Source organism: Mugil cephalus, chromosome 22, assembly GCF_022458985.1.
Source record: "Mugil cephalus isolate CIBA_MC_2020 chromosome 22, CIBA_Mcephalus_1.1, whole genome shotgun sequence".
NCBI lineage: Eukaryota > Metazoa > Chordata > Actinopteri > Mugiliformes > Mugilidae > Mugil > Mugil cephalus.
In genome coordinates, this window is record NC_061791.1 from 6,568,578 (window position 1) to 6,856,935 (window position 288,358).

At 43.0% G+C, this 288,358-nt stretch overlaps 8 protein-coding genes and 4 long non-coding RNA genes across 29 annotated transcripts; 5 read left to right on the plus strand and 7 right to left on the minus strand.

The window, feature by feature from the left end:
• Nucleotides 1-4,337: 4,337 nt before the first annotated feature.
• btg1 (B-cell translocation gene 1, anti-proliferative) lies at nt 4,338-12,653 on the minus strand. The gene is made up of 2 exons (XM_047575577.1): nt 12,195-12,653; nt 4,338-9,169 (listed from the first exon to the last, which is right to left on the minus strand). Exons 1-2 carry the CDS (start codon nt 12,337-12,339, stop codon nt 8,763-8,765), a joined length of 552 nt encoding a protein of 183 aa, XP_047431533.1. The 5' UTR covers nt 12,340-12,653; the 3' UTR covers nt 4,338-8,762.
• Nucleotides 12,654-28,914: 16,261 nt separating this feature from the next.
• LOC124999854 lies at nt 28,915-77,681 on the plus strand. The gene is made up of 3 exons (XR_007111236.1): nt 28,915-28,998; nt 76,969-77,116; nt 77,550-77,681. It is a non-coding gene; the product is annotated as an uncharacterized LOC124999854 (long non-coding RNA).
• fam3c (FAM3 metabolism regulating signaling molecule C) lies at nt 66,574-72,096 on the minus strand. Of its 3 annotated transcripts, none has more exons than XM_047574998.1 (10): nt 71,975-72,096; nt 71,515-71,570; nt 71,072-71,176; nt 70,803-70,829; nt 70,404-70,527; nt 68,205-68,263; nt 67,977-68,027; nt 67,809-67,893; nt 67,592-67,718; nt 66,574-67,267 (listed from the first exon to the last, which is right to left on the minus strand). In XM_047574998.1, the coding sequence occupies exons 2-10, from the start codon at nt 71,528-71,530 to the stop codon at nt 67,178-67,180; spliced, it is 684 nt and encodes a 227-aa protein (XP_047430954.1). In that variant the 5' UTR covers nt 71,531-71,570; nt 71,975-72,096; the 3' UTR covers nt 66,574-67,177. The 3 variants fall into 3 exon arrangements, with proteins under 3 accessions (XP_047430954.1, XP_047430956.1, XP_047430955.1); XM_047575000.1 differs by having other exon boundaries at nt 72,018-72,088; XM_047574999.1 differs by lacking the exon at nt 71,975-72,096 and adding an exon at nt 71,749-71,968.
• Nucleotides 73,262-79,119, minus strand: LOC124999851 (protein FAM3C-like). The gene is made up of 10 exons (XM_047574997.1): nt 79,008-79,119; nt 77,726-77,793; nt 77,514-77,615; nt 77,308-77,334; nt 76,967-77,090; nt 74,866-74,924; nt 74,663-74,713; nt 74,504-74,588; nt 74,296-74,422; nt 73,262-73,661 (listed from the first exon to the last, which is right to left on the minus strand). Exons 2-10 carry the CDS (start codon nt 77,748-77,750, stop codon nt 73,572-73,574), a joined length of 690 nt encoding a protein of 229 aa, XP_047430953.1. The 5' UTR covers nt 77,751-77,793; nt 79,008-79,119; the 3' UTR covers nt 73,262-73,571.
• Nucleotides 79,120-79,301: 182 nt separating this feature from the next.
• si:dkey-159a18.1 (sortilin) lies at nt 79,302-91,572 on the minus strand. Its single transcript, XM_047574996.1, has 21 exons — nt 91,310-91,572; nt 90,946-91,008; nt 90,718-90,794; nt 90,526-90,622; nt 90,081-90,248; nt 89,879-89,952; nt 89,590-89,636; nt 88,785-88,921; nt 88,583-88,666; nt 87,414-87,474; nt 85,101-85,253; nt 84,859-84,956; nt 84,684-84,783; nt 83,953-84,127; nt 83,657-83,850; nt 82,404-82,596; nt 82,148-82,264; nt 81,930-82,071; nt 81,737-81,843; nt 81,540-81,657; nt 79,302-80,539 (listed from the first exon to the last, which is right to left on the minus strand). The coding sequence occupies exons 1-21, from the start codon at nt 91,565-91,567 to the stop codon at nt 80,525-80,527; spliced, it is 2,478 nt and encodes an 825-aa protein (XP_047430952.1). The 5' UTR covers nt 91,568-91,572; the 3' UTR covers nt 79,302-80,524.
• A 591-nt stretch (nt 91,573-92,163) lies between these two features.
• LOC124999855 lies at nt 92,164-96,988 on the plus strand. The gene is made up of 3 exons (XR_007111237.1): nt 92,164-93,270; nt 96,238-96,314; nt 96,448-96,988. It is a non-coding gene; the product is annotated as an uncharacterized LOC124999855 (long non-coding RNA).
• Nucleotides 93,908-95,862, minus strand: LOC124999853. Its single transcript, XR_007111235.1, has 2 exons — nt 94,906-95,862; nt 93,908-94,401 (listed from the first exon to the last, which is right to left on the minus strand). It is a non-coding gene; the product is annotated as an uncharacterized LOC124999853 (long non-coding RNA).
• Nucleotides 96,989-106,530: 9,542 nt separating the features above from the next.
• On the plus strand, nt 106,531-123,255 carry impdh1b (IMP (inosine 5'-monophosphate) dehydrogenase 1b). 14 transcript variants are annotated; one of them, XM_047575858.1, is made up of 17 exons: nt 106,545-106,771; nt 111,276-111,374; nt 111,547-111,627; nt 114,447-114,495; nt 116,311-116,412; nt 116,509-116,583; nt 116,757-116,762; nt 116,992-117,198; nt 117,289-117,376; nt 117,464-117,663; nt 118,212-118,302; nt 118,408-118,503; nt 118,910-119,053; nt 119,174-119,318; nt 119,405-119,548; nt 119,630-119,713; nt 121,179-123,255. In XM_047575858.1, exons 1-17 carry the CDS (start codon nt 106,557-106,559, stop codon nt 121,198-121,200), a joined length of 1,848 nt encoding a protein of 615 aa, XP_047431814.1. In that variant the 5' UTR covers nt 106,545-106,556; the 3' UTR covers nt 121,201-123,255. The 14 variants fall into 14 exon arrangements, with proteins under 14 accessions (XP_047431818.1, XP_047431814.1, XP_047431815.1 ...); XM_047575859.1 differs by having other exon boundaries at nt 111,550-111,627; XM_047575867.1 differs by lacking the exon at nt 106,545-106,771 and adding an exon at nt 109,343-109,496.
• Nucleotides 123,256-123,313: 58 nt separating this feature from the next.
• On the minus strand, nt 123,314-144,361 carry prrt4b (proline rich transmembrane protein 4b). The gene is made up of 4 exons (XM_047575857.1): nt 144,259-144,361; nt 138,173-139,213; nt 133,351-133,488; nt 123,314-126,003 (listed from the first exon to the last, which is right to left on the minus strand). The coding sequence occupies exons 2-4, from the start codon at nt 139,119-139,121 to the stop codon at nt 123,971-123,973; spliced, it is 3,120 nt and encodes a 1,039-aa protein (XP_047431813.1). The 5' UTR covers nt 139,122-139,213; nt 144,259-144,361; the 3' UTR covers nt 123,314-123,970.
• Nucleotides 129,669-157,164, plus strand: LOC125000359. Of its 2 annotated transcripts, none has more exons than XM_047575873.1 (4): nt 129,669-129,948; nt 154,652-154,705; nt 155,561-156,180; nt 156,484-157,164. In XM_047575873.1, the coding sequence occupies exons 2-4, from the start codon at nt 154,680-154,682 to the stop codon at nt 156,843-156,845; spliced, it is 1,008 nt and encodes a 335-aa protein (XP_047431829.1). In that variant the 5' UTR covers nt 129,669-129,948; nt 154,652-154,679; the 3' UTR covers nt 156,846-157,164. The 2 variants fall into 2 exon arrangements, with proteins under 2 accessions (XP_047431829.1, XP_047431830.1); XM_047575874.1 differs by lacking the exon at nt 129,669-129,948 and adding an exon at nt 154,237-154,576.
• A 141-nt stretch (nt 157,165-157,305) lies between these two features.
• Nucleotides 157,306-168,420, minus strand: LOC125000360 (leptin-B-like). 2 transcript variants are annotated; one of them, XM_047575876.1, is made up of 4 exons: nt 166,085-168,420; nt 161,666-164,951; nt 161,430-161,571; nt 157,306-161,350 (listed from the first exon to the last, which is right to left on the minus strand). In XM_047575876.1, the coding sequence occupies exons 3-4, from the start codon at nt 161,568-161,570 to the stop codon at nt 161,024-161,026; spliced, it is 468 nt and encodes a 155-aa protein (XP_047431832.1). In that variant the 5' UTR covers nt 161,571; nt 161,666-164,951; nt 166,085-168,420; the 3' UTR covers nt 157,306-161,023. The 2 variants fall into 2 exon arrangements, with proteins under 2 accessions (XP_047431832.1, XP_047431831.1); XM_047575875.1 differs by having other exon boundaries at nt 161,430-162,473; nt 166,085-167,698.
• A 74,943-nt stretch (nt 168,421-243,363) lies between these two features.
• On the plus strand, nt 243,364-252,124 carry LOC125000214. Its single transcript, XR_007111294.1, has 2 exons — nt 243,364-243,817; nt 251,527-252,124. It is a non-coding gene; the product is annotated as an uncharacterized LOC125000214 (long non-coding RNA).
• The last annotated feature ends 36,234 nt before the right edge of the window (nt 252,125-288,358 follow it).

Below are 288,358 nucleotides of genomic sequence, written 5' to 3' on the forward strand. Positions count from 1 at the left end.
CCATTGATGTTGTTGTTACGAGACGTCAGGGGCTAGAGTGTGGTGATGACATCATTGTGTTCGTATCTGGTTGTTCACACGAATGAAAAAAGTAAGCCTAGGACCTGGATTGAAAAGGGTTCGGTTCCAGTCATAAGAGGCAGAACTGTGCAAGGCCGATGCGGTTTCACCCAAAAATCGGATACGTGGCCTTTATCAGTTTGGGATCTAGTTAATTTGGAGGCCAGGTCAACACCTCATGTTTTGAGTTAAAGCATTCTTGTGTGTGTCTGCGCCAAGCTGCATCCTTTTGGGGATGGCTGCTGCCATCAAGGAGTGTCATTGCTATGTGGTCGGGATGCCTCGTCTGGTCTAGGTGGGTGGTACATGTCTAAGTAACATCCACACAAATACCAGATCCCAAAGTTTCCCAGCAGAACACTGAAATGTCCCAAGATGGTCAATGTTGTGGCTGATTGGTTTGAATTAATCCTTGAAAATAGTTCCTAGCATTACAAGGCGCTTCTATTTTGGGTGGAAACGTAGCTTGAGTTCTATATCAGTGTCATTTTTAGGTTACTACATCCACAGGCTCGCACCTTTTTTTAGAGTTTTCCTCACTCAGACCAACTTTAGCCGTCAACACAAGGGCCACAGACAGACACACTATCATACGAGTCCCAACGAGGACCTTCACCTTACCCCAATAAGGCCTGATGCCAGACTCCGGTATGAATTCCTCTGCTGTCTGAGCGTGAACTGACTGGTGACACCAGCAATCTGGAGAAGGAGGTATAAAGATAGACGGAGGGCGAGGTGGTGGTGGTGGGAAGGGGTGAAGGAGGGGGAAGTGATATGAGAAGAATCTAGAATGGGGAGGAGGAGGGATACATAACCTGAGAGGGAGATAAAGAGCTTAAGCGTCTATTTTTGCTTAAAGAAAGGAGAGAAGGCATGAGGAAGTAGATAGCTGCCGAGGGGAGACCGTTAAGAGACGCAGATCCAATCGCGCGCCCTTTACTTACCTCTTTATCTCCCTGTGTTTCCATAAAGAGAGCGCAACAAATGGCCAGTCGTGACAAATGTCTCGCCACCCAGAAGCTGCCGTTGCCGCTCTGAGGTGCAACTTTGTGTGCGGGAGCATAACATACGCAATTCTTAGCAGCAGTTTAGGTCACCTGCCTTTTTGATTCAATCTTTCATTTCAGAGATCACATGGTAGGCAAACAGTCCGGCCTTTCAACGCGCCTGTGTTCACGCACAAGTCATCACGTCCAACCTCTGGAATCTCCATTCACCCAGAGAGTGCAGTACGTCCCATTTGTAGTTTCAGCTGGAACAGTTGAATTTTCTACTCAGAAAGTCATAGAATCCCCACTACCCCCAAGTTGAGTTCCCAAGATGGCCGCCCCATGTGTAAACTAGAAGCTACTGTAATATTCTGTTTATTAGTGCTTGTTATTGGTTTTTGTTGTGCTAAATTGGTCATACAGATAGTATTTTTCCTCATACTCATATTGAAATGCTGTTATAATGTAATTTAATGTAATTCTTCCCGTGTTATATGGGAACTGCAAGCCTGTGTCATGCTAACAATAGCATGGTAAAACTAAAACAGTGCAGAACACCATCGTGGAAAACTGTGAATAAAAATAGTAAATAGTATGTTTTCTTCTACATTTAAATTAAACAATTAACCCTTTAAAGCCTGAACATATGGCTGGTGATTTGTTAAAGCATGCCGTGTTTGAATTATGGTAATTCACAATGCTTTGCTCTGTTGACACAATTCAACGTGTGGCTGAACACTGGGAAGTTTGTCTGGGAGACCTTTGTGACATATCAAGGGTATAACTAACTTCGTTCATGTATATTTAAACAAAATTTAAATTTGTGGGAGAAATTAAAAAAGAAATATATAAAAAGTATAGAGGTGCAGTACCTCTGTGGACCTCCAAAGTTGAAGACCTCGTTGAAGATTTATGCTCTAATACACAGTAAAAAATACAAAGTGAGCCGAGGCGATAATTCCAGAGTGAGGCCGGCAGCTAATATCAAATCTGAACTCTGTGTCATTGACACAATCTTCCTTTCACTCGTCTTATTTAATTTGCGAGATCTTAACTCAATCACAGGAAGTGGACACACGTGTTCACAGGCACATGTCTAAATATGTTTCTCGTCTGACGCAGGATGAGTCTGACCACTGTTCTAGCAACTCCTCCCTGCATGAATCGCCCGGACATTTAGCCCCCTAAACGTCTTTGTCCTCGCCGTCTCCTGCTTCATTCATTGTCCTTCTTTTTTTTGTTGTTTTTGTTTTTGGATGCTGGTGGGAAGGGCGTATGCAGGGGGGGACGTAGGGTGGGGGCAGATGTCAGTTGCTGAGAACGGATAGTGCCCTGAGGGGGAGGCGAGACATACTGTAGCTGGTGCAGCGGCCCTTTATGCCCCAGAGACCCAAACAGTGCGGGGATCTGTTTCAAAGAGCAATCAAGTCTGCTTTTGAGTGACGCACAAGAGACACTAATACAGTGGGAATCCAATCACGCTGGAGTCCGGCACAGCTGCACGCTTCGGGATCGTGGACATTTGGCCATGCGCTCAATGAGAGCTCATACCAGAGGCTTACAGCATGAGATTTGTTCTTGAGTTCTGATATTTTTTTGTAATATAACTGCGATGTGAAATGTTTTTCTCCGCACCAGAAAGCCAGGAAAGTGCATGACAAAAAAAGAAAAGAAAAAAAAGCGTGACTTGTGAAGCCCTAGCGTGGCTTTTGTCCTCCAAGCAGAGGAGCATAAACACACACTCTCTCTGCGCCTCTCTGCAGGAGGCCTGCCCTGTCATCTCGCTGGCAGCCGAGCGCTTCCCAGATGTCTGCCCTCCCTCCCGTCAGCAGACGCTCGCTCGACGTCGCTCGACGCGCCTTTGTTCTCGGGCGGCAACGCATTTTGCTCGTGCACGCCGGCGGGACGCGTCGCCGCGGAGCCCTGTCACGGGACGCGCACAACAAAACGAAATAAAACGCTTCAAAGTCCAACGCTGACTTTGCGGGCGACTGATGCAAGTCTGACTTTGCTTACCCTTATCGCAACCTTATCATTCCCTGGTAATCAGCCACACCTTCTGGGACTTTTCTGCCTAATCAAACCATCTCTGCGGCGTGACCTCTGTTGCTATGCGAGTGGGAGGGTAGGGCAGAAAAAATATTACACCGCTGTTTCATCAGTGCCAAGCCTGGCAACTCTGAAACGCGTTGCAACAGGGTTTGATTGGAAGAAATTGAGCGTTTAGTGTCGCAAAAAATCTGATTCGACCCAGTGTCACTTCGCGTGTTTTGTGAGTTTCTACAATCCACTTCTTCTTTTGGATGTATAAAAACAGATTGCACAAAGTGAGTCATTGCGAAAGCGTTGCAAAACCCAGCTAAATCTGAGTCACTTTTGTTACTGTTGGATGCCTCATCGTTCACTTCTACCCCGGGTGATATTTTCAGGCAACCGCAAACCCAGAAACACCCCAGGAATCTTTGACCTCCTTCCACAGAAGCGTCCGCACTAAACAACTGGTGGAGAGCCTAAATATGACCCCCTCCTCTTCCTCCCCCACAGCTGTTGAGGGCCTCCGGTGTTTGGAGAGGTAAATCTCGACCCAAACACACCTTCCCTCCCCAACGCCCTTCAGCTCCGGCTAAACCAGCTCTTCTCGTTCCCTCCTTTGTCCGCGTGTCAAAAAATGAGCCGCCTGTTTTTCTTTTTCCTGCCCGCTGCTAAGCAACCTGGGGGGACACAGGGCGCTGGAAAGGATTGCAGTCTTAATCCGAACCCTGGGTTTTTGCAGAGTCAGCTGTTTTTGCGTGTGCAGTAGTATCAGGCAGGCAGAGTTAGCGATTTTTTTTTTTTTTTTTTTTTTAACCCTCCTCCTCCTCCTCCTCTTCTCTCAGACAATAAAACTTAACATTACCATCTGTCGCATCCTATCATTTTTTTTTATTATTATTTTGGAGGCAGCAGTAGATGGAAAGAAGTGGAGCGGTTTTATTTTAAGTGTTGGAAAACATTGCGCGCTCTAAGCTTTTCGGATGCGATTAGATTTACCGATCCGGGGCTGGACCTTTTTAAGGGAAGCAGGAGCAAGAGCTTAGGAAGCGTTCCAGGGTTGGTCTCCAAATGAATATAACAGACAACCTGTCAGGAAGGCAGGAGTTTGAATTACAAGACATGTCCTAAAAAAGGTCCAATCCCAAGTCTAGACCCCAGTGAGTGTTTGGCTTTGCTCTCAATGTACGAGATCCTCCTCGGTTAAACATCAACCCACCGCTCCTCAATGAGCAAATGATGAGACGGCCCACGGAGTATGATGCCAAGATAGGAAATCTTTTATTACAGAGAAAAAAAACTTTTCTTCCAAAATATAGAAATCTGTACAACTTCCGCACAATCAATTTACATGAACTGTACAAATTTACAGCAGTTCATCACAACATACCCAAGGAAAAGAAACTGAACACGATAAAGATGTACGGACATGAGATCACAAGATACAGCTTTTCTTCTTGGGTAAGCTCAGATTTTTTTGTCTATTTTTTCTGGTTTTGTATGTAAATAGAAAAAAAAATAGAAGAAAAAACAAAACGGGAAAAAAAACGAAAAGAAACGAAAGGAAAAATAAAAACAAAGGATACGTCTACACTTACAGATCATGGAAACTAAGATTTTTTTTCTTTTTTTTTTTTTTACCAAAACAACTTTGGTCCTTGCCAACACTCCCATCACGAATGGCTTCACTTACGAAAAAGCGTTATCCATGTTAAAAGATGAAATACAAAAAAGGAATACACATCTAAAAAACACCTCAGGATAGCAATTATTGGCACTTCCCATGTGTAATGTCATGTACTCTACCATTTGTTGTACAGTTACAATACATTCTACAATATGCGAAAAACACCTCAAATGTGAAAGTGGCAATAATTCAACTAATCGATGACAATATTGACAACAACGACAACAAAAAAAAACTGCTGTTCCCTTCCTGTTTCATGTCTTAACATGCACAACTTCTCCATAAAGAGTATTTATTGAATGTCCGAGGCCTGAGTTTGGCAATACATTCCAGGAGAGACTCCTCGTGTCTCAAAAAAAAAAAAAAAAAGAAGAAAAAAAAATGTCACAACTTCAACATTTAGTGCATTTATGTGCTATTTTACCTCTGACTACTCAAAAGCACTCTCACGACAATTGTTTTTGTAACCTATGTGCGCACAAGCTGAATGGATGCCATTTAAATAATCAATAGTACTGAGGACTTGAAATCATTTTTTTGGGGTGGTGGCAGCACGGTTGAGAAGGTGTCCAAGGGGATTTTTTATTTAATTTTATTTTATTTTTAACAGCTCTAAAAACGAGATAAAAAGTGGGTAAGATCACCAGACTAATAAAAATCCTCTCGTAGGGGGGAAAAAAAGAGGACGAAGGGGGAGATGAGTGGAAAGATGATTTTAAAAAAAAAAAAAAAGAAGAAAAAAAATCTACCAGTGTGACTGTAAGATACATCTAGTTTGACGGAGACGATCGTCCCGCGCCCGAAACGTGGACCGAAACATCTTGGTGTCGCATTGACATTAAAAAGCTATAACGGAGCAGCATGATTATTATTAATTTTTTTTTATTTTTTATTTTTATTTTTTTAAATGGGCGTCCACCGTGGAAACCAAAAGCTCTGGGCTCCCGTCCCAGCAGGCTCCTCTCTCCATCTCCATCTGGCTAACGTGGAATCACTGCTTTTCACAGATTGCTGAAGGGAGTATCAGCAGAGAGCAGGTTGGGAGGTGGGGTGGGGGGGTGGAGGGAGGGCGGTTGCAGTGCGTCAAAGGCTATAGCTATATTACCCATGATCCTCTCAGGCTTAGGCGAGCTTAAACACCCCGTAGGCCTGGCGATGAGCGGCGAACCAGCCTGCCGTGACAGATTTGGCCAGCGGCTAAGGCCTGAGCGACACCGAAGCCGCTCCGGCATCTGTTCCACCGCTCAACCCCCAGAACCAGGAGTGAAGTTGGGGGGAAAAGAGGGGCGGGGGTGGGTGGGGGGTACATCAGACAGCCACCACATCCATCCTTTCATATGTAAACAAAGTTGCTACTCAAACTCAGTAATCAAGTGCAGCGCAGTCCAGTGAGATGAAAACAATGGCCTAGTACCCTCAAATTCTTCATCTTTAACCCATGTTTCTCTCACTAGCCTCCCCCCCCCCCCAACCCCACTTAGTGCAGCTCGAGCACGCCAAGCGCGTGTGCTGGTTATCCATCACCGAGGGAGGGCGGAGGGCTTCCGGCCGGGGTGGCGAGGAGAGGTAGGAGGTAGGGGGGAGGGAGGGAGAGAGAGGGATGTTTCGACAGGTCCAGAGAAGGGGCTGGAGGGATTTTAGCTGCCCTGGACAAAAAGAAAAACAAAAAGAGTCCGGCCCTTGCCCCTTCTCTCTCACACCAGCGCACCCCTCCCCCCACACCCACCCACCACCCACCACCAACCCCAACCTCGTCCCCGGCCTTCCTTACCCAGCTCCCCGCGGTGATGGATGATGATATGTGTCACATTAAGTCTACCTGCGTCCACAGGGGGTCAGCTAGCAGCACGCTGCAGCTTTCAGGCTGAACAGGAGGTCTGAGCTGAGGGGTGATATGTGGCACTCGAGGCACTGTAACCCCCCCACCACCACCGCCAACTACTAAGGAGGAGGAGAGAGGGGGGGGGGATTTGAAGCTGCCAGGCTGGAAACAGGACACCTCCAGCGGGCGAGGGTCCGGGCAGCACGACGCACCAGGCGGACTCTCATAAGCCTGATATTTTAACATCACAAATGGCTCATAATTCATAAGAATGAGGTCTCGTTAAGGCAGTGCAGCTCCAATTCATACAAAAGCATCTCCCTTTCACAAAGACCTTAGAAATAGCTGATGTAAAATGAAAATATATATATATGTGTATATATATAGAGAGAGAGATAAGACTAAGCCTGGTGCTGTTTTCGATTCAAGTTAAAAATTAATCTCTGAACAGTCAGTGCTCCAGACCTCCGCTCGGCCAAAGTCTCACAGTCATCACTTAGTCCAGACCTTTCAGACATACTTTCTTTTTCATATATAGGTTGTTTTCTTTTTAAATCAGCAACACAAACAACTATCTGTGTTTGTCTAATGGGGGGGGGGGGACAGCTCAGCTCGTGCCAGAGTCAACAGTGCCACATGAACGGATGACGCTTCCAACATACCCAAAAAAAAAAAAAAAAACTCCGCCTTGAACAAAAACCCAACAGCTCTGAAATGTTCACAAATACAGTGTTTCTTTTTTTTTTTGAAATCCAAAGGATAGACGGCCGCCTATCCCGCCACGAGAGCTACAGTATGAACAGAACAGCTGAGAGCGGGGGGAAATGAGGAGGAAGGAAGGGGGGGAAGAAGAGGGCGTGAAAAGATGACATTCGAATGGATGGAATGCAGGCGATTTTCTCCAAGAAGTACACATCCCACACAATCTCACGTCAAAGTGCATTCAAAGTCAATTCTAACTGGGCCACTTGACCAAAATTTGGGTAAATAGCCCCCGCCCCCCCCAAAAAAACCCACTTTTTTTCTTTTTGCTACACTTTCTTTGAGACTTTTGGTAATTCAGGGGATGATGACAAAGCGGTGGGAAGGAGGGAGGGGGCAAAAATTAAACACGGGAAACTTGATTGTGAATTTCGTCAACATTCATTAACCCTCCTCCCTCCAGAAAGCTACACACACACACATGGGTGATGGGAGGCGACAGTGCAACGGGACACGCTGGTATCCATAGGTAACAGGTGCCTCAACACATTCCACTTGCGCTTACATACAGGCCGACACGTCTGACGGTTTTGTCTGGAGCTGGTCGACGGTGAAGGGAGGAAGAGAAGTTTAGAGCGTAGCTACAAGATAAAGAAAACAATGATCCCTGTGATCCAAAACAGTTTTTTTTTTTTTTTGTTGTGTTGTTTTTTTTTTTTTTTTTGAATATGTATAGAAAATAGAGATTCTCTCGTTTGGGCGTTTCTTTACCTTGAGCTTGAGCAACGGCACACGGTCTGAACTTCAACTTCCTCCCCAGTCAGAAAACAAAACAAATAGAAAATTTTCACGGTGGGTGGGGGGGTAAAATCCTGGAAAATAAAAATCCTTACAATTTAGACTCTGGTGTTTTTGTAGTGGTGTGTTGAACATGTACCCATAGTAACCACAAGTAAGAAAAGTGCAAAGTCAATGCTGATAACCCCCTTCAGAGGTGGATCTTATCGCCGTTTACAGTCGGAGGAGGGTGGAGGGGGGGTGGGGGGTGGGGTAGACGGAGCCAGGGTTCCTGCTTGCTTGGTTGGTTGGTTGGTTGGTTGGTTGGTTTAGCTGCCCCAACAGTTTTAATTTCCACAAAGCCTCTCCTAAGAAAAAAACGGAGTGCCCAGCTGATCCAATGACACAACAGAACAGATGATAAATGGGGAGAGAGGGGGGGGGGGGTAAAAAATATCAAACCTACAAGGTTTCCATCAACCTGGATGATAGGCCACATCCTCTGTTTTGTTTTTTTTTTCCTTTCGCTTTTTTTTTTTGTTTTTTTTCTTCTTTCACTATTTCATTTCATATTCTTAGCTTTAAAAAGGCTCACCCTGATCTGGCCCAAAAAAAACGATCAGACCAGCCAACGGCGTGACCCTGAACATGAGTAGGCCGGTTGTGACGGCGTGTGTGCGCGCGCGCCCCCTTTTTAACTGGACACAGTCATCATATTGTAGGCTTTGGAGGGACTGGCTCTGCCCAGCACCATCAGTTCCTCCTTGCAGCTGATGTGACTGTCCACCATGGAGCCCACTGGCCCGCTGTTTCCTGAGGGGGCGCCGGCGCCGGCGGCGGACGCCTGCATTACTACGGGGCCGGGCTGCGACTCGTACAGGACGCAGATGGAGCCGTCCTCGCCGATGCGGTAGGACACCTCGAAGGGGTCCACCCAGAGCGTCAGCTCGCTGGGGAGCAGCAGGTAGAGTTGCTGGATGGTCAGGCCGATGCGCTGGCCCGCCTGCCCCACCAGCGGGTCCATCTTGTGGTTGATGCGGATGCAGCGGTAGCCCGAGCCCTTGCAGGGCCTGTCTGGGAACCAATGGTGCTTATATTGCTCTGCAGCGACACAAAGAGAAAAACAGTGGAGGGGGAGAGAAGGTTTAGTTTATGTGCATGTAAAGTTGAAAAAAATAAATAAAACCAAAGTAGGCAGACTGTACTTTGTGCAAGAGTGATTAAAAACAAAGAACAACTCACAGCCATAAAAATGTAACGATGGAAACATTATATAAACTAGGAACAGAAAATAATCGGGCTTAAATGAGTCTCTAATTTGCTTGAGATATAGTTTTTTTTTTCTGTTTCTTAATAAAAGACCAGAGTTAATCTGTATCTTATCGATATAACAAGATGTCCTTATTTGCCTACGCGTACGTGGAGTTAGTGTGCGCCGTGGCCCGGCAGAAAGGAAAGAAAAACACCGCCACCTGTTACAGGCCTGATAAGGTGCCATAAACAGGAGGCCAGTGGCACCCTGGGCCTACGTGACAAAGAGGCTGCCATAGAATTGCACAATCCCTCCCCTGGCCGCCGTCAGTGTCACAAAGTCCCCCAGGACTGGCTCAACAAAAAAAAAAAAAAACACCAAGAGTGTCCCAGCCAGCCATCTGGGACACACGGCTCCGCCTCTTAAAGGGACAGGCCTTTATTTTTTATTTTTCTCTCTCTCTCTCCTTCCTCTTTGTGGAAGTTTTTGTGGAAGTTGCAGTGAAACTAGTGATTCATAATGACGCCGCCGTCTGCTGTGCTTCATGCTCATCGATGACGAGCGCAAAATGTGGCGTTTACTTAGAATTTAAATTCGGCCTTTGTCGGAGGGGTCGGCCGTCTTTTGTTCCAACTTTCCAAATTTACGGACCTCCCTCCCGTTAAAGAACACGAGCGAGGAACCCCTCACTTAGGCTCGTCCATATTGAATTCCCCATTGATGGGAAGTGCATTGTGGCCCGTGAAAAAGGGGTTTAAGTGAAACAGGCCTGCATTCAAGGCTGCAGCCCGAGGGCCACCTGTATGCATCTGCAGTATAATAACAACCCCCTCCCTTCCCCGTCCCTTATCCCAGAAGGCTGTGTACGGCTGGGCTAATGGAGGGGCTGGCACCCGTGAAAGAGCACAAGGGGCCTGGACGAGCTTTCAACCTGAGCCACGTCGGTGGCTACCTACAAACCCCAGAGCAGCTGGGAAATGATCAGCTCAGCGGGGCCTATTCTTAAAAAGGAGGGCACACGGGAGGAGGAGGAGGTGGAGGAGGAGGTGGTGACTGTGCGCTTAACCTAAACAGTTTAACCAAAGAGGGTTGTTTGTTCGCTGCAGCTGACCTGGAACATTAGAAATGCATTATGCGATTTGACCCGTTTTTTTCGCCCGGGCTGACGGGTTATTTTCCGTTCCGAAGCCAATTTCTGGGAGGGAAAAACAAATCACGTCGAGAGAAGAACAGAAACAGCCACCGACTGCAATTACGCAACCGTTTGCGGTTGCAATCTGGACATAGGGACTAATGTCCCCACTTCCCTTTGCTCAGCACAAAACAAGAAGAGCTGGGTTGCTCTGGCTTTTCAGCGCGCAGACACAATAGTGAGTAACTGTGACTATTCCACGCACAAAGGAGCTCCGGCTGGCCCTGGTTTGAGCAGCGACGAGCCCCTACACGGTCCCAACCGCACATTTCTGCTCGGGCCTGGGAACGAACATAAAATCCGCACGGATCTGTTCAGATTTCCTAAATGTCGGGTTAGCTCCATCCCATTCGCCCGCCCCCTCTCCGCTTCCTCCCCACACTGCGCTCCCATGTTTAATGTCCGCCTATAGGAGGCCCATCAAAACACGTCCCCTCCCCCACACAGGCCTCACAGCAGACTCCCAACTTTTGTCTGTTTACAAACAGCGCCAACCGAACAAGGCCTGGTGAGACATTTCTGCTAAATTCCAATGGATTTGTTTTGCCCACAACAGAGACACAATGTTTATCTTTCAATAGTCTTCTAAATAATTAAAAAACTACATATATTCTTCGTGAACAGATATTTTGTGGCGAAAACACTAAAGCATCCAACAAAATAAGGCCGCCTCTGATCTTGGAAAAGCCCTTCTATAGGGTATGTAGGTCACCCGCTGCTGGATCCATATGGATCGAGGCAGATGTATGGCGGCTGCGGAGAGCCAAGACTGGAATGTGTTTACAGCAGGGAAGGAAACACAGTCCCCGAGCTGCACTGCTCTGTACAAACCCGCTGCAAATGCGCAGTCATAACCGAACTATGCTCGTGCGTAAAACTAACGTTGTCCCGTCTCGACTTCCAGGAAATGGAAAATTAAAAAAAAATGTTAATAATAATTTTATTTTGTTTCCCAGTCTTTATGGCTAAAAGGTGTTTAAAAACAAATCTAAAAAAAAAATAATTTGTAATCACAAAAGTCTAACGATCGTGCCACAAGAAGGGCGAAAAGTCGCAAATAAATATATACGGATAATAATAATCACATGATTAAAAATGTTGGGTACTAATTAACAATAGTTTACATTTAGCGCCGCCAGGAAAAAAAAGGTTTGGGTACTCCGAGAAGGGTTTTCACATTATTAACCTATTTCTTACAAAGCATTACGTAATTGTGCGGCCTCCACTGTGTCACTGGGGGCTGTTTTGCTCCGTGAGCCTTATCGAGCGAGGCGCACTTCCTTGTTTGAGCCAAGCTTCTCTCCTCCCCCACCCCCACAATCTCTTTTCACTTACGAAAAAAAACTATACAAACAGCTACACATTGGACTCGAATCGCGTTCCTGAGTTTGAAATACTACATTGTAGCAATGTAATCGTCGACGGATCGTCTCGGATCGAACATATTTAGATTTTTTTTCTCTCTCCGACGTGCGCAAACAGTGGCGCGCGTCGGTAGTGCTGATAGTGATACTTAGGGGAGAACAAAGAAAGGCTTCTTCTCAATCACTCACAAGTCTATCCGAATTTAAATTTGACTATTTAATAATAAAACTACGCTCGAACTTGACCTCTGGATTAACATGTCGTGTTTTGGTGCGTTTTGGATGCGCGCAAATGGGATAATTTTCTGGTTTCCTTACCTGCCAAAATGTCCTGTAAGCTTTGGCTGAATGTTTGGACCTGTCGATCGTTTACGTGTCCTTTTACCCTCAGAAATCTCGACAGAAATGTCACGGCGGCGCTGATCTCTGGTTTCATCGTTCCCCGGGCACAAAGGGTATGCATTGAGAAAGGCAATGGCGACGATCCGTGCGCTCTCGTCGTTTTCTTTCTACGTTTTTCTCCGAGTCTTTCTCTCCGATTCTGGGCAGCGATCCTTGTCTGTTGGCGCTCGGGTAGTTACTCTTGGCATTTATTTAGTCGAGGTAGAGGGAAGCTCTTGTTTTTAACAGAGAGAGTCCGCGCACTGGGACGGTTCAGTGTTGGGAAACAGACGCCTGTTGTTGGTAAATACAGGAGGTCGGGGGGGAAGTCCCTCGTAGAAGCACCGAACCCTCCCTGTTCACTTTCCTCCGCCAGAGTGAAGGTGTCGGAGAATGGGAGAGCGTTTTTATACCAGCCCCCTCCTCCCTTAACCGGAGCTGAGGCACAAGCTGCTACAGCAACTGCAGCGCACCAATCCCCGTGCGCGCAGCACACTGACGAACCACATATAGGAGGAGTGCAGCGTCCGCGTCACTGCTCCGAAAATAAACAGAGGAACACGGCGTGAAATCGTGGTGCGTTCTGGTGCTGTCGGAAATACGGGCAGCAGAACAAAAGAAGAGGAAGCGAAAGCCGAGGACGAGGCACATAAAACACACACAATGCTCCTCGAAGAAGATTGGTTTTCATCTGGGACGCGTTAAAACCTGGAAGGAAAACTCAAATACCACAATCGTACTCGATTACGTTTCAGTCGACGTGTTTAAAAAAAAGTCTCCTCAGACGTGAATGGACCCATCTACAGGTTTTGAACAACCCACCTACGTGGTGGTCATTTCACACTGTTGTATCATCAGGTTTCCAAAATTCAAACGGAACACGGTGAACGACTTTAATAAACTCCCAGAACTACAAAATATAGGCAGTTTCTCTGCTTAAATTTCCTCTCGGGGACCAATGTCTTGTCATGTCTTGTCTTAGAGCAAAGCAAACTCGATTGATTAACCAAGAAAACATTCAAATTAAAGCTCAACTTGACACAATGTGTAATAAGAGACACATATAAAAAGCAATATTTTGTTTACAATCGAATTCAAAATCAGTTTGAAAGCTTCTGTTTTTAGTGGATCCATGAACAGGTTTTTGGACAACTCACGTCTCTGGAGGTCATTTTAGACTTTTGGGTCCAAAATTCAAACTAAACTCGTTCAATGACCTTAATAAACATACAGAATATTCCAAGTTCGCCCCAACTGCGTAATATCGCCTACTTCTTTTCCACATTCCCCCCCTCGGGAAACCACTGAATATTTGTCTTGTTTTTGCCTCTGTTAATGTGTTTATATCCTTTTAAACTTGCAACAATAACCCACGCACGGTTAACTAAACAAGGGTCATGACAGGAAACATTCCAGTCGAAATCTTTAATCACAATATTTGTGATGAAAATAAAGTTAGAAGGTAGGAACGTGGGTTGTTTTGAGGTATCTCCCAAGTAAGTTTAGACGGTTTCTGATTTTTTTAATGGATATACAAGTTTTGGCACAACCCGCAAACCCTCTTGTGGTCACTTTAGACAATTGGATCGCGAGGTTTCCAAAGTTCAAGTGGCTGCAATAAGCTGCAAAAACAAAGTTGGCCCAACTTTAAATACACAAAGTGGTCTTGTTTTTGTTCTTTGTTCTCTTTTGCGTTCACATCTATTTCACATACACGCAAAAGAATGTAACAGAAAAACCTCACATTGTGTCACAATTATAGGAAAAAAAAGGAAGTATATACAGCTGACTTTAAAGGATCTAGCACAATCTTATACTGACTTTCTATCTTTCTATTCATATATATATATATATGTACTGTATGTAGTGTACTTGGTTCCAGTAGCCCTCCTCTCCTCCACTCAACATACAGGAATATGTCCCAACATGTCGTCTAGGGGAGTTTCATTTTCCTCTGCCTTTGTTTCATGTCAACCGCCACCTCTCTCAGCCTTTTTAATGCCAGTCCTCAGCTGATGCGTCCCCATATTAAGTTTCCTATTAACATATCAAAGCAATGATAGTGCATACTTACATATCAAAGCATGATGCATCTTCTCTAATTTACGTGAAAATATAAATCCCATTTTTACTGCAGCAGTAATGTGTAGGGGTTAATGTCAGAGCTGTGGGTTAATTATCTCAGCGTTTACCTCTATAGGTGTAAAAGCATATGACATTTCAAACCCCCGGCCCACCTTTTGTTTTCTGTTCTATCGCCTCAAGGTCTAAATTTAGGACTGAAACTACTGTTGTTTATTGTACCATATGTTCAGAGTAATGACTTTATTGCTGCTGCTGCCTCTTTTCTGGTCACGCCAAGTCACGGAGGCCGGAGAGAGACAGAGACAGGAAGAAAGAGAAAGGCTGTATACATTAGCACAGATCAGTATATCACCTCTGTGTCTGATTCTTCTTCATTTATTTTTGCCATCACTTTGTTCTCATGTGTACGTTGGCGTGTGCGGCCCCCGGGGGCGATTTTGAGAAAACAGGAAGAGTGTCGGCGGACTGCGAAGACAAAAAAAAGCACAAGAGCACATCCAGCGTGAACCCTGTTCGACGCAGACGAGGCGACGATTGTGCCAGGCCTCTTTTCAGAAAAAAGAAAACCGCTCATTAAAATCAGTGGAAAAGTACAGGTCGCTTTTGTTTGTTTGTCGCGCGCACGCGGTCGTGATGACCCGCTGAGCTTTCCAATCATAATGAAATCAAACGGGGGCCGCACTGATTGGTTCGACAGCTGACCCAGAGGCAAACAGGGGGAAAAAAACAAAAAACAAGATGTGGGTGTATAAGTGTGTGCCCAAAACACACAACAACAACAATCAGCGTAATAGGGATTTAATTATAGCCTAAAAACCCCTCCTGTATTGACGTGTTCAACTTTTGCTCCATCCCTCAAAGCATTCTTACTTTCTCAGAGCCTGTATAACAGTGCTGACATTTAAATTTCAATGTCTTCCCCTTGGCTGACCACTCGGTAACCAACCAGCCACCAAAGCCGTCTCAGTTCCTGCTCACGTTGCCGACATGTCAGCAACAAGTCCCGTACAAGTACATGCGTGTGTAACTCCCCCCCCCACCCCCCTCCCAGCCTCTAACACATAAGCAATCCTAGTTTCGCCCACACGACAATGGAGGGTTTCGGTGTTTCACAGGAGGCCCCGGTTATTTCTGCCTCACGCGTTTAATGCAGTTGGCCTCGGTTGCAGAAGCTGTGGTTTGACACATATGAGAAGTTTCCACAAATGACAAAGTCACTTTTTACATGCAAGGCACGGCGTTTTCACATCACTCCCACATTCCTGACTTATTCACAGCAGCAGGAGGGAAGTATTTTGTGGCTCGCATTAAGCATTATCGACCTCTATAGCAGCCGAGTGGGACCTGGAACTAAACAGAGACACAGTAGTTTACTATACATTTAGTAAAGGAAAAAAAAGTCTCTAAACCGGCCACCAGTGCACAAGATAGCGACCTCTTTCTGAGCATCTGCGGTGTTTCCATCATCCTCAGAAATGCGCAAATCCAAATATCCATAACAAAAAAAAAATGGAAATGGAAACGCGTACGTTCCGAAAAGCCTCTCAAATATCTAAAGCTGAGACATTTTCATGCCCTCATGAGGCGGTTTATCAGACATATCGATATAAAAGTGTATCTCAACAACGCTGAAATTTCAAAAATCTTGCTTTTATTTTGCGAATGGAAACGCAGCTAGTGAGGGCTGTGACACACCACTGGCATTCAGTTTAAATACAAAAGTGTTTTGATGACATAACTGTTCTGTATGGCTTCGTATCCTCCCAGCCACAGACTGTACGTTAAAGGTGGACGACGGAACTGCTCCTCAAAAGTGAAGCCAAAGCAAGTAGAGCTCCCCCTGGTGACTTACTACAGCATAGGTCATAAGCTCCACCCACTCCATGTTAGTGGATGGGACTTGGGGAAAAAAATAATACTTATATGTACACGACAAATGGATGACAGGAAGTGGAAACTCCATATTTATTCACAGTCTTTGCTCCCAGCTAATAGTGACTCTTTCAATTTCCCCTTTTGTCTGACGATATACAGATTACTGCCACCTGCTGGTATGGAGAGTTACTTCCTGTCCCAACACCTGGCCATAGCCTTAATGTTTGTGCCAGAATGTTCCAAGAGTAAATGCAGGTTCTTTTTATAACCCTCGCTTAGTAAAGTGCATATATTACATATATGATAAAATAAAAAATACGAAATTTACATAAGTTCGTCAATAGCTTAGCGTAGCACGAAAAAAAAAAAAAAACAGACGCAAGGGAACGCATTCACTTCCAAGCACCTCTAAAACAACAATTTGATTATTTTATTGTGGGTTTATATATTTTGCGAAACTGAATCCAAAGTCAGCATAAAATTAAGCTAGATCCAATTTTTTTTTTTTGCTTTCACATTTTCAGTTAAACTAATTCCTTCACACCAAATTTTGTCATAACATTTTTTTTTAAATAATTGAGGAAGGACAAAACCTTTCTACAGCCAACTTCAAGTCTGTTTGGGTTGAATGTTTTGACGCATTTGCATCTCAGGACCAGTGAACGTAGACGGACCACGTACTACATACTACACAATAGTAAACACTGAAGGAAGTAATCTCCCGTTCCTGCTGGCCCAGCAGGAAGTTCCTCCCGGCATTGTAACAGTGGCAGTGGAGCGAACATCTGTACCGCACACACACACACATGTGTGTGTGTGTGGATGGGGCAAGTGCCTCGTTACTCACAGACTGTGTGAGTGTGGGGGCGTATGGTTGAATATTGGCAGCTCAGCAGGGGAGATAAAAGCCAAATACCATGAAAGAGAAAGAGAAAGGAAGTGTACGCAATAACAGAGCAAACCAGTCAAGGGTAATTAGACCTGGAAAGCCCCGAACTTTCATGCTCTTTTTGATGTATTAATATATATATGTGGCAATACTGCACCTTAAAATGAAATCTGCAGGAAACGTCCTGGCTGTTTTTAACGTGTGGGCCACCAGCGCAGGGTGAAATACGGTCCTGGATGTTGCCAGACAAGGGTGGGGTATCCTGTCGTTACGTCGGCTTCTCAGTTTGAGTAATGAATGGAGGCTTTCATCTTGGAGCCGCTCGTGAGCTACAGCGGAGGAAAGAATGTGGAGTCGGGATAGAGGAGAGACCTTGAGGAGTGCGGTGGGGCAGGCCTTTTCCAACAATTTTTTTTGTTTGTTTTGTTTTTTTTTCTTTCATGGCGGTGAACACACACATGTTCGGACGCCGATGAGGGTGTAGAGATAGATGCACGGAAAGGCCGGAAAAGGTGGCAGCGTCTGCGGGTCAAAGGAAAGTTAAATCAACACGGGCTGAGTTTGTCAAGACGGGAGACAAAACAATGTCCATACCGTTCCCATGCAGAGATCTGAGGAGCATTTACACATAATTACCCGTCTGTCTGGACTGGAGCCAGGTTATATTTTCACCGGGACGCACGTCCTTTTGTGCTAAAACATGGAATTAACTGGCGCACTCAGCATATTTGTGTTCACTGTACTGAATCATCACTTATTCTGCACCAGTGACTAAAGTTAGTATCATTTAATATCCCCGTTTTTAATTTAATCTTTTATGTCTCCACAGCTCCACAATGTTGGTATCATACTTTGCAGATTCATATTTTAACCATAATATATGATGCCTTTTTACAGATTAATGTGAACCAACATTATAAGAAGCCGCTGGTTTCAAGAGTTTATTCAAAATGGATCTTTTGATGCAGAGAAGAAGAATAACGCAGAGCAAAGGAATAATAAAACAGTTTCTACTTGAATAACTTGAGGCTGACGACCAGTAGTTTGTGGTGTCTTTAATGGTTTCAATTTAAAGTACTTTATTAAAAAAGGATTTTAAGGCTCCTCTTGATATGACTAATAGCTAATCGCAACTCACGTGAGCAAACTTTAAAGTTGCCATGACACAGCTAATGCTGTTTGTTTCTGCATATTTATGTTACTTGTAAAAAAAAGAAAAGAAAGAAAAGAAAATCACAAGAAAAAACATATGGTGTGAGTCACCGGCACTTTTGATTGTTTGCCAGGTGATGACAAACTCTGAAAACACCAACAAAGTGGCTTTGTTGTCAGAGTTGGCCCAGATATTTGCACACGGATGACGTACAGTGTAGTGGAAGGCGTACACCGGTCAGCCACAACATTAAAACCACCGACAGGAGAAGCAAATGACATTCGCCGTCTTGTGACAATTCAGTGTTCTATTGGGTCATATTGGTCATAATGTTATGCTTGACTGGAGGATAAACACTATAGCTTTTGCAACCGGTGATAAAGCCTGGCACATGATGCAAAACATCGTTCGAGAAAACTTTCTGAACACCACCCCGTCCAAGAACATAAACCAATACAGAACATTACTAGATTATTACAGCCTCTCAGGAACAGCTTATTCTTTGTTTGTTTGTTGGGGGGAGTGGAGGAGCAAAGATCAGCTGTCCGTTTATGCGCTTATCTGCGAATAAGTTACCTAAGTCGACATAAAACAAACACGCTCAGACAAAGCAACTCTGTGGACTGTCACTGCAGGGCCATAAAATGGCTTACTGAAGACAAAAAAAAAAAACCTTGAGTGATGTCACGGGTGCATGGGTGTGTCTCAGACGGAGTAATCACCTTTCAGAAAAACAAGTCGGACCGACTCGCTCTACGCTCGACGCCCTTCCCACTTTGAACCTCTGTGACCAGGAAGAGACTCATCTGAGAGAACCACAAACTTTCCATGATGCTCTTTCTGTCTCTCCCTCTCGGCTGATGGTGATTCAAACAAGAAGATGTCCCAGCCTGCCTCCCCCTCCTCCCCCCTCCTCCCTCCCACCCTCCCTCTCCTCCACCGCCGGACTCTTGTTCCTGTGGGCTCTGGCTTGGCCGTGACTCACTCACAAAAATGAAGCGATGTGCACGCTGGATGCCTCAGGAACATTTTTTCCCCATTCGCTTGTTTTCTAGTACCATTTTTTTTTTCCTACTTCTGGAAAAATAATTTCTGGCTCCATATTTACTCCGGATTTAAGAGCATAAGGATGTAGCCATTCTAAGCACTATACCGCCTTTTCAATGTACTCCATTTTTCCATTTACCACGCGCAGCTCTGTTGAATATCCTGAAATATTCATGCTCTGTGCTTGGTAAGATAAAATGCACAGATCTAAATTGGGAACATTTAACTTGCCCGTAGCTGAATTTACATTATTCCGTGTCCCTTTCCGCTCAAACTCTCTGTGCGCGAGGGGGGGACTCTAAGTCGGAGAAAAGAAATGATTGACTCATGTATACTTCTGCCCCCGAGCTAAACAATGTAAAACCCGTATAGTTGCTTGTGTGTGTTGGCAACACTCCGGTGTGTATTTATAGCAGTGACATTTGAGACTTTCAGGGGCCTGCCGAGACCCGTCAAGTCTAGCTTTGAAGGGTGATTACCACATGTTCCCATCAACACCTTTGTACGTCTGTGCATTGCCAGGCTCCAGTGACACATTTTTAGTTTTTTGCAACGTCCAAATTAAACTTAAAATCATAAAATATACGGGTTCATGTCTTTTTGTGTGTTACGGCAGCTACTGCTGTCTTGCTATATGCAAATTGACTAGAGCTCCAGGCTGTAAGATACACCTACTGACCTGCATCACCTTTTAAGGATGTTCAGCTTCAGGCATTGCATAATAATAATAGGGCTTGGGCAACCAAAGCTAGATCCAGACACTGGATGTTGTGTACAGTACATGTTCACTCCCTGTTGACTTAAAATATGGCTTTTATAGGACGGATTTATAACTAACGTTAAAGTGATTCAAAATTATTCTAAGAAACTAGTTGCACAACTTTACAGCCAAAGTTAGTTGTATAGATTCGTGGACACCTCCGTAGATGGGTGTGTTGCTGCGTCAGGCAGTCCACCACGGATTACTACAAAGTTTCGTGAAAACATTCCTCAGTGGAGGAATCACAGTTATCTCTGTTATTTGGCAAACTTTCCACGCACATCTCATCTCTGTCACATCTCGTAGTTTGTTTGGCAGGCGTTCAGGCAACCTTGTGACTTTTGAGATCTAGCAAACTGACAGCATAGCTGCCTATGTGTTAGCATGCTGGATGACGTTTGTTCTTCCTGCTATGTATTGGAGGTTTGTACATGTGGGGCAGTTGTAGGAGTCAGTGCCAAACCAAAAACACCCTTAGCTAGTTCTTACCAGGAACTTGATTTGTCTTCCCTTTTGTGGATTAGCCACAACCGCATAGCTTGAAATAAAGCAAGACGGATTGCGAGGCTACTATAAAATTAAATACTTTATTACGCATGCGTTATTGCTCAGTTTCCCTCACCACTGTGTGAAGGTTGCGGTTTTAAAACGAACTTTACGGTTACTGAAGGGCAAATTATCCGCAAATGCAAAAAACAACACGCTAGCAAATGTTAGCATGCTAACAAACAAAACCAAGACAGACAAATTTGTAGTGATTAGCATGTTATCATTTTCAGTTGGTGTGTATTAGCATAGGCTACTAAAAGTAGCATACATCAGAGGGAGCAGCTAGCATAGCTGCCAGCTTCAATCTTCGGGTTGATTTGGTTGATTAGACATTTTTTATATATTTATATGTATTTTGTAATTCCCCCCCCACAAATTTAAATTTCTTTAAGTACACATTAACGTGATTACAACATATTTTAGTAAAATGATAAATGGAGACGTTATCTTTCATTCAGCACATCACTCATTCAGCGATACAGGAGCTGTCTCAACAGCTGTTTCACACAGAACACCACACTAGTCTAGACTTGTCAGTCTAAGCCTCTTGTACACAATGGACCCCGCCCCTGTTGCCGCTGAGCCAATCACGAGGCTGCACATTACTCTGTCAGGTTCCAAGAACATATTCTGTCTCCAGGTGAAAACCCAGACACATTTTGCAATATTAGCAGAAGAGAAGCTAACATTAGTCATTAGCCAGTTGCATGGCCACCCTACTGTTGCACATGAAATAAAAAAAATAATATCTTTGCCTGTGAATTATTTGAATAACTTAATATTGAATGTAAAATGATAATAATAATGTATATTTATAAAGAGCCTTGGACTGAGTTTAATGTAAAACACATACTATAATATGTAGGGGGGTTCCTACTTAATCCCTGGTTTATACTGTTGTGAATGATGTCACAGTTGAATAAGCCCAGAAATATTTCTGTAAAAAATGAGAGTTTCAACCTCAAGATTTCTCCTCGCCACCTCCCCTCTAATCCCACATCCGTTGAGTAACTCCAGCAAAATACACTGTGATGAAGCATTCCTTTAAGATCGTTTTGGACTGACACATTTTCTCCCGGCACAGTGTGTGTGGGGGGAGGGTGCGCCTGTCAGCGCTGACATCTGTCACGCCGGCCCCAGCCACCGGGCCTTCAAACTAATGTAATCAAACGTCGAGGTTGTATACTTCCCGTGAATATTGTATGTTGTGCGTGGACGGTCGCCGGGAGAGTTCCCACGCTGGCCTGCTTAACGTGCACGTGGCATGTTGCATGTGGCACGTTTGCTGCTCTCATGCAGCGACTGACTTACTTTTTCTGGTGGAACGGGCCAAGAATCAGCGCCCTTGCGGTTGAGTCATCACACGCTCACACACAGACAGCTCGGGCAGGCCGCGCAGCACCGCGTCTGGCTGCAGCGTGTTTGTGTGCGAGATATAAATATGTAAAGTTTCGATGAATATTACATACGTGTTCCTCTCGCTCTATCTGGGACGAAGCCTTCACACGTAGTGAATACTGCTCCGCCGCGTTAGGAGCCAGACCGGCATCCTGCGCGCTGCAGCTCAGCCCTAGATTAATACCATATTATATCATGGCGTGAGTGACTATTTAACACTGATTGGCTGAAGGGACGCGTTTATATTTAGTTTTGCTGAGACGGACACTCAAAGAGAAAGCGACACAGGCTGTAACACACTGAATATCTTTTCAGGATAAGAAATCAGAAATCGACAAAACATTTAAAGTAGTTTGACGTTGTTTTTAAGATAAATACACTGTTGCTGTTCCCTTCACATAGCCTTTATGCTAAGCTATGTAGCTACATAAGCAGCAGACTTATATGTTTTGCTAATTTTATTCCGCAATCACAAGATTTTAGAAAAGTGTAAAAGTTAACTCAGATGTGGCGCGATCATTTTTGACTGCCTTGTGTAATCAGGGAGCCTGTCTGCTATGTAACCTATATATTATAATACACACTTCAAAGAACCACAGAAGGTGTTTTATAACCTGATCTTTTAGGCAGATAAAAAAAGGAACACACAGCCACACAGGTTTAATCATCGGCTCCTGTGTCTCAACTTGAGGTAAATACCGTTGCCCTGTATCCGCCCTCCAGAGGGAGGAGGAGGGGGGGGGGGTAATGTCTGTGAGAGTGAGAGTCGGTGACTGGTGCTACCTAAAGCCCTCGACGTGAGTCATGCTTTAAACAGCCTCAAACAGCTGGGGATCAAATCCAGTCCAGGCCTACGCGGCCTGTCATCTCGCCGCGATGCTTCTATTCAGGACGCGGGCTACGGTTTCACAGAGAGGCGGTAAATGCAGACCCAAGTTAAATCCAAAGTAGACCGCGCTCTGTTTCAGTTCTGCAAAAATGAAAGTGCGTCCGTCTCGGCTAGAAGCTGGGCTATACGCGACCCGAAAGGTTGTTGGATTTCCCATATGTTTCTCTCACAAAGGGAATTTTTTTTTGTCCCTGAGATGGAGACATGTGTACACTTGTAAACAGTATCACACCACGTATTCGGGGCTCTTTAAATGTTTTATATTTCGATTTTGCAACAGTAAAATGGTCTGCTAAGTTCAAGGGTTCAAGGATTTTTATTTGGCATTTGCAACCATGCAGGTTGCACTCAGGTCCCAGATTATTTTACCCATAGTAGCTGTAATATATAGACACTAGGTAAGCAGCATAGATGTGAGTGCACAGTATAGATAAGAATAAAGATAAATGAAATAAAAGATAGATAAATGGGACATATAAATAAAAACATATACAAACACTCACACAGACTGAGGCATTTTTCCTAAGCCTCACCTACCGTTAGCAACCGCACGTAATTAAAGCTGCATGGCAGGTTTCGACGCAACCCTTGACCTCCCCCGGGCTGATAAGCCCGCGGCTGCCTGTCACAGCACATCGAAGAGCACTTTAAATGATAACGCGTTGAGAGAAAAAAAAACAAAAAACACCAGGTATTGATTGCGGTATCAGGCCGCTCGCCTTTGCCAGCTAGCTGAGACAAGGAGGCATTAACTTTGATCAAGGAAGTGAAAGCACAGATGTCAGCATGGAGCCATTGTGAGAGGGGGGGGGGGGGGTACACCTGATTTGGTATTAAGATTTAAAAGGGACTCTCAACTCGTAGCTGCTCCTGCAACGTAAGCACGTTGAGCTAATGGGGTGCACAGAGGTGTATACATGGACAGAAATGACCGTCCACCGAGGTTCGGCAAAGCCTTTCCTCTTGCCGGTAAAAGATAACCGGTATCGACTTCTTCTGCCGCCTGTCAGTCATCCTGCTTTGATTGTAAAGTCCTTTCTCCTCCTTTCATGGACACTTAAAGGATACGTGTGGTGATGTTTCTATGAGCTTGCTGGTCAACAAAATCCACTGACCTCCGTGCAGATATTGGTTTTCGGCACAGTCTTTGGACAAGTACGCATCCCATATAAGTCCCGGTTGGGGTTTTTACTGCAGCCTTGTGGGTTGTCTACAAACTACACTGAAGTAGACATCCGTGCCCAAAAACTTGAAGCGTAACGTTATGAAAAGCTTGGTTATCAATACGTGTTGAATGAGGGTATTTTCAACGCCAACCTTTTTACGTAACATGGTTTGAAGGATTGAAAGGTCCAACCGAAAATCCTAGGACTATTGTTACAGAGAAGACTTTTTGTGTTCTCCCTCTCTCTCTACCCCCTCCTTGCGTGTCTTTGTGTGTCAGAACAGAGCCCAACCAGCTGCAACCAGTCCCATAATCAGGCTCTTTACACAAACTCAGCCCCGCTACCTTTCGCTCTGCCAGATTTGAGACAGAACTGCCGTCAGTGGTCCAGTGATATCAGCCCAAGTTCATGACCAATTTCTGTCACTTGCTCCCTCGTACTCCTTACGTGCAGCACTTGCCCTGCGGTCCCGTGGGCGCCCACTCCAACCCCTGCACCTTTGCCACATGAAAGTCCAAATAAATCACCTTCCCAATTTGCCCGTCTCTTGATTCCCCCTCAGCAAAACACCTGCCAGAGCTAGATCCAAGCTCAACCTGAGCAGTTTCCCCCCCTTGATATCGCTTACGTGCAACCTGTCTCACCTCGTCTGTGTCTGCTTTCGGGTTTAAACTGACACAGCTTGTGCCAGGAAGCCCCAGAGAAAGATTAAAAACATATCAAACATTTGACCATCATGCACGATTACTAGTTTCCAGTCAAAAAATGGTATCATAATGACATTTCTGCTTGGAATTGAGACACTATGAGCGCAGAGAACCAGCCTTTTAATCCACTAAACTACAATCACGCGGCCAGATTAAACCGCTCCAGCTCCTTCTACGGGGTAAAAAAGTAAACCTGCTCCGTGCTGTTTTTGGCCATAAACACTTCAAATCATACTCCGCCATATGAAAACTGTCTGATTCAGCGCTGGGAGGCGTGCCAGGTCATGTAGAAGAACTGCCACGCCGATGATTAGTCGGTATGAAGCAGGAGGGGGGCTGGAGGAAAAAAACAGTCGGCTCGATTTTCACTTTTATTCTCTACGAGCGCCGTGAGTCAAGTAAAAATGATTGGGAGCATAAAATATGTGTAGTTCCTTCGTTCATTTCTGAGTTTTAAGGAGGCGGGTGTGTGTGTGTGTGTGTGTGTGTGTGTGAGAAGTAGTGTTGCTGAAGTTTCCTGCAGAGTTCTGTCAGGACATGTTCAGCTGAGTCGGCGTGGGACTCGACTGAACAGGATAATTGAGGTGTGTGTGTGTGTGTGTGTGTGTAGGAGGGGGCGGGGCAGGAGGAGTGTATCGGAGGAGGCGTTGGAGATGCTTCAACCTGCCTAATTTCTCAAGGCTTACAGATCAGCAGGCTGCAAATGCCAGGTCACGTTTAAGGAAAACAGGCCGCTCCGACGTCAGCGTGTAACGAGCAGGGGGCGACGAAGCTCCCTGACGACGTGCGGTTGCATCTCTGATGTTTTTAAAGGAGGAAACGCGACCGTGTTTACAGCTGCCTCTCAGAGAAACAAAGCGCGTGTGGCCCTCGCCGTTGCCATGGCGACGTCCGCAGGATCCCCGCCGCGCCGTCCTCCGTGTGGGTTCAATCTAAACATCCGAAAAAAAGAGGACGGGAGGCCGCGTCTGAAACGTGCACGGAACAGTCACACAGAACATTCCCGTGGGAGGACAGATTAAACCACACGGAGGAAGCTGATGTGATCACATACGGGATGCGGTGCCAGTTGCAACGATCATGAGGCTCCTGAGACTGAAAAGTTAATGGAAAAAATCCTGAAAAGGCTTACAAAAGCCATTAAATCTTCTCCCTGTGTTAAGGTGCATTTCCTTTCATTACTCAGTACACACACCTCTCAGTCGTACGCTTTACTTGGCAAACACAAGCTCAAACCATTAAAAACACCCATCCCACCAAAGATACTGAATCAGCTTCCTTATTGGGGTTTTGTTTCACCCTAATAATTATCAAAATGCCCCACAGAATGCATAAATTACAACCTTCTTAATTAATTCCACTCTGTCTTTTCTCTTGCTAACAATGCCGGTCTTGTTGTCCAAAATGTTTTCTTGGCACGGCATGTATCATCTCGCATTGGCATGTGCCTCATTACTTTATTTCTCAATATGCCGATAGTTTATTGTTGCTTTTGAAACAACTCTTAGCTCTTGTCTTATTATTGCCAGATTCAGTGAACGCGGCTTGACAAGCATGTCTTCCTGTTTCAGCTGTTGCTGGCGAATCTTAACTAAAGAGAATCAACATGTAAATACGGACTGGGAAACTTCCTCACGCAGTTTATCAAGCCTATTTTCAGCCACACAATAATAGACTGTACTTTTAGATCTTCTAATGAGTATTCAAGGCAGTGCGGGATCCATTCAAAATTAAGTACAGGGCCTATACACTGACCACCTTCCTAATATTGTGTAGGTCTCCCTTGTGACTCATCAGAGAATGGACACGGACCTTTCTGAGGGTGTGTCCTGTGGTGTCTGGAAACAGGATGTTGTTGTCACAAGATGGTCAATGTCATTTCCATGTCCTGTCAGTGGTCATGATGTTGTGGCTTATTGGTGTATGTCCATGTTAATGAAGGAACCCAGTGAAACAATGTGGCTCAATTGTAAGACACCATGAAATCCACTCGTAGTAGTTAGCCGTGGGGCTAAGCTGATCTCTCAGTTGAAAATCACATGGTTCTGTGGTGGCAGCATGAAGGGCGATGACTCCAGGACACTAGAACTCACTGTTAAACCTTCTTGAGGTGTCGTGGACCTAACTTAACATCAGTGAAGGAAGGTGCCCACTTGAAAACCCCATTGACGCGCCGCATACTGCCTACTGCTGTTGGCTAGGCTACTTAGCTGGTGTCTCCTTGTTGGTTGCTAGTTGGTAGCTAACGGCTAGCCAGCTGGTCAGCTTTCTTTTCTTTTTTGTTTTCAGTTGGACTGAGTTTTAACATGTGTTTTGCAGAGGGGAGAAGTGTCAGTTGACATGTAGTCGCATATCCCGCCACTTCTTGCCCACTGCTGTTGGCTAGGCTAGTTAGCTAGTGTCTTCTTGTTGGTTGCTAGCTGGTAGCTGCCTGCTAGCCTGCTGGTAGGTTTTTCTGTTGGGCTTCTAAATCTTGGCACAAGGGATTGTAACATCTCATCCTGGTTAATAATGAATGTCAATGACATGGAGCGTAAGGAGAACCCAAATGGGGGGATTTTTTTTTCTTTTAATAGCAAGGGTCAAGGAGAGCTGGCAAATCACTTCATCTTTAGACGAGAGTTTGGTTATGAGTTTTCAGTTTCACAGTGAGGAGGAATAAATCAGCAACCAGAACGTTTCACTTCCTCTTTGTGACATTTTCTTTTAATAGTCCCTGTAGTTCATTTGTTGATTTATTGGTCATTCATATTACAGGGAGTGTTTACACACTCACATTATGGGGACCTGCCTCCCTTTTGGAGACTAACAGTGAAGACCCACAAGGCAAAGTGTTATATTTAAGGGTGAGGATATGTCAGGCGAGTACTCTCCGGTAAATGAAGTCATGTAATGTTCCATTTGAACATTATATTAGTCATAAGTCATACGGAAACGTGACGTATTTGTGTAGCATTTAGAACATATGGCCACATATGGGCTCTCAGGACTACAACAAAGAACGCTAATCTCTTGTTGTCGGCTCGGGGTCGTATGGAAGCTATAGAATATGACAGGTACACCCACGGCTCCCGCACTCACATGTACATCCCATCTCCCCCCTCGGAGTTGCGAGGGACCATACTGATCCGGGCTACAGCTCTGACAGGCCCTGCCTCCCACCTCGGTCTCTGCAGTAATTAAATGAGTGCCGGTGGTGAGCAGCACTCAGGAAATTGGCCCTGTGCAGCTTCTGTCGCTGCTGTCAGTGTTTTCAGGAGGCGGGTACAGGTGGTGGAAGCAGAAGGGATGACGGTTCTCGAGGTAGACAAAATCGAGCAAATGAGAGCAGGGTGGCCACCGGGAGAGACGAGGGAGTGGAAACGAGGCAAGGGTGGCGAGAGTGTGACAAATCAAGAGACAGCCTGGATCCAGAGTTTGGGAGAAACGTCTATCAAGATTAGAGGGGAAATGAGCGGAGGAAGTGTGAATGTCACAGCATCTCTTTGCGAACCCGGTTGTACTTGGGTATTAGAGAGATGTCACATGAGAGCGAGAGCCTTGGCCCGGTGTGTTTCCTTGCTCACTTCAATTTGTTCTTTTGGAACACGACTGGGGTGAAGATTGTGTTAAGGTGAAAAGGTCTCACTGCAGAATTTACAACTGAGGAGGACAAGGGGACATTGCGTCAGGGTGACGGACAGCAGACGGGGGTATGGTATTTAACTCCAGTAAAAGCAACTGTAAAACAATACTGTAAAATAAATTAAGTTACCGCACGCTGCTATTTTATTATGACCCGATCACTTCTAAACCTCCCTACAGTAAAAACAACAAGGACGTCTTCTAAAAGAAATAGTCCAACACTTTAGGAACTCTGTTTGTTGTTTGAATTTGTTAAATGAATAGGTAAAAAATACACTTTCTAACTGTTTTAAATTAATTTTATTGAATCTGGTGTTGGGTGAGTCATGTGTCATTATCATTTTTATTGATATACACGCCAAAAAATGATTTAAAAAATCGCTGCAAAGGCTTTAAAAGAGATTAGTAATCTATAAATAGACCACGGGAAGGCAAACTGCGCTGCTTCAATCAGCGACCAATCACAAAATATCACCGGCCAATTAGCCAATCAGAAAACAGTACTTGCTATTGTTTCCGGGTGAAATAGGAGCGCCCAAAACTTCCTCGTCTTCCACAAATACGCGAAAATGTGCGCTCGTCAAACAAGAACCGGAAGTGTAAGTCCGTAATTTATTATTATTATTATTGTTATTATTATTATTTGACGATAGTTGCTTAATACAACCTAGGAGCTAGTAGTCTGTTAGCTTGCTAGCATGACATTGTAACGTCCTTAAGACCATGCTAGCAAGCTAACGTTAACATGTAACAAATAACTTAGCTTCATGTAACAAATAAATTAGCCTCTGAAAAGACTGATTACCATTCTTTTCATGTTTGAACCAAACCAATCAGGAACATGCTAATTGGTTTGCAACTGGCTAGTATGATTTTTGAAACTTGAAGCTAGCCAAGCTAGCTCAACAGTCTTTATGCAAAAGTTATCAAAGCTAATCACCCCATCATTTAGTAATATGGCCTTCAGTTAGCATCAAAGAAAATATTAACCTCCATCTTGTGGTATTTACACTCACTAAACTTTAATGTCCATACTATACGACTATTGAAAACACCCCCTTTAAGACACTAAGACAAACAGACAATAAGTTAGGGAATGGATATATTAAATAAACAACAGTGTCATTCTTATGTGTGATCAGGAATGTGCCAGTTAAAAGTAGCTCTCTTTAAACTGTTCCTTATTGAGGAAGCTCATTCTTCTTTGGACACTGGTATGGCCGGTCTGCGGCCTGAGGGCACCAGCTGGAACACCGAGTGGAGTGTGATCCCACTGTGTGATTATTGTGGCCTGTCCTGGAGTGGAAGTTGTTTTTGTCCGGTGATCTTGCTGCCCCGAGTGACAATTTGTGCCAGACTGTTCTTTTGTTTCACCGTGAGGTTCCCATGCCAGGCCACCGCGTTATAAGGTGGGATGCTCCTACAACATGTTGGTCCTGGTATGGGAACCTTTAAGTTCACGAATTATGATTGAAGATTTAGTAGTGTTTATTTGTAATGAGCAAAGCTGGCGAACTTTGACTATTATTCACCATTTTATGCTAAACTAGTCCACCTACGTTTGTGCTCTTATCGAGGGATAAGTAATTAGAAAGTTTCTTTAACACCACCGCACCTGCTTCCGTTTGACGTCAACGTAGAATTTATTTATTTATTTATCGTGCTGTTTCAGAGGGCCTGTGGTGTGTGCTCACCTGAAATTAGATTCCTGGCTGCAATTTGTACACCCTTCAACAACAGTTCCAGTTAGCTGGAAGGTGACAGAGGATGTTAATTGGCTTCTTCACTTGCAGCGGCGAGGCTGTTGATCAAGCATTGGCACGTTACGGGCCCTGGGAGGCAAGACATGTTCGCACTTCGCGAGGATTTGCTGATGGCATCCGATTACGCCAGCCTCTGCTGTTGTCGTTGCGCTGTACTGTCAGATAAGACGCCTAAAACAAAAGAGACAACATGTTTATTTTATGCGTTCTCTTTTGATGGGATGCGTCTGAATGGATGCTGGAGGTCAAATCAATCGGTTGGACAAAAAGGAATGATGAAATGTTGCTTGGAGATTGCAAAGATCTAAATAGCAAAAAAAAGGTTTTAAAAGGGGACAGGTGACAGGCGTGGAAGATAATTTAAACATTTTGTGTGGCCTGCTGACCGAACTGTCATGCAGCAGAACAGATGAGGACAAAAGGTGAGGTCAAAGAAAAGTGTGACGCATAATGGCAAAAAGAAAGAGCAGAGCTAGAGGACCTAATACCTAAAATAGCAAGCGTGTAGAAAGAAGAGGGTGTGTGCCTGATGGGTAGCAGATAACAAGCATAATACAAACAGGAGAGTTATAAATAAAGGTGAACATGGCACAGGTTAGCATGAAGAGTCGTGTACAAGTCACGGCCTGTCATGCTCTTGTTATAGCAGCTGCTCAACCTGCACTTGCTCATATTTCTGTCCAGCTCCACGCGTCAATAGCATCAACATATCCAGCTCTGGCCCCGACCAAATGTTAATGGCTGCTTCACAACGCATGGATGTGTGATAAGACGCTCATATTAAATCTGTGCATGATTATTTGTGTACGCAGCTTGCGCCATTTCATTTTTATTGAAGATTTTCAATTGAATAGCAGCTGAAGGTTCCTCTGAGGGGCAGATTATGTAAGATTATAATTCTTTCTGCTCCCTTTCGTTCGAATTTGGAAAAGTTTGCATTTAGATTGGATTGTTTTGTTTCGATCAGCGAATGAAATAAAAAGCTAAAACTCTCTCAGGGCGATCACCGCGCGAGGCCCGGGTCTAAATCCGTGCAGCTTTAATGAAGGCACAAACCATACACACATACACAATACTCTTAAATCACGTTTCATCCTAAAATGACCCATTCCTGCGCAGCCCGGGATCATTTTAACATCCTCCATGCAGCGCCAGCGTACACTGCATCCAAAAATCAAACTATCATTACATATTTATAGTTCAATGGATAATCAGCACTGGAAAACAGTGATCTAAGGGTCAGATTCTCTCAGTAAGTACATGGCTGTTTCTTTCATGTGCCTAAGCCCTATAATGCATGGGTCTAGTGGTGTCTAGCGGTGGTTTAGCGGCTTTAGTTAGTGTTCATTATTCGGTGAGGTTTGCTTTGTGAATGAAGGGGACGGTTTAGTAATAAATATACCCTTGAACAACTATATTTATATTTATGGAAAATCTCACCTGCTCACGTTTACATTTACAACATAACATATACCGTCCCATGTAAACACACCTGCCGCAGCGGCCGACTACATCCTCCGTCTAGACTTAATCTGTCATCGCCCCGCGAGAACAGGGAGCCTGTGTCCAGCCGGAGCCGAGCCTCTGTATTTATGAGAGTATTTTCTAACACGTGGTATTAAAGTAAAGGCAGGAACAGGTTAGCGGAGCGTAAAAATTCTCCCCTTCATGTATGACAAAGCTGCTCTTTGAGGATTAGCATACTGTTTGCTCCCGGACGTCAAAAATGATCAAAAACACGCACGATTTCGAAGGCAAAACTTACTGACGCCGTCGGTAATAAATAGCGAATCAACGGAGTGTGTGCGTGCGTGCGTGCGAGGCCGCGCATGTCTCTGCGTGAGCGTATGGTTTCGCCATTTGAGTTAATGGATGATAAAACAAAGTGGGGAAGAAGAAGGACAGCTGGATGTAATTGGCTGAGACAGTGGCATTCCAGCGCCTCAGCTCAAGAAGCTCTTTGATTGTGGGAAATCAAGTGTGCTTAAATATTTTCGCCGAGGCAAAGGCCGACTCCTCACTGGAACAATAGCGTCCAACGTGACTTTGTTTTCCCACATGGCAATATTAGACAGTAAACTACAAAAAAAAAATGAATTAATTCAAGTTTGTTCATAATTTAAGCAAGAAGAAGTAAATATATACATTATATACACACACAATGCTAAGAAAAGAAAACCAACTAAACATGTAAGATACTGAGTAGACTATAGTGACATAATAGCATTTCATTTACCGTTGCCAGACAGGCAAACAGAGTTTATTATACATCTGACTCCTATAATTTAGTGCTTACTGTAGAATAGTAAATAAATAAAAAAGTTCCATTTATTGCAGCTATTACGTGATCAGACGTCAACTTAGACGCATATGGGAAAAACAACCTTTAACCTGCCCTCCAGTTTCAAACACTGTTTAACTAAGGAAGTACCCGATACCCAGTGTCTAAGGGTCAACAGTCGAGCAATTAAAAATTATTCACTGGAATAAACAGGTAGTAAAATTCAAGTTAAAGGTAGCCCATTTATATTTCTTAGAATTTTTGATCACTGACAAACATAGTCAAGTTTATAGATTGTTTTACAGTATAAACTTAGCCATAGGAGAAGTAAAGAAAAGACACCTGGTCTTTTATGGAGCAGGTGATAAAGGGAGCATCATAATACCTGTGCACACATCACCACGCAGACGCCCTTCATTCGCAGCCTGGCCAGCTCGTAGAAATCCCAACCATACGGGGCAGTAGGTAGGTAGGCGTGAGAAACGACGGCATGTGTTTGCAAAAGATAAAGCTCGGCTTTGTGTTGGCGCTGCGTTCGGGGGGAACGCGCTGCAATTTGTGCCCACCATTGAGAAAAAATGTCACATTAAGAACGGAACAAACGCATTTTTTTTATTCCTTTATAGATATTTGAAAGCTGTTGGGTGTCTTTTATTTAGCTGTGACCAAGGAGAATGAATTAAATATTACTGTACACTGTGTCACTTACTCTCCTTTTAAACACAGTCTGATAGTTTCTTTAAAAAAAAAACTAAAAAATAAATAAATACATGAAGCATTTGCAAGACTAACAATACAAATGCTGATGCAGCCCACGGGGAACTGTCCTGCTCACAGCTATTGCCATGGTGACATATACTTTGAAGCACATCACTGTGTCACCTTCAAGTGACTGCATTTTCCTTTTGTTCTCTGTAATTAAAATGGATTATCAGCCCCCCCCTCCACCCCCTTGCATTGCTTTAGCGTGTGTAGTTCACTCTACTCCAGGGGCTGACAAGGGGATTTCACTGTCTGTACCACGGACTGCAACATATGCAGCGTCTATCACGAAACGGAGAATGAGCAACATGGTAATTCACATTTTTTGTGTTAAAATAAAACATCTATTGTCGATATCAGACCCTAACCGTAGTTTAAAGCTGAAAATAAAACCACGACATGTAAAATGCTCCCAAGGTGAGATTCTATTCATACATGATATCACATAGACACATCACATTTTATATATAATTGTGACATTGGCATGATGATTCAAGTGACCCATATGGTGAAATACTCCTCAGAGTTTCGCTTAGCTGGTAGTTTCCTCTGTTGACGCAAGCCCCAAAAAAGGAACAGGCTACAAGTTTTGTTGCCTTTTTTAGTTTAGTTCAGTAACAAATCAATTAATCATATGTGTTAGTTTCACCTGGTAATTTTTAAACAGATGACGGCATAACATCAACAAGAGCGTGAGCGACACTTAGTTTTTTGTTGTGTTTAGTGCGAACATAGCATTACTGACTATTCATATTCTTGAACATAAAGTGATTAAACACACATGTACGTCCCAAAAAACAACAACTTCCACGTATGTATTTTCAAATTTAAAGTTACATAAAAAGAAAACATTAACAGCTAGCATAGCGGCTTGTTTTCGAGGTAATTAGCCTATTAGCAAGCTAATAGCACATGTAAATTATGGAGATTTTTCAAGAACACATCAAGGTATTTGGTCCGCAGCTATTGATGACACTTCCCAAGCCAATGAAGAACACAAACACAGACAAGAACGCGTATTGAGAAACAAGATTTTCCGGGCTAACTGTTGTCGTTCCACCAAGCTAATCCTCCACAAGGTCAAGTGAGAAAAACAAAAGCCAGTCCTCAGATAGTTATGGAGCAAGATTAGCAGCTTAAACTTCCCTTTGGCTAACAAAACAAGCTAATAACACAGATTTATAATACACATTGGAGGCAGCTGTACCAGCTTCTAGCTACTTCCTCAATGCTACGTCACGCTAATCGAAAGAAATAATCAAACAATAAAAAAAGCAGTCGTCGTGATTGTAGCGGAGCATTGCTATAATAAAATACTGCACTCTGTTACTTCCCCTTCATGGGGAGGTGGTTAAATTCGCAGGAGTCATCATTTCATGCATAGGCTACTAGAGTTTAGGATGACAAGATTGCCCTGTGATCAGAAACATGAGTCCCACGACCACATGATGTAACAACAGCCAGCGTCCTTCAGCTTTACAGCAAGACCTATTAATAGGAGCATTAGCTAAACAGCCGGGGCTGCTGTGTAGGAGCTATCAGGGAGATGTAGACCGGGGTCAACCTTGATGTATAATATCAGTTGCTCAGTGACAGTGATGGATAACCCAAGGAGAGGGTAAAAAGGAGAACAGACGGTCGGATGGGCCGAAAGAGAGAAAGCGGTTTCAGGCAGAAATGGAGAGAAAAGCAGACATCAAGAGGAAGGATGAAGCGAAAGCCACAAAGGAAAAGAAGAAATTAGCTTGAAGCGGAGTTACTCAAATCAAAGCACCCTAGTCTCATCTGTAGCCATTTTTTTTTTCTTCTTCCAAAGTCCTTTGGATGGGGATTACACGGGGAACAGTGCCAGGAAGACAAGGGAAGGTGGAGAATGGGGCAGCAGAAGGAAAGAGAGGGAGTGCTGACCTACTTTGAATGTGAATTCTAATGCTGCATCTGAATTGGGCGACGGGGAGGAAAGAAAGAGGAAATGAAAAGAAGACCCAGATGATCGAGGTTTCTTGCTACCGGAGGATCCTCAAGCAAATTCAAACCAGGAAGTAATTCTACCACCGGGATCTCAGCTGTCCCACAGAGGCCTTTGTCCCTTTAGAGATAGTCTTTGATGAAGTCCCTCAACTTCAAAGAGTCCAGCCACTGCTATTCAAGAAGCACTAATCAATCTTTCTTTATAATTTGTCTGCATTAGGCTTTAATGGAAACACCCTCTACAGAGCCCATTCATCTTGTGCCGCGGTGTGCGTGAAGCCCTCAATCTATTTGGTTTCCTCCCCTATACCACACTGTCAGAACCTGAATTCTTAATCCATTTATAATTAAATGTCGTATATTTTAAAGGACGGGAGATTAATAAATGGGAAGTTGAGGAATGGAGGACCGAGGAAACAAATATTGACCGTAGAAACATAGAGGGACAACGGGTAAAAGCCACGGGGGCCGAGAGGAGGGATTGTGTGTCTTAGTTATATTTGATAGATATGACAGAGAGATGAATGGTCAGAGCGTTTTAATCTCAGGGTTCAGTACGAGCAAACACACACAAAGAAAGACGTACACACTGGCCACACTGTCCTGGAGGTTCGATATCCACTACAAACACCTAGATGCACACACCGGGATTGTAGTTAGTAGCCTGCACATGCAGAAATCACAAAGCTTCGTATACAGATTGATGCAAGCGATAAAAAGAAACGCACATATGCGTTCACTTTGTGCGGATAACGTGATCATGTTTTCTCATGCCTGTCACACTCACATCCAGTCAGATACCATTACCAACACAGTTTCCTTCTAGAGTTTCAGTTCCCCTCAAAATTTCACTCCCACATGATGACTAATACAATCCAGAGGCGGTCATGCGGGACATACACAGCTGTTTGGAACATTTGTAAATTCGTGATGCTATGCTCTGAGCGCACCGATCGTATACGGCATAACATTATGACAGGAGAAGTAAATAACGTTGACCATCGCGGGGGGAGTGTGACAATACGTTGTTCTGCAGGGAAACGTTGTAGCACCCACCTAGACCACCACCCCCACCACGTAGCCTCCAAATTTCCTAGATCCAAAGATTCTTAAAAAGAACAGTATTACACTTTCGAAAAGATATACATATTTACTTTATTGTTTTGAGTTAAAATTGCTGGGTTTACCAAAAAGACCGAAGGCAATGAAATAAGTAGGTCGAAGTCTACTCAAACGCAGAAACATAAAATAGAATAAACTGCTTCTTGCACCTTTAAATACACTAATTACCATAAATTGTTTTGGTTTGGATATAATGAAAACTCAAGTATAACAACCGCATTGTGTTTTTATGGGAACTTCTGAGCCCAGCTATTTATTAGCTTGGCTCGCTCGGTTGCTGTGGTCTCGCCATCACCACTGAAGGAGGTCGCAGCCAGTCAAGTCATCTGTTTCAGGCTTAATCGTGCGTGACAGCGATATCGGCCCCATCCAACGCTTGGCGATACGTACAGTATATTTCCCAGTATTACAAACCATTTCAGCGTACCTGACAAATGTACCATAACTTCACGTGGTTGCATGGAGCGTTTACAGTAATCTTCACCATTTAATGATCCATCTTGCCTGTGTTTTCAGGTAAAAGGCCAAAGGTCCAAATTTACCTCAACGAAAAAGCAACAGGGGGCGTTTATTCACAGTTTTGCGTGTTTTGCTCATAGAAACGCTGTATTTAACGCGTCTCAAAAGGACGTGCAAACTGTTTGTCCTATGCATATTTGCTCACACATGGATGCTGTTACTGTAGTGAGGAGGAATTTCACGCATTTTCATTTTGCAATGAAGCAAATTCTTTTTTTATTTGGTAAATATCCAAACGGATCAGATGTATCCAATAAATAATTTGTGTTTCATATGCGCAGTGACTCGTCCGTTGGTCCTACAGCAGTTTTATTTACACAAGTTTTAATATGAGCTAGTTTTCCCTCTGTCCTGTCTTACAGATTCCCTCCTATACTGTCAGTAGCACAATGTGGACAAATGCCACACGGGCCTACAATTTTTGGTCATCAGTGCATTTCCTGAGACTTAAACGTGGCCTCTCGGTCACTGCGCCGTGTCTTATAATTCCATTCAGATGTCCCTTTGCCATAACTCATGTAATGTGTTTATTTTCCTCTTCAGCTGACACCTTCGCTATACCTATATATCTGATATACCTATTCGCCATAGGTCTTCAACAGGGGACCCCTAGGGGTCTGTGGAGGTACTGGGAGATAGTCACAAAATCTTTAGTTGATTGGACATTTTTTATAGATTTTTTTAAAAACTTTTCCGCACAATTTTCCAGAACGGCCACCCTACTTTTGCGCATGTTATTTGGACCTGTGTATTATTTGAACAGCTTAAAATTGAATGAAGGAGGTGTCCTTTTTGATGGTCTTGTTTATTTTTGTTCTACTTCCTGTTTCACTTTCAACAACGGAAGTGTGATGCAAAAAGAAGACGAGCCACCCCTGCTCCTCCCCTGCATCTGGGCCCATGCTGTGAACGCGGCAGAAGCCTCATTGAAATGAATGAGGAGGCTGTGTTTCCTGACACAATGCTAACGTCGGCCCTGAAAAAACGGGAACCTGTAGGATATTTTGCTCCTGCCCCCAAGGAGACATTTTATAGAGGTCGATGTCGGCCATCGGCCGCCACCTGCGGAGCTCTTCCAAAGGTGCTCCAGCTCCCGATGAAGTGACGTCTGAAAGGCCCAAAGTGTTGTTTTGTTGTTCTACTCGCTACACTTGAATCAATAATCAGAGCTGAGGGTGTTTTCTGAGTCCTCCGCGGTCAAATCCTCTTCATGTGGGTACGTGTGGAGTGCAGGTGGTCATGCCCATTCTGGCAGAAGATTTTGTCCCCTGTGCACGCAGGGAGGATGAGATTGATGGGAAAAGTACAGGGCGTACTCGCTCCGGATGAGTCACCGCGCGCTCTGAACACACACAAATTAGCACACGCAAGTGTACGCAAACTCTCGAGGACAGGAAGAGGGAGAAAGATAATACAATCTGCCATAAAAGCATAAATCTACACACTTTATTTAGTGCCGCTTTATTACAGAAGTGGATCTTTCTATGCAAGTATTGTGTGATTTAACCTTTTTACGGCAATTTTTTTCTCTTCATTGGATTTTTTTATATATATAATATATATATAAATTTGGTTGGAAGTCCAAAACTGCAACTTTATAAAAATACTTTAACTCTCCGCCTAGTCCCACAAACCTTTTAAAACACAGTTGTTCCATTAACACCCAAAACAGGCCGCCGCTAAATGGCCATACGTTGCCAAATTTCATACAGAACGAGAGCATTTATAAGGTTGAAAATAAGCAGCGCACCTTTCTTTCTTTCTTTCTTTCTTTTTTTTTTTTTTACATCAGCACCAAGCGGGCGCTTTTACAACGCGCACACACCCACGGCCTCATTTTCATTAGCTCTCGCCCTGAAGTGTGTGTGAGGAGCTTTTCCACACGCATTTGCCTCTCTAATGTAATTGTCTCGTAGATTGTCTTCGCCGTCTCCAGCACACTAATGTGGAAACTTTTATCACGGAGGAGGGGGAATAAAAATTCCCTCTATAGACCAGATGCTCAGTGCGCGTTTGTGCGAGGGAGAGAAATGGAACACGAGAGAGGGGAGAATGAAAATGGGCATTGACGACTCTCCTCCTGAAAGAGGATCTCTCCGGGATAAAGATTTCTCTCCCGTATTTTGCTTCGTCTGTCAGGGGTAGGGAGATCTCAGAGGAGCTGAGGGTGATGTCATTCCGACAATCGATGGAGCTTGATGTGATTTCTGCTAAATTTATTAGCCCCATTCTCCACGGGAGCCTCTTGGGGTGGAGAAACCAAGCAGCAGAAGGGGGGATAACATGACAGCGCCTCCTGCCCTGCACACATCTGAGCACACATTTACTTCTAATACAAGACATGGTATACGTCAGCAAAGTGCTGATATACTGATGGGTCCACATCTTTTTGTTGATTAAGAAATCAAATGATTTCAGAGAGAAAAAAAATAGGTAAAAGAAGCCCCGTGTTTCCTCCTCATGGGATCTCTGAGGTGCATTTCGTCTCTCTGGCGCTGACCTCCAAGTCTTATAAATAAGAGATAAATCCCAGCCGATGCCTCGGAGCAGGCAGGAGGTGGGGTAAGTATCAACAGCTTGGGACCAGTGGGAGGATAGAATGCGTGTGAGCTCATTGTTTGCGTGCGCCTTGTTTTTTTTTGTTTTTTTTTTTCTTTCTTCCTTCCGTGTGCTAAAAAAATAAAACTGTACGTGTGAGTGAAACAACAGCGAGTAATGGTTTGTGAGCATATGGCCTGGTGTCATAATGAGCTCTGGCATACCCTGAACATTGAATCATGACTTTTGTTTGTCAAAGGAAATAGTCTGGTCTAAACCTTGAGGTCATGATGCCAAATTTCAAGGATCAATACAGGCTATTTCTTTATGTAGCTACCTAGCTATAGCGCTAAGGCGCATTGAATATTAAATGTAATTACGCGTCAGACCGGAAGAACTATGATTGGTCCGCTTGGTAGTAGCATGCTTTCCAGGTTTATTGAGGTTTAAAATTCTGCATAATTAAGGGCGTTTCTGCTTTAAGTAACTGGCGGTAGCCTTAGCTAACAGGTAGCCGAGAGTTGGGTGGGCGGGTCACAACGGCCGACACGACCACCCCATGTCCATATTTGGAATATCCATGTGTGTTGTCGCGATGGGTTTTTCCATAGTACATACAGTCAATGATGGTGACGTTGCATTTTATAATTGGTTGGACGACAGGAAGAAGCGGACGTGAGGTTAGCAGTTTTAGCGAGATTGCTTCGTGGTTAGACGATGGAAATTTAATTTATTCTTCACAATATGTTTGGAAGAGATTGTCTTGTTGTGTCCAACCAATTATAAAACGCAACGTCACCATCCCTAACAACTATGTGACCTACACCTGTAGCTTCTCCATCTCCAGAATCATTGTACTAACTGTTTTGGATGAACAAATGTGGAACACAACGTGGAAAGGTTAACTGGTACGGAGATAAAAACATTCGTATGACTCATATTTGGAGAACTTTTGGCGTCTTGATCTTGATACACCATTAGCTCTGTACATGAATCAGGAAAGTACGTCAAGTAAACAAGAAGTCATTACTGCAGTGACATTCCCCCTCTGTGTGTTGTTTTTCAAGCTTTCATGTAAACTGTACAGCTTTCTCCATTTACTTTCACTTTTTATTGATTATTCGATTACACAAATCAGTGAAATACATAAGGCTCTTGTTCACGTAGACACCATACACATTGCAATAGGTTTTCTTAACAATAAACAATTTTTCTTCATCTCACAGTGTACATTAGTATGCAGACACTCGGCTTAACGTGGTGAAAAGGAAACTGTGCTGCGAGCTCACGAATGAGTTAGCTTGATCTGTTATCTGTGATGTTACTGAGAAAAGAAATTAAAAATGGGAACTACCAATACTTCTGTGTTTTTACGCAGCAGTAGTAGGCGTGAGTCACTATGACTTGTCAGTAAAGGTGATTCATCTATATATGTTTAGTTAAGCTGTCACTTATCTTGACATTTGTCTCATATGTAAATACTGATTACAAGAATTATTTGCACAGAGATTTGTTGGGTTCCAGAAGATAAAACCAAATTACTTGTGAGATTCCTTTACATTTACTACTATGTAGCAGGTAAAATATGTATTTGAAGTAACATTCATATCACCCTATGCTTTAGTTTGTGTTTAAACAACCACATTAACATGTTAACACAATAAAATAAGGTTGTGAGCTTAATAAACCTGTTAGCATGATTGTTGTGAGCTCTATGCTAGTGTTAGCATTTAGCTCGTTAATTCTTCTGGAGTTTCTGTAGACACATGTTGCAGTCATAACCAAGGCCAAATTGTGCCTAATCGTAAAATCTGGCCATAAACACATACATAAGCATACAAGTATGTACGCATGGCCTTTGTGTTGAGGATTTGACGGGCTGGTCTGAACCAATGAAGGAAAGAACAAAAGCCAGGAGTCAAGTGTTGTGGCAATCATATTGCCTCATAAATGACCGTGCCCAGCTAAGACTGGAAGAAAACATGTCCATAAAGTGTGCATGAAGACATGTGTGTATAAATGGAGCTTATGTGTACGCCATTACATACGACAGTATGTATTTGACATGTAGAAATGTTTGCGCCTTGCTTACGTAAAAACGTGGGAGAGGATGAAGTGAAACTATGGGGGACTTTGACGATGAAGCCAAGACTGGAGGGCAGCCACGGGGTAAAAATACCCAGAGATTATAGGGATATAAGGTCTAAAGGCATCCCAATGTCACCCGGCGAGTTTTAGCTAACTGGGGGTCTGGTTCAGGGAATATGGGATTTACTCTGCTAGAGAGGAGAGGGGCAAGGCCACGACCTCCACTGAAACACCGACTGAGGAGTGCTTATGCCTGCATGCATGCGTGTCCATGTGTTGTTATTCTCCATGCGCAGAGGTCACTGGGTTTTCTTGCCTTACCTTAGTACCTGCAACCTTTCACAGTGTCATGCAGAACTGGTCACACTTCATCAAGCCTAATTATGTGTGAGAGCAGTTTGGAAGCAGAAAAACGACCTACACGGCGAGTTCCAGGCTCCTTGACCACAAACGCACACACATGTGCACGGAACTGCGTACGTGTACACATGCCGTTGCGTTACAGTCCATAAATCAGTTCAGTGTTATGTGCAGAACATCTCGATGGTTGAAAGTCCACGGCTGGTTAACTTTTAGTGAATAAAAAACCAAACAGGACACTCAGGGACAAACGTCCCCTCAGGCTTTCTCCAGACTGTTCTCATGTTGTTGTAGGCTCCAGGTATCAAATGACAGAGGTGTGACTAGCTAGAAGCTATGTAAATGATGTCACATCAGTTTACCTTCTTTTGTCACTTTCATTCGAAGGGTACGTTTTACATTTCGAGGATGTGACTCTATCAAGGAATAAAGACGAAGTATGTAGTCATTTATTAATGATTTACACACAGTAATGTAAATTTAAGAAGGGCCTCAGCATCAAGTTAAAATAACAGAACTGTAGCTTCACTAAAAACCTGGAGAGCAAACTGCAAAAATATGTCAGTGTAATAATATAAAACTAACTATTAACCTTGGAGAGCGAAAGAGGTGGAAAACCCTGTCACGACTGGTGGCTAGCTACCTTACATAGCGCGCTTGTCAAGCTAATCCTGAAACAAAGCCGTAGTCACTTTTTTTTTTAAAACTGTCTATTTGCAAACATCATTCGTCAACTCCAACTCTATCATCTCATCTCGGATTGCTTCATCAATGGCCGCCGCCTTTATCTGTTATCTGGAAATCTGCTAAGCTGCAACAGACGGCCAACAAAATTGCCCTCAGGGGCTAATTAGGTCATAGGATGACATCTGACATCTTTCCCATAATGTTCATCTGTATATTTCCTTACAATGACTCATTGTCGTACCACCATTAGTACAGAAACATGACCACAGATGTGAGCACTGTTAGCATGCTAACGTTTAACACTCAGGAAGATTTTGCATGTTGTTATGACTTTAAGCTACGCCTAATTTGCTCATGAATGCATTATGAAGTATAACCTTTCAGATATATCAGAATAAATGTACTCAGCCAGTGTTGAAGTGGAAAAAGGGAGAGCGAGAAAGTTAAGAGGTAAAAAAAATAAATAAACAAAAGATAGCATATTTTACTCCAATTTTTTTTTCTTTCTACGTATTTCCCCCCACAGCCGGTGGAAATCATGAAAATTTAGATGACATATATAAAAGCAGCAGAAGCTAGGAAATGATGATTTTAGAATGTAATTATTTTATCTAGAGCATAGGTCTTCAACAGGGGGTCTGTGACCTCTAAGGGGTCCGCGGATGAACTGCGTGGGGGTCGCAAACTCTTTGATTAGACATTTTTTATATATCCATAATAATACTGTATATTTATTAATAGAACTAGGCCAAGTTTAATATAGAACACGTATAGCAAGTAGGGGGTCCCTACCTGGAAAACGCTGAAGACCCTTAATCTACAGAATATGTTCTACTTCTGGGAAACGGCAGCTAATTTATCCAGCTGAGTCACTTTATACCGTGCTCTAGCAGCCCATTGAGGTTTAAGGGATGGTATCCCTTTTAGGTTAATCCACCATTGTCTGCTGCCACAAAGAGATAAGTACAGTTTGTAGTGTATCTTGATCCCGGGTGCTGACCAGAGTGGTCAATAACAGAGTAGCGTGGCCACGGGGCGAGACAATGAACACTGGCTTTTCTTTCCAGTCTGCCCAGAAGACATCAACAGGGACGATTGTACTACGGGGACTGGTGACATCATTCAGTCTCTCGGCAAGGCAACACAAACAGTCTCACACACTCACACAAACCCATCCTGGGCGGCACCCCTCCTGCAGGCGAGTGGCTCTAAAAGAAGAAGAAGTCCCCCACAAACCATAGATTGGTGGGCGGAGTCATGATCAACAATGCTCATTTGACGAGTCTTCACAACAACTTTTACACACAGGCGAGCAGTACTACACTACAACCTTCCTCCGACTCGGATTCATAACAAGCGACTTGTTATGAGGACTCACCCCCCCCCCCCCCCCCCACGCCCCCCTTCGCGGAACCGTCTGTCTGCCCGGGGGCCCTCGCTCTGTCAATGGGCCTCTTGTATCGGCGGAGAGCGGCAGCCAGTGCCAAACAAGACTGGCACAGAGAGGGGACGTCGTGGGCACGTGGGAAAAGCATGGGCGATCCGTTGCTCGTCTCGTGATCCAGCACAATACGTTTTAGACGGGGGAGGCTGGCAGACGGAATACCGATGGAGGCCTGTGGTAATGATCCCGCGTGGCTCGATGCACATTTTACACCAGAAACAAATTACGACGCAAAAATACCGTGGTGAAGTTTGACCCCAATAAAGTGAAATGTTGTAATTTGCTTTGGGCTATTTAAGTATTTAATTATTTTTAAAAAAGAACATGTATGTATTTATTCATAATTGTCATTTTTGGTCCTCCGTGCAAAATCTTCCAAAATTATGTGTGAAAAAAAAGCGAAACCACCTTTTTTTTTATGCTGTTTCAGCAGAAACGCTTACCTTTAAACCAAGGCTGTTATATTAGAATATATTTGTTTTCACCGGTGGTTTCACCTAATGAGTTGGTATGCGAGTGAATATTTTTACATATGAGAGGAAATACACGAACGCGAAAGAACGGACCAAACACAGCAGCACAATAAATGAGCCAGTCAGAGGCTGTAATCCACACCAGAGTCCCAAAATGGCCGACTGTTTGGGGATGCAAATCAGTGAGTCACACGAAGACCCGGGGAGGCAGGGAGTGGGATAGTATCTGTTGTGTTTGCATGTCCTGAGGGTTTGCAGTGGAACAAAACAGCCGAGGGACAGCGGGTCTGTTGGAAAAACACACAGACGACTGTATCGCCGAAGACTCATCTCTGAATCAACAAAAGGCCGACTAATGACAGCAGATGATGTGTGGATTTCATGCCACAACTTTCTTATCTGCCGAGCTGCTCTCTGTGTACCATAACAAGTTGGTCTGATAATCCCTGCAGCCCCGAAAAAACCGAGTGTGCGTTTCGCATGTGCGTACGAGAGCAGCGTCTGCTGTATGGGTGGATACAGAAATGAATTGCGTGTTTGTGTGCGCGCCTGATAAGCGTAAACAGTCCTCTCAGACTCTTGCATCTGCCAACGCGCTGATTACATCTCTGCCTCCTCCGACCAAATCAGTCTTACCCCGCCTTTGTGCAACATAGACACGCACGCGGTGTGCACACACACACACACACGCGCACACAAACACACAAATTAAACACTCGAGCTGCAGCCCCTGTGCCGGCATGTGATATGTAAACGCATCAAACATGGCAGATCTGAACCACTCCAAACTTCCCCTTTAAGCTGCGCTGTCAACAAACAGGCCATGCAAATGTGAAAACCCCAGAGGTAGCTAGATGGAAATCTTCAACAATGATGAACTCATACTTTCCTGTGCTCCTGTATGCTAATGAAAGGCTTTATGTGGATGGGTTGTCAGGGGATTTATAATTACAGGGCTCCGGAGGAGGGCTGAGGAGCTGTAATGAGGCGTGCAGCCTGGTAGGTCCTCCGACTGGAGAGCTAGAGGCTAAATGCCTCCTGCGGATCCTCATTCAGTATATCCGTGTGTTGGATAGAGCGTGTGTCAGTCTCTGACAATCAAACGTGTTGAGATTCTTGTGAGAGCGCTAATTTGAGCGTTACAAAGTGTCTTCACGTTCTCCCTTTTCAGGCTTTATGTTTGCTTTAAGTCGCAGAAATCGACACGGAACTTGAGAGGTTATTTTATTTTTTGGTTCCATTCGAGAGAAAAGACGAATTCGGAGCATGATTTGTACTTAAGCATCTCAGTCCTAGAGACAAGTGCTGCCCCAGCTAACTCGTCAATTCACTGTAAGCTCAGTTTCACTGAAAACAGCAGATGTTGCATTCCATTCAAGAACAAATAAAGGCCCAAAGGAGTTTGGATTCAATATTGTTCCATGTTACTTGTTAGTTTACTGAGCAATGACGCTGTACATGTGCCAAAATGCACGAGGAGAATTCCAAACATAGCTGATCGCTATCTTTTTTTTTTTTTCCATTTGATACGGTTGTTGTTTATGAAGTCACAAGACGGAAGGAGGATATTATTGTATCACTTTGGAGTCTGTTGCATAGCTTTCCATCTAATGTTGATTGGCTCAAAGGTTGGAAAATCCACTTTAGACTTCGGTGGAAGACACTCCTTGATTAAGATTGCATTGAAAAGGGAGGGCCGTGTCCTTTTGTGTAGATCTCCCTCAACAACTCTGTGCAGATGCTGCAGAGATTACACAGGGTGTAGGTTGAATATTAATTGGTTGAAAGGTTGGCTTGAACCGTGAAGGGGAACAAAAGTCATTCAGACCGATCAAGATATCAACTTTCTGTCTGAGTTGTTCCGCCGGGTGGTGAAACATTGAATATTGAGCATGCAGTGTTGAGTGTATATCACATGGACCTTTAAAATACATTGCATCAGATTTTCAAGTCCATGTTGCACAAATATTGTTTAGATACACCTAGGAGTTGGGATGCAGAGGTGAAGCTGTTCAGGAGTCTCTTGGTGCAGGAATCGTCATGAAAAAAAGGGCCTGATGCTTTGTCCAGAATGTAGATACGGCACTTTTGTTTAGGTGATGTGTTAACAAACCAAAATGGTATGTATGTTGAGGGGAAGGATGTTACGTTCTGGGGAATTTCTGCGTGTGTTTAAACTGCTTCAATCAGGCCTGGACAACTTCCTGGTTCCTCAGCGATTCGCCTCCCATCCTTTGCACCAATCCGAATGCTCCAGGTGATCGCTTTAAAAGCGTCGTTATGTTGACATTTGAGGCAGCTGTGCTTCTCTGTTGGTTCCTTTGTTAGGTGTGTGTGTTTAGTCGTGCTTTTAAATGCGTTTGTGTTGTTATAATGATAAGACTCCTTGCGTGTCTTGTACTAGAGTAGGGACAGGTTTTTATGTTTTGACCAGATATTGCTGTTTAGTTGAACAGATTGTCGTGAAAGGTTTACGGGTGCTGTTCTCACAATCTTCAATAATGTTCTTCCTTCTCGTTTTTTTTTTTATTTGAGTAGCATCCGTTGCTACTGTGTGTTTTGTTTTAAGTTCATTAGACAGTTAGCATCCAACTGAACCTGTTTTCATCTGGGTCACTGCGACCAAAGCAGAGTTTGCCAAGAGCATTGGAAAAGAGCAATGCCTAGCACAAACAAGACGTATTAAAACCCTTTTGCACTGTAGGGGCAAAACTAACAAACAAATTACACAGACAAAAGCAGTCCTGTGTGGAACAACCATTTCTGGTTCTTCTTTTATTTTTGGTGCCACCACCAAAAGACAAAAGACCCCTACACCGGATAAACTTTCATCTGCAAAGATCTACGTTTGCTATGAGTGTCTTGTGGTGGCCAATCATCTAAAAAGACGCCCCTGTTAGCTTGGAAGCTATATTATTCAAAATTTATGCTCACCCTTTGGGCTCTTAAAATGATATAAACAGCTTTAAAGTACAGATTTTCAAACAGATTTGCTGGTTCATCTATTTAGGTTCCCAGTGTCAGACCACAGCGGATTACCAAGTCAGACAGCAGATGTGCAGGAAGAACACTGGGGCTTATTCACCAACTTACAGTGGCTTGTGATTTGGCCTTTTAACATCCACTGCGGACTGAGTGACCTTTGTACTGCAGCGAGAGATCTGCAGGATGCCGTTTGTTACCGTTTGGCCGCCACAGCCATAATTCTGTGTGACATGGGTTTACAGTGAGAGAGAAAACCTCCAAGCAGGCCATTTAGTCTTGGTTTGGGCAACGCGACATATTTCATACCCTTTCTGTTTATGCCTATTTCCCTTTTCTCTTCTCGGCCCGAGTCCCTCTCAAACTCCCCTCTTTTTCTCTGTAAATGTTTTCACGCCACAAACCACAGCTGGAACACTGACACAAAAATCCCCCACACTTGCCCTGAAAGAGGAAACCTTTTCACTGTTACTGCCACCAAACACAGAAAAAGTTTTTTTTTTTTTTTTTTAAAGTCCTGGAAATGGAAACAACCAGGCCGAGCATTTTTTTAAGGAAGCGCTTTAAAGAAAGGTCAATGTGCATATAATAAAAAAGCAAGCATCCCCTTGTGCTTCTTAGAAACACAGGGGTCTTCAGAAGTCGACTCACAGTCGGCCACAAGCACGGGTCATTTGGTAAATAGGTCCCTCAGATGAGACTATGCTACCTCTGTTAATCACTCCGACCACTAATCAGACAATGCCTGGGAGAAACAGGGTTATTGTACAGGTCGAGGTAAAGGAGGAGAGGAGGGTGGAAGGGCTGTAAAGAACAGCAGACTGTGCGTATCCGCAGAGAATCTTAAAGCATTACTTCTCATACTTTTTGCCTTCGTGACCTTTAAAGTGAACATAGTCAATACTTACAGGTTTACCCTCGTACGCGTACCTTTCCCTTCAACCGTTCCTCTTTTGTTATTGATCTTGAGGGCCCGTGTTTGACAGGAATCTGTTTGCTAAGATTGGAAACCCCCCAAAAGTTCTCCTAAATGAGCTCCATATCATTTCACAGCATTTTGGATTTCTTGGTGTATTTGAGGTTGATGCTGCTACTAGTGCTACACGGATCTTCGACAATGATTTATACCACAGATAATCTGGGAGCTAGAGAATTGTTTTTCATGTTTTTTTTCTCTTTATCTGGTCTGGCCTAGGTGGGTGCTACACAGTTTCCCAGCAGAACATTGCATCGACGTAACACGGTGTGTGTTATCTACTTCTGTCGGCGGTTTTATTGTTGTGGTTGATTGGTGTGTGCGGACCAGCCACTGCTCTTGTTCTCGTTTTTCCTGTTGCTGGTCCTTCAGCTTTTGCCCCGCCTGCACAAGAAGACCAACAACAGTCTTCTGTCTTATAGGACATACTATCTGCACCTCTGTCCTACCTCATTATTCTCAGATCAGGCTGAAGACTCAGGGAGCGTTGATTGAGATTAAAACGAAGAAATGAAGAAAAAATAAAAATGCTTTAACCCGCCCCCCCTTTTTCACACCATAATAATGAGGCAGGAAATTGGTGTGACACATTAGGAAAAGGCTGAACTTACACCCTAAGCCCAATCAACACATACTAAAATCACATGCAGATGGAGAAAGCCTTTCAGGTCAACCTGATTTGAAATATTAAGATCCGATCTCGCCGCTCGGCACCACATGTGTCCGATATTATATAGGAATCAATCTGCGCTCCTCTTCACCACCACTTGCCAATCAGCTGCATGACTGATCCTCCCTCCGAGCTCAATAATAACCTGATTTCATACATATCCTCACCTTGCTGCAAGGACGTTCGCTGTGAGAGCCCCGAAAGGTTTTTACATACATTAGAATACGGACCGCCTCGCAGCTTAACGCCTTTGATTATGAAAGCCGTGGAAATGTGATCCTAGGAAAACAGTGTGTCAGTCAAGTGTATTGTCTCTGCTGGCTATGTTGTGTCTTTCTTTGCCATATGGATTGTATTTGCATTTGTCCCCTAGAGATGTTATTTGCAGGAAAGGAAGAGGAAAAACCAGGCGGCTTTTTCGGAGGGGGATGGGTGATACCGTTTAAGAGACGTCCCTTTTTGAAGTCAATGGCCAGTGTTTATATCTAATATTGTCGTCTGTTTGGTGTTTTCAAAGGGCATTAGATGCAAAAATCCTTTCTGCATGGTGTCATTTTTCCGATATGTTTCCGATAGGACGATTTGCTAACAACACAAGCAGCCAACTAAATACTCTACGCAGTTGAGGAAAAGTGGAAAAATAGCCTTTTGTTTTGTCCTTTTCGTTCCTTTGGGAATATAAAATTCAGTTTACAGAGCAATGACTGGGGACATTAAAATGCCAGGATTTTTCTTGGAGAGCGCGTTTTGGCTGAGCGATGGATGGTTGTGTTCTATGTACTGTGACTTGTAGTTGGAGCATATTGGTCCTGTTTGCAGCCAGTAGCAGTTGTTCTCTATCTCATCTATGCCAAGGCAAACATCCAGGCTGCTACTTCATAAAAGCTAATGGCACGCTGCAGCTTTCGCTGAAATGCTGCAGCCACTAGCTAAACACATCTAGATGCCTGACGGTGCTCAGTTTCTTTCCTTTATTTTTGGGTCACAGACATATAAGAGGAGCAGTGGATACGTTTGTGGCGCAAGATCGAAGAGAAGCTCTTGTTACGTTCATGTGTAGTTCAGCTCTTTGAGCGCAGGAGTCAAAAACGTCTGTGGTATTTCTGTTGGAGTAATTGAAAACTGCAAGTCAGCGATGTCTGAGCGATTGGACGCCATCGGCCTCCATGTGGTCGTCTGTGACCGCGTTCTCAAGAGCTTTACGCCCGAGGATTTTTCACTAGAACATTGTGGCAAAACTAAAAAAAAAAAAAAAGAAAAAGCTATCACATCATAAGCCCTATTTGTATGGGATTAGTTTTACCTGAGGACATCCTGTGATTCAAATATTACCCCCTTATGTCTGTGTTCCATGTGTCGCATTCACACGGGATAAACAAACTCTCTGTTTTACTGAAATATACGTTCCGTTGTTGTGGCTCTACTACTTTCCACCTCGCTCCATTGCATGTCAAAGACAATATTAATTACTGATAAAATATATTTTTGATACTATTCATGCCGGGGGAAGAGATTTCCAACGACCTGGCAGTATTTAAATCAGCTCCTTGTTTGCTGATGAACACATTAATCATTGATTTAATGTCCAAACGGGTTGAATATTTCAGCGACATCTCGCACTAACTTCTCTAACGTCTGTCACAACTTTGAATTATAGCACATTCTTCACGATTCTTAAGAGACAAGAGGTAGAAAATAGTCACAAATCAAACATAAAGTCATTTGCAGTCTAATTTTTAGTTTAGAAATCACAGACATGGATGATTCACGCGGGATAAAGATCACAGACGACCTCCATGATTATTATAAATTGCTCGAGGTCCCCAGGTAAAACTAATCCCGTGTGAGTACGGCTGTAGACACTATAAACTTTGTTGGATTATCACTGAAAGATATTCACATTGCGTAGCTGACTGCGCCACGACCACTGGCCATTTGCTTGCCACCTATTGCTTTGTGGCCGATAGTGGGTCGCCCCAAATGTCTCAAGTCGTAAAACTAGTGTATGGACAGAGCTGGCTTCACTTGGAGACTCTTTTAGTGTGTCTCTATGTTGGGTTAGGATGTATGTTAGCAGACTGTTTAGCTGTAGCAGTGTTTATATTTTAGTTTAACAGCTACTGCAATGCAGTCAGGGATTTATAGTACCAACATGGTGCATGCAAAATACATGGGGTCCAGTATAATACAGTTGGCCTTGTGTTTGACATGTGTGCCGTAGGATGATGATACCTCTGCAAAAACACTCATTCACTTCCTCGCTGACCAAATTAGCCAAAAATCTTTTGTGCCATTACATAGCTCAAATAACATAAAGTCATGCGTGTAGCCATAACATGAATATTTAAGACCCTTTCACAGGGAAGCATTAAAAGGTCGGCTGGAGTTTCACAGAGGTAGCAACAATACGACGGGGAGCGCTGCTCAGTGGATGGCCACTTATCGATCCTCTCGGTTATTGATATGGCATTTTCAGTCTGGGCGTTCTGACAAGTCGATGTATGGACTATCTCGGGTTTCTCGTGCTGCGTTTGATTTCCATTGTGATGCCATGTGCAGCTCGGAGCAGTATTCCCAACATGAAAGAGCACTAGTGGTAGAATTCAAATGACGTCCAACACAAATTCAATGTGGACGCAGATTTATATGCAAATATGAAGGGTTGTTTCGGTAGGAAGGGACGTACGAAGAGCCATAGAGAGAGAAAAAATGTAATTAACAATGCCAAGATTCTCTCTGTAAAGATGCAGTGTGCAATAGAAGGCAGGGAGGAGGAAGATGGATAACAGGGGGGGTGTTGGGAGAGGCAACGGAAGGAGAAGCAGACATCACCCATTACCTCATTACCATTACTCTTAGTGACTGTGGAGCTGATGAATGAAAGGGTAAAGGAGCAATCTCATTACAGTCAGTGAATTGGAATGAGAGCCGGGCGAGAATGAAGAATCGTAAAAGATTAAAAAAAAGAAAAAAAGAAAAAAGAATAAACAACGACCAAAAGCTATTATTTCAAGCTTTTCAGTGAGATCATCATATGCCTCAAGCCTTACACATAGCTGAGTATATTGTCTCTCACATCGGCGTACGTGCTGTCAAGCGCAATTTCTCGCGTCTAGACTCAGATCAAACAGTGTGTGAATAAGCCACCTGGAGCTTCTTCTTCTTTTTTTTTTTTTTCCACATCTTGCACAATACAAACACTTTCCAGTAGATCAGACAAGTAAATTAGATACATTGTTTGCTCTGCCAACATAATCGCTGGGAACCAGCCACACCTGTTATACAATGTATGAAGTGGAAAGGGTGTAAGCGCGGTGGGGGAGTAAATATATGATGAACTTTCTGATTATATAAAAATACCTAGCAACGCAGCTGACACTGTTACCAGATAGTGGTGTTTTTTTTTTTTTTTTTTTTTGTCCTGGGCGGTGCTAAGTGCTCAGAAATGGAAACGAGGGTCGGGACTGATAAACAAACGAGACCTTTTGAGGTTATCTACATTGCAAACCGTCAGTAGGACAGAATTAGAAACGGCGCTCATAGTCCTGGCCAGAGGTACTGGTCACTGAGGTGAGCGCCACATCTATTTTCCGCCACCGGGAATTTTCCATGCATCTGTCACCTGTTAACTGTAGTTTTTGTCTTTAGTGGCTGAACTTATTTGTCTGACAATCAAATGAAATATTTCCATATATATATATATATTTTTTTTTTTATGTGTTTTGTTTGTTATGACTCACTTCTATTATTATTCTCACTTTCCAAGAAATCCTCAGTGGCGGTATGGAGGTTTCTTTACAGTACACAGAGGCAATGCAGGTGCTGACATTTACCGAACTAAGAGAGGAGAGGGGAGGTGAGGGGAGGGGGTGGGGGGGCAAATAGGATTTTCCAGGAAGAGAACAGCTTCATGGGAAAACTTTGCAGAAGTATTCAAAACTAAATGAAAACAGCTTGCCCTTTCTACAACCATGTTTCCCATAATTCAGTTTATATTGGATAATTTGCTTAAATTGTGATTTCTATTAACATAATGAGAATATGTTTGTATTTCTTTTGTTTTGGGGCATGAATGGATGTGTTTTTCTTTTTTTATGCTTATGTCAACACTTGTTTAAAGTCTCTACGAAACAGTCAGTGGAGTCTTGTTTTTGTTGTATTCTCTTGTTTTTGGTCGACGTTTCAAAACCCTCATTCTGTTCTGGTTAGTCACATCCAATAGCCTAAGCACGCATCGCCCAAACACGGTCGAGCCAAGCCCAACAAGCCTGCAGGGAAGCTGGTGACGGACACACACAGGAAGTGAGAAAACTCAAGCGTTTTATTTATTTGGACATGCCCACAAATGCGGGATTAGTCATCAATACTTTGAAATCGGTTTGCAAGAAATGCCAAACACTAACATACATTTAAAAAATTCCTACAAAATACTTCAGTGTCGCTATTAGGCCTTATGCTAGCATGTACACTATAGTGTAATATATACACTTAATCGATCTTTTGTAAAAACCTGCCCCCAATCATACATCCTATCAACCGTTACTATGTAAACAAGGTCTGTTGAGTTTCTGACCTCCGACAAGTAAAATGGGGAATCGGTGTTTTCGGACGCTAGGTACCCCAAGAGTTTTAACGTGGGAGTCATGTTGTTCCCGAAGCTGAAAACGCGACAGTAGCAGTACCTTAAGTGGATCAACCCACTCCAGCCAAATCTCAAGAAAATAAACAAGCATACATGCGTATGGTCCGAAGAATGGCTAGAATGCGCTAAAGCCACAGTGATAGCTAGCTAGTTAATGTCAAGCTAGCAAGAGCTCATATATACTAAACTGTATATCAAAGTTATGGTTAGTATTGATGAATATTAGTAACAATAGTGCCTAAATAATCTTAGTTAACTTAATGTTAGCTAACTAGCAAGCAGGTTCACGTTAGCTAGCTAAGTTTAGCTGTTGCATTGTATTGAGAGTCTGTCGGCTTAGCAACAGGGCTAGCAACAGTAACTAAGGGGGGGCAGGTTTCTTGCGAAAGGTCAGTTCTTTATTTGAAATTTAATTAGAAGTTTAAGGTTAGGGAAAGTTTGTGGCTTCAGTTGAGGTTGTGGTGGACCTTTAAAGAGAAAACAAACCAACTCCCTTTCTTTCTTTTCAAAAACAAAAAATGTACATCTACAATTCTACTTTGTTAAAGTGTGTTAAGCTAGCCTGGAGCTGCTAGCTTCTAGCAGCTAACAAGGATGAGAAGCAGGCCATAAGTTTGTATTAAGGAATGAGTTTTTATTGTTTTCAGCTCACCGTCGCCAGACTCCGTTTTTCATTTTCACACTCCCACCTTGAGCCTCACCAGACTCTTGACCAAGCACATTTCACACATACAAACACTCCCTTTGGAGCAAGAGCAGACACATGCAGAAGTACACTTCTCAACACTTCCTGTAAACAGCTTTGATGTATAAAATAGTTGGATTTCCCCTCCAAGCTTTTAAAAGTCAAAAGTGACTTTGACTTTTGTGGTGACATTTCCTTGACACTGAACTAAAGACTATTGTGGTCTGAGCTGTCAAAGCTCTTGTGTTTTGTCCACCCATCCTCTACCCTCCAGACTTTCTGAACAAATGAGTGCGTGAATGTGATTTCTAGGCATGTTTTATGCATTTTTCCGTCCCTGTTGTTTGTTTCGGTCTGAATTGTGCTGCATTGCTGTGAGCCAGGATCTGAGGGTGGTAACTATGAGCTCCTGCTGATGGAAACTGAGCCTGGGCCTTTTTTATATGGTCTGTAATGATGCAGTTCTGGCTCACTTACACCTGATAAACTCAGCTCCTGAAGAGATTAAGGTGTATAAGAGTACAGAGCTTCTCCTCTCAACTCACGTACTTTATCTGTGCACATTTCTATATGCATTGCTGGTAAATCTTTAATTTTATTAGAGTCTAGTCTAGGCTGTGTTTTATGACAGTTTTATGATCGGGCCTTTTTTTTTTTTTTTTTTTTCTTTTGTTAAACAAAACCTTTACTTTGTCAACGGCAAAACCCAGGCCAACTGTTTCTTTATCACCAAAGGAGGGGCACCATATATATCCAACGACCCAGGTCACAGGTCAGAGTTTACTGTCACAACAGTAAACAGCACTTAAATCGGACACGACTCGCAGCCAACCCTGCAGGTGTCAACACACATTTCTCAGAACTAAAGGAGATAAACACAGGAACATTTCTTTAATTATGACGTGTATTAGCAAGAAAAGGTGGACAATTAAATCAGCTGAGACTTCCAGTCCAGAGCAACGCACCGGTCCACAAAGTCTTCCGAGATTTTAGATTAATTCTAAAAATCACAAGATACACATGTTCACAATTAAGCAATCGGACACTAAGTGTTTTCCTCAAGCAGATCTTAAGATAATTTACGAAAGTACAAAGTGAAAGGAGCCCTGCGCTTTCTCCCGTTCCAGCTCGTTCCGGGACACCAGCCAATATTTTTCAACCGTAATCCAAATTCTTAAACCTCGGGGCTATTGCTGCTCCCATATGACAGAGGAACGCTGCATGTAAGTGGTTTGAGCCTTTGCACACGTAAACAAAAGCAATGTGCTTGTTTTCCGCTGAGGGAGAGGAGCTGGAAAGTTAAAAATAGGAATATAGGGGGATATGCAAATTGCAGCCAAAGAGGAAATCTCCTGTACGAGGAGCGCACACTTGGGGCTTTAACTCCTGCGTATCTGTTATATCATCTGCCCTTTGCTTTACAGTGGAGCTTAAATTAAAAGGAGATCTCTGTCTTAAAATTGATCATCCAAGATTAAGGAAGGAGGTCAGGAAGATACGAGGAGGAACAAACGGCTGCATGGGACTTTTAAAACTGCCAGGCCTTGTTATGGGAAGGACATGTTATCTCCACGATTAAATGACCCTGTACGTAAGAGTCCCTTGTAATGGAGATGTTTTCCTTTTGTTGCTTCGCGCAGTTTACGTGCGCGCGCACACGCGAACACACTCGGAGCGCCATAAGCTCTCGTCTCATTCTTCCCGGTGTCATCCATCCGTCCCCGGCGAACTCTGTGTGCCATTAAAGACGGAGCCATTAGTGTAACAGGATCAGACCGCGGAGGGTTTTCAAAAAAAAAAAAGAAAAAAAAGTGGCTGCACACATGCATATATGAGCTGTAGACGTCCTCTCAAGAGGGCTCCGAAACCGTGACCATTCCCCTTCTTCTTCTTCTTCTTCTTCTTCTCCGCGCTGCACACATTAGTTATTTCGTACGGGCGCGAAAAGGCCTGACTGTGATGAAGAAAGGGGATCAGCAAAGCATCCTCCCCTGCAGCCCGGCTCTCTTGGCAGCAAGTAAAAAACCGAGACATGAAGGACGGGAAAAGCAGCAGCGATCCTGTTTAACCTCCAGTGTCACCCACACAATCGTGCATTCTGCCTCCCAGAGGAGGAGGAGGAGGAGGAGGAGGAGGAGGAAGGAGAATGGAAGTCTCCCTGTTTTTCCCTTCTGTTTTTTTTTTTTTCACCCCAAGAGGCAGCGCTTACAGCCAGCCACATCTCTCCTCTTCCAGTAAGCTATAATTATCACAAAACCGACGCAGATTACGGGAGGAGGGAGCGAGTGGGAGAAGCAGCAGCGGCGGGGGTTTTCGAACAATGGCGGAGAAAATGATAGGCTTGATATTGAGGCCACATAATAAAGGCAAATAGAGCCTAAACGAGTTGATTCTATGGCTCACAAAACAGCCCCCCCCGCGCCTGGCCAATTGAAACAGAGGAGGTTTTTGTCCTCGGCCGCGCGCGGGCATTAGCATTTTGCGCAAGTTGTGTAGTTGGTAATCACATTTGCTACTGGAAAACATAGTTTGAGCAGACGGAGCGGGCCGAGCCTCTGTTGTGCAGCAATGAAAGTGATTGAATTAGGCGCATGATGAACAATTCCTTGTGGTGGCCCTTCAAGCTTCAAGGCGTTGGGCAGGGGTGACCAAATGGGCCGCGGGCCATATTTGGACAGCTTTCGGCCAAACGGTGTTGTGTTTCCACGCGGCTCGTGTGACACGGGAGGCCTTTTCGCTGCAGAGAGGGGGGGCCGAGATCAGAGATGTTGTGAAAAGAGATCTGCGCCGGTTTCTGAAATGAAACACACATGGGCGCACACGAGCGTTCATGCGGACAGCGGAAACCCAAACACGGACCCGTACGCGCAGGTCTGAGAGCGTAAACACAACACACGCACATGCGCGGCTCACGTCAAAGCAGCAAAACATTTGGAAGCAGTTTGCCACGGACGACGCCCCCCGCCGCCCGTCCAATCGCGCTCAGAGCGTGTTTTCCCCTCAATCGCCTTATCAATCCTGTTAAACGCCAACCCCTCTCCTTCCACACCCTCTGACACACATTCTTGCGTTGTTTTGCCAGAGCGAGCGTTGTGGGCCACTCCCCCCCGTCCCGATCATCAGGTATTCCCGGATCTTCATTGGTCACCTGAGGCGGAGAGATTGCGACACCTCTCAAAGGTTCAGTGACCTCTGCTCCCTGTGTTGCTATGATCCATCAACATCTGCCGAGTGACTCACAGGGTAGTGCGGTGACTTACAGTGCGTTGCCAAAAGACACAATTTAGCGACATACTGTACGTGCACAAACACCCAACTGCCACACAAACGCACGGTGCAGCTTGTCCTGTTGGAGATTGTGCACTTGGTGCTTAAATTTCTTTTCTGCTCCTGGGCAATGCGTACAGATGTGCTGTGTGTGTGTGAGAATGAGTGTGCTTTGCATGCATACACTAGCATCCATAAACGTAGCTCTAAAATGTGGAGCTCTGATGCTCTGTTGGCACTTGAGGGCCCTCAGGGTTGAAAAGCCAGAGGTTATTTTTACCAAGATTCACCAGGGGAACATGAAGCAACACAGCTCTCATAGGATATACAGTTTATATATATGTGTGTGTGTGTGTGTGTGTGTGTATAAGGGGGGGGAACATACCGTGAGGTGAAGGTGTAGGTTAAACCTACACACCTGCATCCTTTTGATGGAAGCGAAAACACGGCAGACAGTCCCGCGTTTGTACGGAGGGGGGGGGGAGCTGTGAAATACCGTCACCTACAGCGCACACAGTCGGCCTGGCACGCTCTCAAAGTACACACACGCACAAATGGTAAAGCAACATGGCCGCCATTAGCCCACTCTGTTTGCTCAGTCTGCTCCGAAACTCCAGTCAAAACACCTGGACGGATGGAAGCCATCTCATCTGGACTCTTGCAAAAATTGTTTTCGCACAAAGCAAAACCACCGTTGAAACTATATATGCTGCATATAGCGCGCGCTGTGTACTGTAGTGGGTTAGGCGGGGCGCTGTACCATTCAACACCTGAGAACATTTAGGGACAAAGCTTTTCCTTTTAGTTCTCAAATGGCCATGTAGCGTTGCAGTGTGGGATAATTTGATCTCGTACCTCCACCCAGAGGAGACAATGACAGCATCTATGTCTTTATAAGAGGACATTCAGCGGCACAATGAGAGGCAATCCTCCAGACATCCTGATTAGCCGGGGCTCATGTTCCTTTGAGGGCTCGCCGGTGCTTACGTTCTGCGAATTACGCCGCTTTGATCACCTCAAACGAACACTGACTCTGTGGTTATGAGTCTCGAGTCGCGTGTTGCTGCCCGCAAATATAGAAAGTGTGATTTTAATACACTTTGTTCCAGGAATAGAAACATATATTCTGCTTTATGTGTTCTAGATTTAATAGAAAACCCGACTTGGTCTCTTAGCATCATATGCTGTTTAATGCAATATACTGATGTTCTTGCCAAAGAAATACAACCACTGTCTCCTCACGCAGGGATCAGGCCTCACAATAGTTTTAAAAGATTGTGTTCTCCTAGAATCAGAATAATAATATTAGAGAAGTCGTGTAATAATCCGTTGAATAGGCACTTAAATAGCACCACGTGAAGCATCCAATTCGTTCTTTCCAGTGGGAAGCAGCACATTCTCTCTGCACATGTCAGGTCTCCAGAAGCGACCGAAACGCTGCAAAACAACAAGTTGTTCAAAGGTCCGTTCGAAAAAACAAAAGCCAGAATTGTTGTGGGCTGCAGCATTATTCATCTTCTTCATCTTCTTCTGCTGGAAAATAACCCAATATCACACCTAGAACATATCCCCCCACCCCCACCCCCTGTTCTTGGACCCTTGATTTGAAAAAATAAAGCTTAAAAAGTGGAAACAGAATCAAAGTGGGTGTGCCGTCTGCTTCAAACACACCACCACTTATAAGGAAACCACAAAGCAAGGCTAAGCCCTGGCATATAGGAGCCCACCCTAGTCTGGGGCCTCCCATGCACGCATTTCTTTCATAGCTGCCATGGTTATGATTCTGAAGCTGTATGCACGACTGCTGATGCAGAAACTGGCACAAAGTTGAATAGTATCTTAGCTCAGCATGCATCCAGGCAAAACTCTGGCAAGAGCCCCATCCATCACACACATTGTGGGTAATTTTAATGGTCTAATAGAGTTACACCAAACATATTAGACTTCACTGGGTGCAGGATTTAAAAAGAAATACACCACCTAAAGCCTACAGCAGTAAACTGTGTTAAAATAATCTGCAGATAATCTAAAATACCTTTGATTTACTGTTTTTATTTTGGAACGCATTTGTGCTGGAAGAACAGTTTGTTCTACACTCTCAATTTTTTTTTAATTAGCCCTCCCAGGGAGAATTGCTTTGTAACATTTGCTCAAGAATCCAGATAGTTGTGTAAGTATCTAAAAATACGACAACTACAAGGGAGCCCCCGAGGTGGGTAGTCAGGAGTCTCTGGAGTGGAAGACGTCACACGGGGGTTTCTGAGTTAACGGAGGACAGAACGTAAACAACGTCCGACAACAAGGCGTGTGAAAATCCCATTATTTTGCGCGGCGTACTAGGAGGAGGAACAGAAACTTCATGGTCATGAGACCGAGCTCTGACTATTTGTTGTTAATGAAAGCAGCTGTTGCACAGTTTTGAGTGTCTCCTCTTGTTATGTTTGTGCATTGCTATAAATGCGCCGGTCTGTGGTGTGGACTTGCTTTCTATAGCATCAAACTACTCTTTTTATGCAGAATGTTTATAATGTGTAACTATTTTATGTCCCACATCCACCACGTCAGCAACACACTTCCCCTGAACCAAAAACCTGCACTGTATGCTAACCTCCTTTTTATTCTTTGTAATTTTTTGGTTGCTAGCAAGCCAGTTTTGTAGAGTTGGTTACAGATTGTAAACCTAGATTCTATGAATACGGGCATATTAAATTGCCATAAAATGGAATCCGCTGCAGTTTTAACTGGGTTGTTTTACAATTACTATCTGACTGTAAGAGATATCGAGACGTACCCATATCTATCTGTACAAAAAATCAATATTCAATAAACTCTTAACCTCATTTTTGCATTTCATACTGCTCGTTTTATGGCTCCGGACCCATCAAGGGTACACAGCAATGACACAAACTCTCTTTTAAGTTTTTAATGCTGTCCTCTCCGTGAGTAGTATATGTCGTGATGCGAAGGTCGTGCAAAATGCAAAGTGATGCGGTGGAATTTACGAGGTGGCTACATTTATGGGAGAAGGCTGCTGCTCGCCTGCCAGAAAAATATAGTGTGCATTTCGGCTCTCGTTGCTCACTCAGTGCTCAGCTGGCGTAGTTATGTCTCTCTTATGGCCCCGAGCCTGTAATCATTTGGATTGTTGTGTCACATATTTTTATAATAGTGTAATAACTCTTATCTCAGAGTCATTGCTGTGACCACTCAGAGTCATCTGAGTGGTCAGCTACATATGTCGACTTGATGACATAGATAGATATTTTATATTCATGTGAAACATATTTAAGTTATATAATCTCCCACCAGCTTTTACAAGTCAAACCTCTCACTGACTTTACAGCTGGATCCTTAAAGTACCGGATTCAGAACGTTAGGAGGGATAGAGCTCAATCAGGGAAAGTAAAAGGGAGTGTTGTCTAGACCGTTGCATAATGAATGAGGCCGACTTCGTGGCCACAGGAGTGGAAGTCCATCGACCACGTTAACGTTATTCTTCCAGACGATGCGCATGAAAACAGAGGAAAACAATAAGATGGAAACTGCCATTTTTAGATGTTGACCACTTCAATTGGCAAAAGGAAGGAGGCTGAAAGGTCCAACCTGTGATTCAAATGTAGACACTTTCACTTTGAACACTTTAAATTGAGGCTTCATCCAGCTGTATCCCTAATTAAAACGCCCCATTGAACACTATGTTTAGATTGTTCTGTATTTACTTATTTTTTTGTATAACTAAGAAAGTTGTAAGTTCCTTTATCTTGCTTACACTGAGCCTAAAAAGTACTTAAACTGTTTTCACTGTATGCATGTGTTCATACTGAAAGTGTACCCATCATAAGGTGCATTTCCACTTTCTTTTTTGGCCCCATAAATGTTTTGCATGCAACTAACTTCTAATGTAGAGTCTGGTCCTGTCCACTAGGGGGCGATAATGCAGAAGCCCATCCAAACCCAAATAAAAACAGTAGGCGTAGGGGAGATTCGGGCTGGTATGTTGTAGCTGGAAAAAGGGGGCTATTATTAGAAGCAAAACAGATTCAAAATGACCAAAATGTAAGTGGACTTAATGAGCCACTGTGGACATGGAGCGTGAGATAAAACGCTCCGGGAACTCGACCGGATAGCATCACCTTCATGTTTTATGTTGTTTTGAAAGTAACTATCTGCCAGACTTATTTGGAGGTAAAATAGTTTGTCTGGGAATTAATTTGGACCCTGGCCCTTGTAATAGAAAGGAAAATAAATTCCTCCAGAAGTTCCTGAGAGTTCCTTTAATAGACAAACATCTTTATGCAGCTGCTATAAAGTTTTATGTCGTTTTGAAAGTAACTATCTGCCAGCAGACTTATTTGGGGTTAAAATAGTTTGTCTGGAGCTGAATTTAGAACCTGGTCCTTGTAATAGACATGAAAATAAATTCCTCTAAAAGTTCCTAGTTCCTGGGGGGGAGTTCCTCTGATGGAAAAGCGTCTTTATGCAGCCGCTTATAAAAGTATTTTCATATTTTTGGCCACATGTTGCACAGAATACGGTGCAATCTTCCCAATTAGTTCGACAAAACTCGCTACGCACAGTGGGCACCTCTAAAAGTACCAGTTTCGGGGGATGTTATTACATACTGGGGAAGCAGTCTACTGGTTTGTGGTTTCCACAGACTGGGCTCGGAGCACGTCAAAAGCAAGAAGTGACTGTTTTTCAGCAGCTGTGATCTGATCCACCTCGACTCCCTGACCCAGAGCCCAAAGTCAAAATGAAAGAGACCTTTGTTTTACGGACAAGACCAAAGGAACCATGTGCAGACTTGAGTATGAGCCATGTCAGCCATTAGTTTGGGGTGAAAAGGTTAGCGCTATTTCTGCGTTTAGCGTGCAAGGAGTGTAAAACTTTTATTAAGGTTCCATGTTTCTCTGAGCGTCACTGTGTTGGGATAATTTTAGTCCACGAGAAGTAAACAACGCATACACGACGTGAACACATCAGGAAGTTTCGTCTCCTGTCTGCTTCTTTGCGTCAGCCGTTTAAAGTCTCATATGTTATGTGAACAGATCCATATGATCAGCCATCGATCCCAAGCTTGGTGTTTTTTTTCTGTCTGTGCTGAGGTCAGCAGGAAGTTCCCACAGACCAACTGAGTGTAAACACAGCTGTCTGGATCAGAGTGTGTGTGTGTGCGGGGGGTGGAGGGGTGGGTGGGGAGTCACTTTGTGGGCAATTATAGGATTGGAGTTGGGTCGGAAAGCAGGGGCAGGGAGGTCAGTGCAGAATGAGAGGGGGTTGCAGGGGATGAGTGTGGGGGTTGGAGATCCTGAAAGAAGCAGTTGTGGAAAAAGAAAAAAAAAAAAAAAAAGTCTGAGGATGACTAGGGGCTGAAATGCAGAGCATGTAAACAAGTGGGCCGGGCTGTGTCAGTATCAGATAAGAGTTTATGGGAGTGGTTACAGCCTACAGTTACGGGGAACACACAAATGACTGTGTTTATGTTAGGTTAGCTGTAGCCCTGAGCCAGGACCTTCGTTCTTTTATCATCGAGATAAAAGTCCAAGGAATAAAAAACATCTTCTTTTGAGAAGTCAATGTCAGGTGGGAGTGAAGCTGCCAAAAAATAGTTTACTTTAATAGAAAGGGAAGAAGTTTGAGACGGATTTACCACAGAACCTCAGTTATATTGAAGGTTAAATAACAGATACAAACAAAAGTGGTTAAAGTATTGAGACTTTTAGGTGATGGTAAGAAATTACATGGGTCCCTACCCCTAAAACTGACAGTTTTGGACTTTTAACTTATTCACAAATAGATAAAATGTTTGCTTGGTCAGGCGGGTGATGCCTAGACAAACAGCTAGCAACCTATCGGCCACTCAATGCAGCCACACCCATAATAATGCACAGAATCAAGATTGTTAAAGTTAAAAAATAAATAAATAAAAAAAAAATTAAAAAAAAGGTGAATTATAAATACATTTACCTCTTTACTCTTTTACAGTTATGGTATAAAAAAAAAAAGCTACATGGAGATATATGTCTGTGGAGATTGACTCACCCTCAAGTGGCCATCAGAGGAACTGCAGTTTTGCAGTGAACACAATTAAGTTCAAAGTTCTGTGCAGCTTTCAGATCATCAGACAAATAACTAACAACAAATAAAATAAGTATGGTTTCAGTTAGCCTCTAGGTAGCGTTTGCTCATTTTAGTTTACTTTTTAATTAGTTTGTTTTTGCATTAGTTCTCATGTTTTAATGATTTTTTTTATTATAATATGCGTAGTCTTAATAATAAAGTTTGTGCGTTCTTGTAGACATCCCAGTAATAATAAGAAACATAAATCCTCTTCATGCTTTTTTTTCTTTCCCAAATTTCCTTTATATTTTTATTTTATTTAGCATGCAATATTATGTCACGCCCAAAGGGTTTTAGCCGACTAAAACCCTTTGTCACATCTAGGTTTAATTTTGACTTTATTTCGCTTTAATTGCCACTACTTTGCGCCGCAGACAGATTAAAATTGAGGCTGTCCGTCGTTAATATCGGGAGGTGATTCAGCAGCAGCAGCAGCTGTCCCAGACATGAACCCCCAAATTGCTCACGTCATGTGATTGTGAGAGGAAAATGTGGAAGTATTTGCATTGTAAAGTAAGCGGTGAGGAAATGGAAATGTGAAGAAAAGGAACGCGAGTCAGAATAAGTGCACAAAACTGAAACTGTAGTCTGGACGCAGTGAAAAAAATGCAGCGCTTTTAGTCAAAAACCACAGATCAGAAAATACCCATAGAGCAGCTGGATGGGGGCTTTTGTTAGGCTCTACTTCCTGGTTTGCTGTTGTGAATTTGACTGCATCCAAACCAGATGACATCAGTGTGGTTATTCAAGTGGCAAAGCAGGTTGTTTATTAATCTTAGCAGTCGGTGGCTTGATCCCCAGTTTCTCCTCCACTAAATATCTTTCACAATTCTCATTTGTAACATAACTCACCCCATCGGTAGCTCAGTGCTGCAACAGCTGGCCAGACCCCTCACTGCAAAAAACACCGCAGGCAGGTGTTTGGTGTGAATCTGAATTGATATTTGCTTTGTGGTAGGACTTAGCCCAGCGGTTTGATCTAACTTCACCTGTTATTTCTGTTTTGATCATTTAAGATCTTAAGTTTGTTAGTGGCAGCGGAACTAGGGCGACAGGAAATGAGGTTTTCTTGCAAGGTTTACGGTAAATAGAAGCGGTTTTTGAAGCTTGTTTTGACGACAACGGGGAGCGCGAGGAGAGGGTTTTTGGGTCGGGGCGAGGTCAAAGGGCAAAGGCCGAGGAGAAAGCCGAGCTCTTCAGAGCTTCTTTGAGAAGGGGGCGCTTTTGTTTGGCCGTCTGGTTGCTATTGGGTGCATTCAGAGGTGTGTGTGTGTGTGTGTGTGTGTGTGGGGGGGATACTCATGCAGCTTTGCGCTCCGCATGAAATGCCTCATCATTAGAGGTCTATGCGACGGGAGATGCTCCGCGTTCATACATAATGCATCACGTAGCGCGCTTTATATAAGACGAGCTGGAGATGAATCACTCCTACGCCTCCAGGAGCCGATATCCGAGAGGAGGTTCGGCCCACAACCGACACCGATCGGCGTCACGCGCTTCTTCCCCGTCGCCGCACGCACCCAAACAATAACACGGTGGCGCGGACACGTGACGGGGGCCAATGAAGGCGCCGCAACAGCTGCCGCACAAATGCCGCCCCTTATACCCTCATGAAAACTCATCAGGGGTTATAAAATGCCAGAGCTCAGGCGAGATCAGAGGAAAAGCTCTGGAGTGGTTTTTCAATCACTGGAGGTGAGGAGGAGGAGGAGGAGGAGGATGGTGGGGAGGATGGGAGGGGGGGGGGGGACTCAAGATGCCGCTGGAATAAGGTGAAAAGTGAAAAAGTGTATCCACACATCACCGAGCACTGGAAATCCCACATATTCCATTTTACATGTACAGTATCGCGCCTCATTATACTCTTGTCTGGATGTTAATTATTCATTTGGCATAAATCAAATGTGCTTTATCCTTTAAGTCGTGGCCACATTTCCATTAATGAGATGGTAATTACAGTAACACTGATGCTAATTAGAAGGAGTGAAGCCACTGATGTACATATCTGCTCCACTGAAGCACAATAATAAATGCGCCTAGTGGACATGCAGGCTGCCTAAAAAAAAATAAAATAAATAAATAAAAATAAAAATGGTGCAATGGCGCCCCCTGCAGGAGCGAACCTTGCACAGAGGTTGTTGCCGGTGAGAAGTGTATGTACTTGTGCGTTAAAGTTTATTTGCATGCACTGGAACTAAGATGCAGACTTTCTGTCTTTGCACTTGGTGGCGGTTTGAGGGGCATTAAAAATAAAGCTAAAGTGACAAAAACACAAGCAGAAAAGGGGAAGTGTCACCGCGTCGGACATTTCGGTGGCTTCTGCTACAACAAAAAGCTAAAACAAGCTGGAGCCGCTGTGTGTTGGTTACAGAAACCAAGCAGCACGTTTGTTTGCTTTTATCTGTATTTTTATTTGAGTCCTTCTATTTTTTTACTCATTCATTTTGCAAGACATTTCACATCAGTCGTCCACGTTATTAATTTGTGTTATTATTCCGTGTTTCAGTCCAAGAATACATCAGATAAATTCAATCTGGCTTTTGCAAATGCTCTAATGTCTAATGAGGCTAATATATTACACTCATAAATGATGGTGGTTCATCATTCTTGGACTCATTCTTGCTCTTATTGCTTTGACAACTTGTAAGTTCCCTCCCCTCGATGGATCGCGGCTTAACCAGCAGCTATTGGCTTAACAGGGTAATGATTAACTCTCATTTGTCCACATTCAGTCTGCACACACAGCTGAGCGCGTATGAATGACGAACGCCCCCGTAGGGTCACTCAGAGTGTAACAACACACCTTCAATCCTCCCACACCTGCTCACGGCAGACAAAATCATTTATTTTAAGAAATTATATTATAATTACAATGTTTATTAAGTTAGGATCTTCTCAAGTCAGGACCCTCCTCTGAACAGATATTTACAAAATTTCACAGTGAATTTGGTTCATTTGGCGATGATGTCGTCAAATCCTGTTAATAACAACAACAAAATAAAACTCTCCCGACGAAGGGAAAAGAGGAATTACAAGAGGGTGGATAAAAACAAATATGAAAAGGACAATTAAGACAGGGTAAGTAAAAAAACCTATTCCATCATGAACAGTGCAATAATGCAACAATCAGATAAGCCCCAGGATCTGCCACACCTCCTCCTCCCCCCCAAGCAGTGCATCCTATTTACTTGGCCCAATAGCAACTTAGCAACCTATCAGAACGAGGAGTGCAAGGAGGTCCTGTTAATAAACTCTGAAAATGTTGTTTTGGTAGGAAGTTGGAAACACAACTTAGCAAATGAACCTTCAACTCAGCATAGAAGACGTTTACCCAACGGCAAAATCTGACGAGGACAGAGAAGGCGCTGGGTCGGCTAAGGCAGAAAAGACGAGGCGGCCGCCGTTTTCTAAGAGGACGCCCCACGCGATCAGTCTTGTCTTTGCGGTATGCAGCCTTCCATCTCCAACACCTCGGGCCAGCCCTCGAATTTGTTGGTGTCCGCGCTGTTCTTTATGTGCTGAGGGGGGGTAAAGACAAGACACGCGAGCTCAGCGTGTTTGCAGAGACACAGGCCCGGCTGCTCCCACGAGCCCGAGAGGCAGCGCGATGACACAGATGAAAAATTCACACCAAACTGTTGATCTGAGATGGGTGGGGAGTGTTTGAGCCACTGATAACATGATAACACTCAGCGGTGGCCGATAACCGACGCACGCTGGGAATCAGAAGTGGCCTGCAGCTTGAAGTTTACACAAAGCTCCAGCTCATCATGCACGCCCATGTTTATGTGTCAAACATCAAGGAAATTAAACAGATGTGGACGTGTTTTACGTCTGTTTACCTGCTCGAACGGACTCTTGGTCTTGATTCCTTTCCCTCCTACAAAGATCCAGTTATCCCGGAAGCCCACGTTACTGATGGATGTGCTGCCCAGGTCAGAAATTAACTTCCTGGCTTCATCGTTGAGTCTGTACGACAAAGGGGAGACGTATTATTATTATTCCCTGATCTGCAGCAACACAACTGTGTAAATACATCGCAGGTGAAAATGTTCTCACTTTGTTGCGGGATCATCAAACGAGGCCATCATTACCACCGTCCCGTCTTGGATTTCGTTCAGGAATTTAATAAAGGGAGCCACATCTGTGCAAGGACGCGCACCATTAACACAGCGTGCATGCGTTTTTTATTTCCCGACAAAATAAATGATTGCGAAGCGCACAAACCTCCTGCCCACATATCGAAGAAATCCGTCTTGATGACGCCCCCCGTTCTCCCTGCGCGAGAAAGAAAAGGAGCAATTTATTCAAAAGCAGAAGCGAAAGCAGCGCACACACGCTTTCTCGTCATCAAATGCGGACTCTTAGTAGCGGTTTGTTGCTGCGTATGATACTTCAACCACAAGTGTTTATACAGTGGTGGAAATATTTGGCTTTGAAGTGTGAGAACGTTACCATCAATCAGGGCGATGTTGATTCCTCTCCCCACATTGTTCTTTACACCGCTCATTATCCTGCAGGAAGGAATAAGAGGACAACAAACATTAGAGAAAGTGGTGGGCGATGCGGCAAAAATATCGCATCACATCACGATTTTTATCACGATTTCGATTTTATCACGATCTTAAATTGAAAAATGAAAAACAGACAATATTTTCTCGGCATTCGGTATTTTCGTCTGGGCAGCTCGTACCGCGGGTCAACTACTTTAAGCAGGAGTTTCAACCCCTCGTTTTCTACCGTCTTGAACGGTTCCATATCTTTTGCAAGGTGAAAGGTAACTGCTTCTGTTACCTCTTTCCATCGCTTGCTTGACTTGTCATACCTTTGTTAAACGCCTGTGTTAATGTTGACTGTTCTGTTTTTTGGCTCTCAGCATATTGTTTGCGACGCTTCCTCTTCAAATGTTTGAACAGGTTCGACGTGTTGCCACCCGACGTGCCAACCTGTTCTGTGCAAACTTTGCAAAAGAAATTTTGCCTGCGCTTCATCAGTTGAGGAAAATCCAAACCTATTCCATAGTGAGCACCTCCTTTTGGCTTTCAGCCATGACTCTCCATGCGGCTACAGCTACACACATAAACAAGGAGGCGGGTAAGAAAGCGCGTCACTGCCAGTAATTCGCTATGACTGGTCGGTCAGGTTGACGACGTAATATTTCGACGGTGCATCAGCACAGAACTGCAATTTATAGAATGTGCCCTCGACGATCCCACGATCTCTGCAGTTTGACAAATCGTCTTCACGTTGTAATCGTTCACGATTTAATATCGTCATATTACCCCTAATTAGAGATCGACCGATATGGATTTTTTAGGGCCGATACCGATATTTTTGGCCGATGCCCGGTACGTGCTGCCGATTTTTCTGAGCTGCTGCTTTTTCTCCCTCTATTTTTATCCATGATAAAAATGACACAATGGAAACAAGTGTTACAAATCTCAACGTAGCGGCAAACAACCGTCACTGTCAACCATGAACAGAGGCTCATGTTTAAACTGGAAATGTTGTCAAGACGCTTAAATCTTAAATCTGCCCTCATAGCCACCAACAAATACAACCTATTAAAAGGTTAAAGGGAGAACAGGCATCCACATGTTAAGCTTCTATTTAGCTCAACTCAACGTGGTCATGAACTGAAATTCTCCCCATCTTTGTTAAGAACGACGTGGGCGGCTCCGGTCAGAACAATGCTCCTTATACACAGTTCACACAGGCCTGAATCTCTGGTTGTTTAGGCTTACGAAGCGGCAGCTCCGACAACACCTTGGAACATCTAATGACTTAAGTAAGCAACCCACAGAGAGTATTTACCCATTTTATTGTTACAAGGAAAAAAGAGAAAGTGTCAAAGTGAAAATCATTTCTACATAGTTACATACATGTTAATTAATGAAAGACATTTAACGTAAGTGTTTGTGTTCACTTCCGGAGACGGCAAGTTAACTCCAAATTGCTTAAGGTATCACAGGGATTAAGTGTTGAAATAGCACACGTGTTCTTGTCTAGGATTTTACCCGGCCACACCTGTTTAACTGTCGCTGTGTGCTCAGCTGATTGTTTCGCTGGAAAACAATTATTTTCTTAAGTCGTGGTTCCCTTTCGGACTGAATGAGAGAGTCAACATGAATGAATGAATGAATTTTCGACCATAATAAGCCGGCCAGGTCAAGAAGGATACGCGCAGCATTATGCTGCCACCACAGGAAACAGCTGTGGGTTGTGTGGTGATTTTTGTTCGCAAAAAAAAGCAGGTAAAGGTGATTGTTTTTTTATAGGGGACTGTATGTGCGCATCAGCTTTAATTTTTTTTGGTTTTGTTTGATTAGTTGAGTGATTGATGCAGTATTTGTACTGACAACCACATTCCTGGTACCGTGACATACTGAATATCAGGAAGTTCCTGCAACAAGCCTGGAACTTGTCCAAGATAGTAAATTCTTCAGGATATTAAATAAGTAGAAAGCAAAAACAAAAGTGGAGCAGAACAAGTGAATGTGCGTTTTGCTTCTTGACGAATTTAGAAGCTGGTTTCAGAATTACGACGACCGCTTTAAAGTGGATGTTTTGACTAAGACAAACGCGTCACACGCGTAAACAAGCATGGCTTGCATCATCATAACACAACGCCATTAAAGGTGTCCTTCTACTTACAGTTTGTCGTCCAGGCACATACGGGGGCCGACCACGCTGGCGGCGCCGCTCGTCATCTTGAAGGAGAAGTGTCCAACGGGACACGCCTTGGACAGCCCACACTTGTGCTTAACTGGTTTTGTCGCTATGAAATACAAGAGTGAGTTTAGAGCCGAGCACAATATCGGGTAACAGCCACTCCAATCACACTGACATATTCGCAAACAAAGAAGGGAACTCTACCAAAAGGAACCTATTTACGCGCTAAGGCATAGCTCACAGAATTAAACTACACGACGCAAGCAAACATTACCGTTCTTGCGATGGCTGGTGTGAAGAAATAAAAAGGGGCTATCAAAACCACATTCAAATTTAAACAAAGTAGAAACAGCCATAGCATCATCATTTGACAATACTTACGGACTTCGATCTGTGGTAGAGATCTCGCTGAAACACAAAAAAGAAATATGTCAATATATACATGTGTATTGACATTTACAGTGAGCACCTAAACAATCATTTAAACAGGCACCACCTTCCCTAAACAAAGCAGCTATTGCAGACAATGCGCTAGCACACACAGGAGTCCCCTACCCACGGGGCCGTGTCCGATTTCTGTAACCTGAACGCAACTTGCAGCAGGGAAGCATTGATTCGTATGAATAAAACGTGGCTCAAACGCTACTCACAAATAACATTGCTCAGTTTAAAATCCATGTTTATCTCCATCAGTTCGAAGGCGAGGAAGGCAGCCAGGAGGAAAGCGAAGACGAGGGCCACTAGCTTTAACACACCTGGAGGAGAAAAACACAGCAAATCGTCACCTTTAATTCATGTATACAACGTGTAATAACGCACAGAGTTACATAGATATATGCTTTATTCATCCTAAACTCAGAAATTTTACAGATGCAGCAGGAACAGGCACTCAACACCATACATAACAACAACGAAAAAACTAAAAAGTATGCTATACACACAATATTTGCAAGAATTACATTATTTGTGCAAATGTGTGATAAAACAAACAAATAAGTCCAATCATGTCATCATTTATTACATTCAGATGAGGAGTTAAACAGACAGATGGCTTGAGACAGGAAAGGTTCCCTAGCAAGAATTTTTGACATACCACCAGCTCTCAACATCTTGGCCAGTCACTTGTTTTTCGTCCTCACTGCTAACGACCTGTAGTAACAGATAAACACACACGTATCAGCTTCAGTTATCAGGAGACATCAACTTCAGCTAGCTGTTTACGTTGTTACTAGTAAACAAATCAGAAAGTGGGTCGGGTTTTAAGCTAACGTGACCATAACTTTTTTTAGTTATTTATTTTTAATTAACTCTTCTCATTAGGGCTTACCAAGTATTCGCCTATCGTTATAGCCCACCGACTTGAGATTTCATAACAACTCGGAAACGGCACATTTTGAGTAGCTAACTAGCGTCAACTTCAAACTGACGCTATCTAACGTTTGCTGTCACACTTCCTCGTTTCCGCCTGGCTTTTTTTTAACGGACACTGACCTCTCCGGAAGTTTACAACAGTTATATTTAACAAATATTACATATATATATTCGCGAATTACCCGTTCGGTTCCCACTGAGTCCCCCAAACCTTGAATTGCTCACAGATAATGCTGCGGTAACTGATAACGCCGCTCATTTGCGTTATGACAGCTGAGCTACGGGCGAGAGGTCTCACTCTGTCGGAAGAAACAGACACGGGACACCGTTTCCGGAAGTGGTTCCACTCTGTTGAAGCAAGGAGGAAGTATGTCGTCAGTAATCACCTGTACACATCGAACTGCAAGCCCTGACCAACCTCAGCTTCAATAAATCCACACATGAAAAAAACAAAAAAACACACGATTAGACAATGTTCTTTCTTTTCTTTTTCAATTTTTATTTGTATCATTTAATGACATGAGCGATATAATTTAGTTCAATCCATATCATTTTCATTTATGCGCAATCCAAGCCTTTGAAAAGGCGTATAGATATTTTTATTCCATTAAACAAGTCCTCCCTTTCGAGTTTCGAGCACACTCGATTGCATTGAAAAGCTACGACAGTATTTTCTTGTACGAGTGAGACGTCTGACAAAATTACTTTAACACCAGCTTCGTGTTCTTTCTTCTTCGCTGCTCCTATTTGCTGCTTCATCATCACACAAGTGGGATGGTGGGTTACAGCACCACCAGTGTTTTCTAATTGCAGGATTCAAAACAGATGTTTACGGTACATTTTTCATCACTGTTGCCAAGGAAAGGTGACAGTTTTACAAGAACATATCCTCAATGCTGGAAGCAAAATCATGCTCCCCATCCAGAATGTGTCTCTCTTGTTAAAACCACTGTATTTAGCAGCTTACTTAGTACAGTGTGTGTAGACCACTACAGTCTGACGTTACTTTCCTGTAAATGCTGCTGTAAAGTGTTATATTCTTGCGCATTAAAATAGTATTTTAACTATGAACGTGATGAAGGTCTAAGCATGAATCAATATGCAGGAGACTTAAATATTAAATCGTCATCAAGAAAACTGAAATGCTGGGTGTTAAGATCGAAAAGAGGCAGTGGGAATGGTGTCGATTTCCCTTCCCTTCCTCTCTCTAACACACGTTTTACTTCTTTAAAATTAATTCCAGATTCTGTGTCATAAACGTATTTTAATATTTCTTGTGAAAGCAGACTAGCTATCGACATGTCGATGTGAACATTGATTCTAAACAACACACGTCTGGAAGTATCAATATTTCTGGATCAATACGCACATCCCTAACTACCAGGTAACTGAATACAAACAAATTAACGCAATTTGTACGACAATGTGTAACTCATGTAACGTTATATGGTTTAAAGCAAATAAAAGCCTGGATTAAAGAAACTGTTTATTTTAAATAAATCATCAGCCGTACAATAATGCAACTCTATCACAAATTGTAGTAAGCCAGTAAGAAATGATATGCCCCTCTAATCGATGCTGAAATTACAAGCCAATATGCTTTCTATGCATAGAAAAAAAAAAAGACTTTAAAGCCATGAGAGTTTCCTACTCTAAATGATCCAAGCAGCTCCACTTTTCCTCCTAGTATCTGAAGAGATGTTGCTGTTGATGTTGAAGTTTTAAACTGTAGGTGCAAAATGGACTTTCTTCACCCCTACCACTCCAAAAGTGGTGATATCAGTCTTCTCTTTGCGGTAAGCAGCCTTCCATCCCCACCACCTCGGGCCAGCCGTCAAATTTGTTATTCACTGGGTCGTTCTTTAAATGCTGGGGAAGTAAACACAAGATACACAAAGATTGCAATCAACTGATGGCGTAAAACAGCGTTGTAGTGTTTTTGACTTCTCTAGGCCACCGAAGGTGTGTGCTGTGGTGTCCGGAATTAGGACGACAGCAAATCCTTTAAGTGCTGCAAGTTGCAAGGCGGGGCCCCGTGAGTCAGACTTTTTACTATCCTGCTCATGCCAGAGATACTTGAGGATGCTTGATCTAGGAAGTCAACACCTTGAATTCATCATGCTCCTCAAATAATTCCCGAGACATTGTTTTTTCCATTGAGACGGGAGTGTTATTCTGCTGATTGAGGGAATAGCCTTCCCATGAGTAAATCTGCAGTAAATCTTAAGGTAGTGGTAATGGTGCCATGTCTTGGTGCCAAGTTTCGCCCCAGTCTGTTGAGCTCACCAAACCAGTTTAACCTCAAGTTTGCTCGATGCATACCTGAGGTGCATCTAATGGAACACTGTTTGTTGTTGGTGTTATTTTTGGTCTAATGTACCAGGTAGTTTTATCTGGTTGGTTTTGTTGTTTAATTGAATGATAAGGGACAATACTACTTACAATTCTTAGTCAGAAAGGGGAGAAGATGTGAAAAAAATAAGCATTTCGTGCATCTTGTTACCTGCTCAAATGGACTCTTGTCCTTCAATGATTTCGCTCCTACAAAGACCCAGCTATCCCTGGGGCCCAGTTCATGAATGTATGAGCTGCCCATATCGGCAATTAATTTCCTGGCTTCATCGTTGAGTCTATAAGACAAAGCAGGCTGTCACTTAAATTAGGTCAATTAAACGTGTCACGTCAATACGTTGTAGGTGAAGTTTTCTTACTTAACTGAGGGCTCATCAAACGAAGCCATCATTACGACCGTCCCATCTTCAATTTTCTTCAGGAATTCAATTAAATGAGCCACATCTATGCAAGATTACACGTGGTTAACAATCATGGTTTTAAGAGATGACAGCTAAATGGTTGGAAAGTACACTCACCTCCTGAAAACATATCGAAATGCTTTCTCCTGATAGTTCCCCCCGTTCTTCCTACGTGGGAAAAAGATTCTAATTTATTCAGCATAAAAAGCATTAAACTATCCTTTGTCATGCATGAAGTACAGATTATTGGCAGTGCTTCAGTGATATGTGTTATATAACCATAAGTGATTGCATATTGTGGTCCAAGCTGGTAACATTACCATCAATCAGGGCGATGTTGATTCCTCTTCCCACATTGTTCATCACAGTACTCATTAACCTGTAAGCAAGAATGAGAGGACATGTGATATCGCCTCAGGTTGCTTGTGTCTGGAGCATACACTGTATAAATATGAACGCCACATCCCCACTTCTTTAAAAACAGACACTATTTTCCCGGGGATACAAACAGCGACGTCTTGCAACTTTGGAGCCCGTTTTTGTTTAATTAATACTATGCTCTGCTCCACCAGTTACAAGGAAATGTTGGATTATATACTGCATCTACTTTTAAAAATAGTTTTTAAAACTCTCATGGTCCCACGGGACCACTTTGCGGAATGGTTTGCGTGGCAACTGGTGGTCACTGTTATGACACGTCCTGTTTCTATAGCTAGCTAAAACAAAACATTTTGTTAATTGCATAAATTGAAAGAAACCATCCTTGAAAAAATTTAATAGAAGTCTATTTTAGTGTTTTAATTTGGCCCAAGTCCCATCCACAAACATGGACGGGGTGGAGGTTATGACCTATATTGCAGCCGGACACCAGGGGGAGCTATACTTGCTTTAGCTTCACTTTTGAGGAGCAGTTCTTCCATCCATATTTATAAAGTTTATAGCCCTATTTGCATGGGATTAGTATTGCCTGAGGACGGCCTGTGAATCAAATATTAACCCACATGTTGGCGCATTCACAACTCTTAAGATCACAGAGGACCTCTGTGATTATTAGAAATTACCGGAGGTCCCCAGGCAAATTTAATCCTGTGCGAATAAGGCTTATGGTCTCGTTCAAGAAGTTGCACTTAAACAAACTGCAAAGACTACAGAAGCATACACTAGTAAGCGGGAGGGAATAACATAAGACCTAGGACTAGCTAGGAAGCTAAGTAGTGCTACGAATGTTTGTTTATAGTCTACTGGTTCCAGGTGACAATTTCAATGTCGGTATTAAATATTCAGCTGTGATGTGAAGAGAGAAGGAAATGCCGCCAAAGCCAGAGTCTTATCAATTGCCCAATACCAGCCTTGTCTGGCTCTTGGTGAAGTTCTATTCTAAACACATGTATTTTTTTTTTCTTTCAGCAAATATAAAACAGGATGGAAGTGATATAAACATCTCAAATAAACTTTTTTATTGATGTAATGAGAATCAATCAATACGTTGGTTTAAAGCATTATGCAAAAAGAATTATGCAGTCCTAGAAACCACAATGATCTTGTTTTAACACCTCATTACACCAGTATGTGAAATTCAGGTTCTGCAAGTCCCACTAGCATGGCAGCTCAAAACATTCACCTGCTCATTTGCACGCATTGTTATTGACAGACCCACCTCTGCTAAAAATGCTTCTTACTCATGGTTCACAAAGATCAGTATCACACAGCATATAGTGTGACCTGGTTGCTTCTCATGTAATCAGTAGACAAAAGTCATACCCTTGGGTTTGTGGAAATATAACACAGTGTGAGACACTGTAGACCATAACAGTTTAATGGCTCTGTTACAATACCTAGTGGGCATTCGCAGCATTGCTTTCAATTAACACAGGTCATATCTGGCAGACAGGACCACGTGTGTGAGCCTTGGTGGTTCTAAGTCCTGCTCTGCCCCGCTACTGTATGGGATTCCACAGGGTTCAATTCTAGGGCCCCTGATTTTGTCTTTGTATCTACTGCCTCTGTAAAGCCAGTAGCCTCAAACTTGTGTTTTAAGATGTACAGGGATTTTAAATTGGATAGTCAAATTGGTGCAGTGGTTAAGTCCAGCTTTTTCACTTTTTTGCACTTTGAGACGCACTTTATTTTGGGGTTAGCCAGTCCTCCCTCGCACCTCACATCTCCAAAGTTGTCCAGAATGCAGCAGCTCTTCTCTCAAATGAAACACGTAAGAGACAGCGCATAACTCAGATTCTGCCTATGTACTTTAGGGTTCATTTCATAATTCTTTTATTTGCTTTTAAATCTTTAGAAGGATCTCTCAGAGCTTCTCCATCCCTACACTCTTGCTTGGTGTCTCAGGCCAGCTGAGAATTTTGTAGATGCTACAAAAAAAATAGAAAGTGTTCCTGTTTGTCTGAAAGTTGTGCCTTTACTTACAGTTTGTCGTCCAGGCAGATCCGGGGCCCGATCACATTGGCCGCCCCACTCGTCATCTTGAAGGCAAGGTGTCCAAAGGGACACGGCTTGAGCAGCCCACACTTGTTCGTGGCTGGCTCCGGGGCTGAAGACACAAGAGCACAATATCAGGTAACAGCAACTCCAATCACATTGATCTTTTCACAAACAATGAAGAGAACTCTTCCAAAATGTTAAATACTAAAGCTATGCTTACACAAATAAACTAGACAACACAAGCTTAATATTAACATTGTTGTGTTGGCTGGCGTAGAGAAATAAAAACACTTTCATATTTAGCATCATCATTTGAGGATACTTACTGGCTGCCAAACTTGAGATGTACTTTGCTGAAAAGCAACAATAAATATATGGTGAGATTTAAAATGGACAAATTAAACGACTTTCAAGAAGGTAATCTGTCACAGGGCTGTGTTTGAGTTTTTGTTTTTGCTTAACACTAAGCAAAGACACACTTTTGTACATGAGTTAACACAGACCCACTTCATCCAAACAAAAGGTTGCTCACACATTGTTTTGAGTTTGTGATCCATTTTCAACTCAGGCAACTGGAAAGCAATGAAGACAACCACGATGAAGCCAAGGGCGAACACTACCGACCTGAGAAGAACTGGAAAGGAAAACCATAGCAACTCATGACGAACACTTCAAATACCATTTCAGTTCCACAAAATATCAAATTATTAAGTGCACATCTTTGAGGAGACGAGTTTGACTTACAGGGTGTGCAAGGGATTCTGGCCATCTTAGACAGCCACTTTTTTTTTTCTTTCGCACCAGCTAAAAATCTGTATCAATAAAACACACAATCAGTTTTTCCAGTTGTACTTATTTAGTTAGAACATTCATGAAGTGATGTCGACTTCAGCTAATTATATACGTGAACACACACTTCAAAGACTTTTCAGCTATTCAGGGAAATAAGTAAAATACAACTAAATAACGCAGATAAACCATACGAAGTTAGTGAAATTCCAGGTAGGGGCTGTGGTCTCTGGTAACAGGATGTTGTTAGTGGGGACCTTTGGGTCCTGTGGGGTGAGGGGAGCGATGACTGTGGATCAGGCTTGCTCCAGTGCATCCCACAGATACTTGATCAGTTTGGAATCTAGTGGAGGCCAGGTCGACACCTTGTGCTGTTTATCGTGTTTTTGAATTGCTCCTAAACTATATTTGTGTGTGTGTGTCTGGACTCATGCGGTTGACGGCTGCTCCCATCAAGGAGTGTCATTGCTGTGTGGTGTTTCCTGTGGTGTCTTCCTTTGCACTTGTTCTAGGATCGATTTTTAGATTCATTTCTGCGAATCTAGGAATGTTTTTCAATGGTTTTCAAGCAGTGTGACGACTATGTGCGGTACCTTCAGGCATATGTAAACTGTTCCAGATGGTTTGGTTTTAACAAAGAGGAAGGAACTTGAGGTGAAGAACACACCCAGAGCTGCACCTCCAACTAAATCAAAATGTCAATTAGCCAGCGTTTGAGGAGTGGTTAAGTTGTCAGTGAAGATTCCTTTCTTTGCAACTGCAATCTTTTTACAGATGCAAAATATTTCCCTCATGCTCTATGATAGTACATTTTATGTTTGTTAAATTTACCCCGTCCATTTTTATATGTTACTTCCATGCACAATCTACCATACTGTACATACATACTGTAGGTCATACTGCAAACATCCAGTCAACAACGTATATTCCTTTAAAACTGCGTGCATACAGTTCACGTCTGCACACTGACTTTAAAGTTGACTCCAATCTACACATATAGTGTACGCTTGTCTTTCTAACAGTGATATTACAGTGATGCTCCAATAGATTTCTGCAAGTCCTGAAAAAAGCTTCAATTCCCCCTTCCAAGTCTGCTGCTGCCGCTAAAACATCCAGAGCTTTATCAATAACGTACTAAACTTCTACAAAGACATTGTGAAATGTAAAAGAAATAAAAATAAATAAATAAATATTAAATAGTTACACAGCTTATGACAAATTCTCACAACATTCTTACCTTGTCCTTCACCTCAGCACCCTGGTGTTGAACACAGACATTCACTTGCATGTGATAGTTGGGACCAATTATATCACTGCAGCTGATCCACAGAGAAGCACACAGTTGAGAGGTGCCACTCTGTCATAAAATCAAGGCACAAACCCCAAACAGGAAGTCTTTTTTATAGTTTCTGGCTCTAAACAACTGCATAAACGTTTTGTTTTCAAGTTTGACAAAACACAGACATTTTTTTTTTTTTTTTTTTTACACAAATTCATAAATTTAATTCCAAAAACACATTTTAAAAAAGAAAGAAAATATTATTTACATTTTTAGTTAGCAAGAAACAACCTCCTGAGCTCCTGAGCATGGGTATTGCTAATCACCTTTAAGCCTTTGTTACTTACCATAATAAAAATTTAAATAGTTTAGATTTGTGCATAAAATACTTCCCTTACTGTGACTTATATGGAAGAGGTATCACTTGTAGAAATATATTAAGTTTTGTTTAAATTATATATTGTATTGTCTACGTGACAAATGCGTATTTTAGGTGTACGTTGCAAAGTATTTTGCAACAAGTCAACTCATAGTTTAAGCTACTGCTAGGTTGAAGTCCTTCAAATTACCACTGTACAGATTTCATGCTAACAAGCTTTACTTTTGGCAAAAACTTCTACTATATGCAAGCCATTATGGAGAAATGTCCTTTGGTCTGATAAAGAATATAACCATAATTGGCCACTGTTATGGCTTGAGGAAACTGGGGCAGAGTTGCAAGCTGAAGGACATTTAAGCTGTGAAGCACAGAAGAGGCAGCATCATGTTGTGTAGATGGCATCACGAGGAAGGAGGCCAAAACTAAGTGCACGCAACATTCTAACCCACTGGGAAATCAAATAAAAGCTTAAATATTATTCTGACATTATAATTTCATAAAGTAAAGTTGGGATCGTAACTGACCTAGCACTGTCTTCTCTTGTCTTTACTCTGAGTTTAAATGCATTTAACTAAGGTGCAGGTAAACGTCTTGACTTCAGCTGTTTGTTACTTCTGCATTAAATAGCTAGGAGTGAGACGTCTGTCTTTCTTCTTTGCTCATGTTGTGCAGACAGGAGACACCAGTTCTTCCTGATGGCCAGGTTTAAAACGTCAATCCATGTTATCTTGTCTTTTGCTGTCACATAATATTTTAAGCGATAACATATTAACTGTCAGAATTTAGTCTAGTTGTAAATGCACATTTTCGGGATGATCAGGTTTTGTTTTCACATTGAACAGACGTACAAAGGCGGCACGAAACAAAGTGAATATCGATAAAATAAAAAGGAAACACTGTACAAATCAAAGACAAAAGTAAGAAAGTAAGTTAATAAAACATAGTGAGCTCAATAAATTAAGACATTTTCATATATGTCATTCAAAAAAATGCAAAAAAGCTCCTGATAGTCCGAAACAAAAATGTAGCCAGCAGTCTTTTTTTTCTTAATTTCTATAGCGTAGTTGGTCTCGTATCCATTATATCCATAAAGGTGTCATTCAATGAGGTCCTGGCAAAATAAAAACTCATGTTAGAGTACATACGGAAGTTAAGCTATATGAAGTTTTACAGATGGTTTTCACATCGCGTATCAGCTTTTCATAAATCTGGAAGGCCTCTTGGAGGCACTCAGCAAGGTGAACAAAGCACATGAACTGAAGTGGATGTGGAAAATGGTGAATTATTGCCGTGGTTTTGGTTGTACCAACCGGGCAGACCATGACAAACATTTGGAATTTTATAGTCTACCAAAGTTATTGCAAATCAGTAAAAGGGATCTACCAGGCAAAAGTCTGGATAACACCCGAACAGGTAATTGAAATGTTGAAAATGTTCTGATAATAATATAATTCAGATCAAGCTACCACATGTGGTATTATTGACTTTTATCTGATTCTGATCACATTTAATAGCCTGCTACAAAGTCTGACCTTTTATTGAAAGGATGACCCAGATTGGGTGCCATCTGTTGGAATGACAGGTCAGCAAAGATCACCATTAGAAACAATTAGCTTGATATGAATTATATTGAGTGTGCATGTGTGTGTGTCTGTGTGTGTGTGGTGTGTGTATGTGTGTTTGCTTTTATATATATTACTGTCATTATTATCATTACAGTAGAAAATCAGTTAAGAGCCGCTTCTGTCCACATTTCAATTACCTGCCAAGAAATGGGCTGAACAAATTTGGATATTGTCCAGAGCTTTGTTCTCGTAGATCCTCGATTAGCTTCCCTAACCACAAGCGCCTCATTTCCTTTGATAACTTGGCGTTGTTCTCCCTGATTTGTAATAACTGTTGGCAGTCTATAAAAGCCTTTTTTCGCGGTCTGTCTGATTTGTACAGCCGAAAACACAGCAATTTTCCACCATCTACTTCAGTGCGCTTTGTTTACCGTACCGAGTGCCTCCTACATGGCAACTTCTGGATTTATGGCGCGCTGATGACGCGCCGTGAAAACCATCTGTTTGGCCATTAAATAACCTGAAACAGAGTTAAATAACACTTACATCATCTGAGTCCGGCTGGCAGGCCGTACCATTGCTGCTAGTGGCACTTACAAGATCGGCCGTGATGCAGTTTTCATCATCGTGGATCCTGAGGTTGGAGAAACGATACGTAGGTGTCCTGCGGAGACAAACAGGAACCTATCAGCTCTTCGCTTTAACTGGGTGCAACACGCAGAAGAGATGAGTCTCCAACTCACCTGTTCCGGTACACCACTCGCCTGACGGCGAAGATCGCTGAGACGATAGCTACCAGGACGATGGCTGCTGCCCCTGCGCACACCAGGATCAACACCAGCTTTTCTCTCTAGAAAAATATATGCAACAGCATGTGTAATCAAAAACAAACACGAAGAATTAAACAACTCATACAAAAAGAAAGTACAAACTAACCGGTGTGTCGAAGTGGGTGACTGAAGAAGTGGGCTTCAGAGGTTGAGGGCTGGGTTTAACGTCACAGATTCTGATTACTGTCTGCACCGCGAGCTGAGGATTGAAACCCCCCTCACACCGATCACTCGGGAGTTTGCGGTACCTGGACAAAAACGGGAAGAATGCAGTCAGGTGTGCGTGTAAACGAGGAGCGCCTCTTCATTTTAAAAGAATATTACCCCGTGGACAGGCGCTCGTCCTCCTCTCCACTCAGACAGATCTCCAAGGTTTTATTTGCAGCGCCCGGTTGCCTCAAACACTCTGACGTGTTCACGTGACGATAGTAGCCATGGTCACTGTTGTCAAGGACAGAGGCCAGTTTTACAAGAATGTATTCTCAGGGAACAAAAACGTGTTCCATGTCCATTCACTGCAGTAAACAGCTTAAGAGAGTATGGTGCAATATCAGGGTAGGGCCACTACAGTCTGACGTACCATAAATAATCTTCTCTGGTGCACAAGCAAGGCCTTTGCCGCTTGCTCACCACGAAGCCTCTGCCGTTTCTGCACACGGACTGCTTCTTTAACCTCCGGTAAGTCTCCTTGACACCCAGGACGCAGCCGTTTCTCTTCGAGTTGCCTCCCTGTGTGGAGTGAGCCAGCCATTCTTCGTAGTCCTTGTCTTTACCTGATGAATTCAGCGATGAGCAGTCAATAAATTATTAAATTATTCATGGAGGCCATTAGGGTTAGCAAATTGCTACTGGGATATGACAATGCAAATGATAATACTGCATTCATTGTTACACAGCCGACAGAAATCAACCAGAAGGCTAGCAGTCAGCTACCAGCTAGCAACCAAGAAGACACCAGCCTAGCCTAGGGGAAGGGATGAAACATTGGCCTAACGGCGCCTTCATGAGGTGTTAGGCCCCGACACCTCAAGAAAACTTAACAGTCAGCACGTTTACATGCTGAATTTGACTGAATGCGGTCCTTGTCCTAGTTTACGTGCAACAGAAAAAAATAAAATAACTGACAGGAACATGTTCTCCTCCTCCTGCACACTAGATATGTGTCTTGTCAGTGGGTTCCGAACCACTAGATGGATAATACTACAGCTTTTTAAATCTTGTACGTAATGTGTGTGCTTTTTATTGTGCAGGTAAGATGCGCGCTATCCCTCAGGTTGTTCTTCTACCGGCTGTGTTTACTTTCTTCTTCTGCAACCGGCTTTCTTGGATGTTATTGTTCTGGGGTTAGATGCCAGCGCAGCAATTGTGTAGCAAGCGCATGCACGTTATCCAGTTAAAGTCCGATTAAGGCGTATACATCCTGGAGAAAATCGCATTATCTGGGTGTCTTAATCGGATAGTAACGTGTTTACATGCATGTCCAGTTAAAGTCAGGTTAACGCAGTAATTCCATTTTTTTCATGCTCCCGTAAACGCACTGAATGAGGTCCAGTGTCCCACGATCTCAAACTGTCCTGCATTCCCTCATACTCGTCAAGAGGCCCCAGAGAAGTAGAAGAGATGAGGAGGAGGATGAAATCTAGGGCCACAACAGCAAACACCAGCATGTAAGAAGACAATGAATACCTTTTGTCTTGTTTGCAAAGTATGCTTCAGAAACTAAAAAAAGAACTCGCGCTTGAATGTTACCGAACGCCACGTGACAATTGTCCCAAGATTTATGAAGTTGAGTTCCAGTGTGTTGGTCTGTGTAATTATAGCATCTGGACTTACACTGCCTCGTGATAAGGCTCTGGAAATCAATGGTGACGGCCACCCACATGGGTTGGCCGTCCTCCTCGGGCCGGAAGCCCCACACGCTGACATTCATGGCCTTGGTGCCAGGCTCGGACAGCAGGCCGGCGAAATAAAAGGGCTGCTCTGTGAAGTTATACGACTTCCAGCACCGGCCCTCGTCTGTGGAGAATCTGGGAGGAGCAGAAGCAAGCATAGAAAGGTTTTTATTCACATCAGAACACATTAGTACTGTTTCATTTCGCAAAAATATAAAATAAATCTCTTTTCAGTACTTGATAGTTTTGACTTGTCCTTCATGGTGATCTTCCACAGCCACAATGAGGCCTCCAGAGTCTAATATGCTGTAATAGTGAGGCCCCCTCAGTGTGCCCCTCCAGTTATAACCTCCGTCAGAGGAAACAAAAACATCTGGGTGCTGCGATAATGACAGAGAATCCCCCACAGTGCCTGGTGAAGAGACAATACACCTTTTAAATGTCTTGGCAACACATTTAACACCATAGACACGACGCAGCACTAAAAAGGGAGAAACACACAACTCTGAATGTAGTCCAATCAGCATCAAGCTGTGTTTCATGGACTACTGCCAGTCTGTACCTTTGGGGCAATTTTCGATAGAATTGAAAATCTCATGTTAAGTCCTACTAAAACAGTTGCCTTTACACCCAAAGATGCAGAAATGAAATATTCTTTAGCCACAAACTGGTTATTCTATTGGTATTCCTACCTTTGTTGAGAGAAAACATACACGATCAAGCGTAAGATTACGACCACTTCACTAGATCCCAAACTGAATAAGTATTCCCGGGATGCACTTGAAACCTGATCAACAGAGGCCCCTCTCCTCAACGCATAGGACCAAAAGCCCTCCACTAACAACATTGTGTTGCCAGACACCTCAGGACACCCTCAGAAGACCCATGTCCATTCACTGATTAAACCTACAGGAAGGTGGTCATAATGTTATGCCTGATGGACTATGGGTAAAAGTCGGTTTATTTACCATGGGCGATAACCAGACCAACAGCGGTGGGCTCAGACAGAGCCAGCATAGGTACGATTCCTTTGTTGCGACTGTGTTCTCCATGAATATGAAGATTGCACTAGTGAAAAAAAAGGTTTTAATTAAGGATTAAATGTTACTTTATACACATTAGATTTTGCTGTATATAACACACGCTCTTGGCTGGGTCTTCACAGTCCACGTTATCAGGTTTGTTCAGTTGCCTCCAGGTCCCTCCTCTGTTAAAGGAAATCACAGATCTAATTCGCCCATCTGCAACGATACGACATGTTCTTTATTCAGTATCACAGCAAACCAAACAATAGTGTGCACACTGGTATGTTTGCACACTTGTGTTTTCAGGCCTCCTGCCATATCCAAACACACACACACACACACACACACGGAGAGACGCACCCACGTCTAGCTTATTGGTGAGGTAAACCCCTCTCAGGGAGGTAATGTTGGTGAAGTCGCTCTTCCTGGTCCCGTCAAAGAGGTGGCGCTCCAGAGATTTGGAAAACAGGATGCCACGGTCGTCTGAGGTGTACATGGTTCCAAAGAAGGTGTCTGGGACAAAAGAGAGAGGAACAAAGGAGGAGTTTAGCTTCTCACTACATCAAGATAGTAACAAAACCCTGAACGTAAGAAAAGCCTTAAGGAATTTATTTAGGTTGGATCAGGACTCGGATATATATATATATAATATATTTAGAATATGTTCACTGCTTTTTCTAACAGGGAACAGTAGACATTGTTTTGAGCCCATCAAAGCTACCAGACTCCATTAACAAAAAACTTCATTTTACCTTGTGGAACTCATGAATTTGGCCCTACACAGGGTGACTTTGTTGTTTCGATGTTGTTCATTCGGATCCGATTTCGCATATTGACACACGCAAAAGTCACCCAATAACCCACAAACCCTTACCAATCGAGGTAGCAGTAGACAGACTACGCCTATATTCTGCAAGGCAAAATTACTGGTTTTCTCAGTGGAGTCTGGTGAATTTGAGGAAAATATTAATTAATATAATGGCTTCAGTTCCCCACAGTCGAATTCACTTCAACTACTTGTGTTAATTTATTTCATTTCAGCTAAAATATATGTTGCTACTGACCCTGTATACAGAAGATCATTTCTTTATTTCTCGGCCAGTTTTCTTTTCTGCTAGTTTTTCATTAGCTGGGTTAACATGGAGCCAAATATTCCAATGACAGTCGATTTAGAAGCCCAAATCGAATGAAAATGCTCCATATAAACACCTCAATCGGAATAAACAGCAGAATTGTCCTTTTCCTAAACTGATCGAAAGTCATATAAACGGTGAATCGGGATGAAGTCAGGCTCCGATCTGACATTTTGGATCATTTTAATTAAAAAAAATAATGGTTGTCTGCTTTGCTGCACCTCCTACAAGACCATCCGTTAAGTGAATTTGGAGAATTATTTTAATGGTCTGTGTCAGTGCCCAATATAGCTGGTCTGGTAGCTGAAGATAACTATCTAATTAGCCAGCTAATGAATTAGCCTTAGGCTAGCACATCCAGCGAGGCTCCGGTTTGTTAGCCAGGCTAACGGGAGGCTATCTATCAAACTGCCAGCTAAGTCAGAACATTAATAATAATTAATGATACTTTTAAATTAAGTATGTCCAATTATTTTTCCATTTGACCAATGTTATGGTGACAACGACAGATTGGTTCATTTCGAGGTTCAAAATCCAACTGGTGGCATCACGATGGGTTTGTCCATAGTATCAGTCAATGTAATTAGACGATAGACCGCCATCTTTGATCAGTCATGTGATGTTTTCATCAAACCGTCTGTAAAACAGCAATTGGAATGATAAAAAAGTCTCCACGTAAACCTGGCTACTGACTGCAACTGCACAAACCACATGCATTGTGGGAAATATATGGTTTTTTTTGCTTTTTTTTTTGTTTTTTTGCAACGTGCACCACTTTCAAAGTGAATCAGCACCTGGGAACAGGTGATGCCGCGCTGACACAAGCCTTCCAGCATCAATCATATTTTATCTGTTTGAAGCTCACACACGTGTCAGCTAAAGGCATGAAGGACGAGCTCAGCTTAAAGCGGGCGACGGATTGAGTTTTTGAATGTGTGTGTTTGTGTGTGTGTGTGTGTGTGTGTGTGTGTGTATATATGTGTGTGTGTGTGCGCGCGTTACACCCTGATCCCAAGATATGTTTGTCAGCTTTTGCAGTGTAACCTAAATCTCTCACCCTCCAGCCAACAAAAGATAAAGCCCTTTTACCCCATATCTCCCCTATTTATCGCTGCACAACGAAAGTCCCTTCACCCTGTACGTACAGATAGGAACTGGGGAAGCAGTCGGAGGAAAAAGAATATATGTAATAGAAGAATAAAAGGAGAGAGAACGGAAATAGCACGAGGAAGGGAGAATAAGGTGGAGGGAGAAAGAGAGATGTGGAAAAAAGAAGGGAACAAAGCGAGGGCAGCTAGAATTGCATGAGCAAACACACACTTGGTATAATGGAATGATTCGTCAGCAACACAGAGAACTTGTGAAACCAGTCCGGCCTTCACCATTGAGCTTTTCCATTACAAAAAAGAAAAAAGAAAAAGAAAAAAAAAAAGGCTGAGGGAGCTATAAATTCTGCCATGCGGCGTGGGTATATTTGCAAATATGTGTCAGGGAGATTAACCGTTCCTTTAGTGTGCGTTTATGCGTTTATGCTCGATACCTCCTGGGTTGTCCACATGCATGAAGAGCATATCCTCGTCGCCGTCCAGGATGGAGTAAAACTGCAAACACACACACACACACACATATCCAGGGATGAGGGCGACAAAATATGAGACTGCAAAAAAACGAAGCAAAACAAAACAAAAAAAAAAAAAGGCATAAAGCATTTTGATGACTTATTTAATCTTCTGTCTAACGATCCTTGTCTAATCGTCGTGAGATAGACTGCGTGTGTTTGTGCTGTCAACAAGTGGTTTGGGCGGGGGTTTCATCACAGCAGGTGTGTGTGTGTGTCGAAAAAGGAAGTGTTGCCAGGTTTGTTCTTGCTCAAAAACCGCGAGGAGACTAACTGAAGAGTCTCTCACCCCATGGCGAACCGCAAGAGAGGAACGCGACAAAGAAAATATTATTGGAAATGATTAGGTTAAAATAAACTGGAAAGCTAGAAATGTCTCTTAGAGTCATCTGAAAGGCTTCCTCTGGTATTTGGATCGATCGGTGAGATCAGTGTCACTGGGAGCGTAAATCTCTCAGGATCTTTCAGAGCTAGTTATTTAAATGTTTGTTTTCAAGTGTGAAACTTTAAACTTACATTCTGAGGTCACAGCCTCCACACATAGTGAACCGGGAGATCTGTTGATTTTGGCCCTTTTATTATTTTCTCTGCAGCCTGTTGCGTAAAATATGAGCGGACTTCTGGTTTTAGAATGTTAAGTACACTTTGTGATGCGTGAAACAATATTTTGTCTTCTTTTGAATACCTCAGGGCAGACACACCCATCAGTCATAACATTATGACCGCCAACATTATGGACATGGGCCTTCTGAGTGTGTCCTGTGGTGTCTGGAAACAGGATGTTGTTAGTTCGGGTCTTCCGGTCATGTCCTGTGTTTTATTTTATTTTTTTAATTATTTTTTTATTTTTTGGTAATGGGGGCGGGGTCTAACAAATTTGGACCCTCTGCTGGGCTGTTCTTCATGTTTTTTGAGTTGTTCCTAAACCATTTTTTATGAGTTCTGCCGCCATTGCTATGTTTGTGTTGGCCTCCAAACCACTGACCTGGTCACGGAGCAAGACGTGTTTTTAGCAGCGGTTTCATCACAGCTTGATTAAACACTTCTTTTCCGTAACCAACAGAGAAGGTGGTCAAAAACGTTTTACTCACCTGCTCAGTGGACGCCGAAGGGAGCAGAGCTCGACTGGAGGTATTTCCTTGGTCCGACGAGAAGTACATGACGCGGGGAGATCTCTGGTAGCAGAACAGTGCAAAGATGTAATACACACAAGTTTAAAATCAATACGAGACCTAAAAATGGTGAGACATTGGTATGACAGTGCAAAGGAGGGGTTCTGTCCTTGAATCTTACCGGATCTTCCATCACGGAGAAGAAGAGAAAGGCGCCTATGTAGCCAAAACCGTAGATGTCCTCATGGATTGTTGTGAAGGTCTTCCCCAGATCCTTAGTTCTCTTGAGCACTGAATCACCCCTCTCTTCTGCGTTATCTACAGTAATAAGTAAAATGACGTTGGTGCAATGTGAACTTACTTAGAATGCCAGTACTTTACAAATCAAACACTCATTTTTTTGTGTGCATCAAAGTCAAGCGCTAAACCAGGACCAAACTCAGTAAAGAAGTAAAGGTTTCTGGCAATAATGTTCACGGCGTCTCCTCTTACACTATATTCCTCTTGCCCGTTCTTGTAAACATAATATCCCGGGAAGTCCCTGACAGAATCTGGCAGAAACATTCACACGGAGTCGAGAACACGGACAATGAGAATGATTGTGGCACTGAGATCTCGCAAAACACCTTCTTGACCCGTTATCAACTCGTGAACGCAATATCTACGCAGTACTTTTTGAGGAAATGCCTTTAAATTTGACACAGACATGAACTTCTCAGGAACACCAGAATGACATTTCTTCATATTTGGCAAAAAAGCGTTCCTGTAAACTCAAAGGTCAGTACTTGAGAATGTGGCAGTAAAGGTCCTAACACAATTTTTTTAAGGGTCAAAGGTCGACGTCCTTTCTCAGATAGACATGGATACAAACTCCAACTAGCCTCCTAACTGTATATTAAAATACTATTTAAATCATTTTAATACTGCCTGAGTGTCACTCCTTTACACATTTTGGTATCTTCAAGTGTGAGTCTTATAGTCTTTACCTGTGTCTACTCGACTGCAGCTGAAGAACAAATTGATGCCAGCCCCCCTAATGGAAAGAGGAAGTCAGAAACATTGCAAAAAAACAAAAAAATGGCACAACAGCTTCTTCGGCTAAGAATTGTTCAACAGATCACTTTTTCCATTGTATCTTTTTCTTCTCCAGTAAATTGCCTCATGTCGTGATATGCCATGATGCACTTTCTAGCATCCCGGTAACTTTTTTTCTTTTTTTTTTGCGTCTTCTGCACTGACGCGTGGCGACTAATTCTGTTTCCTGTTTATTCTCACCAAGAGAAAGAATGCACTCCATCGTGAACTTTTGCCCAGTCGACACCAAAGTCCAGCGAAAGCCAAAGACTGCCCTGCAAGTCAGGGGGAAAGAAAGAAAAAGAGTAATGTTTACCATTAGTTTAAGGTGTGTTCTAGATGTGTGTAGAGGCATTCAAATAATATTAGGTAAAGCATGTTGGAAGGCTATTAAAAGACTTGCATCAATGCTGAGGGCCACGAGGTAGTCGGGGTTGAGGAAGTGGTATGTGATCGGCTCGGCCAGGTGGAAGGGGAGCTGGATGTACTTGAAGGTGGCGCCGGCGTCCGTGGAGGTGAAGATAACCCCACCTGGATTGTTGACCACCGGCGTGTCTGCAGTCAATATCACCTGCAAGCGAACAGAAGCAAGGTGGAAGTTGCAACGTTGAGTACTGTGACCCGTTGAACTCGCATAGATGCAAACCGAGAACAAAGTTGTCAGCATAACCGTCCGTTTCTGTGGCTGCACTTTTGAACACGTCGGCCCCATAAGTGACGGCTTGGATGCGAGATGTCTTCACACCTTTTTTTTTTTCTGTGAGGCAACACCACAAGCTCCTCAGGGCCGACGCGTAACACACACATAATTCACCAACTGAAACTGTGCCTAAAGCGATGAAGCTTACAGAGCTCCCCGGTCCGACGCTGACCCCAAACTCCTTCCTGATGAAGGTGTGGTTGATGAGCTGGGAGATGTCGTGGAAGGACTTGCCGTAATCCGTGCTGAGGAGAGAGAACGAGGGGAAAGGAGAGATGTTTTCTTTTATTGCTACACGGCAGCGCCCGGGAAGGGATGAGATGATGAGATGCCAACTGACCTTCGGTAAAGTCGTGAAGAGCCTCCTTCTAGGAAACTGTCAATGGGAGCGCTGATAGTTGACAGCACAAGGATGACCTATAGGAGACGTAGGGATGTGTATGTGGAGGGAGCTTTGATCACATAACAAGTGAGGTTTTGCAAAAGAAAGGTATAAAAAATGCACATCCAAAGTGAGGAAAAAGGCGGTGCATTGTGTTTATTTGTTGCAGGGCTTTAAAATACTCACTCCAGTGCCGTCGCCCACCCATGTGAGGACTACATAGGAGCCATCGTCACCATTAAACCCTGTCTAAGAGGTGGAGAGGAGAGCAGAGAGATGCGTGGAAAGTTTTATTGATACAACTTTCTCATACTCAGATGGACACATTTGCTAAACATGTGTCATAAACATGACATAAGCCACAGAACAATGTAAAATCTCTTACTTGCTGTAACGGTTTCTCATGACTCATGAAACAAAGCAAACACACTAGATACATATCTCCAGAGACTTTTTTTTTAAAACCCCCTCTTCAAAACATTACATGACTCATTTGGTGGACCTTGACCTCTTTCCGGCTTCAGAGAAATTCCGCTTAAATACAACTCACCTCGTGTCTGTTGTCATCCAGAACCTTGTGTTCGGCTGGGGTGAGTGGGAGCCGACAGGAGGTGAAGCGAGGACCGTGGGAGGGGGTGGAGGCGCCCAGGGAGCTGCCGGTGTCCCTCCTGGGGCGTGCGCGCACTTGGCCCCGGCTGTCCCTTTGCTCAGGCCGGCGCAAAGTCACCGTCCTCCCCCCATAAATTCTGCTTTCCGCTCCCAGGAGAAGAAGCAACACCCCACCGAGGGCCACGAGTCTCCAAATCATATCGGCGACGAGAGACCAGAATGAAAATATGAGCACTGCTGACCGGAGATGCCTGTCGATACTGCCTCAGTCGCGCTCTAAAGTCGAGTGGGGGTGGGAAGTGCTTGAACGGGTCATTAACATAAAAAGTGCTGTGTGAAGTTGCGCGTCCACTGTCAGCAGGTGCTTCTGCCCGCATGCAGGTGACCTAGCCGCCGCCGCCGCAGCAGCAGCAGCAGCAGGGGAGGGTTTACATTTCATTACGTTTCCTGGAAACGCATCTTACGGCCTCTTGGGAATGTAACTTTCAGCGTGCGCTTAGTTGTGATCTTAACAGCGTGCGCTGTCGAGAAAAGTGACATGGATGGAGAAGTTCTTAAGAGCCGTTAAAAGTGTGAGGAGGCGTGGGCGCAGGCAGAAGAGAGGTAGTTTAGACAAGTCAACGCAAGAGGTCGACGTGTGTTCACCCATATTTCTGGGTGAGCTCATGAGTCAAAGCGCCTCAAGAAGTTTCCCTCTCTCTCTCTCTCTCTCTCTCTCGCTCTCTCACTCTCTCTTTTTTGTTTTTTTGTTTTTGCGCTTTTACGCACGCAAAACTGTTATTTCCACAATGGAGCTGCCGTAATAGTCAAGTCAAAACCTGAACAAGTGAGATGCGTGTGCGTTTGAGGACGCAGATTACTGACAGATCTCCACAGGCAGCTAATGAAGGGTGGCACCCAGTTGTTTTGCCGAGAGGCGATCCACCTGATCCATTGTGCTACCAAGAAAAACAGATTAATTGACATCAAGCCAGGTATATGTTTTTTTTTTTTTTTTTGTTTGTTTCACTGATCTTCTAATGCGTGTACCATTAAAGAAATACTAAGGGTGCGTGCTCATTCAAGCTTTAATTGTCTCTATAGATTAGGTGGCTAAGTTGTTTCCAGTGAAAGACAAGTTTGTGCTGATAGACATTTGTTTTACTGGAGAAAGGAAATGCGTGGTAGTGTTAAGTAGACAAATGAGACAAGTGAGAACTAACAGAGCCAGAAAATGTCAAAAACTTAAGATAATGACTCGGCGCTGAAAATTAGTTGGTGTGTGGGTGTGCGTACGCGCTGACCTATGGCCATGACTGTGAAACATGACAGCCAAAAATGCTTCAGTGAAAATGTTATCCATGGAGCGGAGGGCAGAGGAGAAAACGGATAAACTGAGGGTGGAAGTGAAAGTGTTAAGAGCCCAGGTGGTTATTTTTCCCACTTCAGAGAACCACCACACAAGCTGTAATCGGCTTAAGCTGTGCCCCAAAAAGAACCCTTGATCCGGTTAATGAATAGATGACGAGTGATTTCAACATTTGTGTTCTGTACACAAGTCCCCCAACTGTTCAAAATCCCCCTTTTCACAGTCTTTTATATCTTACAGTTCACACGAAAGCTATTTGTGTCTGACTCACGTTCTCACGCACAAGTTCAGCTGCCTGAATTCGGCTGCCTGTTGGATTTTTACCGTGACCTGGATGGCCCAGGAATATTTGACCCACGTCATGACAGAGAATCATTAACTGGACCAACAATCGAAAACGGAACGAAGAAAAAAAGATTGGGGAGGACAGCCAGGAACTTTCTTCCTCGTGGTTTTCTCACATAATCATTCAATTCAGATGCACCCGGGAGCACGGAGGCGTGACACCGATTCTGCGGGGGCTGCTTTCTCAGCCACTTTCCTAGGAATTAAGGGTGCGCTAAAACTGCTCGTACTTTACCATGACCTGTCTATCTTGTCGCATTGTCTAAAGTTTCACTTCCTCAGTCTCCGTCAGCATGGATTTCATGTTGTGCGTTATATTTTTAGTATATCTGATACCGATAGACTGATATCTGATAGACAACGGGGACTTCACCGGAGGTGGAATGTAAACTACATTTACTCAAATCTGTATACTCGAGGCAGCCTACTTGCCGTTTTTAATCTTCTTTCCACTTTACTGGTTGACAGTTTTAAGATATAAAGGTTGGATAAAGAATAAGCCACAGGTTTTACAGCTGTTTCTGATCTGGGCACTGCGTAAACAGGGTCACATTTCAGAAATCTGAAAATCGGTCTAAACCTCGCACAGTTTAACTTCAATAACTCACGAAAAAAAAAGATTATAAAAAACACATCTGTGCGTCAGGACTTTTTAAAATATCCCCTGATCCCCTTGAAATCGTAAATTTAAGACTAAGAAGGCAAAAACTAATGCTTTTCATATTTTTTCCACTCAAACCACTCACTGCAAAACTCTTACTTGTAATGCGGTGATCTTACTTTCCTTCTTCCACCGCTGAACACCTTTCGCTTATATTCAGGCCACAAACAACTTCTTTACAACAGTTTTAAAAAGTAAATCTTTTAATACAGAAAACGAAACATTGTCGCGTTAGTGCAACTCATTCTTCAGTAGTGCATAGTTCAGTACACTTGTCAGCTGGTCCAGACATTAGCTGCAACCGTTTCCCGACAGCAGATGGTACAAATTACAACAAAAACAGCAATTAAGGGGAATTTAGCATCCATATCGAGTCCTTCTTTTCAGAGTCCGTGCTTTTATCCTCCTCCCCCAAAGTGCATCCAAGTAGTCGGGCATTACAATTCCCTCATGAGCCGATGTTTTTAGTCACACGGGGTCCTCTGGTGTGGTTGCCGTTGGAGAGGGGCCTCTCATGCGTCTGATGATTCAGCTCCAGCATGTAGCGGTTGTCCTGGACGTACATGAGGCCGCCAAATGAGTCCACAATTCCGTAAATGACGGCGAGTACCGTGAGTGCCGTTCCAAAGAAATACATCTTAAGCACTGCGGCCACCATGGCTCTTGTGGAAAAGGGGACCTGCAGGAAACAAAACCAAAAAAAAAGCGAATTTTTATAGATAGTTGGATAAGTAAACATGTGTAGCCCGAGTTATTTGATGCGGTTTACATGCCAGTGATCGTTTTTGTGCAGAAGTGACCTACGAGGAAGCATTAACAGGAAGAAATAACGAGCGACAGTGGTGCATTTGAGGCTACTTGTAAAACAACGACTTCTTCAGAAAAACAATCCAAAACGGACCCGGTGTTACGGTAAATTACCACGCCATTATTAGCAGCAAAGGCACCGATGCGATGCTGTCTACGCTTCTTGTTTTTAAGGAGTCAGCGTTTTCATATGCGACAGACTGGACATGAGAATGAAACAAAAAATCAATAAACGCAGTTAATCCTGAAGGCAGCTGCTACACGGGCAGAGTACATGGCTTTAAGATCGCACATTTAGATCAAAAAATGCGAGCGTTCCGTGTTTTTATAGCAGGCTGTTGAAGTCTGGTAGAGTAGCTTTCACACAAGAACATACCGGAGGCTGAAGCGAGACGTGTTTCTTGCTTTCCTTTTCTCTGTGTCTCGCAGATGTGTTGTACTTTTCCAGCAGTCGACGCCGTCGCCTCAAAGAGATGCGTATTTATCTTGTCGCTCGGTAATTACAATAATCACAGTCTGGCTTTGCTTCTTAAAATCTGAGTAACTCCTCATCTCTCGGTAGCTCACACCACACCACTGCCTTGTTGCCGTCTGTCCGCTTCTGTATCAAGCAGTGCCACCTTATGGACCAGTGACATCACATGTAGCACATGCAGCAGCAGCAAATTTCCTGAATGTGGGAACGGATGCCATTAAAAAAGACTTGTGGGTTTTCCAAGGGATTTTTTGAGCGATTTGTCAGATTTAAAGCGTTACACCTTTATGCACACGAGTTTCTTTTCTTTCTCCGATAAGTTTAACTCGACATGAAATGCTAATACACTCATAAACTATTCGATTCTCAACGAAGATCCACTGACAACGTTAGCTAAAGTTAAAGTTTCAGCTTTAATGTCAACATCCCAGGTTGTGTGCATTCAGCTGCCGTTTGCATAGTAGCAGCTGTTCTTGGTATCAATAGTAATTTGAGCTAATGCTAATATTAGCATGTTATCACTGCCACCTACTATGACACAATTCTGTGGCACGTTGACGTAATCGGCATGCTGCCGTCACGTCGATGGTGACGTCAATAATTTAGATTCAGGCTGTGTCCGAAAGCGCCCCCTAACCATTTTTATAGAGCCCTACACAAGGGTTACGTTATTTTGTGTTGGTGTTCGAAACCTTAATGGTCAAATTATATGGCCTACATAGGGGACTCAAAAAAATGAAGCTTTGTTTTTTTCAGGCGGCAGCCTGACACATAATGATGCGACAACAGTGACGTCATTAACTGCGCGTCAAATGATGATAGGTCGTTGCCATCTTTGTGTGAAGGAATTGATTATATGTTTTGTAAAGTCAAGTTAACTTTATTTACATGGCACATTTCAGCAACAAGGCAGTTCAAAGTATTTTACATGATAAAAATGATAAAGTGAAGTTTAAAATTTGTAATCCACACAAGAATTAGTCTATGTTCCAGTTATTATTAATCAAAGGCAACTCTAAACAAGTGGGTTTTCAGCCTTCCTTTAATAGAAGGAGAGTTTTTTCCAGATAGGAGGAGCATAGAAACTCAAAGCTGCATCTCCATGTTTGGTTCTGGTTGGATTTGTTTGGATGCAGAGCAGACTAGAACCAGAACATCTGGGTGGTCTGGAAGGTTGTTTATTTTATTATTATTATTATTATTTTTTTCTTCACTTAAGCCTGTTTCTTCCAGAACAACTGAGACCTCAAAGAAAGCTCAGGAGGTTCTGTCAGTGGACTGCGGTGGAGCCCCTGCCTGTATTCAATGTTGTGAGTACCAATAATGAACCTTCTTCAAACAGTTGTGCATATACTTTGTTAGTCCAAATCTGTTGTCACCCCAGCCACTTCTCACTCTGTCACTCTTCTCAAACATCTTCTGACTGTCCTTTGTATCTACTAGGACCACTCCTACGCTCTCCCTTCATCACCTGATGATCTGAGGGCCAGACTCATTGATGCCTTGGGTAGGGTTGAGAGTCTGGAGAGAGAGAAAAGAAATGCAATGACTCGAGAGAGAGAGGAGGGCAAAAGAAACAAAGTGAGCAGTGTTCTAGAAGAACTTAGAGGGAAGTCACTTATAAACGACGAGATGAAAGACTAGCTTTTCGTACTCCGGTAAAATCGATACCAATGTGTAGAAAATCTAAACCACCTGGAATTACTTACAGGAAACAGTGTGGAATTGATAACCATCACTATGTGCTGATGTCACTTGTTGTTTCTGTGTTCCACAAGCTGAGACTACACCACAACACCAAACTAAAAACAATACAATTACAGAGTGGCAACAATAGGAAAGAAATGTGCAAACCCTTTATTTTTCAAGGATTTTAGTGATAGTGATAGACACATATTATTAAAGTGTAACATACACTGTTTTTTGCACTACTTTACAGCTGATGAAACATGAATTACTGATGTGTGGGATCAATAAAGTTATTGTACTAAACTAAGACGTTTTAACACAGTGTTTTTGGTACCTGTTTCCCATTAACTTAGTGTGTGTGAATTAAATAAGCTGAGACATTCACCGTTAAAATGTGCTTTAAAATCCTAGTTGTATTAGTTCACAGCGCAGCTTTGCCTCCTCCAATATGGCGGACACACAGGCACATCACATCAGCGAGCCGTCTACGTATTAATGTCTATGCGTGTAGTGTCCTAGTGTCTGAAAGCTGCTGGGATTGAGCTCACTATACAGTGAAACCCTACATAAGGCGCAGTGAGTGAACAATTTCAGACACAGTTTTAGACTCAGAGACAGGCTTTAATGATGCAACGAGGGAAACTGCTTGGTCATAGTAGCTTAGTTGTTACAAAAAGATGAGCTGTTATACAGCTGGATAGAATAAGGAATAAAAGATGTTCTGTATTCACTATGGGAGCAGAGCAAAATCAGTCTACTGGAGATGCATGGGATGGATTGTCCATAATGGAGAGCAGTTTATCCAGTGTCCTCTTGTCCCTCACTGAGACAAATGACTCAGGCTCCCTACCAATCACATGTCCAGTCTCTTTCAGATCAATTTGTTGATCCTACTGATGTCTACTGATGGCTTTATTCACTTTGTTAACATGGCAGTTCATTTGCACCTTTTTCCACATGCATCCCGTACACAGTCAATCAATCAAATAAACAAATAAGATAATAATCATAATCAATCATAAAATCAGTGCTCATCAAGATCACTAAAATCTGAAGTAAAAATCCAATAAATAACTTAAAAAAAAATGATAAAAAATGAAAATGAATGAATAAATACACAGATAAAACCTTAAATGTTTCATCTGAAACGAGTGTGATCTGTGGTTGTTTAAAAGCTTTGTAGCAGAAGGAATAAAAGAGGTCATGTAATGATTTGTATCACTGCTGGGCACATTGTAGCGACGAATGGAAGGCAGAGATAAAAATGCAGGTGGCAACATGTGGTCTGGTTTGCTGATTATGGGTTTTTCCTCTCTGAGCGACTCATTCCTCCCTGAGTCATGCCCACATTCTTCTGCTTAGTGAACATGAATCAAAAATTGAAATTGAATTAATATCTAAGTGAACGTACGACGGAAGTAACAAATAATTAAAATAGAATGTCTGATAAGAATCATTTGAGTCAGCTTGATGTAACATTGACGTCTACAGAACTCACCCTCTAGGGGCTATAAATGTCAGTACAAAATTATATGTCAGTTGTTGTTGAGGTAGTCTGGGCCTTTGGGCTGCTCCAACATGCTGTGACAAGTTATTTCTTTGGCTGAAAGTTTGTTTAAGGTTTTAGAGTCTTTGGAGATGAACATTTTAGTTTTTTTGGTTTTGTTTACCCTTATGTCTTGCATTCAGCCAAAGAGATTAAGAGTGAGAAGAAAACTCAGGAAAGTCCACACTTGAGTCACTGATTTATACACGTACAAACATTTTGTAAACCTTGAGTTTGGGATGTGGCCGTCGACATCTTGTCAATGACTGTATTAAAACCTGACCGCCATCGGATAACATCAGATAACTTCAGATAAGCGAATTTGTCCAATGACGTCATAATGACTTGTAGAATAAATGTTTTGGTCCAGTATTTCCTGAAAGAAGTGGCTGATTTGGTTAATGCGAGGCTTCGCTTTTCAGATACTGTGACTGCGTCCATCTTGTTTTACGTACAGTCTAATGGATTACACATGTTTTCACTTCTTTATTCTAGATCTAGTCATGAGGCGGCGATGTTTTAACCATCAGACCAGGAGACAAAAGGAGAGCATTAAGCAACATGCGCTACTGTTTCTCCTAAACTGAATCACTGTGAATATGGTACATAGCTTGTTGCGTTACCACTGTGCACATTCACTAACCTAGTTCGTTGGGCTTGCTCAGACCTGTTTAAAAATCGAGTGATTTCCGATTAGCGGTCATGCCCTTGTGGAGCTTCCCCATTCATCACAAGGCCCATGACTAAATATCAAAGCTCTCATGATAAATTCATGTCGTGATGTCACTTCTGCCGAGGTGCAGCGTAATCAATCCATCTGTGGGTTCTGCTTCACACTTTCCTGCTTATTTACCTCAGAATTTGTGAAAGTCTTTTCAAGTCAACTGAGCGTGTTTATTATCCCACACTTAAGTAGGACTTGCTGCCGTATTTCAACTGTCATTAGCCTGCACATTTACTCAGGCAAATACTTCTCTGCGTACGTCGACACTTTGTCATAGCTCTTGAGAACAGAATGAAGTCTTATGATTTCCCGTGGTTAAGAGAGAGAGAGAGAGAAAAAAAGAAACCCCAAAGTTGCGCAATCAGCCTGAGAAGTAGATGTGAAAGTATCCCATCTGGGACACATTAGCCCTGAAGCAGTACAGTGTTAACTCCACTGAAAAAAAGGGATGATCTGTCTGTTTTTTTTGTCTTTTTGACAGAAGGTTGACTTTAAAACAGCTGCTGATTCATTACTAAACTGAATCCCGAACACTGAGATGTTTGTGTATGTTTCTGCAGCATCTACAGTTTCTCATCCACATATGTTTGGGTTTTTCGTTTTGGTGTTTACACTTGAAAATCTCAGGTCTGAAGGAGATAAAATCTAGCTGTTGATACACTGAAAAGTAGTTGGAAGCAGCAAAATCAGAGGTAAATATACAGGTGTGTCCTAGAATCGATGTAAATAATTACTCTTAGCATTTCCCTGATTTGAACAGAGTGATCAGAAAATCTGAATCAGAAAAAATGTTATTTATCCCCGAAGGGCAATTACTAGGGCGAAGAGCGGTACATAAAATAAGAGCAAGAGAATAAGATAACAAAAGAATAAAAACTGCAAAAGTGGTCAAAAAAGCAAAAAAACAAAAAACAACATTATGTACAATGGCAGGCCTGCTGCCAGTAACAGACGAGAGATGGATTGTGGAAAATAATATCAAGACCAATATGTAAAAGAAAAAAAAACAACTGTAAAACAGCAGACAAGGTATGACAAATAAATAAATAAATAAAGTGAGACGTGGTTAAAAATTTTTTAATTAAAGTGTCAAAGTAGTATTGCACAAGAGGTAGTATTGCACAAGAGGTCATGTGATATTGCACTCGAGCTTAACACAGGAGGACTTAAGTTATTGTGACCGTCGTATAGTTCTTAAAGTTCAGGAGGAGAATGACATTGGGAACAAAGTTTGCTCTCCTCCTCTGGGTCTTACAGGCCGGACGTCGGAACCTGCGACCAGACGGCAGCAGTGGATCATAGTGGTGACAGCTTCCGCCAGTTCCCTTTGGCTGCTGGAGAAGATCACCACCGCCTCCTTCATTTTGCTGACATTCAGCTCTAGACAGGAAGAGTCACACCATTCTACGAACTGCTGCAGAGCATATATATGTGTATATATACACACACACTCCTTACACACACTCTTTACACACCTTGTTAGTAAAAGGTTGGACCTCCTTTTACCTTCAGAACTGCCTTAATTCATACTTTCAACAACGTGTTGGAAACATTCCTCAGATAGTTTGGTCTATATAGTCATGATAGTATCACGCAATTGCTGCAGGATAAATCTGCTGCACGTCTATGATGCGAATCCCCCGTTCCACCACATCCCAAGGGTGCTCTATTGGATTGAGATCTCGTGACTGCGGATGTCATTGGAGTACAGTGAACTCATTGTCATGTTCAAGAAACCAGTTTCAGATGATGTGAGCTTTGTGACATGGTGCATTATCCTGCAGGAAGTAGCTGTCAGAAGATGCGTACTCTGTGGTCGTAGAGGGATGGACATGGTCAGCAACAATACTCAGGTAGGCTGTGGCATTTAAACCATGCTCAGTTTGTACTAAAAGGCCCAAAGTGTGCCAAGAAAGTATCACCCACACCATTACACCACCACCACCAACCTGAACCGTTGATACAAGGCAGGATGGATCCATTCTCCTCTGACCTCTCACAGAACAGCTGCTCACTGGATACTTTCTTTTTTGTACCATTCTCTGGAAACCCTAGAGATGACTGTGCACGGAAATCCCAGTAGATCATCAGTTTCTGAAATACTCAGACCAGGACATCTGGCGGCAACAACCGTACCACGTTCAAAGTCACTTAAATCCCCTTTCTCCCCCATTCTGATGAACGGATCTGATCTCAGTTTGAACTTCAGTTCCCCTCTTCATGTCTAAATACATTGAATTGCAGTCTCATTATTTGTGTTAACAACCAATTGAACAGGTGTACCTAATAAAGTTGCAAGTGAGTGTATTTATAGACACTGACTTGCTCATATATATATTGCTCATTTATATATATATATATATATATAAATGAGCAATATATATATGATGCAATAGATCACTGTATCCGCTAGGTGGCAGTGCTTGACAGGTAAGAGCTGAGAACACAACTCGAGATGCAAGATTCTTGAATTTCAACAGATGAGTCAAACTCACAAACTGTGACTGTTATTGTAATTGTAGCATCATCACTATGAGTCGTCTAAGTTTAGATTTAGTATCCCAGCAAGCCAAGTAAATCTGACACTGGAATTCAGCCATTCGGTTATGTTCAGTTTTCTCAAATTTTTATTTTGGATAATATTACTGTAGCAGACCTGATAGTTTAATGAATTTGGCTTAGTTTATGTTTTAAACTTTTAACAGGATGTTTTAGGATTCCATGCCATATTATAGTACAGTAGTAAAGTAAAGTATTTTTTTGTTTTTTTGCTGCCTGTACTGCTGCTAGCCAGCTAAATGAAACTGCATCCAAATGCTGCCAACATACAGTAAATGAACAAGAAAATACAGCATTTGGGCATAACATTATGACCACCTTCCTAGGACTCATTTGTGTCTAGGTCTCATTTGTGCATCCATAACAGTTGTGACTCATCAGAGAATGGGTCTTCTGAGGGTGTCCTGTGGTGTCTGGTAACTTAATGTTGTTAGTGAGGGGTCCTATGGGTTGAGGGGAGGGGCCTCTGTTCCAGTGCATCTGACAGATCAATTTGGGATCTAGTGAACTTGGAGGCGAGTTCAACACCTTGTGATGTTTTCACTTTTTTTTTTTTAGTTGTTCCTAAACCGTTGTTGTGTGTGTGCCTGTGTCAGGATGGCTACTGCCATCAAGAAGTGTCATTGCTATGTGGGGGTGCCTGGTCTGGTTGAGATGGGTGGTACATGGTACAAACAAATGCCATGTCCAAGCGTTTCTCAGCATTGTATTGACACAAAAATGGTCAGTGTCTAATCTATTTCTCCTGTCAGTGGTTTTAATGTTGTGGCTGATGGATGTAATTCAGAGTGTTTTTCAGTTTCTTTTACTTAACAGCAGACTCTAGTGTTCAATTGCATGTATTGTACTCAGTGTCTTCTGTTGGCCAGATTTTTACACTCACAGATTTGCCATCTACTTCCACTTTTGTTGAAATCAAAGTATCACATTTGCCTTTCATGGACATGGGTTCATCTTTCACTGTAGGTCAGTGGGATTCAATACTAAAGAATTCAACATCCAGCTGTGTGAGATCCGAATTAAACTTGTACACAGAGCTTATATTGCGCAACATAAAAAAGAAAAGAAAAAAAAATGGACCCAAATGTCTCAGCTGTGGTGAGCTTGATACTTTTAAGCATCTATTATGGTTTTGCTCAGTGGTAAAACATTCCGGTCTGAAGTAAATTATCTTTTAAAGGTTATATTGAATGAAACATTCCTCGGTGCCAATGGAAAAGGGAAGTTCAACCCTTAAAGACCATGAAAATAAGCAAGCTGCCCCATGGACTGTTATTAGAGCGCACTTGAACAATAACATGAATAGAGGGTATGCATTGACGTCACTGCCGCCCGGGGCCACGCCCCCCTGGGGGACAAAAACATGGTGAAACGCATCAATAAATACAGCACGACCGGGGAAAATGTGGATTATCAAATCAAATTATGGACAACTGGACTCGACAATGATCCATACGAGCTAGTGTGGATTTGGAAACGTATATTAGCCTCAGTTTCAGTTAGCTTTAGGTCATTTCAGTTATCATAAATGTAGCTAAATAAAAGATGCTAACGCTAAGAGCTACTGAGTAGCATCCGACCGGAGTTGAAAGGAAACAAAACAACAACATCCACGGACTTATCGGACAGCCCCCCAGAACGTAAGAAGTGCAGAACTTAAGGTATGACCTCATCAAAAGTTTCTTCATAATGCTGCGATCCAATAAAATATCTTTGGCAGTCGGAGATATCTGTTAAAATATATCTCTGACATGCTTTTCAAATCTGTTGGTACAGCCAATCGTACAACAGCTCTTCATCTTTTATTTATGTATTTATTTATTTAAATCAATTTTACAATTCAGACGCTATTAAAGACCAGGCTTCAAGCTAATGTGGGTGATCTCCATACTCAGTGGCCGTAACCACGGAAACTTCCGGTTACTGTGACGTCACGTGCATACTCTCCACAGGTGTGTGTTGCATGAGTTGAACCTGGACTGCACCTGGAGAAAATATTGAAGGACTTGCTGAGTGTGATGAGGCTTAAGTGGCACGATAGCATGAAGACAATAGCAAACTAGGCACCTCTAAGCTAATCTGCACCAACACTTACACTTACTTTTAGTCTCGTGTATGAATCAAACTCCAAGGACATGGAACGAATGCAGTTCTGATCGATTCAAAGTCATTGAAAATTCATTAGACACTAGATTTTAATTATCTCACCCGCATATTTTAAAATCCACACCCCCAGTTTGTATTTCGTGAGTTGCTTAAAAAATCTCTCACGAAAGTGACAGAATTCATTATATAACTCTTCTCAGAGGTTGTGTACCACTCCTCGTGTTTTACAACACATTAATATTCTGCTTCCCCACACACTGTAAAACTGTTCCTTGTTTTGTTAAAAAGCCCTCTGATACAAATATCGCGCTATACCTAACCAATAATTGATTGATATAAGTAATTAAGATCATTTGAGAGATTATGTCCACACACGCCCACGCAATCCACCAGACATACACACAAGCAGAACTCTTTTGTTGAGTGTAGCTGCTCGTGTGTTAAACCTCATGACTCTGATTTGTCTCAGCCGGTCAATGACTATCCACGCTGTGCACATGACTGTCATTACAACAGATGTAATCGAATGAGGGGAGACAGACTTGAGGACATGCACGTTGTGAAATTAAGAACGGGCTCCTGCATGTGACACTTTAATGCCGCCGATTAAGCGGTTTTAAGGTAGGGAGAAGTCCGCCTCGCACCGGTTCGTTCAGATCACAAATCAATGCCTGTATCAGAACAGGATCTTGTTATGCGCATATTGTGTGTGTGACAGGTTTTCCGGTACCATGTGCGTTGAAGTTGAGTTGTAAGTGGGGAACTTACCAGGGCCTCTGAGGGCGGGCTAAGAGGATTTTCCATCTTAATGTCTTGGCAACTGTCACAAACAGTCAGTCACCTGGAGGTGATCCCTTTGAGAAAAGTGACTGCAAGTCTGTGTGTGTGTGAAGGGGAATCCTGTCAGCTTTATGAAAAAAGAGAACGCTAATGCATGAATAAAACAAGTTAAATATTGTTGAAGTATGATTGTGTGACACATATTTGGCTGACGGTGCAATGGATGTCTGCAGCAAACAAAGCGTTTTATGGAGACGACAGGCTGGAATACATTTAACAGTTCAGGGTAAAAATTCACAAGGACAATATGACTTTATAGACATTTCATTTTTAGCCCTTTCCGAGCCACTGATGTGTAGAAGAGGTGTCAATAGACACTTACTGATATTTAGGCATTGAAAAGAAGCAACGAGGCCTTCTAATAATCATTCATCTTCATGACGAGTGCGTAAACAAGCTTTCAAGCAAGGTGAATGTGCATGTGGCATTTAAAGGGACTGTTCTTTTTTTTTTTTTTGAGGAAGTTGAGGTTGAGGTACCAGATGCTCATCAGTTGCCAGTTCGCCCATGGCAGTTGCTGGTCACGATTTCAGAAGTTAGTTTGTTGGTATTGTGTGACCGTTGAAGCACAGAGGTGCCGCAGTGACAGACCGGCATATCTGTGGTGTTTGAGGTCACATTACACTTGCTGTCTGACAGCAAGAAAAAATTAAATAACAACTTCAAAAGAGAAATGTCTAATCGACCAATGATGTTGACCTCCCCCTGCAGTACCTCCGTGGACCCCTTGAGGTTGCTGATCCTCTGTCGAAGACCTATGATCTACACAATTTTCGTATTGGTTGTTTTGGATGGAGCGCATTGAGCAAAGCCAAATGGCAAAAAAGACACAGTGGCGACTTATGTTTTTATAGAGGGGGTTCACGGAGAGTTTTTACAGACTTATGAGTGCACATGTATAAATGGCATGGACCTACATGTGTAGATTACAGCGTCTATGTCCCGCAGTACCTTAAATGAGCCTTTACCAATACCTCCTACTCATTGTTTCCATACTTGCGGACATGTGGAGGGTTCTTTCAAAAAAACACAATGCTTTTGAAACCGTATAGCGATTATGTAACACTCACATTTTGGCGCAATCTTTTCTCATGATCTACAAATACATGTTGTGTTAGAACGCGGCTCTGACCTCGGGCCTGCGGGACATTACACCAGAGTTTGTTTTTTTTTTGGTACAGATGAGTGTGAGAAGTTTTGAGAAGCACTGAAATGCAAAAGTCTGTCATGAGCATGCTGAGGTAAATAACCAACCACGGCGATGCTATGCTGCTCTATAAATGTGCTGCTCTGTTCTTGCAGAGCTGTGTTTATTCTAATTCTGAAATCCTCTTTGTGAAAATGACGTGGTGCCGCTGATAGGAAGCAGGATTAACCCGTGCATAGAGATGCAGCAAGACATAAAGAGGGCTTCATGGAGCACTCTGCAGGACAGCGACGCTCCATTCAACCTGCGTTCAGTGCTCAGGGCGATGGCAGCTTTATCCTACATGTACTGTAAGTAGGATAAAGCGCCGCCGCGCTCTTCCAACCCCTTCCCCTTTTGCACGGTGCCTCCACGACAGACAGTTCTCCTCCAAGGCTGCGTAACGCATCAACACGACGGCCTCTCCACAGCAACAACAGCAACGCTCTGCTGCTGGCACCATTTCCACGACGACACCCCCCTCTCAGTGGAAGAGTCTCCAAGGTGACGCCCTCTATTGACACGCCTAGAGGTGGCTGGTGCCTTTTTGTAGGCAGGTGCATCCTGTGCACGGGCAGACGGAGTATCCTCACAGAGCCTCTTCTGCTCGATTTTCTCCGTGGGAGCAACTTTTTATCAGTCAGGAAGGAGAGTGGAGTAAACAGAAGAGACGTTCAGATAAGAGCATGTGGAGACAAATGGAGAATTTTTTGCATTTGCTTTGCAAATTGTAACTCCTTAACTTTTACTAAACTTGGGCCATGGCAATGATCTGCATTTCGTGACACATGGTGATGCCACAAATCTCTTGGATATATTTTCTTTTTTAAAACTCATAAACAAAAAAACTGTTGCTGAAAGAGGCTGCAAAGCAAGGCTCATAGGTCAGTGGAGTCCGACGTATGATGGAGGGGTTTGGGTATGACTACTATGGAGAAGGAGCGAGAGAGAGACAGGAGGAGGGCTATCGGAGAGTTGTAGGGGATGCTCAGCCTCGGCAGACCAGCGTTTCATCCAGGGAAGGGGAGCATTATGTGCGGCAGTCCTCACACGGACATGAAACTGCGGCTCAGAGATACAGCGCCACTCGTATCCAAGCTGGTCTAGGCCCAGAGAGGTGAGTCGCTGGGAAGGAGCGTTGATGATGGCATAAATCAAAGTATTTTCACTTTGAATAGACACAGATTAATCCGCAAAAGGTTTTGTAGCTTTTAGTTATAAGATAAGCACAAAAACAAGCCGAAAGATTACTTTGCATCAGTGGCTGCCTTCCAAGTATCTGCAAAATAAAACGAGAATGTGGACTTTCGCTGCCTTATAGGTCACACATGTAAATTCACTGCACGCTGCTGGGTCAGTTTACATGTCCACACACTTTCACTGGACCCGCTTGCAAATGCCCTGGAGGTGAAATCTCCGCCTCTTAATGACACACTTTGAAAGCGACTGCAGATGACTCTTGCGCGTTATGCGTGCACGCTTACACAACAAAATATGTCTCATCTCAGGTTGGCAGGTTGCTATTTTTAATGTGGCCCTAGTGGCCCTCGCTGAAAACTCTGTGATGCACCATCAAGGCGAGAGCGAGCCGCGTGCTGCGGGCGGGATAAACACGCCTGAGTCAAGTGCTCAGAATAGCTGCGCAGCATAAAGGAACCACTGACCCATATCTGCAGCGACCCATATTTACTGAGACACAAACACAGAGTAAGGAATGGATCCCTTGAGTCACCTTGGCAGACATATCGAGCAACCCTCTCGCCAGAGATTAATATAGAACCAGGGAGGCGGGTGAAGCGTACTAGGTTGCGGGGAAGACCGTTTGTATTAAATATCTTAAACGAGTCGCTTCAAGAAGGCTAGAGTTACACTACAACCCAATTAAATATTGTTGAAGTTGAAGGTGACAGCAAACTAATGTTCAGCAAGCCTATTAAAGATAAATTATTACCCACATACTTGGCTGAATGGATTCTTGCAGCAAACAGACTGTTTCTTGGTGGTGGTTGTTTGGAACACATTCAACATGGAGCCATGGAGGTATATGAGGTATATGAGGTATGTAAGAGGAGATAATCTATAGTGACACATAGACAAAGCAACAGGAATTTCTGTAGCAGTGACAACCATGCTGATAAGCCTTTAAGTAAGGTAGATGTGTTCACTTTAAAGGGCTTCTTTGAAAAAGTGGTGCTTATCCATAGTTACCATAGTTTCCATTTGCTCCAATGTGTGGTGCTTGGCGCGTCCCCAGTTTGGAGAAGCACAAGAGGAGCCGAGTTACGGGACGGGGTCAGCAGCAAAATGTGTTTTAGCCAATTCAAATAATCTCTTTTAGCTATATTGAGAATGTCATCGCAGCTTTACGTTGCCTTGAAGCAGCCTCCAAACATCCATTGAACTGACCTGACCGGTAGGCGTGAGATCGGATACAACTTAACACGTTAAACCACGTGGCTTTAGACGAGCAAATCATGCGCTCTTCGAGGTTTAAATTACTACGGTCGTAAATGGAGTGTGGTGGGTTTAATGATAAAGTGGGGATATACATTAAAGACGGGCCAATTTCAACTCACACAAACTTTGAAGTTGCTCATCTATCTCTGTGTGACTTGTTTTAACGTGTTAATTCAGATCCTGACTAATGCGTTAAAAAAAAAGTCAAACAATAATATTTTGTTAAGCGGAGCTTGGCAGGTTTGAACAGAGGATATATCAATTTACTAGCTTGGGTTTTTCTGTAGCAGTTCATTGCTTGGTTTCAGTCTTGGTGCCATTGTCTGTTTCTCAAGAACTGAGGGAGGAGTAAGTTTTTTTTGCTCCAAATATTAGGCCTGTAGGCCTTGCACATGTTTTTGGGACTGGTTTTTGCATGAAAGATTTCTTCCAACTAGTTCTTCCAGTTACTAATTAAACTTATGTATATAGAACTCTTTTGTATCGTACTGGTTGAACTTGACTCTTGCAGATACTTTGAGGCTGTTTACGGCTTCATTCGTGCTGTAAAAGCAGCGAAAATGGCAATAAATAGTAATAGCAATAAGATTTAGCGTATCTTAGTTTAACAATTTGGACATATTTAATAGCAGATCTAAATAAAATAGCTGCAACAGAACCCTTACATCCTTATGGCCAGCATGAAGCATGAGCTACAGGACACATGCAGCCTTTTAGCACGCTGTCGTCATGTGAGTAAAATGTGGCCGCCACTTGTCAGTACACGAAATCCAGTTAAGATGAATTACTTGTGACCAAAATTCACTTTCCACCGAGTTAGGGAAATTAAGGCATGAAAGTGCAGGGTGGGTTGTTTGAGAATGGATTGCATAAGGCTGACATTTACTCTTTCACTTTATCTAAAAAAAAATCATAATAATAATAATAAAAAAGAGACAGTCATTCTCAAGTGTCGGGATCACTTTCCAGGCCTCTTTGTGACTGTGACATCAGAGAGAGAATGGATTACAGCAGGCGCACGTGGGCAAAAATGAAAGGAGAAACTGAGACGATAATAACCTTTGTGATGATTTATTTATTTATTCATTGTAAAACCACTTGGGCAGGATCTTTGACACGAGGATGGGTGCGTAGTTGAAGCCGCATGGTTCAAGTTAAGGTTGGTTTTGGACGCAGAGGGTTAAACCGTAGACACCAGGGTGAAGGGAGGGGGGGGGTACAGAGAGGGAGGGGGGGTAGAGGGGATGTGACGCTAGTACATAACAGCACCACGCACTGTCTGCAGACAGCGACAGGCAATCACTTCTGATTCACCGACCGCCACCTTTACATCTTGGAGCTGCGAGCCACCGGCGCTTTCGTCTACTCCTTCCTCCTTCCTCGAGGTAAAAAAAAAAAAAAAAAAAAAAAAAAAACAGCGGAGCACTTCTTCCTTCTTCCTGCCTCCGCCGCGTCTCTCGGCTTGGTTTTTCTTGACGCTCCACAGCTGGAAAGTTGCTTCCTCCTGATCAACGTGGGCATCAGCTCCCCACAAGGTAGCTACTAGCTAACGGGTTAGTCATAATAATGCAAAAAAAAAAAAAAAAAGGGATGCAAGGGGGGTCCATGTTAGCGAGGAAAGCGGAACGGGTTGAATCGCGTGTCTGCGTCTGTTCCCCCCCATTGAAAGTCTCATGCTTTTTTCTTTTTATGTTGCGAAAGCTAACGTGCCGCTAATGCTAAATGCTAACGGGTGATCCCACATGTCTGGACGTGGCTCGCGTCTGCTCCAGCAAAAACTTTAGCATTATTATTATCATTACTCATAGTAACAAACACGTATTTTTGTTGCGCCATTTTTTTTTATAATATCTTCCAATAAAGTAGGGCTAATTTACATTACGATAACGTTGAAATATCTGCTTTATAGCTTAAAGCTGTTGAGTGCCTGTGAAAACGTAAATTATTCTGAAATATGTACCAGTTATTTTTATTTTATTACTTGTAAATTTATCGTCGCTGGTTGTTGGTGCCAGTAAAACTGACAGTTGCTCGTAAATCCGCTGACCTCTTTTGTTATTGTTAGACATCATTATCCTGGACAAGTGGAGTTAATGGTTGAACGCGTTCACCTCGTTCATTGCATTGATCGGGTAAACATGTATGCATGTGTTTCATTTCATTTCATTAGCATATACACGTGGCGTTCCCGTAAACGCCTGCACGTCTATCAACTTGCACACTCGACGCTTCTGGCAGGAAGCCTGACCTACACCAGCACGAAGCCTCACTCTCAAACTCCGCTGAAATAAGAGTTATTCTGTCCCCAAAAGGCGTCATCTCTCACGGGGAGATGTTTATTGATTATTTGCAATAAACACGAACCTAATCTTTAATTCGGCGCAGTTTAGACACTCCAAAGCCCACGTATTGTGGTAATGGTAGGCATGTGATCGTGAGCCTGGGGTCTAACGTGGATAAATAACACTCGTAAGGATGATGTAACACGCACAGATGGGCATTAACACGGATGCTGCTTTGCTGCGAGTGTAAACAAACACGTCCTGATATTAGGTGACTACGAGCGTGTCTCTCTGATGTTTGCTGGCTGCTGATAATGTAATGTAGGTCACGGGGCCAGTTATCACCGGGTCCTCGTCGATGCTGCTGTACAGTAGGAGTGTGTACTGCTTTAAGTCGATCGGACCTTTAGCTGTGACGGTTCAGTTGCGTGTTAGTGGGTCACCCGGCCACGTTTTGCTTCACATGCGGTCGTTTGGGGACGATTGCTTCAACTTCTCCTGTAAGCTCGGTTTAATTCTTTTGTTTGTAAAGAAGGATTTCGAAGTTTTACCACCTTACTCAAATTTACTCCATCGTTGGTTTTTCTAATCAGGGCTTTTTGGGGGGGAGGAGTAAACACTGTTGCACTAGGTAGCAGGATTATTTACAGAGGAAGTGGATTGTTTTTACACGTGACGCACATGCGCACTGGCCGAGGGGTGTTAATGGTTGCCATGGTTATATCTTTCTGTGAGAAGGTCATCAAAGCCTGGAAGAAGATGTCTAAAGTTCTTGCAGGGCATCCTTGTGCAGCCTCTAGACGAGCATCCTTTCAGTCTTGCGTTTTTTTGTTTTTTTTTTTGCCACGTAATTAATTTGCCCTGTTTCCACTAATTTTGCAGCATGGCGGATTACTTGATCAGCGGTGGCACGGGCTACGTCCCTGAAGATGGACTCTCGGCACAGCAGCTCTTCTCAATCGGAGATGGCCTCACGTACAAGTAAGTTTCTGTTTTCTCCCCTGCATCACACTTTTTTTTTTTTTGTCCCTCTTGAGAATTTACATGAGGAAATTTTATTTATTTATTTTTTTAAAAAATCCTCACCTTGTGCGTAGTGGTGGGTGAAGTGTACGCACCAGTGCTTTGTAATGGCCAACGCATTTTGAACCAGCAGATCTGACCAACAGTGTGTTGTCTCCGATGGTCATACGGCTGAAGAGCTATGCTCTAAAGGAGATGGGTTGACTTACAAGTGAGTAAAACAGTCATCTTCAAACTGTTAAAAATCCTCTTAATGTCTCTCTGAATAGTGAGGGGGAAGCAAATGATTGTCCTATTTAAAGCAGCTTTTTTTTTACTTTGACTGCTGTGAAATCTTATTGTGTTTTCATGAGCTGAAGTGCATGACCGCCAAAGGTAAATGCAGGGCTTGTTTGAACGCTTAATGTGATCTCGGTCATGGGGATGAAATTTGCTTCCAGTGGACATACGCCCATTACAACCTCCCGACTAATCATCAAAGCGCACGACCTGTCCCGAAAAACGCAGAGCGCGTGACCCGGAACGGCTCGTGCGCTTTCTTGAAAACGCCTTTCTAAAAGTACTAATTGAGTACTAACTCTCCACCTCTTCCATAACCTCACTCTCCTCTGCTTGGCATTCGGGTGCTTTGATACATCAGCTCGTCATGCATTCGGACTACAAAAAAAAACTCGATTCAGCCGCGTAATCGCCCACCTTTTAATTTCACAACCATAAATAACACAAAGCAGCTCAGTTGTAGTGGTTGTTAGGGATTCTAAAACTTGCCTCTAAATCCTTTAGTGCATTACCTCATGAATGCATTTGCCACAGATCCTAACAACCGCTACAATCAATCCTTAATCTGCCCTCTCGGCATTCCCTGAAGAACCATTAGTTGATTTATTACTGTGGGTGGAAGGTTTCATCAGCTGAAAGTCATTCAGTTCTTTGCTCTAACCTTGCTACTCCAGCTTTGCAGAGGCTAATTGAGGAGAGAGCATCATAGTCTTAGAGTAGTCTGTGTGTGTTGTGATCTGGTGAATCACATGTGAAGGAAAAGTATGATTCCCTACAACTTTATCATGTGAATTTAAGGAAAAAAAATGTTTTGGGTGCTTTTGTCTGACACTTTTTACCACTTATATTTAGACACACACTAGTTAAAACCAATGCATTTTAATATAGCAAACCTACAGAAAGTCTTATCTATTTATAATCGGTATCGACTGTGGTTTGCGTTACTATTGAATTGTGTTGTACCGACACCTTTCATGTTATTTTGACGGCCCTATTGCAGTCAATGAGCCAAGGCTAAACAACAGTGATACTTTAGTGTTTAACTTCACAGCACCACAAGTTACGTCCTCCAAGCATTCCCACAAAAACACGTAACATATAAAATATAGATATTTAAATCTTTCAATTTGCGAGTTTTCTTCCGACGGAGGAAAAAGAAACCGATAAAGTCGCAGGAAGACAGAAACTGCTCGGTAGGAGTAGCAGCTTCCTGCGCTGTTGTGACCTTCAGCCAGGTGCAGCAATCCCGTCCTGACAATAACGGTAAACAAGTCATCTTCACACTATGTTTCTGTGCAACTGCACTTTTTGCATGAAAATGAGATTTTGCATTCGAAGACGCTTTTAACACCCGTTTAAAAAAGGGCCTTCTAGCATAACTTTTTCACCCTAGCCCCAGGTTATTTGCAGCAGGTAAATTTCACTTTACTTCCGCTCATGCGAGACTGATACCGCTAATTGATATTAACATAATTACTATGCCAGTACTGACATAGTACTTTCACTGCTCGTGATTGCCTTGGGGGGCAGGGTTTGGATGAGTCATTATAAAAATCCTGCTACTGGCAGAGCCGAGGTAATAGTTGGTGCTCAGCTTTTTCTCGCACACAAATCTAATAAAGTGACGCGAGGTGACGCTGCAACATTTCTGACATACCGGTGTCAGTGTGTCACTCTCAAAGCGCTTTAAACGTTTTTTTTAAGGTGTAAAAAAAACTGTTTATATTTTACGGTGAAGATGAGAAGCTGCAAACGGAGACCAGTTCAGGCCTTTGATTTCACTCTGAAGCGCTCCCACTGAGCATTTGTCTACATTTAACATTCAAATGAAAACCTAAATGACCCCAGCTGGTGTTTTGTTTGGAAGGTTCGGTTTACCCTACACTTACTGACCCTGAGTCAGGAGTTACAGCTGTGGTTTGTGGCTCCTGCCAAATGATAGCAGCTGCTATTGTTGGGCTTCCTGCTTGCTCTCTTATTTTATACTTGCGGGTGTTTGCGCTCTAAGGTGATTTTTGTTGAGGGGGGGAGAAGGACCCGTCCCTCGTATGTGTCCCACCCAGTCCGTCTCACCTTCCCCCACAGAAGCAGAAGCAGAGGAGATGAGGGCGATCTGTTGGCACATCAGTCCACAAGTTTCATTTATTCACGTCTCACACTTTCCTCCCCACCCGCCCCACCCCCACCCCCCCGATGTCCACTTGCCTCAGACAAAGCACCCTGTTTTCCTCCATCTTTCCATCTCTCGCATATTTTCACACCCGTCTGAGAGAAACCACAAAATACATACAGGCTGGAAAAAGAAACGCGCCTTTCCTGCGTCTAGCTCTCGCACCTCTTCTCCGTTAAACGGCCCCGGAGCTGAAAGGGCTCGACTGTAGCTATTTTTACGCGCGCAATTTTATTAGAAACCAGACGCAAACGAGAATCCTGCTACAGGATCTACGCTACGTTGTTGATTTTCTTACACAGAAAGGAAACGAGAACTCTTTGAAGTCGACTGTAATTGCGGCAGAAGTTCATTAACTTGTGTTTTTTTATCACCTTTTACATCTGTGTTGTTTTCCCATCATTTCAAAACAAAAAAAAAAGTAGGAAAACGTGTCCAATCCTCTGCTTTTCTTGGAGACACTATGAAAAGTGTTGGTTTGAACATAAGGAACTCCTCTTGAATGTTTAATGGTTTTATTTTTGGACCTCTGCGTTGCTAAGTTGCAAGCCCTCACCCTGTGCTTCGTTTATGTCTTTCAGTGACTTCCTGATCTTACCCGGCTTCATCGACTTTACCTCAGACGAAGTGGTGAGTACACAGCGTGTGCGCGTTAGTGGAGGACGTGTCTGAGAGCACAGAAGGTTGGGCAGAAAATTGTCACAAGCAAGCGTAACATCATGAGACCCTTTAGAGCGAGCCGTTTTTTTTTTTCCAGTTCCTTCTCCGCCCCTCGTGACGACCAGTGTGTTAACAGGCCGACTGTTTTCCAAACCTCAGCCTCAATTTTTAATTGCAGCCTTCGCAAAAGCAGTGTTGGTTTTTGCCCATTTAAAACCATCGTTTCTGCTATTTTTGCCCGTCGTGGTCACCCGCATGGCCGCTCCCTCGCCCCCGTGTGTTTACATTTGTGTCTGCTTGGTTACTCATCCGTCATCTGGCCGGGAGAGTTAATCTCCCCGGCTTTACATGAAGTCCCCCCTCCTCTGCTCCATCCATCTCTGAGAGGTTTAATTGAATTTATCTGTAATCCGTCCCTCCATCTCCTTTACCATGTGGGGTATTTGCCTGCCTGCCATGTGGCTAGTAGCCTCCCCAAAGCCTTGGCGGCCACTAGTTTTGTACTGGATAGAGGTTCAAGCTTTAAGGATGCTAACAGGGCTTCAAGTATTCCAGCACAGAAAAGGTCAACATTTAGGAAAACTTGATGCGTGATATTGTCAGGTTCGAGCAGTCAATTGAGTTCACTTACGAATGAGAGTAACGTAGCTTTCTCTCTCCAAACTTCACTAGACAATTAGAAGTTGGGTGGGTCTTGGAAAACTTGGTTGAGATCCAGCTGATGCTGCATTCAAGACAAAATGAGCTCTTAGTTGTCAAACTCGGAAAGTACGGCTTCAAAAAATGAAAATAAATAGCTGCTGCGCACGTTTTAATGTTCAGCAAACAGCGACAACATACGGAATGCGGAATTTCCGAGTTTTAATGAACGCATCATCCAACCCCACATCTTTTCATCGACCGTTTCATCACTGCCATCAGGAAGATGGAGAGTAAATTTCTGAAGCTTGGAGAATGTGCCCTAACTGCAAACAAACGACTTAAAAATAGTACTAATAATAGTTCAGGCTCAGGATTTTTTTTCTTTTTTTTTCTAATGTTTACATGTGTTGCCTTTAAATGCATCTTTGGTAATCGCACGCATGGGGTTTAAGGTGTCAGAAAAACAAAAGAGGTCCACATGCCGTCCCGCGGTGCCTTCGTGGGACATTCTCCGAGGGTCGCGATGTGTTCTTGACATACTTTCCGAAGCCCTCGGTTGAATTTGGCAGGCCGGTGCTGCCGTGCCCTTTAAACAGATTTCTCTTGACTTCGCCGTGAACCCCTGAGAAACCCGGCCAGTTGGCTCCATGGTTTATGTTTGCCTCAGATAAAGAGAAAAGCCTAGATGCCATGGAACTCATTTGCTCGTTTTCCCATGTGCAAAGGAATGCCTTTTTTTTTTTTTTCCCCCTCCTCTCCCAGCGGAGGAAAACAAAAGGTGTCTGGTTGTTGTGGGAATCGGTGATAAGTGAAGGTGAACATGGCTGTCGGGAGGCACTGGCTCATTTCCATTTTTCCACGCAGTGTCGGGTTTCTGCACCTGGGATGAGCAACAATGCTTTAAATGCATTTCATAGATAGACTCTTAATGACGCTCTCAAAAGAATCATTTTAATCTCATGTAGCGTATGGTAATCGCATGAAAGGCTCATTGACTTCCAGTGCGTTGGGGATTTGGAGTCGGGTTGTCAGATTCAGAGGCATAAATTGCATGAAGTCAGCTGAACCGTATGCAGCTCCCTAGTTCATTGCGCCCTCTGGTGGTCGAGTTTGAAAAGTGTCCCTTCTTCTGTTGTCTCTCAGGACTTGACATCAGCGCTGACCAGAAAGATCACACTGAAAACCCCCCTCATCTCGTCCCCGATGGACACCGTCACAGAGTCGGCAATGGCAATAGCTATGGCGGTAAGAAACAAACGACAAATTTCATGGAGTCAACTAATTTTCCCTAATTTGAACACTTCTTAAAACGTCCCTGTTGATATTTTTTTTGTTTGGTAGCTAATGGGAGGCATCGGCATCATTCACCATAACTGCACACCAGATTTCCAGGCTAACGAGGTTCGGAAGGTCAAGGTAACGTACATTTAATTGTAATTTAAACCGTTTTCAAACTATATTTTATGTTAATTATTTTAGAGTTGAGTCAGATGCTCAGTATGAGCAAGAACAGTGATTATTACAGTTGTTCTTCATCAACATTTTCACATATTTGACTTCAATTTTGTCTCATCTTGTCCCTAATATAGGATCTGGTAACTGTTGTGTTTTGTGTTTTGTTTTGTGTGTGTGTGTTTGTGTGTTGGGACGCTAGTTCCTTTTTTACTGTTGCAGAAAATTTGTGTGTTGCTGCACATTTGTCGCCCCCGTGTGTTGAGTTTTGGTTTGAGCTTCTTTTCCTGCTTTGCACAGATGCAGTAAAAAAAAAAAAAAAAAAAAAGAATGAGAATCGATTTTCTTGTTTGTTTTTCTTTTGGCTTGCAGAGGTTTGAGCAGGGTTTTATCACGGACCCGGTCGTCATGAGCCCGCGCCACACGGTCGGGGATGTGTTCGAGGCCAAAGTACGACACGGATTCTCGGGCATCCCCATCACGGAGACTGGGAAAATGGGCAGCAAACTGGTGGGCATCGTCACCTCCAGAGACATCGACTTCCTGTCTGAGAAGGACCACGGCAAACCTCTGGAGGAGGTGTGTGTAGTTTTTTTTTTTTTTTTTTTTTTCAGAACGCTCATTCTGGTTTCATTATTTTTACATTTAAATCGTGCTGCGATTCCTCAGACTATGACTAAGAGAGAGGAGTTGGTAGTAGCTCCAGCCGGCGTTACTCTAAAAGAAGCAAACGACATCCTGCAGCGCAGTAAAAAAGGTGAATAAAACGTATATACACGAACGCAGCATTTTCTAGTTTTATATTTATATTTAATAAACTCACTCTGGCTTTGTTTGTGTTTAGGAAAACTCCCCATAGTGAACGATAACGACGAGCTGGTGGCCATTATCGCCCGGACGGATCTGAAGAAGAACAGGGACTACCCTCTGGCCTCCAAAGACTCGCGCAAACAGCTGCTGTGCGGCGCCGCCATCGGCACCAGGGATGACGACAAGTACAGGCTGGATCTGCTGGTGCAGGCCGGAGTGGATGTCGTCGTGCTGGTGGGTGTCGTTGATGACTGAATTCAGGTTGAAGGGGCCACACCTGCGATACCTGAAGAACAATACATAGCAGAAACTTGCATAGCATAGTCATGTGCTCACGCACAACAGAGGAGTGGTTAGTGTGGAACATATTTTCTAATTAATGGGCTGATCAGCTCAGTCTGTTTTGTATCACGTTCTGGTGGCACAAGAGATCAAACCAGAGAATTTTGAGACTTTATTTGAGTTTTTATTGCTTCAGTTGATTTGCAAATAATAAAAAAAATAATAATAATTAATAAAAAACACTGAAAACCACTAGTAGAAATAAAAATAGGGGTAAGTAAAAAGAAAAAAGAAAAATAGTGATATAATAATAACAATACCCATATAATTAAATACAATAGTAAAAATCTACAAGATCTAGAAGTAAATATATGCTATACACATATCCTTCCTGCTATACACAGGAAGGATAAATTAATGGAATAATTACATATTTAAGGTTTATTGTGTAATGTTATTGTACTTAAACCCTGAATGTGTCTTTCGTTTTCCATTTCTAGGACTCTTCACAAGGCAACTCTGTGTATCAGATCAACATGATAAATTATATTAAGCAGAAGTACCAAGATTTGCAAGTTGTGGGAGGAAATGGTGAGTTTCTCGACAGCCCTTGATTACTCAAAAAAAACCTCAAACTATAGCGTGTATTTGCACACATTTTTCCTGACTATTTTCATTCCCTCTGCTTCCCTACAGTGGTTACAGCAGCTCAGGCCAAGAACCTGATCGACGCCGGCGTGGATGCTTTGCGGGTTGGCATGGGCTGCGGCTCCATCTGCATCACGCAGGAAGGTACAGAGCTCAGTGGCTATTTATATCCCGAGCAGAGAGCGCTGGAAGTGGTGTTTTAAAATGCTTAAATCTTAAACATATTATTCCTGGTTGATAATTAAAAGTATTTGGGGAAAAAGAATGAATCGGGACGAAGGAGCACACGTTTAAATTTAGTGCTGGTCTGTGAACTACAGTGAGAAGAAAAGGCTATAGCAGAAACACAGATACCCTGAGACCACTCCTGGTTGTCATGGTGATTTGCCAAGGCCTCCGGTCCGTGTTGCCATGGGGACAGGTCTCTCATGTTCACACTGGGTCACATTAACCAAAAGGGGAGATGTGCTGCTGCAAAGCAGGCGGTTTATTAACATCACCTGAATCAGTTTTGTGTGTGTGTGTGTGTGTGTGTGTTTCTTCTTTTTAGTGATGGCATGTGGGCGACCCCAGGGGACCTCCGTGTACAAGGTGGCAGAGTACGCCCGGCGTTTCGGCGTGCCGGTCATTGCAGACGGTGGCATTCAGACCGTGGGCCACGTGGTGAAGGCTCTGTCGCTCGGGGCATCGACTGGTGAGATTGGAGCCTTCGATCTTATATTTAATATTCGCACGGCTCCAAGTTATTTATCACAGCCCGGACGTGGTGGTTAAGCATGTGCAATAACACACAGATAATTGTCTCCCGCTCCAGTTATGATGGGCTCGTTGCTAGCGGCAACCACTGAGGCTCCCGGAGAGTACTTCTTCTCAGACGGCGTGCGACTTAAAAAGTATCGTGGTATGGGATCCTTAGACGCTATGGAGAAAAGCACCAGCAGCCAAAAACGTTACTTTAGGTACGTGGGATTTAAAAAATAAAAACAACAACAGCCATTATAACTTAGTGATGAATAATAATAATCCGATGATGTCTTCTCCGCAGTGAGGGCGACAAGGTGAAGGTAGCTCAGGGTGTGTCGGGCTCAGTCCAGGACAAAGGCTCCATCCACAAGTTTGTACCTTACCTGATAGCAGGTATCCAACATGGCTGCCAGGACATCGGAGCGAAGAGTCTCTCCGTCCTCCGGTGAGTTGCGTGTATGTGCGGATCACTGTTTGTCTTCTTCATACGTGGAGCGGACGTTAAAGCGTTTTTAATCTCTCTCAGTTCTATGATGTACTCTGGAGAGCTGAAGTTTGAGAAGAGGACCATGTCTGCGCAAGTGGAGGGAGGCGTTCACGGACTCCATTCGTAAGTTCAAAGACTTTATTTTTGTTTGCCAATAGAAAGTAATAGCCAGCTGGTCGTTGGTGTAGCACCATGTCTTGGTTCTGGTTGACATACTGAAACAACCCATGTGGGCTTCATAAGGCCTGGACTTAACTGTCAAATTTATATATTATAAAGTGTTGTAAACCTGTAGACTTGGTTATGTACATAAAACCTGAACATTGGTGAAAACTACTCATTTTTTCCAGTGTCTGCTAACATTAGCATGGTTGCTAAAGTTACATGTGCATCAGTAGGGTGGCCACGCAAGATAATTGTAGGGGGGGAATTAAAAAATATATAAAAAATGTCCAATCAACTAAAGGTATTGCAGTACCTCTGGGGACCCCCTATGCTCAAAACTCTTATTATCTGAGGTTATCAGTATTTTAGGCCTCTGCATGGCTACTGCTTTTCTAATCTGGCACCAATAACCTAGGAAGTAGGGATTTGGCAAAAGTTAGGAGCCCTCTGGTTGGTGGTCAACTAACCAATCACAGCTGGTTTCATACACAGTGCCTCATTCTAGGGGCTAGTGGATAACTTTTGGCTGTTCTTTATTATTTCATTATGTTGCTCAATGTTCAAAGGATCCCTCAAAGCAAGTGAAAGACAATAATTAACCCGTCTGTCTAAACATGTATGCATTCAGCCGATCAACAACACGCTTAGTGTGCGTCACTAGAGGCCCTTGTTGTGCTTGGAAAGTACCTACCTACCCTGAGGCAGCAGAACCACAACAGACTTGTACTTGCAGAACCACAGTTGTTACTTACGTCACGATGTCGCAGAGAAACCGCCTGGCTCCTGAACTACTGTACTTTCGGTTATGTGCTGACGTTGTCGAACTGCATAGTGGAAGTGACACCTGATTTATTTTGGCAAGCGATTTGAGACGTTGCAGCTCGAGTAGACAAACACTTAGACAGACTTTATTTGTTGTTTAGATTTCCATCCAAGTGTTTGGTGCAGTGGCTCAAAGCACAGCACGAATTCTGATCAGAAACAGTATATGTAATGTATATATACAGTATAAAAATTTAAGAACTTTGTATAACAACTTCATTACAAGAAAGAAGCAAATTATTCTTATATTCATTAAAATCATCTAAGGAAAAAAAATGGCTGCCAATGGTTTAAGCTGTTTTTGCTTGACAAAAATTCTTAAAATAAGCACAAATTTCTCTGAACAAAATATAAGCTGTGTTTCATTGATAAAAAGATTTTTTTGCTTTCTTGAAATTTCTTTTTTGCAGTGTAGGATGAGGGCAAATATATTGCATGGCAACAGCATAGAGGTAAAAGTAGAGCCTGCATGCGGGAAGAAACAGACAAGTGGATCCATTAAACTGTATCATCCGTTACTGAAGCAGCAAACCTGGTTCACACTGGACCAAATTCTTATTTTTTATTTATTTTTACCTTTACGTGTCTTTGCCCTCCACAGTTTCGAGAAGCGGCTTTACTGAACACGGGGACGGAGCGCAGATCACCAGTGACATACCCAATCTCACAGTGACCAAATGTTGAATCGCCACTTCTGCTAAAAAAAAAAAAAAAAAAAAAACACGCACCACCGACTCCACCATCTCTGGCCTCCTCCCCTGCCGCATCGACATCACGCCGTCGCTTCCTGATCCCGACCAGCGGATTCCGGGAGGAAAGGGGCGGGAGGGGCGGGAGGAGGAGGCGCGGTCATCGTAGCAAAGCGAGAACCTTCAAAACTGACACGACTCTCCGAACACTTCGGATTTTGCACTCAAGATGTGGCGCATCAGGGTTTTTTTTTTTTTCTTTTTTTTTTTCTTTTTTTTTTACTTGATGAGACGACATACACACCTGTATCTTGCAGCCCGGTCGTTGTGTAGTAGTGGGAGAACGAACTGTGCGGTAGCGTGCGTCTGAGTGCGTGTGTGTGAGTTCAAAATGTGTCTTGGGACAAACAAAGTGAAGGTGCACTGTCTATATTTGTCCTGTTTAATATTAGTGAGTCAAAAGAAGCCATCTTTTTTTTTTTTTTTTTTTTTTTTCGATTTTTGGCTTTATGGGATCCACCCGTACCAGCAAACTTATCAGAAAGAAGCCTCACGCATCCCAGTTCTTTAACACACTAGTATATATATGACAGAAGACAATATATGTGCGGTGTTTTTTCAAAAGTTCTCACCGATAAATGCTACTTGAAGGGTAGACGCTTATATCTCAGCCCATTATGTTTACTCTGTGTTTTTGTGTGTATTGTGACGTACGCGATATTGGCCTTGGTTGCTGTCCTGTCAACATTTTACATTTGTACCTGCAATCAGTAGACAGAACACAACCTTTACCACTGTGGACGTTCATTAACCCTCTCAAAGACTCACTGAGCCAAATATCCGGTGTCCCATCTCGATGCGCAGTCTTCACGGCGTAGACGGGACCAAAAGCTGGACGATCAGGAGAAAACGAATCAATCAAAAGTAGTTGACAATGAAGGAGAATTTCCCTTAATTTGAATACTTTTAGATAAAGCAACTTTATAATAAACCTGTATAGTCTTCAGGGAGGGGGCTTTGAATTGAGCATGGAGGGGTTTTTGATATGCATGTTTGTTTTTTCACAAAGCCAGACGTTGGCTGTATTTATATTTCCGCTTTAATTGCATACATACTGCCAAGTGTATTTACACTTCCTCCGACACTCTTCTTTTTCTAACGTTTAAAACCCAAAGCAACAAGTCGCCCCCCCCTCGTTAACCCCGGCCCTTCCTGCGCTTTCGTGCTGCCGCATACGCTCCCCTTACGTACGTTTTGTTTCCGATTTGTCCGTTTCTTTTCACCGGAGACACGCCTTGAAGCAGAGATGGATGGAATGCATTCATGACGCGACAAACCTTCTCGTCTCCTCATCTTACTTTGAAACAGTGTCTTTGTGTTGTTCTTGTTTATGTGAGCGTAGGCTTTTCTAACATCTTTATATGTTTTGCCATTTCTTGTTATTATTTTTTATATATATATATATATATATAAAGTGGCCCAGATTGTAAAAGTTGCTTTCTCTATCATGTTAGTGTTCACTTGACTAATAAATGGTCTTGCAACTGGACTAAATTGCAAGGAAGATATATATGGAGGAATAATATACCTATGTTCATTTGGTAATGACTGCTGCTTGTTTTCAATTTCCCGCCTGAAGAGGTAATCCAGGTTTTTAAAATCCTGTTAATCCATCTGAAAAGCACAAACACAATAGATGAGATGCTTTATTTTATTTTTATTTTTATTTTTTTCTTTGGTCGGTATGAGCTCCTATGATTTCCGCTTCACTACAGTTGCCATAACACAATGGTGGCTTCTGCAGCCAACAACCAAACCATTTTTTTTTTTTTGTTCTCAGTGGATGGGAAAGACTCGGTATTTAGTAATTCCATTAGGGATTTTGAGGAATATCGCTTCAGAACATGTTTACAGTGAAAAACACTCAACAGACGAAAGTTGCTTTTGCTGTTCTATATGTTAAAGAAGAATAAATAAGTAAAACTGTGACTGGGCTGCTGTCTTTTTGAGTCGTTGCTGCTTTAAACGTCAAGAATAAGAAGCCAAATATTATAAAACAAACTTTATTAAACATTGTTTTGAGCAGAGTTATATTTAAACATAAATAAATTAGTATAATATGCAGTTTGGACCATTACATAGAAGGATGACTGTAGTGTGCTTTTAACCAGCGGAGGGCACTGCTGCACCATAACTCCAATTACAGTCGGCGGTATGAGAGTTTATAGCTCGACATACTGAAAATTTTTAATCCCATTCATTCAGCAGGAGATTTAATGACGATGATATTCAGAATTTAAAAGTGTATGACTTCAGTAGTATTTAATAAGTGCTTAATTCAGTCACAGTACTATCTATTGGAATGTCGTAATGCAATAAAAATATTTGTACAAATCTTGTTATATCACCACTCAGTAAAAGGTTACTATTCTTTTTGACTGTATCAAACTTCGCCCACCTTTATCAAACATGTAAAAGTTACAAATTACCTTTTGGCTTTTGACATTCTTGGCACTTAGACCTTCGCTCACATTCACTAGTGACCACATTAAGAAAGCTTATCCAACTTCCGAATACTTGATTTTGGCAGCTATAGGTCCTTTATGCTGTATGCAAAGCTACCATGCACTATCGAATACTCTGTAAAGATCCCCGACACCCTTCTTAAGTCCTCAATATAACCCTTGCTTGACCAGACTCTCCTTTATAAATCAATAGTCTCGCTGCAGATGCTCAACGCATCGATTTGTCTGCAAGCGCTGATGAATTCCTCCTGCACAGACCGGTCTGCCTCACTTGACATGTCCAGGTCCAGGCTCTCTTGCGAGGCCGCACCCAGTGTTTGATAGTTCCTCTGAGGGTCAGCGTGGCCCTGGTGGTCGGAGCCTGCCACGTGTCCTGTGCTCGGGCAGAGGACCAGCGAGGAGCTTCCCAGAGAGGCTCGGTAGAGGGAGCAGGAGGAAGAGCTGCCCCTCCAACGTTCGGCCGATGAACAGCTGGAGGAAGAGCAGAGGGAGGGTGATGGCGGTGCGCCTTCAACGCTCTGAGACACGGTGCAAAGGGGTTGGGGTTGAGTGACCATCTCCACACAGGAAGAGGTTCGATAAAGGCCAGGGTCGGCTGAAAGAGGATCGCATATCCCGTTGCTGGGAAGTGTCCAGTGGTTGCCCACGGACAGGTCACCGCAGCCAATGGGTCGAGCAGGACCAAAGAGGCTCATGGGAAAGAGCGCTTCGCTGAAGAGCGCCTCGTCTATGCTGCGACGTAGGTTGATTGGCGAGGGCGGCCTTAGGTCTGTGGTGGAGTCACTGGTGAATGATGATCCACCCGAGGGCTCTCGGCCTCCTGCGTCCTCGGGTTTTTCTGAGCTGTGCAAGTCCAAATCCAAGTCCAGGTCTCGGTATGCCAAGGCTCGGTTGCTGTGGTAGAGGAGGTCCAGGCCGTTCAGGCTGCTACCAAGCCTCTCATCCATCAGGGTGTAAAGAGGAAGGCTCTCAGTTTCTCCAAGCCCTACTGTGTCAACGATGGCAAGCTTCTCTTGCTGGCTCAGCGCCCACTGGTAGCTTCCAGGAAGAATGGGCGACTTCGACGCCAACAGTTCAGTCCAGCAGCTCCCAGCGTCTGGAAGGTGGTCTGAGCAATAAACTGGTTGTGCAACCACCAAGGCCAAGGTGAGACAAACCCCGAGCTCGCACAGTCTGCAGCTAAACTGAAAAGTCCACCACGGCCAAGGGTGGAAGACCTCCTCTCCACCCGCGACACCCATAGCGTTCAGCATCGCATACAGCTGAAGTCCTGCACACGCTAAAGAAAACAGTGCCGAGAGACACACTGTTACAGCTGCACGGTCCCAGTCCCGGCTCTCGGCAAAGGGGCAGCGGTTGTAGCGCTCAGCAGGTGTCGGAGATGTGTTGTTCAGGTGGTAGATGTGCTTTGAGTCTGCACGCACATAGATGTAGAACACAAAATAGGCGACAGACAAAAATGTTGCTAGCACCACAAAGGCTCCACGGGAGATGAGTGAAAGGAAGAGGCACATCGGAGGCTTTTGCTGGTAGAACTTCAGTAATGTCACCGGACCGAACGCAGCGGCAAAGTGCACGAAAACCAGGCAGGCCAGGAAACAGGGTCTCTGGAAGGCTGAGTAAGAGAGCTGCATTCTTGAGCGCATGGAGAGGAGGAGGAAAACCAGGCCGAAGGCTGCAGTGAGGCAGGGAAAGGGTGCTTCGTAGAGCATCAGGGAGGCCTCTGTTGAAGACAGTCGGTCCTGGTGTCCGTAGGCGTCGTAGAGGAGTGAGAAGGATCTGGTGCAACCGGCAGCTAGGAGGAACAAGCTGACCAGAGCGAAGTAGCCGCATCCAGACGGGCATCGCAGCGGCAAGCAGAGCAGATTGAGCGCCGAGGCTATCGTCAGCATCGCAAAGATGCAACCAGCGCCGTAGACATGTGCCTCCCAGGCCATGCCCCAGGCCGCCATGGCGCTGTTCCAGTCGGTGTACAAGGGCACCAGCATTGGTTGAGCTGGGATCAGGAAGGGGTTGCTTGTCTGATTGGTGGCAGTGGTGTTTTGTGTGGGCTTGACGTGCGAGGACGTTGTGGAGTCCCACGCGTCGGAGAGGTTGCAGATACCGGAGCGCTCTTTATTGCAGTCCGGAAGGAAGGTGACGTCACTTTCTGCCTGGTTTGATATCCAGTCTTTAGTATTCAGAGGAATATGTGTAGATTTGGGAGGAACACCTGCGAAGAAAGCAGAACATGATGTTGATCAGGTTTATTTTCGAAAGCCTCTAGGAAAAACAAGATTAATATTTGAATAAGTCCTCGAAAAGAAGGGGCTAAAGCATGAACTAGGAGATGCCAGAATCTGGACACGTCCACTTTTACTTCACTTAAAAGCAAACTAATCGTCCACTCATGAGAATACACAGAAGCATTTAATCAGTGTTCAAACTATCTGAGCCAGAAAAAGAAAAAAAAGGCTCTGGTCCAAGCTTGTGAAAGAGTGGTGTTCTTGTAATGTTCTAATCCTCTGTAAAAGCTTGTAAGAAGGCAACTTCAAACTGAGCTAGGCCCTAAATAGGAGGAATGTGTGTGTGAGATCAGCCCACTCAGAACCACAGAGGGAGCTTTTCTTGCGTTACGTAAGCCATCTGGAGTTTCCATGCAAGTATAGCTAATTATGATTGTGTTAGACATGTTTTAGTGCTGCAAAGGAAGCGGTTTGGCTTTGGAAATGAAGGACAATATGTGTTTGTGTGAAATTTACAGACGTCTGCAAAGCTCATCTACACTGTACATGGTTATGTAGCTCAATTACTGACTTGAATGGGGACGTAGGCAAGTCGCTTCGCCCAGCGTAATGTCTCGCAGATGGGCAAAAAAAAAAAAAACTCATCACGTGCGTGCTAGCTTTATATCCCAGAAAAGACCCTGCGCTAATAAAGGCTGCTTAAAAGCCTCATAAAGAAAAGGTAGACAGAAGAGAAGCAGCCTCTAACTGCACGTCAGTGATTTGCACTCACACACAGGGTCATCAGTCATTTTGCTGCAGGCTTATCAAAGACAATAACTCCTCCATAAAGAGCCAGGTGCTATAATGGAGCAAGGAGACAGGGACGAACGGGCAGAATAAACTGATGGCTCGGTACTGTAAATCACACAGCAGCAGGTTTAGTGAAGTGTACAAGCATAAATATTTTTTGCAATCGTTCAGAATCATCCAGGCAAACAGCACTGACAGAACTTCTGTCTGAATCTGTGAAAAACTGCGCCCAGTGAAGCGAAGAAAATACATCATGTCTGGTGTCAAGTTACGTGTCATTTCGAGAGCATAAAAAATCCCCTTCATCTTTGCATACAGATTGAAGGACGGCTGATTCGTTTCATAAGTAAAACTAAAAGTGGGATTCATGTGGTTTCATATTTTTGCTGTACGTTTTTCTTGCACGTCTTTTCCATCCCACCCTGTCCTGGTCTCCTAATTCGCTCTTTTGTTTTTGATTTCCCCTCAAAGGGGGATACTCCCATAGGTGGGTTTGTTATTTTTAAACTGGGACACGTTTCTGTCCTGTTCTCTTTGACTGCCCTGAATTTTTCTGAGTTTCTTCCCATGCTTTCTGTTTTTTGAGACAATGTAAACCACTGCTGTTTCCATTATGTTTCATACGTCTTATTCTGCAGCTGATTAATTGTAGTGTTTCCCATATAACCTGTGTCAATGTAAGTCATTTTTTGGGTTGTTTATTTCCACGTTTGTAATATTCGCATTTAAATAGAACAAAGTGATGCTCTTTGTGCTGCAGATCCACATTAGTGTTTAAGGTTTAGCATCTTTCTCCCGTCTCCCCTCTGTTTGTCTTTATCATTTTTCCTCATTTGTCTCCTGACCTCACCGCTTTATCGAGGTCCCAAGCTGCGATGAAAACGTCAACCTCCAGGAAATACGGCCCCAACCGCCAGCTGCCCGGGCGTCTCTCAGTGTGACACAGCAGTTTTATTTCACACAGCATGCTGAGCTGTCCCGAGCTTAATCATTTCCTCAATGGGAGGAAGAACAGGGATCGATTTTTGCAGAGGCTTTGTTTCTTTTTTGCACGGATGCACTGAATTTTAATTACGGCCTGATGCCTCTTTCATAGCAAATGTTTGGCCGGACAGCTCCCTTATGCATCTCTGTTATTATAATCCTGTAAAGAAGTGTGAGCGTCAGTCAGTAGATTAAGATACACCACGGATTGAGCTCTGCATAGAAAGCTTAGCAAACAGGCTAAACATCCTGCTCTACATTGGAGTGGCTAAATTATCAGCACAGTGTCTTGAGGTGGGTTTTGATCAGCTGGCCTGATGAAACAAGCCAGTTGAAAACATACTTAAATATAAATAAACAAATTAAAAAAGAGAGTCTACAGCTGCACCAGTGACCACGAGAGCCGTCCTTTTAGCTAGATGCTAACACCATGGCTAACTGTAGCAAGGGCGATATGCTCACTGTGTCATTGCTAACGTCTGACAATCAGGATGTTATATTTAGCGGGGTCGCCAATTTAATTTAGCGTAGGCATTTAAGCATAATAATTAGCACTAAGCTAACTGACGCTGATTGCATGTTTGGTCATGAAGTGCAATTTGCAGGACAATTGTAAATTTTTTGTTCCAAACGCCGCACTGCTTCCTCCGCTATTTGTGAAAACCAATACCACAAATGCCAAGGAAAGGTTTACCAAGAGTTATACAGATTCCCTGGAGTGTCTGTAACAAGTTTCAAGTTAATCCTCCCAGTAGTGGACTCAGCAATATTGATATTTCCATATGTCCTTATTTCCAGCACTGTTTTTGGCACTGTGGAAATTGTGACATAAAAATTGGGGCATTAACCTCATAAACCTGCGCTGTGTAAGTGTGTCATCTTATCATAACAGACAGTCACTGAGTGGGAAATGTGGCTCAAGTGTAAAACAAACAGCTGTGGGCGTTTTGAACGCGGGAGGCCCACTGATAAAGTCGGTGAGGTTAAGCACAGTGTTATGTCAATGACTAGTCTTCCCATTTGTTTACTTTCCAGGGCAGTGGGTCGGACGCCACTGAGTCAGGCCGAGTGGAAAAACGTGACGGGTATTGAATCGGTGCCATGTTCCATTGCCTCGCTCCTGTCAGTGCGCGTCGAATCTAAGTGGCCTGGAAAGGGTTTGGTATGCGGCGGCGGCTATGGTACGGGGCAGGGATGGCTCAGGGTGTTGTGTTCCACTGCATGCTGCTCGGTCATCTGACACATTCCTGTGGGAACAAGAGTCCCTCATGCTAGGGGCGGTTAGCGCATCTGCAGAAGACAGAAGGCAAAATCCTGCGCAAACTGAGACGTTACAATGCTTTAAGTTTTCAATGCACTTTAAAGAGTTACAGTTTGAGTTTTGCCTATTGCAGCGATGAGAGTTTCTGCACCTTGTGGTTGAAACTATGCTACCTGTACGCAAAAAATGCTCAGTGCTGTGCTACAGGACTATATTAGGCAGCACATTTCTCCTAATAGAGTCAAACCACTGTATAAAATTATTGGGACGCGATCAGGTTTGGACGTGCCATTTGTTAAAGTGTTGGGAAAGTTTTTAGAAATGGATGGATGGGTGGAGCCACTCACCTGGAGTTCAGGCCCACCCAGTGACACAGCGTCACATCTGAATAAAATGAAAAGCAACCAATAATATATATATATATATTTTAGCTTTCTATATTATAGGATAGATAAAAAAAATATTATTATTATTATTTTAATTACTATTAATTGCAAATCTGTCAATCGTCTGTTGTCCTCGTCTGTCAATCATCCCCACGCATGCGCACCAACAACGACAAAGAGCTTAAATAAATGAGAAACAAGCATTTTTTTTTCTCTCTGTAGTGGTAATGGATGAGAAATAAGAGCGTTACATTAAAGTCTGCAACCAGGACATCGCGACATCGTTATTTATCCTTACTTTCCCGTAATGTGGTAGCCACGTGATGCTAACTCAGGTATAAATCAACCTGTCTGAAGCTACTGTTCTTCAGCGGTGGACTTTTAGTTGTTACCACAACAACGTGTGAAGCCGCGGTGTCTTATTTTAAAACCCTCAGTGTCGCGACTTTTTTTTGTCTTGTCTTCGCTGAAACGTTAATTGGACAACAGGGGACAACTTCCGCACACAGGTAAGACGTTATCAATCTTTACCCCGACTGTGTTTTGCGTGTTTTGGGAGGCTGTGTCCCATTTAGCCGTGCTCCTACTTTTGTGCCTGCACCGTCGCCATCATGTCTTACTGACACGTTAAATGGAACTGAGCCATCTTTAATTCCTCCTGAGCTGCGAAAAATGTGGGCTGTTTCTATTTAAGGCTGCATTTGACTTAAATAATATGCATGTGCATCTGTGCAGATTGTCAGGGCATGGCAGGCTGTTGCCTCACCCTCCATCAGGTGTTTTTTGTGGGTGCTTTAAGGGCCCTTGAACGTCTGTTGGTTCTGATCCACAGACGCGAACCCGATGCTGCAAGGTGCATTTGTAAGATTTCATTCCGTGGCTGTTTATTTTAGTCTGAACCACTGGATCTACAAACTCAGTTGACCCTGTAAACCAACTGCAAGTCAAGGCCTCATTGGACCATTTAAACACTGCAAAATCTCTGGTAATATCGTCCTAGAGTGGTCTAAAGCATAGGTCTTCAACAGGGGGTCCGCGACTCCTAGGGGGTTCGCTGAGGTACTGCAAGGGGTCGCAAAATCTTTGGTTGATTAGGCATTTTTTTTATATATATATTTTTCAAATCTTGCCCCACAGTTTTCCAACACAAATTTAAATTTCTTTAATAAGCCTGTCTCAACACAGGCCCACACAAGGCTGTATATTACACTGACTCTGTCAGGTTCCCCTCAATTGGCCGAAAGCCTATTCAGTCCCCAAGTGAAGTCCCAGACTCTGCAATATTAGCAGAAGAGAAGCTAACCGTGCAGCTTGCTCCAATGGGGCCAAAATGGCTTGCTTTGTTTTATTTCTTTTATATGTCAATTATACACCAGTCAATTATGTTTATGTTTACGGCAGTTGGCCACCCTGCTGTTGAAAAAAAAAAAAAATATCTATATATTATTTGAATCGCTTAATATTGAATGCAAAATGATAATAATAATGTGTATATATAAATAAATAGCACAAGGCCAAGTTTAATATAGTACACATATAGTAGGTAAGGGGTTCCTACTTAATCGCTCCATGGTCTGAAAAACCCCTGGTCTAAAGACAGTGGAGTTGGTTGTCAATAAGGGCCCGGCTGCACACTGGACACACTTTGCATATTTATGTCTTAATTTCTAACAGCCATATTAATAAATCTTGAAAGGTCTCACATGAGGCAGTCAGCCTACTGAGGGTACTATTTCTTACTTTCTTTCTCTTTAATTGGTTGCATTCTACATTAAGAATCCAAGAGTAGTTTTCATCTGGTTGCCTTCAATTTCAATTTAGCTCACCTAAAAAATAATAATAATAATAATTTAGCAGGGCTCTACTGGAGAAGTTAGATTATGTATACTGAGTATACAGAGGAGCCTGTTGTGTGTTGGGAAATCCCACATCTACTTCTTAAACAGTTGTGTGCACTGCAAAACCACCTCCTGTGGATCCATGGGAGCAAGGGGGAGAATTTGTATAATGTAAATTTGTTCATGTGCTGCAACAGATTTTTGCTTTAGGCAGAGTCACAAAGCCGATACGCGGACCAGTAACTTCATTGTTCCTCCGCTTTACTCGTGACACACCAAACCGAACAGCCTCGCAGCGTCCTCTCATCGGCACATTGGACGGATCTATTTTTGAAAATCACTTGACGGCTTGTGCTATTCTGGGCGAGGTAATGTGGGTTACATCTGCTCCTGTGAACTGGGCCGACAGTGGATCATTTAACGAGCATGTTTGACCAGGCTATGGCTTCATAAGCAAAAACATTTTGCTGTGGAATTATAGCGGCCTTAATCGATGTTCCGTAGAGTCTGGAATATATTTTTATTTTAACGTCAATAAGTGCTGTTTTGAGACCAACAGCAAATTGATCCTAACATATACAGTCTAAGTAGCCAAAGCCTCTCTCTTTGCCATAAAAATCTATTGAATGCACTTGAAAGAGTCGCACTGTTGCTGCGATGAGTCAACCGCACGTTCGCTAGACACCAATTTGCTGCAGAAAATGCTTAAGGTAACAATTTTGTACGATTTATGCCGTCAAAATGAAAACTCAATTGAAGAGCCACAGATAAGGTGTGAAGTTTTCGGATATGCAAGTTGTTTGCGTTCAAATTCAGCAGAAATTTAAATTGTGTTCCCATAAAACCTCCAGAAAGAAAATGAATGGGTTTCATGCACTTGGAGTTGGTTTATTGAGATAAACAACCAATGAAGGGTGCAAATAAACCACTGCAGAAGACGTAGGGCTTAATTAAATGAGGGCCAGCCAAACTAACTTGGAGCAGTGGAAAACAATGTGTGACACAAGACAGAAAAACACAACTGATGTTCGTTGTGTGGATAGATTTCATATTGCTTGATCTAGATCTGACGTTTCTGGTCTTGATTTGTGTCTGTGTTTGTATGTTTCAACTCTGGGAGATAAATCGCATGCATTCTGTATTATGTGACACATTATTTACCACGGTTCCAGAACATTCTTGCTTTTGAGCTTTTGTTTGTTGTTGCATTTTTAATTTCTCCAAGGTATTTGGGAACAGTAGGACCCAAGATGTTTAAAAAGTGTCATCTTTCAATAGGAAGTAGTTGTTTTTGAAAATGTCCTCATATGTGGACACTGGGATTATTTCATTATTTATATTATGATAAAGTCACCAATGTGTGACAAAATGTAAAACTGTTTATTTTAATACCCAAAGATGGCTGAGCAAAACCAGAATTGCCAACAATAAACGCCCTTAAACGAGTACTTGCTAATTGTAAAAGCAATGTTGCTATTGATAAAATGTGTTAAATTTGTGAGGCATGTCAAACTCGAAACATTAACAAGCATAAATAAATAAGTTTTAACCATAGATTTTGATGGAGTTTTGTTCCTTGTCCACTTTTGTCCTGTAATTATTTGTAGAATGAATCTGATCTCCGACTAGTGTATTGACACTTTGCTACTAATAGTTGGCAGACTAAAGTGTCCACTAACAAGAACAACGGGTTTAAATGAAACAGAATAAGCTGCAATAAAACCTAAAACTTAATGTCCCCATATGAGGACGCGGGTTCTTAGATGGTTAAAGCTACTCCTGCTTTTATCCAGTATCAATGATTATTTATCTGAGATTTTGTACAGAGGAGTATTTGTTCGACGCATCGTTTCCCAGCCTCTCATGTTCTCAGGACTTCTCTAAAATCGCAGCTTAAGCGAGCAGTTTTCACCTCCCATTGGACTCAATTAGTAGCTTCAGGCAAAGGATGCAGGGTAATTGTTTCTCCCAGTCCTTTGACAGATTTACAGATATTGAAACAGCTACAGGATGGGTTCTCCCAACAAAGGGCCGCACTTGTCCTCCACGACAAAAACCTCAAAGGATGCTCACCTGTGCTCCGAGGCCGGGACGCCGTTAGCAGCTTAGCGGACGGCGTGGAGGCGTCTGCCGAGCTCGTGTTAGCGTAGCCGTCTGCTGCTGAAGGAACCGCACCCTCCTTGGCCTCGTTATCTTCTTTGCCCGGCAGCTCTGGGAAGACACGTGCAAGTTTTTACCTCTGAGTGATCTCAGGAATACAACTTAAATCTCACAGCATCACTGCTCCAAAGTGATTTGCAAATCTGGAGATTGCCAAAAGAAGACAGTTTAACCCTCTCTGTTCTCCGCTCACAGCACATCTGAGACTAAGCTCCGTAGTAAATGGGAGGACTGTGTTTCTTAACCCAGTTCTGTCAGAGGTGGGCCTATCATCCACTTAGTTGTAGCCAGTCACCCATAGCACAGTTAGACTGGACTTCTGTGGTCTAATTACACTGACATCCTTATTTGTGTGTGCGCATCCTGGTCCATCAGAAATACAGACTCTCTGACTTCTTACTTCTACAAAGTGGGTTTATTTTTTTCTTCAGTTAAGCAACTCAGAGCAGCAGTCATTGATCAGTATAGGACAATATTCTGTGAACGAGTCTGTTGGGGAAAAACCGATGAGCCGCCACTGATGGAGAAAGAAACTCCGGGTACAGTTTTAGATTATAACTTCAGCTTTGACATTAATTAACCTCCTGAGACTTGAGATTTTATTTGCTTTGTATTATTTAATTTCTCCACGGTATTTGGGATCAGTAGGGCCTGAGATACTGTATATACAAAACTAGGCATCATCTTTGGACAGGAAGTAGTAGTTTTTGTATCTGACAGAAAGCTTTCTAACACAAGGTGTTTGTTAACTCGGCCGTTTCACATGTTATTGTACTTTTGAAGCATGTGTATGAGGGGCTATTTTAACCCAGACCATGTTATCTGTTCCTGATCCTAACTAAGTGGCCACTCGAGATGCATGCGAAAACACTCTAATTCAAGTTGTTAAAGGATGTAATCAGAGCTGTCCACTTGTGATCGGCAGGTTTTAAAAGAGCCTGTGTAGTTTTGTTGCCTAAATTGGGAAAAAATAAAGAAAAAAGTTCTTTATTTGACCCATTTTTTTTAACCATGACGTTACACAAGCTTAGTAGCTCTTTATGCTGCTTCAGTTGACTGGTGCTTTGAGGTCCAGGGCCAAGACTCTTGGACAGAATAATAAGAAAACTCAAGAAAAATCTAATACTATTTGTTATAGTTTTGCTGAAAATGGACGCTTCAAATTCACACCAAATAAATAAATAACACAACCAAATCTCCTGAGCTTCTTGGATCCGTCGACGCCAGTCCAAGCGCCTGTAGCGTTAGATTAAATTACAGCATCTAATAAGATCTGCCTGGCGGAAATGAGATAAGGAGAGTAAACATGTGCGCTTGCTCCCGCTGACTGGCGGACGGTTGAATTCATCTCTTCAGCACATCACAAGCAACATCATCGATGACCAGCTATTTGCATAGTGCTGAAAGAGCAAAATTAAAAGCATTGCGGGATGCAAAATATAAAAATAATCTTCACTCAACGGCTCAACTTTACGTTTTTGTGCTGAATAATCTTTTTGGCATCTACCTAATACAACTAAAGGTTCTTTTAGGGTCCTGTGGTACATGGATGCAGCAACTAAATCGCCTGTAAGTCCTCTTAACCTTGAAGCCTGATGTATTTTTTTGTCAACGGTGGCCATTTTACTGCAGCAGTTATTACACGCAGCTTCTAGAAATGACAAATACGATGTTGCACTCGGTTTCACTCGCTGCTTATCTGGGTAACCCCCTCCCCGAGTGAGTTTATGAAAAGAACGCTTGCATGGATTTCGTAACAGATTCAAGTGAGTTTGTGTTTGGAGAGCACTGCGGAGGAGAGTGGGATCCTCACGCTGTAATTAGATGAATAACAAGGGGATATTATGACAGAGGTGCTCGTGTGAATTTCAATTTTCAATGTAGTTGCACAGGATTTCATCACATTGTTGCTAATTTGGTTCGTTTTCACACTAACTACCTCAGAGATTCCTCACTTTAAAATCAGTAGAACTATAAAATGTTAATTTCTTGGGTCAAATCTTGTAGAAACAAACCAGTCTTGTAACTATTATGAACACATTAACATAATATTAAAGCCAACGCAGGCTTCTTTATTTACATTAAGGTCCATTTGCTTCCAGGTAAAAATCTATGATTCATCTCTATAATCAATTCATCTGTATTCGGCCACGCTGTCAGTGTTGGTTACAGTGTTGCTCAGATGCACCACCCTTTGCTGGTATTAATGGAGTGTGCCGAGGGTCTAGTCTCGCCACTTGCCATTAGCACCGGCTACGGTAGTGGAAATACAGTGTGGGAGGAGGGGAAGAAATTGTCAGGGTAAAGGAGAGCTTTTTGGAAGAAAGCATCGGCGGTTCCTTTCCCCTCGTAATTGCCCTTGCTGTCGGATGCTATAGTGTCCCTTAGTAGGGGATTTGACACAGATACAGAGCACTGCTGTTATTTTTTGTTTGTTTTTTTTATACCTTACGGCCTCCTCAAGGGCACACACAACAAATGCTGCCTCAGTCAATAAAAAAACACAGCCGTTTTATGTAGTGAAGACGTTCAATACCTCCAGCAGGGAGAGGATTCACCTTGTGCGGATTTTAAAATGAATTACAGCGCATGGGTTGACTTCATCACGTTGGGATAATGTATGATAATTCAGGGGTGCTGCGCTTTAATTTTCATATTAGCTTCCACCTGCGTCCTTTTCACTTTTCAAGTTTAAAGACTGCAAGACTCCTGTTCAGTGCTACGACGAGCGGACTATCGGGAGGTGTGTAAAAAAAGCACCATTTCTATTAGCTTCCATTCCTTCATGACTGACCAGATGCTCCTCTCATCCCTGTCAAGCTTTTTTTTTTTTTTTTTTTTTTTTTTTCAGCCCTCAAAGCAGCCGTAACTGACATGTCTGACCGCGGAGCAAAGTGACAGGGATTTGTGTTTGTACAGAGGAACAAAGATGGGGAATAGGAGGAGGAGGAGGGATGGAGTCTAAATGGCAAGAAGCATGTTCAGCATCCCCGAACAGCGACTGGCGAGCGGACGGTCCCAGAGGAGAGGTGGTGGTGGTGGTGGCGGTGGTTTCGCTGAGTGCGCGTTTGGAATACTGATACATGAAGGCCCTCCCCGCCCAGACGAAACAACCCCCCACTGCCCTTTCTTTTCTGTACGCCGGCGAACGGTGCGCAGCTGAAAACAGGTGCAGACACAACAGTGATCACGGCAGACGTAACACGATGTCCACCAGTTACAACACAGGCAGGGTTAAGTGAAGTGGAGGATCTGGAGAGGTTGCTTCGCAGCACCACTAATCTTATACTCACAAAAGAACTGTGATCTATATATGTCAGCAGAATTCAGAACGCTGCTTGTAAGGATCCAAAGGTTAAGGCTGCTCTGGAGCATTTTCAGTTTGCAATGCTAGGATTACACTGTATAAAATATGTCTGCAGCAGCAATGTAATTACTTTGTTGACCAGTATCTAAAGGCTACTGCTAATCTAGATGTTTTTAGAGAGATGTTTAGATTTAAAGTTTTTGCAATTGTGATTTTTATCCAAAAAGACAATAACCAATTGTCTTAGTAACTACTTATGGCATAATTTAAATCTGCTTCTGTGTATTTATATGCACAAGCACTATATGATTGTGACCTGCTAGGACACCACTGTGTTTACACATCCACCAAACAATGACGGTTTTATCAGAGGGATGCTGAACCTCCCTGGCCAAGAGTAATGGACTCATCATCTTCCCTCACCGACCTTTGACCCCACATGATGAATGTGTCTGTACTCGGAGGAGGATCTCCACCCGAAGACTCATTAAGTATACAGACTCCCGACCGCCACCGGTGCTTGGGGGGAGGAGGGGGATGGGTTAGAGGAAAAAAATGAGGTGTTGCCTCAATGTCACGCTGGGCTCTCATGAAATGCGCTAGCTACCAGTAGCACCAGTTTCAGACCGCAACGTTTCATGCACGAAACCTCAGTCGAGTAGATTTCAATCATCTTTCCTTCCATTCTCTGAGGCAAGGGCTTATGCAATGTTGAAAAAGAACTGCTGCTGGAAAACTCATCACGGATGATTGAAGGGATAGTTAGAGGGTGAGAGACGTTTCTTTTTAGACAGGGTGGTACAAATTACGCACTGGTAACAATTATGAAATTCCATATTAACTTATATGGGTATGTGAACAACAAATGACAGAAGATCATTCAGAGCATCCTTTTTTACCAACCACAACACATTACCCAACAGATGCTTTATTCTCTTTTTGTTTAAAGCTTGACAGCTTAATCTCTGGAAACACAATAAAGATGTGTCATTTTGTCGGGGATGGTTCCAACATTTTTTTTTTTGTTGTTTTGCTTTATTTGTGAAGCAACTTCTGAAAGCGGCTGTGTTGCTGGCATTTATATGTGTCAGCTGCCTGATGCACACGACTACTCGAGTGTTGAGTGCTGAAATATTAAACCTTTTTGGAGATGCTCCTTTTGCGTTAGCTAGACAAAATCTTCAAGACATAACATCTGAGTTTAACTACTTGGATGTTGACTGGAGACTTTCTAGTTTCAGTGGGATGTGGATTTCATGCTAATCTCAGACCTTTGGCTGCTTACCGTGTCAGAAATGCCATTGATCAAGCCCAACTGTCTGCACCCTTTTGACAGCCATTTATTGAACACTAAAGACCTGTCTGCACGTGATTGATCACATCCATAGAGTCAACCCAGCCACTATTGATTTGTTTAACTTTGCTTACCTCCTGCTATTGGGAAGTTAACCCCTTGGCTTGTGCTTGTTGTGGATTCCCGGGCTAGGTTGTAATCGATCCCCAGGGTTGTGGCGATTCCCCCTGGATGTTCCTCCACACTCTGCGTGGGGTGAGTCCCAAACATTGTGGACTCTCCGGCTTTCAGAGTAATGCTAACAGTTGAAGCCTGTGGCCCCCTAGCAGACATGCTTCCCGTGGAGGTAGGGTGAGTAACAGGCCCCAGAGGAAGTCTTCTGATTAGCGTGGCCTCTGTTTGCCCTGGGTGTGTTGTTGTGGTTTGGGCCGTTGCCCATGTCAAGGCAGTGGGAACTGTAGTTTCTGGTGCTACTGTTGAAGATGTCGTTGCTGAAAAATGTGCAGCCTCCTTATAAACACTGTGGTCCATGCTGGGTTCAGTAGCTCGTCTGGTGCTCGCTGGTGGGTGGGTATGTGTTGCATTTTGGTCGGGAGCGGCGGTGCTGGTGGGGCTGTCGGTGAACAGAGTGTTTCTGACGGAGCTGCTTGTTGGAGAGTAGGAGTCTGAAACAAGAGCATCATTGTCGCTGTGAAATCTGCTGCCGTGTGGAGAATCTGATGTTCCTGTGGGAAGTGATTCAGCTCTTATCTTCGTTACGCTGGTTAGGAGGCCCTGAGTCAAAGTGGTGGGTGGTTGAGACGCCTCAGAAATGCTCCCTTCTCCCGACCCCGAGTGATGTTGCAAGTGCTCAACCGGTGTTGTCAGCCCCTTGGCAGCTGTGGTCAACTCATCTGAACTCCCGTAAAAGTATGAACCCACCTTTGATATAGGCCACCAATAAGACCTTCCTTTATTAATCACAGGTGCTTTTTTAGTTGCTGGCAACCGCCCCCAGTGGCCCTCTTCATCGGCCAGAGTCTGCCTGTGAAGCAGCAAAAAATACCAGAAGAACAGAGCCAAGGTCCGGTGGAGGCGAGGCATGCTGTCGACAGTGGCGCACAGTGTCGGTCACATGTTGTTCTCCATTCTCCTTCTCCCTGAGGCAGGTTCGTCTGGCTCGTCTGCAAACTGGCCTAGAAGACAAGAGCACACAGGACACCCGGTGACACACTTTTTCATCCACTCCCGGGACAGTTAAATCTGACCTGACGAGAACTTTCGTGTAAACATTTATTCGGAAACCTCTAGCTTCCCCGATCGTGACCTGCTTTTCCGGTGCCGCTTTTTCCAGACGGTGACGTACATCAAGTATAGACTGTAACTGTGCCACTCATTACAAGCGACTGCTGAAGTTAGCAGGCTAAAAAAAAAAATAAAAAAAAATAAAAATATGTCACCCACCACAAATCACAACAAGAGCTTAAGCGCTGCGGACACCCCTCAATTAGTGGTGTTTTGTTGGATGTGGTGGTCAGTATTTATGTCACGCTGTTGCTCACAGGCGTACTATGTCGCTGTGGTTGGGCTGCGGACCAATTAGAGCAAGGACTTCCATCCATATGTATCCTATTCAGCAAGGAGTGGTCAAGAAAAGGAAAAAAAAAAATAATGTGTGAGCTGAGTTGGGGGAGGCGAGTGAAGAATTAGGGGGAGGGAGCTCTTATTCTTTTGTGGAGACTTTGCCGAATGGTTCAAAGTCACTAGCCTGTTGCCTCAGTGAAAAGACTGGAGCACCAGAGGAATTTCCCCTTGCGAGAACAACAACCTGTACGCTTTAGTTGTACTTAACACACAACCCCACCCCACCCCCATCCCCACCCTTCAATAACTCCCAGCTTTGGCCTTGCTCTCTTTCAATCTCAGATTTATTTGTTCTTTAAAGCGGATGGGGAAAAGATCTGTTTGTGTGGGAGTGGAATAAAAACATCAATACTCTGCAGTTTCTAACAACAGTTTCTTAACATACAATATGTTGTTTCACACCTTTTTTTTTTTTTTATCAGCTTTTCTTTCTGAAAAGCTCAATTATTTATTATTATTATTATTATTTCTCCCTAATGCATGCCAGGTCTCTCTAATCTCCAAAGCTCTGGCCATGTTCTTTCACGCACACTCTCTCAGATCACTCTGCCACAAGAGTCTCGGGCCAGAACCCGACCGCCCGTCCTTTCTCCTGTTCCCGCCTGCAGGGACACAAACGAGCCTGGATACACCGTCAGTGAGGACACTCGCAAATGAAGACTGACTAACGTGCGGGTCAAACACAAAGCTTCCCACGCACTCCCCAGATTTAGCACTTTGACTGAGAGGCATGAAAAATCCGTTTCCAAGGAGGTGAGGTTGTTTTTAGCTCCCCGCGTGGAACCCACCCGTGTACGCTCACTTTTCATGCGCGCTGAGATGCGATTGTAGATCGAATCCGGGCCTGAGTCTACATGTTTCGGCAGCTACGTGCTCGTTCGCCTACGTGCCGTGCTCTGTGGTAGAGGCTTACAGAAAGACGAGTAAAAGAAGCAAAAAGGGAATTGTTTTGTTGAAGCTTGGTGCAAAATTACCTTCCATCCCCAGTTTCTCTTTTCTGTTGATTTGATGCGTGAAGTATCAATTATTTAGACGACAGCGGATATGTTTAATTTATTATCAGCTAACATTCTCACATTTCACTTGGGTATCACTTTCATTCAGTGTCGGGCTGCGGACTCCCTTCTCTCTCTACATTGTTGTTATAGTATGTGTATGACGATGATTTTGACACATTTTGAAGCAGGATTCGGTTCACGTGTGCCTGTTCTTTGAAAACACTCAGGCAAAAAGCTGTTTCAGTTCTTTTTTTAGTTAAATAGGGACTGTTCACTTCATCAAACACTCTTCACGTCCTATATTCATTGACACTGTTGTATCTCTTAACACTGTAATAATAGGTAATAACCAGTGTATATCTGCTTGTCTTTCTATTAATGTTACGGGTAATCCAAATACATTTCCCCCCTTAATAATCCAAATCAAAACAATACCCCTGCACAGTCCAACTCTTGCCCAATCGCCCAATCAGAACGACGATGAGTCTCCAGTGGTCTGCCACGCATTTGATAGCAGTATGTCTTTACTTAATTGTCGTCTGTTTGCAGATTATTATAGCGTAACCCACGGCGCTGATGAGAGCTGTGAGAGTGACTCAAAACATCAAAGTTACTGTCTGGAAAAACAAAACAACAACTGACTGACGAGAAACTCGTGGGTTTATAAGTGACACCTTGTACATACTGATTAATAATAAGGTTTAACTTGTAAACAAAACAGCTTATGAGTAATAGCCAGTGTCTCGCTGCCTCACATCCTCAGCGTCTTTGTGCATGAATCACTTTCCTCCATAAACTAATTTAAACAAACTAGCAATCAGGCTAACGCACTGATCTCCCTCCAACCACCAATTAATCCGAAACCCCTACGGTTTGCTCTTTAGCGTTATTACAGATCGGGCCTTCAACTTTCTTTGCTGTCACCACTCGTCACCACATCAAACGCATGCCTGCCGAAGGCATTGTCTGGTTTGACGGGCAGCAGAGCGAGTGGAAAGGAACTATAAAAAGTGTCTGTGGGGAATTTACAAGTCCCGTCTATTATTTTGCTGGCGTTTTGTCTCGCTGCTCCTGACAAAGACGGTGGGGGCCCTGGCACTGTAGCGTGCTCACTGGAGCAGAGATGGAGAAGGAGATGCAAAGAGACAAAAAAGAAAAAAAAAAAGGGGAAAAGGGCAGAAGAGAAAGACAAAGCCACCATATTGGCATCGGCATTATTAGTGCAGGAGAGTCAACTCTGCAGTGCTCATTTGAGTTTGTTGGCCTGAACCTCCTTTATTAACTCTAAACAGACTCTTAAAGTTTAGTCTGTGTTCAAGAGAGCTCCTCCTTACCCACTCCTTACTTGATCACTTCCCTCATATAAACATCTTTATCTCAGTCAGACATTCCCCTGTTGAATGAATCTGAATTCTGGCATCACAAACCCTTCTGCGATCGCACCAAGGCCGCTGTAGCGTAAGGCTAATGAAGACAGGCGCTCTCTGAGAATCATAGTAAGAGGGAGGGGGAAGGGGAAAAAGAAAAAGCTATAAAAGGAGAGGCGAAATTGAAACATAGTGACTGAATGAGAGGTGTGTTCCTCCTGAGTGGCTGAAATGAAGAAGCGGCACGCGGCGGGGACTCGCAAATGGAGACGAATTGACTGTCCCCAGTGTCATTACTATTTAACTAACCCTTTATAAGCACCAGCGAGGTCTGAGGATCAATGACACAGTCCGAGATAATGGAGTAATTTACCTCCCTGCAAATGGCTAAGAGATGATTGTTATTTATTTAATTTTTTTTTTCTCTGAATCTGCTGTGTGGGTGTGCATATTTACAAGTTTTCACCGTACTATTATTGCCATGGTTGCGCGCAAGTGCGCTCGTGAGTGCGTGTGCGTCACTCCCACGCGCTGTTGGGTCCATTGCACGCCTCTTTAACATCATCTCCCGTGTAAGGAGTCAGCATATGGCTTTCTTTTACCCCTGTTGTCCTTAGTGACTTTGATGCTATGCACTGATGCCAACGCTGCACAGATTCAATCTAGCAGGGACTTCTTTCACTGGAAGTGGTGTTATTTTGAAGTGTTGGAGAGGCAGGAGTCAACATATCTGTGATCAGATTTACGGTCTTCCACCGCTACCGATAAACTCTATGTTCGGACATGGCCATAAACATTGATTGAACAGCACACACAGCACACGCCACGTCAGTGTTGCACATTAAATTGAATCACAGAGCTTAGTGGTGAGTCAAATATTTCATAGGAGATCAACTTAACTTGTGTGCAGCGACACTGCTTTTCTGATCGAGCCTTCATTCAAGACTCTAGGAAGTTACTGCTCCTGGCCAAGCAATTGTCTGGTACATAGTGTTGTAATTTCCTTTGTCATTATGCTAAGCTAGGCTAAACTAACCCTCTGGTTGTAGCTTTAAGTCTAACTAAATGAGTCTCTGCTTTAACTACTGCATGCACTTTACTAATCCCTTTTAGGTTAAGCGTACAGTTTTTCAGTTGTCATCATTTTTCAGGTTTCCAGTGTCAGTTTACCAACTTGTAAGCTGCACCAGAGTCACGGCTACAGCTGTGCAACCAGCTACAGTCAATTGTCCCTGGATGTTATTGACTATAATGAGAGCCGCTCCCGTGTCTAAGTATAGCTAAACCGGTAGTTGTGTGTTGGCTTCATTCTATTTACAGATTAATTCCTTGCTGTTCTAATCTGTGGGGTTTCCTCTCACAGGTCACATTTACTGAACACTGAACATCAACAGAGCAGTTAGTAACATCTCAAGTAGATTTTTTGTTTTTAATTAAAACTTGTTGATTCGCTAAAATCCCTTTTCTTGTTTCGAACTATCTTCCGGTGCATCTTTCTTACACCTGTTTTACTTTGGCGCACTCCCCCAAGAACACGTATCCCCCACGTTTGAGAATGACATTAGTTGCGCCGGGGTTAACGCTCGTGTCAGCTGATGAATGCACTGAACCATCTTATTAAAAAACACCCTCAAACACGGGCGTTCCGCCGGCTGCCTTCGCCATGGTGACAGCTGAAGCCAAAGACGTCTCGCTAATCCCACGGATTTGAGCACCTTTTTGGACTCCGCTTGCAGGAGCGTGCTGCACTCACATGCAAATGCACACACACAAAATCTGTCCTTGCACGAGCGACACCAAAACACACAACCACATACAACACCTAAAATGGACATTATCATACAATTGAAGCCGGATATGAATGAAAATGATGGATGCTGACATTTTCATACATCATGTTTGTCCAGATGACACACACTCTTGTATCCATATGTACAACACACACATTGCTTGCTTGCCTATAGATTTACCCCTAAATTCCTCCCTTTGATCTTAACCCTGACATTAATTTTGCATCTGCATCACCATCAACCTCCTTCTTACATGTGCTTGCTGAAATCCGCCGGGTGTCGTTGTGTTTACCTATAGCTGCAGATAGAGTGCGTGTCTCACCGTGTGCCAGCATGCATATTGGAGTCACCACCACCACACACACACACACAAACACACAAACACATGCCTTATTTCTAGAACAGCTGATTAAAACACACACAGAAGACGTCAGCGGCTTACCTGCAGATGTATGAAGTAAGATGGAGAATCCACAACCAGCCGAGTGTGTGTGAGTGTGTGTACTGCGGGCGAGACCGTGTTTTCTGAGCCTATGTAGGTTCGCCTGTGTGTAATAGAGTTCCAGTGTCCCTCCCTCCCACTTGCTCTCTCTCTCTCTCCCTCTCCCTCACTCACTCACACACTTTAACTCTCTCTCTCTCGCTCTCCATTTGCCTCTATGTCTCTCATTCATTGCATCAGTAGCTCACATCACAGTGCCCGTGGTCACACCTCGCTGAGCAAATTGTTCATTAGCGAAGATCAACCAGAGTCGCGGACGCCGAGAAAAACAGAGTCGGGCAGATCACAATGGCGCGCGCACGCACGCACAAGCTGGAAATAACACGTTACACTCAAACGTGTGCACGCATACGCAGCTTGAGAGACGGTGACATTTGGATTCAGTTCTAAATTTAGACGCGCTGATGCAGAGTTTTTGGATCTGCCAAAAAAAAGAAAGAAAAGGAAAAAAAAAACAGATTATGACAGGTTGCCTTCCAAGACTGTTCACACACACAAAAAAAAAAACATTAGTTCAAAGTGTGATTAGATTTCAGTTTTTGTTGTTGTTGTTGATGCATCCAAAATTAATCCCTTGCTTCTAGTGTTGATGGATTTTTGTGCTGATTTCCTGATGCTGTGCTTTTTTTTTTTTTTTTTTTTTTTTGTTCTTGAGAGGACAGTTGCCATCTGGCTCGAATCAGGTTGTTAGATTCTAAATAACCTCAAGGATAGTCCAGATTTATTCGCTTTAAACCAAATTAGCCTTAATCTTCTAATCTCCCAGCGTGTTTGTGTTGTGTTTCTGGACTACTTCAGAGGAGCCAATGCTTTTAAAACTCTCGCCTTGCTCAATGTCTCAGTACATATGGCAACAATGGAGACCCTGAGATTAGGAAATTCTGTTTTCTCATTTTTTTTGTCGTGTCCAGCCGCCCCAAACTCCTCTATAACAATGTCACTCCCAATTTCAATTGGCACACATAATTTTTCCCTTGCTTCCAGTGTTAAATATGTTGTATACTGATACTGTGTTTTTCCCAGGGAGGAAGGTGTCATCTGGGTAAATGAACAGAAAAGAAATATTGCCGTACTTCAACTTCAACTTAAGTCCATGTAAACAGATTATTCCGACTCAAATCAAAGTTCTCTTTATCCGATTAACACACCCAGATAGTTCGAATAGAAATCGATTTTCTCTGGCATTTATACGCCTTAATGAGACTTTAACTGGACAGCGCATGTGCGCATGCGCCACAACTGCTGCACTGGCATGTGACCCTGGAACAGAAATATCAAAGAAAGCTGGTTGCAGAAGAAGAAGAAGGCAAACAGAGCCGGTTGAAGAAACCATCTGAGGGATAACACGCATCTTATCTGCACCAAAAGTAGCGCGCACATTATGCACATTAAGATTAAAAAAGCAGAACTATCCACCTGATTGTTGTTTGAAATGCTGGTCTGCAGCATGAACGATACTTGTTTATTATATGACGTAATGGGTCAACCGGAAAGGGGGCTGTATTAACTTGGCATTAACCTGCTGAAAAGACACATATCGCCACCTAGTGTGGAGGAGGAGGACATGTTCCTGTCAGTTTTCTCCACTGTATGTAAACTGAGACAAGGACCGCATTCAGAAAGTCATAGCTCGATTAAGTTGTGCATGTAAATGCACTGATTCTGTCCAACAGAACTACAAACAAGGGGTCTTAATTGAAAACCTCTCTCCATCTGTCTTTGTGCTGGGTTTCTAGATCTTAGCACAACAACATTTTTAGATTCCCTGAGAAATCTTGCTAAATTTCTTAATACGTACACAGAACTAACAATGGAGGGGTTAAGAACAGTGAAGGATTATGTTCATTGTTAAACTAAACTCTACTGCATTTACAGTGCCCATCCACCACACCAGTGCCTGAACCTTTACCATCCACAGCGTTGCATACCATAGCATGTTGCTTCACAACCAACTGTATCAAAGTTCAAGGTCTCCTTAAAAACATCTGTCTTTTTAGTTTAAATAAACAATAACAAATGTCATTTCCAGCCTTTAGTCAACTTTACATGAGGTAAGAAAGAGCTCAACTTTAACACAGTTTTGGGGGCATTGTTTTGTCCACCGGCAGCACCGACTTATCTCTCATGACATCTAAGGTGTCTACTGAGTGCGTGTTGTGCAATAGCTTTGGCGCAACATTCCCCACATGTTTGCTTTGATGATCCCAAGGAATTTCCCCAAATATAGAAACAATCAACAAACTCCCCGAGTAAAGAAATATAATTTCCTGAGCAGAGGCTGGAGCCCCCCTCCCCTGATCGGCTCAGGCCCACCAGCAGGGGCAAGATCACCGTAATAACATATCTGACCTTGACTCTCCTTGCTATTGTTACCACATTTACTCTGCACTGGTTATATAAAACACCAGTGTCTTTACGTGACTGATTCTTCTACTTTGAATGCATTACTTTGTCCTGCTTTCGTATAAAATAATTGGTTTTATGCAGTCTATTATTCTGACCTTCAGCAGTAACCAAGATAGCCGTATGCTAATAGTGTCTTGTATTATGGATTGACAGAGGTGACAAAAGACAATCCCAGTCCAATTTTTACAGAATCTGCTGGTTAGTTTTAAGATAAATTAATATATATAAGAGATGGTGGCAAGAGTTTTAAAGGCAGAAATCAAATAATTTACTATACACAGATCAGCCACAACATTAAAACCACTGACAGGAGAAGTAAAAAACATTGACAATCTTGTGACAATAATAATAATAATAAAATGTCCTGCTAGGAAAATTTTGGACCTGGTATTAACCTGTCATTGTCTGTGTCATTGTAGAAGCTCCAGGGCTGCGAGCAGCTCAAAAACAGAGCAGAGTTTTGCTCTACTCCCATAAGAGGCCGATCTCGGGAGGGCAGAGACTTTTGTCAATTTTTTCAATCGCACAAATCAAATGTGTAGTTACACGATCGTTAATGGTAGCGCATAGGTGAATTAGCCCTATGTCATATTCGGGAAGTTGCACCGGGTGATTTTGATGATAAAGAGCTTGTACACTTTTGTATCGATCAATGGCAAGACTGGTTTGGGGGCACAAGGGAGACCTACACAATATTAGTAAGGTGGTCATAATGTTATGCCTGAAGTTATTAGTTTAGGATAGTTTATGTTCAGTCTTGTCTCTTTGCTGCCTTTTAAATGGAATTTGTGATCTTGTTGTTACAATGTTCAAAGCGTTAACATCAGCAGTAAATGGTGATAACACAACAGTTTAGCCAGTTGGCTAACTTGATGTGGCCACTGCAGGCATAGTCATATTAATAACGTAACATATTATGAAATTGGTCATGAAACTCTATATGATTGCGATGCATTAACTACCGTCCACTGCCATTTCTTAAAACAATAGTAAGCATGTCACAACTCCAAGACCACTAAGGAGGTCAGGAATACCACTAGAGGGCGCTGTTCACATTTTGTCATCAAACAACACATTCTGAACTAATTCAAATACCTAACCAGACTAAGGCTAGGTGAATTTTTTATATCTTTATATCTAAAAGGCATCATACACGATATCTCATAGTTGTATGATCTGTACATTTATTTAAAGATCTCCTGAAACTTTTGCTTGAACTCTATATTGAAAATCCAAAACAAACGAATTAGATTAACGGATAAACAAAGCTTATTTACTTTCTCTTTTTCCACAGCTGTGAATTTATTTAGCTTCTACTCCACAGACATCAAAGCAGCCCGGTATCCGGCTCTGCTGCTGAAAACGCTCTTCCTCCTTCCAGTTTAAAATAGCAGGATGATGCACTCTTACACATATGCCTGCCTTTATCAGCGCGACTAACGGCACCGGACCTCCAGTGTGTTAAAGGGTCTCCGTGCTTTCACATGCCCGCCTAGCGTCTTGCAGACACTGTGAGGGAGATCGGCGTCCCCAGATAAATCATTGTGTCGTGCATGTTTGTGACTTTAGATTGATGTCCTCCTCTTGAGCAGTCCTCTGGCTCCAGCACAGGGAAAAGGATTACACAATGGTTAATTGTGAAGGTCAAAGAGTGTTTCTTGATCTGAGGAGGAAAAAAGGGAAAACAATAGGAGCTGTCGAACTGTTTATTGGCTCTGCCCCGGATCCTTTCACTGTCTTTTTATAGTCACACCGAGGTCAAGACCTCCCTGGTCGACAAAAAACTTCAGCCACAAAAACAATTGCTCTTCCGAAAGCCGACTTTTGAATCCGCATTACTGGATGCGTACGTCTTCAGAGGCTATGAGGCCATATGAGGTGTGTCACTAATCGAAATCTAACCGCAGGAGCAATGGTGTAAATATGACCTTTAAGAAAATCCATGAACGCAGTCTGACTGAAGGAAAAAATCCAATATAGACAAACGATACAACATCTCCGTGTGTGTCTGGAGTCTTATTCAAAAGCGAGTGTTTAGCTGGTGTGTGGTTTCTCACGCATGTTCTTATGAGTGTGTGACAGTTTTCCCTTCAGATTTGATGTGGCTGATTAGGGCTGTTAGATGAGGACCGGAGATGACCTTGGTGGGACAAGTCATCTGCATTCACTTGGAGTACGGAGGAAAAACTGAAACCTTCACAGTATTACAGCGTGTGCCTTTTGTAAAGCACGAGTTTGAAGGTCTGTTTATTCTCAGTATGAAACAGTTTACCAGCTCACTTTATGAGGAGGGCAGGCATTCGTTCCAACTAGTACCGAGTTTACTTTGTGATACATAGCAATGCTTTTTATGGACATGTGGATTCACTGCAACATTATTAATGTTCTCAACCTGCACGTGTTGCAGACACGGAGCAGCATCAGCGCCTCATTTTAGCTCCCAGTTGTTCCGCTGTGGTTACTTGGACAACTACAGGTTGTCCAAACGTCCAAAAGGAACAAACCAGGCAGATACAAAACGATGCCAAACCCTTTTTGGTCGTCATTTGTCGAGAGTTTATTCAAAGTATCATTTGTGCCCGTGGTCCAACACCTAAATGAACAACACAGATTAAAATGCAAAATGACAGCTACAGGCTCCAATTGGGATTTCTGCGCTCGTGTTTGGATTCAGTCAGTTGCGGGGCGCCATCTGTAATCAATGACTGTGCGCTTAATACATCGTCTCTCTGCGCCTACTGGGGATTTTAACGCCGTTCCCATACCAACGAGGAAGATTGATGGAATGAAAAGAAAAGAAAAGCTCCTCCCTCGGACGAGAGGTGTCACACTTGCGGTGTGACACCTTCTAGGCGTGTCATGAATGCAAATCATGAGCTGAAATATGGATCAGGGTGGAAGGGTGAAGGAAACACAGGGATGATGTAAAGAAATTACAGTGATTAATGTTTTAATCAATATTATAGTAAGTCACTATCAAATAAAATGACCATCCAGCTCTGCTTAAACCTACCGAACATTTTAGCTCCCTAACCCTTACAATAGGGGGCCACAAATTTTGGTCCATCTTTTATTAAACAAGTAGCCTTTTTTCCAGCAGTACCATGCAGCTGTACATACCTACACGCTGCCAAAAAGTTGACAAAATTGCTAAATGAGTGGCTACAAATCTGGATACTTCAATTTAGAAATCTGGTGGAGACCAAACCAGAGTTTAAAGAAAATTTGCAAAATAATTGCTAACGTTGCTTTCGTTTTGGTCGACTCTTCAAGATATCTAATGCAAGATCAGGCAAAGACATATTTTTGTCCACAATTTAGATTTAAGCTAAATAAGAAGGAGTTCTTCACCATGAATTTTGGACATTAATGTTATTAAAAAAAAACAAGCTCCAGGTAGTTTTGCTGTTGGTTAATTGTGTTTTGCTGCTCTTTCCAAGCATGGTAACTAAAAAAATCCCAATTTCTGCATGTTTTCTCTCATTGGTTGTGCTGAGCCTCAATATATGCTACCGTTCAAAATTTTTAGAACAGCACCCAGTATCCTCTGGTAAAGCTGGTCAGGACTTCATCCTCCAACAGCAAGATAATGACCCAAAACTTCTGTCCAAGCTACACCAGAACTACCTAAGGATAAAAACAAGATGGAAAGCTTGAAAACATGGAGTGGACCATGGTCCAGTCTCTAGACTTTAACCCCATGGAGCTGGTTTGTGATGAACTGGACAGAAAAGTGAAGAGTGAAGTTCTGGGAACTTCTGCAACAAAATTGTGAAGAACTCTCTGAACGATGGTTAATTTAACGTCAGTTGTTTATGTGGTCTGTGCTTTCATATCGGAGTAAATGAGACATTAAACTGTGTACATTTAATTGAAAAAAAAGAAAGAAACATCATTACCACCTGGACATACTAATATAAGTATAGATGCGAGTTCTCTGATGGTTTGATGTCTGGAGAGAAAATATAACATGGATGACTGTGACTGAGAGGAGTAAAGGGAAAAGGGCTGGGAGAAGAAAGCAGGAAGCTACAGCGGAACCTCCACACCCTGATGTGGGTGGACGCCTCCTGCTCAGGGAACAGAGAGGGCACATTCTCCCCTCTCTTCCCTCTTTTTCTTCCCTGGCCTCCCCTCCCTCCCTCCCTCCCAACTTTCTCTCTTTGCTCAGACAATAGAGGCCATGGGGAAACAATGCCAAAAGGAAAGGCTGGGGGTTTGTTCGGGGGTGGTCTCTGCAGCCAATTTTCCTTGGAGTGTGAGGGTTTTTTTGGGGTGGGGGATAGGGAATGTATAGAACCTCAGCAAGGAGATGAGGGGGGTTGTTTGAGAGGATGACATAAGATTGGAGTGAGTGGTGTAGTGCAGAGGGAGGGCAGCTTGTGGCCTAAAGGGAGCGGGTTATGTTTTGTGGGAATCAAACTTTTTTTCTGCCCGACTGAGCCTGAAAGCGGCCGTGCTGAGTGAGGGAAAGCAACTCTGGCGTTTTTCTGTTGAGCCCAGACGCACGTTTGTACACAAAGGAGAAATTAAAGCTGCACTAATCGATACTTTTATATTACCCATTGATCAGATGACGATGCGTAATGTGAACGCAGTCACTATTGGAGTGGAGAAGTATTACTCAACTCTGCAGCTGCCTGCGGCGGTACTGGGACTTTTAGCTCTAATTGTTTGCTTTTATGGTCTCCAATGTTTTTCTTTCATGCAGCCACTGTACCTAGTTCTACTTCTTCTGGTGGATCACGTGACCATATTTTGTGCAAGAGGCAGATACTTTGTTTTTACTCAGTTTGAATTGTAGCATGAAAAACACATCTGATGTTGTTCCATTTAAACAAAAGTTGCTGTTCTTTATTATTATTTTTTTTATAAAGGTAGTAAGATAATTTCCCTCCATGTATTCAAAAATGAATGAGAAAGTATTGAAAGTGTAAGGAAATTTTGAACTTCAGCATCACCATGAACAGATATCTGCAACGTTTGGATGTGCAGCTTTTCAAGATATATCCCTCCACTGTCAAATATATCAGTTTTACATCAAACTGTGACTTTATTTGTAAAGTCTTGTACATCTTCTGTGTAATTTATGGCACAGTTCTTTCTTCGCTGACAACGACCATGACGACCAAAATTGTGGTGGAGCATTTAGCAGCTAAATAAAGCTTCAAAAAGAGAGAGACAGACAAGATGTTATAACTTACGCACGTAGAAGGGCTGGGCGTATCGATCTAAATATTGATAGTATCGATAACAAGGGCAGTGTCAGTATCAGATCGATACTAGCATGCTGAGACTGATACTTTGTTACCGTTTCTCTTCTATACGTACAACAGATTATTTAGAGTTCATGCGAGCGCAGCTTCTCTCCAAGTCTTTGTGGTGTCGGTATCAGCGATACTAGCCCTGGAATCGGATCGATACCAAAATTCCCAGTATCGCCCAGATTTGGCACGTAGAACATCTGTAACAACTCCACCCACTTTCAACACTGGCGACTGAAACTTTTGCAGAAATTTAGCTGGAATTTTGCCTTGTATGAGGAGTCTGTTTGTATCTTTGAAGCTCCTCATTTAGCTCTAATTTCCTCAATGTGTTCCATGTTCATTGATCAAAAACAAATCAGTTTGAAAATTGCAGAAATGGTCAAGCAGTGCAAATGTGCTACTACCAACCAAACCAATCAGCTGCGATGCTAGGGCTTATGTAGCCTATGCTTTGCGCTGTCACCATAGCTACAGCGTCAATTTGACGCAGAGATCTAAACCACCTACAATTTAGCAGCTACTTGCTAGCTGGTTTGCCCAAAACCGGACAGCTACGATCAAATAATGGTCATGATAATTGTTGTTCCACCAGATGAGAAGTAGTACCCAGGTTTCTGATCCTTAATGTCATTGTAGACATATATTTCACTCTAAAACAACTAAACGTCTGTCATCTGACTTTAGTGTCACTGGTCATCGGACAGAAAAGTCAACGCAGCACAATAGTACATAAATAGAGCAACAAGATTTTTCCACACCTTGCCAATAAAAAGTGCCTACGCGTAGAAAAAGGGCGACAATCGTTTTCCTATAATTAGAGACAATGGCAATCTAAGTATAGACTGCTGCAAACAGTTGTCAAAACCAGGCTAAAGGGTTTATGTAGATTACTGAAAGGACAATGTGAACACATCACTGGTGTACTCAAAAACAAAACAACAACAAAAAAAACCTGTACATACAAGCACATCACAAAAAAACATGCATGTTTCACCCAAAATGTATAACTTAATATTATTCCAGACTTTCTGCCCGCATACTAAAGGTCAGACATGAAATAGAAGTCCAGGAAAATATAAGTTAATGTGTGTTTTTGCGGTTGTGCGCTGGTTGGGGGAAGATGCCAATGGAAAATAGGTCCAGAGAGAGAAGAAAATGTGATGACCTAAAGCCGCCTGTGCGTGAAAGAATGGAAAGACATGATCACAACTGTGCCAGCTACACACACGGCGCACATGACGGCTCACTTAACCTTTGTAACGTTATACTGATGTAAACTTAAACAACATAAATCAGATGCGAGTTTATTACCTGGTCTGTGTCTGAGGTGCCTCAGAGTAAGGCATTACCGCTGGGATAGACGACTACTTAGTACATTTACATCTTAAAGGTTATATTTTCTGGACTGATTAGTTTCCACTTAACTGTCTAACTAAATGTTGTCACCTTGCCACAGCTGGATGTTTTTCTTCATAGTGAACAGTAGGAAATACAAACAAAAATTAAGAGGAAGACAGAACCTGGTCAAAAACCAAATGAGTTAACAGGATGTGAGTAGTTCTTTACCCACTGGATGAAGGTGTGTTTGGATGAACTCTTTCCAGTAGTAAAAAGCTAGTTACACAATATGTTTTCAAAATCCACTTTCATAATTGGAGCCTCTATCTTATTAAGTTAAGTAGGAGGAAAAACATAATCCACATGTGTTGGACATTATTAAGGATATTTTATTCCACTTTCTGGAAGTGGTTCAATAGACCTGTGTGGTGTGAAGACAAGTGAGTAGCTTGTGTATTAAATTTTACAGAATACCCAGGTCTAATAAAATGCATTTCCCTTTGGTTGAATTTAACCGTTGATTTATAAACTTAATTTTGTCTAGGTGACGATATTCCTCCTAAGGAAATAGAAACGGCTCTGACCATTTGTGATCTAGATGTAGACCCAGGTCCTTATCGGTCTAAACTAATCGTATGCTATATTTTATATTTTATTTTATTCCTTATTTTTCTGATCTCGTGACTCATTGGAGAAACTAATTTCCCTGCGGGGGTCATTAAAGTGATCTTAAATCTTAAATCACCTCTGATTGAACCTTTGCGCCTCTCACTGATGTAAAGCGGGTATCTGGCGCCATCTCGTGGCACACACATGTCTTGCGATAGTTTGACTTGTAGGTAGGTAGGTCAGGACAAACTGACTTTTTCTGACCTTCTGATATTTCCCTATTTAGCCACATGAAGTGAGGGGTCAGTGTGTCTTATGTGCGGTCACCGATTCAGCTTGAAGTTGTTCTTTGACTTATAAATACCTCATCTACGCATGTTCTTTCGCAGGAAAGAGCTGAATAATGAAAGGAAACGACGATAATATTAATTTATCGTCATTAACTTTCACATTGTGGTTTTAGCCAGAGCGCGCGGTGTTCCGGTTTTTCTGTCGGGAGCGTGCGCGCATCAGTCGCAGGAGGAGAGTGCGCGTTCGTGGAGGACTGCGGGAGTTCTAGAGAGGCGGACTCTCCGTCCGTCCTCACTTCTTCTTCCTCAATTCATCCTCCTCGGGCCAGCCGTCGCTGCGATAAGCTTGTGCGGCCGTTTTTCTGTTGTTTTTGTTTTCTTTATTTTAATTAATTCATTTTTTATTATCTTTTTTTTTCGCAGACATCTTAGGAGGAGAAGGCGTCGCAGAATGGGAAACCTTCCACTCTCCACGGGGTAACGGACCGCGACGCTTTGCGGAACTTGCATGCATGTTAAAATAAATGGGTCCATAGTGATGTGCTGTAATGATTAATGGGTGAAAGAGGTGCTTTAGACCGGCCGGCTGAGTCCCCAACCTGCTTTTACAGCGACACGGTGATGTAGGCCACAGTATCATGCGACTCTGTATGCGTCATGGAAGTATATGGACCAATAAAAAAAAAAAAAAAGAAAGAAACCGGAAGGACACCTATGAATGACTAAAACAAATAAAAAATCACATAAATCTTAACAATAAGAGTCTAAAATAGGATCTAATAAGTAATTTAAAAAAATTATGGATAATAGTATGGGAATTGTATATTAAAGAAAAAAAAGGTTTAAGAAGACATGATTTAATGGCAATGGGAATGTGTACCGATCAGGCATAACATTATGACCACCTTCTTAATATTTTGTAGGTCTCCCTTGTGCCTCCAGAACAGGTGTAACTAACTAATGAATGAACATGTTCCTTCTGAGGTTGACCTGTGGTGTCTGGTAACAGAATGTTAGCGGGGGACCTTTGGGTCCTACGGGTTCATGGGAGGGGCCTCTGTGGATCATAGATGGAGATACTTGATCAGTTTGAGATAGAATTGTATGCAGCTTCTAAGACTGAAAAAATATATATATTATTGCATTATTTAGTAACATATAAAAATATCTGCAAGAGCTAAATAACACATATTCACTTCGTCTGGAACTCACAAAAATATGAATAAAAGTTAAATAGTAATTTGATGATGATTCTTCAATCTTCTCTATAACACTGTAGGACTGACTCTTTTTTCCTTTTTCTTTTTTTATCTGACTCGTCTTTTATTTCAGCCTCTTCAGGACTGAAGCAATCACGTCTGATCAAGTCACCAGAGGAAAGTTCATAGCCAGAAGGATCCGCAACGGCATAACATACTACTACACACCGCTCGAGGCGTCTCAGTACCAGACTGAGTGTCCTGCCAAAGAATCTGAGCAATCCCCCGTCTCAACATCTCCACCATCAGCTCAGCCCCTCGGTGACTCCTCTTCTGCCCTGCTCTCAGATTCACCCTTCACCCCGCAGCACCAGTCCCTGTCCGCCTCCGAATCCCGCCCGCTGCTCGTGTTCTTCTCTTGGCTGGGTGCTCAGCCCGGGGCAGTGGCCAAGTACAGGGACATTTACCTGGACCGTGGCATGGATGTCCTCCTGGTCCAGAGCAGTGTCATGCACTTCCTGTGGCCCAGATGGGGGCTCGACTACGGGTTGGAGGTCCTGAACGTTCTGGAGGATCCCCAGTTTTCTGGGAGGGCGGTTTTGGTCCACGCGTCCTCCATCGGCGGCTACACTTTCACCCAGCTCCTCACCCACATTTCTCGGGGACCCAAAGAACACGCGGGCCTGTCCCGGAGGGTGATGGGACACGTCTATGACAGCTTAGTGGTCGGCACGCTGGAGCACATGGCGATAGGTGAGCGAGAGTGGAGGGTTCAGGGTGCCTTTGTGTCAAATATTTGTGTCAGCTCTTTAAATAATTTATCAGCCAGCTGACCTGCTGCTCCACTTAGTCTAAGAATTCTTTGTCCTGGAACGGCTCAAACAAGCTGCTACAGTTTGTATAAGCAGTTTATCCATTAATCAAGGCTTTACTCATGGTTTATGTGTTATATTATACACAGTTTGGTCTTTGAATGTCCACAAACAGTAAAATAAATTCACGTTGTGCTCATAATAACATGATATACTTAACTATTAGCTGTCTCTTGCTCTTCAGGCCTCGGCAAGACCCTGGTGCCGCGCTTGGAGAGCTTCGTCAAAAACACCGCCATGCTTTACTTCTGGCTTTTCAAGGCCCAGACGGCGGACTTCTACGAGAGCAGCATCGAGGTGTTCCGCGACAGCCCGGTCACGGCGCCCGCCCTCTTCTTCTTCAGCGAAGACGACGCCCTGTGCAACACGGCCGTCATGGAGAAGCTCATTGACTCCTGGAGGACGAGGGGCGTGGCCGTGGAGAGCAGGAAGTGGAAGGTGTCCACGCACGCGGCCCACATGCGGTGCCACCCGGACGACTACCTGTCCACGCTGCAGCGCTTCTTGAACTCGCTGCCCGTTTCCTCCCGCACAGCGAGAACGTAAACCTTTTGGGGTTTGAGTTTTCAACAACTCTTTATGACTTCAAAGAGAATGCACTTTCTATTTTGTCATGTATCAGTGATATTATTTATTTATTTGGTGCAAATCACTTGAATGCATTTCTTTTTTCTTTTTTTTTGTCTCTGCTGCTATGTTTAGACCCAGGAGTGCTTATTTAAAGTTATAAAAAAAAAAGATCATGCTTGTTATGCAGAATTACTAGTTCATTAATCATCAGCAAATACTAGTTAATCAACCACTGTTACTTTTGTCAGAGATGTTTCCTGCACAATATGTGCAAATAAAACAATATTGACACTAATATGAATGTTTGTTCTTAAAGTAGTTTATTATCAACCAGCGAAAGTGAAAAACCAAAGGTGTACAGAGCGTGAACTGGAGTTTGGTCTGGAAGCCTGAGCTCCACCCAGTGGAGGATGGCGGTAATGCTTTTATTCCTTAGGCCGGCATTCTGTGCATAAGTGACATACATCAATCGGGCATAACATTATGACCGACTTCCTAATATCGTGTAGGTCTCCATTGTGCCTCCAAAAAAATCGTGACTCATCAGAGAATGGACGTGGGCTTTCTGAGGGCGTCCTGTGGGGTCTGGAAACGGGAGGTTGTTAGTCGGGGGCCTTTGGGTTCCTATGGGTTGAGGGGGAGGGGGCCTCTGTGGATCATCCCACAGATATTTGATCAGTTTGGGATCTAGTGAATTCGGAGGCCGGGTCAACACTTTACGCTGACATCCGCACGAATTCCAGGTCCAAAAGTTGGTCAATGTTATTCACTTCTCCTGTATCTGTGAAGACTCTTGGTTGTCCCGGTCACGGTATATGTTTTAGACAAGAGCAAAACAGGGTTATTGGAACTGTTTAAAATGGCATTTAGGACTAAATAAACCTCACACGTGTCCAGTTGCCTTTGTTCTAGATTTAGATGAACCGAGCGGGCCGTGACGTTCGCTTGAAGTCGACCTCTCCGCCGTGTGTCGGCCCAAACAGACCCACCGTTTATATAAGGGTGAGTCATGCTGCTGCTGCTCCTTGCTCGGATCAGGATAGGATTACTTTAAGTTGCATTTGTCGGAGAGTGGGGCGAGTACATATCTTGTTTAGGCGGCTGGAAGAATGAGTAATAATTGCTAAGAGATGTATATACGGCTCTGAAACATTCGTCTTGCATCTGTTTTAAATCATACGCCCTAAAAGTTTTCATATTCTTATTTTTATTTCCATAGCCCTCACAAATACAATGTTGGAACCCATTTTATTTCTTTACCTTAAAAGAAATTCACTCATTCAAGTAGTTTCTTTTTACATTATATGACCTCTAACTTCCCTAGTGTACTAACCTGTATTTACTCATACATGACAGAAACATTATATTTTACCTAAACAACATATGAATGCATTTATTCAGATCTTAGCATATGACAGTTTTAATAATTTGCCTGTTTTGTATTTTTTGATGAAGATACATCTTTTAATAATAATAAAATAACCTACGCCTCACATGAAACCTTTTATTAGTCCTATCTAGATAACTTTGCTTGATTTTAGGAAGTGTCACAATGAATAAACACACAGCGTCCTGGAAATTTCCATCATCTCATGGTCTCACGCACATTTTCCCCCGCTGCCCCACCTCCTTCACGGCTCTGAAGCGTTCACACAGATGTCATTTCATCGTCACCATCTTCACACTTTAGTCGTTCTACTGTCAAGAAAAATAACAAAAAAATATGCAGCTATTTCCACGTCTGTGTGGTCGGGGTTTTTTTTAACACCGTTTCTCTACAAGTTTCCCCACAAACAAGTCATATACCATAAACACTCATCTCGCTACACAGACAGATAGATAGATAGATAGATAGATAGATAGATACTTTAAAACTCTCAGAAACACCAAACTGCAGTAAAATACAGTAAACAAGACAAAACAACACAAAATGGGGACATAAACCATATAAAATGCTATGAAATGGTAACATGGTTGAATGTGAATGATCAGTTTAAAAAGGTAAAAAGATAAGAACTGTAATAATAAGATATATTCAAAATGTTAAAATAAATAGATAATATGTAGCTCACAGGGACTCGACATGAGAATTACTTTTATTTTAACACGTGACAGATAATCCATTTTGCACCTCAGTCACTTTTGTGTAAAAGCAGAAGAAAGTTGCGAAGGAAGACAAATGTTTAATGCGATTCAGACTTACGTAGGATGGAAATTTGTAAAATCTGTTAGAAGTAAATCCATATGTGGATCTACTTTGTGTGCGTAGTTTGTATTAGCTTTTGATTAACTTAATATTTAAATTCATTTAGTTTTCTTGAAGTAGAAGTGAAGTCCCAGCTCTAGATTTGAATTCATTTTTTTTTTAACTGTAAATACTACAGTTTATAACCGACTCTTGATTTTCTTCTATATGAAACCCTAAAAAGTCTATTTTCAAATTAAAAGTCTGTCAATTTACAACTAAAATCCACTGTTTTTACATAGTTTATTCACAAATTAATCAATTTGCCCCATGGCCTTTATCTTTGGATTAATAATTAATTCATAAGTTTCCATCCAAAAAACAAAAAAAAAAAAAAAAACGCAAAATGTATTTTGCAAATGGAACAAAAATACAACATTTCAGTAGATTCTTGTTCATTTTATTTGTTTGTATGAAAGAACAGAAAATGGATAATTCTCCGAAGCACAAAGCAGAAAGTTATAAAACTCATGGTTCCATGCATATTAATATGAAACATTTAAAGAAGACTGTGATCCTGTAGCTACCTGTTTTCAGTTTTCTTTCTTTTAATGTGAATAAATATGCAGTGAATATATAAATAAACTCAAGTCATTCTCTTTTTCTTTATATCTTTCTCAGAGCTTGTAAGGATGTTGCAGCGTAGAGGCTCTGTCCCATGTATTGTGGTGTAATAGCGCACATCTGTGTACACGTGTCATACTCCCTGGATTGTACTGGTTCGTACTGGTGTGTTTTCATGTGGGTCAACGTTCGGCCTTTACTGGAACACGCTTCTCTAGTGCATCTATAATAACCAACAGAGGATTATCTCTCTTTTCCTTCCCGAGGAAACAGGTTTTCCTCTATTTTGTATCTACTTTAATTTTCTGAACCAATTTTTGCAAAACAGTAAGTGTACCAGAAGGCAGTTTCAATTTCAAACTTCACACTGAATGTACTGAAATGGTGTAAAAATAACAAGTATTATTCACTGTATAAAGTAAATAATATTAATTATAATTTATGGGATGTTAACTTATGTTAACTTTGCACCATTAAAGCACAAGAAAGTACGAGAAAATGTAAATCGGTTTCCTTCCCACAGCAAACTTTAAGTTTCAACTAATTCCAATTTCGCTAATAATAAAATAATTATTAACCGTCAAGCAACCTTATTTTACAAATACTGAAGATTAGTTTTCCAATTTACTATTTAACATGGCCCCTTTTTATTCCTGTTACATGCCCATTTTATATTTTATATTGATAGTTAAAATGTTATTTTGACAAAAAAGACGTATTTGTTTTATTTTACAAAGTTAAAAAGTAGAAAAGAAGTACCTAAAAAAATATGTTTGTATATATGTACGTAATAATTTCCTAATTTCCTAATTTTTTTCCCCCTCACATTTGAAAAAAATAAGCTTTTTAGATTAAACACAAATAAGATCTTGTCTTGGGAGTAACAACCACACATTACCAGTTCATTGTAATACAAATTTCAGCTTTCATACAACCTGATAATCTTTAGCTTAATTGTCTCTCCTCAGTAAAATACAGACTTTAGATGACACTGAACATTCATCAAGACGTTATTCATACTTTTACTCTAACTGTTGAGCTGTCAGGAAGAAACATCCTTTGAGTAATATAGCTTTTTAACAATGTATTGAAATATTATAATTATACTATACTGTTCATTGAGAGGCTTAAGTACAAAGTCTTGTGCAAATATTGAGCTGCTTGCATTTCATTCATCATTCATTATATTGAGAACTAACTTTTAAAAAAACAAAAACATGTTTGCATGCTTTACAAAAGTCCAATAAGAGAAAAAGGCATTTGCAAAGAGAGATTACAAAATTGCAAATGAGCCTCGTATGCGAGCGTTACGGCGCGGCTTGGCGACTACATGAGCGTGGGTTTGTCAGCAGACCTTGAGTTTTTCCTTGTGGAGAAGAAGTTTGTCCAGGTAGCTCTGCACCTTTCCCAGCATCAGGTAGAGGTGGCTCTCTGGGTACAGATGCATCCCGGTCTCCGGCGCTCTCTGCTGGGCCTGGACCTGGACCGGGCAGTTCAAAGTTGAGCCGAGGGAGAGCACCCTTCCCTTCAAGCTGGACACGTCGGCCTGGATCTGGCTGAGAAAATCCGTCTGCAGGCTCCTGAGTTCATTATCCAAAAGCCCGAGGTCATGGCTGATACCAGTCAGTCCCCCAATAGGAGGAGTGTTATCCATCGGTGGAGACACTGGCAGCTGTGGAGAAGGATGTTAGTCAGATTCATCTTGAATGAGATTTGCTCTTGCAAAGAAACATTGTCAGGAATGTGCATACCTCCGTCCTGAGTTTCTTAATGTGAACCAGGGTTGTCTTAGCAATGTTCACTATGTCTTCTGTGTTTTTTTTGATGGGAATACTCGCGCACTCAGGAGCTGCCATAAGACAGACATAAAGAAAAGCCGCGAGGATGTGCATCCTAAAGAAAATAAAAATAAAAGATCATTCATGAAATGACAACAAAACAAAACTCGTGCAAAATCACCAAAAGAGTAAAGTTGATTATCCCTTACCTTGTTTTTTGTCTTTTGTTTAGTTTTTGGCTCTGTTCCTGTAACGTGCTGTGACTCGAAGATGACACGTCTACAGGTTTCCCTCATTTTAAATAGTCTGCTCTGAACTCACGCCGTTCCCCTCCTTCTCTCCTCCCCCCACGACCCGTGCAGGTCATCTTCTCCACACACCCCGATTTTGCAAGAAGTTTACACTCTGTGCCATGATAATGTTAATGATGATGATGATGATAGTCCATGCTGACTCAGGACTTTGGAAAACACCCAAAGTTTTGGTTTCCTGGAAGGTGATTTGAATTTTGGCCTGTTGTTGTCGTTGGTATATCCCGAATTTTAAGAAATGGAAAATGTGTAGGTAGAAGCTCGAGCCAAGTGTACGACCAAATAAATCAACAAACGTATTTCACTCAGGAAACTAGAATTTACTATCCGGTGAGTCATCTTCACTAGTTGCTTTTATTTTGCTTATCTTTGAAATTAGAGTTATTAAGCGTGAAATCTTCGTCCATGGCGACGTTTTTAATTATCAGTCAAGACAGTGTTGAAGACGCAGAAAAAAAAACGAGGACTGAATAATGGAAACGTAGGCACTCTTCTTAAACCGCCGTGGTTTCTGGAGGCGTTTTTTAAGTTCTGTGAGAGGGAGTGTGTGTGACTGTGCGTGCAGAAGACAGCATGTTCGTCATTGTGCTGCTCTAACGCTTCTTACTGTCTGTCTTAGTCCCATGTCGGTGTCCTGGTTGGTACCAACAGCAGAATCTCTGGTCAAATCTTGTGTGAACCATGTCCTTTAGCGTTGATCTGACTACTGTAAAGTTGCATACATGCAAATTACACCGATCAGGCATAACATTATGACCACCTTCCTAATATTGTGAGAGTCTTTCTTGTGGCTTCAAAACAGTTGTGACTCATCAGAGACTTCTGAGGGTGTCCTGTGGTGTCTGGAAACAGGATGTTTTTTCAGTGCTTGATCTATTTGGCATCGAGTGAATGTGGAGGCCAGGCCAAAACCTTGTGCCGTTTTTCATGTGTGTTGAGTTGCTCTCAAACCATTTTTTGTGTGTGTATGCCATCAAGGAGTGTTATAGAGCACATTTAAAACAACAGACGTTGACCAAAAAGCAAAAATCTACACAGAATAAAATAAAGATATTTTTGCAAAAATAAAAAATACAGGATAAAAACACAATCAGTAGAACATACATTGGACAGAGTCTCTGTAACATCCACATGAATGAATGTTTGCATGCTGAAGTGGCTTTAATGTTGTGGTTGATTTGCAGAACGTTTCTGTTCTCCGCTCCATTACGGCTCCGGTCTCTTCGGGGGCATGGGTTCAAATCCAGACTCTGGAATGTATTTTATTTATAGGGATCCCCATTTACTGTGCCCTAGGGCACTGCTAGTCATCCTGGGGGTCAACATTAAATCAATACAGAAAAGATACATAACGAACAAATAATACCGCAGAACTTAAAATAAACTGCCGGGCAACATCGACATGCTGGCCCTTATATTACACTAATGTGGTCAAACTTAGATGGACATTTTGTGCTTTCTCAAACTGACCAATTTTAATACTGCCCTGTCAAGTAAAACTACATGACATAGAATAAAAGTCTTTTTGTCCACTCAACAACTCATCTTTGTTGTTGTGCATCGGCCTCCCCTTGAAACTCGGAGGTAACTGCTGACCCATACTTGATGATAGTTTGTTGGGAGTGTAAGAACCGTAATTTATCTCACTCACAAAAGAGTGTTTCAGCCTCCTGCGCGCAAACACATTGTTCCTTTATGTTGTAGGAGCAGCGTGACGCAGATGGAAATACTTTGCTGGTGAACTAGACTATACAAGGAGGTGAAAGTGGAGAACTTGGGAGGAGTTAGTTATCGGGAAGCCGGCTCTGGTCAATTCCAGTAAGCTAGCATGGCTGACTCACTTTGACCCCCTCCTTGTCACCCAACCTGCTTATTTATTTGACCAACTCACTTGTCTGCACAGGAAATAGCTGTGGGCTTAATACTCATGAAAGGGTGCGATGAGGTTCTGTCACTCAATCGCAGACGTAGTTGCAGTAAAGTATTAGTAAAAAAAATAATGATTTGGCTCTTGTCCCAAAAGTGCAATACATGGGTAAGCCCCTCCCACCAGGCTCATTAATTCTGTCATTATTACAAATGTTTTTGTTTCAACATTATTCATTCTCACAATATTGCTCCTCAATTGAGTGCAAAGAATGTGTTTCACATTTCAACTAGAAATCGTTCACAAGAGTGATGTCAGCATAATGCATCAAACCATGTTGAAATTTAAAGGGTGATTGGCTGGAGCCTCCATTTGCATTTGAGTGCACACACACAAAAGACGTAAGTAAACTCACAATAACCGTGTGCACCCTTAGCGTCCCATTTGAAATGAATAAAGGCTAATGAGAATGAATGTACCATTTGTGCAAGTGTGGGTTTCTGTGAACTCTTCGACGGCCATTGGCGTGGGCCGCTTGGTCACACCACGCCCTCATCCCAGAGGTCGGCCATGTATGGTAACCTCGAGGGGTAGTCTTCAACTATGTTTCTCTTGTCTGATCAGTGGTGAACAACAAACTTAAATGGCTGCACGGAGAGATACCGCCAGGTATGATGGCTGTTGTGGTCGTCCATGGAGTTTGACAAGGTGAGGCCCTGATGGTTGGTCTTCGAAGTCCCAATTGATGATCGGCTATGCCTTCTTTAACCACTACAGATTACGTGCTCTCCTGAGGAAGCCGCTTGCTACCAAGGTACAGGAAACGTCTCCCCTCTTTTGTATCATGTGCCAAGACGACTCCAAGACAAGATCTACCAGAGGCATCTACCTGTACCAGAAATTGCTTGCTCAAGAATTAGGTTTCGTCCTGTTAAAAGGGAGTTTTCTTTGCCATCATCGCCTTTCAGGGTGGTTTTTGTCAAGCGTCGTGAGACAATTTGTTGCTATATAAATCAAATCGGATTGAAGCCAGGATTTTGATATGTTGAAGGAGAGCCTGCGTTCTTATCTTATCCTGAAAGCTTCTTCACAATTTTGTCCACAGGGTTTTTGGATCTTCGGTAGTCAGTGCGATGAGTGCCAACTGCGAAGACGGCGGCAGTTCAGGATCACTTCCACCTCATCCACTTGTGGCCGCACCCCTCCACTTCTCAGATGGCATCACATCTCCTGCTTGGTCCATTCACGCTTTGCCTGCTCCTTAGATTCTTCCCTAAGACTTTTCTTAGATGATGGATATGCTCCTTCCAGGAATTGCTGAAAATGACACAATCCAGATACAATGCAATACTCCATTTACAAACCCGTCAGTCTTTTGAAGCTCTCAAAAAAAAAGCCAAGAAAGAAAAAGCCAAGAAAGATTACTCAGAAGCAGCCAAGCAATACACAGAAGTGAACAAAAACATTAGGAAGGTGATAAGGGAAGCATAGAGCCAGGGACGGAAAGGGGCAGTGGCAAGGCAGCATACGTCATATTAGACAAACTGACAAGGACACAGCACCCCACAACCAATTACCGAAAACAAGGACGGCTCTCTACTAACCAAGAAAACCGCAGTAGTCAAAAGCTGGACCAAATACAGTCAGGAACTATACAACTTTCAGGGTTCGTACAACTTTTCCATGGTCAAATTCAAGTACTTTTCAAGCTTTTCCAGTACCATAACCAGTTGTAAATTGCATGTTGTGATACAAATTCATGCAAACGAAAAACGGCAAATTCTCCCACACGGACGCAGAACACGTTAACTCAGGTGCATGCTGTGCAGATCAAAACATGGTATAAGTTAAAAAAATGCTTAAAATATAGTGTGTGACTTCTGTGTGTGCGCGCGTGCACAAACAATACATAAAAGCCAACATACACAGTAAAAGGATACACATTAAAAGATTCAGCCTTCCCCTACTGAATAACCGACAGCTGATACACCCCGTCTATGGCCGATCTCCGGGGAGACCTGACGAGCAACACCGCGTTGTGTCGTGCCGCGTCTTCCGCTTACCTAGCGGCGCGGTGTTTCTAGTCGAGACCCCCGCCACCGACACAGCTTCTATATCACGTACACCTAGCATGTAGCTAGCGCAAAGGCAAAGGCTCTTGTGAAGACCACCAGACAGAGCGGACAAAGCAGACAAAGCATTTACAAGCACTAGACTCAAGCATTTTTCAAACCTTAAAAAACACAACCTTACAATTCAAGCATTTCAAGCAGCCGTACGAACCCTGAACTTTGTAGTAACACCAGACCCCTTCATCCTAGACAACACCACAACCACAAAACAAGACAAATTAGGATCTTAAAAATAGTAAAACACAACACGGCCATCGCTAGCCAAAATACCAACAAACATTTACAAAGATAAAAAAGGAGGGTAAGAACAATACTCACGGAATTCCAAGTAGTGCAGTGCGGTCAGTACTTCAAGCCACCGACGTTGCCCTGTGCGTGCCCGAAACATGACTGAGTCGCCCGCTCTGCTGGAGGCCGTTTTATACAGGTAAGCCACGCCCACCAGGCACACTAAATGGGCCACGATTACCACAATGTCATTTTCTCCCCATTACAACACAAAAATTTACCTTCTACGCGTGAACAAAAAATATTTCTATTTCAACATTATTCATTTTCGAACTATTGCTCCTCAACAAAGCGCAAAAAACGTGTTTCACACGAAAAATAAACAAGGTCGGTCACATGACTGTGACGTCGGCGTTATGCGCTCATATTTAAACGGTGATTCGCTAGGCGTTCTGTTTGAATTTGAGCGCGCACCGTCCGCACGTGCGCAAAAGGTAAGCGAACACGTCACGAACACCTGAGTCTCGGCTAGACTGAAATTAGTCACAAAGTTAGCACAAATGTTTCTTCCATGGTCCACAAGTAAAACTGTGTGTGAAACTGTGAAGGTTGTCAGTCATCCAGGTCATGTTAATCCTAAAGGCGTTTTTCTTTTTCTTTTCTTTTATTTATTTTTTTAAATTTTTTTTTTAAAAAAAGGCAACTGAACTTGGAGAGATTTGAGACGATGTTTCGCCGCTCATCCGAACAGCTTCCTCACTTCAAAGAGACTGGTGGGAAGTTGAGGTTTAATTTAAATAGGAAACTTTTCGAAGAAACTCATTAAAACGGAGAAAACTGACGAAGCTACTCGTATGAGCGGCGTTTTCTTAAAACTCTACAAGTCCAGTTGCCTTTTTTTTCTAACGCATTTCGTATATGTGCAAAATAATTTAACAAATCCACACATGGCTGTCTAATACTTATAAACTTTATTTTATTTTAACTGCAAATACACAAATCTTATCATTCGGATTATGCTTATGATGACACGTACAGATTCGGTAGCGGCCCGCTTGAGTTTTGAGCCGCACATGTCCACAAATTTAAGGTGCGTTTAGATGTCACCGGTAAACTTGTGGGCCTCGGGCGCAGGGATGCATATCATAGCTGCAGGGAAAATCCACCTGATATCACGCGTCACTTCTCATTCAGTATAAACCGTAGAGCGCATATAAACGTGGACAACGCGTCCCCGCGTCCTTGCACTGGCCAAACTGACGCCATTGCGCCATTGAGTCTGCGTAGTGTGACCCGGTAGTGGTGGTGTGTGTAACCGCGTTATCGATGATCCACGCGTGCTTCCGGAGAGACTTACTCCAGTTTTCGTTTAGTCGATATTGCGCGCGACTCGACCCCCCGTCAGTAGCTACTGCGCAGACTCGGACTCCAAACTCCGGGAAAATGGCGTCAGTTTGGCCAATGCAATGACGTGTGGGCCCGTTGTCCATATTTATCAACTCTTTTCTTCAACTGTGTGGCCCCAAAGAACTTTATTTATTTGAATTGAACTCACAAAGAAGATGGAATTTAAATAAAGACTTTAAGCTCTATGTTAGAGTTGCATATGACTCGTTATCCACATTATTTCCCACATTCCCTCTCATTGATTACCTACCTTCCGTCTGGATACATTTTAACCGCACTCGTTTTTTATAAACGACACACATCAGCCAGAACTAAATTCCCGTATTTTTTCCTTTCTGCGTCATCTACAGTCGCCTGAATAAAAAAAAAACAGTATTGTTGTCCAACAGCAGCACGGATGACGAGAACACGATTTATCTTCTGTCAGCTCAGGTCTAGTCAAATCTCCATCATTGGCAGTTAATTTCACCGAGGTGAAACAAAAATATTTCCAGTCAGTGCTTGGCAAAAAAAAAGAAAAAAAAAAGGAACAGAAACAGATGGTAAAAACACAAACCAGACCTTCGCAAGGAAACAACCTCACTCACTCAGGGAGCAGATTATGTTACACCAAACAAGGCAGTGAGGTGTTCGCGTGGTGAACACGTCATGTGGGGAGGGGAGGCCACCAGTACGAATGTGACACCTTCACTGAATAAAACTACAGTCAGCACATCCCGCTTCCAGTAGGGACTCGTGAAAACTTTAAAGATGGTTTGAGATGGAGCCGCGCAGTGGCTGCACTTCTCCGTGTGTCCTCTAGAGGGCTACACTCACCCAGAGATTGAACAGAGCAGCTCGTTTCTGCAGTTTGTGTTCGTTTTAACAATTTCCTATTAATTACAATACTTTTAAGACCTTGATTTTTGAGGTGTTATATTTTTGATTGAAATCCCTTCGAGCCAGTGTGTTGCATTTCCTGGTTTGCTTGAATATGAGCTTTCACACACAGTTTTCCTTCAGAGTTTCATAATTGTCTGCACAACTAGTTAGTTTTTTTTTCACCCTGTTTCATGTGATTATTTCCTTCTTAGCAATTTAAAATTCACTTCAAATTTAAATGCATACAGTCTGCTTTTAGTTATTATTTATCTTCATACACTCATATTATTGTCCGTTTCCTGCACAGCCAGGAAATCTTACATGATTCCACTCTGAATGTCCAAACACGATCTCTTTCCGCCGTCTTTTGCCTGTGGTCACCGATTCAATTTGCTCCATTACAGGTGGAAGAGGAGCAAAAGTGCATCCACCAACCCACGTCCCTATCTGATGACACAAATGAGGCGGTGCCCTATTTCCCAGGGCGATGTGTGACACACAAAGTGTGGTAGCCGCAATTTAACTGGGAATCTCTGGCTCTGGTCTGAAGGTCAGTTAATGGACGCAGGGGCTCGGTCTATGGAAGGGGAAAAAAGATTTTGCTTGTATTAGCATTAATTGTAATTACACTATGTGACAGGCTGTGGTTTTAGCTTTAAAAATGTTCAGAAGGGAGAGATTCTGTAAATCAATCTCCACTTATTTGCAGATTTTAAACAATATTAAGCATGATTATATGCACATGATGTTCTGTAGATGCACACAGTGTACAGGAGGAAGTAATCATCTGTGTCCTGAACAGATAACAAAACAGGAAAATGTTTAATTTTATTTTTATTTAAAAAGTCACCAGCATATATGAAGCATACAAAAAGCAACGGATAGGACCATGTGTCCCACAGCGAGAGGGAAAAAAAAAGTGGCATCAGGGGAATAACATCACTTAACATGTGCTCCTAATTTGTCCGTGATGCCAGAAAGAATGTGACACGTGCCGTATCATATGTACGTACAGTGCATGACGCACATTAATGCTCCCTGTGTAGTCGAGTCAGTGAAGTGCACAGAAAGAGTCTTGAGGCCCTTTTTAACAAAAAAAAAAAAGTCATCGTGAAAGCTCATGGGCTTGGATAAATAATGGCGTTTATGTAAGCCGGTACGTCAAATGCTGGGAGCTACGCGTCAGTTTTCCCTCAGCTTATTTATTCATCGTGTACATCCTGTTGGGGGTTATTTGTATGGCAGAAAAAAACTTTAAATAATCGTGTTTTTTACACGCTTAATGAAATGAATACATAGAGGCGTCATGTGTTATAAACTAAAGTATTTTGAGGGGTGTCAAGAAATCATTATTTAAAGTGAGGAACCCTAAAAAATTTAACCAGGTGTCTAATGCATTTTTACAACACAACTTAAAGAACAATTCTCAGATAAGAAACGAAGCAAAACAGCTGAAAATGAGCACCAAACGTATAGAAATGTATGGAATAAAAGCTTCATGATGTCAAAGTTTTCAAATGATTTCCAAGCAGATACATTGGCAGAGCAAGTAAAACAAATTCGTGCTTCATACAACACAATCAAAGTTACACTTTAGGTCAAATTAAAGCTCTCTCAATTAGATTGCATTACATCTGGGAAAACGATGAGTATTTGAATTGGAAAGAAATGATATGCAAATGAGTTCAGTTTCTATTGTGTGGCGTTCCCCTTTTCAACACAGAGTTGAGTGAAACATTTGGTAACGGCGTGATATACGATCCCGTTTTCTCTCAGATTAACTCTTCGTTGAGACACGTCTCCTGCAACATCCATATCGTATTCTCTCAAATGCTTCCTATTAAAAAATATATATATATGACACTGTTGTATTCAGCAACTCTGCGGGAGCCATGCCTCCCTTTTGCCCACTTCGGACTGTGACCGACATTAAAGCGGCTCTGCATGTAAAGATTAAAAAATTTAAAGAAAAGCAAACCTCGCTCTGAAACGCCCACAGAGACGATGAGATACTCACTGGCTCCAGTGGGAGTGTTGGGGGGAGAGGGGGGTTGCTACAGATGCCCGAATCCAGTGCAGATACTTTTTGGGGTAAGGGCTTCCTGGCTACTGCCTTAGGAACAGCAAGCCCAGACCGCAAAAAGACCCACAAAGGACAAAAGAACTCGTGGATCTTGTGGCGAAGTCTTCCGCAACTAGACGGAGAAGAAGAGATGTCAGCGTTGGTATGTGATGGGGAAGGACAGACGAGGATAGAAGTCACACCTCCTTTAGCTTTACTACGAAGCCTTTTCATTTGTTAATTAGCATTGGTGGAATATAAATGCGGTGTATTGTGCAGAAATCGGTCTCTAATTGAAGTTTGGGGAAGCAGACAGCTGTATTTCAATTGTCATGTCATCGTGACGAATGTCTTACAAATTCCTGCGCCCCCATCCTGTCTGGGTGTTGATTGACAAACGCGTCTCTCTGAAATGTTTTGACCTAACCTCGTTCTGTCCTTCCAGACAAGACTCTGAGTTTGAGAGGCCCGGTCTGGTTTTTCGCAGAACAGCTGAACGCGTGTTAAAGTACGGGGAGCTGCTGGGAGTGCAAAAGCTTCCGATTCCTGATAAATTATGGAGATTCGATGCCGCGCGCTGGTTTAGAGATGCCGTAAAGATAGTCTAGTGATTTTAAATTTAAATCTGTTTCTACGTATAGCCTGTTAACCGTGTCACCTGTCTGGCTCTTTCTCCACGCATTTTGTGAATGAGGCCCACCATCCTCAAGAATTAGAGGTAATTTTATGCCCTTTGCCTTTTTAACTATTCCCCGTAATGCGGCTCTTCCAAGCACTTTCATACATGCCTTTAATTTTGTCTCAATCCAAATCTGATATGGCTTAAAGAGTGAATCTTAATAGTATTTGGAGGCAGCACAAAGCCTAAACGGCCTCCTCTAATGGAGCGGACGTCATCATTCCCTTGTTCCAGTACCAAACAAGGAAAATAAGAAGCTGCTATTTTCCTTCCCAGGCTTCTTTCCTGAAGGCTGCACGGCAAAACGAGGCTAAATGAGCTTGTGATATCCAGACGGCCCCCCTTTTCAACACAGCCCGAGAGTCAGGGAGCCAAAATGGCTGCAAATGCAGATGTCCTCCACGCAGACGCGGAGCAGGACAGGATGCAGACCTGCTCCGGTGTCTTTGATGTCTTCAGTGCGTTTTCAAAGAGCCACATTGTCACAGCTCTGTGATGATGAAACAGGTGTGCAACCATCTTGTGCTCCACTACGTCTTTAGCCACTAGGACGCAGGGATGCAGCTGACGGGCCTTCACTTGGTGAGAGGGGGACTTCTTTGTCGGCCACCGTGAGGTCCCTCTGGCCTGGGTGCTTCTGCTCCTCTGGGAGCTGGTAGAGTCCAGGCCTTAATGTGCTATGATTTTTTTAATTTTTTTTTTATTTGGGGTGGTGTTAAACCGCATAGAGACAAAAACTGACCCTGCCGACAGGATCACAAGCTCTCATTAGATAATCTGATCCTTGATTAAGAGGAAAAGGTCCCACAAATTTGAGTTTTTCTTCTCAGAAAGAAGTAGCCTTCCACTAATGGGACATCTGGACCGAGCAGAGTAATTAAGCTGATTTCCTGCTCTTAAAGACTTTAAATTCCGGTTATTTGACACCATTTCTTCCACCTGTGTGTGTGTGTTTTATTTTACATTTGTGATAACCCTTCACCTAAACCCTGTGCAAATCATGATCTGGAAAAGCTCTTTTCCCAACTCCAGTTTCGTTTGAATCACACCTTCGCTCCCAGCAGCATTAGCGGCAACAGTAAATCTCCAGCCTTCATGATTTAAGAACTAACTCGGCTTCAAACATGTCCGAGATCTAAGAACATGTTAAAATAAACACAAGCTGTAAGAGGAAAGTAAACTAGAGGACAAGTTCTCTCGTCAAATCACACAATTCTTTCCCCAGATCGCTCAAAACACTCTACAATACAAGTAAAATGCTAAAACGCCTCCAACAGTTCCGACCACCAACAACCAACCAGGGATGAAGACATTTGAAAGCGCTAAATATGTTATTGCATCTTTCACGCCGCTTGAGCTTCGGCGCCAATAGTTGCCACACCCTTATCAAAGCGCAACGATTGCCCACAAAGCCACCACCTGCTGAACGCTCCAGATAGTGTCATTATCGTCATTCATTAAGAACATGGTGCTTTTTGACCCGTTTTCTGGCTGTGTTGAGGTCATATTTAACGGTTTGTGTTTAAGTGTAGTCATATCGTGGTAAAGTTCCTTTTTGCAAATACGTTTGCAGCTTTGATTAGTGTTTCTGGTACTAAAAAGGAGTAATCTTTCTTTCTTATACTATCGGTTGTAAGATCCGGGCATTTATTGTCATTTGACAAGAAAAATAATGTACATCAGAGAGAAGGAATAGCTGCACCTCCTTCTTTGTTCCACTCTTTCACAGTTTTCGTAAACTAATTGAAATATATTTAATCTAAAACGCCCCCTTTTTTAAGTTTATTTAATGTAAAACATTAGTTTGGCCACTACGTTTGACCTCTTTTGCTAACTGGGGCAATGTTTTTTTCCCCTTTTCAAATATCATTACAGGAAGTATCCTTCATGTTTGCAGCTGTAGGTTGTTTTCATCATAAGTTTCCCCTGAATTAAACAACCAGCTGAAGTCTTTACGCAAATCTGGGAGAGAAAAAAGAAACCCTGCAATGTAGGATTAAACACAAGCTGTGTAAATCCACTCGGTGTGCAGGCGTACGTCAGACAATTTCGTGCTCCAGTAAAGAACAAGTTCACGAAGAGGGGTTTAAAAAGGGGTGGAAAAAACAGGAAGAAAAAGAAAAAGAGGGGGGGCTTTTGTTGGGAGGTGTGGAGGGGGGGCACGCGACCACATCTGGACGACTGGGCCCTTTTGCCTGCATGTGGGTTACGTCAAGCCCAGGGCGGATAGGGACCAGCAGCAGCAGCAGCAGCAGCAGACTGGACCATCTGCACACGTAGGCATCTGCCACACTTACCTCACCACATGCGTCATATGTGAAGGGGGGAAAAGTGTCACAATCCCTCTTCTCTATTTGTGCCCTACATTGTCCCATCACTGATGGAAGATGCTGTTTTTTTTTTTCGTATAATTTATTTACTTGATGAATTAATGATGCCGTGGCCTCTGTGTGATGGCTTCAGTCATCTCATTTTTGGCAATAAGCTTTTTGATAGAAGTTGCAGAGGTAGTACCTTCACACGGCAAAGAGAGATCAGCGTGGGGCATCAGAGCAGAGCTCTCTCCGTGGTCCTGAAATGCACTGGGAGCTGTCCATGGTGCTGAAAGCAGCGCTTCCCTGCCATGGTGAACGCCCTGCACTGGAGCCCAATTTGTGGAGAGAAGAGGGGAGGGGGGTGGGGAGCAAAGTTGGTTAGGGGGGAAAAAAATAAATAAATCAAAAAGGAAAAGTAGATTAAAACCGGCTCCGTGTTAAATCTGTGGCATCACCGTGGAATTGATCGTGCATGAATTGGCACTTGTTGCCACTGGAAAGCCTGCCGAGTGGCCAGGATGTGTTTGCGTCTGATCGTCGCCCATTCCACTCTAAAAGAAGTACTTCTTCTAGGTTGCACTAGCACGATCACCCCCCACCCCCACCCCCACCTCCCCATCACCCCATCACCCAACACATACACACATAAATACACACACACACGGCTATGAAAAGTAGCCTCTTGGCAAACGATGACCAGCCAGCTCCATAGATAGCTCGATGTTAATGAAACTTTCCGTTTTTTTCTTTTGTTCATCATTATTATTTTTATTTTATTTAAAATTATGCAAAGCACTGAGTGACTGGCATTACAATTAGACGCTTGCAAGTATTGCATTGATCCGTTTTTCTTTCTCATTTCTAGCGTCATTTCAAATTTTACAGCCACATGATTATAGATGTGTAAAAAATGTGTTTCGGTGCAGTGAATATATTTATATATATATATATATATGTATGTGTGTGTGTGTGTGTGTGTGTGTGTCTCTCTCTCTCTGTGTGTGTGCGTGTGGTTATAGATATATGTGGATGGAGGCAGAATTGGTGTTGCATCGGAATAGCAGGGCTGTAGACGGAGCACGTCCGCCGCTGCGGTTAATGATAAAGAATTGCAATCAACTCGGTGGAAGTCAACACTTTTAGTTTTGTGTTTTTATATTTTTACATATATATATATATACACACCTCTCCCCTGTCATCACACATCAACACGAGAAACCAGCGGCCACTCACGCTCAAACTAAATTTCTCAATGGCTCCGTACACAGTCTATAAGCACCACGGGTTAAAAGAGAGAGAGAGAAAGAGCGAGAGAGGAGGGAGAGAAAGAAAACAACGGAATGGCAGCTTGTTGTTTTACTCACTTCAACAATAAGCGAATAATAAAAATAGAATGGTCTCACCCAGTCATCGCGGATCCGAAGAAGCGTGCATCATTTTTCGCTTCCCCCCTTTTTTCCCTCCAATAATCCCTGGGAATTTGAACGGCACCCATTGATATGCAGCAGTAGAGTCCCCCCCACCACCACCACCGCCGCCGCCGCCGCCACCCCACCCCCTTCTCCTCCACCACCGCCACCACCACCACCACCACAACCACCGCCACTTCCACCCCTCTCGCCCTCCCTCCATCACTCCTCTTCCCAGACGTCAGTCGCGTTGCTCTCCCGTTCATTTCGCCCCGTATTTATTTTATTTCTGTGCATTTCCTATAATCCATTTTGTCCTCCTCCCCTCCTCTCCGGAAAATGCTGCAAAACCTCTAATGGAAGCCACTCAATTCCTCCAGTCTGCTTCTTGCTGGTGACCTGCATTGACGTCATTGCGTCATTAGGTTTCCCCTGGAAACACGGGAGAGCCAAAAATAGAAACGCATTAATTCAAACCCCAGGCTTGGGGGAAGGGGGCTGGGGGTATGTAAGGGGTAGTTGTGGGGCTGTTTTTTGGCGACTGTTGCTTTCTATCAGTACTATATTCTTCTGACCCCCCACCCCCACCAGACGAACACACACACACATCTTTCTCATTGGTTTCCCTTCCGTAGACTCCATCTCAATACATTCGAAATGTAAAATTTTTTATTCCTAATTTTTCTATTATCTTTTGTCTCTGTTGGCATCTTTACATCCCAATGTATTTTTTGTGCTCGTTTTTTAATATGCAATATAAAATAACAGTAAATTTTGAAAGGTGTCTATATATTAATATCTTATTGTATTTGGGGACTGTTGCCATGTGCTATATTTAACATTATAATACAATATTCTTCTGGAGCATGAGCAATTCAGTGGTGAGTTTACAGGACACTGATACTTTAAAGCAGGGGTGTCAAACATGTGGCCTGCGGGCCAAAACCGGCCTGCCTGAGGGTCCAATCTGGTCCGCAGGATGAATTTGCAAAGTGGGAAAATTACATTGAAGAACCGATTATTTTACAACAAAACTGCAATCTTTCTGCTATTCCCAACTTCTCCACTAGGGTTCACAATGTTTTAATAACGTGCATCAATTTGATGCTGTAGCTACGGCAACAGCGCAGGCCCTAGCGCTGTGACTACATGTGTGATCGATCCGCTTTGCAGTGATGTGTTTCCGCTTTAGTATTTATGACTACTTCTTCGTCTCTGCTATCTTTGAATTAATTGTTTTGGGCCAATAAAGATGGGACACACTGAGGAAAGGTTAACTGAAGAGGTTTGGTTGCCAATGTAGCATTACACTGCAGACCCAGAACTAAACAGCAGATGGCAGCAATGCACCAAAATACTTATTTTTCTTAAGAAAATTAGTTATTTTTTCATAAGATGCTTTGTTAAAGGATTTAGTTGTAGTTATTTTGTGGATGATTATGCTGTGATGTTACTGGTCCGGCCCCTTTGAGATCAAATGAGGCTGTACGTGGTTCCTCTACTAAAATGACAGTTATATTCTAAAAGTAATATTTCTTCAGTTGTGTCTGGCAGTAGTGTTGTTATTCCCATTTACATGTCTTATTAAATGCAATATTAAAGTAATGCTACTGTGGTTTATGCTGAGATGGTAGCATTATGCTCATATTTAAATTGTGTAAAGAAAAAAAAAGGAGGAAAAAAACTTTTAACTCCTATTAAATTCCACTCTAGCATCGTAATTTGATTTCAGGGATATGAGTGCACAAAATGGAAATATTAACAATGTCAGGACTAAAAGAGTTTTTTTAGTAACTAGGAATAAAACAAATTCTGCTGTACTTTAAGGCCACTTTTGATCTTGTGCTTTAACCATTGGCTTTAACACTGGGCTGGATCCTGAAGGTTTTCTTCCTCTTTTTTTTTGTAGTTTTGGACCCCAGAAAATTCCCCGTGGCAAATCATTGAACTTTGTAGTTCTGCAGTGAGCTGTTCATGTTGCGCTTCCATAGCTATTGTTTCTCTGGTCCCACATCACTGGTGCTTTTGAAAAGCAAAAATATCCATCTAACCTAGATGTTTCTGATACCTGGGAGTCTGGGTGCAGGGTAAACCAAACACGCTAGGAGCATTTGAAACCAGCAACCTCATGTCACTCTATCTATATAGGTTAATGTAAGTATTTTATTATATTTTAGCTTGTATTATATAAAAACTAGAAAAACAGTACGTGGATAAATCAAAACTATAAATGAATTGATGCTACTTTCTGACAAATCTCCAACTTTTAACTCCCTTAACTTTATTTTCAGAGTTGTCCGGGCCGTAAGAGGAAGCCAAATTAAACCCGGGATTTATTTTTGTAGTATCCATTCACTGTTCTTCCATTCATGCAGTCATTCATGTAGTTCTCCCCTTAATCCATTCACATATCCGGGGCAGCCACCTTTCCAGTGACGCAAAGCCCTCCTCCCATTTAATCGCTTTAGCTTTATCTATCTGCTCTGATGTCCGAGATCAAGTGACATGCGGCGCTGCGTGCACCCCCCTCCTCCCCTTTCCGGCTCGCCCACCCCACCCTGGCCGTGCACTGCCGCTCACAAACACTCGCACACGGGCACGTGCACAAACTCCAGCCTCGTGACATGCGGGTGGAGGCACATGAGCAGTGATGCTGCAGAAAGGAAGGAAGGAAGAAGGAAACTAAGGCAGGAAGGAAGGAAGGAAGGCAGCGTCGGGTGTCATGAGATGATGGTGGACAGCTGGGGGGGTTGATTTCCCCAAACAAATCATACTTCAAAAAAAGTCTGGGCAGCTGTTCTATTCATTTACTAACCGGCGGCGCAACATATTGATTTACAAGTTTTCCCAAATAGTTTTGTTTCCTCTGCACAGTCCTCTCAGATATTCACGAAAAATACCAAAGGAGGACTTCCACAAAACCAACAGCTGTTTCCGCTTACAGGTCGCCCTCTGCTTTGACCAGTGACAGAGCTGTCAATATTGTCCCTTGGATTATTCTACGAATCACCGGGAATTCTTTTTAATCCCTCCGTGTTCCACCGTTCATTCATATAAAACGCAAAAAAAGTTCACAAAAAAGTAAAAGTGGAATGGCACCTCCTGAAGATGTGTATAAATATTTTACAAAGTTCCCCAAACTACCCATTGAGAGGACCTTAACGCACTGATGCATATGTTGTTTTCTTAGACATCTGGACTGTGGTGACTTTAACTGAACTTTTATGCTGAACGGTTCACCTTGAGTGTGCACAAACGCCAAGACAATAATCAGTCATCATCGATGGCAGATCTGCATCATACAGCTGGGATGTAGTGTGAAGACCGGCCCACCATAAAGTCTAATCTGGCCCCCAGCACGAATTTGCAAAGTGCGAAGATTACATAGAAGACTGCAACGTTTCAATAAAAATAAACGGTGTTTCTAATTTGTAAACCGTTTAGTAAGAGAAGTGGCCAGAACACAACAGTGAGACGCAGAAGACAAGCTTTTTTTACATGCACAAGGCAACTTGATATGTTAAACAGCAGAAAGCAACATGTCTGAATTGCACTTATTTTCCTTAAAAAATGTAATTTTCGTTTCAAGGAAAGTTTATTAAATGCAAACATTCTCCTAATCTACTTGTACCTCTATTTAAATCGAGTTTAGTTAGCACCTCATACCTTTTAACAAAGGGAGAGAGAAAAAAAGAGTGTAAAATTAAAAAATAGAACCACAAATAGACAAATACATTGTGTGCTTTAGATGTATTGTAAACAATAACCTCCTTCATGTAGTAGAATATCAAAAAGCTACTTATATACATACATATTCATAAACTGATCACTGTTTTGATGCAGGAGCTTTCTCCAAACTCTAGTTTCTTTTAAGCTGTTTGTGTCTATAATAAAGTGGCATCATTGTTATTTTTAATCCCTTCAAATTAGCCCTTAGAGCCATGTTTTTTTTTTGGTTTGTTTTTGTTCTGTTCTGACTGCCTGACAGGCTACTTGGCAGTAAATATTTAGCAATGCAAATAACGATGGAAAAAAAGAAGCTATCTTTAGCTTTTGCCGTGTTTCTAAGCTACATGGTAAAAGCTCATGCTTGTACACGATCATCCTTTGGATAATCGCAGGAATCTAGAAAACTTGGACAGTTTGAATGTTGCGCAACTAAAACGTCAACATCTGTTTATGTCTTCTAGGTGGAAATGGATGGACTCTTCAGAAAAGGCGTACGACGTGGGTCACCCATCCGAAGCGTGAGCACCTCCTACCGTTCATGGAAGACCTGTCTTCAGGTATGTTGAGAAGTTTTTTGCTTAAAGTTTTGCGAATAACAGGAAAAATGGCTTTTTTATTTCTTTTTGAATTATTGGATTGCAACTTACTTGGGAAAACAGTCCATTTACAGTCACCTGTTCACAAGAGCTGCTTGATCAATGTTTTCACAGTTTGATAAATACAGTAAATACTGTCAAACTGTGTTTATTGTCATTTCTGGAAAGGTTATTCATAACAATAATTGCTTTGTCTGATGTGTAACGCTGGATATTTTGCAAAAAAATGGGTTTTCAGCGAGAGTCAGTCTGGCCTCCTGGCTACCAGATAACAAGTTTGAGATAAGAAGTATATGCACATCAAATTCTACCGACTGCACGAATAAACATGCTGTGGCACCTGTATTCATTTGTGGAGAAAAACTGAATGGTTTCCTACTGTTGTTTCATTGGAAGACTAGCTTCACCAAAGCTTTCCCTTCAGGCCGGTGTCTTTTTCCCCAAGGCCTCTGATGCTTGGACGACTGCAAACATTAGCATGTTCTGGATTAAGAACGAGCGTTGCATTGAGCTGTGTGTTTTCAAATGAGATACAGCATAGTCGGACGCGTTGCATAACCTTTCGTTGCTGTTCTCCTGCAACATGGAGGAAGACGCAGCTGTGACAAAGATAACTGTAGTAATTGTACTGTTTTATTTCCTAGTTGATCTGGTATGCTGCTGACTAAGTACTTTGAAACTACTTTTCGAGTTTGTGCTCTCAGTAATCACCCGGGGTTTCTCTGCACGCACATCGCTTGCAGGGTGCCAGCCGACCCTGGACAGCATCGTCCACAGTGATCAGAAAGTTTCTGGCCCCGTGTGAACTGGTTGTTCCTTTTAAGGTTCATATAGAGAAAATATTTACACCTATCTGACTTGGTACTTTGGAACCTATTATCATACTGTGCATCGCACAGATGAAAGCATATATGTGCGCTTCTCACCCATTTGGACCGTCCGTATCAGAGCTGCTAGATGAAAGCGCCGGTTAGCTAAATGCAATTTTTTTTCTCACCTCACCCCATTACCTCAGTCAATATCTAATCTTCCTCTTCCTTCTTCTGATGTTTCTATCGATTCCCCAGACAAGTTTTACCATGCTCCTTAGCATGCGTATTAATGATCTATCGCTTTCACACTCGCAGCCACTGCTGTGCTGCTAGGTCACAGACTCTTTGACAGGGCTGCTTGTGTGTGTGTATGTATGAGAGAGAGAGAGCGTGTGGGAGGGTTAGCAGTTTGAAGGGGCTGAAATATTGGAGCAGATGCTGTTTGAAATGGAGAGAAATGAGTCCGGTGATGCTGAAAAAAAGCCTGGATTTGTAATGTTTTATAGGAATCTGAAATCCTGGCCGTCCGGTCGCGGTGTTTCTCTCCGAGGAGATTGCTTCACTGTAGTTGCTTCACCGTAGTCACTGATCTAGAGGACAGGCAACACCGGGGTGGTTGCACTGCATCACAGGGCACTGCACTAACTGCTGATGCCATCTGCTGGCTAAAAGTGTAAACTGCAGGCACGTCTATCAGATCAGATCAAGCACCTTCCTGCTGACTTTTTGGGCTCTTCTAATAGCATCTTCTAATAATCGTTTTCGAACCATTTCTTTCTCATTTCGGAGTTGATTGCTCTTGCACCAAATTTCTGTGCCCTGAGAAGATTAAACAAACTGACGTGTCGGTGTTATCTGTCCTGATTTGTGCTAAATTATCACCGCCGGTGGCGAATAAGCCGCCACTGTGAAAGCAGCACTGTAAGTAAGTCTGACATCAAGCGTTTGAAATATCCAGCAAATGAAACACAATTTGCTCCAAGAGCATTATGAAATGATGCCCGCTCCCTATGTAATTCAAGATCTAATCCCAGCTGCTGCATTTATGAATGAATGAGTTTCATCGCTGCTTGTGTTTTTTTTTTTTCTTTTTCCTTTTCCTCTTTGGAATTTAAATATATGCAAAGATCAAAGCCACCCTTCAGGATGCAGAGGTGGTGCAATAAACAGAAAGCCCCAGACTATTCTTGCAGTGGTCCCTCTTCGACAGTAGCTGCAACCTTCTATGCACAGTGCAGCGAGGTGCTCCCGCAAACCTCCACCAGGGGGCAGAAGTGCTCAGGAATGTTTTTTTTTTCCACCCTTCTTTCCTAATCACTTTTTTTTTTTCTCCAGCGGTTCGTCAGCTCAGAGTAACTGTGCATGTGCACATGCGTGTGCGCATACGTCTGCACACGTACCCTGAACCAAATGTGAATATTGATTTCCCTGTGAAATATTTAGATGCATTTGCACACAGGATGTCTGCATCACACTGCAGATGACAGCGCGGCCTCCCTTTGTCCACATTACGCTCACATGTAGCCCCGAAGTGACTTCACAAGGTCACGACCTCTCCAGCCCCCCACCCACCCCCTCCAAATCGTGGCTCCGTCGCCGCCGCTGCTGCTCTGCATTATCAAGGCTCAGCTGCACCGCGCATCCCTTCCCAGCTACGTGTCCACCGACTTCCTATTTATACCAGATTGTTAATGGCTATTCTTTTAATTTCACAGAGAGGCAATCAAACAGAGTCTTATCTGGGGAGTGCAGCAGATGTCTGGTGTAACCTTCGGAATATTTTCATCCTCAGCAGCCGGGCCACAACCTTGGCGCTTGGGAGGATGAAATCGAGAGGGAGATAAATAAGGCTAAGACGTATGCGAAGAATGTCAAGAAAACAGGGGAAAGACAAATGAAAGGGTGTATAAGATGAAGGGTGAGTGTAGAATTGAGTGAGTGACTGAGGGCGGGCGGCGTATCAAAGGGACCTTTGTTCAAGTCCTCCCCCAGTAGCCGTGTGGGGATCAGAGCCAGAGAGCGTTAGACCTTGAGGACCTTGAGAGGGGGAATTGAATGCTTACAGTGCAGAACTCTATCTTCAAGGCTCTCTGCCCTCAACTTTTTCATTTTTTTTTTTTTTTTTTATCATTAATTATTTCTCGCTAATTGCCAGGATTAGAAAACGAGGGAGAGGGAAAGGGCACTCTTGGTCTCTGGAGTCTTAGACCAGTGATTGAGTGTGCGTGTGTGTGGTGCGTGTTCTTATGTATTATGCCTACACATACACTTCTGGCCCTTATATAAAGAAGAGAAGTGGAAGAAGCACAAATTGGACATTCTTGGTCAGCGCTGTTGTTAGCAGTCTGCAGCTGATGTGCTCGTTGAACCATTGAATTATTTCCATTAAATTTAAGAAGATGGTCATAGCCCAGCGGTGTCCTTGTACCGCGGTGAACGCTGAAGGTGACTGCGTTTTCTTGCCCCCCCATCTCTTGGGCTGTTCCGACTTACTTGAAAGCCGCACAGTGTTGTAGTTCTGTCCACTGGATAAAACTTCACAGGTCCGTAAAGGCATCGTGTCGAGCTGGGGTTAGAAAACGGTGTCTTTGCTTTCTGGGCAAATCCAAAATTGACTAAATACTTTCTGAGAACATTCGAAAAGCTTTTAATTTGTTCCAACATTTCAGTGTTCATTAAAGGAACATGACTCGAAGGAACAGACGTGTATTATTTGCAAAATATTTTCCTTTTCCTATACTCACAACTGCACATGTATTCTTACCTTGGTACTAGGGGTTGAACGACTTCTGAGCATAAAGACACAAGCTTATCGATGATGTGCACTGCAGATACGTATTGTCTACATCAGGCACAGGCTACTTAAATAATGGAGGGGGCCACAAGTGCAAAGGTGAAATTAACCATTCAAAGATGGAACAAAACTGCAGCACAGCAAACCAACATAAAGTGCAAGAATGCATTTTGTTTTAACTTAATTGCTCTATCGCCCCCTACTGGCCCGTTTTTTGTTTTGTTTTTTTCAGTGGGTGTGCTGTGAAGCCGTGGCTGCCATCTATTGGTGAACTGTGTTGTTACAGCCTAAAACTTTGGGGAATGTTTTTTTATAATTTTCAAAAAATTAATCTGGGGTTCCACTCGGCAGTCACCCAACAAGTTGCCCTTCTCTGGTCTATGTAACCGGCACGTCGGTAGCATTTAATTGTTCTTCACAGCGGGCTTTAAAATCTAATAACGTTAGACAATGAAATTCGCCAACAAATTGTTAATTTGCAGCCTTCTCTCTGTTGTCACAGGACATTTGGTGAAGTTATTAACTGTCTGCGGTTGAGAGGATTTGGACCGCTCCTCTGCTAGCGTTAGCAGATGCCTTTTTCAGATGAGTGTGTATCGCAGTAGCACATTTGTTGCATTCTAGGAGTGACTTGCATATTTTTATTTTTTTTTATCTGCTACAAGGGTCCATGGTGGTACTGCAGAGGAGTGACAAAATCTTTGATTAGACATTTTTCATGCATTCTTTTTTTGAATTTTCCCACCCAGAATTTAAATTTCTTTAAATGCACATTAACATTAAGTGGTTATCTTCCAGTCAGTGCTTCACTCATTTAGTGATACAGGAGCGGCCTCAACAGCACTGTTTCACACAGAGCGCCACCCTACCTGAGACCTGTCAGTCTAAGCCTCCTGTACACAGTAGGCCCCGCCCCTTGTCATTTTTTTTACTCTTTGTGAAATGTCACCATCACTTTCATTAACATATAACTTGTTCAAGTAATCAAGTTGCATATTGTCCGTTGTCCAGTGAGCTTTATTTCTCTTCAGGTGGTAAATAAAAGCTCCTGTTGACAGCACAGCGCATCCACCTGGCTCCAGACCAGATCCTGTGGCTTCTGTAGTTTTCGTTGTGATGGATGAACCTGCCTTGGCGCTCACTAGTCATACCACACCTTATACCCAATGCCTTCGTTGTATTTTCCGGTTCAGCGGCGTTGTTAAAAGCGCAGCTTAAGCACCAAACATGCTAATGTTCTCATGCTGGTTCCCCCGTATCCACACCGATGTCACACATCCAAATACAAATGTCACCAGAGTCGGCTGGCTTGGTTGGCTAACCCCGAGCCGTGGCTGTGCGGCAAAGCGGGCACGACGGAAGAAGGCACGCGCCTTGTGTATGAAGGGCTGATTTTCAGCAGACAAAAACAAAATTATTTACGCTTATGGGTGATTATATCTGCAGCTGTATCTACAGTTTCTTTTCCCGCTAATGTTGACAGGTTATTGAACCACAGGTGTAAAATTAAACCCAAACTGTGCCCTTTTTTTTTCTTCTTTTTTTGCCTGCACCCCCAACAGTGTGCTGACATTTTAGCATTAGTGGTTCTGTCAGAGTGTGAATAAATCAACCTGTATTATCTCCTCTAAAGCACCCTGGGGTACCAGAATGTAATTGGTATTTGTGCGTTGCCCCTAACCAAAATATTCTCACTCAATCCCTCCGTATAAACCCCCCCTGTCCTGTCCAATTATATCACTCAAAAATCCATACCACCTCACTCCATGTGCCAGGGACCTTGTGAGTCACACGCAGACAGCTTCCTGTGTGATGCTGATTGCACAAGCCCATCATTAGTTTGTGCCTCAGTGGGAAACTTCAAGCACCCAGGCGGACTACCAGGGGCCGCAAAGGCTGGCATTTGCGTAATCTCACGGGGGCTTCAGGTGCGGGTTCGGAGGTTACTGCGTTTTACGCAGGACGCGATAAAATTAGCGCGCTTTTTTTTCCCCGTGAGGTTCAGACGGGGAGGAGTGTAATGTGTTCGGGCGCCTGGCCTGGCCTGCCTGCCGTGCTTAGTGTCAGGATACAGTGTGACTGCACAGAGTGGGATGGCATGGCTGGGCATGCCCCTTGCACCCCCACGGGGCTTTTAGAAAGTGCACATCTCGACAGAATGTCACTTTAACTCCAGCAAGCCACCCTAAACACAAACAAGTCCTCATCCTGTTTTCGTACTCTCCTCCCTCATTTAGAAGCTCACCTAAATCCCCCTCTTAGGGCAAAGGAGGCAAATTTAGATGTCAAGTAGACATGTTCTGCAATTAACTGCTCTCTGTACAGTACATTAACACAGTGTGTGTGTGCGTGAGCACTAGCATATATGTATATAAATGCAGATGCATTAGTCACAACTGTTACAGAAAATGCGTCCACTTGAGAGGAGGATTTCTGTGCACGAGTGGAGTTCTGTAATCTCCTTGTATGGTAATGTTGGGAAGAGCCATATATTGCCTCAGTTTAACATCTGAAATGCTATATGCACAGTTATGCAATTATGATAATGAGCATTTTACAAGCTGCAAAAGAGGCGCCGGGGGCCAAGCGGGGAGATGAGGGAAAAGTTACTTAGTCCCTGAAAATAATTTGACGGTAGTTATTACAGGCTTATTGCTGCGGATGACATCTATTTCTCCAGCCTCTGACAGCACATCATCCTGACTTTCCCATAATAGCGTTGGTTGGCAGATCAGAAATGGTGAGAATAAATTAGAAATGATTCCTACAGCGCAGCATTAGGAGATTTAAAAAAAAAAAAAAAAATAGTGGCACTTTCATGGGGGAAAAAAAGAAGGGAGGGGGGCGTGTAATCACTCAGGCTAGACTTTGATTTAGCAGTAAAGGGAGCCGGTGAAAGTGTGGATGTCACGGTGACAGAGATTATGCAGGTTTTGACAGTATGTCCCTAATTCCAACCTTTCCTCATCCTCCCCGTTAAGCCAGACCCCTTTAATATTATTTCCTGTTCTACCTTCCTCTTTTTTTTTCTTTTTTCTGCACCATTCCCTCTTGCTGCTAACAGCCATTCATTTGTCGCTTGCTTTTTCCATGTAAGATTATAATAGTCCCTACTACGGAAGCAATGATTCCTTTGGAGAATAGTGGTTTGTCGTTTCTTCTGTCATTCTGGGTTTGTTGCGGCGCAGCGTTGATTATTGCACACAATATGTTTCACTCTACAAGATTTGTTTACCGGCAAGCTTGCAAAGAGCTGTAGAATGGTGGTTGGCAGTTCAGCCCCCACCTCCAGTCAGTCTTCATATCCAGGGCCCACTTTTTAGCTTCTAGCTTCTAGCCCAGTCCCAAAGTCCAGCCTTATCCTCAGGTCTACTTACCAAACCTGTGTGACCCGTGTGGTGTGCGATGTGGTTTAGGTGAGTGCACACCTGTACATCCGAACAAACTAATCAGAATTTCCAGGCATAGAACCAAATTTGACAATACCAGGAAGAACAAGTTGAGAAACCCAAACACGCATACAAACTTATCATTTATCACACACATCGATGGCTAAGCACAAACCATGCAACCAAAAACTATAAAACCTGTCTGTAGGTTGGTTGTTCCACGGTGTTTGTCTGGTACCCTTTGACAAGTAAGGCTTCTGTCTGGTTTTTCGACTTCTGTGATGTCATCGGTTAGTGTTTTTAACTTCTATTATTGTTTGAGCGCTACTCTTCCATGGGCAGAAAAGAAAGTGGCCTACAACTGTAAAGACTGTGTATGTAAAAATAAATAAATAAATAAATTACAAGACCTGCACTTTTAATAAATACTGTCTCTGGTTAAGATTAGGCTATGAGCAAGATAGGAACTCTGAATAATGCATGAATGTATTGTGTAAAGCCTTTGCTAGCTCAGCAAAAAAAAAAAAAAAATGCACTACGTCTGATAAGGGAATATCTATTCAGGGTCACAGCGGATCACAGTGCTCTGACTTGGTTTAAGTTGGGGAGATATCGAGTTGCTAAAGACCAAAGTTTCATTTCTCTATTGAAGAGCTGAGATGGTGTGATGGCGTAGCGGCGGCGCTGTCGCTGTTCCCGGTAGATTTACTGAACTGTGGCACAGTGTGAAGTGTGTTCAAGGGCGTATTGGCTGCTGTCGGAGTGCTTAACATTTTTTTTTTTTTTTTTCCAACCGGGTCTCGGTTCAAGGCGTGTGAGTGAAATGATAATCTTCGCTTGAGGTGATTGATCGCGTGTTTTTAAATTCAAATTGGCCCCCGGTGCTGCCTTTTAGAGGCGCCATCTCCTTGCACGTGCGTGCCCCGGTGAACGCTGCAAAAGTTTGCGCTTCACTTAAGTTGTTACGACTTTATCCGGTATCTGTGTGTGTGTTTGTGTGTATGCATGCATGCATCGGCGAAGTCGTTTATCTGAGAGCGTGAGCCCGAGAGATTTTGGTCGAGACCTTTGAGCTGCGCGCTCGTCTTCTGCGCGTGGGGTGCGTGTGACCTCCGAGCGTAAATCCCCAGCACTTGACTGTGTTCTGATCTTTTATCTGTAAAACGCAAAGATTGAACAGTACTGTACGTGCAGACCACGGAGAGATTAGCTCAGAGCTCAGAACGTATTGACCAAGATTATATTTGGAGTGTGGGAGAACTTGGGGGGGAGCACGTTCATTCATCAGTCGTGTGTGTGTGAGGGAGAGAAAGAGCTTTTAAATTGTAATTACTCCACAAAGGCAACCCCTGTTCCACCACTTGACTCCGCTTCCCTGCTGTCCAGCTTTTGCACATCGTTATCCGTATTCATTAGCAGACGCGCTATGATTTGCTCTTTGTTTTTGCGGAGGAATTAAATGCACAAATGTTTTGGGGGCCACGAGGACATGTACGATGGCGTTTCAACGCAGCAGCATTCACGCAGTCTAAATTGCTCATGCATAATATGCATTTAAGCACACTTGTAATTATTACCACTGTGGCTCCGCCCACTTTCCACCCTGTGGATTAAATCCCATTTATGCATATTTAACTACTGCAGGATTGGAATTATCACACTTGCCCAATTACTTACACCTCCCACCACCACCACTTCCATTTGCTCCCCGTCCTCTTTTGATATATTTATTTTTTTATTTTTTCCCCATCTTCATCTCATTTGCAAGGTTACAGAGGGATAATTGAATGAGCTGGAGAGTAATCGCGTATTTCTCCGAGCCGCGCGATCAGCACGCCCTGCTGACGACATCAAGGCCACGATCAGAGGTTGAATTTCCACATCTTGCATCCACCCTGATCAATACGTCCGAGCGTGTTTCAGACTCGCCCCTCTTATCTCTTATATCAATATGCAAACAAAATTACACGCGGACGCGCGGGACGCAGCAAGAGAGGAGACAGTTCGTTTTCCTCTGGCCGCGGGCGAGCATCTGGAAACAGCGCAGAGGAAAAAACGTGCAGCATAAAGAGGGAGGGAGAGGGGTGGTGGTGGTGGTGGTGGAGGTGGTGGGGAGTTCGGAAGGGTCGAGATGGTGAGAGCAAACAGCTGGTGAGTCCTAGCAGTGCTGTGTTTGCAGAAAACGTAGGCAGCTGGTGACCCAGAAACATCCTCTCTCCTCTCTCTTCCCGAGCCTTGCTGCAATCACCGCAGTGAGAGGATGAGAGGGAGGGAGGGAGCCTCAGCCTCGGCTCATAAGATAGCGGTTAATTACTGTAATGGAAGAGATAGCAAACAGAGAGGAATGGCTTCAACTTTAGGCTGGGCTTATGTAACTTCCTACCTCTCCCACCAAAGTATGCGCAGACAAAAAAAAGAAGAAAAAATAGAAAATCACTGTGCAGTCTTAGCACGTGTGCACTTCATCCCCTTGGGTTGTTTATCCATTGTAGTATTTTATTTTTATATGGTGGGGGGAAAAATGCTTTTGCTTCTTTTTAATATGCGGCTTAATTGCAAAGTTACAAGTAAACAAAAGGATAAATCTGAGCCTGGCAGGGATTTTGTTTTCGTTGTAGCATCTCAGCATCAGAAGATTATGTGCTGGGATTGTTTATTCTACTTGCTTTATCTCATGTAACCTGAAGGTAAATGCAGCTGATATGATGTGTTGCCTCACTTTTTTTATTTTTTATTTTGGAGTAATTCCACGTTGGAGTGTGCACTGATTATGTTATTAGTGCACATTTGGATGATAATATTGGCCAGGGTGCAGCGAACAATTACTCGCTTGATTGCCTGTCCCACAACGGCATAAGCCGAAGCTTTTGATTTCTTGAATAATCAACACAAATGAAGAGGCTAAGTGGTTAATTTGAAGCTTTACTGCGTGATTTAATAAGGTTCTCACAGATCCCCTATGGATACGCTTACACTCGAGCTCCATAATGAATAATATTTTCGCAGTCTTTCTCTGTTTAGTCACAGCCAGATATCGCGCGGAGGTTCGGCTCGGGCGCGAGCCTTATCTGCGGAGCGGCGATTCCATCTCCCGTTAATGAATCCCGCCCGAAAGATTCCGTCGAGCTCCGGGAATCTTAAGAGAAACTTTGACTCGATGATTCGTTTTTCTATCAAAGCGCTCGGCGGTTAGATTGCCTCGATGCCCGGCGCGCACATAATAAGCCCCCGTGAATGCGCCTGAAAGGTGGGGGATTATGACAGACCCTGACATTAAGAAAAGAAAAGGAAAAAAAAAAAAAGGTGCAAGAGATGAGGAAAATTCAATTGAGGTATTTATTCGGAATGAATTGCAGACGTTCAATTTATATGCACACTTTCGCACTTGTGTGTGCCACAAGTGTATCTATCACCATGGCAACATTCTCTCTATCACTCTCTCTAGAAGCAATTTGCAAATGACCTCTCCTTTTCTCTCCTCCTTTTCATCCATTTCTTCCTCTGACACTATTATTCTTTCTACATTTCTCTCTTTAGTGCCCCTGTCCTCTCCTGTAGCCAGCGGTGCACCAGTAGGCTGCTGTGATACGCTGATTGGGGGGGGGGGGCTGATAGGTGGGATTAAATTATTATGCACATAAAAGAGGAAGGTATACTTTATGCACACGCCTGAGCCCCCGACGCCACTGCAGCCTCCTTCTCCGCGCCTAATTCACTTGCTCCTTTGTGCCTTTTCCTTCCCCTCCTCTCTGTCGCTTCCTTCACAGACGCTTTCATCTCTCTGCCTTTCGTCCTTCGCCTCAGCCACTCTTCTCCAAACTTTTTTTTTTTTTTTTCCCCCCCCCCCCCCCCAATCTCTCCCCTCTTTGCCAGCGTGTTTTGTCTACGGGCCGTATCTCTCCCATACAAAGAGAAGCATCTCTGTTATTCTTTTTTTTTTTTTTTTTTTTTTTTTGTGCGCGTGCTCCTCTTTTCTCAGCCCCTCTGTGTAGGAGGAGCTCTTTTCAGCCCAAGTCCTTATCGAGTGTGACGCACGATTCAACTATTCCTACAGTGGAGCTTGTCCTCTCGAGTCTCGCTCTTTTTCCCTCCGTCTTCTTACATATTTTATCTCTTTTCAGCGTTTTCCTCCAATTTTCCTGCCCCGGCTCTTTTTTTTCTTTCTTTTTTTTTCCCTCCTACCTAATCTCACCTCTCTTATTATCTCCCCTTCCCTTGCCGCATAGTCTCCCTAGCGCTTCCCTTCTTCTTCCTCCCATCCTAACACCAGCGTCCCTTTCTTTCTGCTCTCCCCTCCGGGTTCTGTAAACACAAACATTTTTGGGTGTCTGCCATCTGAGATATCCGGGGCGAGTCTGTCACCGGAATCATTTCAATGCTAATTTCCCTGGCATCTGTGATAAATAAACTCACTCTGACAAACACGCAGTCATCAGCTTCAGAGGATTGGACCCCCAGCCCCCTCTCCTCCATTACCACCACCACCACCACCCCGTCGCTCTTTCTTTTCTCCCAGAGCTGGGCCGTCAGGATCTGAAGCCAGCCGCATTCAGTAAACACACACGGCCACGTGTTCGCGCAAATACAGGCGCATGTTTATCCTCTGAACATGCAAATAGTGTACGCACACACACACAACACAGTGTACTTCACACAAAATCAAAGTGTAGGGCTAATACTCAGACCAAAGACAGGCACACACATTCATCACAGTTTTCTTTTTTTTTTTTATTATGTTCGTGCAGAAGCCACCTCTGTTTAAATTCATTGTCATCTCTAACTCTTCGGTTAAAAACACTTTTCATTTTCAGGAGGCGGAAAGATTTGCTCAGACATGCAGAACACACTCCGTGCACACCTGAAAGTGTGTGTGTGTGCGTGTGTGAAAAGACAGCAAGTGGTTGCATCTTCCACGCTCCTGTGCTTGGTACGGAGTAGAGGGATTCCAAGGGAATCCTCCGCAATGCAGCATTGTGGCGGGGAGCGAGCCCCCCGTAGCCCTCGGATGCCAGCTCGTATAGATATTCAAATATAATGTAGTTATGTATTCCTGCTGCAGCCGCAGTGCACTACTGTATAGCAGAGGTACACGAGCAGGAAAGTGATCCGCGCAGATTGCGAATACACACACTCGCGGCCATGAATAAATAAACAAAGAAGTTGGAAGCCACTTGCTCAGCAGTATGTGCTCTATATAGTTGCACACTTTGTTATATATATACTGGTTTAATAGATCCACTAAGAGTACGCGAATCAAGATGTGCTGCATGTTTTGTGCCAGTTCCACAACACGTAGTTGATTATGGTTTCTTATGCTGTATCAGTCCTATTGCTTCTGCCTTTGCTGCAAATTTACCAATTTTCATCATAAATCAATAAAGGATGATCTTATCTTACCTTATCTCATCTTTAACTTAAGTTTACTTACATCCCAACTTCATTCTTGTTCCAATGCTGCAGGTTTCAATCAATAAAGGATTATCTCATCTCATCTGATCTCAGTTCAATCTATCAACTCAACTCAGTGGATCTCAACTCAACGTAACTCAACATATCAGTGGATCTCAACTCAACGTCATCCTCAACTCAATTCAATGTATTTCACATATCTCTGTGTTCCACATATATCCTCAATTATGTTTTATCTCCTCACATCTTGCTGAAAAGCTGCCTTTATTGGATCAACAAATTTAGCTTTGCTTAACTTCTTAACTTCTTAACATCTTAACTCTTAGTTTATGTTATCTTATATCTTGACTTGGCATCTTTACACATATCTTAACTTATCTTTCCTCTTAACTTGTATCTTAATTTAGTTTATCGTAACTGTGTTTGACCTAACCTCTTTATTTTACGTAATCTTACCTTAAATCCTACCGTGGTAATGACATTGTACAGAGCTGTGTAATGTTAGAAGAGAAAGCTCTGGTAAGACATATTCACTCTTGCCAGTACACAAAGAAATGAAATTCCTGAAGGGACATTCAGATGACGAACCCACAAACAAACACAATCAATACAAGGCTTAGAAATGTAGGGCGCAACAGTAAACATGCACCTAATGTACAAAAAGGCACACATTTTCTCCCACGCTCTCTCATACACTACACTATTTATACCTCACAGCTTTCCCTCCTCCTCCCTTCCTCTGCCTCTTGCTCTCTGCCTCCAAGACCTTTGTCTTCCCTGTCTCAATCTTTTCCCGTCATTACTCTCCTTCTCTGTACTTTTTGCCATCCTTTTTTTCTCTCTTGCCTCTCCATCTTCTTGCTTCCGGTTTCTTTTTGCAGCACCCCCCCCTCCCTAGCCCAACCCCGGAGGGTCTGTCGCCACCGCTGGGATCAGGGGCCAGGCACTCAATATCTTCCACCTTGTCATGCCGCGAGGAGGCCGCCACCCTGGCTTTGTTGTGTTGACACATTGATCCCCCCCTCTACTGTGGCAAAAAAGAATTGCTGTGCAGCGCGCAGATGTGTGTTTTCGTTGCTCGAGACTGAGCTTGTGTCCGTGTTGCTTGACGTGCTGTATATATATATGTATTTTTTTTTTTCATATTTTTGCTCATGTAAGTAACATTAGCAGCAGTTGCTGCTGTCAGCACAGAAACTCCATTATGGGTTTTAAGCTGTGCGAGACGAGAGGCTGTAGAGATGGTAGTGTCAGATGGCCTCCTGCTAACTGAACTCACTTTGGATTTTGAGTGTATGCCCGCCAAAGCTAAAGAGCTCTGTTGGATATTATTTTATTTTACAATGCATATGCTGTAAGTACAGAAAACTGTTCAACTTCAAAGTGCATGTGGTGTGTCGGACTGCGTTTTATTGGAAAGACTTCATATTTCCCCCCTTCTTGCATCCTAATGGTGCGTACGCAATAACTCTTTCCGACATAATCCTTTAATCCCAACACTTAATTTTCACCTTGTGTCGTCTTCATTCAAAAAAACTGAAATGAACAACAACAGCAGAGATGGTTGCAGTCCCATCACGGGTTTCATTTCACTTGTGCCGGATTCCCGTGAGTGCAAACTGAAGCAGACTTTCAGTCTATTTTCCTGCGTGCCGTCCGTGTAACTGCAGCGATTCTGTGTTAGGGTATGAGCGCTTCCAAAATGTGCGCAATTTTGCAGCTCAGTACTGGGATTGAACACCTCCTGATTGTGTCACGTCGGCTCCAGGTGTCATGTTATTCCAGTGGAACGTGTTTCATATGAATTCATTTAAGCTTTAAGCAGGTAGGGTCAAACCAGGGATTTTTCTTTCTTTCTTTCTTTCTTTCTTGAACGAGGAGCTTCTTAAAAGTACATTTTGTTGAATTTAGTCAGATATACAGTACCCAATGCTAAAGGACTCGGATCGGGATTTGCCTGAAAAAAATAAATACGAGCAGGTTCTATCTTTAGGATTAGAATAACAGAAATCTGTGGAGTAGCACCTTTTCTTTTGACAGCAGTATACACTTTTTTACACAATTAAATTTCTTTAAATACACATTAATATGAATCAGCACTTCATTCAGTGATACAGGAGCTATACACTAGAGGGCGCCACGCTAGACTTGTCAATCTAAGTCTCCTGTACACAGTAGGCCCCGCCCCTATCGCTGCTGAATCTCCTTAAGTGCCAGTTAAAACATAGCAGTTATAGGGCTAAGAGTGCACACAAATTACCTCATGGATAACATTTGGGGTTTCTCTTGACTTTATCCTGACCTCATGGACAAACCCTGTGTGACCCATAGAATTCCTGATGAGCTCAATATGTGAACCGGCACCGGCCGTTAGCGTCGTGGAAGAGCCCGACCCCTCCTCACTCCTGGCTGATTCGAAAATAGACAAAGAGCAGAGGCGGGTGGCAACGCTGAGGCAGACCAACCTGTCACTCGAAGCTGTCATGCCTTTAACTGTGCATCAGTTTGAGCCCTAATAATAATTTAAGCGGGTGAGCTAAATATAAATTCGTCCCTGCAGAGTTAACATGAGTTGGGAAATTAGCTGTAGAGACCGAAACTGCTGTAAAGCTGGGCATTTTATCATGGCAGATATGGGGATTGACTTGCTTTTGGAGCCGGTCGAGGAAACTGGAGTTTTTTGGCACTTTTGTGTTGGCTTCGTTTTCCACCCCCTGAGATTTCTGCTTGGTTTTAGCCAGCAGTGTTCATACACAGGAATGAAAAAAAGCTTCTAACTATTATGTAAAATGACTCCAGTCAGCTAAAATAATTGCAGTCGGTGATTATGTAATAAATGCGACAGGCCTAGCTTTGACCATTTTTTATTTTTTTTTCTTTGCTGCCAGTGTCTGCACTTCCAGACTGTTAATTTAGGATACGGTCTGTGAGGGGAACTCCACAGGGTAATATGAGGTGCTAGTAAAAGTGGAGAGTGTGTCTCGACTCATAACAGGGCAATCCCATCCTTCACCCCTTAAACCTTTCCTACCCCACAGAGAAATCTAGGAACCGTGTGTCTGCTCAGCGCCCTCACTCTCACCTAGAGCCGGAACCAGACCTCGGGGATTGGCAGCCTGAACAATAACTAGATAGAGAAGGTATCGCTTCCCTTCCCCTCGCCAAGTGTCTCCTTTCACAGAGCATAAACAAGTAAAACATCTTGATGGAAAGGGTGAAGGCCGCATGACCAAGAGCGAGCGGAACGAGCGGGCTTCTGTGGAAAAATAATCGATGTCTTTGAATGCATCTGTGGGTGAGATGAGTCCGTAGAGTGTGTGCACAATGGACACGAAGGCCACAGAGGCGACGCACATTGGCTGTGGTAAAAAGAAATCCAGTTAGGGTGAACACTGACAGAACAGATTGTGTCATGCCTTCCTGCTGAAAGCACACTAGAAGCATAGGTTTTACACAAATTAAATTCTCTTTAAATACACATAATAATGATGATGTATATTTATAATTTAGGCCAAGTTTAATATAGAACACATATATAGTAGGAGGTTTGCAGTTTGCTGTGCAGCACCTGAGGAGAGTCCTTTTTTTACCCTCTTTCCAAACATGAACCTTAACTACGAATACAGTAGCCAAGTTGAAACTAGAGGAAGATTTTAAAGCTTTTGCATAAGCTATTTTGGTTCTTTTTAAGCGTTGCTCTGTTCTGGGAGAGCACACTGTTCCTGCCTTTCCATGTAACTACACGTAAAGCCCAAGGCAGGGAGAGCACATTGTTCTGGCTTTTCCGTGTGCCCTCGTGGAAAGCCCAAGGCAGAGAGAGCGGTTCCAGAACAGAGCAAACAGAAATGACATTGATTAGGACGGAAATGCGAGCTTGCCAGCCTCCGAGGAGGAGCTGGAGGTTGGGTTGAACGGCATCTTGCAGAGAACACAGTCAGGGTAGGCAGCTCGGAACCAGATTCAAATGAGACGTTCCGGATCATGAGCGCCTTAGATGAGCTATCAGCTGATATGGGATAGCTTATAAGTGGACTGTTGGTGAACGCAGCTCAACCAAATGACCTGCTCTGTACAAGTATATGCTGCAGAGCCAGTTTCATGTTTTGCTACCAGGCATTACATTACTTTTGCATTACTTTTAAGTTACTTTCACCAAAGTAACTGGAGATATGGATATGAACTAAGCTAGACTTAACGCTAACAGCAGTACAATATAATGGCCGCACTTATGGCTCATGATGCAATGTATTCATATTGAAATCAACATTGCTAGAAGCTACTTATATTGTAACCAAACACCTAAAGAAAGCCGGCACCACGCTAGATGTTTTGGTAAATTACTTGTGTACGTACATACAGAGATCTTTTGGTTTCCAAGTGAACTTAACTATAATGTTCTTTGTATCCTTTTCTCTGACGAACTGAAAGTAATGAGCGAACAGCCACCTTGTGAATGTAGAGTCCAACTCTGTCACCTTCTCCACAATAAGTTCTTTTTTTTCTCCTCTGATAATCTTGAATTTGTATAAAAACACACAATTTAATTCATTCAATTAATTACGGGTTTAAAATCCATTGTAACATGTGTTACTGACACCTGTACCGAGTAAAATACTATTATTTTTTGTAATACCTTAAAGCGTTGCAGCAAGCGTTGCAGTCTTGGGAGTAATACGTTACTCCCAAGACTGTTTGCTCCATAGCAAGTTGGAAATCCTGGATAGGATTCACAGCGCAGCATAATACTGCCTTGATAAGCAAAGATCACAGACATGCATGTCCACCTGCCTTGCCCAAGGTCATTTCAGATCAGCTGCTCCTCTCCACCTCCCCCTCCTCACTCATTTTCTCAGCCTAATTTATTAATCAACTGAAAATTAATTACACATCACTTTAGATTACTTCGCTTTGCAAACAAGGAGTTGACGGTGGTCCAGGCTTCGCCCGGCTTCAGCACGGATTTTTGGTTGTATGTAATTTATTCTGGCGTGATCGGCTTTAAAGCAGAACTTTTGTGATACCGCCTCAAGGTTGAAGTTGATGTTTGTGCTTCGTTTGGGTTTTTCAAGCAGGTTTACTCACCATTAGCCGTCCATTTAGTTTCTTTCGGCCTCACTCTCACCGTGGCGGTGGTGTCGCGAGTGCCCTTCGATGCTTTTAACTTGACTTCGCTCTCCCCAGCTGAGTATGCATCTGTCCTCTACATTTTTAGCACAACTTCCTGTGACAGCGTTTGTACAATGCGCGTTTTGTGTGTGAGTGTGTGTGGGGCCGTGTCCTCTAACTCTGTGTGGAAGGCAGAGTGATGCAGGATGCTGCTCTAGCAGGGATGTGGCTGCAGGCTTTCAGTGCCACACACTGTAACTGTCAAGATGTCTCAGTGGGTGTGTACACAAGCACCAACCACCGCGACGCACAACGTGCATAAAAGCGTGATACTTTTGCGTTTACCGCTCCTGCAGCCACAACTTTCACCTCTCGCTCTCTCACTTATAAACATCGAGCTTGACATGATGTGAGCGAAGGAGGCGACCAAAACCCGACGCGACACAACTGTGGGATCAACCTCACTCCATTAGCGTTCTCTTCGGACGCATGCATTTTTCATTCCAGCTGTGCAGCTCCTTGTCTCTCATTCACGGGAAACCACCATGTTGTGTAATTGCAATCATAGCGTCAAGCAACCGAATAATGTGCTGGTGTCTCTCTTAACTTTCATGCCTGAATCATTGCTGACTTTTCGATGACCAGGCCTTAATCATTAGATGTCAATTGCAGTTCAATGTTATGCTAAAGTTTAAATTTACTGAAACTAGCTTTGAGCTAAAAGAACGCTAAATAGGAGAAAAATAAAGGTAGTTTACTTTACTTCTAAATGCAAATAGTTCAGACCCGGAACAGGCTGCTGCACTGCATGACAAACCTGTTGCTTCCCCTAAAACTTAAGTTTGATTTAAGCAGATTCAGATGCTAAGAACACACAAACTTTGGCAGCCTCATTTTCCTGCATCGTTAGCCTATCGGTGAAGAACGTTAACCCTAGTTCTGTTTCTAGGTCTGATGCAGCTTTTTGTTTGACGGATTTCACATGTTGACCTCTCTGATTGGCCGTTCAGCTTCAGCGAACCGGTGCATAAGAAAAGTAATGAAAGTAATGAAAACAATCAAACCGGCGGGTTTCTCATCTTCGTCTAATCTGAATGAATAAACTGTAGAACAGCTGATGAACCAGCGTGATTCAGGAGAGGCTAGAGGCCCTTTACAGTGATTTCCTAGCTTCCTAGCCTCCCAGACTACAATGCAATCCAGACTACTGCCACCTGCTGGTGTGCAGAGCTGTTTCACAAGTGCAGAAGATGTGTACCTGCCAGCCAGTGTTGGCCACTTTATTTTTTTTTTTGAGGATTGCTCATTGATGTCAGTGTGGCGTTAGCTCAACAGCCACACATCATGATCCCAGCAGAGCCATGCAGCCTGTTTATTTAATTAACCAGGGGAGTAAATTGTTCTGCTCTTGTATATTTGTTCTTGTGTTATTCTTCTTATTCAGCAGCAGCACTTCATTATAGATGAAGGATGTTTGCTTTAAGTGGTGCACAGCTGTATAACCACACACTGTGGTCAAGGAGAACATAAAAAAAAGAAAGCGCTTGACTTCACGTTGACAGAAACCACGAATTGCTTCTCTTTCTTGCAAACAGGTTAAAAGTAGTCAGTGGCAGTGATTTAAATGACACCTGGAGGATCTTAATTGCCTGTCTGGACCCCACGGATTGAGTGGTGTGTGTGTGTGTGGTCTACTGATAATTCAAAATAATTGTCACACCATAATCTGTTTGAAATCCCAGCTGATATGCTCTAATTGACCTGTGAGTGTTCTGGCAGGGCGCCAGCAGACCACGCTGCCACCGCGCCGCCGGTCGTCGGCGTACAACGCCTTAGGAACTATCTATTCATCACAGAGTATTAAACTAATGGCATGTCCCAAGGTCTTCTTACCATAAATAATATAATTCTTACATCTTACGATGGTAGAATCCATGAACCGTCATGGTTTATTATGATATGAAGTGATTTTCCTCCCCATATACTTAAGTTGGTTGATCACTCATTTACTCACCCGCTTTTATATCAGCCATCAGTCTTTAAGCGGGCAGAGCTCTAAAAGCCAGCCCAGCCATAACTGAGAATAGCATCAGCATCATCTTTTAATCTTATCGCAATAGACACACTTATTGTCGTCATAATTCAATTCAACTCTCTGTATTAATTCAATTTGACTCTCTGCGTATTATGTCTGTAATGTGTCGCAAATAAATCTTTTGGAAATAAACCTTAAAAGTCGACTTATTCAAATACATTTCTATGGATAGAAAAAAAACTGTTTAACTTGGAACAGAGTTGATTTGAGAAGATTTATAGTTTCATTTATATTTCATCAGAAGATGATATTTGAGGTCACCTCATCTCCTGTTTATTCTTCCCGTCCAACTTTTTCTTATTTAACTTTCCTCATCTAGTCTAGCAAGAGAAGTAGATGGGAAATAAAAAGCAATAAGAGCTTCTTTGCTATAACATGGAAAAAAAAACTCTGAACGGAGGATTATTTTAGCATCTCTTCCTAAAGAATCACTGTAGTCCCCTGTGCTTGGTAGGTAAGAAGAGTAATGCAGTAATGTGCCAACATAACTTGGGGGGTGACCTTTAGTGTTGTGGGGATGGGGAAGTAGGCCCAATTATGGTTGCTAGCCTTTTCATGTTACTAGCTAATGTTACAGTGCCACCAAGAAAAAGTCATGACTCTGATTCCTGACACAAATATTACCCTGGAGGATCTAGCAGTAATACAGACTGCCTCGTGTTGCCTTACATACTTTTTTTTTCTTTTAATCACTGAATTTCACACTAAGATGGGCTGAATGCAGCAAAAGCAATAAATCAGCAGAGAAGAAGTTGATGGTGTGTCAGTCGCTGCAGGAGTGCAAAGCTTCATGTTGGGAGAGGGGATGTTTGTGGCTCCTCTCTAGTCTTCTTCTGGAACAAAATGCATGTTCTAAGCGTGTATGTAATGGATGTTTGTAATTAAATGTCATGTGGTGAGGCGACTGCACGCTCAGCCTGTGTCTTGCAATTGTGAACGGTGCAAAAAATCCACAACAAAGCTTGTGAATTAAAGGGTGCACTGTTGTAGTATCTGGGATCTTGAGCCGGATACATCCACGATGCTGGGTATACGTCATCATCTCTTGTGCATAGAGTCAGTGTGGCTTGTACTGATATAAATGAAGAGATTAATATGTCTGAAAACCAACTTTAAGGACAACAGCATATAGAATAGATTGATGTCCAGGTTAGATGTTCAGATTAGCTGCTTTAAACTGCAGCAACATAAATATAAAAACTATAGCAATAATATAAAATGAAATCTATAATATGCTGATGGTAAAATAGTCCTACAACAGTTGTGTTGTCTGCAAATTTGACAGTGGTGGTGGTGGTGTGAATAGAGGCACAACTTGGCCAGAGAAGAGGGCTGAGGACACAGCCTTGTGGGCTACCATTGAGGCAGGATGATGTCATGTCACCCATCCTGACATTCTGGGGTCTGTTGCTCAGGAAGTCCAGAAGTTATTCAAAGCAGAGATAAAATCCACAAACAGCATTCTGACATTGGTGCATAGGTCCTTGTCTAGGTGTGAAAGATACTTTACTTTCCTGAGCCCTGCGGGGTACTACTGTGATGTGACGTCCCCCATCCTGACGTCCTGGGGTGCATTACTGACGAAGTCCAGAATGGATGATGTGATGATGTGTTTCTTAAAACATCTCAGATGATAAGGAATAGTCATTCACTGTGCTTTTCTTTTCTCTTTTCTTCCATTACAGGATTATGGTGACTGACGTCAGGCAGGTGAGGACTGAAGACTGCAGGAGCGAGAAGTGGAACATTTTGGTAAATACCTACACTAACTGGTCCTTTATAGGGGTGCAGCAACACCTGGGGTTTTCTTGTGGTGTGGGGAATATGATCAAAATGTGGAAAGTATTTGGCTGTCTGAGAGGGTGTGGTCCATGGGGTCTGTTTCCATGTGGTTCTCTCTGTACATGTCTTTAACCCCTGCCACATGGATCTAGAGTTGTTGCTGTTGCAGTGCTCTTCTATACGCTGTTTGAATCCACTCACCCTCTTGATTATTAGAGTAGTACGCATTCCAGCTTAGTATAGTATAGTCAAGTATTGTGTACATTATGTTTTAGTACAGCACATTTCTAGTTTTATCTAGTCTTGTCTAATATATAATAGAAAAGTGTAAGGTGCCTAATCCATGAGCTTACTGACCGCCCCATGTCTGCTCTCCAAAACGTTTATAATACTGAATTGTACTGTATATTTAATGCCAAACCAGAATAAAGAAAGAAGTCAACACATGGCAAGCAAACTCAGTAATTGATCTTTGGAGTCCTGCAGCAGCATCACAAATAGTGCTGCTGGCGAACAATCCCACAGTCTGATGGCACTTGCTGTCACAACATAAATGGGGGCTCATCTGGCATTCAGTTTCCACAAAGACGCTCAAAAGATATCCCTCCGTTGTTTTTTCTTAGAGTGAAAATGAGGATTATCCAAATCTTAGCTTGCAGTCGACGTTGATTTTTATTAAAAGTTAGTAGAGTCAAGCTTATGTTGCTAAATTAATTCAGTTTGCATGTTTCAGACCTTGCCTGGTGTTGAAAGCCTCTAGGTGTTGGTGTGGCCATCACCACCTTATTTCTTTTGTGCTATAATCCTGGAGTGGCCCCAGGCGTGCCTGGAAAAGACTAGTTGAGGTCTTATTATTTAGGATTTCAGCATCAAGCACTGAGTAGGATGTATCCACGAGATGAAATGATTTTTGTTTTTCACAGTCTATGCTAATATTATAAAGCTTTGGCTCAAATTGTTAGACAGCAGTGAGGCCGAATGAATGACTGGTTATATTGTAGTGGTTTTGTTCCCTTTCTTGATGCACTTGAGGGCTATAATGAGGAATAAGGTTGTATATGCATGGCAAATGTTAAGCTACATTTCCAAGTCTCTAGTACAGCTCTTGTACTTGTGCTTGTGACTCGTCCGCTGAGCCGAGCCATGGCCATGCCGCACTGACTCCAGCCAACGCCGAGCCTCCGCAGGGCACAGCAAAGCCGAGCCGCGCCGAACCATGCATCCGCCGCGCTGCCGCCTAAGGCAGCGAAGCCATGTAGAGCCGAGCCGTGCTGAGCCGCGCATAGCCAACCGGGGGCCGTGCAGAGCCGAGCAGCGCCAAGCATCTGCCGAGCAGAGCCGAGCAGAACTGAGTCACAAAGTCCTTATCTACAGACTTGTACTTGTGACTTGTAAATGTAATTTAATATTTGTCATGCATATACAACCTTATTCCTGAAATGGTAACAAAACAACTAGAATATTTGTATACATAAGAATAATAAGAGGAACCTACTTCATAGGATACAGTAGTGAATAGAGTATACCGCTTCATGGCCTACGTCACTGTGGCATCACAACGTTAGCTGGAGGCAAAACAGAGGGAAGCTTGAGGCAATGTCACTGTCAACCGCGAAAATTATGAGATTAATATGTAGTGGATCATCTGTTTCAACCTGGATAACGTTATAGGTTAGACTAAATTGTGACTAAAATTATGTTAAGTTAATTGTTATTTGGGGGATTCTTGTTACATGTTAATGCTAATGCTAACCGCTAGCTAACTTAACATTAGTTGTTTCAGGGATTGTCCAGGCAGAAGTTGCATTAAACGATTTGAATGCCTTCAGTCTTTCTTTCGTTTAGACACTTGGTTTCCCAATTAGGTCAGTGTAAATGTCTGGCCATTGCACAGTGGGCACTCCTGTCAAATCGTCAATTAAGTGAGTGAGCATGTAGCTGTTGATGACACTCACGGTCTCTAGGAGTGAGTATATTAGTATATTCTCTAAAATATGTGCATTCCCTGTCCATTCTTGCCAAAACAGTCCGTTGAAATATCCTAACCGGCGTTTCGAAGCTAGCATGTTTGAGATGTTTTGCCTCCAGCTAAGTCCCGCCCCTCAAGATATGTCAGTGTTTACAAGCTGTGAAGGGATCTATAGTGTAGTAACTTAGAGCACAGTCCAGCATAGTATAGTATATTCTAATCTGTTCTTGCCTAGTATATTTTAGAAAAGTGCAAGGTGATAAACCCCTGAGATTATGACAGCACCTGCTATCAGCCATGCTGCAACATAAATGGGGGCTCATCTGGGATATGTTTTGGACTTTTTGTTGAGACTGAATGTCAGAGTTCTTTATCTTTTAGGAGGAGAATGGGGATTTTCCAAACCTTAGCTTGTTGATTATTATTATTTATTTATTTTTTTTTTGAAGTTAGTAGGGTCACGCTAATGAGGTAAATTAGAAAACCTCGAGTTGTTGGTGTGACCATTACCACTTTTTTTCTTTTTAATTTGTTTTGTGTGTCTGGCACAACTATGGTGTATATATGTTACTAAGAATATGACGCCTCTCACGGAAGCACCATTTATGTTGGGGATTGTACATTGCCTTCCACAGACAGCGCCGATCGAGGTTATGCACTATAAATGTTGAGCTCTATTTGACCTAGAGGGCGCTATTTACGGTGGGTTATTGGCTATCAAATAATTAAAATATTAAGATCGAAATATTAATAATTACCATAAAGATATTAATAGGATTTAATTAACATTAACCAACTATCAGGCACCAGAAAGACAATTTACCAAGAATCAGTCTCATAAAGATGGGTATGCTAACTATTAACACAGAACCCCGTTTAATAATTAACTTAATAATCACAAACAATGGTACCCTATTAATAGTAGCAAACCTGATGGATTTAAAAGTTCTACAGCGTAGAGGTCGGCATATTCACTCCTGTACAACGTCAATAGACGAGCAAGGTTTCAAAGAAAGTTTATTGGACACATCTAGAAAATGAAATCACGAAACATTACACTAAGGTGAGCTACATACATTATGTACACGTGTGGTTGTGTGTATGTTAGTGAGAGAGTGTGTGTGTGTTTGTGTCTTGACTCCAAGACTCGAAGGAGGGAAGGGAACAAAGTGTATCATTTGTTCACCACCGAGGTCACAAATTCAAGTTGCAGGTTAAATGACTATAGATGACAACAACAAAGCACAAGCATTTCATTGATTTCAATCACCACATACGCTGGCATGGTAGAAGTCTTCTATGCTTAGCCAAGTTATGTACCAGGTAAGCTAACTAGGCCCAGTTATGTTACCCAGTCACGTCCAAAAAGAGAAGATGGTGGTTAGTGTGCTGATTTGCCGGTCGTGCTGTTGCGGGGTTGTAAAGTCCACTTGTTGTTGTCCTTGTGGAATGAATTACAGCTGTCCTGGCTCTGTAGTTCCAGTTTTGTTGAGGAGGATCTTTTGTTGTCCTTGAAGAGTTAAATAGTTGTTCTGATTAGTTTTGTTGCTCTGTCGCTTGTTAACTCAACTAGCAGACTTAGTGTCGTATTAGTTGGTTCTGTCCTTAAATCCTTTGGTAGGCGCTTGCGTCGCTACCAAGGTCCAGTCCACTTTGTGCCCACTGCCATCAGACTGTACAACAGTGGTGTGGACAGCACACAGGTCTGACCTCACTGAGCCCATATGTAGCCTAAATACATTGTCACTTTATCCACAACAACTGTTGTCACTTTGTGTACTGTACTTTGTGTTGCCTGTTGTGTTTGTCCTGTTTAAATTTCTTTCTGGTCACTGTTTTTTTTTTTTTTTTTTTTTTATTATTTGTGCTGCTATAACATTTGATTTTCCCCAGTGGGGATCAATAAAGTATTATCTTATTCAATTCAATTAAATTTTATTTATATAGCGCCAAAAACAATACGAATTGTCTCAAGATGCTTTTCAAAAACCGGTCTGCAAGCCTGAGGGCGGCAGTTGCAAGGAAAAACTCCCTTTAAACAGGAAGAAACCTTGAGCAAGGACCCAGCTCATATGGAGTGACCCATCTGCGGAAGGCCAGCCGGGTAGAAACGGTAAGATGCCTAATCCATGAGCTTACTGACCGTCCCATGTCTGCTCTCCAAAACGTTTATAATACTGAATTGTACTGTATATTTAATGTCAAACCAGAAAAAAGAAAGAAGTCAACACATGGCAAGTAAACTCAGTAATTGATCTTTGGAGTCCTGCAGCAGCATCACACATAGTGCTGCTGGCGAACAATCCCACAGTCTGATGGCACTTGCTGTCACAACATGAATGGGGGCTCATCTGGCATTCAGTCTCCACAAAGACGCTCAAAAGATATCCCACCATTGTTTTTTCTTAGAGTGAGAATGAGGATTATCCAAATCTTAGCTTGCAGTCGATGTTGATTTTTATTAAGTTAGTAGAGTCAAGCTTGTGTTGCTAAATTAATTCAGTTTGCATGTTTCAGAACTTTCCTGGTGTTGAAAGCCTCTAGGTGTTGGTGTGGCCATCACCACCTTATTTCTTTTGTGCTATAATCCTGGAGTGGCCCCAGGCGTGCCTGGAAAAGACTAGTTGAGGTCTTATTATTTAGGATTTCAGCATCAAGCACTGAGTAGGATGTATCCACGAGATGAAATGATTTTTGTTTTTCACAGTCTATGCTAATATTATAAAGCTTTGGCTCAAATTGTTAGACAGCAGTGAGGCCGAATGAATGACTGGTTATATTGTAGTGGTTTTGTTCCCTTTCTTGATGCACTTGAGGGCTATAATGAGGAATAAGGTTGTATATGCATGGCAAATGTTAAGCTACATTTCCAAGTCTCTAGTACAGCTCTTGTACTTGTGCTTGTGACTCGTCCGCTGAGCCGAGCCATGGCCATGCCGCACTGACTCCAGCCAACGCCGAGCCTCCGCAGGGCACAGCAAAGCCGAGCCGCGCCGAACCATGCATCCGCCGCGCTGCCGCCTAAGGCAGCGAAGCCATGTAGAGCCGAGCCGTGCTGAGCCGCGCATAGCCAACCGGGGGCCGTGCAGAGCCGAGCAGCGCCAAGCATCTGCCGAGCAGAGCCGAGCAGAACTGAGTCACAAAGTCCTTATCTACAGACTTGTACTTGTGACTTGTAAATGTAATTTAATATTTGCCATGCATATACAACGTTATTCCTGAAATGGTAACAAAACAACTAAAATATTTGTATAAATAAGAATAATACGAGGAACTTTTTTTTATAGGATACAGTAGTGAATAGAATATACCGCTTCATGGCCTTACGTCACCTTGGCATCACAACGTTAGCTGGCGGCAAAACAGAGAGAAGCTTGAGGCAATGTCACTGTCAACCGCGAAAATTATGAGATTAATATGTAGTGGATCATCTGTTTCAACCTGGATAACGTTATAGGTTAGACTAAATTGTGACTAAAATTATGTTAAGTTAATCGTTATTTGGGGGATTCTTGTTACATGTTAATGCTAATGCTAACCGCTAGCTAATTTAACATTAGTTGTTTCAGGGATTGTCCAGGCAGAAGTTGCATTAAACGATTTGTATGCCTTCAGTCTTTCTTTCGTTTAGACACTTGGTTTCCCAATTAGGTCAGTGTAAATGTCTAGCCATTGCACAGTGGGCACTCCGGTCAAATCGTCAATTCATTGAGTGAACATGTAGCTGTTGATGACACTCACGGTCTCTAGGAGTGAGTATATTAGTATATTCTCTAAAATATGTGCATTCCCTGTCCATTCTTGCCAAAACAGTCCGTTGAAATATCCTAACCGGCGTTCCGAAGCTAGCATGTTTGAGATGTTTTGCCTCCAGCTAAGTCAGCTCGTCAAGATATGTCAGTGCTTACAAGCTGTGAAGGGATCTATAGTGTAGTAATTTAGAGCACAGTCCAGCATAGCATAGTATATTCTAATCTGTTCTTGCCTAGTATATTTTGAAAAAGTGCAAGGTGCTAAACCCCCTGAGAGTATGACAGTACCTGCTATCAGCCATGTTGCAACATAAATGGGGGTTCATCTGGGATACGTTTTGGACTTTTTGTGGACACTGAATGTCAGAGTTCTTTATTTTTTTTAGGGCGTAAATGGGGATTCTCCAAACCTTAGCTTGTTGATTTTTTTTTTTTTCATATATATAGAAGGTAGTAGGGTCACGCTCATGTTGCTACATGAGGTAAATTTACATTTTTCAGAACTTGCCTGGTGTAGAAAGCCTCCAGGTGTTGGTGTGACCAATACCACTTTTTTTTTTTGTGCTATAGTCCTGGAGTGGCCCCTGGTGTACCTGGAAAGATCTAGTTGAAGGCTTATCATCCCATCCCATTGAGGGGGCTTTGAGTAGGTAGAAAAGCGCTATATACTGTAAGAGCAAGACCATTTACCATCCCACCCTGGTGCAGAACTGAACACTTCAGACGCTCCTTTGTGCCCAGTGCCATCAGACTGTTCAACAGCAGTGTAAACAGCACACAGGTCTGACCTCACTGAGCCTATATGTATTGTCACTTTATCCACAACTGTTTTCACTTTGTGTACTGTACTTTTTGTTGCCTGTTGTGTTTGTCCTGTTTAAATTTCTTTCTGGTCACTGTTTGTTTTCTGACTTGTGCTGCTATAACATTTGATTTTCCCCAGTGGGGATCAGTAAAGTATCATCTTATTCACTTCAGTTCAATTCAATATTATTTATATAGCGCCAATAAGAATACAAAATGTCTGAAGACGCTTTACAAAAACTGGCCTGCAAGCCTGAGGTCGGTGGTGGCAAGGAAAAACTCCTTTTTAACAGGAAGAAACCTTGAGCGGGACCCATCTGCCGAAGTCCAGCTGGGTAGAAACAGAATATAGAGAAAAAAAAGTACAGGAGAAACAGATAAGCAAACTTCTGTCATAGATACATATATCAAGCTGAAGGAAACACGTCAAATCTAATAATATTGCACTTGATCTTAAGAAAGTCTGTGTTGCCATTTTTGTTGATCTCTCTAAGGCTTTTGACACAGTTGACCTATTGATCAGTATCTTGATGAAAATCAACATTTTCCAACCAGGCATCTACCTGGTTTGCAGATTACCTGTCCAATAGAACTCAGTGTGTTCAGATAGCCAATGCTGCATCATATTTATTAGAGATCACTAAAGGTGTACCACAGGGCTCGGTCCTAGGGCCTATTTTATTCTCTATTTATATAAATTATCTTTTTGTGAACATTTCTAATGCTTCCTATCATTTCTATGCTGATGATACTGTTATTTATTGTTGTGCGTCCTCGGTAGTGTCTTTATTAGAGCAGTTAGTCTGCTTTTAATGTTGTCCAGGCCTGTCTGCAAAGTCTTAAATTGGTTTTAAATGCCACCAAATCGGAAGTCATGGTTTTCTCTAAAGCTCCTTATATAAATGAAAATACTTCTGTTAAAACTATCCTAGGAATCCCTATAGAGATTGTCAAAAATTACAAATACTTGGACTTCCTTCTAGATTGGGAGCTCTCTTTTAAATTACATATTGAAAACTTGGTAAAGAAACTCAGACTAAAGCTTGGTTTTTATTACAGAAATCGCTTGTGTTTTTTCGCTAGAAGCTCATAAACTGCTTGTGTTGTCAACTTTTTTTTTTTACCTTGAATTTATCCTGGAGATGTGCTGTATATATATGCCCCATCAAAATGCCTGTCAGCTTTGGACACTATATCACAGTGCATTGAGGTTCTTCACGGGTTGTGATCGCCTCACACATCATTGTCGGGTCTACATTGAGTCTGGCTGGCCATCTCTGAGCACTCAGCGAGAATCTCACTGGATCCTTGTGGTCTATAAGGCTCTCCTCAGTCTCGTCCCTCTGTACTTATTTTCGCTTCTCCAAAGAATGGAAAACCAGTATGCCTTGCGATTCAGCAATATTTATTACTTAAGCATTCCACTAATTAAGACTGAACTGGGGAAAGGGTGTTCGCTGCACCATCCACTTGGAACAACTTCCAGTCTGAAAATGGCAGAAATTATATCTTTTAATGTCTTCTTTTATCTCCTAAAGGATCGGCAGCAAGCATCAATTGGACAATGAATCTGTTATCTGTAATTGTCCTGCTTTTAATTATCCTGTCACTACAACCCCTTTTGCACTTTGTTTTATCTATGTTTAATTGTTGCTCTATTTGTTGTGATGTTCCTGTTGAATGTTTCTTGATGACGCGTGCTGCCACCTTCTTGGCCAGATCACCCTTGAAAAGGAGATTAGGGCCAATACAATGACTTCTGCTTTGTCTGAGTTTAAAAGTGGAAAATCACATGTCATCCAAGCCTTTATGTCTTCAAGGCATGCTCGGAGTTTAACCAGTTGATTAGTTTCATTTGGTAAATATAGCTGGGTGTCATCTGCGTAGCAATGGAAGTTTGTCCAATGCCTTCTTATAATATTGCCTAAGGGAAGCAGAACCCTGAGGAACTCCATAGCTTTCTTTGGTAGATATAGAAGAATTGTTGTTTACATGGACAAACATCTTATCTTATTTAGAATTTCAATATCAAGCACTGAGTAGGATATATCCACGATGCTGAATGAATGACTTGTTATATTGTAGTGGTTTTGTTACCTTTCTTGATGCACTTGAGGGCTATAATGAGGAATAAGGTTGTATATGCATGGCAAATATTAAGTTACATTTCCAAGTTTCTAGTACAGCTCTTGTACTTGTACTTGTGACTCGTCTGCTGAGCCGAGCCATGGCCATGCCGCACTGACTCCAGCCAACGCCGAGCCTCCGCAGGGCACAGCAAAGCCGAGCCGTGCCGAACCATGCATCCGCCGCGCTACCGCCTAGCGGAGCAAAGCCATGTAGAGCCGAGCCGTGCTGAGCCGCGCATAGCCAACCGGGGGCCGAGCAGTGCCGAGCAGCGCCAAGCATCTGCCGAGCAGAGCCGAGCAGAACTGAGTCACAAAGTTCTTATCTACAGACTTGTACTTGTGACTTGTGAATGTAACTTAGTATTTGCCATGCATATACAACCTTGTTCCTAATTATAGCCCTCAAATGTATCAAGAAAGGGAACAAAACCACTCAAATATAACCAAGCATTCATTCTGCCTTACTTCTGTCTAACAATTTGAGCTAAAGCTTTATAATATTAGCATAGACTGTGGAAAACAAAAAGCATTTTGCAAGACCCATTATGTAACTAGCATCGTGGATACATCCTACTCAGTGCTTGATATTGAAATTCTAATTAATAAGGCCTCAACTAGACTTTTCCAGGCACGCCTGGGGCCACTCCAGGATTATAGCACAAAAGTGGTGATGGCCGCACCAACAGTCTACTTTATAGGATACAATATAGAATAGAATATACCGCTTTATGGCCTTTGTCACTGTGGTGTCACAACGTTAGCTGGAGGCAAAACCGAGGGAAGCTTGAGGCAATGTCACTGTCATCTGCGAAAAGGATGAGATTAATATGTAGTGGATCATCTGTTTCAACCTGGATAACGTTATAGGTGTGACTAAAATTATTTTAAGTTAATCATTATTTGCGCTGAGCAAAAACATGTTAATGCTAATGCTAATCACTAGCTAACTTAACGTTAGTTGTTTCAGGCGTGGCCAAGCAGAAGTTGCATTTAACGATTTGTATGCCTTCAGTCTTTCTTTCGTTTAGACACTTGGTTTCCCAAATGGGTGTAAATGTCCGGCCATTGGAGAGTGGGTACTCCTGTCAAATTGTCAATCCAATAAGTGAGCTTGTAGCTGTTGGTGAACATAGTGCCATCAGACAGAGTCAACTTTTTAAATTAACACTCACGGTCTCTGGGAGTGAGTATATACTCTAAAATATGCGATTTCCCTGTCCATTCTTGCCAAAACAGTCTGTTGAAATATGTTAACCGACATTTCGAAGCTAGCATTGTTGAGAAGTTTTGCCTCCAGCTAAGCCCCACCCCTCAAATATGTCAGTGTTTACAAGCTCTGAAGGGATCTACAGTGTAGTAACTTAGAGCACAATCCTGTATAGTATTGTAAAGTATAGTATAGCATAGCATAGTATATTCAAATCTGCACTTGCCTAGTATATTTTGGAAAAGTGCAAGGTGCTTATCCCCTGAAAGTCTGACAGCACCTGCTATCAGCCGTGTTGCAGAATAAATGGGGGCTCATCTGGGATATGTTTTGGACTTTTTAGGAAGACTGAATTTCAGAGTTCTTTATTTCTTATTTCTAACCTTAGCTTGTTGATTTTTCTTAGAAGTTAGTAGGGTCACACTAATGTTGATACACAAGGTAAATTTTCACGTTTCTGATGTAGAAAGCCTCCAGGTGTCAACGTGACCGTCACCACTTTATTTTTTTGCATGGTAACCCTGCGGTGGCTACTGGTGTGCACAGAAATGCTGACAAAGGCTAGTTGAGGTCTAGTTAATCCAGTTTTCAGATTTCAGTGTCTTAGGTTGAGAGGAAATATGGCAAAGTCCTGGAACAGTTTAGCAGGGAATGAGAGCCTCTAATTTTGTGATGGCATGTGGTAGCATTCACAGGCCTTGGTTTTTACAGTGTTCTTAATATGGTAGATGATATATGGGTTGAACTAACAGGCTCTATTGTGTGTGAACAGGCCCACTGTGTAAACATCAGAAATTACAGGTGTTGTGTGTTTGTGTGACCTTCAGTGTTGTGGGAAAGTTAGTAACACCACAACAACAGTAGTTTGTATGCCGGTAAAGTGGCTTTTCGTGCTGCATCTGTGGTGGATTTGGCTGTTGCAGCGTTTTGGGTTGCCACCAAAACACTCCAAAAGATGTCTGTACTACACGCCTGCTGGCCATATAAACAACTCAGTGTGTTCTGTTCACGTGATTAACATTGAATGAAGTGGAAAAAAACAAGAATGAGAATGAAGTACTCAACTGGTATTGGTATCACTTTAAGGGGACTGGTATCACACTGGTATCGTAAATTTTTAAGCAGCAATATGTGTCAGTAGCCGCAGGAGTGCAACGTTTTATGTTGAGAGAGGGGAAATATGTGTCCCCTCTCTGCTACTTCTGCTGTTGCAGAATGCATGTTCTAAGCGTGTATGTAATGGATGTGTGTAATTAAATGTCATAAGGGAAGGTGACTGCACACTCAGCTTATGACTAGCAATTGTGAATAGCACAACAAAGCTTGTGAATTAAGGGGTGTATTGTTGTCAATGCAACATGTACTGAGCAAGTACATCCACAATACTGGGCATAGGTGCATGGTGCAGGTGCACGACAGGTCTTGCTTAATGATTAATGATAAAACAAACAGTTGATAACAATAGTCCTTGTTTTTAACAGTCCATGTTAATATTTCTAAGCTTTAGCTCTGAATGAATGGTTGGTTATATTCTAGTGTTTTTGTTATCTTTCTTGTTACATTTATTAAGTATTGTTATTTATTAAGGCTATAATGAGGACGAAGGATCTGTGTGTATGACAAATATTAAGTTACATTTACAACCTCTCCGCTCCACCGACCGACCACCGAGCCACAAATTCCTTCTCAACAGACACGTGACTTGTAAATGTCACTTAATATTTGTCATGTATATTCAACCTTGGTCCCCATTCGAGCCTTAAAATGTATCAAGACAGGTTACCAAACCACAAGAATATAACCAAATCATTCATTCTGCCTCACTGCTGTCTAACACTTAGCTAAAGGTTTGTAACTTCAACTGTGGTAAAACGAATACCATCCAGCAAGACCTGGCATTCACCTGTACGCTGTTCCTGTGAGTGTATCCCGCTCAGTGCTTGTTGCAATGTAGTTTGTATTGATAGGAATGAAAAGGGGAATGTGTCTGAAAACAAAGTTAAACCAACTTCTAGGCCGGCAGCATATAGAATAGACATTGGTTGGCAGCTATTTGGTCCCTAAGTAAATGCTGTTGCAACAGAAAGATAAAAACTATAACAGCAATACACAGCAAAATACTGCACCTCTTCCCTGTATGTGGATCCGTTGTGGTTAGATATCAGTCCTACAGTGGTGGTGTCATCAGTAAATTTGACAGTGTTGTTGGCTGTGTGAATGGGGGCTCGACCTGTGGGGTGGATGATGTAATTTCCCCCATACTGACGTTCTGGTGTCTATTCCTCAGGAGAAGTGGGAGAGTAGTTTTGTTTCCTGCGTGACTTATTAAGGCTATAATGTAGAAGATGGTTGTATATGCATAACAAATATTGTGCATTGTGAGTGGAGTGTCTGCTCTCCAAAACATTTATAATACTAGTTTGTACTGTACAAATGAGCATTGAGTAACAAAAAAAGCTGCACATAGTAAATATACTCTGTAACTGAGTCCTGCAGAGGGATCACAAATAGAGCTGCTGATGAGCAATCACACAGTCTGACAACACCTGATGTCCAACTGTTGGCTTAGTATTTTAGTGGCAAGCCAGAAGAGTAAACACAGTTCGAGTCATCCACGCACTCTCTTCTCGGTGCACTGCAGCATGACAAATTCATTTGCAATTTCTGTTAATATAGCTGTTTATTACATATGTTTTTTTTGTTGTTGTTGTTGTTTGTTTTATAATATGAAGTCTTATTCATTTAAAAATGAACGGAGTCTTTACTTTTCCTAGCATGGTCTAAAAGTATAGCCACACAGCACATTATCCCACAATGTTTATCATTAATTAGTGACTTTCATGCCAATTTAATCATTTGTTAAGAACTGTTTGTTGCTGGATAACACAGAGTCGGTATGGCTTGAGGCAAAGCCCTCATCATCTTCTATAAGTTTTTAAATATTTAGCACCCTGTGCTTGTGTCGACAGTAAATCTGTCGACAAAGATTTACTGTCATTAACTTGCTCTTCCCGGCTCTAAGCTGCCTCCCTGCTATTTTAATGTGCTTGTTTCCTTGTATGCCCTGCTTGAACACTTGATTTTAATTTAGTTTACACACTCTTGTGTCAACCTCGATCGCTCCTGACCTTGGTATTTCCCTCTCTGTTGTGTGAGAGTGTGTCTTCAGGCCCTGAAGGATGGCAAACAGTCATAACCGTGGCTGTCATTGCATTGAACAGCTAATGCATTAAAGGTTAGGTCGAGGAAGACTGCCGGCTAGGTCACTGTAGGTGGCAAGGATCCTGTCTTTGTGGGCATCTATCTTCGCTTGTCTGTGAATTTGCATTTTATGTATGTTTGTGCACCTGCACATTTATATTGGCTGAAAGAGAGGTTCTCTGCATGTGTGTGAGGAGGCTTAATGAAGCACGTTCCTCCAGGCATGGGCGACTCAGGGGCAACGCTTGCATGAGTGCACAGTCAAAAGATTGCTTTAGTTCCACTCTATAATGTTGAACCGAAGAGAGCCAGCATCACGTTACTCACCGACCTTATTCCCATAATCCAACTTTTATTAGATAGCTGATACCGTGGTGGTCTGTCGTTGAGATCTTTCCACTGGTCGGCCACACGCACGTACACGCTCACACGTGGGTTCGATTGGGCGCGCTCAGCCAAGTGTGGCTGGATGTGTGGTTGATATTTTATGAGGCCAGATCGATGCCCTTCCCGTCTAACTTCAGGATCACCTTTTTATTGTTATAGATCAAAGGGAAAGAAGGTTTTGATGAAGACCAGTCTCCAACATCTCCCATTAGCTTTGATCAGATGTGCTTTACATTATGCAGGCTGTCAAACAATTATTTGATCCATCTACTGAGTGGAAATGGACAACTTTTATATGATGTTTTAAAACATTTTCACAGCAAATACATGTCCATGTATACATATACACTCACCGGCCACTTTAGTAAGTACACTTTGCTAGTATGTTGGGCTCCCTTTTGCTTTCAGAACTGCCTTAATTCTTCATGTCATACTTTCAAGTTGTTGGAAACATTCCTCAGAGATTTTGGTCCATATTGACCAGATAGCATCACGCAGTTGCTGCAGATTTGTCGGCTGCACATCTATGATGCAAATCTCCCGTTCCACCACATCCCAAAGGTGCTCTATTGGATTGGTTTACATTTGGCCAGGGTGTTAGATGTGGCTATATTCCACTAATTTTCAGTGTCACTGCATTTATGTGTACACCCCTTTCTCTGTGCTATCCATTAGCCAGGGGCTCATATCAAAAGTAAATGTTAATTTAACAACTATGATGAACTACATGGCTTTGACCAGATGCCATGTGGCTGAACACAAAGAGAGAACCATCTAAGAGCTAATTTCGAAACCAAATTAAGTTGCTCAAACCTGAAAAGAACCATTTTAACTCCCTGTGAACTCATTCAGTAAATTGACACCACCGCCACCACTATTGTCGCTGCCTCTGTCTCTCACCGATTTCCGCCCTCTGTGGCTTCCACTTTGCATTTGTATGATCAAGTTGTCAAACAGTCCCACTTCTCCCTCCGCTTAAATGACAGCGTGACCAAGGCCGACATGCAAATCGGACTAAAATATGGACGAACCATCTTTGAGCTAAATTGAGTGAACGGAGGAAGAAGGCGGCATAAAAAGTGCCGAACGGGGAGCACACGAGTGGGACAGGGATCAAAGTAACCCTACTGTATGTGTTGAATACCAATAGGTGGACTTCATGCCAAATATAGTCAGCGTGTGTGTGTATTTCATTGCATAATTTTGTAAGGACCCAAACCTTCACACTCATTATTAGGGTGCCAACGTTTCTGGGACACACCCAGAGTTTATCTTGGGATGAGGTTAGGGTGAGGATTAAAATTTCCCATGTAGCTCTCACCACTAGAGCGAAAACACAAGTGCGAGCGCATGTATCCACTCGTTGTGTAGAAATCTTAATCAAACGATGCTGAGCTCTGACCACCTGCACCCAGTTGTCAGCCAGCCGGCATCAATTGTTTGCCTGCCAGCGTCTCTTAAAAAGAAATAATTTCATCACAAGTGCAGTTCTGGTTTGTGCTTAATCTATAATTTAACAGACGCTTTTATCCAAAGTGATTTACCAAACACAGTGTGCTGAAAAGCGGCCTCACAAACATGGCAACTGAGTGCAGCTTGGCAACAGGCTGAATAGTCTGAAGTCTCGTCACAAGCACGCCCATTCGGAGCTGGTGCTTTTGCATTAGTCTCTTTGCATAAGTGGAATCATTAAAATATAACATATTAACCCCGCCGAGTCAAATTGACTGTATTTCCTCTAATAGTGGCCTGTATTGAATTAATAGCTGGGTCTCTTATAATGGCCGCAAATACAGGCCAGGTGTGCTAGTCAGCCAATTATAGATGTAGTAACACACAGGTGCCACAGATGGCAGAAGCTACCTTTTGAAGAGAGATTTAGCAGCATGGTGCAAAGAAGAAAATTTGGCCTGAACTTCAGGAATGAAGTTTTTAAAATATGCAGAGTAAAATACAGGAAAGGAAACTACGCTATGGTCATTTAAGTTGCGGTAAATTTTTATGAGAGCCGAATGAATGACTGGTTAAATTGTAGTGGTTTTGTTACCTTTGTTGATGTACTTGAGGGCTATAATGAGGAATAAGGTTGTATATGCTTGGCAAATATTAAGTTACATTTCCAAGTCTCTAGTATAGCTCTTGTACTTGTGCTTGTGACTCGTCCGCTGAGCCGAGCCATGGCCATGCCGCACTGACTCCAGCCAACGCCGAGCCTGTTTCAGACCTTGCCTGGTATTGAAAGCCTCTAGGTGTTGGTGTGGCCATCACCACCTTATTTCTTTTGTGCTATAATCCTGGAGTGGCCCCAGGCGTGCCTGGAAAAGACTAGTTGAGGTCTTATTATTTAGGATTTCAGCATCAAGCACTGAGTAGGATGTATCCACGAGGCTGGTTACATACCAAGTCTTGCAAAATGATTTTTGTTTTTCACAGTCTATGCTAATATTATAAAGCTTTGGCTCAAATTGTTAGACAGCAGTAAGGCAGAATGAATGACTGCTTATATTGTAGTGGTTTTGTTCCCTTTCTTGATGCACTTGAGGGCTATAATGAGGTATAAGGTTGTATAGGCAGGGCAAATATTAAGTTACATTTCCAAGTCTCTAGTACAGCTCTTGTACTTGTGCTTGTGACTCGTCCGCTGAGCCGAGCCATGGCCATGCCGCACTGACTCCAGCCAACGCCGAGCCTCCGCAGGGCACAGCAAAGCCGAGCCGCGCCGAACCATGCATCCGCCGCGCTGCCGCCTAAGGCAGCGAAGCCATGTAGAGCCGAGCCGTGCTGAGCCGCGCATAGCCAACCGGGGGCCGTGCAGAGCCGAGTAGAGCTAAGCATCTGCCGAGCAGAGCCGAGCAGAACTGAGTCACAAAGTCCTTATCTACAGACTTGTACTTGTGACTTGTGAATGTAACTTAACATTTGCCATGCATATACAACCTTATTCCTCATTATAGCCCTCAAATGTATCAAGAAAGGCTTCAATGCTGTCTAACAATTTGAGCTAAAGCTTTATAATATTTGCACAGACTGTGAAAAACCAAAAAGCATTTTGCAAGACCCAGTATGTAACCAGCATCTTGGATATATCCTACTCAGTGATGGTATATAGACATTTTAAATAAGACTGCAACTAGACTTTTCCCAGGCACACCTGGGGCCACTCATTATAGCACAAAAGAAATTAAAAAAAAAAAAAAAAAGTGGTGATGGCCACACCAACAACCTACTATATAGAATAGAATATACCGCTTTATGGCCTGTATCACTGTGGTGTCACAACGTTAGCTGGAGGCAAAACCGAGGGAAGCTTGAGGCAATGTCATTGTCATCTGCGAAAATTATGAGATTAATATGTACTGGATCATCAGTTTCAGCCTGGAAAACATTATAGGTGTGACGAAAATAATTTTAAGTTAATCATTATTTGCACCGAGCAAAAACATGTTAATGCTAATGCTAACTGCTAGCTAACTTAACATTAAGAAGGGGTCTCAGGAGGTTTTTTAAAAAAAAAAAAAAACTTTTCAAACTGATACAATTGTATCATTTATACCTGCTAGAGTGAAGAAAAAAAATAGAGTAAGTAAAGGGAGAAAGAGAATTAGAAATACAGGCTCTAATAAAAGCCTGCCTCCAATAATGGCCAGGTGTTCTTGGCGACTGAGTAAATAAAGGCCCCGGCCACTATTAGAGGGAATACGATAGCTCCAAGACCGGCTTTGGGATTAAACACGGAAGTTGTTATCACCAGTTTGGCTCACTTTGTTCTGTTTACTCGACGTTGGCAGCTACAACACTACCCCACACTCTCAGTTCATCCAAGTGAGTGACAGCCATGTTGTGACCAGCACCGCAAGACCTGGCAACGCCTGGTTAGCTCGGTAAACATCACGCAGTATAGAAGCCATTCCGTCGGATATAATTGGACTCTTCGGGAGCAGAGAATGATTCATCAAAGTCAAAAGAGGCACGGAGGATCCATTCTGGGATGAGTGAAGGAACGGGGTGTAGCGTCTCTCATGTGTTGTGAAAAATAATGGCAAGACGGGGGGTTTGGGATGTGGAGAGAACAGAGACTAGGGGAAATGCCACAAAATGAGAAAACTGTGAATGATGAATGGAGAGGGGGCAAGTTCGGGAGAGCAAGGGATACGGGGTGGGAGTTGTGTAACGTTTATTCATGAGTGTGTGTGTGTGTGTGGCAATGCACGTACCAACCAGGAAACGTCTGGAGAACCCGTGTGTGTCTTAATCGATTCTCTCTGTGCCATCTTCAAGCCCCCCCTCCGCTCCAGCCTCGGGGATATTTGTGTTTGCCCGCAGTATGCTACTTAAGAAGCAGCTGTGAAATAATAATAAAAAAAAAAAGTAATAAAAAAAGAAACACAAAAATTTGCAGGAGACACACGCGCACGAGCGGCATACCTCACACAGAATAGAAAAGCAGCAGCATTTCTCACTTCTATCACTCTCCCTCACTCGCCTTCTTCAAGGGATGTTCTCTCTGCAGCCAAAGCACAGCGAATACCAACCTACTTAAGAGGAGCCATAGTTTGGCAGCGCTGTGGCCCTGCGGCTATGCTGTATCGCTGCATTGTCCACTTTTCAACGTGCTTTGAGAGATTCAGTTAAAATCATAAAACCTCCGCTTCTGATGGAATGACACGGGTCTAATATATGAATTTAAAAAGAAAGCAAATCCTCACCTGGAACTTTAAACCAGTGCTTTCTAATAATAGATCACAACAAATATTGCCAGATAATTTTACCTCTTAAGGCATTTTTTTTCTCCATCTCTATGAAGTGAGCGTGTGGTGAGGTTGATACTTTTGTTTCATGCGAGCACATCTTCTCTCCAGGTCTGTGCTCGTCAGGAGCTTCTCCATCGCACATCTGGAACTGATGAGAAGACAATTACAGGGGGGTGAGCCAATATTTACCTCTCTGAGCAAGTTTTATATTTTTGCTGCTGTTTACATTGTTATGTTTATATATTGTTACATTGTTGCTTTCTCTTTTTTATTTCATTTGCACTAATGACTTTTTTTCCCTAAAACTAATTATAATTTTCTACTAATTAGTCAGTAGAAACGGGTTTATTTGCCTAAAATATTTGTCCAATGTTTTATCATAATCAATGAACTAAAGAAAGTTAATAATCGTGACATTTCAAGTAAAAAAGTATCAGCGATACCAAAATTTTCCTGTATCACCCGCTCCTAATCATCACACTGAAGCCAAGGTACTATATACACCAATTCCAAGTTTGCAGGTGCCCCATTGGCCCATATGTAAACAGGAAGCTGAAAGGAGCCTGATAAAGTTGTTGCATATTCTACAAGTGCTGCAGGAGTCTTGATATTTCTATTCCTCCTCCATACAGAGCAGGTGCACCAAAAAATACACTTCTGCCATAGAAGTTTTTTACTTTCTCAGAAACAATTAAATTAGAATAATATCCTCAGCACAATTATAGTTTAGCATATTTGATTGGTATTTTGTGACATTTTAAACAAAACTAAAACCTATAAAGAGTATTTTAAAGTTCAACTGCAAAAAATATGTTTGTCCCGTTTTTAAAACTTTTATTCTTACTACTTGCCGTCATATGTACCATATCCATGTATCTACAATGAGACAAAATCAACACTGAGTTGCACCTGTATCAAAAATCAGAGCAATTGCTGCTGGGGGATGTTTCCGGGGTTTTGAGATGAAGTGGTGTCGATGCATTGCCCGCGTCGTTTGAGGCATTTGAGTACCGGGGGGAGAGGAGGGGGCTCGTCAAAGTTGAGCCAGTTATATCCGTCAGTGACGTCACCACAGAGCTCAGACACCCAGGTTCAGACACACGCAACCAGACAGACCCAAACAGGCGTTATGTAACCACGAAGCGTGACAGGGCACTTGTCCTGTAGGGGAAAAAAAAAACCCTCCTCTGGAGAAAGATGGAAGGGGCAGAGATGAGAGTGAATGGAAGAAATGAAGGCAGGGCCTGGGGGGAATGGGCTGAGAGGGAAGCAAAATTAGCAGCAGTGGTGTGTTTTTGTGCATCTGTGATTTGGGAGAGGCACCGAGGCATTGGAGGTGAAGTCACTGACTGATGGCGTCTCTGTTCCAGAAATCAGCCACAAAATTAAAACCATCTTCTTAATAGTGTATAGGGTCTGGAACAGGTGCGTCTGGGGGCTCTGTGGATCATCCCACTGATACTTGATCAGTTTGACATCTAGTTAATTTGTAAGCTGCAACACTTTGTGTTGATTTTCATATTTTTTGGGGTTGTTCCTAAACCGTTTATGTTTATACTATGGGGTGGGGGTGTCCACATCTAAGTCCACTTATACTGTGTATATATACTGTCCCCAGCAGAACATTGAACTGTCACAAAATGGTCAAAGTTACGTGCTTCTTCAGTCTCCGGTCATAATGTTATGGCTGACTGGTGTACGCACTTCTTCCTCTTTGCTAACTCCTGTCCTCAGCTGTTCAACCTTCTTTGAGCACACTTCACCTAAATCTTCCTACAGACTCATCTCTTGTTTTTGTCAACACTAGAAGACGCGGCCCCTCAGACTGCTGCAGCATCTCCCCTCAGCATCAAAGTTTTAAGGAAAGGGGATTTTTTGCGCTGCTCCTGCCGCTGCCGCTGTTAGCTGCCGCCGAGGGTGTTGGGGATGCACAGTCTATCCCCCCACCTCTTTCCCATCTCCCTCCTCCCCCTCGCTGTGTCTGCCTCTGTGCTGTGCCCAGAGGATGTTTATCCAGGCTCTGAGCTTGCAGCTCTCGGTGGACTGGGCCTTCCACCAATCATTCTCAGCTTGAATACCAACACGTAAACAGACAGCAGCTGCCAAGCTGCTTGTGCTGAACTACACAGGGTGGAGGAATTGGAAAAAGTGCGTCGATGTCTGTCTGTGCTTTAGTGGAGTTTGGGGGTTATGTACACCAGAAAAACTATCTAAATATATATGTCTGTTGCTGCTTTTTACCATCGCGTCAGTTTTCTGACTCTCTCGGGCTCTTATCACCCTCCCGCGCCGCGGCCGTGAAAGATTGCTGCTGTGGCTTAAATAAAACTCCTCGTAGCTGCCTCCAAGATATTTTAGGTGCTGATTCAACTACTGTTTCATTTTATATAGAAGGCAGCTTTATTGCTAAATCAGGCAGGGTTTGTTGACTGCACTAACCGCTCACTGTACAAGCTGTTCTCGCCGCAGAACGGGGAATTTAAAGAAGAGTGGGCCCGTGTGGTATCTTATCTCTGTGCTCTCTTTGATCCCTGCAAACAAGGTGCTCGGGTTCAGTCGTTTTGACTGACAGCTCCCTGTGTCACGCAGGCTCCGGCTGCGTTTGATGTTCCCCACGTGTTCTGCGATATTGTTCGAGGTCTGTGATGCAAGGCTTGCCGTTTTCCTAATCTGCGTTCCGTATGCAGGGATTTTTTTTTTGGTATTTGCATGTGAATTGCTTTTCTGTTGCCTCTGATGTCGGGCACGTTAGCATGCTGCATGTGCACCCCATGAAAGAGTGAAGCATATTTCTTTTTTTTTTCTCTCTGTCTTATTTTAAATAAGCAAAAAAATGTAAGTGGAACAGAGTCTCTTTTGCTGCATCACTGCAGTAGAAATTGAGTAAGTGCAGAATAAAGGCATGTGAGATGGAGGTGTGTGAACTGTGTTTAAGTTCGATGCTCAGCTGGTAGAGTTGGGATAGACCTCCCGGAGGTCCCGTTGCTCGTGGCAACCCAGCATCCTCCCTTAGCTTCCCTCACCCCCCCTCTTTTTTTTTTTTTCTATCTTTAGCTATCTCCCCGTTCTGTCCCTGCTGATGCTTTTGCCCCAGTCTCAACTTCCCTAGTCACGCTTTCTTTCCTGTTTTCCTTTCCTCCCTCTGCTTTATCTCTCTCTCGCTCTCTCTCTCCCTCTCTCTCTCTGCCTCCCTTGCTCCTCCCCCTGTTTCGGAGCCAGCTGTGTAACTCTGCTAATGACGCTGAGAAAGCTTGCTGTCAGCACATCCTCCAAGCCGCCGGGGCACGGTTACATAAGCTGGTTAACAGAGCAGGCCCTCTGCCATGTCAACCCCTCATCATTATTAGAAAAAATGAGAAGATGGAGAAGGAGAAAAGAGAAGCGGGACAAAAGTGAATTCGCCCGGTCTGTGTCATCATCTTGAATTCCAACACTCCCATACACCTGAGAGGGCTTTATCCAACCTGGGGTCTTTTCTTTTCTTTTTTTATTTATTTATTATTTATTTATTATTTTTTACGACTCTCTCCGGACAATCAGGAGGGTTGCTCCTAATTAGACCCATCAGGTAATTAAGGACAATTAGGGGGATTAACAATTAGGTCGTAATAAAAGCTAAAGACCTCCCACCACTTTTAGCCGACGGCGTTCAAAGAGGCGAGCCTGCACACACACCAGGCTCTTCCATTTATTTATTTATCTTCCCCCTCTCCTCATCTCCCAATACTGCCATGGCTCAGCTTTAATGTATCTTTTAAGACCTTCCTTTTCTCTCCCTGCTTAAAACCCCAGATTCCCTTTAACAGCCTAAATCCCCCCAGTTGTATTCTCCCCGTCTTATCTTTAATCTCAAACTCGCAAGGTCATGTGGGGCGGACCGAGAAAAAAAGAAGCCACTCAGGGGAGGAGGGGGGAAGCATGGAAGGATGGCGAGCCTACCAACCGCTCTCTGTCCTCTCACCTTTACGTATTGAATGTTAACCTGCTAATACGGAGAAATGAGCTGCTAATGAAGCTTGACAAATGAATCTTAATAAAACCCCAAGCTGGCAAATTCCTCTACCTTCATGTGCTGTAATGATATGCAGCTAATTAGAAGAAAAATACATGTGTAGATTTGTTCATTTGCCGTGTTGGCAGTAATCGCGATACACTAACTTTGGCACGACGGAGATTTTGGCCCCTATCTCGTGTGTCTGTGTGTACTTTTTCATCAATTATGAATGCCTACGCTTTACCCACACCCCGGGAGCTCAATATGTAAACTTTGCTTTGATGTTAATCGCATGCTGCATTGATTTGATCGAGTTTTTTTTTTTTTGGCTGTAGTGTCTGTGTTCTCTGTGCATGTGTGCATGAATAATGATTCGCCTTGTGTGTGCATGTGTGTGTGTTTTCGGTCCTGGGGTGGCGACGGGGAGGAAGGGAAACAGAGCGGCGTAAAGGGAGCGTGGACGCACATGCACCAGCCTCCATGTACTTTTTGTCCGCAATATTATGTAATAAAAGACAGAGGGGGGAAAAAAAGAAAAAAAAAACTGGCACACGGGGGTATAAGCAAAAAAGCTGAAGGGAAGGATGCAGAAGAGAGAGGGGGAAAAAACTGACGGAGCCAAGCCTAAATATTCAGAGATGTATTGCGCTAATGGAATATGCTTCACTACAATATAGCACGCAGCCATTTAGGGATCTGCCTTTGTCATTAGGCAAATTAAATCTTCTTAATGTTCCCTCTGTTTAGTAATGGAATCTCCTCTGTCACCCCCTCCCTTCTTTTGCTCTCCCTCTGTCTTGCTCCCTCTTGTGTCTCCCTTTGGCATCCCTGTGGTGCTCAGTACTCCGTAGTCAGCTTTTGCTGTCTAGCATACGCCACTAAAGCTCTAAGTACATCTTCCCAAGACTCTGTACTTAGCTCCAGTGCTGTCACTGCATTGCTGTAAAGCTCCTGCTACCTGCTCGCAGCAGCAGCAGCAGCAGCAGACATGTGCAGCACCTTTCACATTTATCACAAGCATGAGACCAAAGTGTGATCTTCCTCGTATTTCTGCGGCAAACACACTATGAGAACTGCAGAGATATGGAGCAGCACCTTTAATAACACATTTTCGACCAGTGTAAGCTTCAGTTTTCAGCCTCAGCCAGCACGCAGTTTGTTTCAGCACCACGGACAGCAACCACTGCAGCCATTGTTGCTCTTATCTCTGCGGCAAATGTTATTTAAATGTATTAAAATCCTCACTGGCAAACTTATGTCTAATGGATGCTGTGCTCATTAGGAAAACTACAGCTCCAACGACTGGTTTAAAATCTTAAAAACAGCCTTGTGGTGTTTGCACCGTTTTCCAGACGGGTTTCTTGTTATGGCTGTCCTCTTTTAGTAACGCAAGCAAAAAAAAAAAAAATGCGCGACCTTGTTACGCTGTCATGGAAAAGAAAAAGTTTCAAACTCTACACAGACGGCTTTTTTTATTCAGCCATGTTTTTCACTGAAACTGTTTGTGGCGGTTCATAACACATCATTAACTGTCAGTAAGTCTTAGAATGAAACAAATAGGCGTTATATAAATCCTTCCATTTAACCATCCATGTGTCATCTGGTTAACTAGATACTTGGAATACTAGAGTAACATTAGGGTTACCAAACTGACTAGACAAACGTCTACCACCCAAATGGTTGCAACACCAACAAGAGGCAAAGACACTAATACCAAATGAGATGGCGACTGAGCCTTTGACCCACTGAAAGAAACATATATGCGCTCTTATAAACTGTGGTGACAATCCTTTGCATTACTGCAAATCTAATTTGATATAAAAGAAATCTGTTTACATCTATGCAGAATGCGAAATCCCTATGAGACGGCAGCCTATGTGTTCAGGGATTGCCGCTAATTCGAACTGAACATCTCCTATTGCTGGCTTCGCATGAAAAGCATTTAACTGCCTAAACACAAGTTGTCTCTTAATACGAATGTGATTTGTCAGTGAGCTTAGCTCAGTCATATTTTTTTTGTTGTTGTTGTTGACTGTGGGCCAGTTCGAAATATTGCAGGGATTAATGGAACAAGAAGGAGCAGGCGCAGTGAGCTTCTAGATGAAGAGCTGCAGGCGAAGGGCAGCAAACTTCCTTCAACATTTAATTAGCGTCAGCCAACTGCCTTCAGACTCGCACTGTGTTCAGCATAAAATCAGATCATGTCTGCACACAAAACGACTGGATGGAGCTAATTATTCCATGACTTTCTTTTTAAAGCACCAGTTTATTTTGCTGTAACCAGAATTCTATGACTTGTGGTATTAGGACGCATTTGCTATTGACACCAGTAACCACGGTTGCCGCTATAAAATTAACTAAACGACTGAAAACATCTGTACTTTGAAATAATGACTCGCAGAAATCGCACAGTTGCCACTTTTTGTTTGTATCTCTGTAATTTGGGTTGATGTTTTTTTTCCACAAGAGGAAAGGATGAGCTGTAGATTGAGTTGTACGGTTTAAGACTCATTGCTCTAGTAGTCTTCGAAGTAATCACTGGGAAAATTAGTCGGATTTTAACGGAAATGTAATCACGGATTTCTGAAGATACTTCGGTTGTTTAATTTGATGCTGGGCTACAGTGAAAACTATTCTCCGATGGCTTTAATTAATTTTGCCATTAGTGGCAGCCCTTGTTATTGTTCTCCTGTGGACTTCCAAGCCCTCGCCCAGTAATGTGACTGCATGCCAATTAATGGGACTTGTGGGACAAATATTATGCGAGGCAACACATTCAATTAGATCACCATAATACATAATGTACTTACTGTATGTCGCTGCCTTATTGAAGAGCGTGTTTTGTATTTTTTTTTTTTCGTTTTTCTTTGCTCTAGTTCATGTCACACACTGACTTATCTCTGCTGACAGGTTATTTGCGCTCACTGTAGCAGGTATGCATAACCCATGGCCACTCATTCCACAATGCTGCAGTGGGAAGGGGGGGTGGGGAGGGGTAAAGGAGCGCAGGATGGGGAGACCCAGATTAGAGGCTGTGAAAGAGACGGCTTGAAAATGGGGGCAATCAAAGGAGGGAATGATGGAGAAAAAAGGAGGGCTGGAGAGAGAGAGGTGTCTGTGAAACACCCCTCAAAGTCCCAGCAGACGGCGCGCAGTTACTTCTCATTACCTGAGAGGGGCGGCAGAGATGCAGCTTTCTTGCGGCTACTTTCTCTTCCCACCCCCACCCCACCCCCCCATTTCCACACATCAACAAAGACTAATCATCCCTTCTCTTTCTTCCTCTCAAACGCCCCTTTCTCCTTCCCTTTCTCACCTTCAATTTGGCAAACAAAAGGAAGTAAAGGGCCCAAACGGCGAGGAAGCCGGAGCGCTCTCGGTGAGTGGAAAACGCGCAACGAGCCGACTGAGCGCCGCTCCCGCGAGAGAGAAACGGCCTCCTCCTCCACCACCTCCGCGTTCAGTCGTCTCCACCTTTAATGGGCAGTGTTGAGCTAGCAGGTGATCTGCACTGACAGTGTGAAGGCGCAGCTTGCAGCAAAGGCTAATTGGTGTGGACTGACTTCACTGAGAGCGTAGCCACTCGGTGGGAGAGTGGCCGGGGGGGGGGTGGTGAGGCCAGAAAACATGGTAGGACATACAGTAAAACAAGAGGCTTCTTCACCTCCTCGTGAGCCTTTTTTTTTTTCTTTTTTAATCATTACCAAGGGCATCCCGAAGGTTCATACACACCAAGCCTTGTACTTGTTACATTAAGCACTGGCTCGAGGCCTTCCTCGCATCCTCATTTGCTAATGGCATGTTGCGCAACAACCAAAGTGATAATTAAATAATCTCGCAAACGTCCTTCTAAGCCCGTAGCCTATATTTCTGCTCCTTGCCAAGAAAAGTTTTAAAATTGGGACGGATTCAAACTAAAATAAGTTGATCCCCGGCATACCTGCTGGCTGAGAAGTAAATAAACGAAATTAAAACGCAGATAAGGTAAGGTAATGGATGCAAATGTGCGGTGGGAATATAAATACAGATGTGTAGTCGTGGAAGGAAGGCGCGCTTGACATTTGGCTGAAATGTCTCTGATGCTGACGAAGCCACTGCCAGGGAGGAGTGATGCCCCTGAGGCAGGACTCGGTGTTCGCTCTGACTCATCAGCACTGGTACACACACACACACACACACACAATCAACCGCAACTGTGGATGTCAGCGGCAGCTCTGTGCTGCCATGAGGGGGTCTCCCCCAGCTTTCATCCCTGTAGAGCTTAGTACAGATCATCCAGCGGAGTGTGCATCCATCGCTGCAGGGCACGCTGTTAGAGGAACAGGAGGGAGGAATATTTGTAACTGTTCACAAGTGTATTGCATCCAATTTTAGTCTGTGTGTGTATATGTATATATGTACATCATCCCTTTTTACCCGCCTTCTTTCCCTTTTCTCCTCATACCACACACTTTCACCGTTTTTCAAAGCTAACTTACATTTTTTTAAAACAAACCTGCAGACTGTTGGTTGTGAGCAGCAGGAATGGGAGGAAGTGGGAAGGTGAGAGAGTAGGAGGAGAGAGACACAAAGACAGTCGGGGGAGAGGGGGGGGGGCAACGTGCAGCCATGTTGTGAATCACACGTATGACCTACATGGGAGAACTCAATTAGGTGAGTGTGCGCGCACCCACGCAGTTTTGGCAGGGGACCGTTCTGCGTGAGAGAAGATGCGTTGATGGTTCCATCAACACGCTGCCTTCAGATTAAATCGCAAGCTACTTGATTTTTTTTCCCCGTCCAACCAGCTTTTTATTTTATTTTATTTTTTTACCTTGATTTGTACAAACAAATTAAAGGGTTTAAACTACGGGGTTGACTTCATCCTGACTTCCGTTTTCCTCTGGGTCTCATTTTTTCCCCTTATCTTAAGGGCCATTAATCTACCCGCAGCGAGCCGCTGCCAAACAAATGAGCAAATAGTGAGCTGACTTGCTTTCTTGCTCAGTTAATTAGGCTTTCACCAGCCAAATAGCCTCCAGAAGTCCCCTGATCACCTCTACTGTGGGGCCACGCTGGGTGTCCTCCGCTTGAGCTTCTTAGCCTCAGTGGGGTCCACTTAGACTGAGCTGTCCCTCTGAGGAACAGGGCTTCTGTCTGCCTGAGCTCTTTAGTCCGGTGTTAAAATCTGGCCCAGCCATCCTTTGCCAAGCTTGTCCCTATAACAAGCTTAGAGTGTAAATGCCCAAGATTAAGCTAGATATTGGCCGCGTGCTGCAGCGCCCTTATTTGTTAGCTTCATGCTAATATGAGGCGCAGCAGGATGGACGCCAGGGCCGTCACTATTCGGTCAGATGTGGTTACTGTGCGATGCTGCACTTACACTGATATAATCCAGACAGATAACAGATCATGGGGACAGTAAATACTGCTATTCATGTTCCTGTCTGGGTATCAGCCAGCTCTGGATTCAGTGTCGACAAGTAAACACAGAGCGGAGGCAGACACTCGGTGACATAGACGTAATCTCCATACGCAGCTATTTTTTATGGTGTTTATAGGTCGTTTTAGCTTCTGTCGTTAGCTCAGATCCCAGCGGATCTCTCCTTCTATCCTGGAGTAAGACTGAATCCTTAAAATTCACTGCCAGGCGCTACAAAGTGTTTTCCATTTTGGCTACAGATCCTATCATCGGAACTTATTAATTAGCCTTTCGCTCATGCACGGTTGTACACTGCGCGTTTTATGCAGTTCTGGTTCATATTTTTTTGGTTATATAATTTTTATATTTTCATCCTTTCTGGAATTCAAAGTGAAACGTGTAAAGTTGCACAGCTTTATCTCTGCAGGTGCAACAGGTGGAACTTTTTTTTATTTTTTTAATTTATGATTATTATTAATCAGGAGACTGATACAAGTTCATGAAACTGTTTGAGCATTAAACCAAATAAATGAGCCTGTAAAGTTCAAGGGAGGTTTTATAACAGGAGTCGGTGAGTAGCTTTCTCTCTAATCACTACTAAAAACTCCCTAAATTTAAACGGTTTGGAACAAAATCTTATCTTAACCTGTAATAAAGCTGTGGAGACAAACATCTACACATTTAATGCGTCTTAAACTGCAGGCGGTGCATGTGGTTATTGCGCTGGTCTTATTAAAGTCATCATTTTCCGTAATTTCCCGTGACTGATGGGATGGAAATCTCCTACACTGAGCAACCAGCGGCATCCAAGCCAGGGGTCCCCAAACTTTTTTCAGCGTGGGCCACATCAGCTTTCCTTTCTGTGATAGGTCCTAGAGAGGAGCCCTAGTCCGGAGCCACTTTTATAAATAGGGGGTCCGGTCTGGGGACCCCTGATCCAACCTGTGCTATGCATTTGTTCTCAACCTTCCAAAGTGGGGTCCAGTGTTCTAGCTCAACCCTTCTGCAAACTGAGGCTGGAATGAGATTGGAAAACCATGAAAAGAGGAAGTCCAGTCACTTAGCAAAGCGTTTTTTCTTAAAGATTCTTTAAAAGTCAGTGACGTAGGCCGCAAGACCTGTGATTGGTCTGCTTGGTAGTAGTGTATTTCCACCTTAGTGGCACCATCTCCGCAATTGATCGTTTTGGATCAGTAAAGATGGAACACATCGAAGAAAGGTTAACTGAGGAGGTTCGGAGACTCATCTTTCTGCGAAAGTTTCAGTCGCCATTGTTGAAAGTGAAGTAGAAACAAAAATTAGCCTAACTGGCAAAAAAGACACAACGGTGACTAGTGTTTGGATGGCGCCATTACTGAGCTAGCCAGGCTGACGAGCGCACAAGTCTGAATGGCTCACACCAGTGTAGGCTACGTACAGTACGTAGGTCTTTGACGTGCAGGTCTTTAACTCCTGACTAGCTCAAAAACCTGCAACATTTCCCACTCAAATAGTCACTCACTTAAATTAGACACATATTTAAAGCTTGATCATAATAAGTGGACAGTTAAATAAAGTTTCACCCCTGTACAGTTGAATGGAGAGAAAGTGACCAGGTGGCCAGTCTCGTAGCTTTGGTTTCATTTTTTGCCACATGTCGCCTCTTGGCATAAGCGCGTAAAATCAATTGGTTTTATTGTTGCGAGTCGCTAATGTTGACGTTTACACGTTTAATGGCACAGTGTGGAGTTTGGCAAAGCTATTATTTCACTCCTCGGTTCAGAAGAAAAACATATTTTCTCGTCTAAGCTTTAAGTAGCGCATATCTCCTGTTTTTTAATGCTCTCCTCTGTCAGCCGTGCCCGAAGTAGCCCGTGGCTGCTCCGCGAGACGCTGGTGTGTGTAATAGGGCTGTTTTGGAGGAGCTCTCCCCCAGCTGCCGTGCTAATTGAGGCACGGAGACGAGCCCCAGCCAGATGGAGGGAAGATGCCGCAAATTGATTCCTCGCATTCGTCTTCATTAAGGTCTCAGCTTTGGGGCTCTGCGAAGAGGAAGAGTGTGTGTGTGTGTGTGTGTGTGTGTGTGTGTGTGTGTGTGTGTGTGTGTGTGTGTGTGTGTGTGTGTGTGTGTGTGTGTGTGTGTGTGTGTGTGTGTGTGTCAAGGGGGGAGCAGAGAGGAAAAAGAGGGCAGAGGAGACCCCCCTCAGGCTCTGGAGGACTCTGCTCTGATGAGGTAAGTTCTGACTCCTGGAAGAAAATAAATAAAAAATAAAGAAAGTGTGTGTGTGTTGATAGCAGTCAGGGAAAAGAAAAAGGAAAAGAAAGCTGCAATCATCCCCCATCAGAAACACCTCAGGAACTTAAGGGAGGCGGACACCAACCCTACCCCTCTTGCGTCTTTCCTTTCCTGCCCTTTTGTAACCCCCAACTCCTGCCTCCTCTCAGCCTCCGGGGGTGCTCTCTGCCACTTTCAATTACGTGTAAGCTTACACTAACTAGGGACCAAAATGTGCAATGCGCCGTGGAAGCAGCTAAGAGAGGCAGAAGTTTATTTATTTTTTTGTAGTAGTAGCGTTGAAGACCGAGTGCAGAAATCCCCACAAACAGACACGTACGTAACCAACGCCCTGCACCTGCCCCTGTTCACCACCGCCCTTGTGAAGCCTTCTTCAGCCTCGACGATGCACCGCTTGCAATTAGCGCACGACATGAATGATCTGTCACTTCCGTAAATTACATCCCCTCTTTCCCCCACCATACTTAATGGGACCCGTTGGAATGCTAACGCTACGTCTTCCTGCCACGTTGCAGGGGGCTGCGCATCTTTAGCCAACACCAACTTCCAACCAGAGTAATAAATATAAAGTTATAAATATATAACAGGTTTTTTGGGTCACAAATATGTATGTAATAAAGAATTATTCTGTTTTTTTTCCCACAGCCTATTGGAAAAAGGAGGATTTGTCACTGGCGATAAGCTTTTGGAGCGTGTAACATGAAAGGGGATTTTGGAATGGGTTGGGCTGGCAGGCAGGGGTGCGAGCGCTATAGTTGGTTAGCTGAAGGTGGGAGGTTGGCAGGGCGTAATGGGAGGGGGCCACCGTTTGATGTTTCATCCATTATTCGTACCACGTTACCTGGATTATGTGCCGGCTGACTTTGGGAGTGGGGGGCGGGGGGTTATGTAGGCCCGTCACAATCCGTCTAGAAGGGCTTTTTCATTTCACCGTCTGTCTACTTTGCTCCCACTCCCTCTCAAACCTACACCCGTCCTTTCTTTTCATGTCATCCCCCAACCTTCTCGCCTGTCCTGTGTCGTCCCATAACGGGCCCAAATACTGGTTTCTGATTCTCTTGTCCCATCCATCCGTCCGTCCGTCCGTCCATCCATCCCTCCCTCTTCCCTCGGCTCTCCTCTTCCCTCTGTTCAGCGATGACATTAAGCAGCTTACCACATGTCTTGTCGCGGGCTTACAGTGTGCCGGACGCAGATTTTTACTGTCACTCTGTATATACAGGTACTTTGTGAGTCAGAGCCTCTGTGATTTGCGTATCTGCCTCAAACCGGGTAACATGGCGCAGGGAATTTCACAGGCATGTCTCCGGTTCTCTGAGCCGATTGCGACAAATTCTTTTTTTTTTTTTTTTTTCCCTCTCTCTCTGTGCGATTATATAAGCGACATACTGTATGCTTTCTCTGCACCACTCCCACAACTCGTTGCCTCAGCCTGGTAAAAGTCAGAAAGTCAGCACTTACATGCTCTTAAATCGGCACACGTGGCAAGAAATGCATATAATATTGTGTCAGCTGCTGATGAAAGAGCAAGCTCTTAGAATCTGTCTTAGAAACTTAGAATCAAGCTTAAGGATCCTGGTGTCAGCTTTATAATCCATTGCATGCATGTTGTATTTCACACACCTAAACAGATTAAGCTATTTTGTATGATGGACGTTTCTGTTCAATTTGAACGTTTGTGAGGTCATATCCACTTTTGCTGTTGTGTTAGCCTTATAGAAGCCAGATTTCATGATTTAAGTCTCACCAGTCTGGTTTGCTGTGTAAAAACGCCACCCAAATGCTAGCGGACGCTTTTTTGCCAGTTGCCTTTCTGTGAAACAGGAAGTACGCGCGCAGGTTATGGTCCCGCGGTACTTTAAGAGTCTTTAAGGTCGTAGCTATGTCATCTAAAACACCTATGAGTTTGTTTGGACACAGTCCACTGTTCTTTCACCCTGTTCTCTAAAGTTACCACATTGCCTAAAATATCACACAGATTAGCATTTACACTGTGTATATATATATATATATCTATATATTATAATAATCATCACATATTATAATAATCAAAGCAGAAATATGAGCTCTTATAACGAGTGTCGAACCGCGTCTCTGTATGAGAAGAGATAATTATGCCTCATTGTCAATGATGCTTGAAGTGATCATTTGAGATAATAATGTATTTTTCTAGAGACTCGTACAATGTCAGTCTCCCAGTGGCCATAATAATAATAATAATAATAATAATAATAATAAAAATAATAACTCCCGAAGTCACTGAAAAGAATGTGAGCGTGTGCATTTCACACTGAGAAATATTGGTTTGCATGAAAACAGATTGTTCTGTCTCGGTTTATTACCAGATCCCTTTAGTCCCAACTCTATTCCAGTGTTCTCTTCCCCTTTTCTTTTCCCTTCCTTCCCTCCTCCAATGCATGCGTAAGGCCAACTCTTGGGGGTAGATGTACACTTCCTGCATGTGCATATTTAATTTCATCTGATCTGGGGCCGGGGGATTTGCCAGCCCTTTCAATGTAAAAGGGCTCATGCCGGCGCCTTTGGTGCTGACCTCGGATCGGCTTGGCATCCCTCAGGTGCCTCCGGGCTCCTCCGTGAACGCCAGCACGCATACCCGCAAGAGCGGCAGGGTCACCTTGCCATATAGCTTGCTATGGAATTACCCACCACCTTCTCTTCTGATTATGTCAAATTTGTCATTTTTATTTATTTATTTTGTCACGCCATCTCCTTTTCCCTTTCATGGCTGCATTTATGTGAGAGCAGAGGTCCAGACTGAGAGGGGCGGAGTAAACTTTTGATAATCCTGTAGAAAATATAGACGTAATTTGATCGTTCCTCTATGGCTGGAACAAATCCCTTCCCTTATGCACATGTTTTCCCCATGTTGGCTAAACGTTAGGTAATGTAGCAAGTTTCCAGGAAGCAAAACTGCAAAACAACAATTTCAAATCCACGTTCAAATCCCGTGGCTCTACGTTGGTCAGCTTCTTCTAATGAACGAATTCAACCATTTCTTCTACATATGTCGAACACTGGACACTTTTAATGTGTGAAGAACCAGCCAGAGCAGAACAACCAATTGTCAAAACAACAGTTTGAAGGGAATTGATGCTGGTAGCGCGGATGGAAACGTGGGTCTGTTCTTCTGTTTAATGAATTCAGTGTTGTCAATAAATGCGCTTCTGCTTAAAGTTATGTTTCCAACACTGTGCCACTGTATGCATGTCAAAAAAGTTAGTCTATATGCGTATATCTCATCATTTTATCTAGCTCCCATGTAAACCGTTACATTGGAATCTTTAATTAGAAGTTTAATTTGTTTCACACAACTATTTACATGATATACACAAGGAAACTGTTTAAAGCTTTTAATAGGGGGCCCAGTATTCTGATTACAATTGATTAGTTGGTACAGTCAATACACAATAACAGACCTAATTTAATCAGTAAGTTAAATATACAAATGTATGGTGTTTTCTTGAAGACATGGAACGTGACATTTTTAATTTCTCATCAAGCTCTTCTTGCCTTCTTTCACTTGCGTTTATTGTCATGTTACCGTATTCCACATTACTCTCTTTATTTCTCGAGCTCGTGCAGCACCAAACGATGATGGACGTGCTGTTTGAAGTCGAAATTAACATCTCTGTCCATCATTCTCACTCTTTTAAGTTTTTTCTCCCGCCAGCAAAGATGTGAACCTGTGAACCTGTGCATTTTTCATTACATCTCCCCCTTCATGTTCCCCGGCTCGCTTGTCCTGACCTCTTGACCTCTCCTTGTTTCTTCTTCTTTTCACTTTCCGCCACTATCTGCCTTTTGCCTCTTTCACATCTGGGAAAGCAGGTATTTCAAAACCCCCTTTCTTCCTCTTCTTATGCTCTGAGGGAGGAGTGAAAGGTGAAGGCCTTCAATGCAGTCTGCTATCCTGCCCCGCCTGCCTTAGGGAGGAGGGGGGGTCACCCTCCCGCGACAAACACACACTCGCCCACATGGACAGATAGAGGGAAATTTAAAAAAAAGAGTCTTAATGGCTTTCCTGTACATTCCTCAGTCGGTGGAAAGCGATGGCCTCTGAACGAGGGACACGAGCTCGGGTTGGCAAACAGAAAACATTTCATGAAAGAAAGCGCCACAGGGGAGACAGTGTAACTTATCAGGAAAACAGTAAGAAAGACAAGGGTCACACAAAGCTTTCAGATCTCATTATTTCCTTACTAAAGTTGAAAGTTAAGAATGCAGGCAGACAGCAGAGCTGCACAGCACGCTCACTAATGCACAGATGATCATACACAGTGCATGTATGTTTGTTTATACATGATAAAGAAGGAATTGTCTCCTTTTCGCTCATACGCTGTCAGCTGCAAACATGGACGCTGAAGAGTGCCATATTTTCTGTGCGTGGGCTAATCTATTTGCAATTAACTGCGCCGTCTCAGCTTGGGAGAAACAGCAGACAGATGTTTCATTAGTGTTGATGGAGAAAACTACAAACAGACGCTGAGGGTCAGTAGTCTGGGGAAAAATACATCATGAAGTGATCTAACGCGCTGTATAGCGCACGTGTCTTCATCAGTTTAAGGTGAGGTAAGCTGGTCGCCGTAGAATGCAAAGCGGTTGTGTTCCACTGTTTGATGCGTAGAATCCACTCACAGAGTCCAAATCAATGTAGGTGATTATATTAATTAGAAAAAAGAAATCTGTTAATCATTAGCCTTGGCTGATTTCATTGCTTTTTGACAGTGGTAATTAATTACAGCATGTAACTCTGACCTTTAAAACTCAAATTAATTGGTTGCCAGTATGGACAATACATTTTTATAATTATAAAGTTGGATCCATTTTCAGACTTTCTCTCAAAAATACCAAAGTATAAATAAAAAAAATGACTATTTAATAGTTTAAGGTTGTGTCTGGGTTTTGCTTTAACTGTAATCACTCGCTGGGTGGCAATTTTACCAAAGGGGGGGACACAGGAGGGACAAAGTCTGTCTTTATCAAGTGAAGCCTCTCCAACAAAGATATTATATAAAGAAAGATATTATAAAGATATAAGGAGTAAATGGAACCACTGTGGAGGGTAACGTAGTAAATGCAACTTCTTCTTGAACATCCCTGAAACATGCAACTAATGTGGCGCAGTTAGCATTAGCATTAATGTTATAAGAATCCCATGAATAATTAACTTATCGTAATTTCAGTCACGATTTAGTATAACCCGTAACATTTTCCAGGCTGAAACTGATGATGCATTACATATTAATCTGACCAGATATGAAGTGTGCGTGTTGATTTCTCTCACTCCGAGTGGTTGGTATGTGATAAACCTTCAAATTACGTCAAGCTTTTAGCAGCTAAAAATACAGCAAGATAACATTTTCATGGTTGAAAGTGACAGCGTCCGCCTCAAGCGTCCCTCTGTTTACTGTCTCCAGTTAACGCTGTGACATCACAGTGACGTAGGCCATGAAGGGATCGACAGTCGTCCGTGTTAGAATGCCCTATGTTTCAGCAGAAAGACATATGCTTACATGATGATACAAAAGAAGAGCGTGGCTACTTGCATAACACAACCACCCTGCCCTCCTTGACTCCACTCTCAATCCAAATTAGCCCAGAGATGGCAGCAGCTGTAGACACCACACAGAACCTCCAAACCCTCTTTAGGAAACTTATGAATGTTTGTCCGTTTTTAAACACAGCGCCATCAGTTGGGGAACATTCTCACGAAATATCCTTACAGAAAAGCCCACGTTCGTTTTTACTGATTTGTTTTGACTCCTACTTTAAATGAGGCCTTTCAGATATGCAGTAGCTGAACTGTAAGTGTTAAATGGAATATCGAGCACCTGCAGCCCCACCTTTTCATCATGCCAATAATCTTAATAACTTAATGGAAGCTAATGGGTAATGGATGACAGTCGAGGCCTAAGGTTATCGAAAGCATCCTAGCCGTTAATTATTAAAGGGTCTGAACCCAACAGTCTATTATATTCTGTTTTGAAAATTAACTTTTCAATGAAAATGTCTAAAGTTCAGACATTAATTATAGTATGAAGTAATTACAGAGGGAGAAAAAAGTATTAATAATTCCCCAGGCAAACCAGTACAGGGGAAAATATAGATACACCAGTGCACACATGATTACACAGCGACGCGCACTTGACAAACCCTCAACATTTCACCCTTAAACGCAATCAAGTGTTCCCACACTCTAAACCCAGAGCCAGCCCACACACACATCACTCAGTGCAGCATGTGGCTTTGTAAATATCCCATCGAAGCAGAAGGTGTACTCCTGTGCGGTGAGTCACTGACATTATTAAAAGAAAAACTTTCTTTTTTTTTTTCTTTTTTTTTAGGACTCAAATGAACCAACTCTTCTTCGTGGTTCCCAAAACTGTTGTAAAATGTTTACTGTTCACTGTGTTCACTGCTGAGCCCTTCAAAAGTCTACGGTGGCGAGGAGATGTTAAAAGGAGACGCGAGAGTCGGGGCAGAGGATTGGATGATAAAAATTTGTCGACGAGAATAAGAAAGCCCAAACCATGAGACGAGAGAGAGAAGCACGGGAAAATGGGAACAAATGCGACGGAATAGGATACAAAAAGACTTAATTCTTCGGTGTTACAGCATATTTGTTTCCTTCATTTTATTTTCTGGCTTTTAATTTACTCACGCTCATTGTTCTGTCAGTTTTATTGGTTTTATGGGGCCAAAATATGCTCGGGTTTGAGTAATGTGGCGACGCGGTTGGTATCTAAGCGTCTTTCTCCGGATTTGATTTCCTTTTATGAGGCCGTGAGCCAACATAGCATAAACACAATTTTAGGAATGACATTTGAATCGGAGCGAGCAGATTAGGAGAGAACGATGGATGGATCAAGGGAGATAAAAGTGATGCTCGTATAAATAATAAACCACTCGCTAATATTTGATTCATTCTCATTCTGGAAGTACGCGCCTGTGTTCAGGTGGCGCCTTTATGCTCAACGCTTACGTTTGGTTGCACTGCATCTAACTGCAGACTGTGCTTTACTGGCATAAATACCCCCTTTGATCCCATTTAATTTAAAGCTGAGTGAAGATAATGAAACGCTCTCCATCTGGCTTCTTTGTCCTATTCTATATTGATTATCCGGAGCCCTAACGTTTTGAATCGGAGAGCACTTTTCCCTGTTTACCCTGGCATATGTGAAAACCATGCCCGGCCAAGCACATCATCCAACCTGACCCTGGTTTAGGATCCCAGAGGATCCGTGGTTGTTACGCCACACATCGCCAAGCTGCTGAGTCTGGCCGGCAGCCTGTTGATGAACTCGGATCGACCTTGCGTTTATGATACCGCGGCGTCATTTCCCTGCGCCTCCTGCAACACCGGTTTTCATACGTCGTTGGGAGACTTTCCGTCACGCCACCTCCGACTGTTAAGAACTTCAAAAAATTCTCCTAACCCAATTTTGTCAGTTACTCCGCGTATGTATGTGCACAGCAGGGCTCTGTTCTTCCATGTATATTTTAGGAGCAGCTCACCAGAATACGACTACGAAAATGAACAGAGTTGGACTGCGCTTGATTAATGTATCTCTTTTCAAATAGCATAGGCTCCCAAACTATCCGAACTTATTTAATGTGATCCCATTTAAATGTCTCTCTCTCTCTTCGTTTTAACTTTTGGATCCAACTAAAACCCTCAGGATCCAGTTGAATTAAAGAAGACAGATGCAGCTTTGACTGGCAACCTAATTAATGTTCCCAACTTGTAGCTACAGCCTTAAAAATGCTGAGAGATAAGCCACTACCTACTCGAGATGATTTCAAAGGTCGGTTAAATATGTTTTTGCATATTGAAACAAAAGCCACCTTCTTTTCTAATGTATGCAATTTAAATTGTGTTGTTACCGTTGGTTTCGCTGCAGATGTTGGAGATGTTTGAACGCTCAAACAATAACAGCCGTGTTACAGACCGATTCTTCTCCTTCCGTATGAACAGGCATCTGAGTACAGACTGTGCAGCCCTCTTGCTTTCAGAGGCTACATTTTCACAAACACCATCATTCCACTAATGGTGCGACCAGAATAAATACACTTCACGTAAATACCGCGGGAGAACGTCCACATTCAGGAAAAAAATACCAGAAAGACTTAGATTTAAAAATAAAAACACCTTTTCTTAAATTCATAGCAGTTTGGACATTTCAAAGTCAGAGATTTCAACCAGGTTGAAAACAATATTGTCCATGCATTTGTTGCTATGGAGCCACAAACTCCCACAACGGAAAAATATAATGTCAGCCTGAGCTACAAAGCACGAAGCTGCTACCGAAGTGATGTGTCCCATTCACGCACACTCATCCAAGTATCAAACTTTACTTCCTGTCTTGAGTCACGCACCCCCAGCTGACGTCTCTACATATTTCTTTAGGTTTTCTGATTTCACAGGCATGAAAACACGAGCCTGACAGGCGCGCCGGCAACAACAAAACAGCTGTTCTTCTAAGGCTGCCTTAATTGTGTTCTTTCTTTCCACATAACGCAGAGTGAAGGATAGGTCTGGGCGAAAAGACACATGGGCGGATGCACGGATCTCACCGACTTTACAGTCTCCCCTCAAATGAAGGAGGCCTCTCGCTGCGTGAGCTGTTGCCTTTGCGGACCGGCGGCTGGTGATGCAGGCTCACGGGGTACGGCGGCCTGCATCTTAGAGGGGTTTAGGAGCAAAGAACTCCCTGCAAGTTCCCCATTAGCGACGGACAATCAAACCACTACCTTTTCATCCATTTAGAATTACGTCTGAAGTACGCTAGGAGATATGCACCTTTTTAAAAGCATTATCCTGTTTTCATGAATGCTCTAGACACTTAAATACAAATCGCTCTTCGCTTGACATCAGCAACAGCCTGAATGCATTCCTTCCTAAGGTACAGGCAGACCTTGGTTTCTATTCATACTGAGTGAAGTGGAAATAAAGTACTTGACTTTTGCTTTAGAAAACCAAATTCCGAGTCAGAGAGAACGTTTAGAGTTGTTTTCCTTTTTTTTATTTATTTATTTTTTTTTATTAAATGCGAAGATCTGGAATGCTACATTCACAAACCTTGTGAATACCGTGTGTTGCGAGGAAACAAATCTGCAAACACAAAGCGGATATTAACGCTGGGGAAAGGAGTCTCAGTCGGTTGCACGTCACATTGATTTGCCCGCGTCAGACACACATAAGGGCAGTAGGGATAGCTAGTGCAGTAACGTAATATCGCTTGAATCCTTGGACACTAAAGATGTTAGGTTTCTTGCTTGACATTCTGCAATATACCACAATCTACCTCAGAGATAGGATTGCGTATTGTCTATCTGTTCGTTAAAGTTTTGATAAAGGCATCAAAGGAGTTGACGGTGAAAGCAAAGTGAAGAAGTCTTATTCTCGACCTCAGACTATACATGTCGAAATGCCAAATTGATCCAGAAACGCCTTCAACTTACACAATCTATTTTCCTCCCCGTAGACTGTGGGCTTTGATAATCTGGTGATATAAAGTTTTACTTTTCCTCCCACTTCTATTCATATGCTCTCTATACCCTTCGCTTCGCTCTACTCTGCTCTCTTGTCCTCTGCTCCACTCAGATGTTCAGTCCAATTTCCACATCTATATATCTCTCTTTTGCCGTCTCACGTCGAGAGGCAAAGAGAGATTGAAAAGTCCTCCTTTTCCTTTGTCCAGCTCTCATTCAGGTTCCTTTTTTTTCATCCTATTTCCGACCGTGGGTTGCCTCAAAGACAATGACATTTTGGGGAAATACCACTGTGTCTTTGTTGCTGATCTGTCTCTTCAAGGCTCTTGAGTCGCGAGGCACTTCTTTAACCCTCTTAACTAAATTTGCTGTGTATCTGTGTAATAGAGAAAAGTGAAAAGTCCAGGATCTGAGAATATGATTTTGCTTCAGTAGCTGTAATAAGAAAATAACGATTTTGTTTTTTTTTTTTAGATACTGTGGCTTGAGATCAGAGCCTCCCTGAGTCACTTTCATTTTTTCCTCATGAATTCCCGGCATAATCACTAGGTGAGACGCTCGGGCCAAAGTGCAACCAGAAGCTTTGCGCCCTAATGGCTGTCATTTGTCCCTGCCACATTGGGTGGCAATTGAATAACTTTCGTGGGGCGGGTGAGGAAGGGCCATTTTTGGTGAATTTGAAGCACTATCATTTATACCTCTGCCAGTCATAAATCACCAGGGGAAGGGGGCAGAAAATGAGAGCAGCAAAAGAATGTACAAATAACGCCATAAAAAAAAAAAAATCAAAAATATGGCAGGGGCCACCCTCTATTAAGATTGAATTAAGATTGAATCTCTTTCAAATCATCTCAGAGGCTGTGTGTGTTTTTTCGTTTTATGTTAGTAGGTATTTAGCCAGTGGCACAGCTCTAGAGCGGGCGGGATTACCTGATTGGTCACGATTTCTCTTCACCGAAAATATCTTTAATATTGCCCCCTTAACTGCTTTGGGCGTGAGTGACAGATTGCTAAATGCCTGTCTAGGAATCACCCACCCAGTGAGGCTCCACGCATCTCAATCAATACCAAGATGGCGGCGGCCAGAGCCGCCACACTGTGCTTCACAACTACTTTTTAGGAGACTTTTTCCACTAATGTCATGTTCAGGCAAAAATCTACAAAACCCACCCAAATACTTTCTTGTCAGACTCGGCTGTACTTTGCGTTTGATGCCAATAATTTGCCAATGTCATTTTCTGCTATGTCACTGTGGACACATTAGCATTTAGCTCATGCACACACACCTGCAGCAGCCTGACATGTCCGCCGCTGGCGTGGCTGCAATCTCTTATATTTGTTTCCTCACTTTTCCATCCTGCGGAGATAACGGCGCACGCGTGCAATACATTTTCTTGTCACGGAAGGTCAGAAGCATTTGTGAATGGGTCAACGTACAATAAATACAGTACACTAACGTGCGGCGTACGTGTGGTCAGCTCATGATCTTGAAAACGGCATATATTGGAAGTGTGATAAATGCGGGCAGATAATCATGGGCTCCTTGACTGGAGTGGAAGTCTTGCATTTTATGTCAATGGCACGGCGAGTGGAGCTGTCTGCTGTAAACGCTGTCAATCAATATTCCTGACAGCTACTGTTACGGCTGCTGTTGAATAACAGTCCACTGACCCCACCTATCTGGTTGACCTTCACCAGTTCTGACACCCACATGCCAGACTGGGAAGTTGTGCTGCACACACACACACACTCACACAGGGGTGTTGCACTTGCACACACATAAATGTGCGCTGTATGTGAATGCAGAACCAGTGTGTTGAGAATGATGGGCTGTCTGCTTCAGGGAGTAATGAATTTATATCCTCCGTCAGCATCACTGAAGGACAGCCGCAGTGGCTCTGCCGTAACAGAGTGGATGCACACACCAGCACTACACAAGCTTGTATGTATGCAAATGTACAGTTTTCCCTCTTCAACAATCATCATATTAAATATATATGTGTGATAAATAAATACAGGGCAGGGAAGACATTGTCTTAAATTATATTTCTTTTCAGGAGACTATGGAGTGTGAAAGTCTACAACCTATTTTCTTTTTACACTTCTCCTGGCTCCATGAGTGTTTCAGCATATCTTCAAATAAAAAAAAAAAACAAGTTGTAGCTTTGTAATGCGTTTTTATGGGCAGCATTGTTCCGTATGTCTGTGCAGCAACAAACCAGTTCAGCATGTTGGAGAGCGCAAAAATGTATCTATTGATTCAAAACAGTTGAAAATCAGTAGTGGACTGATAGTAGTTCAGCGCGAACTGATAAGTACAACAGTCAGAGCTTTGATGCAATTTTTAACCTTTGCCTCTGGCTGGATGTGGGTACAGAGTCTGCCGGTCCACCAGCATTATACAAACTCTAAAATGATAGTGTGACAGCAGGGACTTCACCAGCACTCTGAAATGTATGATATTTTCCAGAAGTCTAATAAACACCATCTACTAAAATGTCTTTTCCCTTCAACTATTCTTTGGATATGTTGTTTTTCCAGTTAGCAATTACTGTTAAAAGGCCTTCAAAAGAGCCTTAATGTCACCGTGAAGGGGGGATATGTAATGCATCACAAAATCAACCAGGGAGGTACAGTACAAAGAAAAAAATAAATGTCACATTGCACATTCGTGTTTCACAGTGTGTATTAATTCTTGTCTGTGTTTAATTTTTAAAAACAAAGTTCAGACAGAGGCAAACCCAATAAAACTTCCCCTAGCAACAGTTGTTACTGTAATTCTGTAAATAATTGCAGGGAAAAATGCACATTCTTTCTGAGCCTCTGGGGCAACCGTTATAGGAATGGGTTTTTAATTTTTATACCTGTGATTCAGTTAAAAGGAAAAAGAATGTGTTCGCTAACCTAGGCAGGCTTTTATCCAAAGCTCATTTCTCAGGAGGAGCAGTAAAGAGCTGAAAGGAAGGCCGACCGGACTTGTAGAGTTTCTTGAAGACGTTTTGTCGAAGGAGCTTTTTGTTTCAGTTCTGAGAGACTGGTGGGGAGTTTGGGGTTTAAATAGGAACGTCTGTAGGTGCTGCTCATCAGAAACTAGTATGACTAATGTCTGTTGCTGATGTGCGATACCACTGATTTCCTACCTGATCCAATACTGAGTAAAATTCAGGCTGGTATCGGTCATACTGATCCAATACTATGTGTAAATACACCCTAATGTGTCTGATACTAAGTAAAATTCAGGCTCGTATTGGCGATTCCAATACTTTGTGTAAATACACCCTAATGTGTCTTGTAAACCTAAAAAAATGTAGTGTATTTCAAATGTAAACCAGTTGAAAAGGTAAATAAATAAATAATGGGTAAATATATATATATATATCTGTTTTATTTTCGTATTTACTGTAATAAATACATATTTTGTGGTAAAAGTATGTAAAAGTACAATTGAAATGTAAAAATATACATTAGTTTATGTTTTACTTAACGTTGAGAGGTCAGGGTGAGAGTTCAGCCGGAACCGGAAATCGGTCACAGAGAACCGCGAGGAGAAGCGAGAGGGAGGAGCGCGAGGAACTGCATGGCGGCGGAAACGTTCAAGCAGAGGAAAAGACTTTGAGAAGTTAACACGCTGGTTGAGAAACGTATGTCGAGACAAACGGACAGTGAGTCTCAGAAGTTACTGTTCAGTCAACGCAACACCGTGTTTGAGTTTACATTCTGGAAAAGTGTGTTAGACGAGAAGTGCCGCTAGAAGCTAATGTAGCTCACGTTAGCTTAACTTACCTGACAGCCTTAATGACCGAGCAGCTCATTCAGCCACTCGTAAAGGTGAAGCCTGTTAGCCTGCTGTGTGACCGACCCGCATGAGAGGATCCGCGGCGAGTGTCCACCACGGACGCTACCAGGGGAACGGACGCGAGGAATCATTTACGGCCCAGGCTGAAGCAACCCGCTGTCCCGCTGAAAGGTCAAGGACGAGGACGCCATTAACCGCCGTGAGTTTGCTATTGTTTTCTTTTCCGCTGTGGCGCGAAGCAGCCATTGTTGTTTTCTTTCTCCCACAAACGCAGCAGATTGGGTACCCATTTCATTTCAACTCATGTTATTTTCATTTAGGGAATGAAAGTGCCGGCTATAGGTGAAATAATTTGTTTGTTTGTGCTATTGAAACATGTGTGCATATTGAAAGAAGACACATCACTAGTGACCAGATGTGTAGCTGTAGTTGCAGGAAACCGTCCTCTTTCTCCAGTGAATCATCAGCCATTGGCTCCAAATGATGAACAGTTTAGTCGCAAAACTGAAGAAGCTCTTTTTCAGTGTACTATGACGTGAATGAATGAGTTACGTTCAAGGTACTGCAGCTGTCAAGGAATGTTAGTTTTATTGTTTAGTTGTGTTTACCAAATTGTTTATCTGTGCATGGTTTAATCCAGGCTTGCAGTTGCTTGATGAACCACATTGCTGACATATTCCTTCTGCAAGTGAAAGAAAGTCTGTTCCTTTTTAGAGACTTTGAAATTAGGCCTAGTTTTCTGAGGCTTCTCAGAAGGCTCTATAATTTTCCACTGCATGTGTTGGGACATGGCACATCACCATAAATGCTGCGTTGTGACACTGTGCCACCGTAGGAGCCAAGGTAGCGTGCTAAAGCTTTGGCGGCAACCCCGTGTGTAGAATTACATGCTCCGCCGCCACTCTGCACACGCTGCACACGCGCCATGTCGCCGAGGAGTTGTGTGCGCCGAATGCGGCACACCTGCATCGCCTGCATCCCGCTGCAGCGTGTACGACAGCAACTTAGAACAAAAGCTAATTCAATCACTAGGATTTGAAAAGCCTCCTAGATTCTTACACAGGAAACAGCAGGTCTGCACTGCTGTAATCCAATTGCATAAATTACAAAAGAGGCTTTGTCTTTTACAACTACACAATCGCCTGCGTGCACGCATAGACACTTGATTCCGCACGTGTGAAATCGCACTGTTCCTTCCCCGCACACAAAGCCACACTTTCTGGCACAGACCATCTATTTTCTTTGTCTTTGGCGGAAGAGAAGGGGAGATAATCGCACAGAGGCGAAGGATAAGAGGGCCAGATAGAAAGAGGGGAGTGGTAGCAGCTGGCGGGAAATGAAAAGTTCCGTCGGCATAAGGGTCGTGTTAGGAACGTTTGCTCGGGTCTGACTTTGATCATGGAATTAGAATTAAAAGATTACAAATGAGAAGGGATCATAGGCATGTATGTGTTTATTAGGGAGACATCCAACCGTGCATTTAGGTATGGATTCATTCAGATGTTCATGTGCACAGAGATGACAAAGATATAGTTTATTAGCTGAGGCTCTTTTTGTGCATTTTAGGTATATTTTTGTGACTCTCTCATTCAGTCATCTTGATCACAGTCAACCTCTACCCACTCAGCTCTTCTATAGCATCAGCAGCTACGAGTATAAAACCGCTTATGCCAAATTATCTGCAGTGGGGAATCAATACAGCTTCTCTTACAGGGACAAACAGGGATTTCAGTCCTTTTTTTCTTTTGTCTGTTTTATTCCACCGTATGCAGCGTTTCTCTATAACCAATTACCTTTTTACTTTCTTTTACTGATGCTGTTTCTTGTCCTTTGATTCCTCTTTGATTCCCTTTCTGATTCAATGCACAAACTTGTAAAGAGTTAAAATACACCTCCACACTTAGAAAAAAAGGAATTATTGTAAGAATAATACATTAAGGACTTTCTGACATTGACCCTCCGGCAGGAAGGAGAAACCTTTCAACTCCCCTGCTTCACTTCATCTACATTTCTTGTGTTGAAGTGAAAGAAAAAAAAAAACCCCAATAAAAATCACAGAAAACCTCTGTAGCGCTAACCTCGCATCAGCTCTCTTGTTTTGAAACGAGATTGTATTCTTTTTCATTTTCTCCGCGCGTGTGTTCAGCCTTGTGTGATCGCAAAGTGGTGCCATATGAGAAGATTGCACCAGCTCACATGTCGGGAGAAGCAAATCGACAGCACACGCGGCAAAACACAAAAACACACACGCACACACACACAAACATGCATGGCCGCCTGTCCCAGTGGGGACAGAGGTCTAGGGGCTCGTGGTCAGCGTGGTAGGAGACTTTAATTACACTGCAACTGTGTCAAACGGGTGTCTCTGGGGTCAAGGCTCTGTGCTTATCTAGCCTGGCTGCTCCCTCAACCAAGGACCACCATTGTTCCAAGAAAAAGGAAAAAAGGCGCAATGTCTGTACGTACAGTAATATATGTGTGTGCGTGGATGCTATGATTTGATGCCAAGATAACACAAAAGAGCTTTAATATGGAGAAAAAAGGCTTGAGATACACCTAGAGCCCGGGATAAAGGAAATGAAAGAGGAACCAGAGTATGTGGAGAGACCGCAGGAGACGCAGATGGACGGACTGCCCATTTACAAAAGGCATCGCGCGAGTCGTTTTTGCCTTTTTCCCTCGGCTCCCTCACCGAGAGCTGTACACACTCGAGCACAATGTCTCGCGTTTGTGTGAACAGATTTCATTTCACAGAGCTTGTTTGCTCAACCAAATCCAGCTTAGAGGGCCCCGCTTGGCTTTCTGGTGTGAACACGGGCAGATTTACAACATGGCAATAGTTATATTTACTGTTGTGAACATGCAGATTAAGAAAGGAGTATCCACCCTGATAAAGTTTGCTGGCGGATGGCTAATTGCAGAGTGTCTGAGTTTGAGGAGCCTCATAACGGGGGAGTATGCAGTGTTCCAGTGGCAACACCTGGGGCCATAGGTTGAGCCAAGGTGAGATCTGAACTATAATGAGGTGTCATATTTGCCAAGCATAACGCGGAGTAGACGGTGACACATGCATGCGCACACAGCGCTCTTACCACTTTCTGTATTTCATGTCAGCAGCAGATGACGATACAGGCACCGGGACAGAAGAGTGCTCATTCTGACAGAAGTTTGCAAATCTCGCATATTTGAGTATCTCGCACTCAGTGTCTCATCAATAATGGAACGCAGGGCTGTGACAAGTTCAAGCAAAAAGCGGGGACAGCCCACTGAATCATTTAATGACTGGTCCGACGCAGTGACAAGTCTAACGGAAGGACACAGACTCGATGGGGTATGGTGGGCTGTTACGAGTGTGACATGAATCTGATTGCAACCGTGTCAATGAAGCTGAACAGTCGAAATGCAAATGTTGTAGTTGTGTAAACAGTTTTTCTGGCCTGAATGTTACTGATCTGTGGTCCTGGTCCCACCAGCCTCCCCAGTGTTTACTGCTTAGTGTTTGTAATTCCTACTGATTCCAACCTATATGTTGCTCACAATATTTTACACCAATCAGCCATAACATTAAAACCACTGTCAGGAGGAGTAAATAACGTTGACCTATGCTCCATTCTCTGATGAGTCGCAACTGTTTTGGGGGCACAAGGGGTGTATCTATTTGTACAGTGGTTCCCAACCTGATGCTGCATTCAAGACAACTTTGGAAAAATGAACTCTGAGTTGTCAAGTATGCTAAACTTACTTTTTCTCATCTGAGTTAACCCGTAATGTGAACGCTATGATATCGGAAGAGTTGGAATATAGAATTTTCAAGTTTTCATGTGGACTTTATCTAAGCTGGTGTTTCTTTATCAAAGTCACTGTTGTTGGAAAGATGAAGAGATAATTTATGAAGCTAGGAGAATGTGTCCTAGGAAAAAAGGTTGGGAACCACTGTATTAATACATCACAACCACTGACTCATTTGTAATCTAACGACTACTGTAATGTCCTGAAATAGCTTATGAGCACACTGCATACTCTCTAAACCTTTCTTCAATCCATGTTTTGAGCTCTGTCTTTTCCTATTATCTATTATCTGTCGTCTTCCATGTGTCGTGCATCTCGTAGTATCATGGCCTTTCTTCTTTTGTCTGCTGCCGCAAGCTGCTGGGTCCCTCATATGAGCTACTCAAGTTTTCTACTTATTAAAAGGTATTTTCTTCCCCTTCTGGGCCCTGGAAAGTGTCTTGAGACGGCTTGGATTGTTATCAGCGCTATATAAATCAAATTGGACTGAGCTGACCCTCTTTTTGTTGATTATACTGCAGTTCACTTAAGGGAATTTCAGGCCTATTTCATCCCCTTTCCAGTATTGTACATATTTTAGACTGACTGACAGTATGGCACTACATTTGTGAAAATGTTCTGCTTAGTAGTTTCTCAAGTTTTAAATAGAGTTTATCTTATCCACAGGTTTCCACTTGAGATAGCTTCTCCAAACCTATTCTCCCACCTGCCTCTCCGTGGATCAAGTTTTTGATGAGTTGGCCCTCGTGGGGTGCTGTGCAATCTAATGCATCACTGCGTAAGCCAGCTTAAAATGTCCTAGAAAAGAGGGAGGGAAGCAAGGAGAGGCAGGAAGAGAGAAAGGGCGGGTGTGTGTGTGTGGACTGATCACAACACTGAGCTCCTGAGGACCAGAGTGACCAGCCATGAAATAGTTGCTGTCCCCGGAGTAGGTGCCACCATTACCCCCCTGTTCCCTTGCTTTGTTTGTGCTGGGGTTACCACACATACAAATACATAAAATACTTTGATGATGATGCAGGATATGCACCAGCATTTAGCATGTTTTTGGTGTGTACTTATCCTAGAAGGTCAAACCTGAGAGTCTGGGTAATGCTTGTCCTGTCTCAGGATGCAGAACTAAGACAATTTATTTTATGTTTTTTTACACCTGGGGTTTCAAGGTGAATGCAGTTAAGTGCAATTAACTTTAGCACTTCAAAGAGCCACATGGAGGTTACTGCATAGTTATGTCGTTAGCCATTTGGGAGATTGCAGTTAAAGTTTATATAGATAAACAAGGTCCCCAGATGGTGTATCACAGGGGTGCCCAATACGTCCATTACGATTGATTGAGAATTTGCGAAGGTGGTTCAGGTAGACTGCGTGGATGTAGGTAGATCATTTTGTCTATGGAAAAGTGGGTCACCATCCAAAAGAAGACTGTAATGACTTTTCCTTGGGATCTCCATGATGAGATTCTTGTGAGGAGTTTGTGATTTTGTGTGAACTGTACCGGTGTTTGTTAGAGGGATTTCTGGTACGCACATTCATGTCCACATATACATATAAAGTTTAGAGGATAAGCCAATAGATTTGGCTGGTGACCTACTTTTTCACAGACAAGATGCCACAAGTCCCCACTTTACAGGTGGCTCGTTGGCTTATATTATAAACCGACGAGCCACCTGTAAAGTGGGGACTTGTGGCATCAGGCCAACCAACCACATACATCCACACTCATATATGAGTCAGAGAAAACTTAAAAATGTGGGTTAGGCGTATTGTCTTGTGGCAAAAGATGGGAATGTTGTGCAGAGGTCAGCCATAGCGGCACTGTGCCACAATGATTAGTACTGATATGTACATAAAAACAGAAACATCTCTGCTCAAAGCAACACGATGTGATGTTTGCTGAGCAGTGGCAACAGTGGACTCTGTGGCCCTGAGCCGTAAATGCATGACTCTGGTCCATCAATTGTTAGAACTTATCAAGAGCTAATAATTTATAGCAATCAAGGGGCTGGAACAAAGCCTATGAATTAAATAACTCCACAGAGTGGTTTCCAACGCTAGCGGCTTCTTTAATAAACTTTACCAAGAAACAATAACAGCTGCATTTGTAGTAGTATCAGTTAAGCAAAGCAGGTGCTATCACATTCCATCAAAAATGTCTAGCTAGGTGCTGTCGATATGGTTTATGAACAAAGATTTGCTAGTCGACGTCTTTGACTAAGTGCATCAAGCAAAGTAGCTAATATTACTTCCTAGCAGCAGGAGAAAGCCAGCTCGATGTCCGTCTTGGTGCATTTATTTCACGACACTCTTGCCAACAGCTAAAAGCCATTCTAAGATTTACTCTTGTCCAACCTTTTGCTTGGTCATTTTCTTTTCCCTTCTTAGCTTCTGCTGTCAACATATTCTGCCTCCTTGCCTCTGCCACAATGTCTAGCTGTGTTTACAACAAAACCTAAGCTGGTTTCTTCCTATAACTAGTTACAGAGTAATGTTTCACAGCTGGTGATGTAGGGCGGCAAAGAATTGTGCACATTTCCCACAGATAACTCAAACCCCTAGCCCAGAGCCCTACTCTGGCTAAAATGCAGCCTCCCAGAAATGGCAGGGTTACTGTTTTGTATTTGCTTGTCTACACCTTCAACATTCAGCTTGACTTCAACAGAGCCAGCTTTCAACAAATCCTAATACCGCCTGCAAACCTTCCTCTGTAATATTTCTCCCCATTGTTTGAGAGAACAGAAGGTTTGGGGCACACATAAAGTGCTACACCGATGGTTAACATTTCTTTAGAACGCCCCTGGTAGGAGGCTGGGCCCCATGGGTAGATAATCATCCCCCTGGTATGTACACGACGCCATGAATAAGTCATATCTCACTGGGACGCAACCCTCAAGTTCCAATGATTTAGATTTCATTTGCCTGCTGAAGCACAGGAACGACCACGGAGTAGCAGTTCTGATGAATATTATAGTGGCGAGGTTTAATGGAATGAAGGAGAGGCAGTGCGGGCAGGAGCAGTGGTGGTGGGAGTATTTTTAATGCCACCCTACCCACCCACAATCATACGCTCGCTATCAATAATCTCCCCCCCCGACGGGGCTGTATTAGAAGATACTCACCCCGATGGGAACATTTGCGTTCCCTTCTGTTCGCTCGTCTCTTAAATGCAGTCATTTTGCCTCAGTCTCCCGTGCTCTCCCCTCACTGTCTGGGGTCATTGTAATGAACATTTCATTTTTCAATCATTTCATATGATTTATTGTTCGAGGCTCTCAGGGGCAAAGTAGGAGCACAGAAGGAGAGGGATTCTGCCTTTCATTCTCCTGTGTTTTGTTAATGTTTTTAATCTGGGAGCTGTCTTTAGGACCGTCGGCTCGTAGTTATTCTTGTCACCGTGTTGTGGAAATGACAAAATCCACAGAATGCCCGAGTGATTCAGCATCACACTTTTCATTAAAATAAGCCAAGAGAAAAGAATGAGGACCACAAAAGAAACGGGGGGGGAGAGGCGAGAGGCGGTGGCGGCGGTGAAATAGTCTTTCCATCAGCAGGAGTTCTCATAAATATTGTAATTGTGTGGTTATAGAAAAGGAGCGGTTGTGAGCCACTGCGCCGTGATTGACTTTGAGTGAATGCTGTCTCACCTTTTGAATGAATTGAACACGAACGCTGGTGTCAAAAAGAAGCAAAATAATGGCCTCTGTGAGTATGACAAGGAAGTCATCTGATTCCTGCAAGCTGGTGGGGACAAAACACACACACACACACAAAAAAAGGGCCTCTAATTTTCTTTCCTTTCCAGTGCAAAGCCCCCAGTGCCATTACTCGCCGATATCTGCTGACTTGTTCCATTTTTTAACTCAGACTTAACAATATGAACAGTGTGAACCCCGTGAGATAGCCATTCATATAATGGAATGTGATAATGCGGGATACCTTAAGGAAAATGAATCAGCCCATCCCAGCTGGGTTCGCAAGGAGTCCAGTTGCTCTTCCCTGGACATCTTGTCTCTCGCTGTGGCTTAATTTTGTACAGAAAGCTCTTCCCCTGTCAAGAAGCCTCAGGCACGAGCAATTGACTGAATGAAGCACCAATCACCCAGTTTCTCTTCTCCTCTGCAGGCTCCGATTTCACAGCGGGCTGTTATTGTCCCATTCAAGACCCATGCCCCGGTGAGTTATAGACACTGAACAAAAGACAGAAAGAATCCTTGGCTCGTAACTTTTTTCAGAGCAATTGAAATTCCTCTTCCATGCCACACTGTCAAGAAACACTTTTGTACATTTCTTCGCCAATATCCCAAGAGTGTAAGAGGTTTATGGGTTTTTATTTTTTTGTACTGGAAGGCAAACACATAAAACATTGAAACATTATAACTCACTGTCCAAAACGTGCACCAGCAAAATCCACTGAATGCAGTTTGGCTGCGTCTTTTGTTCACTCCATGTCCGGGTGTTATTCCTGTTCTAGCTGCGCTCAGACTACATGGTTCACACCTTCTGACAATCAAAAGTAGAAATCCGGTCTGAGCCCAGATTCAGCCCAAATCATCTGGTAGCGTGAGGAGTTTGCAGATCTGCATTTACTCCTAATCCAAGTTTTGTTGGCCTGTCTGGATTCAAAGGGGCTAATGTATGATCGGCCCAGTCGAAAAAAATAGTTCTTGTTTTTATCTATTGACTTACTCCTTATTAAACCACATTCTGTTTCATAACCATATTTATTGTTTTGATGTGTATTGTGTAAATGTATTTCTCTAACTTAGTGTTTCCCAACCTCTCAAGCCATGGCACATGTAAGTTTTACTGCCTTTTAAAACCATATTTAAGTTCTGAAAATGCTGTTTCCGTGCTCGTATCAAGCTAATGTTGGCTAACTACATTAGCTACTAACTAACATTCCATCTCCAGTTCCCCCAAAAGATGCACTGCGTGGACCACGTCGCTTTCAGCCTTCAATTTTGTTCTCGCTAAGAAGTTTTTCAAAGCCAGCGCTACGCCACAGTCAGTTTATCTGCATCCACTTCCCAATGAGATCGAATGAGGCGGTGCGTTCAGCGCTCCTTGATTCGGCACTGCAATCAAAATAATATCCCTAAGAGTGTGCCACCCTGTTATTTCCAAGTCTTGTCGAGTGTGCATGTTTTGAGATTAGGTAAAAATATAAAACTCCACTGAATGGTGCCTGCTGCACCCTGATTTAGAAATCAGGCAGTCTGAGCCCAGCGCCACGATCAGCAGGTCTCAAAGCGGCACTGATTAATGAAGCACATTACTAAACCAACTGAGAACAAAAACAGCCATATAATCTGTGGCAAACCAACTAATTGATAATTAAGGAGATTCATGATCAAAGTTCACAAAGAAAGAGCATGTGAAAAATATCCATCTTAAGTGATGCCATGGCTCGTTTGCAGGTTAACTCAAAAGAATAGAAACCACATTGATAACAGTGGTAGTGAAAATGATAATAAGTATTGATTATATTAAAAGTATGCCAAAGAGGGCAAAAGGGCAGAAGCAGAAACCACAACAGTGGCTGTTGATTGCATGAGCCCGTATAGCAACGACAGTAATTCAAGACACTTTCATTAGGTAGTTTAAGCCTGTAGTAGTATATTAGGGATTCAAAAGATCACCCTACACAGTTTTGGAGAAGCCAAACAAAATAAAAGTGATGGACGCTAATGCTCATTTTTGTGGTGGGTCTTAGAAGTCTTGGCTAACATTGGCTGCAAATTGCTCAAGAAACGTCTCATACAAAATGGATTACTTCTTGTTGTATCTGATTCCTCATGCTCTTTGAAATATTTCCGCCCTTATCTAAATCTCTCTGTTCTTAAATTATTCTCTGATGTCATGACAGGGACTGGTTAAGAGCTCAAATCCTCCCACTCCCCCGCAAAAAAAATAAAATAAAGTAAAATAAAATAAAAAAAAACTCCAGATTTCAACCAAGTTACTTCATCTGATAAATTGTACACCGACCTATGCGCAGGGATTTCTTATCTTAAAAGGCCGACCAATTTGTGGGATTTAAGGCCAATTTAGCCCGAGATGATTTGATGCCCATAAATATTGCATGCATGTGTTAGGCCTCGGCGGGCATTGTGGCACTCCTACTTATTAATTCAAATAACTGCGTCAGTGTCTCTGAACTTGTGATGTATACCGTTCATTTGCCTGCTTCCCTGACATAAAGTGGACTCACAAGCACGCAGGGGCGGACGCATCAAACACTTCAAACTAATGGACACACAAAGCACAGGGAAGCAAGCACATAGGTATGTGTGCAAGATGAATAGACGTGGAGCCAGTCTTAAAAACGAATGTGTATATATATATATAAATATAATAAACGCGGGCAGAAATTGTTTTGATGTTTACATGCTCTCCCTTGGCAATTACATTATTCAGAAATATTTTAATATTCATCGCTGTGGGCCTGGAGAAAGCCTCATGTCTGTGGTTAGCGTCTGCACCTTGCGCACTGCATGACAATTAGTGCCTTACATAACCGCTAGCCGGCCACACACCCACATGTGTGTGCCCGCGCGCACACATTCGCGCGCACAAATGCAAATTCCAAACGTGCACACACATAATAACATACAAGCTACAAACCTACTTTACGCCTCCTTTCAGCCTGTGGGGGACATTTCAGTTAAATTACCTCATGCTTTTGCTCCTCCAAGCCGTGCGTTTTCTTTAATCTCCCTTTTTTTGTGTGTATAATTGTGTTCTCTATCTGGAAAAATGACCCCCAGTGATGGAACAAGGCTGCATATGTGTATATTTATTCCTATGTCCTTCTTTTAAACCTCCTGGCAAGCAAAGGAAAGGGTCGATCTGTGCTTCAGATATTGTTTTGGTTTTGAGACGTTTGACTGTCTCAGCAGTAGCCCATCACAAATACCAATAAAAGCAGTAAACACAGGGATCGGTCTCACCCCTGCCCCAGGCCTGCCACCAGCATATTAGTGTGTGCGCTCTATACTGTGGTACAGTAGAAATATGCCCTTTTCCAACCTCTCCGCACAGGCATTCATCCTATCCGCGGTTTCCCGCACCTCAATCGACTTACCTCGACGAGCACAGAAAATCTAAGCTTGATGACCTGAGACAGAGAGGAGAGGGTGCGTTTACCGATGCTCGAGGAGGAAGGTAATGAAAGGAGGGAAAATGGAGGCGAGGACTAGAGAAATTAGCGAGACGCAGCCGGAGACCCGGGGAGGGAGGATGCAAGAGAGAAAATAAGAAATCGCATAAAAATGTGCTCCGTTCCCTTGGTGATGTGAGTCATCTTTATTGGCTGGATATGCTATTTTAGTAATGATTAGTCTCACTGTGAGACTATGAGGTGTTTGATATAGCACCGAACCAATATTAGATATATAAAAACTTCGAAAACTACCTCAGGAACTCTCATACATACTCGTATATCTCCACCTGAAACCTAGCACAAAGGTATATGCATGTTCTAAGTGTGTTTGCTTGGTTCGAATACTCTGTCAGGGCACACTGCCTTACCTCCTAACCAGGAGACCTGCAGTAAAAAGCTCCATTGCTATTTTGGTTCACCAATAAGTTTTCCGAAAATTGGATCCAGGGCCAAAGAATTGAATGCGATGAGTGGCACAGCTGAAGCAATCCACGGGCCTTGAATGAACGTATTTATGGGAAAGTTACAGATCAAATCCAATTGCCACTTCTCTGACTTTCGACAGTCCCTTATTCACGTCGAAGAGGTAGGAGTTTAATGAGGTTTTGACTGCCGGATGATTCTTTCGCGGATGAATGAGCCGCGGAATGTAGAGGCGCCGCGGTACGAGACCCGAGGGAGAGCGGGGCCTGGTGATTTTTGTCTGTGTACGCCATAAACACGCTCCAACAGGAAAAGACAGGGACTAAAAAAAAAAAAAAAAAAGAAGTTTTGCAATGATTTATTTGTTTATCAGAAAGCGTATCGGCTCTTTTCTGTCGAAGGCGATGTATTTGGGTGCAGGAAAACAAAGATGTATGCACATTTGTATGCGCAGTCATGGTAAACAATATGATTCTTCCTTACTGTCTTTGAGTCTTGAGTAACTTATCGCCGTCCAATTATCTCTAAAAGGATCGTCTTAGAAAGAAAGGGGCGAGTTGCACAATGACTTCAGACGCACAGATCAACGAATGATGAAGAAAAATTAACCTAAACTTTTTGATACTCACCTTCTCCTCTGTTCTGTTCTCTCTTCCAAGCCGAGCATAAAATAGGTCTAATAGGAAATCTGCCCCTTCATCGTCTCTGAATTATTTCTCGCAGATTGAATTATTATTACTTTTTGCCTACTGCTGTACTCTCTCTCTGAAAGCAGGGGGAAATAAGAAAACTTTATCTCATACGTCTTCATCCCAGCTTGTCGTTTTAAACTGTTTTTTTCGTGGCCGTTAAAAGTTTAATCTACAACGGTGGCAAAGCAGAAATATAGTAATCTTTGTCATTTAATAGGTGCTGCCATTTTTAATGCTTTCACCTATATTGCAGGGCAGGCTTGCTGTTTTCTTTTTTTCCTTCTTCTTCTTCTGGCTCGGCAAAACCATTTGAAATGCAAATCAATCTTCCAAATGAAGCGAGCCCCTTTCATATTTAGCACACACGTTATCTAATCGCTATTTGATTTCACATGCAGAGACATATCTAAGTGAAATCAAATAATCTTTTTAAACTCCCCCACTACCTCAAACATTAGCCATTGGATTCCAAGGCGGGGGGCTGAGTAGACTGCTAATGCACAGGCAATTGAGATCTTAAGTGTCCTTTCACACTCTAATCAAATTGATAAGGTGGTCCTACTACAAGGGCAATCTGGCTGTCCTCTGCTTTGAAAAATCCTTAGTCTTTACTTGCTGTAGCTCTTCTCCTGAGTCTCTCTAAGTCTTTCCTTCTGTGTCAATTTGATTCAATTTCAGTCAGATTCAATTACATTTTGAACGCATTGATGGATCGTAGCCTTTGATGCGAACATCAAAGGCCACTAGCCGCTGATGAGGAATAATAACAGTACAATACAATATTAAAATGAACATGGAAGCACAAAGGTAAAAATTAAAGAAAAAAAAATGTACTGTACATACCCATGATTTATGGTAGGTAAGGAAGAGGATAGAAATATGTCTCTTTGTATTAGTCTGCTTGTAGACTTGTATGGTAAGCTTTTGGATGTGATTTGATCTTTTTCCATATTTTCACTCAAAAAGCTTTAAAAATGAACACCAATCACCACAGTACTACTGCTGTTGTGTAAGCTTACCTTTTGAGATCGGTGTTGCCAGATATACGATAATTATTGCATTTATAGAACAGATTTAGGGGCTGTGCGATATAGTAAGGTCAAGTATATGGTAGGTGTGGCATTTCCGTAAACCCCCAAAAGACTGTAGGTGTTCATTCAAATGGCCGAGCCTCTGTGTTATTGCAGATTATCTGTATAGAAAAGCTGTGTTTTTAAATGCACTGTCATAGCATGTGATTTTTTTTAAGTTGTTTTAGTACATACCATAGCTATGTTCAAAATCAGATCATTTTAAAGCTACAGCATATTTATTATTCATAATTATAATTTAAGATTTCTTAATTACAGTTGGGAGCACTGAGCTAGCATGCTACGGGCATGTTAGTTTGAATTGTCTACATTGTAACCTTCTGAGCCCGTCTTGTTTGGTTATGAAATTTTCTAATTTCTCACATGGATTTGAGATTAGTAGGACCTAAGAAGTACAACAACTGAAAAGAAGTTGTAGTAGTTCACAAACCTAAAACTTAATGTCCCCGTATGAGGACACACAGTCTCTGGAGGTTAATGGAACTTGTAAGCTCTTGTAGTACTCCAGAAATGGGCTCCACGTTTCCTTAAAACATTGCAAAGAGCCTTCAAGGGTGTATCTAATTTTCTCAAGTTTCAGAAAGTGCATAATATCTTCGTTTGAATTTTCTTTTGGTATTCTAATTAAGTAACTACCTCCACTGACTGTTTGCTGGCTTATCTTAGACTGTGCCTTGTTCTCTTTCATCTTCAGTGTACATCTAGTCTAAAAGCTAGATCAATTTCCCAACCCACAATTTCTTTGTGATAGAAAGTTGCTCTGGAACTGGTCAAATGTTTTGTTGGTTTTATTTGGTAATAGACAGAAGAGAAACTGAGATGTAGTCTTGCACATTTTCCGCATGAGCTTAACAAAATGTTTCCGACTGGTTGGAAGACGATCCAACTTGCATGACAACGTATTTTTCTTCTTGTGTATTGCTTAAAACGCACCCCATGATTAAATTCTAATGTTGTCTTACCAGACTCAGTTCTAATGAGAACATGAGTCCGTCTATGTCGCGCTAGTGCACTCTGAAAAATGATGTGCTGGCTCAACTTAAATATTTGATGTAATAATTTGCATGGATATTTTTGAGTTATTTTAACTTGGCTAGTATTGAGTACATGCCACAAGACTTTCCTAGTTGGCCCAACTCAATTACTGTAGTACAAGCAACACGATTTGCCTTGTCCACTACAAGCTTATTTAAGTTAAGTTATTTAACAGTGAGTATTACATTACAACCACCAGATAACTTTAAATCTTTTTCATTTGTCACCCGCTGGATGTAAATAGGCACCACTTTCCTACCAATTTATTCATATTAACATCACCAAACTACTTTAATTACTTTTACAGTGCTTGTCTGTTTAAACATGTGCACTGTCATCCCACTAGTTCTTACAGCAAGCAGCATGAGGCATCCAGGAGGAGGTTGGATGATAAGTTAATTCTGCAATGTTTTGATCCGGGCAAATATCATACTCTGTTTCTTCCCTCCTCCAAGAACTGACTAATTTTTTATTTTATTTTTTTTTTTTGAAAGTACACCACCCCCACCTCTTCTTTCCTCTCCTTTTCCATCGTTCTATTCTCAACTGTGTTTCTCTCAGGTCTTGGAAGTCTCTGATCGTCTCCCTCTCTGTTGTTTTAAGATAAAGCCACCTTTCGCTGTTTGAGATCAAAGAGCGAGTTTGCATAATGGAAACAGAGTGTGGCGAGAGAGAGTAGTGGAATAAAGGAGGGAAAAGGGGACGGGACTGTGGATTCAGTTGAATAATCTAAAATATAATGCTGACACTTTCCCTGAACTCTCGCTTTTAAAACCCTTTTTTTTTTTTAAATACACCATACCAACCATGACCGAGTAAATCTTACAGACAGTTGGGGCTTATTATTCATTCATTGCTTCCAGTATGTACCACTGCTACATTTAATATCACATATTCTACAACTCGTCATTTTAAGTGTCTTTTATTGGCTGCTGTAACACTGCAGCTTGGGATATCACTCATTTTATCCAAAAATGACTCGTCTTCAATGACTTTTTTTTTTATTTTATTTTATTTTTCTTTGTACCTAAGTGGAAATTATAATGCGCTGGTAAATAAACATGGGCTAACTGGATTTATACGTCCTTGGAGCTGTCTGTCCGCGGCCCTTGGCAGGCTTTTGCAGCATGCTGATGATATTTTTATGAGCCCTCTGTACTTTTGGGACTCATGGGCAGCACTTAACCTCGGTGGATAACAAATAGCTCTGCCCAAATTTAAGGAAAACAGGCATTCTTTAGAAAATGGGTGCACCAACATCATCCTGTGCACATCACTAGTGCACGTCAAGCAAATATGCATTTACAGTTGTATTGCACTTCCATCAGACTTTATATTTCCTGACACGCCACAGTTGATGGGCAATCTACCTCATCTCAGGGATTCTTTACTTCCCGTAACCAGACACAGATACCTCATCGGAAGTGTTTATACCTCTGTGTTCATGCCTAAACTCAAAACAGGCCGGTGAAATGGAAGCTGTCATAGCCCCCCGCCCCCTACCCAGCTGCATCACACTTCCTCTTCCTCCTCCCTGATCTCTTTCCAAGAATTCTGTCTCTTGTGTGTGTTTCCTGACATGATTAATTGTGCAAAATTGGTATAGGGATGCAGGCTTCTGTGCCAGCTTATTCCCTCTGAGTTATCTGCTGTGTTGGTGTGAACGCGAGATATAGTGCGGAGAGAAAAGTCAAAGCCTCGTTTCGGTCGTGACTGTCGAATTGATTTTGTAGAAAGTTGCAAAAACACACAACATTTCTGTGTCCTGACTCATGCCGAAGCTGAGCGTCTACTCCACCAAGCCCCTCACTAGCCACTCTTCTGAAATACCTCACCTTGGGGATGTTGCAGTTTTCTTGTAGCGTAATCAAATAACGCAATTGTGACTTGTAATATTTTCTGGCAAGCTTAATCATAGGATAATGAATCATAAAGGTGCTCGAGGCAAGTCAAGCATCGCCAATAAACATATTGGACAGGAAAGGACGCAGTTTACCCTGCCATGTGCGATATTTCAAGTACATTTCAATCTCAACAAACTTTTACGAGATTCGAGCCGTACTTAAACTTCAGTTTACATACCTGCGAATATATTTTCAGGGAGATTCATTGGCCAATAAAAGCTGCAATTCATCTGCGGAAGTGTAAAAGATGAATAAGCTAATGTAGGTTTTGAGTTGTTGGTGATTTTGTTTACAGTAATGCCATGCATCAATATGCCACTAACGCTTTATATCTGAATAAATGTATACACGACATGTATATGTTCAAGTTAAGTTTTAGTTCTGCATGTTAAAAATAAAAGTTATAGTCTTTTATTCCCAGTGGACGGCCAAACACTGGTCATAAAGGGATGGATCCATGCTTTCATATTGTTTACGCCAAATTCTGACGCTACCGTCCGAATGTCGCAGCTGAAATCAAGACTCGTCAGACCAGGCAACGTTTTCCCAATCTTCTATTGTCCAGTGTTGGTGATCCTGTGTGAACTGTAGTCTCAGTTTCCTGTCCTTGGCTGACAGGAGTGGCACCCGGTGTGGTCTTCTGCTGCTGTAGCCCATCTTATTCAAGGTTTATGTGTTGTGCGTTCAGAGATGGTATTCTGCATTCCTTGGTTGTAGGTTACTGTTGCCTTTCTATCATCTCCAACCAGTCTGCCCATTCACCTCTGACCTCTCACATCAACAAGGCATTTTTGTCCACATAACTGCCTCTCACTGGATATTTTCTCTTTTTTGGACCATTCTGTGTAAACCCTAGAGATGGTTGTGTGTGAAAATCCCAGTACATCAGTAGTTTCTGAAATACTCAGACCACATTCAAAGTCACTTAAACCCCCTTTCTTCCCCTATTCTAAAGTTGTCTGGATCACCTCTACATGCCTAAATGCGTTGAATTGCAGCCATGTGATTGGCTGATTAGCTATTTGTGTTAACAAGTAATTGAACAGGTGTACCTTATAATGTGGCAAAACTATCCTTAAACCAGTAAATAATCATTATGCATGTGGCAGCGAACCAAACCATCTATTTTATTTGTTGCCATATTTATTTTTGCACGTTCTTACCGATATCAGTTGCCTCGGCAACCGTTCATCGTATTGGTGGAGCAGAGCAGCTTCTGAGGCTCCGTCGGTCCATACGGGTAAACTGATAAAAGCTCAAACCAAATTGGGCAGCCAGGTCTTTGGGAGTTTGAAGAAGTTTGTCTTTCTCTGCCACTGATGTGCTGTGAACTGTGTCTTTGTTGTTAATAGGGTACCGTCAGGCACTTTCGGAAAGAGGAAAGTCACAAGTCTCTCAGGGCAACGAGCGGTGGGATGATTAAAAATGCAATGTGCCGAGACGCACTCCTGTCCTTGATCACGGCCTGCAGCTTCCATTATGAGGTCGAAAAGCAAAAACATGACAAGTCTTAATTTGCAGCGATATGAGCAAATCTTTTTTTTTGCCTAGCTCTAGTACATTTACCCTCACCTAATCTCAGTTTACTTTAATGTATCATCTTAAAAACTGTCTGTACACAGTCCGCCACTAGCAAACAGATAATGAGGTGCGTTCGACTCGTTTATTTCCCACTCGCTGGTGCTGGAGGAAGAGTAATACCTGTTACGAGGGGCATTAAAAGGGACTCCGCTGCCAAATGCGAGCCGCCCTTTGAGGCTTTTAGACAGGAAAGACGTGTGGGGGGGGAGGAGGAGGAAAAAAGTGTCAGTTCTACCGTGAATGAAGCTCGACAGACTAAAAACACGCACACGTCCGTACGCCTCATCCAGATGAACGAGTCAAGATTCACATTACCCACTCTGTAGCATTCTGACAGGTTTATGGGAAAGGGAAAGGAGTAAAGCAATAAGAGTGCGGGATCTGTCTTTCTTTCCGCATTTCAAAACATCCCTCAATTCCCTCCCTCCCCTATTCTCATCCTCCCTCGCTTATCTCCTTTTCTTCCTCAGTCTCCGCTCTCATCTATTTTTCTCTTTCTCCCCTCGCTCTCCCGTGATCATCCTTTTGCTTTTTATTGGCTATTCCCTCAACCACAGTAGCTTAATGAGCTTCTCCCTCACTTTCTTCATTTGTCAGCGTGTCTGCCCCTCACACCCCCCCCTAGCCCCTTCCCCCTTTCCTCCTTTCCTCCTCCCTGCTTTCAATTCCCATCCCTCTACCCCTCTCTCTACAGGCCTTCATTTTAAAGGTCTAATAACTAGGTCTGCTACTACATTAGCAACCCACCCGGCAACATTAGTCCCAGAAAATCTCATCTCTTTCTTTACTAGGGTTAAGTGTGTCAGAATCAGGAGGAACGCTCTCATCGGTTTGTTTACTCCTGCTTGATGGGGTTCTTTACGTACGCACTCAGACGTGCGTTAACATGTTCGCAAACATGTGCAGCCGCGAATGTTGCGCGTAAGTCACCGCGTGTCAGCCTCATTGCTCCCGGCGGATGCCGCTGGAGCGGTTTACGACTCCGGCGGGACACGGCGTTGGAGGTGGCAGGTGGGGAAAAAGGAGAAAAGGGAGGGAGGCGGTGAATCCTGGTAGGTGGAGGGAGGCAATCCCCGAGCGTGGTATCAGAGAGGCAGAGTTATAGGCTTGTGCGTAGACGCACTCGGAGCTGGAGCCCCAGGGGCCGCACATCACTGCAGCAGGTGACTCTGGGTGTCGTCATCCTCTGCAGTGGAACGAAAAAAAAAAAAGAGAAAAGAAAATGCTTTCTGTATTCTTGACAAGATCGATTGAAGCCTCAACGTCGGCCCCTCGTTCAAAATATGACATAAGTGTGTTGCGCGTTTAGTTCCAGAGTTGGATTCTGCAATGAAATCCTTGCAATATATTCCACCGGCAGATGTCATTTTAATCAGCAACGACAGCCGTCGCACGCTCACATCACACACTCTCCGCTTTACATAACCACGGCGACCATTTTTCCAGTTGACATTTTTTTTTGCCGCATTGGAGAGAAATAAAATGTATGCATTAGGCTGTTAAAAAGGTGAACTGGGGTACATATTGTACAGCGCCTCTTATTCTGACAAATGACACCTTTATTGTTTCAAGAGGATTTGGTTTAACATCCAATTGGCAGCCAATCAATCTCGATAAAAAGTCTAGCAGCCAGAGATAGAGGACAAAATGGATACATCATAGTATTGAGAATTTTTTCGCTTGGCTATATTGTGGCTACATGGACGCCATATTTGAATATCTGAATATGAAGTGGTATCCTGCCGTAGCCACACCATTTACTGTATAAAGTACGGACTAACCTATCGAGACGTCACCCATTAGATTCTGAACTTCAATGTAGCCCAAAGTGGGCGGAGCCCGTGGATACTCCAAATATGGACGTGGCGGTCGTGTTTAGGCAAATGAGTTAGAAAAAAATTATCACACTCAGTTGTTATCAGAGTGAGTGAGTGAGTCTAGTCACAGTATATTTAGATTTCTTTACAGGATGTGCTTCAACTAATCAAGAGAAAAAAAAATACCTCCAAGAAAAAATCCACCCACACACAACTGGATAGTCCTACAACCGACCCAAACCATTTTGTTGGAAAGAAATTCAACTCTTTACTATGGAGCTGTAATCTTCCTGTCCATCACCACATAAACTCCACCCAAATGATTAGATTTGCTGGCAGGTCTTTGCCAGAGCATAATCAGTTCCCAGTGGGGCAACTCCAGACCAGCTTTTGGGGGGGAAGTCTGTCTGGCTTCTTGGCAAAATAAACTGGTACTAGAATCATAAAGTCAGTTGCTTTTTTTAGTCCACTATATTCAGCAATTATGTTGGAATAGACTTCAAGAGTGTACACTTAATCAGGTATGCAATACAATATGTTTTTATACATTCCTTGGTTGGACAATCACAGTTTATTTTTTTTCTGCAGAAATGAAAACGATTGAAATGATACAGACTGAGAACTTCATCTAATTCAAAAACTAAGCGTGACAACATTGTCTTGGGTTTATTTAAATTGAAATTTTATAAACGTTGCAATAATATCAAATGGGCTTCTGGTCATTCCCATTGCTACAAATAACTGGAGCTTTCCTGAATTGTTCCTAACTTTCTGATACATAAAATCTTCTTTGATTAATTACAAATTCTAATTTGGCACACCCATCAGACATAACATTATGACCACGAGAATGGACATGAGCCTTCTGAGGTTTCTGGTGTCTGGCCACATGATGCCTAAACTGTTTTTACGTATGTGCACCTCAAGGAGTGTCATTACTATGGGGGGTGGGGGTGCCTGGTCTGATCTAGGTGGGTGGTACATGGCTAAGTAACATCCACATGAATGCCAGATCCAGAAGTTTGAACTTGTGCAAATGATGAACTTATAAATGAAATTATTGGTCATTAACCAGCCTAGGCTTTTCAAAGATTAATTAAATGCACATTGTAACTGAATTTGTTGGTTTGTATACTCTCATTTGTTTTCCACTTCAAGGTGAAGCCACCTGCATCCGTCGCGGCGCCGTCAGTTACCAAGAAACGCACGAGAATAAGTGGCGACTGATCTGATTAAGGCACCTTTTAACTGTTCACCTCTCGGATTTGATAAGCTCACTTTTATGTTTATCCAGTTCCCCGCCTATAGATAAAAAGATCTATTATTTACTTGACATCACTTTTAACAAGGGAGCCCATTTTGGTTTAACAGCCTCTTACGGGGATCAGATGGATGGAGTGGAGTGTCATTGATGGTAATCAGGGCTCTGCCACTGCTTCCTGTGGCTTGAAAAGGAAGTGTGAAATCTGATGACAGCGTTTAATCACCTGGCTCCCTGACTCAGAGAGGCTTTGGGTTGTAGCTCCGGTGGTTAAAGGATCTAGGACGTTCTCTTTCATTCTTCCTCGTCCCTCCTTCACAATCATTTCCCCCTCTGTGACAGTTTGAGCAGATTGTGTCACGGCCTTTCAAAACGAACGTCTGTTCTGCGTGGCGAGCCTAAAGGTCGCGGAGCCTCTACGTGTTCGCTAATGGCGCAAGATGCGCAGATCGCGATTGTTGCCGTGTTTGTCGGCACAGATACGGCAACGAGTCCAAAAAACACACCGAACAATAAGGAGACGGTGACACGATCGGATGAAGACGGAGACAAACAGTGTTTTCTGAGGGCCAGGGGGCTAAAAGTGTCTGACAGGAAAATCAAAGACTTCGGTTCTTCCGAGGTTCACACTGCTTGTCTGTCTGACTCAGAATTCCTTTGGGAGTAGCTTGCCGCTGAGTGTCAGAGGGGGAAAAAAAAACACTCACTCACTCAGTTTCAACACATGAGTGGGCGGTAAGTACGAGTGTGCGCCCGTGTATGTGATAGTGTGCGTGTAGCTTTTGTAGTGGCACTGCAGTGTGATTTTTGACAGTAATGATGTGGGGCCTTCGCAAATTGACAGACGGGGAAGGGGAGAGCGAGAAGAGGCAAGAGGAAAATGAGGCAGAGGGAAAGAAATTTAGGACGATAGCCTTGGAGTGCTGATGTTCAGACTGCCTTTGTCGCCGTCTTTCTTTGCGCCCCCCCCTCGTCAGTCCGTCTTCCTCTCTTCTCTTTCGATCCATTCCATCTCTCAATCCGGGGTCACAGGCTGACGTTTAACACACAGTTAGGCTCACTTTCACTGAGGAAATGAGGTTAGCCACCTTTAACCCGTAGCCTGCAGTCAATCTGCCGGACATACAATTACAAATGAGTTATCTATTCATTCCCCCTACATTCTACAGGTTCTTAAATACGCCCATTAATCTGTGCTGCGAGGAAAACATCCCGCTCCCCGGCTAGGAGGAGTCTGGAAGGTGCTTCACTGACACTTACATTGTAGCCAAGGTGGTACGGTTTAATGGGGGGGGGGTTTGCACAATGGCGCCATTGACTTGACTGAGATTAATAGTGGAGGCAGTGAAGGCGATAGAGTGACTTTACCATAACAATGGCTGCTATCCATCAGTAACGCGGCCCAATCGCATGTTTGTATGAAATAATCCATTACAGGCAACAAAGGGACAGCCACGGGCCGCTCTCTTCCCCGAGCGTATCCTTGGGGGATCTAAATACTTCCCCTTCCGCGATAAGGAAAAAGCATGTCACAGACAAGGACGACTGCATACCCTCGACGTGCTCCGTCGGCTCCTCTCGCGCTCCACGTTACCGCGTCGTAACACCCATAGGTGTAATGGATTAGCTCGTCTTAAAGCATTATCTGGTTTGTCTTTGCGCGTAAGATCTGCACGTATGACCCCTTATGATCATGGTTTAGCTTCGAGATGAGAAACAGCAACCTTCCACTGTTGAAATGAAGCTTAAGTGCTCCTTTTTTGTTTTGGTCGCATCTTCCAACATCAGACAGATGCGCGAGGAAGGATAAAATGTGACAAAATGAATTGGGGATTTTAAGGTACACCAGTGTTTCCTGGGAGGATTACGATGCGGGATTATCCATCCATGGACCGGTTTTCGGGCAGTTTTCTAACAAGATTAGAAGAATCTGATTAACAATATATGGCAATACAGTCTGGTGCAGTTCAGTAAAATTGTGCGTTTCTTCTTAAAGGCAGAGATTATACAATTATACAAATGTTAAATTACAACAGTTTTCAGTCTTATCTGATGAGGAGTTTTTTTTTTTTTTTTAGGTGGGCAGTGAGAACCACGTGACGAATCTTTTGGATTACATTTTATACAAATAACGTTGCCAGTGCCTCAAGTGGGTGCCAGTTTGTTTACACTGGAGAGGAAGCTCGCAGGCCGGAAGCCGTGTGTGTTTACTGGGTTCGGGGGTTGTGTTTTGGAGAAGGTTCCTGTCTGTGAGGTGCATAGGCTTTGGAGAGCTCTTAATGAGCGCTGATCGTGTTAGGCATGGCATCAGGGGAAAAAAATATATAAAAAAATTAAATTAAGTAAAAAGATGCTTTCGCTGCCACGTTCTCACTCGAGGAAAAATACACAAGTGGGAAATGCAAAACACTGTCACCGTGCGCTCACATCCCTCAAAGTAACAGCAAAATTCTCGCGTCCTCCAAATAATTATTTCTGCTGCTTCTTTTTATCTAAAAGGGGACTAGCGAAGCTTTTCTACCCGTCCCCCACCCAACCCTTTTCCCTTGGTCCTTCCTCCTCATATCTCTTACCAACCTTCCTCTTCAAACAGCTTGTATCTCCCGTACTGTTGATCTCTATCTATGTTCACTTTGCTTCATCTCCCTTCTCATTCGTCTTTCACGCGCTCTTGCTTTTTCTCTCCGCCCTCTTTCCCCCTCTTCCCTGCCTCTGTCTCTCCCTCTCATTATCAGTCAGCTTCTCTAATCTCGCAGTATTTCCAATTGTTGCAGCAATATCACAAACCGTGATGGAAAGGACACTCGAGCAGCCAGAACCTCTGGGTCTCTGTCTCCCGCAGCTGCCGCTGCAGCTCCAGAATGCATCTGTTTCACCGTGAACGCCGGCGCCCAAAGTAATTAAAAACGTTGCTGGAACAAGTGAAGTCCTTGAACCTCCGGTCCTCCGCCCCTCTCAATTTTTCTCTCTCCCTGTTGCCATGGTGCTCCAGGCAACCAGTACAACGTGTGGAAAGCCACCCGCCGCCGCGTTCCATTACACAGTGAGAGATGTCACTTTTACACTCCCTTGGTTTCTCTTTCACTCCTCTCGAGAAAGTGCGCTATAATTTTCTCTCAGTAGCTGCCACCTCCTTGACCTCAAAGCTGGCGGCAGAATTAGGGCGTATTTAAGCCCTAATTCTGAAGACCAACATTGTCTTAACCTTATCGTGCCTGAAGTTTCACCAGTAATTGCAGCATCTCTAAGAATAAAATAAACAGCTGAAACAATCGTGTCATTTCAGTCACGACGTATCACTTTCAAGAACATAATGACATGTGCTATAAGCTTTTCCCTTTCTAGCTTTCCCCAAACAGAAGTGCAATATCTTATATGCTATCTTATGTCTCTGTTTACAGTCCTGTTTACATTGCAATTTGTATATAGTGTCCTTTTTTTGTTTGTTTGTTGTACATGCCTTGTTTAGTTATTTATTGGATATTTATCTTTTGCATTGACAGGATAGAGCTGTACCTCAATTTCGTTGTGCAATGTATATTATTTTATGCTAATGTGCAATGACAATAAAGACTCTAATCCATAATCTATAATCTAATTTAATAGTATACACCAATCAGGCATAACATTATGACCATTGACAGGTGAACTGAACAGACCAGGCACCCCTACCTCGTAGCGATCAGTGCGATTAAATGCATGTGAAAAAAAAAAATATTGCCTTAATCCGACTCTAACTGGACAACTTAAGTGCATGTAAACACAATACTCAGACTAAAATTTTCCTTATCCGATTAAGACCCAGATAATGCGATTGTAAATTGTTTTTCTCTGCCATGTATACGCCTTAATTGGACTTTAACCGGGCAACACGCGTGCGCATGCTCCACAGCCGCTGCACTGTTGTATGACCCCGGAACAACAATGTCCAAGAAAAACAGTCAGAACAAGAAGGTAAACAGAGCTGGTAGAAGAACCACCTGAGGGATAGCGCCATCTTATCTGCACCATAAGTAGCGCGAACGTTGCATACAAGATTTAAAAAGGCGAACTATTATCCATCTTGTTGTTTTAAATACCGCCCTGCCACATAAACGACTCTTGTTTACTATATAACATAATAGGTCAACCAGAAAGGGGGCCGTATAAACGTGGTATTAACCTGCTGACAAGACACATATCGCCACCTAGTGTGGAGGAGGAGGACATGTTCGTTGCATGTAAACTGGGACAAGGGCCGCATTTAGAAAATTGAATTTCAAGCATAGCTCGATTCAACTGTGCATGTAAACGCACTGAGTGACGTTCCTTGATGGCAGCAGCTATTCCCAGCAGGATGCAAACTGACACAGAACATGACACAAAAACAGCGCAAATACACAAGACCTGGCCTTCAAATTCATCAGATCCCAAACTGATAAAGTATCTGTGAGGTGATCCACAGAGGCCCCTCCCCACCATCCGTAGGACTCAAAGGTCACGGACCATAGGACGCCCTCAGAAACGCCCATGTCTGTTCTCTTATCACACCTGTTTTGGAGACCAACACAATATTAGGACGGCGGTCAAAGTGTTAAACCTGATTGGTGTATATACAGATGAGTGCCAGATTAAAGTTTTTGTGAGGAGTAGGGACACACTGGTCTGCCAAAAAATCTTTTCTCTTTTTGGCAAGAACTCAACTGTAAGAGAGAAGAAAAGTGGTGTTTCAATGAAAGTAGGTCAGACCACTGTTAAACATGCTGGTCCAAAATCTCCCAAAGGTGTTCTACTTCCAACCAGAGTTTTTCATTTGTTTGACTAAATTTTCATTTATATCATAACTATAACTCTGTGTGTTAGGGCCAATAACAGAGCACTGGCCCAGAGAGAAAAAAAAAGGTATTACTTACTTACTAAAGTGTATTCTTTTAAGTTGAAAATGGAGTAGTGTTGTAACAATGAGCTGCCAGAAAAGCTTGGCTTCTCCTTGGCATAGATTCTACAAGTCTGTTAAACTCTCGATGAACTGAACACATTCTCACTATATCGGTCTATCATCTATCAAGGGTGTTCAGTTGGACTAAGAAATGGTGAGGGAAAAGACCACATAATATAATGTATCCCCATAAAACCAGGAATGGAAACAAGTTCTAAGTTTTGTCTCATTATTTCAAACTTGTCTGTCAAACCAATGTCCCACTCAAGTTGTAGGTGCGTTTTAGCATTAGGTGTCTGTTTCATCAACCCCCTCGTTTCTGTTTCGCTCCCTGTTAAACAAGAGAGCCCCGCTACACCTACATGGACTGATGACTTTGCAGAGGTAGCGCCACTAATGAGCTGACATCAGCAATCCATCAGCATACAGCCACATAAGGGATCCACTCCTAATACCCGTAAGATAAAATACATAGCCGTTTACCCCATGACCTACTTTGACCTGAGCACATCCCCCTTCAAACACACACAAAGCACACGCGTCATCCTCTCCTCCAAAGCAGCATCTGAATAACGACAACACTGCAGCCATGGTGTGTGTGTGTGTGTGTGTGTGTGTGTGTGTTGTGAATGCTGCCGATGAGAACAGCCTGTAAGCTTGGACAAGGCCGCTTGTTCAAGTTGGACTCGGGAGCCCCAGCCAAGCCTCCTTCTCTGGTATTTTATGGCTCATGATAATGGACCGGGTGCAGTTGAGCAGCCTGCCAAGGCGCTGCATGGTACACCCAGAGCTTGAAATCTGCACACGAAGCTCCACTTGACATTTAATTGAAAGCAGTAAGCATATTGCCTTGAAATATTACCTGCCGTGAAATATTACCCTATAATTAGACTGTGCAATATATTAATCTTTTTTTTTTAAATCTTTTCATACAACAGCTTTTATATGTATATTCACTCTATTTTTGTATATATTGTTTCCCTTCCTGCTGTGCTCTGAGCCATTGTACTGTCGACTGTCTGCAGCAGGGGGGAGGCTCAAAATAACTGTGTTTTACAGAATGTACCTGAATGGAACTTGAGGACTGAACATTGAGAGAATGGCCCATGCATGTTTAGGCGTTAATAGTTAAGGCACTTTCCCATATTTAGTTTTAATGTCTTTGTCTCTGCAGCGTTCTTCACCTGGATATCCCTTTGATAATACCATTTTAATTTGTCATTTCAGAGGTTTCGCGTATGGAATTCTAAGATCCCTAAATCATTACCCCATTAATTTGCAGGAATTAGTGTAATTACAGTGAAGAAATGAGAACATTACTTAGAAGATTGTCTCTGATTGCTGGACACTATTTGTATTCTCATCAGCCTGATTGCTTAACAGCATGAAACAGAAATCGTTTATTGGTTTTATCTTCCATCAAAGCAACGCACGCTAACTTCACAGATAACGCTGGCGGCTACGTCCTCTGTAACGGAGCCGAAGGCAAACGTGATGTTCATTTGGAGAAAATGCTACTCTTGCCACCCTCGGCAGCGACGTAAAGCCACAACAAACCATCACGTAGGAAAATCCAAAGACTTTACGTTTTGCATGTGTTCATTTCCTTTGACATGACTTTTTAACAAATGTAATATCCGACACCAGTTGAATGCCACAGCTGCAGCAAACGGTCTGCAGAGAAAATCAACGGGACTTCACTTCCTCTCATCCAGGACATTGCAAAGACATGCTGTCTGACAAGGGCTCAGAACATCAAGGAGGTTCTGCAGCCTACGGACCAAAACACATTCAAAAACACTTTCTTCCCGCATGTCATAAGACTTCTGAGCTCGTTATAACATTTCCATCCTCCTCATACACACAGGACTGCTCCACTTTTACCTCTGTTGTACTTTTGCCCTGAAAAATTTTCCCCTGTAAATATTACTGTCATATATTTATCCCATCCTATGTTGTCTTTGTTATTCAAAGTTTTTGAATTTATACACTGTATACTGTATTTATTGTATATAACAGACATCTTCAACGTTTTACAGGCCAAGGACCCCCAAACTGATGGAGAGATTAGGCAGGGTGCTCTGAAAAAATCTAAATGACAAAGTCTGTCTTAGACTAAAAGGATTTAGCCTGGGACTGGACAGTAGGTTCTCTTAAATGCAGGGTCCGACTCCCAAGCAGAGTGAAAAAAAAACTGCTGAAGTCTTTCCTGTAATTTTGTCCTCAGAGTCTGAAAGCGTGTTCATTTAATTTTTATTTTTTTTGTAATTTGTTGCTGTGCTGGTGCAGCTGTGCAAACAATCATGAGCTGAGCGTTGCTGATGTGATTGGTGGTGAAGAGGACGGGTTTGAGCAGGCATCGGTTTCTGGCGATGTGTGGGTGTTCATGAAAATGCCAAAACTATTGTATGTTTGACCTTTTCTTTTAAAGTATTTATCTTATAGGCTCTAAACCTATTGTACAAATACAATAATTATCATGTATCTTGCTACGCTGTCACAGATGTTCTTTAGCTAACTACTGGCTTGGTGTCTGAATACAGACTACTCCCAGTTACTTCCTTTTACTCAGGAAAAAACCAAACAGTACCTACTAGCTCATCATTGGCCATAGTCTTTGTTTAAATGCAAATATTTGGTCTGGTCACTTTCCACCTTTGTTGCCGGTGACAGTTTGGTGTGTCTGCACTCTTAGGTACGCCATCTAATTACAAGTCTCCCTATGCTTTAATACTTGGTTCAGGCGTGTGTAGTGTCAACCGGTTTGACGATGGGGTCGAGGGTTGATGCCGTACAAAGACACAGCTGTCTCATTTCAGCGGCTGTGGCCCGTTCGGTCTCCTCATGTTTTATTCACAGCACCGGCGGTTCACCTCTTACTTTCACTCCATTCAAACTGCAATCATCCCAGCCACATTATCTGCAGTCCAATTTCACTGTAGGCCGAGTCTCTGCACATGTACTCCATTCTTGTCGAAACGGGAACATTCGGATCGCCCGAGTTAAGCCGACACCAGCATCCGCGGGGCCTGTTCCCTAAGTGTGATTAAACATGCACATTAATACGGACAAATGGATAGGTAATTGTCACATCTGTGCAGATTTTGTAATTTGGTGCAATCACACAAGCGCGTTTTGGAGGAAATATCGGGGCAAGTTCTCCAAAATCCCTGCTGGAAAAGGGAGTTTTATGGCAGGAAGGAGTTTACCCCCCTGACAAACAGACTTTATGGCAAGACTGGTCCATATGTGCTGCCCAGATATGATTCCACTGCTCCTCCCTCTGGCTCTGAAAGCACCACACCACTCCAGTCATAAACCTCAGCCTCCCAATTTACTTCCCCTTTATGAGCCATTACCATGTCACCTTATTGGCAAAAAGAAGTTTTAGTGGCTTCCCTTGCTTTATGTCTTGTGTGCTCCCCCGATATCTGGTCAAATCAAATATCTACCTTTCTGCATGCCTGCACACTCGCCCGACCTCTTCTCATTCTACCCCTCTCTTCCATATGTAGGTACGCGTTGGTAGAGGTGCTCTCTAGCTGCTCTTACAGCACCGAGCACACAGCGAGAGTTTTATTTCCCAGAGAGGACCCGGGACGCAACGTGAGAAATAAAATACAAAGGAAGAAACACAAGTTTGGTTTCCGTCAACCTGTGGAACTCGCACATGGGAGTGCTTGCTCAAATGTGTCTGCCTTTTTCTCCCCACGGGTCTTACTTTTCCTTTTTCTGAGTGGATTTCTGCTGTGATCAGTGAATGAGGTAGTCGCAGTCCAAACCGCGCTGAATAAAACCGCCCCACGTGCACCCTCTCTTTCGGATTTAGTGGACTTTATCTTTGTCGTACAGGACGACAAAAGGCCACCGATCTGCAAGCCTTAACTCGTATCCACCTCTGCCTATGCACAGCTAGCTCCCGACCTTAATTTTTACCTCCATCAATTCTTTCTCCTCCCTCACGCTTTCCTTTGGTTTTATTTGTTTGAGCTTTTTTTTTTTTTTGCTTGTCTTTGGTGTTGAGCGTAACCACCTCTGCTGCGTTTCAGGCGCACGCCTGCAATGACACGTACATCGATTTAATTATAATAAACAGGTAGGGGAGCTCGCCGGCGACTAATCTTCGTCAACTTGATTAATGATGTTTGTGCGGCCAGACTCTGAAATTAGCCAGAGATATAGAAGATTGGTTCTCTCTCTTTCTGTACACATACGTGTTCGGGTTACTACTAAGTGGCGCATTTCAAAAAATCGGTGCACTCCAGTCGAGTGCACAGGGGCAGCTCCCTCCTCCCCAATCACTGTGCAATTTTTTGTGCATCGCTGATCTTTGCAAAACAATCCATGAATCATCATTAGTTATTATGATAATTATGTACATTCCCTTCCAAAAAAAAGGCATTTGTAACTTTCCCTCTGTGCTGCATAAATCCCCCAATCGCGGCAGCAGCAGCGGATTTGAAGTTTTTGTTTTCGGTTCCTGTCACGTCGCGCGTCTCACCTCTGATTCGACTGAGATGGATTTGTGATGTTTTAGCAGGCGCCTGTGCGCGTATGCAAATCAGAATTTCGTGTCCTTATGTAAATGAAACATAATTGTGGCGTAAAATGTGTTTGTTTATTCCATTAATTTCTCTGTAGCATTTCAGCATCACCTTTAACACCGTTGAAACTATTGTTATTTGGACTCTTACATCACCTTGAAATTGCATTGTGTTGCAACAATAAAAAAATTAACTTAGATATAATTAATATTATACCAATTAGGGATTGTTTTGAGTAAAATATAGATGTGATTTCCTATCGACAATGTTTTTTTTTCTATTTGTTTATCCAAGGACAGTTCAATTGAGTGGTAATGTATCTCATTATGTGGATAATGAGTGATAAGGTGGCACGCATATCATTTTGCAGCTCCTGATGGTATTGACAGTACAAATGGAAACAAAGCATCCAATATCCAATATAGCTGCTGACGGGAGTTTGAATTATTATCACAGCGGCGTCTAACTGAGAACATTCTTCGCCGTTTGCATACGTCTGCGCTGTTCCCGTCTACTTCTAGTAACACTGGAATTATCCTCCCAGGGCAGTTAATGGAGGAAGAAAGTCAAAGAGAGGACAACGGCTCTCATCTTTCTCTCTCTCGTGTCCTACACACCGATAAGGAGTTACTGTGTGCCAGGCTAATGTAAGCCCTCAAGACATATTCACCATTTCCCCCTAATGTTCCACCTATTAGTTATTAATGGCGGAGCTACATATACCGAAACTGAGCTAGTGAACCTTGGGACTGGCTGCCTGCGTCTCATACCTGGCTCTGTTTTCACTTTTGTAAAGCTGTAAGAAAAGATGATATCTGAAATTGTAATCTCTGGCATTAGTGCAACCCTTAAAAAAAGAAAAAAAAAACAACACACATTCTCAAATGCTACACGATGCATACTTTATTATGTACGCTACATGTGCAGCCCCCTCTCTCAGCCGCCCTCGCCTCGTCTCTCTATTCCCGTATTCTCTGTCTCCCTCCTGAAAAACTGCCTCGCTGAGTAGGGAAGATTACAGCTATGTGGTTTAGCCATGTGGAACAGTCTTTTTGGTTTCTCATCCCAGGAGCACTTCATCTGTGTACAATGGTGTGAATGAAGGTCAGTCTCGGGCCACCGCAGAGCTCGGTATCTCTTCGCCTTCCTCAGCCCCGCCCCTCGCCCATCGCTTCCTCCGCTGCCTTCCTTTGCTTATCTGCAGCCCTCACACCTGTGGCGGGCCGGCCACTCTCTCCAACTCTCGCCAGAGGCCCCAGACAGGATGGTTGAAGATAACCTTTAAATCCAAGAAAAAAAAAATAATGAAAGCGATGGCTGGGACAGAGTAGGAGGGAGAAAGCTCTCCGCCCGCTGCCAGGGATTGTGTGGCCTGTTGACCGGCAGCCAGGCTGAGGATATGCCCAGACTTAGCTTTATCCCTGAGACATGGGCCGCGGGCCAGCCCTGTAGCTTGACCTGCCAGTTTGAGAAAGGCCTGGAAATAAAGCGGCTAGCTTCTCTCTTTTGGCTTTGAGTGTGTGGCAATTGTACGTTCCTGCACCGTGCACTCTGAGGTTGAGTTGTGAAGATGTGCGTGCGTCGTCTCTGGTGTCTGTTTGGGTCTTGGCGTCCCGTGGTTCTCCGTGCAGCACCTAACAATCTGCTTCAGGTGACGGCAATTGCTTAGTTCACACCTGGCCGTGCAGGAGGGCGAAACGAGAAGAAGGTGAGCTCGGGTTTAAGGAATGCAAAGAGCAGCTTCTGTGCCTCGCAGGTTTGAAATTACTTGGCTTTTGCAGTAGGAGGTACACACGGGCCGTGATAAATTTTAGCAGAAGGGGTTTCTGTGGCTGCAGCCCCAGGGTGAAATGTCCAATAGAAACAACAGCCCAGTGTGTTTACTTCCTCCGCCTTTCAATTTGGCGTCATTACTCATCCCTCACAGCGTGTGCCTGCCAGCCTCACCACCTCCAAACTTGCACAGAAAAATGCAGATGCTCGTGAAATTTCAGCCGGTGATTTATCAGGCCCTCCAGAAACATCGATACGCTGCGGCTGTTATTTAACCTGAACGAGAAAAATATATCAGGATGTTCGAAGGACAGAGTCATATGTCTCTGCGTTTATGGTAAACATTACAATTCTGTGACACTTTAGTAATGTTAGTAGCTGGATTGTCTATAGACTGAATATAATGGATACAGCCTACAGAAGATTTGGGATACTCTAATTTATGCAGTGGGTGCCCGCAGGAGTAATGCAACCAAATATTAAGTACAGCCAAATCAAGTCGGTGTCTCTTTCTCATGCTTTATATTGCTTCGGTTCTTTTCAGTAATTATTTCAATTAAAACCTCATCCCATATATACTTATGAAGGATAATTAATGGACTGTGACACGAATACATGTTGTGTTCACATTCATCTTATACATGTATGGTGATCCAGACGCTTGTTGAATGTGCTCTATGCAACATTTATTCACGGAGCTTTGCTGCAGCTTCGCGCACACTGATCATGGATAATGCAGAAACGTTTCTTTCGTTGCTAAGACTGAATAAATGTTGTGTGATCCATCTCTCAAATACTGACTTGCCAACAGAAACCTGGTATCGAAATGTGTTTTGATTGGTCAGATTACCATCGAGTAAGACTTGACCAGGTAAAAACAGACCACAGACAGGACAATTCAGTGTTCTGCTGGGAAACGTTTGGTCCTGGCATTCATGTGGATGTTACTTAGACATGTACTGAGACCAGACCAGGCACCCCCAACCCATAGCAATAATGGACACACACACACAAAACGGTTTAGAAACAACTCAAAAAGAACAAGAAAACAGCACAAGGTGTTGACCTGGCTTCAAATTCACAAGATCCAAATATGAATGCAGCTGCGCCATAAACCCACAAACAACAACTGTGAGCAGAAATGCATAATCATGTGCAACTGTTCCAAACCAGCAAATTAGCAGCTAGCAGTCATTAGCAGTCCTCAGCAGGGGCTGTTATTCAGGACACTATGCTGGAGACTGATCAGCTCTCAATTTGAGTGTGAACACTTTAAACATGAGAATACCAAGTAGAAATACAGTCTGGATATGAGACGCAGTTTAATGCCACGTTTAAATTTCATTAAAGTCAATCAGGATTTATTGTTTATCATTTGTTTCTGAATTATCCGTCCAGAATGATAACGATGTTATGGACACTCTGCAAGTCACTGCGTCCTCGTGTGTCCTCACATCAAGGTTTAAAGGAGTTCGAACTGAGATATGATAGCTCATTAGTATTGGAATGTCAATATCTCGAGGCCTAATTATGTCCCAAAACAGTAAAAATGGAATTACTGCAAAACCAAGCTGCAACTTTTAAAACTTTAACAATCAAGGTACTTGGTCAAGTCGGGCCACAGCGTGGTTATGACTAGCGTGAGAAGTCTGCAGCAGATCCTTGTAACAGCCTTTACTCAATGCCACCAGACTCACTCGGGGCTCCAACAAGTACTCACTGAATAAGCAAGAAGAGAGAAGATGCAGGTATTAATGAATGGAAAAGATACAGTAAAAAGAAAACAGGAAGGATAAGAGCCCTGAAGTCCGACACTGTGCATAAAAGAACATATTCATGAATGTAAAGAAGTTATTTGCATGCACGCAAACGCAGTTCTGTGCTGTTTGATTTAAAAACTGAACAACAGTGCAGCACTGGGAGGCATACCGATAAATTATTATTCTGTCTGGTATTACTTATTTATATTTAAGGTCATGTGTGATCTTCGAAGAAAGGAAAAAGTCCCTAATGGATCCGTGGATCAGTGGACTGACATTTTTATGTACTTGCCAGACACTTACTCCTCACACCCTTTGAAGGAGCCTGTATGTAGTTATAAACAGCACATTATACTGTATGTACCCGAGCGGCTAGTGAAGCGTGTTATAGGGATGTCTATGAGACGCACTATGTACTCATTTGAAGTAGGGTTACAATACATTTTTTTCCCCCACATCATCATCTTGCATGTTTTTTTCAGGCTTACATGGGCAAAGCTTAATACTTACATTCCCCGCTGTGACCCTAACATGTGGAAAGAAAAAGATCTGAAAATAGATGTGCAGAAGTGGACCCGTACCCTAGGACTCTCTGCCTTACAGCCAGAGGCAAAGCTAGAGGCATCTTTGTACGCCTGTACCTGATGAAGAGCCTGTGTCGGCTTTTAGGTCCTAAAATGAAGACTCGCCAAAGTGAAGTGACTGGCAGCGACAGGGCTATCTTCAAACTCGACAGATTAAGTGAAATCCCCTCAATGGACTCAAACAGCCCACGAGAGAAACCACCAGAAAGAACCAGAGAGGGTTTCCTTTGAAGTACTGATAGACAGCCGGAGTAGATCATCCTGGTGATTCAGGAACAACTGTAGGGAACTGAGTCTCTTTCACTTGTCTAATCCTTGCCCAGATATGGCTCAGGCACTGTTTATCTGGTTTCGACCCCCGGACTTGAAGTTGGTAGTGACTTGAGGTTTCATATCTGGCCACTTATCATATGAATTCCAGGAAACTGTGTTTAGGCCTTGGTGATAAAACAATACACTAGCATATGAACACCATGAGTATTACTTAAACACAAAGAAACTTGTAGAAATTGGTTGATATTGGAGGAGTTTGGATGCATAGAAAAGATCATTCGTGGATTCATAGACGACGTGTCCAGTCACCAGATCATTTAATTTAAACCTAGTCTTCTTTGTCCTTTGCTTCTTTATCACATTTATACAGCTACTCAATTTGCTGGCAATACCAGCCACACAGTGGTAGGAAAAAAAAGGTGTGCGCCAAAACAATATGAATCCTCATAGGATTAATTTGCAGCAGAGCATGTCTCTAACTTGGCAAATGGTCGCATAATCTTCCGGCTTCCCAATAAACAACAAACATAATTGACTTTGCCAACTTGGCGCCAGAAGAATTTATTGGATCATGCTTTACATATGCTGGCTTCCTTTGAAAGAGGACAGGGAGAGCGGTAAAACAGTCAACAGCAACTGCAAATAACCGTCTAAACAGACGGCGGCTGTCAACCCATAGTGACCGCTGTTAATGGACACTCTCGTGCGCCATTGAGGCCGTTGGTTAATATTAATGAAAGGCGCGCGCGATACAAAAGGCCATATTTATTCTCATATTTGCTCAGTGAACCAGGCAACTGCAGCGGAGCCTCCATCAATATCACTTTGCCCCACCCGCGGGGATCCGCTCTCTTCTTATTGGATGTTAACGACGTCTACACCTGCGCCTGTGGTGGCAGACCCCCGCTTTGGATGGCGGCCATCGCTCATGATGGTGCTGGCCCACGGGCCGGGGACAGCAACTGGCAGGCCAAACCGGCCGGCATCTGTTGGGGGTCGGCCGGGCCACGGCTCTGAAGAGGCCGGCTGCCTGCGGCGATTTATTACTGGACACAAGTCGTTTCTTTTCCTCTGCACCTCTTCCTCCACCCCAAGAACTCTATTCTACAGGCTGAGTGCAGGCTTAATCAGAGCTGACATGCTGAATGTCCTTGGGTGGGCTGACGTAGCTATTGCAGGTGTGTGTGTGTGTAGTTACTGTGGCAGTCTGGAGGCTGTGGGGTACGCGTTGTGTATTATAAACAGCATGGTGAAAGGATAGTGCAACAAATGACTCTGTGCAATCCAAACCGGGTTTCTTGACTACACCGGGAATGCAGCACGTTGAGCTATGACAAGAGGAAGATAACAAAATGCAAATGATCCCGCTTTCTACGCCGGTGTTTGTGTGCATAACCCATGTTTGCGCCCATATATTTAAACATGCATGCAAATGTGTGTACATCTGCAAGTCAGATTAACATAAATGTGTGAATTTCATTGATAGCTGGGGCTCCGCTTCTTGTTTGTATCCGCTATTGTTGTGCTCCTTCTCTGTCTTGTGGCAAAGAGAATACTTCTGGGACGTTTTCTAACATCTGCCTGTGTTTCTCTGACCTTCCTCTCAGTGTTCTAGGACTTTCTGTAATGCACTGTCTCGCTTTCCTTCCAGCTCGCTCTTCTTCTCAGCTGCATGTCAATTAACGCCTTTAAAATTGTGTAAAAAAAAAAAAAAAGAAAAAAGAAATCCTCTCCATCTTCCAACCAATTTAGTCAAGCAAATGGAAGAGTCTGACTTTTAGGAAACTCATCTCTCGGTCAACATGACTTTTTTGGTATCTCTTAAAGGGTTCCTGCATGAGTGCCGGGGTCAGGGGTTGCTGTCGTGATCGAATCTCATACCTAGACTCCAACAAAGGCCCCGTCACCTCTTTTGTTTGTGATATTTAAGCCGCCAAGGTCTGGATATTGTCCAGTTGGATGACATTAAGGTGCCATTTTTTATTGTCTGCTGATGATGTTGTCCTTCTGGCTTTGTCAGATCACCACCTCTAGCTTGCACCGAGGTGGTTCACAGTTGGCGTGTGACGCGGATGAGAATTAGCTCCTGTAAGATAGAGAACACGGCCCCCTTTATCTAAAAAGGTGGATTACTTTCTCTAGTTCACAGAGAAACAGCCGCCCCGGGGGGGAAAGTGTCATCGATTCAGATTAACCTGGTTGTTGTCTGTGTTCTCTCTTAAACTGTAGCGGAGGTGCTCCTTGTTTCAGGCTGATTCTGTTCAATCAGACTGTCTGTAATGTTTGCCCTCTAAAGTCTTTGGGGATATTATTTCTCATGTTGGGTAGAAATCTACTTTCAGCACTTTGCTCGCACTTTTTACCCACCGGAGACAAATATTCGCTCCGTGGATCAAAGGATGTTTTGTGGCTCTAATGGCAAAAGCGTTGCTTATTATCTGCATATCACGTACTCCCCGGACAACAAGCTTTTGGACTCCAATTTCTTTTCTTCCTTATTTGTGAGACACTAACTTGAAAGACCTCAAGTGTGACGGACTCGAAAATGGATGGATAGCAATTTATTTTCACTTTAATCCCTTTTACTTTTCGACACCCATTCTTTTCCAAATCCTAAGTTTTCGTCCATTTCCAGAATTTTCTTCAAGTCTTTTTTTGTTGAGTTTGTTTATGTCTCTTGTTAAAGTTACCATTGTTGTCTCCGCTTCCCCTGTTTTCTCCCCCGCTGCTCTCGCTACTCTTTTGCAGTATTTTGCTGATGTTGCATGTGTTTTCCCGCCCATATGGGCCATAGCTATCAGCACAGCATGATCACACTCATCTGTTGTTTTCTCACCAAAATCTCCGAGACGTGGCGATGTGACAGCGCTGCGTCGGAGAATCTACGCCTAGTCTGGTAAATGATTGCTGCTAGATGACCACAGCGCTGCATTCGTTTCCTGTAGCAGTTCCCTCTCTTCCCTAGAAGGTCGTTCCTTTCGTTAGCGTCGCTCGCTAACTCTGCGCAACAAGCAGGAAATCAGGGAACGAATAAGACGGAAAAGATGGGACCGAGAGCATATCGCAACTGGTTGTCGTTGCAACGAGGCAGCCAGAGCCTCTGCGGCCACTCAAGACCACAATTAACATGTATGAACGCACCTCTCCTCGCGAGACGGGTGTCAGGCCGAGAGACGCTAATTGGCTCTCCAGAACATCATCCTGCAAACAAATGGAGAAACGGACATGCACAGAACGTCTCAGATGTCACTAGTTGGGCTTGTGGGTCACCCGTGCAACCGAAATTGTGTAGGTTTTCGGTCTGTGCTGGATGGTGTGGGAGTGAAATTAGCAGTCGGTCATTAATTCAAAAATTCAACCACAAAGATGGTGTTTCTGTTGAGGTAATTACTTTCCCGTTCTGATGATTTACTGGACGCAAGTTCCTTAAGGCTGAGAGATCCTCCCTGCCTCTTGGTGTGTTGAGGTACCATGGTCTCTACTTTAACACTTAACACTACTTTCAGTGATTATTGTGTGTCCAGAGAGAGTGCTAGCTTTCAGTCAATTTCCACCACAGTGGTTATGGAAATCTAGTCACACCCACATGCAATAATTTTATGGGAACATGCATTTCTGAGTCTCCCTTATCTGCTCCGGTTTTTGTTGACACCATGCAATCCTCCATTAATTACCCTGATCTAATGCATCATCCAGATCGATGCTCCTGATAGAGATGTTAAGCTGATGACTGGAGGGGGAGGGGGGAAGGGGGGGGTGTTTACACTGGGTTTGAACTAACACCTGTGGGATAAGTGGATATTACCAGGGCCAAGATCCGAAGATGCCGGCAGCAAAGAAAATTAAGGCGATTCCTATTTATCTTATTTTGGGAGCTCACTGAAGCGGAGGGAAAGTGGTAACGGACTCAGCCGTGATGAAAAGCTGCGGTGTGACATGTAACTACCTGCTCCGGGTTAATGTGACGCTCTTTTAAGCTTGTGAAGAGAGAGATAATGAATACGGTGAATGTTTGAAAGTAATACTCTGTCGAATAGTCAACTAATAAAAAAATAACTACGGGATTTTTTTTTTTTTTTTTTTTAAGCTCAAATATATTCAGATGGTATTTTCACAGCTTTTTGGAAAGTTTCCAGTTTGAGCTGCAGAGCAAGGCAGTGCCAGGAAAAGTTACTCATTTGGGTTGTTGAGTCTATCTCAGTCGAATGTATTTTTATTCTCAGCTGTGCCATGAGGCCAGGCTCCCATATTGCTCGTTCGTACTGGAGAATTTCTACGGGCAACACTTTAATGTGGCACAATACTGTAGCCGTGCACACGCAAATCCCGCTTCCAGTCGTGTGTGCACGTTTGCGCACATTCATGTTCGTGGATACGACGCGAATGCAGAGCTGCAGTAAATACAGTGTGTGGGGTTTGTTCCCCGCGCGTGTTGATGCATCCATAAAAGAGACAGATGGCACGGCGGAGCGAGTTGTGGAAGTGAAAAGTGGCCTATCAAATGTCCCTGTCATCCGTTTCCAAAGTGCTGCCTGCTTTGACGCCTCATCCCAAAGAAAGACAGGTCACTCCCGCAAAAAAACCTTACGTTTACTTACATGAAAACCATCACAAGATGATGCGTTTTTGCGCCTTAGTACGGCGGCCATTTTTCCTTTGTGATATATCGTTTATCTGATCACGTTTATCTCGTTTCTTTTCCCTCCTGAAGCTGGGCGGCCTCTCTCCTGCTTCTGTGTCTCTGTGGAGTTTTACACAGAGAGCTAAGGAAAAGTTTAGCGTGCCTTAAAGGGATAATTATCAAACAGTAAAACTCCCACGCAGCCCTCGCTGGGTAATTACATTTCCCCCATCTCTCTTCTTCTTCTTCTTCTTTTTTTTTCATGGAGAAAACCATCAGTTTTTAAAGCCCTGACAATCGTCAATTTCTGGCACTGTAGAAGCTCCGACTTCTGAATGAAAACTCTGAAGAATAAGCGTCGCCCATTGTTCTGCCGCTTAAAGTTTTTCCTCCCCTCTCCTCTTTTGTTTTTCTTTCTTTCTCTCTCTCTCTCACACACTCTTCAGTCTTTTCTCGCTTGGTTTCACATTCGCACAAACAACAGCCCAGTCCATTTGCATTCTGGGCAATTAAATTCAATTTGTAAACCGGCGCTGAACTTTAGTAGAATTAGATTTTGCTAACAGGCGTAATGACATTTAATGGAGCATGATTTATTCATTTCTCTTTCATCAGGTCAAGATATGCCACGACTGGGAATTGAATAATAGCAGATGTTTTTGTTTGCAGTATTTCCCCCCTTGCTGTCAAATGCTCGGAGTCCGTGCATCGGGAAACAAGTAAACCTCGGGTTCATCCAGGATTGAGGCTAATAACATCCCATTGTTCATTGATCGAACAATCTGGTGCGCAATTAATTAACTCCACAATGAATTACATTGTTAGGATCCTAGTACAGCATTGAAGCTTTCACTGAAAGAGTTTAGGTTTCCATTCAAGGGCCTGATTTGCCTTTGGTGAAAGAGAAGTTGTTTGGTAAATGTCTCAATGTTGCATTTAACCACTCGACCACTAAATACCCATAACTGAGAGTATGACTGGTTAGTTTGTTGACAGTCCACTCTACCTAGTGAGTCGCAGCTGTCCCATGAATAGTAAAAAGTGCATTTTGATCTGAATCTGTCACCAAATTGTTCCGCTACTCTTACGCAGAATTGGTAAACTCAGGTAGTCGTAGCTCAGTCTCTGCATCACGAAGCAAGTTTCACTTCGGCAGAGATAAAGTGCACGAAAAAAATAATACAGTAAAAATGCACAAATATAACAGATTGACAACGGAGCCGGCTGACGGAGTGGAATGAAAAAGCATAATGATCCGGATGGGGACTCTGTTCTTGGCCGGCAACAAGTGCCAGCCAGCTTGTCTGCCGGGCCAGTCAGCACCCAAATGCATTCAAATGATATTCTAGCATCTGTCTTTGAGATTTTCCGGCACAAATCAAATATATTAAAAGAGGAGTGGGCGTCCGTTGCTTTGTGGGTTTTTGTACAAGCGCGCGCACGCACACACATTTTCTTTCTCCCCACATAAAAATATAAAAGCTTTCTCATCATTTTCCAAAGTGTTCCTATTTAGGGAGACCGTAGTCCCTTAGGATATAGGCCGAGACTGTAAGATCTGTTCGTCCGTCCTCCGTCTGAAACGAGTGAAGTTTCTCCTCTCCTATCATCCCTGCTCCTGTCACGGTCAATGATGAAGAGGCGTCGGGTTACGTCTGCGGTTTGCTCTTTCCATCATGTTTTCTGTAACTGAGCTCATCCGATTAGAGAGAAGTGTCCGTCCGCTACGTAACACACGATAGCCTTCAAACAGTAACCAAGGCTGTACCCTTTGCACGGTGGAGATACTGTAATAGCTCTCTGTGTTATGTCCTCTTTTTTCCCAATAGAGTGAGATCTCCACTTATCTGTTCCTTCTCGCTCCACACATGCATGTTCTTCATGGCCCTCCATCTCATTACAGCCGCACTTCCACGCGCATCCTAAATGCACGTACATTAATTCACTTCAGACTTCATCCCCGTGGCCCGTCGTGCAGAAGAGCAGAACATTCATCTACATTGATCAAGGCAGCCCATCTCACCCCACTGTTCGTCCTTCCCTTCTCATGCGGCTTAATGAACTTGCCGGGGCTTAATGCGGCTGAACAGACCCCTGCGCTCATACCAATGAGCCACCGCCGGCCTTCTGCGCCATCAACTTTTGATGTAGTTACTCCCAGATGCGAGCAGGTAGAGAGTTTCAGGCCGAGGATTCGGAGTCTTAAGGCGGCGTGATTGGCAGACAAATTTAAAGCCTCTCATTAAGTCCACATCAACGTGATTGGGACAGTTTAGCTCCGTTCCATTCTGCGGGATTCGGCGGACCTCCGTGGAAGGAATCCTTGATCACGGCTGAACCATTTTATCTCCACCTTTCTCTGATTGTATTGTCTGAAATAGAGGTGTCATCACAGACAGATTGTGGAGTCTGGGGTATGGAGGGGCGGGGGCTGCCTCCCGCACCGTGGATCAAATCACAGACGAAACGCATAATTTGTGTGCTTGGGAATTTAATGTAAATTGATCACCATTTAACTGGAGCTGGAACAACTGATTGATTCATCAGTTACAAGAGAATTAAATGGTTTGCAGTCGGTTCGATAATTTATGATGCAAAATCCCAAATATCTATGAATTCCAGTTCCCCTTGGACCATATGAGGAGTCCTAGCGTTGCTGTTGTCTGGTTTATATCATTTCAGATTGTGTGGCCGTAGGGCTTTAGACTCTTCATTGAACCTAAGCAGCTGCTACAGGATATGACCTTGAGCTTTCCTGACTAAAAGATGAATTACATTTGAAAAAAAAAAAAAAAAAATGTTAGCAATACCATAAACATATATAGGACGCCATATGAGACGCTAAAGATCATGGTCGAGACCATTTAATCTCTGGTTTTGTGGGATATATTGCAAATCAATAATCATGGCTGCTTTCCTTCCACAGGCCTACTCCACATATTAATTTCTTGAACATTTCCTGCAAAGAACTACACATTTTTTTCTTAGACCTAAACTAAAAAGAAAATAATATGACTCATTCTTTTATTCTGCTAATTTCCATGAAGCTTCATAGAAACAGAAAACCACACAACAAAGCTGTCTCTACCTGAACGAGTTGCCAGTGACCTTCAACTGCTGTCGGTTGGGGACCTCGAGCTCAGCCAGCAGGGGGCGATGTGTCTAATTCAGGAAGTCGCACCTCATCACACAGCCAGTCACATAATTATCACACATCTGTACTGCTCCCAAGATGTTGGCAGCGTCCATTCATTTCAGTTATGGCTTTGTCAAACATCTTTGTGTGTGGCGTTATCTAAGCATTCGTTATCGCTGACATACTCCAATTAGCTGTAATTACGGTGTACTGATGATGACACACAGGTAGCGTTTTTTTTTTTCGCCGCTCACACAGCTGCAAGCACAAACAATCTGTGCACACACGTGACAAGACACAGCGCTGTCATTCTGTGGGCAGTAACTGTGCCGGATGATGGGTCTTTCTTTCTCCACTGCATGCTTTTCCATTAATATCTCTCTCCGAGACCTCATCCATCCGTCTCCGACCTCCCCCTCTCCCACTCTATCACTTTTCCTTTCTCAGCCGGCGTACGGGAAGTCTAGCGCCCTAGCTTTGGCGAAATGGAAAAGCACTTTATAATTTAGGTAAATTACATTTTGTGTGTCTGTATGCGCACGAATGTGGTTCAGGAGTGTGTTTGGCCAAACGGGAGGTGGGGGGGCGTTTAGGGGGTTAAAAGAGATCCACTCGGTTCCTTTTCCATTACTGCCTCATTACAAAACTCTGGGGGGGGGGGGGTTCGGAGCGTACGCGTGAAGTGCAGAGAGTATTCCATTTGAAAATAGAGCTAATACCTTCACTCAGACTTCAAATTACCCCGAGGATCCTCACCACTGCTGCCTAGCAGTCAGATTTGAACCAGTGAATTCTGACTTGTCTTGTTTCGAGCTTTGGAGTCTTTTGAGGGTGCACCAGCCCAGTTAGAGCACAACTCTGTTCACATTTTCTCTGAGGAAGTTGTTCCATTAAGAAGATCCACATTGAAACCTGTCAGCCATTTAACCCTTGGAAGATTTTTGGCCTTCCAGTGTAGCCAGAAATACCCACATAACAAAAAAGGAATCACACTTCTTGGTCTATGCGTCTTTGCTTATCATCAGACTAGCAACTTTAGGCTTTAAAAACGTGCTTGATAATTGAGATGCACAAAGATGACCAGACAATTTAAGGTCTGTTACCTTTCTAAAAGCATTGCAACAACCTAGCCTACGGTATTTACTTAACACAACATGTTAGCTTCCTTACCGCGACTCTGACAACGACAATGACAGTTTACCTAGGGCCCTACATAGGGATTTCGAACACAGCCTTGGAAACCAGAGAACTTCCAGATCCAGAACCTTACCCAATCCATACAGATTCTGCATATTCATGTGCAGAAATCAAACCCGCCATTAGCGAACGATTTACTCTATGCATAAAAGTTTTAGCTCAAGTTTCAAACCATCAATTTAGCAAGAGTGCAGTCAAGAAAATTAATGCTTTTATAGCGTTCCCGTTCCATTGGTAATTCGACTGTCAATACTACGGTGGCTTAAACCCTTCTAATGTGCATTTATGTGGGCGTTTATGTTCAGCCAGTTTTTCAAAGGCAATAACTTCAACAGTAGCTTCCACTGGTTGCAGTTGCGTGCCACATATTTTATGCCCTCTATTAGCTAAGGGCTTATTTATTTCCACGCTGTATCTATTCTTTTCTGCGGTAAGGACCCAATTTTCCCCACAGGGATCATTAGAGTTTAATCTAATCGCATCAAATACATCCATTTAGAACCAAGGTATTTAGTCCTCCACCATTTCGGGCTCATTGCATGTTTTTCAATAGGCAGTGTGGAATAAACACAGTGGATGTATTGCCGTCCGAAAAGGCCGTTTTACCGTGTGCTAAATAATCATGAAGCGCAAGTGGTGCAAGACGTTTTCTCCTTAAACCCAGAGGCTTTCATTTCTCCGTCTCAGGTGCTCTTGCTCACACTCAAAAGTACAACTGATTTTTACCACCCAGACCGCCTTCTTTGTTCCTTTACACGGTCCACTGGAAGCAGCGGGAGGAGCAGAATTTAGGAGATAGAGTGGGGCGAAAAAGACAAGGAATAACAGTGAAGACAAGCAAGTTAAAGTGCACGGCTGCACGAGAGAGAGCGGGAGAAAGATAACCGCGAGATAAAGACAGCTGAAAAGGGTACTAGAGATAGACAGACAGAGAATTGATGGAAAAGTGTATACCTAGCAGAGTGGAGCAAAGATAAGTAAAGAAACAGACAGGAAGGAAAAGGGGAGAAAAAGCCAGCAGGTATAGGGCGAGAAAGGTAACAAATTGAGGAAATGTGGAAGGTGAAAGAAAAAGGGAGCAGCAGTGAAATTCCGGTTGGGTGAGAGACTTTTGACAAAGGGGTTAGAGCCGTGGAGGCTGTGGGGTGTTAGCAGGTGATTTATAGGTAGGTGGCCAGCACT

Coding starts and splice junctions, on each gene's coding strand:
- si:dkey-159a18.1 (XM_047574996.1), bottom strand. CDS start 91,567: ATGATTTGGAGACTCGTGGCCCTCGGTGGGGTGTTGCTTCTTCTCCTG. Junction 90,623..90,717: donor TCTTCACGACTTTACCGAAG/GTCAGTTGGCAT, acceptor CTCTCTCCTCAG/CACGGATTACGGCAAGTCCT. Junction 84,128..84,683: donor TGGTCTGGTTATCGCCCATG/GTAAATAAACCG, acceptor TCTCTTCACCAG/GCACTGTGGGGGATTCTCTG.
- impdh1b (XM_047575858.1), top strand. CDS start 106,557: ATGATGGAGGGGTTTGGGTATGACTACTATGGAGAAGGAGCGAGAGAG. Junction 106,772..111,275: donor GCTGGTCTAGGCCCAGAGAG/GTGAGTCGCTGG, acceptor CTAATTTTGCAG/CATGGCGGATTACTTGATCA. Junction 117,377..117,463: donor CCTGCAGCGCAGTAAAAAAG/GTGAATAAAACG, acceptor GTTTGTGTTTAG/GAAAACTCCCCATAGTGAAC.
- fam3c (XM_047574998.1), bottom strand. Junction 70,528..70,802: donor TCTACCACAGATCGAAGTCC/GTAAGTATTGTC, acceptor TGTATTTCATAG/CGACAAAACCAGTTAAGCAC. Junction 68,028..68,204: donor CAACATCGCCCTGATTGATG/GTAACGTTCTCA, acceptor TTTCTCGCGCAG/GGAGAACGGGGGGCGTCATC.
- LOC125000359 (XM_047575873.1), top strand. CDS start 154,680: ATGGGAAACCTTCCACTCTCCACGGG. Junction 154,706..155,560: donor AACCTTCCACTCTCCACGGG/GTAACGGACCGC, acceptor CTTTTATTTCAG/CCTCTTCAGGACTGAAGCAA. Junction 156,181..156,483: donor GCTGGAGCACATGGCGATAG/GTGAGCGAGAGT, acceptor CTTGCTCTTCAG/GCCTCGGCAAGACCCTGGTG.
- LOC125000360 (XM_047575876.1), bottom strand. CDS start 161,570: ATGCACATCCTCGCGGCTTTTCTTTATGTCTGTCTTATGGCAGCTCCT. Junction 161,351..161,429: donor TTAAGAAACTCAGGACGGAG/GTATGCACATTC, acceptor CCTTCTCCACAG/CTGCCAGTGTCTCCACCGAT.
- btg1 (XM_047575577.1), bottom strand. CDS start 12,339: ATGCATACCCTTTGTGCCCGGGGAACGATGAAACCAGAGATCAGCGCC. Junction 9,170..12,194: donor CTTACAGGACATTTTGGCAG/GTAAGGAAACCA, acceptor GTGTCGCTGCAG/AGCAATATAAGCACCATTGG.
- LOC124999851 (XM_047574997.1), bottom strand. CDS start 77,750: ATGGCCAGAATCCCTTGCACACCCT. Junction 77,616..77,725: donor CAGAATCCCTTGCACACCCT/GTAAGTCAAACT, acceptor TTTCCTTTCCAG/TTCTTCTCAGGTCGGTAGTG. Junction 74,714..74,865: donor CAACATCGCCCTGATTGATG/GTAATGTTACCA, acceptor TTTCCCACGTAG/GAAGAACGGGGGGAACTATC.
- prrt4b (XM_047575857.1), bottom strand. CDS start 139,121: ATGCCTCGCCTCCACCGGACCTTGGCTCTGTTCTTCTGGTATTTTTTG. Junction 133,489..138,172: donor TAACTTCCCAATAGCAGGAG/GTAAGCAAAGTT, acceptor GTGTCTTCCCAG/AGCTGCCGGGCAAAGAAGAT. Junction 126,004..133,350: donor GTCCCGGCCTCGGAGCACAG/GTGAGCATCCTT, acceptor CTTTCTTCGCAG/GTGTTCCTCCCAAATCTACA.